Source organism: Natator depressus, chromosome 4 (assembly GCF_965152275.1).
Source record: "Natator depressus isolate rNatDep1 chromosome 4, rNatDep2.hap1, whole genome shotgun sequence".
In the NCBI taxonomy this organism is placed as follows: domain Eukaryota; kingdom Metazoa; phylum Chordata; order Testudines; family Cheloniidae; genus Natator; species Natator depressus.
Window position 1 is genome coordinate 102958586 of NC_134237.1, and position 288358 is coordinate 103246943.

General features: G+C 41.6%; 2 long non-coding RNA genes across 2 annotated transcripts; one reads left to right on the forward strand and one right to left on the reverse strand.

Annotated features, from left to right (window-relative positions):
- Positions 1-4443: 4443 nt before the first annotated feature.
- Positions 4444-115215, reverse strand: LOC141985949 (uncharacterized). Its single transcript, XR_012639073.1, has 3 exons — positions 115197-115215; positions 18361-18451; positions 4444-4514 (listed from the first exon to the last, which is right to left on the reverse strand). It is a non-coding gene; the product is annotated as an uncharacterized LOC141985949 (long non-coding RNA).
- Positions 115216-229626: 114411 nt separating this feature from the next.
- Positions 229627-233595, forward strand: LOC141985950 (uncharacterized). Its single transcript, XR_012639074.1, has 3 exons — positions 229627-229683; positions 232310-232464; positions 233402-233595. It is a non-coding gene; the product is annotated as an uncharacterized LOC141985950 (long non-coding RNA).
- The last annotated feature ends 54763 nt before the right edge of the window (positions 233596-288358 follow it).

A 288358-nucleotide genomic window follows, 5' to 3' on the forward strand; every position in this document is an offset into this window, starting at 1 on the left:
CACTAACAGATAGAAATCACCAGTTAAAGCAATATAAACATAAATCCCACTTCATATACTTTACTACATAAACTCAATAATTCCCAGACATATTCAGGTTCCTAACAGTCACAGCAAAGTCCCTTTTGCTTCCAAGATATAAACAGCCACATTGTGCCCATCCAGCTCATCAAGATCTCACTCAAATGCACTGCCTTAGCTTGAACCACAGAATTTTATGATAATAATAAAACGTTACAGGTTTTGATGGGAAAAAGTATGAGACAGGCTTTCGAAGACTGAAACATATAGGTATTAATATATGTACTGGCTTGTGTGTGAGGAGCCAGGGAACTGCTGTGCTGTTTAAAAACAGCATTCTTTGGGAAACAGCAGTCCCCGTCTCAGAATGAGCCACAGGCAGTCCATCAGGAGGCAAGTTCAGAGAAGCCCTAGTGTTCCATTGCTTTCTCTTTCTACGCTAAAATATGAAAAGTAGCCTGTATGTGAAATGTTATAAGAGAGCATATGTGTATAGAGTTTGTGGTGATTGTGATTATGTGATTGTGGTGATTGTGTGTTACCTAGAGGGATAACAAAAAAATAGATTTTAAAGGAAAATTGCAAAAAAAGTATTTTTTAATCTTTCCTCTGCCAAAGGTAGCATATATTTCACCCAAAATTATAATTAAAATACAGTTGTCTTATAAAGAGTTAGTATTAAATATGGAGCTGTGATTCCATAATTATAGTGTGAAATAAGGACTAGTGGAAAATTTTTCTGTCAAAACTGTTTTTCAGCAGAAAATAATGTTTTTGAGTAAACAAAATTTAATGTGAAAAGTGTCTTCCTTCTGCGGCCAAAGCTTTTTGTTTGTTTTTATTGTTTGAGCCAAAGTCAAAAAATTCGGTGGAAAGTTTCAGCCAGCTCTATGTAGGGATAAAGCCCTGGGGCTAGAGATGTGTCTTTTGCTTGTCTCATGAAATTTTATTCAGATTTCGCTGAATTATAAACTGTTAGAAATTGCCATCATCCTTCTCTTACTTGCTTTCATCAGGAATTGGCTGAGTTAAGTCTACCTGTAAAGCCTTAATGCTGTCTCACTGTGCATATGTATAAGTCTTTAATTATATCATCACCCACTTCTTCTTTCCCATGGGACCCCTAGTATTCTAGCATTCCCTGTGGTTCAAGTGCTTGACTTTGCAACCCAAATAACATTATGTTAATGTAGGTTTGTTGTAAGTAAATATATTTCAAATTCATTTACACATTACATTTATTTTATAATTCAAGTTTCGATGGTTTGGGTTTTTTTTTTTAAACCAGGCCTGTTATACATTTCACTCCCTTCCCAACCCCCAATCGCAGCTGGTATAGGTGGGATGAAAAAAGGAATGGTGGGTAAGGATGGGAATCATGTTGCTAGTATAGCTGTGACTACCCTAATAAAATGATGCAATCTTAATTTGAGTGAGACTATGCTTTTATCTTTATTCTCTAACCATAGTTATTGAGAGCTAGTTGTTTCCAGGAGCCTGAGCAAACTCAGTATGAACTGAATGATTGCACAAGAATGAAAGCGCTGTGCCTTGCCTTCAGCCAGACCATCTCCTAATTGGTTCTTACACATTACAGAATCAGAGAATAGAGCATCATGGAAAGCAGGAGGTTCATATTCAGCAGTCTTGTCTCTGACAGTGCCACAACACTCAGCTGCACAGCTGGGGAGGTTTTTGAAGCTTGGGTGGGATTTTCTGAGCAGATGGACCTTTTTCTCTGATTGAGTTGGCCAGCCGGAGGGCCAAAATCTTCAGCTTAGTTTCTGATACCTGAATGGCTTGAAAAGCTTTAGAATAATTTTGCTTAGCCCTGGGCTACACTAGGACTTTAGGTCAAATTTAGCAGCATTAAATCGATTTAAACCTGCACCCGTCCACAGGATGAAGCCCTTTATTTCGACTTAAAGGGCTCTTAAAATCGATTTCCTTACTCCACCCCTGACAAGTGGATTAGTGCTTACATCGGCCTTGCTGGGTCGAATTTGGAGTACTGTGGACAGAATTCGACGGTATTGGCCTCCAGGAGCTATCCCAGAGTGCTCCATTGTGACTGCTCTGGACAGCACTCTCAACTCAGATGCACGATTGTTTGCCATTGCTCTGACGCAGGGAGGGGCGACTGACGACACGGCTTACAGGGTTGGCTTACAGGGAGTTAAAATCAACAAAGGGGGTGGCTTTACATCAAGGAGTATTTCAGGCAGGACTTCACGGAGGGTTCCAATAAGAAATGGTGCACCTAAGTTATTGTTCTTATTGGAACAAGGAGGTTAGTCTGGCCTCTGATTGATACATGGCTAGATTTACCTCACTGCACCTTCTCTGTGAGTGACTGCAGTGTGACCTAGAGGAATGAGTCCCCTAGACCGGGGGTAAGGGGGTGGGGTTTGCAAATGAGAACAAAACAAATCTGGTCTATTTCTTGTTTTGATACACTCCATCTATCTTTCACATCTTTGGCTGGCAGCAGACGGTGCAGAAGGACTGCATGCCATCCACATCTCATGGCTGCTCGGCAGAAGATGATGCAATAGGACTGCTAGCCATCCTCATCTCTTGCCTGCCCGGCAGAAGATGATGCAATAGGACTGCTAGCAATCCGTATCACCTGCCTGCTCACCATAAGACGGTTCAATAGGACTGACTGCAGGACTAAAGAGAATGACCTGATCAAGTCACTCCAAATTTAGTCCCTGCGCCCATGTCTGCCCAGGCGCTCCTCACAGAGGAGGCCAGGAGCACCTCGGATATGACGATGACGGCTACCAGTCCTATTGCACCATCTGCTGCCACAAGGCAATGGGTTGCTGCTGCTGCGTAGCAATGTAGTACTGCGTCTGTCAGCACCCAGGAGACATACGGTGACAGTGAGCTGAGCGGGCTCCATGCTTGCTGTGGTATGGCGTCTGCACAGGTAACTCAGGAAAAAAGGCGTGAAACGATTGTCTGCCCTTGCTTTCACGGAGGGAGGGAGGGAACGGGGGCCTGACGATATGTGCCCAGAACCACCCGCGACAATGTTTTAGCCCCATCAGGCATTGGGATCTCAACCCAGAATTCCAATGGGCAGCGGAGACTTCGGGAACTGTGGGATAGCTACCCACAGTGCAACACTCCGGAAGTCGACTCTAGCCTCGGTACTGTGGAAGCACTCCGCCGAGTTAATGCACTTAATGCACTTAGTGCATTTTCTGTGGGGACACACACACTCAAATATATAAAAGTGATTTCTAAAAAACCGACTTCTATAAATTCGACCTAATTTCGTAGTGTAGACATACCCTTAGATTGCATCCTTAACTTCAATACACATATATACACAGTAGCACAGATAAAATGGCCTTGCACTTTACATAGCTGACACACATCTATAAGTGGAAGCAGGTCATATTTTTCCTTACAGTAAATTTAATGAGGATCAAATTAAAACAAAGATTTTTAAAAGTAATATTACTTATTGATAACATTGTGGATGTAAATCATCACCTAGTTATAACAAAATCTGCTGTGTTGCATACAGTGGAACTCTCCTGACTTTGCACTGTCATACAACATACTTAATAAAACCTACACTGGGATGTCAGCAAATTATAAAAAGAACTGATCTCCTAAATTTAACCCTTTCCCCGCATCCCACACACAAAATTAACTAGGAAAAATACTTTTGTAAATGTTTTAAGTTTTTGTCCTTAGGGAAGCAAGTAGCTGCAGGTATAGTCAATGTAAAAGCGATTTTAAAGAGTGTTGTACTAGTAGAGTAGAGCTTCAGCTGGCAGGCACACCAGGAATGGGGATCTGAATAGTAGATATACACAGTCACTCAAAAGTTTATCTTGTAGAGAATTAAAATACCAGCTGGTTTTCAAAACCTCCATGTAAAGGGTGAGGTTTGGAAAGAAATTAAAAATATTGGCATTTAGCTGTTGAGATAACAGGAATAAAAATCTGCGAGTGCAACACATTAATCATATAGATCACCTGAGCACAGAGTTTGAGAAAAGTGAGTATTTATTTTTTTCAGAGGAACCAAAGTAAAGACAAATGTTCACCTTTCTAATCAGGGTAATAATATTACCTAGCAAAATCACAAACAGAGACTACTCAATTCATGACCCTCAAGAAATGCTATTTACACATTACAGTCTATAAAAGGATGGACTAATTCATAAAGCTGAAAGCTCTCCTCTTCCATAGTAACATATTTTAACATTCAGCGATTAAACAAAGTCCTTCCCATGGCTTTTGCATTCTCTATTCAAATCTTTCTAAACTGTGCTGGTTTCAATATGTTATAATATATTGCACCAAATGAATTCCTTTTGGCTTTGTCTCAATGCAATGAAATCAATGAGAGTTACCCATGTCATATGTCAGAAGAATATGTTCTTTAATATCACCTCCTGCCGCTATTATATTTATCTTCCCCCATCAGTGTTTTCTTCAGCATCATCCCATATCTTGGTCTTGGCAAACTGGAGAAATGATTGGAAATAAATAGGATGAAATTCAATAAGGACACATTACCACACTTAGGAAGGAATAATAAACTGCACAAATACAAAATGGGAAATGATTGCCCAGGAAGGCCAGGTATGACAGGAAAAGATCTGGGGTTGTAGTGGATCACAAAATGAATATGAGTCAACATGAATCATCATCCTGGCATATATTAGCAGGAGTGTTGTAAACAACACACATTAAGTAATTCTTCCACTCTATTCAGCACTGATTCAGCACAGCTTCAAATGGAGTACTGTATCCAGTTCTGGGCCCTGCACTTCTGGAGATATGTGGACAATTAGGAAAAAGTCCAGAGGAGAGCACCAAATATGGATTAAAGGTCAAGAAAATATGATCAACGAGAAAAGACTGAAAAAAATGGTTATGTTTAGTCTGGAAAAGAGAAAACTGAGAGAGGACATATTAACAGTCTTCAGATATGTAAAAGGTTTTTACAAAGAGGAGGGAGATAAATTGTTCTTCTTATCCACTGAGGACAAGACAAGAAGTGTGGTGGAAAATTAACCATGCGTTGTGTTTGGATCAGAACAAGCCTGAGGCTCCTTTATTGATTACAAGCACAGCTCTAAGTAGCTGCCCCCCAATGCAAAGCACACACAGCTTTTTAAAGCTTAAAACCACAAACAAATTACACATACTTCCGTATTAATTACCTTGTTTGGAATACATTGCAAAATTAACACTATTCAAAAGCAAAAACAAGCGTCTCCCCCACTAGGCCCCTCCTGTTACTCACTGTCTGTTCCTTTGCTGTCAGCAACCTTTTTAACACAACTGTTGCGGTTATATATTTCATAAGCTTGACTATTGCAAATTTGTTCTGTCCGGGGACTTTTCCATCCTGCCCCTTCATGCCCTTTGTGCACCGAAAACCATTGTTCCGTTTTGGGGACTTTCCACTGTGACTTCTCCTACCCTTGACATACATAAGCAAGCAGGATCTCAGTTTATGGCCTGCAGGCAAGCTTGACCAAAGTCAGGGCCTTGACCTGAGTTTTATGTCCTGTTAATTTTCCCCCATAGTTCCCCCCTTTGACACCTCTTTGGCCTCACTTTATTCTATCATACCTCCGTGGTCATTAATTCATTAATTTCCTCTCTCTCTTCCTCACGTACTACCTGCATTTCCTCATAAACATTCATTGCTGCCTCTTGCCTCCTGTTATCATAGAGTTTATTGACAATCATTAGGGCCACTTGTTCCTTTACATTGTACATTGAGCTTAACAGCTCTAGGACCAGGCAGGCAATGATAAACACATCTACTATAACAGCAAAAACATAACCCCATACCAAACAGTAATAAAAACAACAGCATGGGGTTGAGATTGCTGAATAGTCTTAGTCACAAAACACAAACCATCATACTTAATACATAAGGTAAACTCCCTATAGGCTGTATGAAAGGCATTCTTTTCAACTTGATATATATTTTGGAGCATGTGAATCTGTTCCTGTAGATCAGAAATTTTCTGAACCTCTGGTAGAATTGAAAGCAAATTTTGGAACCAGTCAGGCACTAGGGTAGTCCAATTAAAGGGTATTTGAGGTTGAAGGGCAGACTGCAAAATTCTCTCTGCAGGCCAATATATGATATGGCTTCCTAAAGCAGTGGTAAGATTAAAATGTATATTTTGCAAGATGGTGGCCTTAACAAGCACACAGCTGTCATTAGCTTGGAAAAGTAGGTGTCCTGTCAGGGTAGTTCCTTGTCCCATACCCTCCCAACAAATGCCGTCTTGAACTGTGACAACTTTTTCTGGCTTCAGTTTATGTACACACTGAAGCTGTGAGGTTCTAGCGGCCAGAGTGTCCATTGATTTCCTATTCCTATCCAGATATCAGGTGTTATTTCAGGAGCACTGACTATAAATTGGTTAGGCATACCAGGTGGTTTAATTTCCCAAATGTCTTGGTGAATTTCCCAATCCCACATGCATCCTCCCCACAGACCCAGCAGGATTCGGTATATGGAAGCCCACATCCCTCCGATCAGCCTGTATGGTTGGAAGGAACTCTGCAAACGTCTGCATTTCTACACAGAGAATCTTCAAGTATGTCTCCCTGGCCACATATCAGATGGTACTCCCGAGGTGGCTGTAAGGACAGAGGGCCAGGCCTGATGCTTGAGGTCTCTCTGAATATCCTTTAGCTGGTTATTTAGAAAATCTTGGATCTCCTGAACAAGCCAGGTCCCCCTGCAATGCCTTCCCAGCCCCAGCGATACTAAGCACCATATCTGTTATAAGCTTCGGGGTTATTGCACTAAGGGTGGAAATAATACGTAATTCACCTACTCCCACTTGTGTCTGGGTCAATTGTGCTCCAGTAAATAGAGGACACCACGGTCCTTGGAGTGACATGGGTCCAGGAAGAGATGTGACAACAGGTGAGACTCCACTGCATGTCGGCATAGCGACCTGTGGAGCTGATCTGCAAGAGGACCAGCAGGAGGTGTTAGCATGGTAAATCACCTGCATCAAAGGGAAAATAACTATTAACATAATTTAATCTGGGATGTGGTTGATTATCAGTCCATTGGAGTATAACTACATTGCAATAAATAAATAAAGCCAGTAATAGAAAGTTTCAGATGCCAGGTCAGCTGACGCAGGCTTGTGATGGCTCACACTACAGGGATAAAAGTACCACTGTAGATGTTCTTGCTTGGGCTGGAGCCTAGGCTCTGAAACCCAGCAACAGGACAGGGATTTGCAACACTTTATAAAAAATGACAAGGAAATGAATATAATCACTATTATGAAGTGATATTCACCTCACCATAATTAAGACTGCAACCAGAATGTAATTATAATTGTAATTTCCCCCCCTCCTCCAACCTAAGTATTGTCAGCTGTTAGAGTGTTACTGTTAGAATGTAGTAGAATTTTTTTCTGTAGTTTTAATGTAATTGCAAGAAAGGTTTTGAAGTTACAACAGGTTTAGAATTAAATCCTCTCCATGTTATATACAATTGTATTTTTTGTTTGTCCCCTCCCAGATAGAAACACAAGGCTCTGTCCTTCGTCCCCATCTTTATGCTGATGACTCACAGATCTACTTAAGACCTGTCTTTTGTGCAAACTAAAACCTTGCTATTTCTCTTTGCCATTTCTTCATGGATATCTAGCCATTAGCTCAAGCTCAGTGAGGCTAGAGGATATGCTGTAATTCATAAGAAATTATTTCGGGGCAGTTCTTTGGCCCGTGTTATACAGATGGTCAAACTAGATGATCACAATGGCCCCTTTCGGCCTTGGAATCTAGGAATCTATGAAAATGGAAATTTTAATCTCCTCCCATAAGCCTTCCCACCCACCTCCTTTCTCAGTCACTGTGGACAATATGGCTATTTTGCCCATCTCTCAGGTCCATAACCTGAGAGTTATCTTTGACTTGAATCTTTCTCTATGACCTCACATTCAGATTAGGTCTAAATTTTGCCAATTCTTTCTGCATAACAAGTCTAAAATGTGGTATTCCTATGCAGTTAAAACTCTCATCCAGGGTCTTGTCATTTTCCATCTCGAGTGCTGTAACATCCTTTTCTCTGATCTTCACAAGTACCATCTACCATCTTGCCCTACTCATTTCCATTCAGGGTGCTGCTACAAAGAACTTTTTCCTAGCCCATCACTTTGACCATACTACTCCTCTCTTTGTGTCCTCCTTGGGCTTCCCCTTCTCAATTCCATCAAACATAAGTTAGTTGTCATCACTTCACTCTCAAGATGCTTCATGGTCTATCCCCACCCATTCATTATCATGCTGTCAACTTCTGCTTCCAGTGAGCCCACATTTACAGCTTCTATTGTCCACTAATTAAATTCTCAAACAAGCACCTTTGTGCTTTTGTGTAAGCTGTCCTCACACTTGGGAGAAACTCTGTGTAAACCTTTATCTCATTATCCTCCTACAAATTCCTCCTTAAAACTCTGCTTCCCTGTGATGCCTACAAAACCTGTGACAACAGTTGGGTCACCGGTGTGTTGAGATTACTGTCTATCATGCCAGTTAATATTATCTTTATTTCTTTGTACTCTCCCATCTGTCTGTATCTGTCTGTTCTATATGCTGAGATGCACCTTACTTCATGAGACATACCATTGATTTAAATAGGATTACAGCCCATTGATTTAAATGGGAAGAGAATAAGGTACTCCTATGTTCATTTCAGCGAAATTGTATAGGCATGACAAGATATATGAGTGCTGCCAAAATGTGAGAAAAAAGGCAGACCCCAAGTATCTCAAGGATAGGTATGGGCCCCCCAAGACAGGGTTCCTCACTGTGTTTAGAGGTTCTTTTCCCATGACTTTTTGTCCTTACTGTCCATTCCTAAACCAGTGGCAGATTACCATGCCATATTTTTCCTTTGTCCCAGGGTCTGGCAGTTTTTCCACCTAACTTTTCAATGAGAAGCCTTCCCTGATAATTTGACGACATATCTTTCTCAGAACACTACTTTAGACAAGCTGTCTAAGGTCTTTCTATAGCCCTTATTACCACAGTATCTGAGCACTTCAAGGTCATTAATGTATTTATTGTCTCAACAACCTGTGAGGTAGGGAAGTGCTATTATCTGCATTATACACGTGGGGAACTGAGACACTAAGCATATGTCTACACAACAGCTGGGAGATGTAATTCCCAGCTTGAATAAATGTTCACACAATAGCTACTATGCCAAAATTAGCAGTGTTGCCATTGCTATGTGGGTAGCAGCATGGTGTAGCCACCCGACTACAATCCCGCTTAACTTCCCGGGTCTGTATTAAGGGAGTTAGCTTGAGCCACCACTCGTATCACCAAGTTCACATTGCTATTTTTAGGCACTAGCTCACATAGAGCTAATACATGTGCATCTAGCTAAGCTTGGAATTATACCACCCAACTGCTATGTAGACATAGCCTAAGTGACTGTCCCACACCAGAAATACATGACAAGAAATTGAATTCAGGTCTCCCAGTGTTTTGGCTAGTGACCAAACCATTGGACAATCCTTCCTGTCCTAAGCCTTCACCCTGACATGTCAGCAAGGCTGTTTTTTTTCCTACAGATTTAGCAGCTGTATTCCTTCCATATAATGCTTCTTAAATCCTCAAGGAATTTAAGATTCAGGAATCTTACAAAATTTGGAAGCTCAGTGGAACCTTTCCCTAATAAGCTTCTCAGATTAGTGTTGCTTCACAGTCAGTTGTTAGCCAGCACTAGAGCATCATGAGTAGAGTGTGGACCCTGGGATCTCATACTTGTTTTTAGATGGGGGAAACTAGGAAGAAGGGAAGATCAGGAACAATAAGACTCATGATGTTTTTGACCAGTAAGTAATTATGCTCTGAAATGTTTTCAAAAATATACACTGTTATGCATATATGGGTTTTTGCAGAGAAAATAGCATATACATTTCAATGCATATGATGAAGAGAATTTAGTGCATAAAGCACTGAGCACTAAAAGTATCAACACTGTGAAAATTAACTTCCTTAAATCTGACTTCAAGACCTGGCTATCAAGAAAACATAGTACTTCTGAGTTATAATATAATATCTACAGTAACTATAACTGTTTTTAAGCTCTATTGCACTTTGTATAATCTGATCATTAAAATACTAGTATTCTGACTATTCACACAAAACTGTTTTTTATAGAATACTGATATGTGGCTAAAACATATCTCCCTACAGTGCATCTTCTATGATGTTAAAAATACAATAACTGAAATCTTGTATTAATCGTGCTTTAACAACTGGGTATAACATCTGTCACAAATGCTGGGCAACTGAATTACATGGACAGAAAGAAAGAAGGGTAAGTCAACAATAATAATGCAATAACCAGGGGAAACGAGATTAATTATCCTCATCATCTATGATTCTGAGTTATATACTGTATTTTATTTCAACAGATAACTTTTTGCCATTAAACTAACCCTTAAAGTGACACTTCCTTTCATTTGTTAGTATTCATAATGGCATTCAGACCACAAAGAGTAAAGAATATATGACCCTGAGGCAAGTCAATGTTCCAGTATCATATTTAGCCATCTAGGCCCTAACTCCAAAAACCATTTAAGCATGTGCTTAAGATCCATTGAATTTGGATTTAAACACAAGCCTATACTTAAGTACATATTTATGTAGACTACTGAATAGGGCTGGACTGCTGAATTAGAACCATACTTATTTCCCCCTCAAAATGAGTAAATATGGACATAACAGTTTACTCATCTAGATACATACACTGTTCATCTCTGCAAAAGGAAATGAAAATAAGAGTGCTCTCCCTATTTCTCTTGGTTTGTTATATAAACAGTTGTCTACTTATAAAAACTAACTACCAGTCTAGCTGTGTCTCCTATATGTTAAGAATTCTCTTTCTCCAACTGCTTTTCTTAGTCCCACTTTGGCAGTTTCTTGTTCACTATTAATAGGACAGTGGATTTAATATTTTATTAAATTGAAGTACTAGGTTTCGAATGTAAGTAAAATCTGGGATCAACATCACAGTAATGTAATTGTTCATTCAGCACCTTGTGGCAAACTTTAAAGGTCACCAGCATTTTGTATGATACATTTCAAGTGCTGTTGTCTCCTGGAATATTCTCCATTTTCATATTCTGTATTTATAATCCTGTAACATTATGATGATACATCTGTTTCACTATAATTGTGTCTGTTTTCCAGACTACTTCATGTGTTATTACAATTTATTATTTGTAACATGGCATAATCCCCATTTTGCTATGTATTATCCATACAAATAGCAAGATACAGAATCTGTCCCAAAGATCTCACAGTTTCAGAAAATATTTCCTTTCTATCTTTCTGGGAAATGTTCTGTTCCAAAAAAAATACCACTAATTCCTCTTAATCCAGGATAGGAAGACTGTGGCCACCAGAGATAAGAGAAGCAGAAGAAGGTTCAAATTGACACCAACATGGAAACTAAGGCATATCAATGTTCTAACAGATAAAGCACAAAATGGGGTACAAGATAGGTCTGCTACAGGCCACCAAATCACACTAGGGAACAGGATGACCAGATCCTTATGCAGCTATCTATAATGGGAGGCAAAAAAAAAAAAAGCTGCATGATCATGGGAAATTTTAATTTGAATGACATATATTGGAGGTCTCATGCTGCCAGTACTAAAACATTCTTGGAATTTCTAAACATAACAGACGACAATTTCCTAAGTCAAAAAGTTTAGCAAACAACATAGGAGAAATATATGTTAAACCTTGTCATAACAAATAAAGAAGAACTGATCAAAGAAAAAAAAATAATAATGGTACCTTTGGTACAAGTGATCATGACTTGAAGAATAAAATCCTGACCAGCAATAAATAAATATATATATATATTTTATTTATTGCTGGTCAGGATTTTATTCTTCAAGTCATGATCACTTGTACCTAAGGTACCATTAACTGAGCCAATTTCATAATGCTGAAAACAATTATGAGACAAATCAGCTGAGAAGAAGAATTTAATCAGAAAAATTTGAATAATAATAATTCTGAATCATTTAAGAACTCCTTACTAGATTCCCCAAAAGCTACAATCCCACAATGGAGAAAGTTGATAGTAATGAATATAAATCAGAAGTTAGAAAATTGATAAGGGAAACCAAGGGACACAAGGAGAAATATATGGCCAGCACAGTTAAGGACAATAAGAAGGAGGTTTTAAAAAAATATATTAAGAACAAAAAAATCCTGACAATGGTATTGATCCATTACTAGAAGGAAATAGTAGAATTATCAATAATAAAGCAGATATGGCAGAAGTGTTCAATACATATTTCTGTTCCATAGATGGGAAAAAACAGAGGATATAGATTCATCATACAATGATAACACTCTTTCCATTCCACTACTATCTCTGGAGCATATTGAGAAGAAGCTACTAAAGTCAGACATTTTTAAATCACAGGTCAAATTAACTTGCATCCAAGAGTTTTAAAAAAGCTGGTTGAGGACCATGCTGGACCATTAATGCTGAATTTCAATAAATATTAGAGCACTGGGGAAGTTCCAGAAAACTGGAAGAAAGCTACTATTATTGCCAATTTTTAAACAGGGTAAATGGGATGAACTGGGAAACTGTAGGCCTGTCAGCCTGACTTTGATCCTGGAAAAGATAATGGAGCAGCTGATACAGGACTCGATTAAAAAAGAACTAAATTATGGTTATGCAATTTATGCAAATCACCACAGGTTTATGGAAAATTGCTCTTTTGAAAGTAACTTTGATACCTTTTCGATGAGATAAGTGCGTGATAAAGGTAATTGTGTAGGCATAATATACTCAGACTTCTATAAAGCATTTGACTTGGTACCATATGATATTTTGATTAAAAAAACTAGAATGATATAAAATTAACATGCCACACATTAAATGGATTAAAAACTGGCTATTTGATAAGTCACAAAATGTAACTGTAAATGGGGAATTGTCATCATGTGGGTTGGTTTCCAGTGGGATCTCACAGGGATGCTATTTAACATTTTTTCTCAGTGACCTGAAAGATACCTCCACTGATAAGTATTGCAGATAACATGAAAATTAGGTGAGCGGTAAATATGAAGAGGATAGGTCACTGATTCAAAGCAATCTGAATCGCTGGTAAACAAGTGCAAAGCAAACAATGTGTGTTTTTAATACAGCTAAGTATAAATGTATACATGGAGGAACAAAAAATGTAGGTCACACTTACAGGATGGGGGATTCTATATTGGGAAGCAGTGACTCTGAAAAAGAATTGGGGGTTGTAGTGGATAATCAGCTGAATATAAGCTCCCACTGTGATACTGTGGCCAAAAGAGCTAATGCAAACTGAGATGCATAAACAGGGGAATTTTGAGTAGGAAGTGCAGAGGTTATTTTCTTTCTGTATTTGGCACTAGTGCAACTGCTGTTGGAATTCTGTGTCAAGGTCTGGTACCCTCAGTTCAAGAAGGGTGTTGATAAATTGGATAGGGTTCAAAGAAGAGCCACAAGAATGATGAAAGGATTAGAAACATGCCTTATAATGATAGCCTCAAGAATTTCAATCTATTTAGCTTACCAAAGAGAAAATTAAGGGGTGACTTGATTACTGTCTATAAGCACCTATTTGGGAAAAAAATATTTATGATTGGGCTTCTCAATCTAGCAAAGTAAGGTATAAAACTATCCAATGGCTGGAAGTTGAAGCTAGACAAATTCAGACTAGAAATAAGGCATACATTTTTATTGGTTAACTAACTAATTGGTTAATTAACCATTGGAACAGGTTACCAATGGTGGTTGTGGATTCTCCATCACTGACAATTTTAATATCAAGATTGTGTGTTTTTCTAAAAGATATGACCTAGGAATTATTTTGGGGAAGTCCCACGGCTTGTGTTGTACAGGAGGGCAGACTAGATGACCAAAATGGTCCCTTCTGGCCATTCATAGCAATCTATGAATCAACAGTAAAACCATGTACTGCAAAAATTTCATTGTTTCACCTTCAGGTACTGTTTTTCCAAGCTTCCTTTTCCCAATAATGGGTCAAACTAATACAAATGGAATGTCCTTTTTAAAGGACATTCGGAATATTATACATGAAAGTAATATTTCAAAGTAATCCATTCACTGCAGTTGCTGAGAAGATTCATATTACTTGTAGGCTAGGAATTATTTCCTCAAAGTTCAGTAACAAAAGTATAACAAGTGCAATGAATGGTGTATAATCAAATGATTAATAAAAGAACCTGATTTTGTTTTTTTAATAAAAAAACCCAAATGATTTAAAAAATAACTGTTTGCCTTACTTGTTCTACTTTACAATACATAGTGTTATTTATAGGAAAATGCAAATGTTCTAACATTAATTCATTACAATGTCCCAAAAACAACATGAGAAATTGTTAAATGGAGTGAAAAATGGAAGATATTTTAAAATTAAGTTATTATTATGGGCTCATGAGAATAAGAATATCACTAACTAAAATCATAATCAAAATGTGTTTTTTTCTCACTTCATATTCAGATCAATACTTTTCAAAACTAATTTTTTTAATATTTAGTATTTTACTTTCTGAGCACTGGACTACTCAAAATAAGGAGGGACACATCTTGAATAATACCAAAGGGGTGCTATAAAACAATAAGAGTTTCTGGAGTTTCATTTTGGGTCAGTAGATCATAAAGTGAAATCTAGGTTTTTGTTGAGAAAAAAAAGCTTATCTTGGCTGTATCACTATTATTAATGGTAATAAAGTAACAACCCACAACAGTGTATTCCTTGATTACTATTAGAGCATGCACAAGGACAAAAGCTTTCTGGTACCTGAGGAAGGTACCAAGTTTCTGCCCTTTCTCCCAGCTTGGAGCCTGGACTCACTGAGCACCTTCTAGGGAGTACCAGAGAAAATGGTGAAGCAAGCCAACAGAGACTACTGGCCTCCAAATATGTGGGGAGAGATCTGAATGCAGAGTCCCCTTCACAGACAGATCAGGGGGAAGGAGTGAGGGAGAAAAATCCCACCCCTAAAATTGAAAAGAATCACATCAATGATAAGTAACATTTCTAAAAAATTCAGAACACTAGTTTATTTTCACCTTAACATGAATCATTGTAATGCATCAAGGAAAAATACCTGTGTTTTTGTAACACAATTAGAAAGTCACTCCTATGCAAAGAAAGACTAGTACAAGCTGACATATCCCAGCTCTGATATAAATGAACAGCTGAGCTTATGGGATTTCATATTTTATCTAAACCAGAGAAAATAAACTTTATCAAACTCATTCCTTCTCTTCTAGTTCACGTCATATCGTTAAATGGGTTTGCTGCTTTCAGAGAGGCAGTACTGTACATAAGTAAGGGATTCATTTTCAAAAGAAAACAACAAGGCTTCAGACCAACATCTGTTTTCAGTTACACTGGTGTAAATCCAGCACAGGAACTGTACTGACTTCTGTAATATGTAATCCTTTCCTTCAGTTTTTGAAGTTGATTTTTTACAGCTCTGAATGTGTAACTCACAAGTTTATTTAGAGAATTAACACATCTTGCACTGTAGATGTAAAAATTACTCACTGACTGTCCTATTGTTTTTAAAGAAAAAGCCAGGATCTGTTCAGCTTGTTTTCCCTCCATTATAAGATAAAATATTTTTTTTTAAATCAACTGTACCTTCTCCCTAAAGTTACCTGTAAATTCTTATTAAATGTTAATATATCTGATACCTTTACGTCACTAAAGATTCTCTTTGGGTTTTTATTACAGTAAAATTGTCTGCATGTGTATATTGAGCCCCCACTTCCTCAAAAGCCGTGAAGTCAACACTAGATTTTAAATCACTCACTGTCATTAATAATCCTCTCATATCTTTGTTTAGATATTTTGTATCAACATTTTAAGAAGTAAGTGAGAGATGCTGCCTGACAGGTAAAAAGTGGACCTAGGACCGCAGGGCATGAATATTTTATTTCTATGAGAGAACAACCAGAAAGGATATTAAGAAGTAGGATTTTTCCTCAAATTTAATAGTGTGAATTCTTTTCAGAGCCACTTAATTGACGCAAATGATTCAAGTAGAAAACTCTTAGAAAGTAATCATCTCTGTGAGTTTGTTAATATCTTACAGGAAACACTGAGTGACAGCTAAACTGCTATTTTTTTTTATCCTTGGGCTGTTCTGTCACTTCTGTCTCTTATTACCCACCTACATCCCATCTCATTTTCCAATCTCTTTGGCATCTGTCTTGCTGTGACTTGACTCTAAAAATGTGCATGAAGTATTTAAATCACACATGAGGTCTGTATCATTAGCCATCGTTGAATCTTTAGTCATAGAGCTAGTTTGGTTTTGTGATTGTTCCTGTGACCCCTCGGCTTCTATTGCCAGCTACATAACAACTCACTTTAATATTTATCGTATTGCCTTTTTGTATTTTTAATTTTTTAAAATGGTTTTCTTTCCCTTTGTAATTTTGAAGGTTTCTCAAGCATTCTTTGTTGATGGCAAAATGTGGCAGCATTGAGATTTCCTGTGAATATAAATGTGAAAACAGCTTCTCTCCTTCAATCCACCAAGTGCTTTGTAATAACTAGAGATAGGAACTATACCGGTAGCACCTTTTAGCAGAGTAATGCTTAGCACAGCATTCGTTGCCTTGCTGCAGTGAAGAACACAACACAGTTATATAAAGTGAGTCCAGACACAGAATGTCAGGATCTCAAACTTACTTATTATCGGGCCAAGTTCTCTCCGATGTAAACATGGGACTCTAATTGAAGTCACATGCAATCTCTCCAACATCAAGTTCCAGACAACATGAAATTCTGATTAATAAGATGGCAGAGAAACTATGACACACTCGGATTCTAAATGGGAGGCATTATAATTTTTACTCTGATAATATTGTGGCTGAATAATCAACAGCTGCAATATATGTGAGTTAATTGTTGGTACATATTCATAGGCTACTCTCCACTGGGTTAGATACATTGATTTGTTTTACAGACCTATTCCTTGATGCTACTTCTGATCTTTAGTTGGGCCTGTCAAAATCCCATATGTGTTTGATCCTCTATTTGGCAACATCTTCAGAGACTGCTGAGTGTACTGGAGTTCAGGTACCAGCATTCATTTACTTCCAGGGATTTTCCTAGGAAAATATTTGGCCACAAGATTGCTCACTGACGCTCCATACCATAGAGGAGCAAATTGTTATCAGCAAAAAATAACTAAACAGAGGATCTGCAAGAAAGTGTGTTAGTTGGCTGTTGTGTTTTTAACTAGAACCATTTTCATTAACGTGTGCAAGTATATTTACTAGGTTATCTTATTTTAGTGAAGAGCTCTGAGAAATATTAAAATGTTCAATATCTTCCCTGAAATCCCATAGGGATCACTATTTCCATGGCAGACATTTTTGTAAAAATGGGGGAATTTTCTGAGTTTTTTTATTTTTTACTAATGTATCACATGGAAATAAGTACTGTCTTGTCCACTTAGAATACTACTTCTGAAACAAGTGAAAAGCAATCCAGGACTATCAGACTAATATATTTTTCTGCTTATATGTATTTAGGGAAAAAAACAATTTAGCTTTTGAATTGTTTTACAAAATGTGAATGCAATATTTAAATATTGCATACTTTGTTATACCAGGCCATATCAACGTGTTGTTAAAAATAAGACTGATAAAATTATCGAACCAAATCATCTAAAATTCCCTGCTTTTGTTTACTTAATTACTTTTTCTTTTATTCATATTTCCCTCCCTATTTTTCTGTCTCATTCCAAACAGGCTTTTGATTTACTTGATGTTTTCTGCTGTTCAGACTTGCTAAAGTGCTCTTGTCAACAGTTCAGTGGTTGAGTGAAGCAGAGTGCTAGTTAATAGTGTGAAAGCCTGGTGTGCTGTCAGAAAAGGGCAGGCCATTAACTTGTGAAATTCTGCTTTCAGTGTTCTACAGCTCTAGTGCTGGCAGAACAAATCTCACTGATGTCTTACTGTTAAAGTTACAAATGGCATATGAATTTATGAAACACTTTGTAATTAAGCACCATACTAAACTTCCGTGTGCAGCAGTACTGCTGTGGGGTATGGTGGAAGATGGTTCATCACTACAAGAGGAAAGAAAACTCTGGAGACCAGATCCTTTTCACCAGAAGTCTGAGGACTGCAATTCTGCCAAATATGACCCACAAAAGATCAGTGCTGACTGAAACAACCTGAAACAACCAATGCTGACTGAAACAACTCTGCTAATTGCTGCAATTCCATTAACAATGAGGATAGATTACCTTGTGGATAAAAGGTAATAGCAGACAGCCTCAGTGCTGACAAGACAAGGAGCTGTTGATACTTCATAACCCTGAATCCCAATGGAGAACTCTGCAATGACATAAGGATCATGTTGAATGGTAAATATTATTCAATGACAGGGTAATTACATACTAGTTTTCTGTCTTGTAAATGACTGTGATATCATTACAACTAAAGACCTGTAAGTTACAAGGAAATTTCTGAGTGTTATTTAATGACTACAAAAGAAACATTTGTGCCATATGTAATTTGTGTCATTGCCTGGCATGAACCATGTAACCCTATAACCATGTAACCCTATAACTACTTGCATCCGATGAAGTGAGCTGTAGCTCATGAAAGCTTATGCTCAAATAAATTTGTTAGTCTCTAAGGTGCCACAAGGACTCCTTTTCTTATAACTACTGAGTAGTTGTTATTTGATGTGAGCAAACAATAGGCCCTTTAAACTGATCTGCTGTTCAGGTGCATAGCAAAGAAAGTACTACCACTGCATGCTGCAACTACAGCCACATATAACGCAAAATGAATCCCCTCCCCGCATCTTTCCCCTTCACAGAAGTGGTGCTTCTGAATAGTCACATCTGCTGTTATGCCTAAATGAAATCAGTTAACTGATGTGGGTCAGTTGAGCAGCAGCCAGGGTAAGGAAAATCTAATTGTGCAATAACTTGCCTCTACTATGTGATCTTACTGTTATTACTCTTCTCCTCCTTCCCACACACCTTGCCTTCCAATTTTTCTTACACCCATTTATGCCTTGTTTCAAACTACACTGTACATCTCTCAGGACACGGATAGGATACAGTATGTAATACAGTGGGACACTGATCCTTTTTGGGTCTTTGGGTGCTATTGGCATACAAATAATAAGGCATAGTAAGAATAATAATGGTGCTTCCAAACTATTGGATAATCATCCACTATACTCCATAGCCAACCCATACAGAGAGACAAATTCTGCAGTGCATGACACTGAGGCAGTTCCACTTATTTCACTGGAGCAGCACAAGAGTAACAGAGCAGAATTTGACCCCCGTACAGAGTAACTATGAGGGAATACTGCCAAGAACAATATTTTGATCATGTGACAAATATTTCATCTTTCATCAAAACAAAATCTCTAAACCTAAATTGAAAGAAAAACACATGTAACTGCAGGCCTGTTAATAAAGCACAACGGGAACAGCAGTCGTGAAAATACATGTATTCTCACGCAGTGTATTGATAAGTATAATGATGTACATAAAGAAAAATACCAAGGTGAAATAATTATGTTTTGTTTATGTTTTAAACAAGTTTTCATCACTATAAAATGTTGTCACTTGATTTCAGTGTCAGGTCACTGACCATAACTTCAGGCAGTGGCTGATGTTAATCCAGTATTTATACTTTATAGGAAAGAGACAATAAACGGGTTTTGTGCTTCTTTTAAAGTAATATGGTATAGCTCCATTATATCTGGTGTCAGAGTAACAGCCGTGTTAGTCTGTATTCGCAAAAAGAAAAGGAGTCCTTGTGGCACCTTAGACTAACCAATTTATTTGAGCATAAGCTTTCGTGAGCTACAGCTCACTTCATCGGATGCATTATATCTATTATTCATTTAGATTGTGGTTGTGCCTCGCAGTTCCAGTCAGAGATTGAGGCTCCATTGTGATAGCTGCTGTAGAAATGAACAACAGACACTGCCCCGAAAGTAAGAATCTAGGATCATGGCCACATGCAAGAGGCAGTGGATAAATAGACAAACTGGGGCAGAGTGGAGGACAAAGGATAAAAATTGATGTATTTGCATAAGTTTCATGTCTCTGTGGTCATGATAGTGATGGGTGGCCACTAGCTTAGATTCTTCTATTGGATAGAAAATGAAAGACCCTATTTACTTGCTATTATTAATGCTGCTTTCAGGAAGGACTATGCCACATTATGAGAATGTCCCCTGACTCCTCCCGTTTTCCTCTGGCGATGTTGAGCTTCCAAGTAATGCCTGCGGAGAAGCTGACAGAGGCTATGCCTAGGGGTGAAGCCTCTGCATACCTGCATTTTCCTTCCACCCAGCCCTGTGCTTCTGCTTCCTGAGTTTCTTGCACACTGCCTGGTAGAGAGGACTATATGCACTACAGATTCTTCAGATAGTATATACTGTGATAGACCCAGGTCAGCTGGGTACAGCAGAGTAATCGAAGGCAGATATACTGGCCACGGGATAAGCAGTTTTCTGTTCCCCGACTGACCAGAGCAGGGGCTGCTCTAGGCTAGGGTGGATACATGACTCCAATTAGCCTGCAAAGAGTCAGTTGAAGCCATTAGGCTAATGAGAACACCTGGCTCTAATTAAGCCCCCTCTGATACTATAAAAGGGCTCACTCCAGTCAGGCCAAAGAGAGCCAGAGGAGAGGAAGTGTGGCTGAAGGGCTGCGTAATGAAGACACCCTCAAGCCACTGGAAAGGGAGCCCTAAGGTAAGGGTGAAGAAGGTGTTAAGAGAGAGAAGTGGGGGAGCTGTGGGGAACTGGCCCAGGGAAATGTAGCAACTCTGGCAGTGAAAGGTCGGCTGCCAACAGCTGCTGCCATTAGGGTCCCTGGGCCAGAACCCACAGTAGAGGGCGGGCTCGGGTTCCCCCAACCCGTCACTACAGAAACACCTCCTGGGAGCGGAACACAGGCCCCTGTCAGGACAGGAGGCTAAACTGCTCTGGAATAAGCCCATAGGAACAACAGAGACTGTGGGAGTTCTCTCATCAACCTCCTTGCTGGCTTATGCTGAACAGGGCTCAGTAAACTGTACCCTGACCCTAGAGAGAGAAGTGCACCCCACTTCCTGGACAAGGTTTGGTAAAAAGCCTCACTAATTTGCCTAGGTGACTACAGATCCAGACCCTTGGATCTTAACAATGAACAATCCTCCCAACACTTGCACCCCCCTTTTCCAGGGAAATGTTGGATAAAAAGCCTCACCAATTTGCATAGGTGACCACAGACCCAAACCCTTGGATCTGAGAACAATGAAAAAAAGCATTCAGTTTTCTTACAAGAAGACTTTTAATAGAAATAGAAGTAAATAGAAATAAAGAAATCCCCCCTGTAAAATCAGGATGGTAGATACCTTACAGGGTAATTAGATTCAAAACATAGAGAACCTCTCTAGGCAAAACCTTAAGTTACAAAAAAGATACACAGACAGAAATAGTTATTCTCTTCAGCACAATTCTTTTCTCAGCCATTTAAAGAAATCATAATCTAACACGTACCTAGCTAGATTACTTACTAAAAGTTCTAAGACTCCATTCCTGGTCTATCCCCGGCAAAGACAGAATATAGACAGACACACAGACCCTTTGTTTCTCTCCCTCCTCCCAGCTTTTGAAAGTATCTTGTCTCCTCATTGGTCATTTTGGTCAGGTGCCAGCGAGGTTACCTTTAGCTTCTTAACCCTTTACAGGTGAGAGGAGCTTTCCCCTGGCCAGGAGGGATTTCAAAGGGGTTTACCCTTTCCTTTATATTTATGACAGAAGGACTATGTGGAGGGTCACAGTGAGCCTCTGAAGCTAGCATAAACTGCCTGGAAGTGCGGGACCCATGGGGACAAGGTCAGAGCTCTGCCACAATACATACCAACATTTGAAAATGTTGGCCACGCACTATCTAAAATAATTATTAGGAAATAGATGTGTTTTGCTTTATTAACTAAATCTTAAGCAATAAGATTTCATAGATTTAGTGACTCCAGATTTTTGTATAGTTATTAGAATGTTACCACAGCATGAACCAAGACGAAGTAGTCATCTGCTAAATATCATTTGACTTCACCACAGTATACCATCAAGTATCTCAAAGCTGAGTGATTCATCTTGTTTCTTATGCAACAAAAAATGGTGGAAAGATGTAGAATTAGGGCTTGTCTTTACTACCAGGGTAAGCCGACCTAAGTTATGATACTCCAGCTAAGTGAATAACTTAGGTCAACTTTCCCCAGTGTCTTCACTGCACTGCGTCAATGGGAGATGCTCTCCGATCGACCTACTTTACTCTTCTCAGAGAAGTGGACTACCGTAGTTGACGAGAGAGCATTCTTCCATCGATTTAAAAGGTATTTACTACACCCGCTAGATCGAAACCCCTGCATCAATTGCAGCAGTGTCCGTCTCCTGGTAGTGAAGACAAGCACTTAATCTGACAAAAAGCAAATAGGACTAAACATTGAGATCCTCTTTCAGGGCCAAATCAAAAATGAATGTAAGTCAGAATAGCTCCATTGACTTGACTGATTTACACCAGCTGGGAATCTAGACCCTAGAGTTTATTCAGTCTTTACTCCCATTGAAGCTAATATGTGTTTGACTGAGGATCTAAGGATTTGTCTATGGATTAAATAAGAATTTAGGAAGAACTGAGTATTTAGGGCTTGTTCCAAAGCCCATTTAATTCACTGGGTTCTGGATCAAACACTTAGCTAATAAAGAAGAAAATATATTTGGGTGCATATAAATGTGAATGCAACATGTTTACAAAGCAAATAATTTAGGGAATAATCCTGTTCCCATTGATGTCAATGACAAAACTCCCATTGAATTCAATGATGGAGGATCCAGGCTTTATCCAGCTACTAATGTAGCTACTAATTTTCTGTCTTGCGAAAACATCAGCGATTTTGCATATGACACTGCTGACAGTGCACTTTTAAAAATGAGCCAAATATTTAAATCACTTACTCATGTCCTTCAATTTATATTAAACAGCAACAAAAAAGTATTTTGGTTTGCTGAAAAGGTGAATATTAAAAAGGAATTTAGGCCTAAAACATTCTAGCATTTTTGTAATATGGTGGGGAATATCCTTTTGATTCTAAATATTTTTAAGTCTACCACTTTGTTGCCAAGAAGTCAGAAAATAATCCACAAAAAATAGTGTTTGTAAAGTACTTATTGTGGATAATGAAGTGGAGAGCCAGCAAAGGGTTTATAAATACTGTTTCTGGAGCTCTTCTGACATCATTAATGGACATAAATAGGGAAACAAATGAAATATGCTTATGTTAGTTTGTGCTAGTTTATATATATTGTGACAAAGCTCTGTCCTTGGCTCCGTGGGTCCCACGTTTCCTGGAGGATTTCGCTAGCCTCAAAGGCTCACTGTGACCCTGCACGTAACCCATCTCTCTCTAGAGACAAGGGTCACAGTGTAGTGAGCCATTTTCATCATAAGCCAGCGAGGGAGGTGAGGAGAAGTTATCCTTCCTTGCACAGTCTGTTTTCTCCCAGTCTCAGTGATTAATCAGGGGGCAAAGGTGGGGGGGGAGCCCGGGCCCACCCTCTACTCTGGGCTCCAGCCCAGGGACCCTAATAATATCAGCGATGGTAGCTGACCTTTTAGAAACATGACATGTACAATTCCCTGGGCTACTTCCCCCACAGCAGCCCTCACTTCCTCAAGCTCCACTTCACCCTTACCTCAGGGCCTCCTTCCTTGTGCCTGATATGGTGTATACCACTCAGCCTCACCAACAGTGCAACTTCCTCCCACAGCTCCTGATATGCACCCCCACCTGACTAACTGGGAGGCTTTTAACTAGTTTCAGCCAGCCCCTGATTGGCTTCAGGTGTCCCAATCAACGTAGCCTTCTCCCTGCCTTCTGGAAAGTTCTTAATTGGCCCCAGGTGTCTTAATTGACCTGGAGCAGCTGCCATTTCACTTATCCTGGTACCAGGGATTTGTTTAGCCTGGAGCTAATATATCTATCTCCCACTACTTTTCTATAGCCATATGGCCTTGCACCGTCACAATATATATATATATATATATATGATAGGGTGGATATTCATTATTTGTCAAATGGAACAGAACAAAATTGGTAGAAAGGGAGTTTTATTTTCTAGAGTCTAGGAGGGTATTGCTAACAATAAAACAAATGCTATGCAGAAATTACAGTATCTTTAAAAGTACATGACAGACCTCTTGAGATATTAGAATGTAATGGATATAGACTGCCCTTGAGGATTGATGAGAAAAGACATTGTTACTGTAGTTGTGAACAAGCATCCAAATCACAAAGTGATAGCCAGAAGGTCATTCCTTCGACTCATTGCTCCATTCCATGGAGAGTACGGATTCCAGTAGACGATTATTTCACGCTTAAGCCCTGATCTGATACATCAAATTATGCATGATGGTAAGCAAGTTATATGTACCACAGTCATCCATTTTTCCTAAAGGGAGCCTCAATTTGTCCTTTCATCATAGGCCTTTTTCAGTCAAAGGATCATTTTAAAATAAGGGTGAGGGGGGAGTAGGGCAACAACTAGTAATAAAAATGACTCTTTGAAAGAAAGTATGTTTAGAGAGGGTATCATGGAATGGAGTGAATACTACCTTGTTCTTTGGCTTCTTGTAGACTTATCATCGCCTGACATAAATTCCCCTTAATTTTTTCCCTTGTTGCCTACCATATTTTCTCCTATTTTTAAAAACTTAATAGGAGATTTCTTCAGACCATGATTAGGAAAGATTTGTATAGCAAAATTCAAATTCCAGCAAAACTCAGCGGGTGCTGTTACAAATTGAATGACATTGAGGGAGTTTCCCATGGACCTGGGTTGAATTATAGTTTTTGTCTAAAATCACAATAAATTTGGTTATTTGACATGGTTTCAAACCAGATCAAATCCCAAAGCAGGAAAAATATGCAGATTCTGACTTTAGGCTCATTTAAATCCAACAACTGAAGAAAAACACAGGAACTGAAACATTTCCTGTAAATAAAAGGCATCAGGTTTCACACAGCTCTAGTACAGTTACATTCAGTAACCCAGTTGAATATTTGTTAGTTATTTCAGCTCACCTCTCCTCTGAGGGAGGAAGTTTGCAATAGTATGATTAACTCCCTCATTTCATTCCATTTTTGCATTGTTTTTCATTTACAAGTTTCAGCTGGGATCAGAAGCAGAATTACTAGTATTGCCAACCCCAAACATTCACAAATCATGAATTAAATCCCCACCCCCCCACTCCCCAAAAAAGATGAGATTTTTTAACAATGATATATATCAGGTTCTTTTTATTTGCCTTCTTGTTTGTGAGTTTTTAGCATTTAAGTTTCCAAGATTTTATCCTCCACCATGAGGGCTAGAAACGCACACAAAAGAATGAAAGCTGAGAGTCTCATATTTAACATGACCTCAGAAGCTGGAACTTTAATAAAAAGGACAAATATTATGACACTCATGATAAAATTGCAAGAGTTTGAAACAATGAATGATCTGAGAGCCCACTATTCTCTAGAGCAAATGAATAAATCATGTACAGAAAGATATAATCTGCAAAAGCTGAATTTCTCTTTACTACCCGACTCACTTGGTGCCCTTCAGGAGGTAAGCCAGCACTCAGAAAGAGGTCTCTCCTGCCATCCGTTGATAAACTGGAGTAAAAGACCTCATGAACAGGCTTTATTTCCATAGACACACCTACTTTGCCACAGTGATCGGTTTTGACTGTATTGGTTTAAAATTCACTTAAGTCTGGGATACCGGAATAATGAAATTTTCTTATCCTTTCTGTAAGAATAAAGACTAGCAGAACTGTACTTAATAGGCCCTAATTTATGGGTCACCTTAGCTGAACCTTACTCACTAATTGTATGGTAGTGAACCAAATCCTTGCAGGTCAGCCTCCCACTGCAGAATAGATTAGTGACATGGAGACTAGGTATAATCTAAATGTTTGATTTACACATATTACATGGAAGAAAAAATAAATCTGTGCTAAAAGGACATTGTCAAGGTTGTAAAGTCAAGCACTCAAAAGTTAAGAAATGACAAAATTAAGGTTGACTGTGCAACCTTAATTCAGCCCATTCCTGCATATGCATTATGATGCAGACTTTAAATATGTTATCATGTACAGATTTTTCCACAGGACTCCAGCCTCATTCAGTGCTCACTAAACAATCAGCAATTCAATGTTTTGTTTTCTCCTCATTGTTCAATATGTGGTCTCAGGCCTTATTTACTGCACACTACTCAAATCCTGCTCTGAACACAGAATTATTAATTTCCTCAAAGGCTTTTCTATATCCCGCATCATTAGAGCATCAAATATTAATTTACTTTCAGAACACCCTGTGAAGCGAGGTGGTGGTTTTATCCCTATTTTACAGATGGGGAGCTGAGGCACAGAGAGATTAAGGAAAAACGTTTCTCTTAATTTTGGGTGTTGAGATGAGTAGGACCTGATATTAGTCAGAGTACTTAGCACTGTATATCAACTTCTGTGTTCAAAGCACAACTTTCATTAAGTTCAGTTGCAGCTGTGTGTGCTCAGCACTTCTGGAGATCAGATTCCAGAGTAGGGGACCCAGAAAATGAAGAACACCCAATTAGTGTCCACCCGTGAAATGTATAAGTGGCTTGACTAGCATCACAAGTGGCAGACACAGGGATAGAATCTAATTTTTCATCATGAGATCTTCCTTCCTTTTCCTCTAGTCCCCTGCCTCATTTACTACCGACCTTCCAATTTCTGCAGCAAATAAGGCAAGGATCCCACAGACAACAGTCTCTTTTACTACTGTCTATAGATTTCTGTAAAGGTGAGATGGAACAATTTAAAATAACTTTTTAAATTAAAATTTGTGGACCTGTTACATTTCAAACACCATGTGAGACATAGATTTTCAGTCAACTCACAAATAATAGTCAAAAGTTGCCAATTTCCCCTTTTGAGTGCTGATAGAATTTAAAATATTCTATGAGCACTGGCAACACACAGTTTCATATAAAAACTGTGGTAATTTAAAGTCAAAATCACATTTAAAGCTTAGTTTATTTCCTAATTCCTATCAACTGAGTGTGCTATAGTAGTATGTCAAACGGAAGTGGGACTGGTATATTCAAAATTATCTAAAATATGAAAAGTATTTTTATTGATGTAAAGTTATTATTTTGGGCAAGTGAGTGAATGTCAGCTTCATTATGTCACAGATAGGCAGGGCAGTTCATGGTGTCTGAAATCTAGCAGTTGAAGAAAAGAATATCAATGCAGTTGGCATGATGAAATGTTCACTTTTTTTGTATTAGCCACTACCTAGACTTAAACCATAATGATAAGTGTCACTATAGTCATAAAAATGACTATAAAATTAGCACTTTCTTACTCAACGAATCTACTCTGAGTGCATTCTGAATTACAGTTGCTTATGAGAGGTGGTCAAATACAGTTGCTTGGGAAAATACCTGATTCTCTATATTCACATGTATAATGAAATAATATACATTAAAGATTCAAACTGCTTAAGGTATTTTAATATAACTTGTGTAAATGTAATTTCTTTTTTACATTACTTTAGGGATCTCCTCAGTGGTCACCTTACACGGAGCCCTAGACAACGGGCAGACAGAGGGGAGGCTAATTTGTACTCAAGTCATTTAAATCATCATCATTCTACCATATTATCTTAGCACTGGAGGTGATTGAGATGTGAATCCACCTCTTATGTTTACCTATGGTGCTATTGTTCTAGCAACCTGCTCTTGTATTTTCATTTCAAGTACTCTTTGATGATGCAATGCATTTAATCAGTTATGGTAGGAGTTGGAGCTTAATTTGGAAAATAACAGGAGAGTGGACCCAGTTAGATGAAAATGAAGTTAAATGACCTGTGCGGTTGACATATATGATGAACTTTCATGTTGTTATCATTTCAGTGAGACATTTTTGTCCCTCAGAAATGGCTGAAGGTGGTAGAAGCAACTCTGCATTTGAGTGGCACTGGGTAATATTAATATTTGTTATTTGTATTGTTATAGCACCCAATCAAGGACCAGGATCTCATTTTGCTTGGTGATGTACAAATACAGAACAAAAAGACAATCCCTGCCCCAAAGAGCTTACAATGTAAGTCACCTTGAAGAAAGCTGTGCAATCTTTTCTTTTGTTTACAAGGAGTTGTAGCTGCTAGCTGATTGGTTGATAAGACCTGGGAAAGATAAGTTATTTTGCCCCCAAACATTGCCAAATCTTTTTGTAATGCTGAAGAGTACTCAGTATTTTCTTTTCTAATTATCCCATATTGCAAAAATCTGGCATCCTCTCCATTTCCAATATTAGCTAAAAAGAATACACGAAGGCCAGACTTTTCAGAAGGGCTCAGACTACACACCTCATGCCAGATTTTCAAAATTGCTCAGCTCCCATTTAGACAGCAAAATAAATGGGCTGTTTTTGAGAAGAGCTGAGCACACTGGATACAGACCTCTTCTGAGTATTCATCACTGGTGTTGCAAGGGCAGTGTGCTGAGCAGTTTTGAAAATGTGGCCCTTATTAAAGTGTTGAAATGGAACTGAGCTGGTTGTAAAATCTGGCCCCCCTTGTAAAATCTGGCTCTTCTGTGGAAGTTTTCCCTCCGAAGATGTAGGCAGTGAGTTATTACAGTGAGCACTTGCTGAGGGGCAGATTATAATACTTCTGCTCACATTGAATAGTATTTTACACCATGAGTAGTCTTGGTGAGCATCACTTGTGGAATAAGGTACTAGTCATTTTGAATAAGAGCTTACAGTACTTTGAAGATGTAAAACACAGTTCAAACTTTAATGTTCAGATTGTCTTTGTGAGAAAAGTACATTTTCACCCAATTTTTTTAAATGGGGCACCTTCAATCTACATAATGTAAAGGGAAAAATACAATATGGGAATCTTTCAAGAAATGTGCCTAACAGCACTGCATGGAAAACATATGACTCGAAATCATAGAAATATAGTGCTAGAAGGGATCTTGAGCGGTCATCAAGCCCAGTCCACAGCACTGAGACAGGACCAAGTAAACCTATTCCATCCCCTACAGCTGTTTGTCTAACTTATTCTTAAAAATTTTCAATTGTGGGGATTGCACATCCTCCCCTGGAAGCCTATACCAGTGCTTAACTCTCCTTATACAGTAGTTAGAAAGGTTTTCTAATATCTAACCTAAATCTCCTTTGTTGAAGATTAAGCTGATTTACTTTTTTGTCTTACCTTCCGTGGACATGGAGAAAAATAAATCACCATCCTTTTTATAACAGCCCTTAACATATTTGAAGATTGTTATCAGAAAATGATTATAATCCAAATACACCAAGAGCCTGATCCAAATCTCATTTATATCTGTTGGAGTCTCCTCATTTATTTCAATGGACATTAAACCAGATCTCTAAATTTTTATAGACTATCACTAATTCAGTGTTTCAAAGTCCTAATCAGGAGCATGAAGAAGTTCTTTCCAGGGTAATGCAATGACACTGTCCATCTCTTTTGCATTCTGCCTTCTCAAGAGAATTATGTAGTCTCTTCTTTCATAAAGGACTCTGGTGTAGATTCAAATTGTAGCCGACTACCACCACCTGTTTTTTGTAATGTTTATCATATTTTTGAGACTGATATATTTGTGAGAATGTAAATAATTCATAAGGATTCCAAAAAGTGGAAATGCTGCAGGCTATTGTGTTTCATTGTGCAGATTCTGTTGGTGGATGTGTTGGTAACCTAGGAAACCACTGAAGATGGAATTTGTAAGCTGAAAGTTCATAACTATATCAAACATTAAGATGATTTCACTTTTGAAAACTTTGTTAGAAAATTGTATGTTTGTTTTATTGATGTAGGAAAAATGATTCTACTTGCTGTGCATAGGATTATTTAAGTGATAGAAAGTGGTGGGGATGTATGCTGTATTTATACGTATACTGACAACTTTGGGGGGGGAGGAAAGCTATTCTGGAAAACGTTTTGTTCAAGAAAATTCTACATAAAGTCTAGGGCCTGATAGTCTCTTTAATTACACCAACTTTATATTGCTGAAACTCCACGGAATCTAATGGACCTGAAATCATGTATTTGCTAATAGAGTACCTATGTGATGCCACTATTCTCCAAACTGTAGCACAGAAAGCAAATAAGTTACTGAGGAGATGAGGTAAGCCAAATGTAGATAGACTCTACTTAGTCCTAGATTTTGTACACGGAAAAGGAGGAGATGAAATTGTATGTTGTGAATGCTAAGACTATAACAGGGTTCAAAAAAACTAGATAAATTCATGGAGGATAGGTACATCAATGGCTATTAGCCAGGATTGGCAGGGTTGTTGTCCCCAGTCTCTGTTTGCCAGAAACTGGGAATGGGCAACAGGGGATGGATCACTTGATGATTACCTGTTCTGTTCATTCCCTCTGAAGCACCTGGTGTTGCACTGTCAGAAGACAGGATACTGGGCTAGATGGACCTTTGGTCTGACCCAGTATGGCCGTTCTTATGTATGATGAAAAAGCAGGTCACCAGAATTCAAACAAAGTAAAAAAGGCAAGTATCATGTATCTGGAATGGCTTATGACCATGAGTGCCTACCTCAGAGCAGACTGTCAAAAACAGGGCAGAAACAAGCTGGTGGTATGTTATATAATTAGACTTTACCAACCTAGTAACAAATATGAACTCCTGGATCACTATAGTAGTCTTACAATGGAGTCACCCAGGCACACTGGACTTAATAATAAATGGTCTCTTACACCAAAAATCACAAAATATTCAGGATGCTTCCAGTCCCAAGAGACCAGTCACTTACCCCAGATTAATTTGTACCCTAGATCTTAGACACCAAAGACAATGCCTGTAGCCAAGCCAGTAATAAACTATCAAAAGGTTTATTAACAAGAAGAAAGAAATAAGGGAGTTATTTACGGGTTACAGCAAGCAAGCATATACACACAAATAAGGACAGGTCTGCATTATAAAGTTACATTAGTATAACTACATCACTCAGGTGTGTGAAAAATCCACACCTCTGAGCGACACAGTTATACCAAACTAACCCCTGGTGTAGATAGTGGTATATTGACGGGAGGGCTTCTCCAGTCGGCATAGTTATTGCCTCTTGCAGATGTGGATTAACTACGCCAATGAGAAAAGCTTGTCCATTGGCATAGTAGCATCTTCACTGAAGCACTACAGAGGTGCACCTGCGCCGCTGCAGCGTTTTAAGTGTAGACCTGCCCTTAGTTACTGTCCAAAGATAGCAGAGATATAATAATCTGTCAATTCAAAATGTCTTTCAGGGCAGACTAGAGGTTATACCTAGGGGTAACTGCTAGGGAACTCTACCTTAGTTTAGTATCTCTGGCCCAGTGAGTCCAAACAGCAGAGAGATGAAAAATTTTCTTGAGACCCTATTTTATCTTTTACATTTGGCCTTCCTGCCCATGATAGGAGCTCCTTTCGCTCTGTCACACCTTGGATATGCTATGTGAAATCACCAGTCCTTTGTATTGTGATGTTCCTTAATGGAACATTTAATCTTGATAGGCCTCCTGACTGGGTGGGTGGGGGCAAATGAATCTCTTGCCTGGGTTCACAAATTCAGAGCAAACATTTTCAAAGTTATAAAGCAAAGCTTACATATTTCCTTATAGGATGGAATACAGACATTGCAAGTGAGATTAGTGCATCCGCCACTTTCAAGCATTTCATAGAGTCTAAACACTAAATACATTCTTATAAAATTAACAGTAATTTTGAAGAAAACTAACATACAGGTCTGCAGGTTTGGTTTCCAGGTATGAGTTTGTCAGAAATTTGGTAACACCTATGGCCTTGGCCAGAGCGGGAACTTGGTTTCCCAGCACCACAGCAAGCAGGTTTTAAAATTCCTTGAATACTTATGGCTGACATTGCATGTACTGAAGGCATAAAATAAAAGCAAAAAGCCCAGGTCCTATGTGCAGGCACTGCTGCACTTCATATAGGTGTGCAGCTGGTATCCTGAAGCACTCGAGTGAACTGCCATCTATTACTGTTTAAGGTGGTGTACACTATGGCCAAAGGAGGTTTACTGGGGAGTTGTGTGGCTAGCCCCACCGACAGTAAATGCTTATTCTGCTAATGCTGGAAAGCCTGAGTTTCAACATGTGTTTGAGGAGGAGGAGAAGAAACAAATCCTTCATAACACACTGTGGAAGCCCACATCCAGACCTCCAAAGGTAAAATGATTTCTACACCAGTCTCTCTTATAGCAAATGGTTACATATATATCTGCCTGTAATGAAGTAAAATGTGGAAATCTGGAGATATGGCAGAAACGCTTACCTTTCTATTTGGAGAAGGTAACCAAAAATTACTTATTGTGTGTGGCTACTCTTCAAAGAATAGAAGATATACAGTAACTGGCATTGAACTTCTATATGAACCAGTAGTTTCTTCGCTGGGTCAAGGGCAAGTACAAGTGGATAAATACCTACCCATACTGACTGCAAGTCATTGTGAATTAGTAGCTTGGAAATAGAAGGAAGCTCCAAGCATAGATAACTGGTCTGAGAGAGTCTGGAAATTATTATTATTCAGAGACAAGGTGGGTGAGGTAATATCTTTAATTGAACCAACTTCTGCTGGTGAAAGAGACACACTTCAGAGTTCCACAGACCTGAAGAAGAGCTCTGTGGAGCTCAAAAGCTTGTGTATATCACCAAAAGAAGTTGGTTCAATAGAAGATATTACCTCACCGATCTTGTGTCTCATATCCTTGGACCAACACAGCTACAACAAAACTGCAAATAATTATTACTCAGTCAGGCAAAAAAAGATAATCCTGTGGATAGAGAGTGATAAGATGGTAGCTGGTAAATAAAACTTAACTATGAAAAGAAAAACCTCAGAATCTGTGAATTATTGGTCACATTTACTATTTATTCTCAAATATTTTCCTCTGCTGTTTGATCCAATGTCTTTTAGATTATGCTTATAAGGTTTGCGCTATAACCCATCCATACTTACTGTATTTCTAACCTTATAAAAACTTTTGGTTTGTTTAATTGTCAGCTGTCATATGATGATTAATTCTGTGAAGTTATATAATAAAAGTCACTTGATCTCTCAGGCTGTGTCTACACAGCAATGTAAGCATAGGGTTAGTGAGACTTGAATCAGCCGACCCGTGTCAGGGAACCCTGAGCTTGAGCATCTACATTGCATTTTAACCCTAGGTTAAGAATTTTCTAACCCATGCTTGCACCTAGGGCTCTCGCATCCAGACTGCAGGGCACTGACCTGAGTCAAAGTAACCATATCCCGGAGTGCCAGAAGGCCCCCACAATGTTGACACTCTAGCCTAAGGAACATGATGCACAGTGGAAAAATTCTATTGTCTACCTTCATGGACAGGCTGGTACACTATTCTCCCCAAATGGCATGGACATAAATGGTATTATGTACTTGCTCCCACTTTACTAACAAGTCTCGAAGCAGCCAAAGTGGTGACCCACTGGTCTAGCTAATAATCAAGATCTTCAATTCTTGGCAATCCCCCCAGGGACCCCAGAAGTAGCTGCTCCATTCCTCCCAGGGTGTGTGGCCCCTGCCCGCATGACCCACCTGGGGGATCACTGCTGTCCTCCCAAACATCCCGTCCTTTAAATCACACATACACCCTAACCTGGCTGCTGCCAGCTACAGAGCAGTGAAATGCGTCCTCAGGGCTTGGAGTCCAGTGTGTTCCAGCACACCCTAGGAATCCCTTATCTCTGCCCCTGCCGCACACCGGGAGGCTGACGGGAAGTTTTGGTGCTGGCTCCCATTCACTGCCCTGACAGTGCATGCAGCCTGCGCACCCCTGCACATGCAGCCCCAGGGAGGGCAGAGGAAGCCCAGGAGCAAATGCCAGAGAGCCGAGAGGAACCAAGAGCTGCCTTGCAGAGAGGTGGAGCAGGAGAACCCCCAGCCCAGCCCAGCCTTGGGAGGGATGACACCCAACCCAGCCCAGCCTAAGGAGAGATGACACCATTGGCTGGGAGCTAAGCCCTGCCTGGCAACTTTGCTCCCTGATCTGGGCAAGCTCCATGCAGCAGCAAGGGGGAGCTAGAGTCCCCATAGAGGGAGCAGGAAGGGGGAGTGCACTTGGCCAGTCAGCAATGGTGCTTATGACCAGATGTGCTGGCTGCCTGCAACACTGCTTTTCTGCCACCAGGATCTGTAGGATACATCCAGAGGACTCCCAGGACCCAAGTCAAGCTGGGGCCACATGTACACAGGAAAGCAATAGGGCTCAGACCCTAGGTCCCAGCTTAACTCAGGCTCAGACCCCCTCAGCTCTGCAGGGTCCTGGAACCCTGTGTCTGAGTCCTAGGTTAGTACAGTCGCAGTGTGGATGCAAGAAGGGTTTTCCTTGAGCCCAGGGTCATACCTGGGTTTACATTGCTGAGGCCCAGATCCTCAGAATTATTTAGGCACCTGACTTCCATGAGAGTTAGACACAAACACCTTTGAAGATCTGGTCCTCAGTACTTCAATTCCTCATTTGTAACAAGGGGAAAATATTTTTTTTCCTCCTACCCTTTGTGTGTTTGGTTTACTTAAGCCCCAATCCTGCAAACACTTCTGCATTTGTTTAGCTTTAAACAAGTGAGTAATTTCACTGTAGATACCTCACCTTAAGTAAATAATAAATGTAGGGCTGGAAGATACCTTGAGAGGTCAACACGTGCAGCCCACCACGACTGAGGCAGGACCAAGTATACCTAGACTATCCCCCACAGCTGTTTGTCTATCTTGTTCTTAAAAACCCCCAATGATGAGGATTCCACAACCTCCCTTGGAAGCCTATTCCAGAGTTTAATTATTGTTATAGTTAGAAAACCTTTCTAACTATCTAACCTAAATCTCCCTTGCTGCAGATCAAGCTGATTACTTCTTGTCCTACCTTCAGTGGACATGGAGAACAATTGATCACCTGCCTCTTTATAACATATCTGAAGACTTATCAGGTCACTGCTCCATCTTCTTTTCTCAAGACTAAACAGGTCCAGTTTTTTTAACATTTCCTCAGAGGTCAGGTTTTCTAAACCTTTAATCATTTTTGTTGATCTCCTCTGGACTTTCTCCAATTTGTCCACATCTTTCTTAAAGTGGGGCCCTCAAAACTGGAAAAAATACTCCTTGTGGGGCCTCATCAGTGCTGAGCAAAGTGAAACAGCCACCTCCTATGTCTTACCTACCACACTCCAGAAATATATTATTCTTTTTTTCAACTGCATCACATTGCTGGCTTATTGTCAATTTGTGATATTATCCCCTATATCCCACAGATCCTGTTCTGTACAACAATTGCCTAATCAGTTAGTCCCCATTTTGTATTTCTAGATTTGCTTTTCCCTTCCTTAATATAATGCTTTGCATCTGTCTTCGCTGAATTTCATCCTGTTGATTTCACATCAATTCTCCAATTTATGAAGACCATTTGGAATTCGAATCTTGTCCTTCAAAATGCTTGCAACCCCTCCCAGCTAGGTGTCAGCTACAGACTTTATAAACATACTCTCTGTTCCATTATCCAAGTCATTAATAAAAATATTGACTAATACAAGACCCAAGGCATACCCCACAGGACTGCACTAGATATGACCTCCTGGCTGGACAGGGAACCATTGATAACTACTCTTTGAAAATATTCTTTCAACCAGTTGTGTGCTCACCTTACAGTTATTTCATCTGGACTATGTCAAAAGCCTGACTAAAATCAAGATATAGCACATCTGCTGATTCCCCCACCGGTTAGGCTAGTAACAAAGAAGAAAATTATTTTGGCATGATATATTCTAAACAAATCTATGTTGGCAATTATTTATAACCCTGTTATCCTCTACATGCTTACAAATTCCTTGTTTAATAATTTGTTCGAGTATCTTTCCAGGTATCAAAGTTCGGCTGACTGGTCTGTAATTCCACAGTTCCTCTTTGTTCCCTTTCTAAAGATAGGAACTGTGTTTGCCCTTCTCCAGTCCTCAGGCACCTTACCCATCATCCTTGACTTCTCAAAAATAATTGCTAATGGTTCCAAGACTGCCTTAGCAACTTCTTTAAGTAGTCTAGGGTGAATTTCATCAGGCCTTGCTGATTTGTATTACTGTAGCACCCATATACCTCAGTGAAGAATCAGGGCCCCATTGTGACAGGCACTGTACCCATGCAAGTGAAATATTAAGACAGACTCCTAATATACTTTCCTGTCTACTAGCATAGTCTTCCTCACTGCCTACATCATACATTCACTCATCTCCATTCACTTCCTTCCACCCCATACACAATGGAAGAGCCTGGGGACCATGGCATCTCCTGAAGGCTGCTAGATCCTGGGTCTAGACAACTGAGATAAGCACGTTCCAGAGCTTGAGACTCCTTGTGTAGAATACTTTGCAGCCTGCATCCTCCTGTCTCAACCACGAGCCTTGGTGCATGCAACTTTCCTCAAAGCACAAGGAGAGAGAGAGATAGAAGTGGTCACTCCAGTAGAAGGATGCAATCTGTTTATGACTAGTGTTACTATCGACTAGATTGTTACTCATAAATGTAATTACTGCTGATGGTTATTTATTATGTCTCATCTTTTAAAAAGCTGAAGGGTTTTCCTGAGGAAAGAAACATACATCAACATCATCTCTTCCTGTGTCTTGGGTCCATGTTTATATCAACAGTATTTTGACTTCTAAAGACCCTCTGGCAAAGTTAATGTTGTAAGACAAAACATTTCATTTTGCAAGGAAACATTTAACTAACCAAGAAAATGCATTTGTTTGTAATAATTTATAGTAACAGTGGAGAATCAGGACAAAGTCAGTTGTTAGAAATAAGATGCATTAGCTAAGTGGATTTGTTTCCCATAGGTACAAAAGATAAATAAGGCTTGTTTAGTTGGGTTTTCTTACTAGTTACAGCTGTAGGGTATCTTTATATTTTATGACCAATGCTTTTACAAAGTAAAACAGAAACAGATAGAAAACATTTTCCTAGTGGAAGAAGGTGGGGCTGAGTATATAGGTGATATACAAACTTATAATAAATGGCAGTTCCTGACCCATACATTGTGCAGTCTCTTGTTCATTGTGTTGCTAGATGTTCACACACTGTCATCATGCAACTTGAAGTACTGTGCCTGTTTTTAACATGAGAGGTGTCAGAAATTTGATAAATTCAAAATCAGCTTTCTTAGGTAGAGTATCTGTCTAACAATACACAAATAAGGATATGGGCTCTTGTACACACACACACACACACACACACACATAGAAACAAGGAACTGGCAGACAGGATTCCTAGGGAACAAAGAATATTCTCCATGCTCACCTATGTATCCAGCTGACATAACCCTTGCCATTCAGGGGCTATACTGATTGTTAATTCTCTGTCTTCCTGTGTAGTGGCCTTCACAGTAGTAGCATTCTTTAGTCAGAAGGGCCACCATTACTGCTTGGGCTTTAGAAGTGAGATAACTTACATCCTTAGCCCTGCTCATGGAACCCAAATATGTTCCTTCCATAATGTAGTTGCCTTCAGTCAACCAAAGTTAAAATCATATGCTAATAACATGTACATTTAAAATAGATACTCATATTAAACACCATTTTAAAAATTGGCTATACCTGAAAGAGAAAGGGAGAACTGGAAGCAGGAGGCAGTGGCTGGTCTGGTGGAAGAATGGCCTTCTGGTTGAGGCACTGGATGGAGACTCAGGAGATCTATATTATACTTCCCACTATGCCACAGCTTTCCTATATGACTTTGAGTATTTATATCTGTGTCATCTGTACAATGGGTATAATGCTTCCATACCTGGCTCTGTAGTAGTGCACATTTTTCATGGTCCATCCCTCTGACAAGGTCACCTTTCAAGTTCAGTTCCCTTTCAGGGTAACAAAAAGTCCAACTAAATGATGAAACAAAACATCCAAACAAACAGTTCTACTGCCTGCCTTCAGGGCTAGTTCTTAGTCACTTCCGGGCTACTTTTAAGGCCTTCCCAGCTCCTTTATAGGGAAAACAAAAGGAGTACTTGTGGTACCTTAGACTAACAAATTTATTTGAGCATAATGGATTTTTTACCTTCAGGCCTTTTGGTATGATGTCCATCTGTTTGCATTTGGAAAGGAAGATGATGTCTGTCTGTATCTGTACTAGTTTTTTCATGAAGTTGATAGATTTCCACTCCATACGGCTAAATTCAGTGCCTTGCATAATGACAGGTTTCAGAGTAGCAGCCGTGTTAGTCTGTATTCGCAAAAAGAAAAGGAGTACTTGTGGCACCTTAGAGACTAACAAATTTATTTGAGCATCATTATTTGGGTACATACTTGGGGAGCTAGCTCAAGCTACCTGTGCTGCTATAACCCATGCCTGGTTGGTGTAGTGCTCTGTCCCCCTCTAGTGGCACATAAACCATCTAGAGATTGAAGAGTCTGCTACAGCCTTGACTAAGGGTATGTCTACACTATGAAATTAGGTTGATCTTATAGAAGTCAATTTTTAGAAATTGATTTTATACAGTCGATTGCGTATGTCCACAATAAGCACATTAAGTTGGCAGAGTGCGTCCACACTACCATGGCTAGCACTGACTTTTGGAGCATTGCACTGTGGGTAGCTATCCCACAGTTCCTGCAGTCACCGCTGCCCATTGGAATTCTGGGTTAAGCTCTCAATGCCTGATGGGGCAAAAACATTCTCGCGGGTGGTTTTGGGTACATGTCGTCAGTTGCCCCTCCCTCCATGAAAGCAACAGCAGACAATCATTTCATGCCTTTTTTCCGTGCAGACGCCATACTGCTGTCAGCAGACGGTGCAGTAGGATTGCTAACTGTCATTGTCATCCACCGCTTGCGCTGCAACTCTGCTCTGCTGATCTTGTCTCAATAGCAAATTTCTCTATGTTGTCTGTCATGTGCTCCCTGGTACTTATGTTCTTCCTCGGGAAATATGTGTGGTGCTAACTGTCATCCTCAACCACTTCCACTGCAACTCTGCTCTTCTGGTGTCATGAATCCACCACGCAGGTCTTCTCGTCGTTCTGTATAAATATCTATTCTTGTGGCATCTGTCATCATCCACTGCTTCCGCTGCAACTCTGCTCTCTGCAGACACCATACCACGGCAAGCATTGAGCCCGCTCAGCTCACCGCTGCTGTTGTGAGCATTGCAAACACATCACACATTATCCTGCAGTACGTGCAGAACCTGCAAAAGCAGGCAAGGAGGTGACGACAGCGCGATCATGATAGTGATGAGGACATGGACACAGACTTCTCTCAAAGCACAGGCCCTGGCAATTTGGATATCATGCTGGTAATGGGGCAGGTTCATGCCATGGAACACTGATTCTGGGCCCAGGAAACAAGCACAGACTGGTGGGACCGGATAGTGTTGCAGGTCTGGGATGATTCCCAGTGGCTGTGAAACTTTCACATGCATAAGGGCACCCTCATGGAACTTTGTGACTTGCTTTCCCCTGCCCTGAAGCGCAAGAATACCAAGATGAGAGCAGCCCTCACCGTTGAGAAGCGAGTGGCAATAGCCCTTTGGAAGCTTGCTACACCAGATAGCTACCGGTCAGTTGAGAATCAATTTGGAGTGGGTAAATCTACTGTGGGGGCTGCTATGATCCAAGTAGCCAACACAATCACTGAGCTGCTGCTAGCAAGGGTAGTGACTCTGGCAAATGTGCAGGTCATAGTGAATGGCTTTGCTGCAATGGGGTTTCCTAACTGTGGTGGGGCGATAGACGGAACACATATCCCTATCTTGGGACTGAACCACCTTGGCAGCCAGGACGTAAACCGCAAGGCGTACTTTTCAATGGTGTTGCAGGCACTGGTGGATCACAAGGGACGTTTCACCAACATGAACGTGGGGTGGCCGGAAAAGGTGCATGATGCTCGCATCTTCAGAAACTCTGGTCTGTTTGAACAGCTGCAGGAAACAACTTACTTCCCAGATCAGAAAATTACCTTTGGGGATGTTGAAATGCCTATAGTTATCTTTGGGGACCCAGCCTCCCCTTAATGCCATGGCTCATGAAGCCATACAGAGGCATGCTGGACAGTAGTAAGGAGCAGTTCAGCTATAGGCTGAGCAAGTGCAGAATGGTGGTAGAATGTGCATTTGGACATTTAGAAGCTCGCTGGCACAGTTTACTGACTAGGTTAGACCTCAGCGAAACCAATATTCCCATTGTTATTGCTGCTTGCTGTGTGCTCCACAATATCTGTGAGAGTAAGGGGGAGATGTTTATGGTGGGGTGGGAGGTTGAGGCAAATCGCTTGGTGGCCAATTACGCACAGCCAGACACCAGGGCGATTAGAAGAGCACAGCTGGGCACCCTGCGCATCAGAGAAGCTTTGAAAACCAGTTTCATGACTGGCCAGGCTATGGTATGACAGTTCTGTTTGTTTGTCCTTGATGAAACCCCGTCCCCTTGGTTGACTCTACTTCCCGTAAGCCAATCGACCTCCCACCTTCGATTACGGCTTTCAGAGGCAATAAAGTCATTATTGTTTCAAAATCATGCATTGTTTGTTAATTCATCACATGGGGGAATAGCGGAAAACTCACAAGGTAGCCCAGGAGGGTGGGTGAGGAGGGAAGCACTGGGTGGGGTGGTGGATGAGTGGAGGAGGGAAAGACAAGGCCACACTACAGTTGAATGACAGCCTTCTGTTGGTTGGGCAATCCTCTGGGGTGGAGTGGCTGGGTGCCCATAGTCCCCCCCCCCCGAGTTCTTGGGCGTCTGGGTGAGGAGGGTATGGAACTTGGGGAGGAGGGCAGCTCCACCAGACGCCTGAGCATGTCAGTTTTCTCCCCCATTAGACTCAGCATTGCATCCTCCCTCCTCTCATCGCGTTCCTCCCTCCTCTCATGGTGTTCATCTGATGCTTTCCTGGTCTCTGCCATTGTTTGCCTCCACGCATTCTGCTGAGCCCTTTCAGTGCGGGAGGACTGCATGAGCTCTGAGAACATTTCATCGTGAGTGCTTTTTTTTTACCTTCTAATCTGCGCTAGCCTCTGGGATGGAGATAATAGGGGGAGCAAAGAAACATTTGCAACTGCGGGAGAAAAAAAGGGAGAGTAGTATTTATAAAGATACATTTAATGATTCAGCAGAGAACTATGATTACAGTGCACAGCTTCATGGGAGGGAAAAGGGGAGAAAATGTGAATAGTGAGAAAGAATGTATGTATGCATTAGTGGCCAATATTGTATTTCCATTAGATCAAATGGGAAAATGATCATCATTCACAAACAATGAAAATGCCACAATGAAAACACTGAAACATAAGAAGTAGGATAAAAATATATAATATAAATTATAAACTAAATATTAGTAATAGCAAGTAACCTTGCCTCCAAGCATTTCCTGGATCTCCTCACCATTCTTTTTATTAGAAAGTTAATGAAATCATATTAACGTGAGAATAAACTGAGTTAGTGTTCAGTCATTAGTTGTGTCACTATATATTTAATATTGAGTTGCAAACCAAAATGAAATTCAGTGTAGCTCAGATTGTGTCCTGAATATCCCTCAGCCCATCAATCTAGAAATAATTTTAATTAACTACTTTAAAATTCCTTTTGCCCCATCTAATCTTTTTGTATGATACTCCTGGTTTCCTCTTAGTATCTTCAACATCTCATATACCAAGGTTTCCATGGATTTCAATGGGACATCTGGTATTTGTGATGGGAGGCAATAGGGTCCAGTAGTTAGGGCAGCTCCTTTGGGTCCAGAGACCTGAGATCTATTTCAAACTCTTCCATTGGCTAACTGCAGGCAAAATTCACCTCTGCACAGAGTGATAGGGCAATGTCTACGCACCACTTAAATCTCAACAAAGCCCTATTTTAAGGACTTAAGTGATGCCTAAGTCATGTGCTAGCATTCTGCTTAGGGGTGAACTTCATCATATGTGAATTTGGGGAAGTCACTTAGCCCTTGTGACTCACCCATCTTAAAACTGAGAAGATAATGTTTACATCTGTGAAGTGCTTCAGATCCTTGGATTAAGTGAAAATTATTTTTTATTACTTATTTTATTATATCTTGGTTATCTTTAGTGACATAGGAAACATTGAAAGGATTTAAGAGGTCACACGAGAAAAGGCTCTTTAAAACTTTCCTCTGTGTTGCATTCAATGCCCACTCCTGTCCTTTGGAGGCAACTGGTGCTTATGGGAGTGCTCTGAGCTCCTTAGGCTGCAGGGATGGCAATTATTCTTCATCTGTCCAGATGGGGCAGAAGGAGGATTGGTCTTTGAATCGTCCCTTCACCCCAACTCAAGGGCTGCAGATGATTGGCCTCACACATGTCCCTTGGGCCTAATCCAGAGACAACTGAAGTCAGTGGAAAGGCTCCGATTGTCCTGAGGCCTTTTGTGGGGACGCTTCTTTTAAAGAGAGCACTGATCACTGTGTCAGATATATTAACTTTTTTACCATGCAGTAGTAAAAGTTTAATCACCTCTGTACAAGTTCTCTTAAAATTAATAGTCTTGAATGTAAGCACGTTTTTTTAATTTCTTCCATGTGCAAAAAAAATAGTGACTGCAGAGGAAGAGATGTTGCGTGATGTTCATTTGGGTCTAGCTTTGTGAATATTATTTATTATATCTTGTATCAGGGTAGCATCTAGTGATGTGCTATGAGTGGCCAATGCCCTACAAGTGTTCCCTGAGTGGAATGTTAGTTAACACCTGCTGTTAGCGTTATATGGACATATGCCACAGTTATCACAGTTCAAATTCATATATAGATGATTTTTTAACCTTTTCAGAAATTTCAGATGTTCAGAATCTTGAAAAAAATGCTAATTTCCAGCACTCATGCATATGGAAAGAGCTTAGTTGGAAAGCTTTTCTGTTCTCAGCCATCTCTAATAGCTAATATTAATATTAATATTAAATTCTGATTTAAATAATCAGTGCCGTTTGGTGCTTGGGGACAGAATGAATATTAGGAACAAATGTAGTATTGGCAAAAGATTGAGTGGATGACAAAATCCTTGAATGGGTCTGTCAAGGTTCCTCCCCCACTCTGAACTCTAGGGTACAGATGTGGGGACCTGCATGAAAACCTCCTAAGCTTACTTTTACCAGCTTAGGTTAAACTTCCCCAAGGTACAAATTAATTTTATCCTTTGTCCTTGGAATATCCACTGCCACCACCAAACTCTAACTGGGTTTACTGGGAAACGTAGTTTGGACACGTCTTTCCCCCCAAAATCCTCCCAACCCTTGCACCCCACTTCCTGGGAAAGGTTTGGTAAAAATCCTCACCAATTTGCATAGGTGACCACAGACCCAAACCCTTGGATCTGAGAACAATGAAAAAGCATTCAGTTTTCTTACAAGAAGACTTTTAATAGAAATAGATGTAAGTAGAAGTAAAGGAATCACCCCTGTAAAATCAGGATGGTAGATACCTTACAGAGTAATTAGATTCAAAACATAGAGAATCCCTCTAGACAAAACCTTAAGTTACAAAAAAGACACACAGACAGAAATAGTCATTCTATTCAGCACAATTCTTTTCTCAGCCATTTAAAGAAATCATAATCTAACACATACCTAGCTAGATTACTTACTAAAAGTTCTAAGACTCCATTCCTGTTCTATCCCCGGCAAAAGCAGCATATAGACAGACACACAGACCCTTTGTTTCTCTCCCTCCTCCCGGCTTTTGAAAGTATCTTGTCTCCTCATTGGTCATTTTGGTCAGGTGCCAGCGAGATTACCTTTAGCTTCTTAACCCTTTACAGGTGAGAGGATTTTTACAGGAGGGATTTTAAAGGGGTTTACCCTTCCCTTTATATTTATGACAGGATCAAAGATTGTTTAGTTGAAAAGCATGATTACCATGGCAAAAGAATTATAATGAGCAATATGATTATTTCATTTGCAAAAAGTAAAGCTGAATGCAAGTTAAGTTGAAAAAGTGGAACTTTATTAAATCCAGTGCACTACTCCATCCTTATGGCTACTTTGCTTCCAGCCCAACTCTCCATGTTTCTTGTTTTTCTGGTGTCTCATCAATAACAGCCCCTCCAGAGAACATGGGCCTTCTGAATCCAGTTTCACTGATCCTGGTACAGTGGTAGATTTTTAAAACATGTGTAAGTTGTGTTTATATTCAACATGTGGGATAAAACATGCTGCACCTTAAAACCTATGACTAGTACAGTGTAATCTGAGTAGTCTGACCTTGTGACATGAATTCTACTCAATATTCAGCAAATTTTCGGTATACAATTATTCAGCCTGCTAGACATTTATTTTTATGTAGGATCAGAATAGTATACACCAGAACACCTAGCTTTTTGCTAAGGCATAAAGGTGTAATGTTTACCATTTAGTATGTTTTTGTCATGGCTAGAAATTTAAGGATGGAGTTCATAAGGTACTGAGGACCTCCTGGAAGGTGGTGAGTACCCTGAACTGCTAGGCCAAGATTCTTAAAACAACAGATGCCTAAAGTTAGCTGCATAAGTAAGTGACCTGATTTTCAAAGGTGCTAAACACCCATCAGCATCCACTGACTTCTGTGGCAACTGCTGGTTACTGAGCACCTGTGTCAGGGCACCTTCTCCTCCCATCTTCCTAGCTCTCACACAGACCACTTTGCTTGTGTGGATACCACTATGTAGTTTATTTACAGTGCTTCACCTCGCCACCTTTTACATACTTATGCAATCATACTATTCATACTAACTGCCTGTTCTCCCAAGGAATGGGATTGTCAGGGTGGGAAAAAGTCTCTCCACACAGAGAGCTCCCTTTATCAGGTCCAACTTGCTCATGCACATGCACATGCTCCCCCTCCCTTCTTCCACCACTTGCACATACTTCCTGTTCTCTTTTCTCCAATCTCCTTGTTTATGGGCTAATTAGTTTATGAGCTCCCATACCCTATTCCCATCTGGTAATCAGGAAGTCCTCTCCTTAATCAGGTTCTCCTCAGGGGCCTAACTTGTTAAACAGTGATCTGAGTGCTGGTTCAGCTGCTGATTCCCAGCACTCTGTCATATACCTCCTCCCATGCCTGATGGAAAGATGTTTCTTTCTCCACACTCCCTGCCTCTTTTACTGGAGGTGCTACTCAGCTTCAGCCTTTGTTTGCCCACAGAGTGTTCATCTAGGATCTCTTTGTAGGTTCCATCCATTCTCCATCCACAAAAATCACATTTGGTGAGTGGAAGTCTCCCCCATTATTCCAATTTGGCCCACAAGTCCTCACACCCGGGGCAATCGGGGGAGGGGGAGCATTCCCCTCATTCTGACCCTATTTGTTTTGTTGAGGGGACTGCTTGTATCTCTTCTTCTCCTGGTTACCCATAGCCACTTATTCTCCTAATCCTCCAAACTGTTCTGGGGATCCCTCCCTTTGGCATTCTGGAGATGGGAGTTCTGATAACTGTTCAACCCTATTAACAAGCGTGGGTTATCTTTATCTGCTGAGACTATTTCCTTGTCTTTTTTCTCTTCCCCTTTCATCTCTTGAGTATTCCCCTTTCTGTATTTTCTTTTTTGGCTTGTGTTCTCCTGTCTCATATTTTCCAAACTTTCTATGTTTACTGGCTCTTTTCTCTTCCCCATGGGTTTCATTCCTTCCCTCCAGGGTTTCTGGATGTCCCTTTGCTTCCTAAATGGGAAGGGGCTCCAGTCTGTGCCTAACATAAGGGGTTGAGGGATCCCCTCCACTACCCCAACCGACTCCCTTTTAAACTTCCCCCAAACTTCTAGGGCAGAATTTCTTATCCCCATGTTTATATATATATATATATATATATAAACATGTATATATATATATATTACAGCCTCATTCTTGCTCAATGAAGTATCCAATGGGGTTTTATCAATTCTCACCTTAGTAACGAACAGGCTGAGGCAGTGTCCACTAGACTCCTTTAATTCCTCCCTATGTTACAGAAATAGTTGATAACTTCTTCATTTCTTCCTACCCAGGAGTCCTGGCCCAACCACAGAATTCTGTAAACCCACACTCCACATATGGACGATCTCTTTTTATGAATCCCTGCCACCAACACTGGTATCACATAAACATCCAAGACCCTGTCAGTGTTCCACTGGGCTCCTCCTTCTTCTTCTCAGTTCCCTGTCTGAATTTAGTTTTCTGGTCTTCCTGCCCAGATCCCAACCCTTCAAATAACGACCTCCTCTAGAATGTCAGCTTCTACAAATTCCTCTATTAGTTTAATTGCCACATCTAGGGTGTTGGGTTGATGCTGCCTGACCCATATTCGGGTATGGTCCACAAGATTCTGAAGGAACTATTCAAGAATGACAGTGTGTATAATGTCAGCCATGCTTTGGGTGTGCGATTGCTGCAACAAGTGGCCCAGTCTGTCTGTTTGGGGGCAAATGTCTGGGACTGTAATCTCCCAGTGCATCTTGCGGCTCAAAACGTTTTTGCTGGTACATTTTTATCAAAAGCTCCACACAGTTGAGGATGGCTGCCTTAACCATTTTGTAGTTCTTTGCTTGCTTGAGAGCCATGTACATCATCTGAGCTTCTCCTGTTAAACAGACTGCTATCTATAGGGCCCAGATTCCCTTAGCCGTCATGCCCTCATAGCAGCTCTCTCAAATATGGCCAAAAATGCATCGGGGTCATCTAGAGGCCCCTTCTCATGGAGACCTACCCCCCATATCTGAATGCTGATCCCTGCCACAGGATTTACCACAATTTGTAGCAGTTGTTACTGTACCTAGACTAGCTCTCAAATAAAGTCCTGTAGGCTTTTCTGTTGCTCAGCCTGGTTAAACAAAGTGTTGCTTCGGTTGCTGATTCTCAGCACTCTGTCACACCACCTTTGAAAAGGAGTCCATTCATTTAGCTGCCTAAATCAGGATCTAGGAGGCTGATTGTGGGAGCCCATATTTTGGAATATTGATTCCCCATGGAATTCAGGATGCTGAGCACCTCATAATATCAGCCCTTATTCAAGGTAAGAGATCAGTAGCTAACACCATGAAGCCACCTATTTTCCACTTCTGTCTCTTTAATGATGAATCACATTTTAGGCTGATGGATAATTTGACAGTGCTGGATTCTATTGTCTTGTTTGTTCATGGCAGTATAAAATTCAGAAATGCGCAACTCTTCCCCTCTCCTCCCTAAAAACACCCACAAAACTTTTCAGGAATTAACATTAATCACTGGTGGCCTAGAAGCTGCCTAGTCACTCTCCAAGATGGGAAACAAAATAAGCATTCAAAAATTATATTTGTTACAAGCAATACAAATCACAGATTTAAGACCTTTATTGTTGGGACCAAGCATTACATTATAAGGATATGTGTTAAAAATCACTTTCAGTTAAAATATAACAGTGAACAGCACTCTGTTTGAAATGGGGAAATGTAAATAGGAAAATACACTGCTATGTGGCTTTCTGCTTGTTTAAGCATAATCATAAACTTGACATCCTCAGTAATTACCATAAATCATGAAGAAAGACGATAAACTGCTGCTTTACCTGTATGGAAAGAATTGTTGTAGTCATATCTGCCAGTCTGGGATATTAAAGAGACGAAGACAAGAAAATGCTCAGCCTAGTGTAAAGGCAATCGTGGAAGACAGTCAACGGCAAATGTATGGAAAAGAAAGGGGCTGGAAGCTTGAAACAAAATAAAGGATGTCACCCATAATTATGTGAACATAATCCTTTCCTTCAAAGGCTCATGAAAAGAGACACATGATGAATTGCATCCTCTTGGAAATATGCTAATCATTTAGTTCAATAGTATTATACAACTCACCACATTTATGCAGCTTGTCTTAGAATGAATACACATAGCTACTGTATATTTAAAATCTCTTTAATGCTGTGACAGTCCTGGTACTCCGTATCTAGGAAACACCATCCAAACTTACCTAATATTGTAGTTCCTAATGTGCCCTCCAAACAGATAAACAATATTGTAAACTGCTACAAAGACACAAGCATGAACCACCAGCAATGAAAGAGTTAAATTAGCAGCACTCACAACCAAGCATAACTTTAAAGATTCTTCAAATATTTGCTCTCGTATTTCTCAAGGCACATTGTTTTCAATAAAACCATAAATTATGTTTTGAAGTATTATTACTTAATATGTATAGTATGTACAAATGGTTTATGGCAAAACTGGAAGTGGACATCACCAAACACATTTGAAAAGGGTCTCTAATTTGTGCACATTCAAAATATTTTCACACCTATTTACAAGAAAAATGTATGCACAAATTGGATAATTTGTGTCCAATCTGCATGTACAAATGTATGTCTGTACATGAAAATGCAGACTCTCAACAGAAAATAAAAGGCCCTTTGAAATTTTTGTCCAGCATATTCAGCATCTGATAATTTTAAAACTTCCAACTTCCAAATAATAATAGCTTATTATTTTATGCTATTTAGCTTTGTAATACCTCTTTGAGTGTTTGACTGATTTGACTGAGACTAATAACTCATTTGTAAGATTGTAGCTCTGCTGTAAAAGCAGCATTTATTACCCTGCCATCTTGATTATTTTCGTTGTGAATACATAAATGGAAAACATTTTGTAAGTTGTCTAAATGGATCAATTAACAGACTCTGCTTTTAAAGTTGAGGTGCAATGATCTTTCACCTGCAGAGATACAAAGAAATATACATGAGAAGGAAATGGAATTAGAAATGTGTTTCCAACTTACAGAAAAGTACAAGGTCATGGATGATTATTAAACTTTACCAGGGAAGCAATTGCTACTGTGCAGTTTTCTTCATAAAAGCAATTCCTGTCATCATTCAGAAACTGAATAACATATTGTTAAACTAAAAACATGCTTGTTGTGCTAGTTCTTCTGGATTTCTTTCACACTAATGAGTAACAATGAGTTGGTATCAGTCTCAGTTCACTGCCTAGTGAGTTTTGACTTCATTCAGCAAAGGTGGAGTGCCCTGAATGCTTCAGTACTAGACTTGATTATTGTATAGAGTCATCCAAGTTCTTTTTGAGGTAAATGCCATCAGTGTATTCATGACATCATTAACTTCCGTTTGCAGTGTTGTAGCTGTGTCAGTCCCAGGATATGAGAGAGACAAGGTAGGGGAAGTAATATCTTTTATTGTTAGTGAGAGAGACGAGCTTTTGAGATACATAGAGCTCTTCTTCAGGTCTGAGAAAGGTACTCAGAGCGTCACAGCTAAATATAAACTGAACAAGTAGTTTAACATAAGCAGTAAATACATATTCTAAGGGACCATTCAAGGCGAAGTGGCCCCCATAGTCATAGAACAGAAAAGAGGGGTTAGTGGGTTACAGATTGTTGTAATAAGCCATAAATCCAGTGTCCTTATTAAGACCACAATTTCTAGAGTCTAGCAAATTTAAGCTCCCAGGCTGGTCTTTCAAAAGTGTTGTGCAGGTTTTCTTTGAGGATGAGGACTGATAGGTCAGATAAAGACTGATTCCTTTGTGAGACGTGTTCAGCCACAGGTGCTATGATATTTTTGTCTTTTATCACTTTCCTATGTGAGTTCATTCAAGAGCCTAGTGAATACCTAGTTTCACCAATATAATTGTTATTGGGGCATTTCATGCACTGTCTGAGGTACATTACATATTGTGGTAAGCATGTATAGGACTCATGGATCTTGAAAGGTGTGTTGTGGAGGATGTTGATCACTGTAGCAGTGGAAATATGTCTATAGGTTTTGCATCTGTTGTTTTGGCAGGGTCTGGTGCTGCTTTGAATTGGTGTGTCCTTGTCCCTGGGAATCTTGTTTCTGATGATGAGCCTGGGGAGCTGTTTGAAGGCTAGAGGAGGGGTGTCAGGAAAGATTTCTTTCAGGATGGGGTTCCCACTGAGTATGGGGTGTGGTTATTTTATGATACCCCATATTGGTTCTCATGTGGAGTGATGAGTGACAACTAGGGGTGTGCAGTCAGAGGCGGTTTATTTCTGTATTGAAGCAGGTTCTCTTTGGGTATTTGGGTGGCCTGTTCCATGATGTGATCTACTTCTCTGGTGGAGTGTCCTTGTTTGATTAAAGCAGTTTTGAGTGTGGTAAGGTGTATACCCTAGACTTTCTGCTCAGAGAATATTCTGAGGTATCTGGGTGCTTGCCTGTAGATAACAGATTTATTGGTGTATTTGACATGGTTACTGGATCTATGAAGATAGGCCTACTGATCTGTGGGTTTCTTGTATATAGTTGTCGGTAGGGTTCCATTGTTGAAGCTGATCGTAGTGTCCAGGAAGTCGGTGCTAGTTTAAGAGTGTTCCAGAGAGAGCATGACTGACTGGTGGCGGTTGTTGAAGTAGTGGTTGAAATGTATGGGGGGTCTTAAAGTCATCTGTCCAGAAGATGAAAATATCACAGATGGTTTTGTAGTGCATTTGTCCAGAAATCTTCCTCAAGGTGGCCCATGAAGAGTCCGGCGTATTGTGGAGCCATCCTAGTACCCAGGGCTGTTCCCATGGTTTGCACAAAGTGTTGTTGAATGTAAAATTCTTATGGGCGAGGATGAAATGGATGTGTTTGGCAATGTGTTTAGGGTGGATCCATTGTCTTGTAAATATTTGAGGCAGGCAGATATGTCATCATTGTGAGGGATATTGGTGTATACGGAAGTGACATCCAAGGTGCCCAGAATGGTGTTCTGAAGGATGTTGTTACTGTTGTGGAGTTTATGGAAGACATAGGTTGTGTCTTGGGGAAGCTGATCCTTTGTGTGATAAGTGGTTTGAGGATGATTTCTGTGTGCCCCCATTTTCCTTCAGTAAGTGTGCTTTGGCCAGATTTCCTACACACCAAAAATCATGATCTTAATAAAATCACTGGATTTATGGCTTATACAAGGGATCCTAGAAATCCATTTGCTATGAGAAAATGCGGAATTTGCGTTTTTACAGAGAATCTTTGTTACATTTTGTGAAAAAAATAAAAACATATATTAGCTATCACCTAAATTTTACTCAAAGTTCCAGTCTCAAAGTATTCAAGGCACAGTGGGGCTGGGGTTTTAGCTGTGAACCTCACCTTCTGGGGCTCTCAGCCCGAGCCCCACCACTGTCAGTTCCGGGTGGCTGGTAGTTCAGTTAATATGAAGAGCTAGATAATGTAGGCTTGGATAAATAGGGATCTACTGTATATCAATAAAATATTGTGTTCAACTAATACCTATATATATTGTGGCTAGGGAAACTAAAGTTCAGCATTTAATTTTAATGACAGAAAAATGTTGAATTTTGTTTTTTTTATCACAGAAAACTAGGATTCCTGCTTATTACAACAATCTGGAACCCATAGCCCTCCTTTTTTGTCCTATGACTACAGGGGTGTTAATGAGCCACTTCACCTTGAATGGTCACTTGGAATATGTCCTAACTCAGAGGTCCTCAAACTGTGGGTCACTCCCCCCAGGATAGTACGGAAGAACATTTTTTTGGGGGGGGGGTCATAGCAGGAGCCTGGGACAGCCCCCACAGGAGGCAGGGAGAGTGCCACCCAGATCCACTCCTGGCCCCAGCCCTGGCTGCTGGCCCCCTGCCCAGGGATCCGGCTGCTGGCCCCCTGCCCAGGGATCCGGCTGCTGACCCCACTCCAGGGAGCTCGGCTGCCAGGCAAGGCCCTTGTCTGAGGCTCTGCTCCCACTCCCGCCCCCAGCTCTGTCACCAGCCTTGACCACCTTACCCCTGTCCATGTCATCCACTCCCAGAGCCATGGCCCCGCTCCCAGCCCTAGCTCCGGTGAGGTTGGGGGGGAACAGATGGGGTAAGGAAGGGTGTGAGGTAAAACGTTTGAGGGCCACCGTATGCTAACTATTTATGCTAAACTATCTATTCAATGCTGTATATAGCTGTCACACTCCGAGTACCTTTCCCAGACTTGAGGAAGAGCTCTGAGTAGCTTGAAAGCTTATCTCTCTCACGAGAGATATCAGAACAGAAGTTGGTCCAATATACAATATTACCTCATTAATGCCTTTCATCTTCAAGCGTACCTGCATGACCTAAGCATATTCCATCAACCTGAATATATAGCATGAGACCAATTCAACAATATGTATTTAAAAGTGTGGCGTTTTGGTTTTTATCCCCTTCTGTTGTAGTATATGATAAAATATTCAGGTTTTCAAATTCTTAAAGCTTGAGCTTTTAGTGTTAAGGGCACGGAGAAACCCAAAGAAAAAGAAAAAATGTTTACTAAAGGAATATCAACAAGAGCAGAGACGTATATATATGGATTTTCCAGCTATTCAGAGACATCATTCATCTTTTTTATTATATCAAGGTGTCCCGTGGCTCAGAGCTCCGTAACTCAGGGCTTGATCCAATGCCCATTTTAGTCATAAGGAATAGTCTAATTACATTCACAACCTTTGGATCAGGTCCTGTCTGAGTAAACCTAGGGGATTCACTCAGTCTAATTGGTGAGCCTCCTTGCAGTGACATTAAGAAAACAGGAAGCATTCTTGAGCACCACAATAAGTGAGGGAAATACATTTGTTTAGATCCTTATTGTAGGTAATTTAGAAAAGCAAGACAAAACCTTTAATACACCTGCCAGTAGAGGAAGCCCCAGCTCTAGAATCCCAGAGAGGATTCTACCAGTGGAAGGCACATGGTACCGTGCACTTGGGAGCTGATGCTACTTCCAGTAAGGTCAATAACAAAACCCCCATTGACTTCAAAGGGGTAAGCTTAGTTACTGGAGCCACCATTCAGCAAGGTATTTAAGTATGTGCTTAACTTTAGGGATGGACTTATCAATCAGGGCCTTCAGGAAGAGCCTGATATGATGTGAGGAGTCTCATTGTTGACATCCCTCTGAATATTTTGCCCAAGTGTTGGGAGCCCTTGCTCTGGCTGCTTTTGTGTGGGGAGGCCCACTGAACATAGCCAAAAAGTTGAATATGGAAGAGATGGTTACTTGTCCTGTTATAGAAGTGACTATCCTTTCTCCTCTTCCTTCAGCACTCGTTTTGATTTCTTATCTATTATTCTTTTTTGTGTGTGGTGCAGCTGTTTTACCTTACTTGCTTTTAGACTGAAATGTTACTTAATTGCTGATTTACTCAATACTCTGTAAATATATGATTGTCAAAGAAAAAACTTTCAAAATGCACCATACATATTAAATTTTCAAAGTGGTTTGAGATATTTATTGGTTGGATTTACTAGAGAATGAGTACCTGGAATGCAACAATTGAATCATGTGCGAAATACCAGGAGAAAGAATTACTGTCCTACCAATAATATTTAAGGAGTATAGTCTCAGCTTGGTGAACAGGGATTTAAAATATGTGTGTAAGTCTCATTAGTGTTAATGAGAGTTATGCACAAAAATCTCCATACATGAGAATCTTTTTCTCTATCTATGGAGGCACCCTGGGGATTTCTATGAAGATAGCCCTTCTAAGAGGTTCTCATTGCTTTATTTCACATTTCGTATCCATGGATTAGGATTAGGATGTTGAAAAGGAATTTGAAAGAAGGTTGGGGAAGAAGATTTATCAGCTTGTCATATATTGCTTATAATGTTAAAATTCTTCAAAGGCAGAATATGACTCAAGGCTGTCGGGGTGGGATTCCCATGGGGGACTTAGGCACCTAATTGCCACTTTGGATGCCTAAGTTCAACATTTAGGGACCACTAGCATTCACAAAACGCTTGCTCTGCTACCTCCTAATCCTAAAGTGTCTAGGTGCCTAAGTTTTCATTGTTAAAGTTCCTGAGGCATCTAAATTTTGGCAGCTAGGCATGCACCCAGCCCCAACATGCACTTAACTTACTTATAAGCCCTAGGAGGACTCACACTGGGCATTCCTGTTGCCATCAGGGCCCTATCCAGTAGGTGTGCTGTGAACATGTCTAAACCCTCATAAAAGATTCAGGAGGTGGATTGCAATGCCTAAATCCCCCTTGTGGTTTCTAAATAGACTATGTGTGCTAGTTTCATCAGGACAATCTAAGGTTTTTCATATGATGTCCTCGATTTTTTATAACTACAAAATGTACATTTGGGATGTATTGATATACTCATATAAAATGTTTCCATCCCCCTATTTCACTCTCATCACACAGAAAATAGAGCTGCTCAGAGAACTGTATTCCATGGGAATATGGAGTTCATTCAAAATGGAAACACAAAATCAGGGTGATTTCAATGGAATTTCATTTTGGAAGTAAACCAGGAAAAAAGTTCCAACAATGCTGAAATGTCCCATTTAAATGTTTTTCAGCTACACATTTTTGATTTCTTCATTAAGAAATGACTTGTTTGTTTCAATATATTATTTGAACCTATAAATTTCAAAGAGAAATGAAAACAATAACATTATTATACCACAAGACCCATCTAACAAGACCCACTTTTAATCTCTGAATCAATAGAATACAGTAATGAAACATTATAGACAGTAACAGAACTTTAGCATCTACAGGCTTATTAGAACACATTGTTAAACTTCTAACAAGATAGAGGTAAACACAGACAAATGCAACTAGTATCTACTTTTGATCCTCTAACGATGCCTACATATCAAGTATTCTAGTCTATTTAACATGGCTTTGACAACTATCTACAAGGAATGGCCGTGTTTACCATTACGGTATTTTTCTACTATGACCTTAAGGATCACTTTTAGGTCATTCAGCAGGCTGGTTGCTTAACCCTCTTTGGCTCAGCGTCACACATGGACATTTGTACGAAACTAGGTGATTCCATGGCTCCTTAAACTGGAAGAGTTCACATAGTCATCTTGAAATCTCTAGTGAATTTACAAACCATCCAATCAGGGAGCAGAAACAATTACATAGGACTTCTGTTACGTGAAAAATCATATAACATATACAGTTAACTACAAATAACAATTCTGAAAGGAAGCCATGGGCACAGTTTGTGAGCAGTGCATAGGTTGAAGATTTTCCATAAATCATTCACCAACTAAATTCAAATAATGAACACATTTGTAAAAATCTAAGCCTATTTATGGAAAATTTCAAGGCATATAAAGGCACTATATTTGTTGAATAAACTGTTTACTGTGACTAGGTCTTTGGGGGGAGGGATAGCTCAGTGGTTTGAGCATTGGCCTGTTAAACCCAGGGTTGTGAGTTCAATCCTTGAGGGGGCCATTTAGGGGTCTGGGGCAAAAATTGGGGATTGGTCCTGCTTTGAGCAAGGAGTTGGACTAGATGACTTCCTGAGGCCCCTTCTAACCGTGATATTCTTAAAAAAAAAAAAGGTCTAGTTTTAAATATAACTCAAGATCTACTTTCAAGAATTTCAAAGTTCCTTGCAAAGCACTCTGCTGTAGTTAAGACCCCTGTTGGAGCCTTGAGAAACTTTGTCTCAGTGGTAAGGGTCTCATGGGTATTACTTACAGTTTGTACAATTCCTTGATGCCAGTTCCTTCAGTTTGATCCAGCTGTGACACAACACTCTTTAGTTTAAATGTTAATATGCATATATTTCTGTCTAGAAAAAGTGTTTGAGGGAGGAGAAAAAGAGATCTTGCAAAGTACCACCTTGAGTTACAGTGAATACCCTAGGTAAGCTTACTGCTTATGATGGAGTTCACCTGATCCAACAACCAGCTCCTCAGATACACTCATGCCAGAGCTCATGGAGTAATCCAGGCTGGTATTGTCAATGTGGCCTAAGAGAGTTAGGCACCCAGCTCACATTTATTTGCAATGGGAGTGAAGACCTTAACTCCTTTCAGCCCCTTTGAAAATTCCAACCCTATAAGCCACTTTTGCTCTTTCTTTCCTGATGATTGTTTTCTTTTTTGGTGCCACTGCCACAAAGCAAGAGCTTCAATCAAGAAAAAAAGGGCAGGAAAAAAAAAACCATGGGTAAATAGGCTCCCTGCAATAGTCACAGACAATACTAGACCAGCAGTGATCAAAGCTGCATTGTTCTTCTTAATATGTATCCAAAAAAGATCACTTGAGAGATGGAACATTCAGAAGCACAGTTCCCCATAGCTCCATGCTCTGGCATTTGTCACAAAAGAAAAAAATGTTGTCTATAAGCAACTACCACCACTTCTTGCCACACCTGAGTAAATCAGCTATGCAGCAACGATCTTGCTTATAGACTCGTAAAAAAAAAAAAAGATGAACCATCACATTTGAGATATTATAGTGTATAGATGGAACAGAGATAAAATTCATTCAGTGTTGACAGAACTGTTGGAAACTGTTTCCTTGGATTTTTAAAGCCTATATTTTTTTCAGGCAAGTGCAAAACAGTCATTACGCACACACATTCTGCCCAGCAAAAAATAATCAGAGAAGACATCTCTGTTGGCTGATTTCAGTTTTAACAATTAAAGTGTGAGATATCTCAGGTTCTAAATAGCCAATAGCTCAGCACTGGAAGATGTAATGTAGTGCAAAGTTATTTACTGAACTTTGAAACAAATGTTACATACACATGTATCATTGCAAAAAATATGGTAGCCATTAAAACAAGGTACCTTTTACAAACTGACATTGTTCCTCTGTCAATTGGATTAAGTGCTTCTCAGCCAGCAAAGTGTGATACAAGTCATATCATATAGTATGATACTGCTGCTGCGGTGTGCAGTGAAGATTTTGAAGTTCCTGGCGTGAAAAATAAGTCATCTATACCACTACAGTTAGTGAAACACATATTTCATCATATCTATTTGCTACAGCACCGGTGAATTAAAGTAAAACTACCATAAATTTAAGGGGAGACTGGAAAGGAAATCTACTTTGAAAGTAAAGGCTAACTTATGCTTAAGAGGCAGAATTGAACAGGGAGGTGCCCTTGCTAAGTAGTGGTGAGAACAGACCGTGTGCCTGTCTAAGTGCCCTTTCAAGATCAAAGTCATCCTTTCAATCAATTGCTGAAGTTCAATTTCTTCTTATAAAATGTTAATATGTTCAAATAATTGAATTCTAAATATTTGTCAATTATTTGTACAATTCCAAAGTTGTGCCTGGTGCTGTAAAGACAAATAAAATGACAGCTCCCTGCCCCGAGAAATTTACAATCTACATTAGACAGAACCTAGTCATGGATGTGAAATTTCTGTGAAAATAAATTAAATGATTAAGGTTTGTGCATCTATCCATAGACATTAAGGCTAGACAAGAACACTAGATCATCTGCTTTGGCTGCCTGTATAAGACAAGCCATAGAATTTCATAATTCCCTCATGTATTTAGCCCCAAAACTTTTGTTTCACTAATGCATATTTTCCAGGAAGGAATCCAGTCCTGTTTTGAAGACTTCAAGAGACGGAGAATCTACCACTTCCCTTGGTACTTTGTTTCACTGGTTAATCACCCTCACTGTTAAAAAATTATGCCTATTTCTATTTGAATTTTTTGAACAAGCCAGACATTGTTTCTTGTTATGACTTTCTCCACAAGATTAAAGAGCCCTTTAGTAACCAATACTTTCTCCCCATCAGAAACTTGTACACTTTCATCAAATCGTGTATGTAAATAATGGGATAAATGTTTTACTATGTTCAATGAGCAACTAAGAGCACTGGCTAGAACCCAGCCTAGTGCAGGCAGTAGGGAATATACAAGCTTTTGCCACACATCTTTGGGGACACAGAAGATTCATTCCCGTAAACATGAAAAATGTTTTTGCCTGGTATCTTTAATAAGTCTATAGTGGCAATCATTACTGGCTTCAGATGTGGACAAATCATGAGTAAAGTATGATGGAAATCAGATTTTTTTTCATCAGGTCTCCAGATGAGAAATGCTAGTTCTTTAAGTCCGCATACTCTTGCCTTTTATGCTCTAGAGATTCTGAAAAATATTTTGTGGATAGAAATTTGACTTATGACTCAAGGTGAAAGTAATATGCTCAATACCCTCCATAGTTTTCACTTAATCTTTCTGTTATGGTTGACTTGTTTACACATTACTATCCAAAATGTACACTTGTAGGATTTCAGAGTAGCAGCCGTGTTAGTCTGTATCCGCAAAAAGAAAAGGAGTACTTGTGGCACCTTAGAGACTAAGAAATTTATTTGAGCATAAGCTTTCGTGAGCTACAGCTCACTTCATTGGAGCTGTAGCTCATGAAAGCTTATGCTCAAATAAATTTGTTAGTCTCTATGGTGCCACAAGTACTCCTTTTCTTTTTACTTGTAGGATTTATTCATAATAATAGCTTTTTGTATAGCTGGTACTTCTAGCATCCAAGTGAAGGACTGGCTTTTGTAAATAATTCTCCCATCGTTGTTGAACATGTAGTAGAAACCTTATTTTGGGGAAGTTCTATGACCTGTGTGGCACAGGAGGTCAGACTAGATGATCACAATGGTCCCTTTTGGCCTTTGCATCTATAAACCTTTCAGAGTTTTGTGCATCGAGTGTGGGCAACAATGATGATAAAAACAAAGAAATGGAACTGGCAGGTGACGGGAGGAGACAAGATACCCTGTAGCTGAGTTTGCACTATATGTTTAATATAAAAATATCTCACTCTTGCAGGATTGCAGTCAGAAGTAGTGACTACAGAACAAAACCTTCCCAGAAGAGTACCCAGAAGTCACCTACTACAGGACAGGCCCAACAAAGAAAATAACAGAACGCCACTAGCCATCACCTTCAACCCCCAACTAAAACCTCTCCAACGCATCATCAAGGATCTACAACCTATCCTGAAGGATGACCCATCACTCTCACAGATCTTGGGAGACAGGCCAGTCCTTGCTTATAGACAGCCCCCCAACCTGAAGCAAATACTAACCAGCAACCACACACCACAGAACAGAACCACTAACCCAGGAACCTATCCTTGCAACAAAGCCCGTTGCCAACTGTGTCTACATATCTATTCAGGGGACACCATCATAGGGCCTAATCACATCAGTCACACTATCAGAGGCTCGTTCACCTGCACATCTACCAATGTGATATATGCCATCATGTGCCAGCAATGCCCCTCTGCCATGTACATTGGTCAAACTGGACAGTCTCTACGTAAAAAAATAAATGGACACAAATCAGATGTCAAGAATTATAACATTCATAAACCAGTCGGAGAACACTTCAGTCTCTTTGGTCACTTGATTACAGACCTAAAAGTTGCAATTCTTCAACAAAAAAGCTTCAAAAACAGACTCCAATGAGAGACTGCTGAATTGGAATTAATTTGCAAACTGGATACAATTAACTTATGCTTGAATAGAGACTGGGAGTGGATGGGTCATTACACAAAGTAAAACTATTTCCCCATGTTTATTTCCCCCTCCCCCTGCCACTGTTCCTCAGATGTTCTTGTCAACTGCTGGAAATGGCCCACCTTGATTATCACTACAAAAGTTTCCCCTCCACCCCGGTTCTCCTGCTGGTAATAGCTCACCTTAAGTGATCACTCTTGTTACAGTGTGTATGGTAACACCCATTGTTTCATGTTCTCTATGTATATAAATCTCCCCACTGTATTTTCCACTGAATGCATCCGATGAAGTGAGCTGTAGCTCACGAAAGCTTATGCTCAAATAAATTTGTTAGTCTCTAAGGTGCCACAAGTACTCCTTTTCTTTCTAAGAAATTTGGTTTCCCTGCCACATCTACCGATACATAGCTGAGTATTTTCAAATTTGGATGTACATTGAACTAAGCCGGGGAGAACAAATGCTCTGATACTCTTCTGAAGAGAACTATAATAAAGTCTAATACTAATACTGCTTTCCATAGGGATTACTCTGAGGGAGGGAGGGAAGGAAGGGTAGTACATTGAAGAAATATTCAGAGAATATCAAGTGGGTTTGGCTATGTCTATAGGATATACACTTAGGTTAATAAGTAAGCCCTTCCAGATAGCATGATGTCTGAGCCCCAGAGAATGACTACTCAAGATAGGGGCTGTATGCGGAAGAGAGACTGTAGCATGGAATGGTTGAAATTATGTTTTTGACTTTTCTCATGTTTGCTGACATCAATGGGACTTGAAGTCTCACAGGATTCTCCCCAGAGTCACTGATCTTGTGAACATGACAAATGGCTCTTTTTGTGGTGATGGGCTGTTTCTGTTTAAAGACATGCTACAGAATGGCCTCCTAGGAAACAGGAGGTATAATAGGAAGAAGGAATTTTTGACACTGCTGTTCTTTTCCTGTTCAAGTATTTTCCATTTAACCATCTAACATTTTTAAGAAACTTCACTGGCTTTCTCAGACAGTGTAATAAAAATACCATATAGAAGTCCATTTTTCAGAGCCAAATCATTGGAACTGGAATCACAAAGTCTAGGATTCCTGGATATATCCTTCCCCACTTGATTTAACTAGATATGACTGACATGTCTAACTCACAGATCACAGGCCGAGATTTCCCCCAGCACCTCAGTGAATGAAAGTAGCCCAAACTCAACCAAAGACAATTGTGTTTGTCCACTCCCGGCATGAGTCCCCCCAGTCCCTTAAAAAAAATAAGGCAGGCAACCACCTATGAGACCAACTAATCTCTTTCTTGAGTAGAACATTCCTCACAGCATGAAAAACCTGACTCTGTTTCTGAGTAGAAGCAATCAGGGTTCATTAGACTGTCAACTGCCCAGAACGGTTCCACTGTGCGATATGAAAGACAATGGAGAAAAAGGTTTTCTGCAATAGCATTAGACTTTGAAAACCTCTATTGAAATCTATTAGACTCAGAGTATGATTTCTTCCATTAAAGCTTTAACCTCTGCCCATATTGTTAATCTCTCACAGAATATTTACAAAGGTGACCCGAGACAATGGTGTATAGGGGAAATATGCTTAGGAGCCACTGTATCAGTAGTCAAGGACAAAAGAGTATCATAATATTCTGTAATGCTACTGATGGAGTGACCCTCCAGTATCAGGTACTTTCTGACTGGGAGAGAATCTGAAACCCTTTGGGGCCCATCACAGATCAATGTAGAAGGTCACCACTCTATATCAGAACCTCAGGAAGGAGACAATGACTGTCATATTCACTCATTCCCGCAGATCTGGACTCTGCAAGGAGCATACTATACATATGGAAGTGCATTAGTAATGGTCTTTCTAATGAGCTCCATGCATGAAGCTGGCTGTTGGATTCCTGATCACCTGAGCAGCAGCCCAGGCAGAGCTAGCAGCATAGTAATCCTGGTCCCACCAGTCCCTCCAAGGATGGACAAAAGAGGGATGTGATGCTCCACGCAATGACCAAACAATGTCCCACCTTCAGCACAGTCACACAGTCTCTCCTATGTGTTCTTTGCAAAAGCAAGCACCCATAAAAACACTTTAAATATAATTTGTTGGTGTACTGTGCAGTGATCACAAGCTTGTACTCTAGTATAAAACTGAATGTCTCATGACGTTGTTTCTGTGGGTTTGTCATGCTTTTTTGTTTGTGGTGTTCATGATGTATTTTTTTCCCTAGACAAGTTTAAGCAGAAGATTATAGTACACTGAACATTTGCCAGTATTGGTAAACTTGTAAGAAAAACCATTCACCCTGTTTGGCAACATCAGCACTGAATGATGATTACCATAATAGCAAATATTCAGGATTTTGATGTTATATGTTATGTTCTAAATAGCACATTGCCTATTTTCTAATGCCAACTAAGTAAATCCTTTCAGTTTGAAATAACTTGACCCTTTTATTAAGATCCAGAGTTGTTTAGGTCTTTCCAATGCTAGAATGCCTAAAAAGTCCTTTTATTAAAGGCACTTTACTTAGGGTTTTTTAACATTGGTGTTTTCTAGTTACAAACACTGCTCTATAGGAGCTCAGTTTAAACAGGAAGTTCATTGCTGCTGTATTGAGTAAAGAATTTTCATAACTTTTGAGGACAACGCATTTATAAATCAATCAATACATAAACAAAATAATAAGAAAATACTCTCCTGTGTTGTAGTGTAGTCAATAGGAGATGTATAAACAAAACATGCGACTTGAGTAAAAATAAATTAAGACACTTAAAGAAAGCAATTGAACTTGACCAAAATACATCTGTACCAAATGATTTAACTGTCCCAAAAGATACAACTCATAACTAAGGATACAATTTAATATAAATTATGCATGCCCAGCATAGTTTTCCCATATATTACGTAGAAATGAGCAAAGCTCTATTTAGTTTTCCATTGTTTAATAAAAGAAAACAGTGGAGAACTTGTGTATGCAAGCCAGAACTCTTCAGGGCCAGATAGGCATCTAAGCAGAAGATATTTTGCACATTATCCAGCTCATAAAGAAAATTTCCTTTAAGTACATACACAATTTTCTTTAAAGCCAATTATGGGGTATAGACAGTTAAACAAAAATAACATAGCTGTGAATTTAGATGGCCGATATGTGCCAGCAAATTTTCAGTATTACTTTTTCTTTAGCTTTTTTACTTAATCTGCTTGACATGGTGTGTAAATATAGTCTAATGGATTGTTTGCCTACCATTATAATTGTTCTTGTTGTTATATTGCCTGGAGGCTGCAGTAAGGAATCAGGTTCAGAACAGTACACAAAACTGTAGAAGAGACTGCATAAGTGTACTTCCATAATTGTTCCCTCTCCCGCCTCTCCTGAGAATGCTTACAAAAACTCCACAATGGTCAGGCCACTGGTGTGATCTGGCCAAAGCTTTTCATGCTGATCACTATTGTTTCCTTGAACTTCCCCTATCTGTTAGTTGTATCTAGATTGCAAACTGTTTGGAGCAAGGACTATCTCTTATGTGTTTGTACAGCTCCTACCACAATGGCGCCCTTGTAAAAGGCAAAATACCACATTTATTGTGAATACAGAAAGAATCATAGTAAGCAGTTAGTTATAGCTATAACATTCCATTCAATCTCATATTTATTCACACATTCATTCATACACACACACACACACACAGGTTCTGCAAGGTTGTTATCGTAGTTACCAGCTTTAGAGTTGCTCATGCCAAGCCACTGGCCAGGTGGCCTGGACATGAGGAGGGAGCAGGGCCTTGTCAGATGCACATCTGATGCTCCTGGAAGTTGGTTTGCAGAATCAGACCCCAAAGTTCTCACTTTCTAGAGTCCATTTTTATAGGAATTTCTTCCTATGCCAGTCTATGGGAATTGCTTCATCATGTTGTTGCTGAATCAATCAGCAGATGGTACATTCCTGACGGCTCCGTGCTGCCAGATGTTATCTTGTTCTTTGGTTCTCCCATTCTTGAGGCTGTGGGGTGGATTCCAGACTGCCCTCCAGGGGTCCTCTGGTTACTTCCACTTGACGCCTTCTTCAGCTGATGGACGCTGCATTCTTAGGCTGGCACCTCCCTGATCATTCAGTTATTATCCACACCAAGCATCCATCCACATACATCCTCTATCTCTATTTTAATCACAATTGTTAACAAAGTGAGATGAATACAACAAAAGGGCGGGGAGTCTCCGGGTGCTATTTCTGTTGTTACAGAGTATTGCTTTGAGTTTCTCTCTGTGTGAGTAGTTGTTGTTTCAAAGAATTTCAAAGAGAACAGACTCTGTCTTAGAATGTACTAACACAATTAGCAGCTTGCAAGTTTCACACATAGAGGGAAAGAAACAGTATCAAAAACCAAGAGACCTCTTAATTAGTAATACCCTGGAATTTAAACTATGGGGAATCAAACTCATTTGTGATTTTAATATAGAACTTCTTTAATATGATCCAACACCCTGGCCTGTGATTGTGTCCACTAAGTACCACCATAGTAAAAAATTTCCTGAATGAAGTGATGCCAACCCTAAGCATTCAAAAATCATGACTTGGGGGAGAAGGAAAGGCTCAAATAATCATAAGATTAGCTTAAAAATTGAAGGAAATTGTGGCCATTTTTATTTACCTTCTGGCTTTGAGGCTTTAGGATTCATATTTTAAACTCTTCTCTCATCCATGAAGGATAGAAAATTACTTTTTTTTTAAATGGAAGCTGAGATGCTTATATAACATGAGTTCCAAAGCTGGGAGTTTAAGAAAAATACCAAATATGAGACTAACTAATCAATCAAGAGTTAGCAACAATGTGGATGTCAACCTTCAAGGAACTGGTAGAAGGAGTGAAAAACTGCACATATGGTTTTGGCAGGTGCTTTTTTTGGTACCTTCTTTCTAAATTTGGGTCTAGTGCAACTGCCATAGAAATCAGTGGAAAGACTTTAGTGGGATTTATGTAGGGTTCTCTAAGGATATAGGTAATGGAGAAGCACATGAGATACATTTCCTTGCACGTAGCTTTGGCTTTGGTCTGGTAATAAACAAACATACTATCCGAAAATCTCATTTATGCTGTAGATCAAAATATCATGGGCTAAATTTTCAAAACCAATCAGTGCTTTTGAGAATCTGGCTCCTTTTTAAAGTGTCTCAAACTGGATATTCAAAAAAGGAGGCAGCCATAGTCACAAGTCACTTTTTAAGCAATGTCTGCTGTCTTAGTCATAGTGTTTATCAGAAGATTGTAAATAAGTGGTACCCATTAAACTTTAAAATATCATCTGCCTTGTTATATAAATCTATAAATATTATAATCCAGCCAATAATATTTTATTAATGAACAGAAGACAAGATTACATCATTTTGCAAACAATTACACTTTAATAAACATTTGTTGTAATTGAATCCTAAAAATAAGGTTAATATATTGCTCTAAATATTTAATGTTCATTCAGTATTAAAATTATTGAATAGATTACAATCTATTTAATATTAACAGTATCATGAAAATAAAGCGTGATTTTATAAAATAATCAAATACCCTATAGTGAGGAAATAGTGACAACTGTTTAAGTCAGTGATTTTTTTGGTGGGGGGGCGTGTCTCCAACGTGTGAGAGGTCATAATTAATTACCTTATTGCAGATCTTAAAAGTTGGCTGTTTGTTTAAAGTGTCATCATTGCTCACTTGTGTGCTTGAAAGTGATGTTGCCTTACTCATGTATCTTATCTGGTTGATGGCTCTTGGAATTATATCTACCAAAGGGGTTTAAACTCAGTATTGCAATGTGTAATATTTAAGCACTCTGACAACTAGTGGAATCCCCAGCTATGAGATGGGAGCCTAGGGTCCCTATATAATGCATGGGGAGAATTAGGCACATAAGAATAGGATCCCCAAAAGCCAGCAAATAGAATGAGGAAAACACCTAAGTGAGCCAATAGGAAATGCCAATGAGGGGATGGAGGTGGCCTGAGGCCTACCCCTCAAAGGAATTAGATAAATACCACCGACCAGATGGAGGCACCTCCCTCTGCTCAGGATTTACACCCATAAACCCTCTCCTGGAGTCAGGAGCCTAAACACTTTCTTGCAAAAAACAAGGAGGAAGAAGTGGCAATCCTCTCATAAATTTTAGCCCAGTGGGTTAGGGCACTCTCCCTTCTCCATATTTAGGAAAGAGGGTAATTTGAACCTGAGACTCCCACCCCATGGGAGCATGCCTAACCACTGGGCTATGATGGGATATTCTAAAGTGGGGAAGGGGAGCTCTCTCAGTTTCTTGTGTTGAAGCTGTTCTACTTCATATAAATGTTTAAATGTCATTGCACCAATGAGAGGAAGTAACTCTGTAGCCCACTGGGTTAGAGCACTGTCTTGGGATGTAGGCAATCTAAGCTCAAGTCTCTGTTCCAATGACAATTGAAGTTGGATTGCCTCAAAGGAGTGCTTTGGCCAGGGATCTTCCCCGTAGAGGAGGACATAAGGCAATTGAACTACTTCTCCCACAAGGCACTGAAGCAGCATATCCAAATCAAAATGTTTGGTTTTATAATTTTTAAAAAAGTCAATTTCCTGTGGAAAAGAAACTTTTCACACAAGCTTTCACTGAGTCTTTTACAGTTCAGGGTAATGATGCCTGTATTCTCCCCTTCATGGTCTAGTACGGGCACCTACTTTTAGGCTTCTTAGCCATCACTTCTCTTGGGAAGAGACCTGCATCTCTCTCCCTTCTGAATGTTTTTTTTTTCTGGCTGCACAGTTCCCTGCCTACATTATGAATTCCCCAGAAAGTCAGACAATCTAAACAGTCCTGCTTTGTCTGCTGTCTTCAGAGGCTAGAAACAGCATAATTGCCTACAGTTATAAGGTATAAGCAAGCACATTAAATCTTAAGGTGAACACGTTACAGAAAAAAACTACTCAAACAATAAAAGGACCTTACACACATGCTAATAAGCTTACCAGAAATCACTCCAAGAAGGGCTCTGGTAAGAGTCAGTCCTTCAAACCACACACAGGTTTTCCTATGGTTACAAGTTCAGAACACCTTTTACTTAGAACAAGAATCCCCATGAATCTGAGGGTCATTCCCTTATACAGTTTGGACCTTTGATCTTGGGACCCGGCGAACAGATGATGGGCTTCTCCTCAGGAGGTAGCTTCAAAGGGTTGGATCGGGAGGTGGGAATTTCTATTAAGCTCATCCCAAGTGTTTCCTAGGAAACCCACTCAACTAAAAGTTCATTCTTTTCTGTATAAAAGAGTTCTTTGAAGCTCATATTACTTCCCAAGGTTTACATTAGTCATGTGCATACGATCCCACAATAATACATAAAACACCTGCATTTTAATATAATAAAACTCCTAAAATACTTAAATTTAATTCAATAAGGCTTGTCTGGGGTAGTGCAGGAACTCACCATGTCTATCACAGAGTCAGAAACCCAATTTTTCCATCAAGACAGTGTCTGTTTTCTGTAGGAAATTTTGAACCAGCTCTAACTATAACCTTAAGGCAGAGGTGACTGCTTCTTGCTGACATTTCCTGAGTGTGGTGACAGGGCTTCTATCACTAAAAAGTAAAGAAGTCGGCCCCTAAAGATGCTAAATTATCATTACATGTTTTAAAAATTGACCAAGATTGGCCATTTAGTCACTATGACCTTTTCACTAATGAAAGGTGAGATTTGAAAGTTTACTGCCCTGCTATTTACACATTCCTTCCTATTATATCTAGAACAGATCAATGACAAATGGGTGCAAGTAAAAAGTCTATTTCTCCTGAAGGATGCCTGGGGCTGGTGACAAATTTAATATAATAGATATTTTACCATTTAGTATAGTTAATAAGTGTGAATATAGTTCTAACACAACACTGTATATGTTGATAAATTGGAGAGGGTTCAGTGAAGAGCCATGAGAACAATTAGATTAAAAACATGTCTTATAGTGATAGACACAAGGAGCTCAATCTATTCAGTGTAATACAGAGGAAGATTAAGGTGTGAACCGACCTGGGAACAAATATTTAATAATGGGTTCTTCAGTCTAGCAAAGAAGGGTATAACACGATCCAATGGATGGAAGATAAAGCTAGACAAATTCAGACTAGATATCAGATATAAGTTTTCAGTGGGAAATTAGCCATTGGAACAATTTACCAAGGACTGTGGTGGATTCTCCATTACTGGCCATTTTTAAATAGATTGGCTATTTTTCTAAAGGTTATGTTCTAGTAATTATTTTGGCAAAGTTCCATGGCCTGTGTTAGATAGGAAGTCAGACTAGATGAACACAATGTTTTTTTCTGGTCTTGGAATTAGGGGTGGCCACAATTACTGACTTCCGAGCCTCATACAACAATCTTCAGACATTTGAGAGCTAGGGTGTGCCAGTGTGAGTGGGTCTTTTGCTTTCCGGTGGGGTATTGGGGCTAGTGGCTCCTGTCCTGAAGGGAACAGGGTCTCAGGGCTTCAGCCCCACAGGGCATACCTGCTGGGGATTCAGTCCCACTCCTGCTGAAGTCCTGATCACCGGCAGGCATGCCCCACAGCGCTGAAGCAATGCTGGGCAGAAGTCCCTAGCCCCACCACCCTACTGTAGGGCAGAAACCCCAAGCTCCCCCCCAGTCTGGTAGGTGGAGAATAGGGGAGGGTATGGGGAGCTCCGTGAGCCACACTTTAATTATAAAAGAGCCACATGTGGCTCGTGCGCCGCAGTTTGACCATCCCTTTAGTGATGACCTTAAACCGTTAGTGTGTATATATATAATTATTTTCCCATTTTGATATTGAATAATAAAGAATGGAAAGAGCTTATTTTTGCAGAGTTGTGATGTCTGAACTGAGTGCTCTTCTACAGAAGCTTAATGTACCCCTCTTACAAAATGTTTTGATGCATTAAATGTTTGCTAGCACTTATCGTAATTTTGTGTTTTGATCAGTGGGTTAAAAGCTTCTATGATCCGTAAGAGGTTCATACATTTTTCTAACTTTCTTAAGGATAATATGCAAGGTCCTTTCAATAGTTCATGTTTGTAATTGGGCCATGATCCCTGAACTCCCCTTGGGATATCAATTAAAGTTACCTATATGAGCAGCTGTTAGAAAGTTACACTTTTGAAAATAACTGAGCTAACAGAGATACGTGAAGAGCGTCCTCCCATTTGGAACCCTCACTGTTGTCCTCCATGAATGTTTTTGGAGCACATTGTCTTTTGGACTGTGTTTGTGTATAAAATATATAAATACATTGGTATGGTGAGCCATTTATGTTGAATTTATTGTATCTAACCTGGTTTGCCAATTTTATTTATCTAACCCAGCAACCAAATCCCTCTAATATATCCATATAGTACTTCTGTCAAACAACACAATGTAATGCTTAGGTTTGTTTCAAAAATTCATGTTTGCAGTTTTTCAGATGGTATCCTTTACCTCTTAACTCAATGTTTATAGTTATGTATTTACTATATGCTTCCTTAGTTTGTTAAAGAGGTGATTGCAACTCATCTCTGAGAGCACTTTCACTAAAACTGCTGAGTTAAGTTTGGTCATTTAAGACCTTATACATTTATAATACAGATACTTGGTCATTAGATAAGCTGATTGTTTAAGATTCCTCTTTGGCATTATATACATTAATAATGAAACCCTGATGGAGCATGTGGAGACAAATGTTGGCCTCTTGGCATATTGCTGTGGAATGTATATGTCTGATAACGGGTTAGTCATTGACCATTTGTCTTTGCTGTCTTCTCAGATGATTAGTAGTGCACTTTTGGTGAACATTCTCTTGCAAATGACATCCAATTAAATCTATCTATCTTTGTGGATGCTGCAGTGCAGCCTTGGTATAATAAAGGAACTGGCCAATGTGAAGTAATGGATAATGAGCAAGTAGCCAAACATGAGTTTATATAAACACAATCATTCTGGTTTCATCATAGCAAAGCATGTTCTTCTGCTCTGCTACTTTCTTTTTTAGGAGATTATAATCTTTTTTTCAACAGGGAAATATGAGGGCAATCATAGATTCAGATATTTTCTTTTTTCCCCATATTCATGATACTAGAGTGCTTTCATTAATTCATGAAATATTAACACTCTAAGTTTTGCAATAGGGGTTCATGACTGTTTTGTCTTGATAACTTTGATTCTTTGATGTCAGGTGTCTTAATGTTAATAAATAAATGTGCTTATTGAAAATACAGAAGTTAGGATCTTTTTTATATTCTCTCCTGTGCCTTTAGTGTGCCAGGGTCTGCATTTGTCTCCTATGGTTAAGAAATTTGATATAAATGTCAATAGGTTTATTTATGATCTGTTTTAAAATCTACAAAAAGAGATGGGTTCTTGTTTTCAGAAGAGGATATATTCTCATCATGGTTTGTATTGTAAAACTATAGGCTGTTGAGTTGCAAAATGTATTTGATACAGAGGCTTACCATATGGTTCTTCAGAAAAACTCTACCACAGACTTCTAGAATACAGATCTACTAAGGGGAAAAATTCTATATTAGAGTAGCATGGTACATCTCTATCCTGATCTCCTTATTTATTCATTTTATAATACCCTTCATGATGAGAAAAGGTGAATTGGGCCTTAACAGGTTTGAATCACTTTGGACCAGTTTCTCTCTGGCCCTTATGCTGTTGTGCAGTACATAAGCTCCATGCATAGGGATCCTGGAGTTCCCAGACCCCACTGAAATCAATAGGAGTTAAGTGCCTAAATAACGTTGAGGATCTGGGCGTTAGGCTCCTAAGTGACTCTATCCCTTTTTGAAAATGGGAGTTAGGGTCCTAAGTCACTGAGGTATTTTCAAAAAACTTACTCTAAACAAAGACTTATTTTGTGTATGTGTGTTTGTGTGCAAATTATTCTGTATTGCCTGAGAAATTAACTGGGTGGCTGTTTTTAACTTCTATGGCTCCAAATAGAACTGACCAAAAACTGGAAAACAAATTAATGAAAACATTCAAAATTTGATTTGTTTTTCATGTTTGAAACAAAGCAGTCTTACATAGGGAAGTACGAATGCTATTATACAAGGCTGTGGAAAGATCTCATTTGGAATACTGTGTACACATCTTGTCACCTATGTTCAAGTAAGATTAAATTAAACTGGAACAGGTGCAAAGGAGACCCACTAGGATGAATAGGAGAATATCCTGTTTTATGAGAGGAGACTGGAACAGCTTGGCTTGTTTAGTCTAGTAAAAAGAGAAGGCTGAGATGAGAATATTGCTCTGTATAAATGCATTAGGGGGTAAATACCCAAGGGAGTGAAGAGCTATTTAAGCTAAAGGACAATGTTGGCACAAGAACAAATGGGTGTAAACAAGTCATGAAAAGATTGAGGCTGGAAATTAGAAGAAGGCTTTTAATCATCAGAGGGGTGAAGTTCTTGAGCAGCCTCCCACTAGGAGTTGTGGGGGTAAGCAACTTGATTTAAGACAGCTGGACAAATTTGTGAGTTCAGTTGTATAATGTGGTTGCTTGTGGTGATGGAGGCATGGCACAGCATCCCTGGCAGCCAGCCACCTGCAGGGTTCAGGAAGGGATTTTCTCCCCCACCTCCAGCCCCCATGTATTTTTTCATCTCCTTCCTCTGAAGTATCAGGGATCGGCATGGCTAGAGATGAGACATTGGACAGGGAAGGCCAGGGCTCTGAGATGGCACTGAGTCTTCTCTCTCTCTCTCTCTCTCGGGTTTGGCTAGCTAGTTCTTGCTCACACGATCAGTTTCTAACTCATCGCCATACATGGGGGTGGGAAGGAGTTTTCCCCTAAATCATATTGGCAGTGACTTTGTTTTTTTTCTCCTTCCTCTGTAGCATGTGGGCCACTTGCCAGGATTATTTTGTTATCTCTCACTTAATCCTTTCCCTGCCATTGCAGGGGCTTCAGGCACTGGTGCACCTCAGATCCTCCTGTTCTTTCTTTGTGGCATGTAATATTCTACTGTGCTGTGGTTTCTAACACTTTGGTCACAGTTTGGATTATTGGCTTTAGCATCAGAGTGCTGGGTGGTGTTGGAGGCCTGTGATATGCAAGTCAGACTAGATGATCTAGGGTCCCTTCTGGCTTTAAATTCTAACATTTTTCAAAATGTATTCTGAGAGATTTTTTTCAAAATTTTGAATTTTTACTATTTACTCCTTTTTCACCCTTTTTGCAGCTGACTGCAATAAAGTAAATGATGCTCAGTCGTTTTTATTTTTTTCTTAACTTTTCTTTTTACCATTCTGTAACTCTTCAAATGTGGAAGAAAATTTAAGAAGTTACAAAATGGCAAAAGGAGAGGAGGCAGTCCGTGGGCGGCCGGGGGTGGGGGGGAAGGGGAGAAGGGAAACACCCTCTTATATGAATATGTATTGTATTGTATTTATTGGCACAAAAAGACAGGGGCAGAAAAATGAAATTTTAAAAGTTAAAAAAATTGGCTTTGACAAATAGACAATTTTTAAAAAATAAGAGCTTTTATGGAATTTCTCATCTTATAAAAAGGGCCATTTTTCATGAGGTGGAGAGAAGGGAAGATATCAAATGAAAATTTCAACAATCTCTAGCCCCAGTCCCGCAGACTGATCTGCATGGGCAAAGCCCCTGCATCTTCATGGAGCTACTCACGGATGTAGGGATCTTCTCATATGGATATGATTTTTTATTTTATTTTACGTTTGGGTATGATGATAAAATCTGAAGACAAAAGGAGCAATAATCACATGCTCATGGCATATACATGTTGTCTTGAGACTGAAAAAACACCGACTTTTTCATAAATTCATTCAGCCTATGATGACTTTCCAAGTTTTTTGGTTCCTCTCTTGTTTATTGCTATTTGGCCCGCCAAACTTTTATGTGAGTTTGTGATGTGATCTGTGGTGTCCTTCCATTTGAAGTCTTATTGCCATATACTTCATTATAGTTCTAAACACTGCGAAATGCTTCTTAATGCCTCCAATTAACATTATTTAATAAATTCAATCTGCTACTAGATATAATCATTCCAGGCAGACCATAAGTTACAAGGACCATATAGTATATATAGTTAGTTCACTAAGAAGTTGAGGGCTTTCAAAAGGACAAGCTAAGATGAACCTTGGTTGGTACTAAGAGCTTGATATTCTAGTTCAGATGAGTATTTTTCAGTGCAGGACCAGAGGTAGTGGCTCTTTGGATGGCAAAGGTAGCTTTGTTACCATTACAATTTTCTGACCTGGTGCCAACTGGGGGCCAGTTAAGTCAATGAGTCAACTTACAGTAACCTTAAGGCTGTTCTAAATTGAAACAAAATTCCTGTGATTTATGGGGCCTAGTCCAGCAACTAGGGATCAATAGAGAACAATGGTGTTTTGGTCCTACCTCTTTTCCCTGGCCTTCTCCTTTGCATTAGAGCCTGGTAGGGTGACACAGACCTGCTACACAAGTTCTATGTCATCTCACTATTTTCTTACAGAAGATGAATACCAGGTAACAAGTAGAGCCAGTCTTGCACCCATGGAACAAAGGGGCCACTAGTAGGGCAAAGGATGTGACTCAAATAGTCCACCAAACTGTCTGTAATTTCTCAGGTTTACACAGTTTGCTGGATCATAGTTTTTCTAGTTTGGACTGTAAGGGAAAGGGTTTGTAGTTGCAAGTTTTGACTTTTTTTTTGAATGGCAGCATTTGTTTTACAAAAATGTCATGGAAGTCTCACTCTCAGGGTAGCCCAGTATTCAAAGGGCCAGATCAGACATCTCAGGTATCTTTAGTTCAGAGGAAGACTGGTAATCTGTTAGCAAATGAGTCTCACTCTCAAAAGCTGGAAATCTGACTAACAACAAAATATCATCTGAAGCAAATGGTTTGAGGTCATTACAAATGTATTTATATATAACTTCCATAAAAGCAAAAAGCTATGCATGCCTGTTTACATTTACTTGTCTGCTGTTGTTAATTCATGCTGGGCACCTGTGGTATTAGCAGATGGTGTGTGTCTGTTTCCACAGGAGGAAAAAAAATGGCTTAGAAATAAAGCCCAATTTTTAATTATTTTTTTCTTTTTCTTTTAAAGTGGGGAAAACAGAAACTTGTTGCCTATAAGGTTATCGTAGAATCATAGAATCATAGAATATCAGGGTTGGAAGGGACCTCAGGAGGTCATCTAATCCAACCCCCTGCTCAAAGCAGGATCAATCCCCAACTAAATCATCCCAGCCAGGGCTTTGCCAAGCCTGACCTTAAAAACTTCTAAGGAAGGAGATTCCACCACCTCCCTAGGTAACACATTCCAGTGTTTCACCACCCTCCTAGTGAAAAGTTTTTCCTAATATCCAACCTAAACCTCCCCCACTGCAACTTGAGACCATTACTCCTTGTTCTGTCAACTGCTACCACTGAGAACAGTCTAGATCCATCCTCTTTGGAACCCCCTTTCAGGTAGTTGAAAGCAGCTATCAAATCCCCCATCATTCTTCTCTTCTGCAGACTAAACAATCCCAGTTCCCTCAGCCTCTCCTCATAAGTCATGTGTTCCAGTCCCCTAATCATTTTTGTTGCCCTCCGCTGGATGTTTTCCAATTTTTCCACATCCTTCTTGTAGTGTGGGGCCCCAAACTGGACACAGTACTCCAGATGAGGCCTCACCAATGTCGAATAGAGGGGAACAATCATGACCCTCGATCCGCTGGCAATGCCCCTACTTATACATCCCAAAATGCCATTGGCCTTCTTGGCAACAAGGGCACACTGTTGACTCATATCCAGCTTCTCGTCCAATGTAACCCCTAGGTCCTTTTCTGCAGAACTGGTGCCTAGCCATTCGATACCTAGTCTGTAGCGGTGCATGGGATTCTTCCGTCCTAAATGCAGGACTCTGCACTTGTCCTTGTTGAACCTCATCAGATTTCTTTTGGCCCAATCCTCTAATTTTTCTAGGGCCCTCTGTATCCTATCCCTACCCTCCAGTGTATCTACCTCTCCTCCCAGTTTAGTGTCATCTGCAAACTTGCTGAGGGTGCAATCCACACCATCCTCCAGATCATTTATGAAGATATTGAATAAAACTGGCCCCAGGACCGACCCCTGGGGCACTCCACTTGATACTGGCTGCCAACTAGACATGGAGCCATTGATCACTATCCGTTGAGCCCTACAATCTAGCCAACTTTCTACCCACCTTGTAGTGCATCCATCCATCCCATACTTCTTTAACTTGCTGATAAGAATACTGTGGGAGACCGTATCAAAAGCTTTGCTAAAGTCGAGGAATAACACGTCCACTGCTTTCCCTTCATCCACAGAACCAGTTATCTCATCATAGAAGGCAATTAGATTAGTCAGGCATGACTTGCCCTTGGTGAATCCATCTTGACTGTTCCTGATCACTTTCCTCTCCTCTAAGTGCTTCAGAATTGATTCCTTGAGGACATGCTCCATGATTTTTCCAGGGACTGAGGTGAGGCTGACTGGCCTGTAGTTCCCAGGATCCTCCTTCTTCCCTTTTTTAAAGATTGGCACTTTTTCCAGTCATCCGGGACTTCCCCCGATCACCATGAGTTTTCAAAGATAATGGCCAATGGCTCTGCAATCACATCCGCCAACTCCTTTAGCACTCTTGGATGCAGCGCATCCGGCCCCATGGACTTGTGCTAGTCCAGCTTTTCTAAATAGTCCCGAACCACTTCTTTTTCCACAGGGGGCTGGTCACCTCCTCCCCATGCTGTGCTGCCCAGTGCAGCAGTCTGGGAGCTGACCTTGTTTGTGAAGACAGAGGCAAAAAAAGCATTGAGTACATTAGCTTTTTCCACATCCTCTGTCACTAGGTTGCCTCCCTCATTCAGTAAGGAGCCCACACTTTCCTTGACTTTCTTCTTGTTGCTAACATACCTGAAGAAACCCTTCCTGTTACTCTTAACATCTCTTCCTAGCTGAAACTCCAGGTGTGATTTGGCCTTCCTGATTTCACTCCTGCATGCCCGAGCAATATTTTTATACTCTTCCCTGGTCATTTGTCCAATCTTCCACTTCTTGTAAGCTTCTTTTTTGTGTTTAAGATCAGCAAGGATTTCACTGTTAAACCAAGCTGGTCGCCTGCCATATTTACTATTCTTTCTACACATCGGGATGCATTGTCCCTGTGACCTCAATAAGGATTCTTTAAAATACAGCCAGCTCTCCTAGACTCCTTTCCCCCTCATATTATTCTCCCAGGGGATCCTGCCCATCAGTTCCCTGAGGGAGTCAAAGTCTGCTTTTCTGAAGTCCAGGGTCCGTATTCTAGTGCTCTCCTTTCTTCCCTGTGTCAGGATCCTGAACTCGACCATCTCATGGTCACTGCTGCCCAGGTTCCCATCCACTTTTGCTTCCCCTACTAATTCTTCCCGGTTTGTGAGCAGCAGGTCAAGAAGAGCTCTCCCCCTAGTTGGTTCCTCCAGCACTTGCACCAGGAAGTCCCCTACACTTTCCAAAAACTTCCTGGATTGTCTGTGCACCACTGTATTGATCTCCCAGCAGATATCCGGGTGATTGAAGTCTCCCATGAGAACCAGGGCCTGCCATCCAGTAACTTCCATGAGTTGCTGGAAGAAAGCCTCGTCCACCTCATCCCCCTGATCCAGTGGTCTATAGCAGACTCCCACCACGACATCACCCTTGTTGCTCAAACTTCTAAACTTAATCCAGAGACTCTCAGGTTTTTCTGCAGTTTCATACTTGAGCTCTGAGCAGTCATACTGCTCCCTTACATACAATGCAACTCCCCCACCTTTTCTGCCCTGCCTGTCCTTCCTGAACAGTTTATAGCCATCCATGACAGTACTCCAGTCATGTGAGTTATCCCACTAAGTCTCTGTTATTCCAATCACATCATAATTCCTTGACTGTGCCAGGACTTCCAGTTCTCCTTGCTTGTTTCCCAGGCTTCTTGTATTTGTGTATAGGCACTTGAGATAACTCGCTGATCATCCCTCTTTCTCAGTATGAGGCAGGAGCCCTCCCCTCTCACGCGCCCCTTCTCGTGCTTCCTCCTGGCATCCCACTTCCCCACTTACCTCAGGGCTTTGGTCTCCTTCCCCCAGTGAACCTAGTTTAAAGCCTTCCTCACTAAGTTAGCCAGCCTGCTTGCGAAGATGGTCTTCCCTCTCTTCGTTAGGTGGAGCCCGTCTCTGCCTAGTACTCCTCCTTCTTGGAACACCATCCCATGGTCAAAGAATCCAAAGGTTAGGTTATTGGGGTTCCTCCCTAAAAATGGGGAGATGTGGAGACACTTTCAAACTCACCTGAGTGCTGTTTTTTATATTATACACAGGTGAGTTTTATACTGTAGAGCACTATCTTCATCAGGGAAACTACCCTGTCTCTGTTCAGCTGAGATGGAAATGGAGGGAACCATAGAACTGGCAGAAAGCCAAACAGATGCAGCACAATTCTGTGATAAACAACTAGTGATAAAAGCATGCACAGTAAGATCTGATATCTAACAGGACAGTATAAAAGGTAGACAGTCCGGTTAGAAAGGAGGAGGAGAAGAGAGAGAGAGAGAGCAAGAGCGAGCTGAGCAGATAGCTGATGGTGGCAGCCGCAATAAGACAGCACATTGAAACTAACAGGATAGAGTAAGCCTGACAGTTTTTAATTATAGTATAAGTATAGCATACTATAATGCAGGATTAGTGTTAGTATATATATGCCTTGGTTAATAAAGATGCACAAGATTTTGTTGTTAATTATAATTTACCTATGTAAAATGTAAAGTACAATTTAAGAATTGCTGCAAGTGATCTGTAACAGACGGGCCATCTGTTACGGAGTGCACCCACTTAGAATAATTTGAACTATATATTATTGTATTATTATATTATATATTATATTATTGTAGTTTAAAATTGTATATTATATTATTGTAGTTTAAAATGCTCTTTAACTTTCAAAAAGGGATTTGTGTCTGATTCATGTTTCTAGATTACATTGTGTTAGGGATTATTAGTTACATTAATAAAAAGACACCTCGTTTTGGAAAGAATACTGCCAGTGTCAATCTCTTATCAAAAAGTTTTATCCATGTCCATTAAGTGTTTCTTTAACTACCCTGGAGACCCATACCTTGTGATGGACAGATTAAGGGGGCAATAGGCAGGCTATTCTAGGGGTGCCCTAAACGTATTTTGGGATAACAGTGGCTGAAGGTGAGCAGAGGGCAAGAAAGCTAGCACCCTGAGTGGTGTGGCACAGCCCCATGATCATGCCAGTGTGTATGGGGGTAAGGAATATGTACCAGGTCTCATGTTGAATACCTAGTCCAACAATGCACTGAATTCCATAGATTTGGCAAGGGACAGGAAGAAAAAAGTTCGTCAACCTCCCTGTTTTCACTGGTAGTAGTGAGCTGCACTGACCACATCAGAACAGCTTTCTGTGGGACTCTTAACAGATCAGTAAAGGTGAACATGGATCATTCTCTAAGAATAGCTGCCTAGCCTACTGACCACATCTGGGTGCTGATCAATGTGTAGTCCTGGAGCGGCAGGAACATACACTTGTGCGGGGAAATTTCACAGAGGTGGAGAGGGCAGACATTGAGCAGACTCTAGCCCAGTCCTGGGAATGCATCAAGCACTTGGACTCCTGTACAGGAGGGCAGGAGACTCCAACAGTTACTCTCATCATACATGCCCCTTCTATGACAGGTGCTGTCAAAGGCTCCAAGTACTGAGCCTGATGTGCCTCAAGACCTCCTCCTCAACCCTGTTGACATCACTGTCTGATGGGATGCTGCTGAACACCAGGGCAAGTAGGCAGAAGGGACTGTAGAAGATACCCTAGAAGACCTGGAAAACGAGGGGCATGTGATTCTTCACCTTTACCTACAGGAGCTCGTTCAGGAAACCCCTCAGCCCCAAACAAACCTGACTCTTAAATGGTCCTCAAGCAACCCATGGCTATAAATCAATGTTTATATTGATTTCTGATTAACCACTATTGTGCATGTGGCAGAAACTATAAAACAGATTATTAACAACAATAATTGTGCCCTGTGTCTGTGGATTTATTGGCCAGCATGCAGGCAGTGATGGTCCCAGGGCCACACGGTTGGGGATGGGGCAGTTGTAGAAAATATACACTTGGTTGCCTAAACTTTTGTCCCTTGGAAGTTTATACAGTTTTAGGGCTTCTTCTTCCCTGTCCTCTTACAAACAGCAGCTACACAGAATGGGGAGGGGAAGGTTTAGGTGGAGTGGCGGTTAGGTCCAGGAAATGGAAGACTTTAGTTGACTCAGGAAAAGTTAAAGACAGCAGTCCTTTTACCTCCTTAGAAGATGACAAAATTCTTACTGTCCCTGTCCCTGTCCCTGTCATCTGGCCTCTCCCCACTTGCTGCATAAGCCAGAAGAAATGGAGGTGAGAGGATGATATGGTCTGTCAATTGGATAAACAGTATCCCTTTTGTATCGGAGAGCTGAGAGGCTTGTGGTGGTGATCTGAAACTTCAGGGAACAAAATAAAGATGTAGTGTCTTTTTCTTTCCCTGTCCATTTCACCATTGTTAGGCAGGCACAGGGGCAGGATTTTTCTGGTGATGCTGAGAGGTGGAGGGGAGGGCAGGTTCACATCCTCCTTTGTATGGAAATTCCATATGACAGCTGAAAACAGTCAATTACTGGTCAAAATGCCTCTCTGGCCCATAAGCACATGTCATCAAATTTCTGGTGTAGCAGAAAATCCAGCTGGGTTTTAAGTTGAATGGCAGTGCAAATGTGCTTGGTCCACCTTCATAGATGATCAGCCCTTCCATTCAGCAATATGCAGATGGGTGACCATTAGCAGAAACATTTCTCTGGTAGAGATGTCCATATCTCCTCCACTGAACTGGAAAGCCAACTCTCTTTTCCATTCTGGTACCTTGAAAACCACAGTGTTTTCCAAATGTTGTTCAGCTTTTTAAAGGAGAAATTGCAAAATCATAAGATAGCCTCTGTAAGAAACTGCCATCCTTTTCCTTCCCACTGTGATACAGCTAGGCCAGAGGGCCCCAGGAGAGTGATAGATGGGAGATACATATGCCCAATGATTATCAGAGCTTTATTCCCTGAGGACTGAACAGAAGTTACTACAGGTTAATTAGAGCACCTGGAGCCAATTAAGGCCCTGCCAGAGATCTAATAAAAACCCCTGCTTCAGTCAGACAAGGAGAGCTGACTGTAGTTTGTAGGAGTACTGTTGTTGATCAGAGGACCAGGGGAAGGGAAACCCTGCTCAAGCAGAGAAGAGGGACTCTCCAGGCACAGAGGACTGAGAGAAACCCTGCCCAAGGTGGGAGAGGTCATAAAGCCTGTGAAGCTGAAGGGGCTGGCACCCAGAGTAGAGGACGAGCCTGGGTGCCTTCCTTGCTCCCCCTCTCTCTCCCACCATGACACTAGCAGAGCCCTTGATGCCCAAGAATATGGGCAAGATGCGGCTCCCTGACCCATCACATGAAGGGAAAGGGCAGGACCCACCATAATAGTGCTGGCCATCTGCCACATCACCTTCAGCCATTATGAACCCTTTCATTTTGTTTAAAACATGCATCTTCCACATGAACTGGAAAGCCATCTGAGAATCAAGGACATTCGAGCAGCTACATTCCTGGAATGCTGAAAAGTATCAAAATGCGGCTCCCTGACCCATCACATGAAGGGAAAGGGCGGGACCCACCATAATAGTGCTGGCCATCTGCCACATCACCTTCAGCCATTATGAACCCTTTCATTTTGTTTAAAACATGCATCTTCCACATGAACTGGAAAGCCATCTGAGAATCAAGGACATTTGAGCAGCTACATTCCTGGAATGCTGAAAAGTATCAAAATGGTAAACCGAAATTTTCTACAGCATAATTTTGTTACATAGGGATATTCTTCCAAAGGAAAAAAAAATAATGCTACATTCTGTTTCTAAACTGGGATGATCTTCAGATCCCGAGAGGAAAACAATTCCACAAGAAGAGCAGGAACAGCACCTCAGAGACAGCAGAGGCAGAGTGAGAAGGAGGAGTAGCTGCTTAGTGACATAGACAGGAAGAACCAAGTGCAGCTTGAATTCTTCAGGGCACAGAAGGATCAAGCTGTTCAGTAGACAGAGACACTGATGAACTTTTCATGGAGCAGGGGGAACACCATAGAGAACAGAGTCTTTCCCTAATGGAGAGGCTGATAGAACTAGGGGCTGAATGAGCTCAGGGTCTGCATTATGCTGGGGCACTGCACCTCTCCATGAACCACTGATGCCTTTGGTGCTGCTGAGGTGGAGGACCCAACCCACCTGAGCAACCAGCAGGAGTCCCAATATCACACCTTCCACTGTCACCTGAAATCCTCATAAGGACCCCTGAGCATCCAGAAGGGGAATGATAATCCCATGGGAGTCTCTGAATCCCACCAAGTGCTTGCCCCCAAATTCCATGCAGGAGACATCCTGTTTTGTCCCCTAGAACAGTTTCCTTCATGTTTTCCCCCCTCTCCCTTGCTCAGGAGATGGCAAGGAGATGGGTGCAGAGACATTAACATTTGGCCATTCACCAATACAATCCCATTATGTTTTGTTGTACATTTCTTTTAAAAATATTTTTACTTACATGTTTTATATAATACTTCCAATAGTTATAGTTTCCTTGATTTGTATGTGGACCCTCCTTCCTTAGTACGATGAAACGAAGAAGTTTTCAGGTTTGTGATTGGGGGCCCCCACAACTCAGCATATGAACTGGAATGTTGTAACAGTCCTTGTCATATTGCAAACACCTTTCTGCCTGTCCCACACCCAGATTTAGAGATATCTGAACGGATAGATGGTGAAAGTACAGTTGGTGTTACGGGCTTACAGAAAGCACTGCTAGTTCTAAAAGTTGCAGAAATCTCACTACATAGAAAATGGGTAGATAACAAGCTACACATACAGTCCTGCAGCAGCACAGATGCACGGATGCAGCTGTGCCACTGTAGCACTTAATAAAGGCACTACCTACACTGACAGACGAGCTTCTCCCATTGGTGTAGGTTCTCCTCCTCCTGGAGTGGTGGTGCGTTGATGTGAGAAACCCTCCTGTCAACATAGTGCAGCAATCTATGCCAGGGGTTAGTTTAGTATAACTGCGTTACTCAGAGGGGTGGATATTCCATGCCCCTGAGTGACATAGTTATAGTGATGTAAGTCTGTAGTGTAGATCAAGCCAAACATCTGTATGGCGTGGCTTTTTTTTGTTTGTTTGTTTGTTTTTGTTTTGTTTTGTTTTTGCAGAAAAACAAAACATAATTCAAATAACAATACAGGCATCTGCCACTACCAAGTTACTAAATGTTCCCCATCCCCTCTGAAACCTTGGCAAATTTCAACCTTAATAGGGATTACAGCTCCATGACTGCAGTTAAGTTCTGTTAACATTGCTGACAAATGAATGTTTTTTTAAAGTATGCATCACCCTTCCCCACCCCCTTCCCCCCAGCAAATGTGAATGAATTGAAAGAATGAGGGCTCACAATAACAGGCTTGTAAAGAGGTGTCACTAGTGAAGACAAAAGCATAGCACAATGACCTGCATTACAACTTTGCCACCACAGCACAAACCCTATCCAAAGGTGATAACCCCGTGGAGCTGTTTTGTTCTAATTGTCTTTATGAGTGAATTGTCACAGGAACAACCTTTGATTACAGGAGAACAGAATCCCCACAAAGCTATGCAGCTCCACAAGGATGTGTCAATATTCCCTCCTGCTTTTCAAACAGCTGTACAGGGTCTGAAATATCAGAGGGGTAGCCGTGTTAATCTGTATCCACAAAAACAACGAGGAGTCCGGTGGCACCTTAAAGACTAAATCTGTTAGGGTATGTCTACACTGGAAACGCTGCTCTCCCAGCGCTCCTGGTAATCCACCTCCACAAGGGGATTAGCTTTGAGCACTGGGAGTGCGGCTCCCAGTTCTCAGAGCCTGTCCACACTAGCACTTTAAAGTGCTCAGATTTGCTACGCTCAGGGGGTGATTTTTCACACCCCTAAGCCAGCAAGTTAGAGTGCTATAAAATGTAAGTGTAGACAAGCCCTTAGTCTTTAGGGTCTGAAAGCATCCCTTAGCACAGGTAGATGTCATCCTCTGCCTCCCTGTTGTGCCAGGATATGTCACAGATATGGCAAGTTCCTGCAATATCCTGGACGAACCTTACTGAATTAATTTAAAGTATCTTAGCCCTGGTCTACACTATAGCGTTAGGTTGAATTTAGCCATGTTAGGTCGATTTTATAATGAATCCATCAACAAATGCAACCCCGTTCCATTGACCTAAAGGGCTCTTAAAATCGACTTCTGTACTACTCCCCAGCGAGGGGAGTAGCACTAAAATCAACCTTGCTGGGTCAAATTTGGGGTAGTGCGGATGAAAATAGATGTTATTGGCCTCCGGGAGCTACCCCAGAGTGCTCCAATGTGACTGCTCTGGACAGCTCTTTCAACTCCGATACACTAACCAGGTACACAGGAAAAACCCCAGGAACTTTTGAATTTCATTTCCTGTTTGGTCAGTGTGGCGAGCTCAGCAGCACAGGTGACCATGCAGTCCTCCCAGAATCTCAAATGAGCTCTAGCATGGAGCAAACGGGAGAAACTGGATCTGATTGCTGTATGGGGAGAAGAATCTGTGCAGGCCAAACTCTGATCAAAAAGAAGAAATGCTAATATATATGCCAAAATCACACAGGGCATGATGGACAGAGGCTACAACAGGGACACACAGCAGTGCCGTGTGAAAGTCAAGGAGCTCAGGCAAGCCTACCAAAAGACAAAGGAGGCAAACGGTCACTCTGGGTCAGAGCCCCATACATGCCGCTTCTATGATCAGCTGCATGGTATTCTAGGGGGGGACCCTATCACTACCCCACCACTGTCCGTGGACAACTGCAAGGGGGGGAGTCTCACACAACATGGAGGAGTATTTTGTGGATGAGGAAATGGAGGAGGAGGAGGAGGAGAATGTGCAGCAGGCAAGCAGTGAATCCGTCCTCCCAGGCAGCCAGGACCTTTTCATCACCCTGGAGCCAATACCCTCCCAAGGCAGAATCCCCGACCCTGAAGGCGGAGAAGGCACCTCTGGTAAGTGCACATTTGTAACTACACTACAGGGTTTAAAAGCAATAGTGTTTAATGTTTGATTTGCCTTGAAGACTTGGGATGCATTCGCGGCCAGTACAGCTCCTGGAAAAGTCTGTTAATGGGTCTGGGGATGGAGCGGGAATCCTCCAGGGACATCTCCATGAAGCTCTCCTGGAGGTACACTGAAAGCCTTTGTAGAAGGTTTCTGGGGAGGGCTGCCTTATTTTGTCCTCCACGGTAGGACAGTTTACCATGCCAAGCCAGTAGCAAGTAGTCTGGAATCATTGCAGCACAAAGCATGGCAGAGAATGGTCCTGGGGGTTGGTCGCATTCAAGCAACATTCGGTCTTTATCTTTCTGTGTTAGCCTCAGGAGAGTGATATCATTCATGGTCACCTGGTTGAAATAGGAGAATTTTTGTAAGGGAACAGAAAAAGGACCTCGTTCATGCTGGGCTGTTTGCACTTGGCTGAAAGGGATCATCCCTGAGAATAGCCACGTGGTGGGGGGAGGAGTGAAGGGCTCATCCCAGAGAATAGCATGGAGGCATTCAGTGGCAGAGTCCAGGAAAGCATTAAGTGAGCGCAATGAGAAGAGGCAGGATGCAATGCTGAGGCTAATGGAGGAACAAACTGACATGCTCAGGCATCTGGTGGACCTGCAGGAAAGCCAACAAGAGCACAGACCGCTGCTGCATCCACTGTACAACCGCCTGCCCTCCTCCCCAAGTTCCATATCCTCCTCACTCAGATGCCCAAGAACACGGGGGTTGGGGGGAAGGCTCCAGGCACCCAGCCACTCCACTCCAGAGGATGGCCCAAGCAACAGAAGGCTGTCATTCAAACTGTTTTGATTCTGATGAAGTGGGCTTTAGCCCACAAAATCTTATGCTCAGATTAATTTGCTAGTCTCTAAGGTGCCACAAGTACTCCTCATTCTTTCTGTTGATTTGTAGTGTGGCTACAATAAGCAATGTGCCCTTGTCCTTCCCTCCTTCAATCCTCCTCCACCCCACCCTACCCCACCCAGGCTATCTTATCAGTTATCTCCCTTTTTTTTTTAATTAATGAAAGAATGCATGGTTTCAAAACAATAGTGACTTTATTTCCTTTGCCAGCTGTGATCGAAGCGGGTAGGGTGGTTGGCTTACAGGGAATTAAAATCAACAAAGGGGGTGGGGTTTCATCAAGGAGAAACAAACACAACTGTCATGCTGTAGCCTGGCCAGTCATGAAACTGGTTTTCAAAGCCTCTCTGATGTGCAGCGCACCTACCTGTGCTTTTCTAATCACCCTGGTGTCTGGCTGTTCAAAATTGGCAGCCAGGATATTTGCCTCAATGTCCCACCCCACAATAAACGTCTCCCCCTTACTCTCACGGATATTATGGAGCACATAGCAAGCAGTAATAACAATGGGAATATTGGTTGCACTGAGGTCTAACCTAGTCAGCAAACTGCGCCAGTGAGCTTTTAAACATCCAAAGGCACATTCTACCACCATTCTGCACTTGCTCAGCCTATAGTTGAACAGCTCCTTACTATTGTCCAGGCTTCATGAGCCATTGGAGCAAGGGGTAGGCTGGGTCTCCAAGGATAACTATTGGCATTTCAACATCCCCAACAGTAATTTTCTGGTCTGGGAAGTCAGTCCCTTCTTGCAGCTGCTCAAACAGCCCGGAGTTCCTAAAGATGTGAGCATCATGCACCTTTCCCGGCCATCCCATGCTGATGTTGGTGAAATGTCCCTTGTGATCCACCAGTGCTTGCAGCACCATTGAGAAGTACCCCTTGCGGTTTATGTACTGGTTGGCAAGGTGGTCTGGTGCCAAGATAGGGATATGTGTTCCGTCTATCGCCTCACCACAGTTAGGGAAACCAATTGCAGCAAAACCATCCACCATGACCTGCACATTTCCCAGTGTCACTACCCTTGCTAGCAGAACATCAGTGATTGCACTGGCTACTTGAATTGCAGCAGTCCCCACAATAGATTTGCCCACTCCAAATTGATTCCCAAATGACCAGTAGCAGTCAGGCATTGCAAGCTTCCACAGGACTATCACCACTCGATTCTCAACTGTCAGGGCAGCTCTCATCTTGGTATTCCTGTGCTTCAGGATGGGGGAAAGCAACTCGCAGATTTCCAGGAAAGTGGCCTTACGCATGCGAAAGTTTCGCAGCTACTGGGAATCATCCCATACCTGCAAGACTATGCAGTCCCACCAGTCTATGCTTGTTTTCCGGGACCAGAATCAGCATTCCACTGTATCAACCAGCCCCACTGCCACCATGATGTCCCAGTTGCCACATCCCGTGCTTTCAGGAACGTCTGTGTCCATGTCCTCCTCACAATCGTCCTCGCACTGCCGTCTCTTAGCCAGGTTCTGCACATACTGCGGTATAATGTGCAAGGTGTTTACAATGCTCGCAACAGCAGCGGTGAGCTGAGTGGGTTCCATGCTTGCCGTGCTATGACATCTGCACAGGTAACCCAAGAAAAAAGGTGTGAAATGATTGTCTGCAGTTGCTTTCATGGAGGGAGAGAGGGAGGGAGGGAAGGGAGACTGACGACATGTACCCAAAATCACCCACGACAATGTTTTAGCCCCATCAGACATTGGGAGCTTAACCCAGAATTCCAATGGGCAGTGGAGACTGTGGGAACTGTGGGATAGGTTCCCACAGTGCACCACTCCATGAGTCGATGCTAGCCACTGTAGTGAGGACGCACTCCACCAACTTAATGCGCTTAGTGGTAACATGCCCAATCAACTGTATAAAATCAATTTCTAAAAATTGACTTCTATAAAATCGACCTAATTTCATGGTGTAGACATACCCTTAGTAGTTCACTGTATTAAACATGCAAATGTTTATGTATTGTGGGACTGTATGTAACTTCTTTAAGGGGAAGCAGGACTAATGTAGATGCTATGAAGTGCTATGAGCTTCAAAGGACTTTTTAAAAACAATGGGCCAAATAAGACTGAACTGTTAATTGAGTGGGCTTGCTAGGAAATATTTGCACCTTTGGAACCATCATTTTGACACTGTGCTCTTTGAGGAGAAACCCATTGTCTGCTGATCACCTGTTACATGAGGACAAGATCAGAAGCCAAAACTGGCCAAGGAAGTGACTGATTCATGAGAATGCTTGATCTGAGTTAACAGGAGGGCTTTTCACATCAATGTACCACCTCTCCGGGAGGAGGAGAACCTACACCAATGGGAGAAGCTCTCCTGTCAGTGTAGGTAGTGCCTTTACTAAGTGCTACAGTGGCACAGCTGCATCCGTGCATCTGTGCTGCTGCAGGACTGTATGTGTAGCTTGTTATCTACCCATTTTCTGTGTAGTGAGATTTCTGCTGTTATGAACTTGTGAAGACAGAACATCCTATTGGTAGGGTTTAAATGACTGTTCACTGGCCAAAGCCCTCGTTTGAATTAGGGTGATGTCTGATAAACTTATTAGCATGTGTAGATTCTATTATTGTTTTTAATGTTTGCTTTGTAATGCTTTAACCTTAAGAATAAATGTATTTGGTTAGAAAAAGAAGCTGTGTGGTACCTTATAACTGTGGGCATTTTATGCATTTATAGCCTCTGAGGAAGGAAGGTAAAGCAGACCTATTTAGGCAGTTTGACTTTCTGGGGAATTCAAAGTATAGGTAGGGAACAGAGCAGCCTGGAAAAAAAAATCTACTCAGGAGACAGAGAGATGCAGGTCTCCACCCAAGAGACATGATGGCTGAGGAGCCTGATACTGTGCAAAGCCCAAACCTTTTGACATCTGCTGTTTGCCATAGGATGACACTGGTAGTAGCAGCCAGACATTAGTATCAGAAAGAGGGGAAAAACTCCTTTAATTATTGGAGGGAATAAGAATATAGTCTGACAAACTTTATATATCATTTAACAATTAAATGAGCCACCTTTCTTCCCAAACAACATTTTTATAGCAGCCTGCTAACAGAATATTTGTCTTTGAACTTATAAAAATTGAAACAATAATTAGAAATTCTGAGAGAGGTAGCAGTTAAGAAATTAGTTAAATAGGGCATATTTTTACATGCTGACAATAGTTATAATGAAAGCATTTCCTCCTCCTCCTCTAAGAAATGGGCTGTCAGCAGAAAAATAATCAATATCACTTCCGTTCAATAAATAAACCCTGCTTAACTCTCTTACTGCATGTGGTCTCCGATGTAATGGCCTTAACAACATATGTGTTTCAAAGAAAATTGCTATTATTTTTCTTGAAGCTCTAGAAGCAGACCATTTTCAGATCACAGGAGTGGTAGATATGATATGGAATAAGCATGAGATTCTGGGCAGCCTTGCAGTCCTGGGGAATGCTTCAAATATTATCCTGTTTTGTCTCCTTACAAAGCTTTTTAATCCCGTTGCTGGCACCACAGTACAAGCAAGCCAAATGACTGTAACTTGTTCAAATGAAGTAGGTCAGCTTCTTAGTGCAAAAAGAGTGAAGAATGAAACTCTTCTTTCTTTTCAATAGGACAGCTAGGAAAAAAGTCACTCAAATATAATTACTTTGCAAAATGCTTTATCATATTATTTCAGAGTGGCATTCCTGTATGGATTGCGAGTTTAATTAGTTGTCAAGGTGCCTAGAGCGTGTGTACAGGCATCTTTGTATATTTAAATAATGTCATACAGAAGCGTGGTCAAGTCAAGCATGTAATTTAAAAGTGATATAGCCCATTAGCAAAAGGCTAAATGACTATTGAAAGAGAATTCCTTGACATTCAGTATTATGAGCCAGACGGGTTTGTGTGTAGTTATCTGGCATATAGCTGTATGACGATTTTCAAAGTAATCACCAGCAAATAGCAGCAACCTCACTTTCTTCTGGTTATTTATGATTTTCTACAATCGATCAGTTCTTTTATGTATGGAATTGTTTTGGTGGTACTGGTGGTGTCCCCCCCCCCCATTTGATTCATGCAGCACATGAATGCATAATTACAAAAGGGAATAAAGTTGGGGGTTAGAAGTGAACAAATATTAACTGGCTACAAATGTTCATGCATTAGTAAGAGAGTGCATCTGTTACTACTACTCTATTTATCAGCACTATGTAAGAGTTGTGCATGCTTATTTACTCAGTCATGAAGTAAGATTCAGATATACATCTAAATGTAACATCCTCAGTTTAAAAAACAACAACAGAAATTTGCTATCATATTGACACCTTGAGCCACTTTTAGATTCACAGAACAGACATCTGGCACTTGAACTAATAAAGTAATTGGCAGTAGCAGGAAGTTGTCATTCTCTGTGGACTAGTACTAGATGACACATATGCTTTGCCAGTTGGTATCATAGATATTTACTGACAGAAGAGGAATGCTGAGACTTAGGGACCTTGTGTTCTGTTCCAAGGTTTGGAGGGAAGTATGTTCTAGTATTAGCAACAGACCCTTGTGCTTCTATCACCTCCCACAATCCTCATCTCTTCTGCATCTGTCCCTTCCTGCCTGTTCTTATCCCAGTCTTGCCTCTTCTCCATCCATTAGCTTCTTGCCTTGCTATCCCCAGTTTCTTCCTCCAGGTGCCCTAACAGAGTCCCAGTCAACCTTCCCTGGGTCTTAGAGACTCCCTCCCTGGGCTCCTTGCCAGAGTCTCTACTAGGCACCATGGCCCAGTCTCCTTGCCCAGCCAGTCTTGTTTGCTACTGATCCAAATTTTTGGTGGGATCAACCAAAAAAAAAAAAAAGTCTTACACAAAGGTGACCTGCCTGCTGAATTCTGAGTCCCTGCTATGAATCGTAAGGGTGTTAGAGCTTCTCAACACAACAATTGCAAGAATTTTTTTTAGCATGGGGGCTATGTATTTTTCCCTTAAGCTCATTCTGAGAAACTGATGAACCATTTTAGCTGAAACTTTCTTAAAAAACAACAACAACAACAACAAAAACAACAAAAAAACCCAGCCTTGGTGCAAATGTTCCTGCATGGATGAACTTCAGCCCAAACAGTTAAAGTTTGGCAATGTTATCAGCAACTGAAATCAGGGTCTTATAATGGGAAGTGTCCGGTAGCCTTCACTCTAGGCTCCATAACAAAGCTCCATGTGCTTTTATGCTCAAGAAAGAGATCTTTGAGTCATCCTGGATAGTCCTCTGACGACATGTGCTCAATGTGCAGTGACAGTCAAAAAAGCTAACAATGCTACGAACCATTAGAAAAGGGATAGATAATAAAACAGAAAATATCATAATGCCATTGTTTAAATCCATGATAGTCCCACACCTGGAATACTGCTTGTAGATCTGGTTGCCCCGTCTCAAAAATATATATATTTGATTTGGAAAAAAGTACAGAGAAGGGCAACAAAAATGATTAGGGGTCGGGAACAGATTCTATATGAGGAGAGATTTTTAAAAAGGGACGGTTCATCATAGAAAAAATATATCTAAGGGAGTATATGAGGTATATAAAATCAGGAATGCTGTGGAGAAAGTGAATAAGGAAATGTTATTTACCCCGTCACATAAAACAAGAACCTGAGGTCACCTGACTAAATTAATAGGGAGCAAGTTTAAAAATAATAAAAGGAAATACTTCACACAGTGCACAGTCAACCTATGGAACTCATTGGCAGGGGATGCTGTGAAGGCCAAAACTACAACTGGGTTCAAAAAAGAATTGATAAGTTTATGGAGGATAGGTCCATCAATGTCTGTTAGCTAAGATAGTCAGAACTGCAACACCATGCTATAAGTGTCCCTAAAACTCCAACTGCCAGAAGCTGGGACTGGAAGATAGGGGATGGATCACTCAATAATTGCTCTGCTCTGTTTATTCCCTCTTAAAGATCTGGCACTGGCTGCAGTCGGAAGACAGGGTACCGGGCTAGATGGACCATTGGTCTGAGCCAGTACAAATAAAAATTAACCAGCCTTAACAATATTATAACTAAGCTTTTAATTAATTATAACTACTTTTGAGTTACTTCTAACCCATGTGAGAAAGGAATTCACAATCTGAATTTAATAGTATTTAATGGGTATATTTCGCTTTTATACTTTATTTTAAAAACTGGTAATTTTAGAGGAAACAGAACAAAAATAAGACAGGTTTTCAATACAGGTGACAAGAGAGGAACATCTGATATATATATATATATGTGTGAATGCATATAACAATTTGCAAATATCTAAAGGAGTTTTGCAGAAGAAATTATCTGTGGTATTTTGGGCTGCCAAATGCCTGGAAGTTTCTGTGGATCCTGTCAGCATTAAAGTTATGATTAAATGAGTATGTCTTTGTAATTGATAAGAATGTGTGTGTTTGTTATGTCCTTAACCATTCATTTCCTGCATGTTCATTGTGTAGGCTTTGTAACTATATTGTTGTCACTTCACAAACTTAACTGTTTTTTAAACAAAGTTGTTTGTTTTGGTTTTGGTTTTGGACAGGGAGTGAAACCAAAGCTTAATCATCTTGATTTTTCCTTTTTGTAATATGTCTTCTCTTTGTTTAAAAACTCTCAATGTAATTTATTAGTTATTTCTGGCAAACTTTGGCTGTGAGTATATACTATGAGTTACAACAAATATAATATTAAAAAGAATGGTCATTAAGTGGGACCCACACAAAATATTTGTATGGTCTTATGCTCCCTCTACTGACTTTCTGCAATAGCAGCAACTTGGTAACTAACCAAATGGACCATATTCCTTTTTTGGTGTAACTCTGTTGAAGTCTTTGGAGTTATATCAAAGAATTAATTTGTCTAACAGAATCAAACCTTTTCTCTGTTACACCAGTGCAACCACAATGAATTTGATGGGGTTCCATTTTTAAAAGTTGTTTTTGAGATTAGAGTTTCACCAGTGAAACTAAGAGCAGAATTTGATTCCCTTGGCATCTCAGTGAATGATAATCAAGTGTATCCTGGGCTAACCCTCTCCTACACTGACATAAATGGTATGAGAGGAGAACATCAAGTAACTTCAACATGCTTGGACCCACTTACAATGTACCAAAGACCAGAATTTGTCACCTAATCAGAATTTATGAGCCTTTTCCCTAGCTACAATTACAGTGCAAAAAGATGGTTGACAAAATATCAGATTACAGAGGGGAAAAACATTAATTTCATTTTTTTTTGCTTTAGTAAAATACAGTAGTTTTGACTCCAACCTAGACCTTGTGATTAGAGATGCTATGTAGTGGAATATTCAAAACACTTTTCATACTGTAGTTAGAGATTGCTATTATTTTATAAACTCCTTTAATTTCAGACACCCAGTAAGGCCTGTATCAAACTGTTTCATTTACTCCAATAATATCCTGTGTGACATGCTGTCATGTTTAAATGTTGCTTGTATTTATTAGAATTGGGAGCACTGGCTGTTGGGAGTCTGAAAGGACAGGAAACAAGAAGGAGTGGGGTGGAGTGGAAGAGGCTGAGGGAGAGCTACTGAGGGTGCAGCAGCAGCTTGGAAAAGAGGTTTCCGCTTTAAAAAATAAAGTCCTGCTGGAGTTTGTTAGTACCTTGCCTGGCTACTACAACATATGCCACATTAGAAATATAAAGAAACTTTTCTTCAGTATTCTGCTCCAGATATTGCAGACTGCAAAACACCTAACTGAGCCAACACAGACCTCATGATTGCTATTTTCTGAATTGATCGTGGGTAAGTGACACATCTTTTCTTATAGAATAGCTTTAGAAGATAAACACCTTTGGCTAAAACTAAAAATACTGCAAGCTAATCAATGTAAACCATGTTTCCCCCTGTACACAGGCTACTGTTGTCCGGTTTCCAATTTTCATAGCATATGAAGTCAGCATGAAGGCTCTGTGGCTTATAAGAGCACTATATTAGTATAGTATTCCCCCCCACACACACACCCCACTTATCAGTTCAAGCTCTAGTATTGCTTGTCACAGCAGACCTTTGCGTATTGTGGACTGTTAGGGGGCTTATTCCTTCACCCACTTACTTCCCTGGTCCTTCTCGCATGAACAGAGAGCAACAATACCCGAAGTCCAAACGTGCAAACAATTCAATGTTTATTGGGGTGAACTTCCAGCAAACACGATTCCAGTTTCCTTCCTTAGTATCCTCCTTCCCAGCTCTGACACCACAGAGCTTTACACCTGTGTCCCTGTTCCCATTCCTGCCCTTAGGAAAACATGATTCCAATTTCCTTACCCCCATTCCCTGTTCCCATTTCCCCCTTTAGCAAAACATGATTCCAATTTCCCCACCCCCATTCCCTGTTCCCATCTCCCCCACCCACACACCCACCCCCTCACTTCCTGATTGACTGCAGACTATATAGTAAAACTTGAGTTCTGCTAAGCTATACCTTAACCAATCATTTTCCTGAAATTTAACTAACCAATCCTAACATATTGTAACATGATTATTTAATGAATTGTATCCCACCACCTTAATTAGTTTACATCCAGCAAAATTAATTATACAGCAGACAGAAACAATCACAGAACCAGACAGAGACAATAGCAAATAAACAATAGCAAAGTGGGAACTATAATGACAAAACAATACAGAAGTGAGGATTTCACATCCCAGCTATTGATATTAAGTGAGTTCTTGCCAGACAGGATGCTATCAAACTAAGTTTCCTTTTACATTTTCTAGGCACTTCCCTTTCTCTGGAGGGGATAGGCATTATCAGGACAGGATTGTATTCCTAACAGCCCAATAGCACCTTATTTTAATGTGACTAGTTTGGAATGTGAGGATGTGACCGTTGGCTTCCCAGCTTATGGCTGCCTCTGCTGCTTAGCCAAAGGCCTTAGCCTAAGAACAGGGCTTCAGACTGTCAGGGTAAGAGAAGGACCTTACACCAGCAGACAGTGATTTTGATTCTTTCTTTTATACCTCTATAACTAGCCAAGTGATAAGAATACACCTAAATTCTTAGAGTATAGGCCTTTACAGACAGACCTGAATATCTATATCCTAACATGGACTACTACATTATAAAGTTTGAGAGGCAACTGAAAAACTAGCATTTTGTAAATGAGGTTACCTTTAGTGTTTTAGCCCTTTCATATGCTTGACAGAAGTGGGCAATTATAAATTAGGCACTAGAGCAGGGACTTGAAGGTGGGTATCCCGCCACCCAGGAGAGTACTTTAATTACCAGGTTGTAGAGTCAGTCGCTCTCTGGCTCAGTGACTGACTCTATACATAATGGAACAGCTTCAACAGGAGAGACTGAAAGAGCTCCATCCCAGAACAGCCAAGAGCCCAGGGGTAAGGGCATTCTCCTATAATGTGGGGGACTCAAGCTTAAATCTCTTCTCCACATCAAGAAGGGAGGGGAGGATTAAACCTGGGTGTCCCATAGCAGATGGGATGTGGGCTAAAGCTTACAAGGGAAGTAATGGCACCACCACCTCCTCCAGTCACGTTGTGAATGTTCCTCAGAGCTGAAAAACTTTTGGCTGAACTATTTGGCAAATTTGTGTCAATTTTATGAATAGTTTTGGTTATTCAAAAATGCATTTTTCTGGCAAACTTTCTGTTCACCAAAAAAATTTATCAACCGCTATTGACCAGGTCAGCATGAGGTTGGAGACAAGTGTTCAAGGTGATTCAATGCTTGGCCACGTAGGTTCTAGAATCTAGTGCATTCCCAATAAACACTTATACCAAAATGGAAAAAAAAAAAGCCTTCACTAGGGCAGTTGGAACTGAAAGGATGAAAATACCCTAGTTATGATGCTCAGATCATTGAGATTGAGGAAGGGTTCATGTAGCAACCATGCAGGTCCACTATAATTTCCTCCCTGGAAGAATAAAGCATCCCTAAAATGATTGTTAAATAATATTATCACACAGGTCAATACAGGGTGCTATTATACCTAGGCTATGTCTATAGTACAAATTACTTTGGTATAATTTACATCACTGTGGGGTGTGAATAATCCATACCCATGAGCAATGTAAATTATACCAACCTATTTGCCGGTATAGACAGAGCTATGTCAGTGGGAGAGCTTCTCCCACTGACATAGCTGCTACCTCTCACAGAGGTGGAGTTATTAAGCCAACAGGAGAATTCTCCTGTTGGTTTAAAGCATCTTCACCAAAAGTGTTACAGTGGTGCAGCTGTGCTGCTGTAAATGATGTAGTGTAGACACAGCCATAGTATTACAATTTATTGTGCTTAGTATATGAGCAAGTTTTTAGTCTTGAAAGATGCTGTGGTTTTTCTTATGCAGATTTTTTGGGGTGGAGTAATAGCAGGCAGCAAGGGATTTTGTTCTTTGCCTTAATCGCTCTAACGGAGTAAATTCTTGAAGCAAAATTGCACCTTCGGCAATGGTGTTGGGCTGAGATCCCTGAAAGAGAAAAGTGTTTGTCTGCATGCTGTTTGTGACAATCTCTCTACCAGTACAGGTGCATATGTGTAAATTAAATCTAAGTTGTATCCAGACTTTTCATTACTGATTTCTTCTTCAATGGGAAGCTGACCTGTGAGTGTCTGACATCTGCTACCATTCAACAGAGGAGAAGCAATCATTAAACATATCACTTTATCTACTGTTTTTCTTGGATACTGAACTCAAAAGGACCCTCTGGAGATCTGAGTGTTATTCAGGGCTAAAGGAAGGAAATCTGGGACTCTGGAAACTTAGTGTGGTGGAATTGGTAGCTGGAGGGAGGTCCCAGGGATTTTCCCCAGCAGTGTACTTGGGGTGTATATACTTGGGTGGGCTGGGCCAACTGCTCTTTTCTCCTATCACGCACAATACTTTAAGGGGGTGCTGTTGGTCAGGCATCCCAGAAAAAGGGGACTTGGTGTTTAAAATTCCATTGAGTTCACTTCATGGAGCTGATCAGACCACTCACTGCTATAGTTTCAGAATCTCTGCAGGCTCAGGAAGATGTCACTGTAGCAGATAGGCCTGGTTCAATTTTTTCCTTTTGTTTTGTAAAACCTGAGAGCTAGAAACATGCTTGGCTTTAAAAAAAAAATGATGTAATCACATGACTCTGGGAGTTGGGTGTCTAGGCATGGATCTGTAGTAAGTATCCCTTAATCTGGCCCTGTTACCTATATTTGGGATTAACAACAGCATTTAAAAAGAACAAGGCCAAATTCTAGTTTAATGGGAATGAACAGCAGTAATGGGAGGCACAATTTGGCTGACTCAGACTTGAGAATGAGAAACAAACCTCAGAGTGTGAGACAGGTATAATTATCACACTAAGTTATATTTTTAAAAGTTTGAGGGAAATTAATTTTGCACAAAGCATTGAAAGTATTATGATGTAAAAATCATAGAATCATAGAATCATAGAATATCAGGGTTGGAAGGGGCCTCAGGAGGTCATCTAGTCCAACCCCCTGCTCAAAGCTCAAAAATGTATTTGGATATTATAAAAAAGAGTAAAAGGATGGATTTTTTTTTATTTAAAATATACACATATATAATTTGAAAATTACTCAATGCTTTCTTTTGTCTTCCTTTTGCCCAAGTGTAATAAAAGCTGCCCACACAATTTTCCTTTCCATAAATGAAGGTAACACTGGTGAACACTTTAAAAAAATAAATGATTAATGGAAAATGCTTTTTAAAAAATATGGTAAAATAATATATTAGGGAATCATTTATGAATGATATTAAAATACTTAAAATATGTTATAGCAACCATGATAATGCACTTACAAACTAGGATGTTCAAAATCATTATAAATGTCTCTGCAACGTGTTAGGTTCTTATAATAGTCATCTCTAAATGTATTTTCTATTAACATTTTTATATTAAAGTATTCATAAATATCAACTGTATTTAAAATGTTACCAAAGATCAACTATTAGGTCCAGATTCTTTGTTGTGGCCAAACTCTGCTATCCTTTGCACAGGAAGGGGACACTGGATATGCAGTTATTGCTTCCTGATAATGAGTGCAGAATAATCCCAACTTTGGCAAGATTTAGAGAAGTCGAGAGGCTGCTCTAAATTATGGCACAGACAAAAGGGCCTAATACTCCCATTGATAACGTGGAACTTGAGAGTTTGGTTAAGTGCTTTGTTTATTTCATTTGAGGTCTAAATAGACAGCACTACACATACTGGGAGATTTAGGGGAAGGTTCAGTCTGAGATGTAGCTTCTCCACTCTCTCTCTGAACCCCTCTTAAATATGTTTCTTGCTTCTTCAGTATAATGGCCCAAAGTTGGCACTGACATTTACAATAGTATAAAGTTCTGTCTAATGCTTATTAGTCACTGTAAGTAAAGTTAAATTCTAACTTCTCTCATGAATGTGTTTGATAAATCGGACATTATGCCTCTTTGTTCCATTTTTGGCACAGACTTGGAACAGGAACTGTGCTCATATTAAGCACCCATTTCAAGATTGTGCACACTCCTCTTCTGCTCCGAATAATTCCTAATTCTTCCACTGAAGCTTCCACATTGTAAGAGTCTCTGTTTAACATTTTCTGTACTGCAGAACTGCGTACACCCACTACAGTACATTTCTCTAATCTAGGGAGCCTGAACAGTAGCTAGGGACTCTGCTGCTGGGTTTTCCCTATCTAACTCATACAGGAGTGGCTGGAATTTCTCTGATCCTAAACTTCCTGCTGCAGTGGGACCAGAAGGCCTTCCTTCCCTACTAGGGCAGGATGGGATGGAGATGTTGCCAGTCAACCTACTTCCTAAAAGACCTTTTCAAATATAAGAGGATCAGCCCCAAGTGAAACAGCCTTAAAGCATCTCCTGAAAGGAAATGAGAAGGGACTAGTTCCAACTTACTGAAGAGATCAGTGTGGGGAGGGGAAGGAGGCTGTAAGCCACTGAGTTATGAGATGACAAGTGATGATATATGGCACATGTTGAGTATTAATCCTACACCTGTTTTTACCGCAAGCCTCAATAATACATATGTCATTGCTCTCTTGCTCTTTCTTTTCTTTTGTTTGCTTTTTGTTCTCTTAATTTCAAAAAAAGTATGTATTTCTCTGTTTGAAGAGGAAAACCTTGAATTCATTGAATACCTCCAAACAAAAGTTAGTTCAATGGGATATACAAATATACTTTAAAATATAGAACAACAAAAGGGAGAAAAAGAAAAAAAACCCTGAAAACACTAAGCATTAAAGAAGGTCTGAAAACACCATTAAATTCTGTTGATTATTTAGGCTATGACTGAAGATAGCAAATATAAACTTCAAAACACATTTCCATCAGAATCCTCTCACTGTCTACAACAACCATCTACACGTCCCTTTCTATACATCAGCTGTGTATCAGCTAGGATAACTTTGCTCTCCAAACAGGTAACTGTAGAATCATAACTCCATCATCTTTGCTTTGGAACCTCAGACAGAATCCACCTAAGCTTTTTTAACATTTTAGTTGCGTGCAAAGTCAATTTTATTTTTTCTTAATTCTTTTTGAATATTGTCTTTTCATTATCGTGCACTATATAAAGTCTCATATATAGTATATGATTTCTCAATTTCCCTTATTTTCAGACACATCATTATTAGATGCTTGTTCAGACTGTTACTTCCACTGCCTGCTCCTTTCTTCCACCTCATGACTAGTTGACATGGGCCAGGTCCACTGCCCGCTTTTCATTAGAATTTCTCAGGACTCTTACAGACTTTATTTAGCTTGGGTTCATATGTGATGCATGAGATGTGTGCATTTTACAATCTGATATTTTACTTGAGTTGCTTTCAAGTATATTACTTCAGCGTCATTATAGCAGTTGTTTCCCCCCTGCCCCTCCAGTTCATTAAGTCTGCCCTTCTTCTTTAAGCAATTATTGAGTCCAGGTTAAATTAATTATATTGTGACCTTTTGACCTTTGCAACTCTCTCTTTAAAATTTATTTAGATTGTCTTGTTCATTAGTACCATATCTAGACAATAGCTTTTGTGCTTAGATCTCTGACACTGTAGCTAAGGAAGCAGTCATTACTTCTAATCATTTGTGTCTCCACTTTAATAACCTCTCAAAACAATTCCCAATTTACACAGTTTCCTTGACAGGTTCATATGGTTTCTGACACTAGCTGGCAGAAAGGGAAAGATCTCCTGATGGTTAAAAATATCTATTACACTGATGAAAACAGAAATGCATAAATTACCCTGTTGTCCCTTTAAGGCACATTTAATACATCAATGGATTCTTTTTTTGTTAGGGTTTTTTTTCCCTTTGAGATTTAGGCAGTGCACAGGATTTGCTCATTTCGTTAATTATCCTACTTGTTTCTGAATCCACGTCCATGATATTCACAAGCATCAGAATCTAAAAAAAATGAGCATCTTGTTTACAAACAGTGCCACATTATATTCTGCTAAATTCACTCTTTCACAAATCCAGTATGCCAAAGATGTGCGTGTTTGCAAGCATGTTGTCCTTATCTTTGGGATGTCCTTATCTTTGGGATGTGTTTCTTCAAGGACACTGCAACTCTTCGTTCAAATATTCCTCAGATGTCTGTCTTTGTGCCTGTTTTCATCCTGTAATAGTACTGTAATTAATGTAATAGTTACTCTTGATTTAATATGTGCACGTGAGAACCCATTAATACAATCTAAAACTCTAAAAGCAGCTCACCAAACACTTACATGGCCAATAGAAAATATGGTAATTTCTCAGTAGCACCTGAAGAACTCTGCACATTATTACTATTTTAGAAGGAAAAAATGATGCAATCCAGCAGGGCAATGCATTTTGTGGGTTTTTTTTTTTCTGATTTAAACTTTATTTGTGCTTAGTTATGAGACGAGCAGACAATATAGATTCAAACTAAATAATGGATCTGATTTTTCTTCCCACTTGCTCTGATGTAAATCAGGGATAGTTCAATTGAAATCATCTCAATTACATGGAAGTCAAAAGTATACAAGTTGTTGTTTGATTGCCCTGTTAATAGCAGCAGCTTGGTTTACAAGTGGCTGTCTCCGTTTGCTGACTAAACCAGAGCAAAAATATCACTTTACATCTGAAAGAATTAATGTTTCAGTGAGGGATTACGCTATATTATGACCCTTGAAAATTATATATCTGGGAGGGTCTGAACAGTATACTGTAACCGTCCCCCCAGTGCCTAATGTCTCCTGGGAGGAAATATGCTTTATGGGATATATTGATAGAACGGGACTTGAAATTTTCAGCAGGAGTTAGCAGCAGTTCATCATGTTGCAGATTGTGGTTTTACTTCATGGTATATGTGACTATTTAATACCTCTGAAATTCAAAAATGTTTCCTAAAGTCTTTACAGTGACGTGTATGTTTATAGCTAGGAAATCATTTATATAATTCCTTTGCTGGAAAGCTAGCACTCAACTCAATAGAATACCAGAAAATGTGTATTCTGGTCATGGACCAGCAAATAGATTATGTTCCCAGTTGTCTGTATTGCAGGTGAACTATTAAGCTAATCTCTGCCAGCCTTTCTTGTACACAGTGCATGGACCATTACCTTAACTTGACCTTTGGTTGGCCTGATACTTACCAGCCAAAGGAATAAGTTACATAACTAAAGTCGACAAAGGGACAAGCAAAGAAGAAATTTGACAAGTGCGAGAATTTTATTTCTACCTATGTTACACCAGTACAAAAATCAACCTACTTGTCTTACACATGGTGAAATAATATGATGGGAGAATTTCTAAGTATTTCCAAAGGGTCAAGATTCTTAATTTACAGTTGATTTGATGTAATAAAATCAGATTGAATACCCACTGTAATATCTAATCAACAGCAGAAATCTGTTTAAATTAAAGGGAGAGTTTCTATCTAGTTATCATATGTATAAGAACCTATCCTCTTGGTATCTCAGCACCACTGAAGTCAGTGGAGTTTTGCCATTGACCTCAAAGGAGTCTGGATTTTACTGCATATCTAATCTCTCTATTATTGAATATGTGTTTCTGGAACTGATCCCACTATGTCTTCCAGGAATGACTTTTTTTTGTCCCTAGTTCTAGCTGCCCCAAACAGATTGGCCAAGGAAATCCTCCATTTAAAAAATAAATCTGATTGTTTCCCATTGGTATCAGTGGCAGCAGTTTTCAGTCTATTACAGTCTTCCTTATCAGCAAGCCAGGAGCCAGTACTGCTGGTACTTCTGGCCAGTCTTTTGTTTCCCTTTGCCAAATGCCTTCCTTTCCTCTGTCAGTGGATTATGACCAGAATGAAATGCTAATGTAATCTACCATGTTAAATTATTTCTCTTAAGGTATATCCTCATGCCACAGCTATCTCTTGGTATCAATTTCTGGGAAGAGAGGAGTGCAACTTTGAGTCCTTTAATTTCCTACTCACTAAGGTCAAAAACCTGCTGCTACTAAAGTAAACAGCAAAATGTTCATTGAATTCAATGGCGCATGATCAAGGTTTCACATTTTTTCCCTCAATTATGCCTTTGAAGCAAAAATTAATAGAAAGCAAAATCCTGGAATATTCAGTCAGTCAAAATTCCCAATGATAGAGGGCCAAATTGTATTCAAAGGACACAGTTACAGTAAGGGACAGAATGTTGCTGGGTCACCTGAGTGAGGTGGGGGCAGCATGGGGAAGGAATAATAGCTCTGTCCCTGCTCTCCACTTGCTCCAAGGAGATAGTAATTTACTGCTGGGCTACACTGGCCATATGGCACTACTTGTTGGCTCAGGATTGCAGGCTGGTGCACTGGAAAGTTGGGATGGGAAGCAAGACTCTGCTCAATGTCTGCCCACCTGTTCCAGAGTATCAAGGTAAACAGGTGTGCAGCACATCTTGCCTCCGTGTGCCCAGAACCAAAGTGTCGTGCGGCCATGCAAGGGAGTTCCTAACTCCCCCTAATGCCTCTGAATTGCCTTGAAGCCAAAGGACAATAGAGATCTTAATGAATATTGTTTAAAAGGTTTTTCTCCTCTCATTTTGGATGTGATAACACATAACTGGCAACCCTACTAGGACATTCCTTCTCACCCTGTTTGCAAATGACTCAGTTCAAATAACAATCATAGCATATCTCAGGGGAGTGTATATGGTATAAGGTTAAAAGGCAATTGACATTAGGCACATGAGAAGCAGTCCACAAAGAAACTCTTGAACAAAGTGTTTTATTTCTATTATGAATGTGAATTCAACTGATGAAAACACCTAGACTTGTTCAGTTGCTGAGCTTTATTGCTGTGAGTATGACATCACTTGTAGCCAATCCAGTAAGACAGCTCCACTTGTGTCTTATGAAGTCATATCATTATAGTTATTATGTATTTACTCCTGGGAGAATTCTATGCCACTCTGGAATGTAGAATTTTGTAGAGTTCCCTGTTTTCCCCACAGAATTTCTGGCTGCCACTAGGGGCCGGTGGACTCTGCAGAGCTCAGCTCACAGTGAGCAGAGCATCCAGCCTGGTGGGGCTAGAGGCTGCACAGTCTTTGATCCTCATTCTCCTGGGGACAGAAGAGGGCCTGGGAGACCCAGCCAGCTCTGGCAAAGGGTGAGGAAGGGCGGGGCCACACCACACACATCCCAGGATAGTAAAGAAGTTGAAGAGAATAAAGGCTCTGGAGGTGCTCTGGGCTGAGGGCTGTCCCACAGCTGGGCTCTATGGGGAGGGGGGCTAGTGTCTGAGCTGGGGGCTACCCTGCTACTAGCTCTGCAGGGAGGGAGGTGTGTGTGTCTGGGGTGGGGGGTGCTCTGCAGCTGGGCTGGGGGGGAATGGGAGTGCATGTGTCTGGCCTCTGGGGGTCCCATGCAGTTCCTTCCATCACCCCCTAACTGGAACTGGGTTGTTTTAGTGGTTTCTTTAACTCTATTCCTGGGGGGATTTTTTTTCTGTTGTCTGTATTGTTGACAGGTATTTTGAAATAAGTTACCAAAATAATTGAAACTGGATTGATTGTATTGTGTTATTTTGACAAATACAATATGCAGAATTTTGCAATATTGTATACAGAATTTTTAAATTTTGGTGCAGAATTCCCCCAGGAGTATGTATTACTGTCAAGCAAAATTCTCGATTTTTCTGCAGTGCAAGTGTATCCATGCCACATGCAGAACACACACTGCCATCAGTGAAAATCCTGTGTGTGAACTGGTGCAGAATACTCCATGGAGAATATGAGATCCGCAGTGTGAACTGAAGAAACTAATTTTGCCCTGAAATTTGATGCAAACCAGTTTGTCATATTAGATACACTGCAGCAATGACTAAACAAAAAGAGATCACAATTTCATAGCAAATGTTTCACCACATTTGATACTGAGAATCCAATCATATGCACAACATAAGATGGCTGCTGTTGAAAATTAAATGAATGATAATAATCTGTAGGATAATCTGTAAACCTACATCCATTCTTGCTGGAACAAATCTATCTATGTTCCTGTATTGAAATGTTGAGAAAATTGATATCACCCATAATCACAGCTTCGTTGCTATTTGCCTTCCTTAGCTCATCATTAACTCTAAGTGGATTATCAGAACATCTCTGTTATCTAATGCTCCCTGGGATGTTATTAGCTGAGCCCTTATTCTGCTTCTGAGACAACTATTTTAAATTTAGTGGCCTATGTTACATTTCTCTTGCTCTACTGCTACATTGAATTCCCTCTCCATTAGAATTTCTTTACACTTTTAATCCTTTCTGTGTTACTAATAACCTTAAATTCATAGGCCTAACTCTCCCTCAGATACATAGGTGTAAATTCCACTTAGATTGAAACTGGAGCTCATTCTGGATCAGCTTCTTAGTCACATTGAGTAAGACCTTACTTCTTGAGTAGTCCCACGGAAACCAATAGGATTGTTTGAAGAGAAAGGTTCTGCTCAGCATGTGCAAGGGTGGGAGAATATAGTCCATTAGAAGCAGCTACAGTGATTCTGCATGAGAGTTGAGCAATTCCGTTTCAGAAGTTTCTCTGTACCTTAAACATACATTTCTTGTTATTTTTCTATAAATATACAATCAGTCTTTCTTTGCCTGATTATTCCCCAAAACCACTTGTTAGAAAACTTTTTGGGTACTATATAAAATGATATATATTACTAGTTATCGTACTTTTGACTAGGCTTTGTCCACACTGCCACTTACAGTGCTGAAACTTTCTTCATTCGGGGGTGTAAAAAAACACCTCCTTGAACAATGCAACTTTCAGCACTGTAAAGTGGCAGTGTAGACAGTGCTAGCTCCCAGCGCTGGTCTCTATTCCCCTGGCAGAGATGGGTTTTTTTTACAGCACTGGGAGAGGTCTCTCCCAGCACTGGAGCCACGACTACACAACCGCATTAAAGCGCTGTCGTGACAGTGTTTTGATGTCGGCTGTGTAGACATATCCTAATTTAGTGATTAGTGCCTAGGAACAACTGTGAAAGATGCTTTATAAATAGAACAGATAAAGAGAGATGGATGAATCAGGTCTGCCACGCCACAGCATGGAACATTGTTGCTAAGCTCCAAGTGATGCAGAATCTTTGAGAAGTTTAATAGAAGTCTGAAGAAAAATGAAATGTCTCCCAAACACCCAATCCACAGAAGATTTAAGTTCATAATTCCTCTTCTCTCCTCCCACTACCTTCTAAGAGTTGCTTTCTTTTCAGCTAAAAATATAGGTCTATATGATTAATATCATCTGTGGTTCAGTATATACAAATGATTAAGTAACTGAGGCATAACATCTTATATATTGTCTAGTGCTGTCTGTGAAAAGGATAAATGCCTTAATGATTCAGCATTCATTCCTCAAACCACAATTTAATTACACAGGGACATGTCATCCCCTCCCACAATAAGAAGTAAAGGAAAAGTTTCAACATAAAGCTGAGAAAGACAAGGTGGGTGATGTAATATCTTATCCTGGGACCAACACAGCTACAACAATGCTGCAAAAAGCAAAGTCGTGCAGATGAAAGCTCAGACAACCCAACACATTCTCTCATTGTTTCTGCATAGACAAGGCAAAGAATATGACTATCTAATAATGTGGAGCCCAAGGATGTGACAGAAATCCTATGTCCAACTCTGTAGGTGTTAGCATACTTACATGGAGTCCCTGTCCAGAACTAGGCATACAATCCCTACCTCCACTTCCACCACCCTATGCTGGCAGCATGACTGTTGGGCTGCCGGGCGGCCACTTGTCCCCAGGTGTACTTACATAGTTTCTCAATGTTGGATGCTAGCTCGAGCTGCTGAAGGGGGAGTTAATCTTGCTCACTGCTTCTAAAGTGCAGGTTCAACTTCATCCCAGACCGGTAGTGACTAAGAGTCAGATTTTCTTTATTGTCTTTTTAAAATGAACTAGAGGTCTGAGTCCAATTCCTAAATGTACTTGTGTTCACAACACAAAACCACCACCCAATTTTTTCCTTGTTACACCTGTGTGTACCACTTAGTGTTGATACAGTAGATCACACCAGACACAGAAGTAGCCCTGACTCACCAGTATCACTTATGGGTTATTAACTAACCTCTTGTTGTGTGTCGGAATTAAATGACTCAAGATTGTTGAAATAACAGGCTCAACTGGATTTATTTAATCTAAGATTATCAATCAGAGATTAGTACAGCACTATATAGATACATTACCACCACATTGTCAGACTAAGAGCTGAATATGTGTCTCTCCGGCATCTGCACAGTTTCATTCATTCTTCCAAGTTCCCATATCAGTATCATTATATAGGGTTTCAGACAAAGGAAACCTCATTGCCAAGAACATTCTCCCAGAAACATATGTTGTGATGTCATTTCTATACATTCCCAGTTTACCTGATTTATGTGTGGAGGCATGATTATTTACAGCTGGGAAGACAAACTATTCTTCAAGATAATATCTCTTAGTGGATCCTTCTTACCCAACCATCATTCTTCCAAGAAACATCTGCTGTAACAATCATCCCTTATTAGTTTCCCAAGTCTATATATGCTTAAGGGAGATGGTTTCCAGGAATATATGGAGTTGCATAGACATGAAGGCATCCAAAATTATTAAAATATAGCATAATAGATAAAATCCCTAAAATAGGGTTACTTATCACTCAAGGACCAGCGTTCTGGGCCTTAGAATTCAGATATACTCTTTGTTGAAGATACAGATTCTAAAGAATAGTTAATATATATATAGCTAAATCAAATACACAGAAAGAAAGAACTAAAAGTTTTAATATTTACTGATGGTACTAACACTCTCTGTTGCAACTATATGGGTCTCTGTGTACCTTTTGCTCTTGCCTGTCCTACTGCTCATCAACATGGTAGTCTCATCAGAGAAAACAAAGATTGAATTCACATGGAATCTGAAGTATGATCTCACTCCTAGAGATGATTCTCCAGTTTAGATTTCAGGTGCTGTGATGTGAGGAAGACTGTACTGCTGTTGCCCATGTTTTCCCTGCACTGCGGATAAATAGAGCACTTCAGTGTCCACGGATTTCAATTACAGTTAGCTGAAAAATGCAGAAGAGATTTCATGGAAAAAAAATCAATTTATTTCTGTAAAATGTTGTCAAAATTTTGAATAGCTAAATTTTGACCACTCCGTAAAAAAGCAAAACTTTACATTTTTAATTGAAATATCAAATTTTAAAATTGTCAACCACTTCTGTTTTCAGTCTGGCACTAAATTAACAAAACAGATCATAGAATCATAGCATATCAGGGTTGGAAGGGACCTCAGGAGGTCATCTAGTCCAACCCCCTGCTCAAAGCAAGACCAATCCCCAACTAAATCATCCCAGCCAGGGCTGTGTCAAGCCTGACCTTAAAAACCTCTAAGGAACGAGATTCCACCACCTCCCTAGGTAACACGTTCCAGTGCTTCACCACCCTCCTAGTGAAAAAGATTTTCCTAATATCCAACCTAAACCTCCCCCACTGCACCTTGAGACCATTAGTCCTCTTTCTGTCATCTGCTACCACTGGGAACAGTCTAGATCTATCCTCTTTGGAATCCCCTTTCAGGTAGTTGAAAGCACTATCAAATCCCCCCTCATTTTTCTCTTCCGCAGACTAAATATTGCTCGGGCATGTAGGAAAGATATCAGGAGGGCCAAATCGCACCTGGAGCTGCAGCTAGCAAGAGATGTCAAGAGTAACAAGAAGGGTTTCTTCAGGTATGTTGGCAAAAAGAAGAAAGCCAAGGAAAGTGTGAGCCCCTTACTGAATGAGGGAGGCAACCTAGTGACAGAGGATGTGGAAAAAGCTAATGTACTCAATGCTTTTTTTGCCTCTGTTTTCACTAACAAGGTCAGCTCCCAGACTGCTGCGCTGGGCATCACAGAATGGGGAAGAGATGGCCAGCCCTCTGTGGAGATAGAGGTGGTTAGGGACTATTTAGAAAAGCTGGACGTGCACAAGTCCATGCGGCCGGACGAGTTGCATCCGAGAGTGCTGAAGGAATTGGCGGCTGTGATTGCAGAGCCCTTGGCCATTATCTTTGAAAACTCGTGGCGAACGGGGGAAGTCCCGGATGACTGGAAAAAGGCTAATGTAGTGCCAATCTTTAAAAAAGGGAAGAGGAGGATCCTGGGAACTACAGGCCAGTCAGCCTCACCTCAGTCCCTGGAAAAATCATGGAGCAGGTCCTCAAAGAATCAATCCTGAAGCACTTACATGAGAGGAAAGTGATCAGGAACAGTCAGCCTGGATTCACCAAGGGAAGGTCATGCCTGACTAATCTAATCGCCTTTTATGATGAGATTACTGGTTCTGTGGATGAAGGGAAAGCAGTGGATGAATTGTTTCTTGACTTTAGCAAAGCTTTTGACACGGTCTCCCACAGTATTCTTGTCAGCAAGTTAAGGAAGTATGGGCTGGATGAATGCACTATAAGGTGGGTAGAAAGCTGGCTAGATTGTCGGGCTCAACGGGTAGTGATCAATGGCTCCATGTCTAGTTGGCAGCCGGTGTCAAGTGGAGTGCCCCAGGGGTCGGTCCTGGGGCCGGTTTTGTTCAATATCTTCATAAATGATCTGGAGGATGGTGTGGATTGCACTCTCAGCAAATTTGCGGATGATACTAAACTGGGAGGAGTGGTAGATACGCTGGAGGGGAGGGATAGGATACAGAAGGACCTAGACAAATTGGAGGATTGGGCCAAAAGAAATCTGATGAGGTTCAATAAGGATAAGTGCAGGGTCCTGCACTTAGGATGGAAGAATCCAATGCACCGCCACAGACTAGGGACCGAATGGCTAGGCAGCAGTTCTGCGGAAAAGGACCTAGGGGTGACAGTGGACGAGAAGCTGGATATGAGTCAGCAGTGTGCCCTTGTTGCCAAGAAGGCCAATGGCATTTTGGGATGTATAAGTAGGGGCATAGCGAGCAGATCGAGGGACGTGATCGTTCCCCTCTATTCGACACTGGTGAGGCCTCATCTGGATTACTGTGTCCAGTTTTGGGCCCCACACTACAAGAAGGATGTGGATAAATTGGAGAGAGTCCAGTGAAGGGCAACAAAAATGATTAGGGGTCTAGAGCACATGACTTATGAGGAGAGGCTGAGGGAGCTGGGATTGTTTAGTCTGCAGAAGAGAAGAATGAGGGGGGATTTGATAGCTGCTTTCAACTACCTGAAAGGGGGTTCCAAAGAGGATGGCTCTAGACTGTTCTCAATGGTAGCAGATGACAGAACGAGGAGTAATGGTCTCAAGTTGCAATGGGGGAGGTTTAGATTGGATATTAGGAAAAACTTTTTCACTAAGAGGGTGGTGAAACACTGGAATGCGTTACCTAGGGAGGTGGTAGAATCTCCTTCCTTAGAGGTTTTTAAGGTCAGGCTTGACAGAGCCCTGGCTGGGATGATTTAACTGGGAATTGGTCCTGCTTCGAGCAGGGGGTTGGACTAGATGACCTTCTGGGGTCCCTTCCAACCCTGATATTCTATGATTCTATGATTCTAAACAATCCCAATTCCCTCAGCCTCTCCTCATAAGTCGTGTTCCAGTCCCCTAATCATTTTTGTTGCCCTCTGCTGGACGCTTTCCAATTTTTTCACATCCTTCTTGTAATGTGGGGCCCAAAACTGGACACAGTACTCCAGATGAGGCCTCACCAATGTCGAATAGAGGGGAACGATCACGTCCCTCGATCCGCTGGCAATGCCCCTACTTATACATCCCAAAATGCCATTGGCCTTCTTGGCAAGAACGGCACACTGTTGACTCATATCCAGCTTCTCGTCCACTGTAACCCCTAGGTCCTTTTCTGCAGAACTGCTGCCTAGCCATTTGGTCCCTAGTCTGTAGCAGTGCATGGGATTCTTTCGTCCTAAGTGCAGGACTCTGCACTTGTCCTTGTTGAACCTCATCAGATAAATACTTTAAATAATGTGAATCATTTGCACAACTAAGTAGATACATTTGTCCTGACATGAGGATCAATGAACATGAACTGTGATATAATAAAGAGGAAAGTAAATGGCCAAGGGATTAGAAAACTAGATTTGCTTAAAATCATTCACTTTTACAAATGTGAAATGGCTTATTGGAAAACTGGCAGGATCATCTTAATAACATTTAAGGTAAACCCACCATACAGTAAACTAATGAATCTTTTTTTGGTCAGTGCTTCAGTAAAAGACCATTTTAGAGTGATTGTAAAGAATACTTCCCAAAGAATGTTCTTGCATTTACAGTTATCTTACTTTAAAGATTGATGGAACTGTCCAAGAAAATGTTGTTAGTCAGTGGACGAAGATATTTGCAACTTCATTAAGATTGTGCAAAAGAGTAATGTATCACTTGCACTATTAATTATCCACATTTCTGATCTCCTTCCATTGGCTCTGTCTCATTCTGTCTCTCTCTTAACCATCTGCTGTCCATCACTCTAGCTTTATTTTAGGTTCTGCTCTGTAAGATCTCCATTTGGAAAAACAGAATATGTAGTAAGCAGATTACTTCTCAGAAATAAGCGGACACCACTAATTAGAGAGAGGATTGACATTAGGTACTTCATGACTCCTTAAGTAACTGAATTTTCATTGTGAGACAGATTCAGGAAAAAAATTGTTGAACAAAACATGGAACTCATGCTGTCTTCATTGATCAAAAAAAAAGCATTTGATGCTGAGCAGAAATGGCATCTGGAAAATTCTCAAGAAGTTTGGCTGTCCTTCCAAATTTGTTAACATCATATGTCAATCTACAAAGAAATGTCTTGTCAAGTACTTTCAGATAGTGACCTTTATAAACCATTTCTCATATCTAAAGGTGTTAAATGAGGCTGTGTTCTGGCACTGACCCTTTTTAGTCTCTTTGCAGCCATTCTGAATTACACAGCAAAAACCCTGCACCTACATAAGGTATAGAACAGATGGAAAACTCTTCAATCTCCAAAGGTTTACTTCAAAGACAGAATTTCTTGAGGAACTCATATGTGAAGCCCTTTCTGTGGATGATTGTGCTCTACTTATTCAGACTGAAAGTAACCGACAGCTTATCCTTGACAGGTTCTCAGAAGCAGTGAAACATTTTGGACTCATTATCAGCCTGGAAAAAACTGAAGACCTCGCCCAACTGCTTCATCAACCATTACCACTGAACCAAACATCACCATTGATGATGTAGTATTAAAGAGTATCAATCACTTTACATCTCAAGTAACAGCATTACCATTTATTCAGCCTGAGATATTGATGGCTGATAGGAAACTTTTTCCTGCCTTAGGAAGGACAACAATTTCTGTCTCCAGAATGAGATTATGTGTTCCCATATAGGTGCCAACTCTGTGGGTGCTCTGGGGTTGGAGCACCCACAGAACAAAAACAGTGGGTGCTCAGCAGCCACCGTGAGCCCCCCCAGTTAGCTCCTCCCCCTGCGCCTCCCACCCACCGTGATCAGCTGTTCAGTGGCATGCATGAAGCACTGGAGGGAGGAGGAGGAACGAGGGCTGGCACACACTGGGGATGGGACAGAACAGGGTGGGAAGAGGTAGGGCGGGGGTGGGTGCTTGAGGAAAGGGGTGGAATTATGGCCAAATACCCCCTGGCAACTCAGAAAGACAGCGCCTCTGTGTTCCCAGAAGTATTTTCAGGTCTTAAGAATCTGTCTTCAGTGGAGCTCTCTGCAGCTCTAAGTGTCTGTATTGAGTGGTTCTGGATGCTGGAGGGAGGCCTAAATCAGGAATAAACAAATTGGAGTATTTCATTATGACTTATACAAACTGTTAAATGTGTCTTTAATTGAAAATATTGAATTAAAAATTCCTAACCTAATTACCCAGCAAATACAAGTATATCAGAGTAACTGTGCTGGTTGGGTGAATGGATGTTTCTGGACACATCCACAGATGGTAACTAAAAGGATGTGGCTCCTCCCTGTCTGAGAGAGTAGTTCTGAGTGGGATTTCTGGGTGTCTCTCTGTTTCCTTGCTCACTGAGAAAGCAAAACTGTTTTTGTCATCCCCAGCAGAAGGAGAGCTGCCTTTGTACCCTCTTTCCAGTAATAGTTGTGGTTCTGTTATTTACTGATCCTGTGCCTGTCATCACGGACTCTGGCTGCTTGTCCTAACCTTTCTATAAGTAAACCAGAAGGACACATATGGTATGTCTACACTGCTGACTCAGGTTTGTGGGGCTCAGACTGCTGGGCAGTTTAATTGCTGTGTAGACTTTCTGGCTCAGGCTGCAGCCTTAGCTCTGAGACTCTCCCACCTCACAGGGTCTTAGAACCTAGGCTTAAGCTCAAGCCCGGATGACTACACTGCCATTAAACAGCCCTGCAGTCCAGTCCTCATGAGCCTGAGTCAGCTGGCACAGGCCAGCCGTGGGTTTTTAATTGCAATGTAGACATACCCCATAGACAAAGTGCACTTGCAGATCTCGAGCAATCCAATAGAGTTACAGGGCTATGCACATAGAGGCCTGATGTCTATGCAACAGCTCCATGCCCCTTGCTTTCCTGGTTGCCATGACTTTCCTGAATTCAGGACTCTTCCTGAATGGTGGGGTGGCTCTCAGTACAAAGGGACCCTCCCCATGTGAAAGTTAATACAGCAGCTTTTGGATTAGATTTTGGATAGATTTTCCATTGGTGGGTTGGGAAAAGGATGCATGCTTCCCTGTAAGTTCCTTCATCCCACTTCAAGCCCACCCTATCTTGTGAAAGGTCCTGGGAAAGTAGGGATGGTGTTGTGGAATTACAGATCCGGGGTGCTGTGCAGAGACAGCTCTCTGCCCCTTCTATTTGTTTCCATTGACTCACTGCACACTCACTAGAAATCAATATAATTTCAATATACAATGCAAAATTGTCATTTTCTTCAATAACAAATTATATTAAACAAATAAGCCAGCAGTAAGGATGTATACCGTATACTGCTAATGAAACATTAGTAAGGAGATAAGAATCTGAGCAACTGGAACATACAAAAATATATAGGAGAGAGATGCAAATCAAGCTACATGATAAAAATAACATAAATTAAACCACGTGATCTGCTTAAATTCATTTCCCCCCGCATTTATGACTACTTAATTCATTATAGTAAATTATACATATTGTTGTAGCCTCATTACATGAAGAAAAGGCTGCTTTACCCAAAGTGGGCCATTAAATACTTTGCAGGAAAAGCTAATGGCTACTATAGTGTAAAATATGAAACAACATCTAGAGGTTAAACTTCTTAATCGAAATAAAGGGACAACTTCACATTTACACTAAGGCCCTTTTACACAGGTCTGGTGTGTAAAGGGGTCTTAAAGTGGACATAAACTTAATTTAAGACTACTTGAAGGCTCATTAACAATGCCAGAGTGATGTAAAGGGGCCTTAGTATCAAAGAAAACAATTCTCCAGCAGCATCACTGTTCTTGTTCTTACATTTCTTTCTGAAATTCCCAATAAGGTTGGACTCTCTCAAATGCCCCAAGGAAAACAAACAAACCCATTTTGACAAAAAATGCAATGCAGTGCTACTTTTTCTGTGGACTGCATGTGCAGGACATATACGAAGAAAGAAAATATTCCTTTCAACTCTGTTTCCTCCTCCTTTTCAAGTAAGCATGTTTAAGCTTAAAAAAAAAAAAAGATGTTGTTGTCCCATACCCCCACCCACTAGTTTAATTAATGTAGAATAGTGTGAGGTTTTTTTGAAAAAAGTGCATCTCCTTCCCACATTGTGCACACAACCTCCCTAATAATAAACACCATCAGAGAGCGTTCTACTTAAACATCTGCTACTGCTGCTTTTCTGTATGTCATTATTTGTGGAACAGCGGCTACTTACTTTTTGCTACCCATGATGCCAGTGTTGCCTGGTGATATTTCCTGGCACGCTATCCTAAATTTCATGTTACTGGCCTCACAGGCCTTTGGCTTAATGTCAAGCTAGCAAAAATTATTGCACTACACTGAGTGCTATTCTCTGATATGCAAGGCTAAGATAATACATATGTAATTTTGTACTAACAGCTGTTAGAAGATTTTATATTTTCTTATTTTTTGTGAGCCACTGAGTCCCTCCTTTGCAGTGCACTAAACTAGGACCAGTCCACCTATGGGCATTCATACTTTTCCTATTCACTCTTCCAAAGTCTCTATCTTCGCCAGACAGCCAATATACTCACACTGGACAACACTCAGATGTGCTTTTCCAACCAACTCATTTATTGATCTTGCTATTGCCCCTGTACCACAGGAGAAGGCACCTGGGAATGAGGGTACTGTCAGCCCTTTTCAAAAGGAGCACAGGACCAGATTCAGACATGTGGCTTTCTCTGTGGGCACTGTTGAGGTTTTATCCACAGTGTCCTTATCTTGATAGCTGGGATCATAGCTGTCTTCCTTTGCACAATGCATTCCTTGCAAATATCACATATGCTATCTGCTGTTAAGTGGGCTCTCTTTGCCTCTTCCTAACACATGCTGTATTCTCAGCCTCCGCTCCTCCCCACTTTTCCTTCTCTCCTTATCCTCAGCTGCAGTACCCAAATACACATGAATTTCTGATAATATCCCTACAGCAAGTGAGTAAGCATGTGTTTCCTCTGGAGTTAATGCTCTTTTATGAATACCAATATTGCTACTTATGGAGTAGTCTACATAACCCTCAGTATTCCATAACATACTGTAGTCCACCCTCCCAATTAGTGAAGACTTACATCAGCTCCTTCTGACTTACTCTGAAGCGTTTTCCTCTTCAGGTACAGTATTTGTTTTTCTTTCTATTCCCTTACTTTTGTTTCTCATTTTAAATTCCCATTGACTTTAGTTAAGCTTTTCTGAGGTTCAGAAGTTCTTTCTCTCTCTCTTTTTAAGAGGAATGAGATTCGAGTCTTTTCATTTATATCGCCATAAGATTTTTTTGAGCTTATTTTAAAAATGCATTTTTACCTGGGTACTGACAGCAGAGATCAGCAAAATCAAAAATCATCATAAATTGCCACATATTATTGTTGATTAGAAGGATGATAACCATCTAAAATGGAGTCTCACATAATCAGATTGACAGATAACGTCCAAATCAGCTACTGCTGTATTCCAGGCTTGCCCTCACCACAGCTATGATAGTAAGATTGGAGAAGAGGTCTGGAACACGGGAGTAGGAAATAATATTCAGACAAAAGTAGAGGAGTCTGGCATTAGTGACAAACATATGAAACTAGAGAAGCAGAGACAGTATGTTTGGGGAGGAAAGAGCAGAAATGTTAACTAATTTGTTGAGCTTTGCCCTGTACCTAGGATCCACCTATAATCTATATATTAGGAAAAGATAAGATGCTTAAGAGGTGATGATAAAACAATTAAAGCTATAATGCAAGTAGGGGAAAATAAGATGTAAAAGTATTCGAAAGAGGCTTTGCAATAAGTTTGAGGCCTAACAGGGTCTATCAGCTAGCATAAGGCCTGAATAGTTTAAGTGTTTGATCTAGGGTTATAAGATTTAGTGATGCATATCTTGTGATAAACAAACACACACATTGCAGAGTAACTGGTCTTAAAATAACAGAATTAAGGGATTTGGGGTACATGTATCTATGGAGCAACTGCACTCACGTATCAAACCCACTGGGAAATGTATTAACACAAATAGCTTACGCTAGCAGTTGGAGCTAGGGTCGCCAACTCTGACTGAAGCTATTCTGGGAGATTCCCGCTCCCCCCGCAACATGACATAATGTCATTTTCTTAAAATATCCTATTAAAATCTCCTGGATAGTCACTGGGAGATGGATGCCGATTTCATGAGACTGCAGGCCAAGCCTGGAGGGTTGGTAATCCTAGTTGGAGCCCTAATTATGTTCCCCTGGAACAGCAAACATGGGCAAGAGGCTAAGACCTAATCAGATACGACCCTGGATGTGTGGGGATGTCAGGAAAAAGGATGATAAAAGAATCATACCAAGCCTAGTTGGGACATCAGAATGACAGGATAATGGAAACCATAACTTCAATCCTCCTTATGGAGCTTCTCCACTTCCTATTCTTTTCATCTTCTTTCACCCATCTGTGATGGGTCTCCATAAGTGTGTGAGTGTGCACAGTGCAGGAGGGTGTTTTTCTATAATTATCTTCCTTTTTGTATGGTTGCAATTATACTTGTTTTTATTTGGGTACTAAAAGTCTTTATGTCTCTATATAAGTGACTCAGAAATCTCATTTCCTGTAATAAATTACAAATAGCTGCTCGCGTAAAAGTATCTGTTATTAGTGACCTGTGCATTTGGCACCCTGAATTAATCAAAGGCTACATACCTGCTATGAAGAAGTTGACAGGAGGAAGAGACTAACATGTCCTCACAAATTTGTGTAAGACTGTTCAGCTCCACTCCCTTCTCGTTGTTCTTTTTTCACACTAGCCATCCCCATGATAAAGTATTAGAATCCTGTAATTGGAAACCGTTATTCAATACCACAAAGACAGCACTTGAAATTGTACTTGATAATTCCTTCACTCCCAACTGCTGCACTTGCAAATGGACTTTACTATGTGCAAATCAGGTAGGAAGATGGCTGACTTCACATTTTGTCTATGCAAATACAGGTTTTGCAACATGCAACTCCTTGCACGATCACAGTTTATGGATAGAGTTTTACAATCCAATTTTGAGAGAGTGGACCTCCATTGTCAAGGTGCAGAGAGAAATGCAGCACAGCAAATTCATCACTATGTCACTGATAATGAGCTAAACTCTAAGAGAGCCATTATTCCAATATGTCCTCTAAAGTGCAGCTATAGAGTTGTAATAATTTGGCCTACAAATTTATCCTACAAATTTACCCTAATTATAAGCTCAATTGTGAAATATGAGTACAAGTTTCTAAAATGTCACAATACCCTCATAATGACAAATATTGATGGGAAAAGATGCAAAAAAGAGACAGATTGAATTAGTCCAAACAAAAAAAGCCTACTGATATCATTCCAGGAGTGTGTTTAGATCATGTGTGGTAAACAAGAACAGTGTGAGACTGGAGATCAATGAACCAAAATTGGTATGTCAAAAATTAGGTCTAATTGGTGGACAAAATAATGAGGGGAGGAGCTAGTCCACCCATCACTCCCATTTGTTGTGGTCGTTAATAAAAGACAATTTGCAGGGAAAGCTGGCTACCTTAACACTGGCTGAGTGAAAGGAAAAAGAAGGGGAAGGAGTGAGCTTCACTATCATGGTTGTCACCCCCACCATCTCCTGGGAACCTACACCTTCTTCATCCTAATCCTAAAAGAGCCTGACTTAACTGGCTAACACTGCATTTTTTTCAACACTGCTGTAAGCCTGAGACCAGAAAAGCAGCTAAAAGTAATGCCCTAAACAGCCCAATGCCAAGTTTGCCAGGTCTCCGAGTGGCTGATAAGACCGTGCGCTGTGCCTGTGTTTTTCCACCAGTGAGTCAAAGTCAACACCAGAGAAGCAGCAGCATTTTCTATCTGCTCTGCTCTTTTCTTTTCCCTCTTGCATGTGTTTGTCTTTTTTTGTCTTCTAGGAAATGGAATTGGACTTTAACAACAACAGTAGCAACAGCTCCAGCACATTTCAACTAACCTCTCTTTTCCCCTAAAAAGGTGGCTAGTACTATGTTTAACACCATCTAAGAGATTGTCAAATACATTTTTTTCCTTTAAAGACTCCCAATATTTAAAGGAAAAGGGAACATGGGATGTTGTTAAAATGAAAGACTTACTTAATACCTCACATTTCAAATGCTTTTACTGTTGTTCCTTCTTCTTCTGTATCTTTAATAAAAGGCTAAAAGGATCTTTAATGGTGTATCTGCCATGGTATTAAGTAGGCTGAGGTCTCTCTATACTAAACTCGTAACCTTGTGTAACTCCATTTAATGTTGGACAGTGACTGGGTAATGTTAACTCCTTTGACTTTTGGGGCCTCTTTATTCCATCTAAATTAATACGACAGTAGTCAAAAAAGTTATTATAATTATGACATTATTTACATATTCCAGTTTAGCCTCCCTCAGTGACTTCTTTATCAAATACACTCACTTCACAAGTCAGAAGAAGAGAAGGGCCTGGGAAAAACAAACAAACAAACAAACAATCTTCCCATATCCAACCATCCCCAATGTTTGGAATGTGGGTTTTTGGACTCCAGACCTTGATCTACATTTTGTGGTTTGGGTCCATCATGATACAAAGATGAATTTTTGAACTGCCAACTTAGATATATATCTTGAGCTGGAAAATCAAACTGGGATCTTTGTGCCAGTAAACAAGTTCCTGAACCAGAAATGCAGCACCATTAGAATCCATCCCCCTCTCTCCTGCAGTACTAACAACAGTGAAACTTTATTTTTGTCAGAGCAGTAAGAACAAAATGTCAAAACGCACAGGGAGCTGTGATTCTGAGTAAGAAAACAACATTTTTTATTGTTACTTTTCTGACTATAATCACAGTTAAGTGTTGAGGCAGAGCTGGTGGGGTGTTTTGCTAGAATGTTAAAAACACCCCACAAAATAAAAAAAACCCAACAACCTCTAAGTGTATCAGAAAATAGAGGCACTTTGGTTTAGAAAAGGAGAATTACTGGATTCCCTCTGTTTGACTACCTGGGCATGGTTGCTCTGCTCATTAACCAAGTAAAGGGAGAAACAGAAAACTGATCTGCTTCTTGGCTGTCTTTGATTAATACATATGGGACATTGTCACATAACGTAACCAAAGAAATGAAACCTTGCATGATACCAAGCTACGAAACAGAGTGCAGCAGATTGTGAAAGATTATTATAAATCAATATTTATTGGATTTATACAGGCCAGGAAACTTCATGCCCTACATGTGACCAGCACAGGTGGGGAAATGGCAAGGGATCTTGAGGGCCCTTAAAGAGGGTCCCTGTTCCTGCTCCCACTCTTCTCCTTTCCGGCAGGAGGGACAGCACTCTGGGGCAGCAGCAGGAATAGAACTCCAGCTGGCCCAGCACTGGCATGAACACAGCTGCAGGACCATCAGTCACTTTTCACTTCTATAAAACTAAAAAGAAATGCATGTCTGATACCATTGACACTTCCTTTTGCTGGGTTCAACCCTATGTGATGGGTCCCCTCGGAGTGCCACTTGGAACTGGAGTACCACTGAGCCCGCCTGACCCACCAGCTTGGGTTCCCTTTAACTGTACTGCTGTGACAAGCTGCAGACCCACTCTTGGTCTCACACTTTCACCAGCACAGATACAGGTAGGGACACAATCAGCTGTTAGAACATGCAAACAGGCTTTCTGACTAGCCCCTGCATGGGAAGGCTTCAGCTAAGGATCTGCCCAGATACTCAAGTGCTCACCCCCTCTTGAGGATAACCCCAGAATTACACCATCTTGCACTGTACAGAAAACTATACAGCATAAGCTCATTGAAATTCACCCCCCCCCTTCAACGTGGAGGACTATATGCACAGCTTTCTCCCCCCCTCACCCATTCATTCAGTTATGAATTCCACAAACTGGTTTTAGATAAAACAAAAACAAGTGTATTAACTACACAAATAGATTTTAAGTGATTATAAGGGATAGCAAACAGATCAAAGCAGATTACCTAGCAAATGAAACAAACACACAAGCTAAGCTTAATATATTAAAGAACTGGTTATAACTAGCAAATTCTCACCCTAAATGTTGTTTTAGGCAAATTGCAGAGGTTCTTAAAGGCAAGCTGCACTTACCTGCAGCTTAAAACTCCAGGTATTTCTTTCACTGGCTAGACACCCTTCCAGCCTGAGCTCAATCCTTCTCCCCTTTGTCTTTGTTTCTTAGGTGTTTTCAGCAGTCATCCTCACTCCCCTGCCTTAAATAGGTTTTACATATGGTGGGAACCCTTTGTCTTCCAGTGTGATTCCACCCCTGATCAGTGGAAAAGTACTAATTATATTATGGAGTCCAGTATCAGGTGACATGAGCACATGACCCTGCAGCCATAACTCAAAGTCTATTTGCAGCATCCACAGAAAGGCTATCCAGGAAGGTGGGAGATTAGCATCTTTAAAGACCGATTGCTCAGGCTAATGGCTCTTCCTCACAGCAAGCCATCTAGACTGATAGCGTTCTGTCAGGTGGGTGTTCCCCAGGTGTACACCCACTTGTAATTGACACATAGTCAATGTTCCTAACTTCAGATACAGAAATCATACATGCATACAAATAGGATAATCATATTCAGCAAATCATTACCTTTTCAGTGATATCTCATACCTTATCTTGCACAAAATATATCTATGCTGTAATCATATTATAACAATATTTCTATAAATAATATGGCTGTAGTGTCACACCCTACTTGTAATTTATAACTATGGCCATTGCTGTTATGCCACCATGCTTCCAGTACACTCCCCACTATTCCAGGAACAGACTGCTCCAGGCTCCACAAATTCCCAAAACAACAAAGTTACAACTCTGAAAGATAAATAACAGATCCACCATTCCCTGTCATCTGGCAAACCAGACAACCATTCTTCTAGTTGGACCATCCCATAACACCATCTATATAATCACTTATCACAGTTGAAATTGGGAGGAGCTGTCTAAAGAACCAGAAAAGCAGTCAACAGCCATATTTTAGACACCTAAAACCTGTGTGCTTCCCAGGACCACTACATATGCAGGGGCTAGAAGCAGACAGCTCTAAGCATCATGAACTAGGCTGATGCTATCCATTCAAGATCTGCCACTAACAAACAATACAAGACCTAATCAGTGATGATGCACCCAATAAAGTCTTCATCACCATGACCTGACTGGATGACACTGCAAGCACTGTGCTGACAAACCTTCTCCCACCAGGATATTCAGTATGGCCCAGACCTAGACAGGACAAGTAGGCAGGAGGCCCTGCATTCATTTTCTCTGCAAACATCAAATGCAAGCGAGATGCCTCAGGTAACAACTTCATTTGAATTTATTCATCTGACTAAAAACTAGGACTGTCAAGCAATTAAAAAAATTAATTGCGTTGTTAAACAAAAATAGAATACCATTTATTTAAATATTTTTGGATATTTTCTAAATTTTCAAATGTATTGATTTCAATTACAACACATAATACAAAGTGCACAGTGTTCACTTTATATCTATTTTTATTACAAATACTTGCGCTGTAAAAAACAAAAGAAATAGTATTTCTCAATTCACCTCATAAAAGTACTGTAATGCATCTCTTTATTGTGAAAGTTGAACTTACATATGTAGAATTATGTACAAAAAATAACTGCATTCAAAAATAAAACAATTTAAAACTTTAGAGGCTACACGTCCACGCAAGTCCTACTTCTTGTTCAGCCAAAAATCAGAGGGGTAGACGTGTTAGTCTGGATCTGCAAAAGCAGCAAAGATTCCTGTGGCACCTTATAGACTAACAGACGTATTGGAGCATAAGCTTTCGTGGGTGAATACCCACTTCGTCGGATGCATGTCGTGGAAATTTCCAGAGGGAGGTATAAATATGCAAGCAAGAATCAGGCTGGGGTAACGAGGTTAGTTCAATCAGGGAGGATGAGGCCCTCTTCTAGCAGTTGAGGTGTGAACACCAAGGGAGGAGAAACTGCTTTTGTAGTTGGCTAGCCATTCACAGTCTTTGTTTAATCCTGAGCTGATGGTGTCAAATTTGCAAATGAACTGAAGCTCAGCAGTTTTTCTTTGAAGTCTGGTCCTGAAGTTTGTTTGCTGCAGGAGAGCTACCTTTAAATCTGCTAATGTGTGTCCAGGGAGATTGAAGTGTTCTCCTACAGGTTTTTGTATATTGCCATTCCTAATATCTGATTTGTGTCCATTTATCCTTTTACATAGGGACTATCCAGTTTGGCCGATGTACATAGCAGATGGGGCATTGCTGGCACATGATGGCATAGATTACATTGGTGGACGTGCAGGTAAATGAACCGGCGATGGTGTGGCTGATCTGGTTAGGTCCTGTGATGGTGTTGCTGGCGTAAATATGTGGGCAGAGCTGGCATCGAGGTTTGTTGCATGGATTGGTTCCTGAGTTAGAGTTACTATGGTGCAGCGTGTAGTTGCTGGTGAGAATATGCTTCAGGTTGGCGGGTTGTGTGTGGGCAAGGACTGGCCTGCCTCCCAAGACATGTGAAAGTGAGGGATTGTTGTCCAGGATGAGTTGTAGATCACTGATGATGCGTTGGAGAGGTTTTAACTGAGGACTATATGTGATGGCCAGTGGTGTTCTGTTGGTTTCTTTCTTGGGCTTGTCTTGCAGCAGGAGGCTTCTGGGTACATGTCTGGCTCTGTTGATCTGTTTCCTTATTTCCTCGTGTGGGTATCATAGTTTTGAGAATGCTTGGTGAAGATCTTGTAGGTGTTGGTCTCTGTCTGAGGGGTTGGAGCAAATGTGGTTGTACCTCAGCGCTTGGCTGTAGACAATGGATCGTATGGTGTGACCAGGATGGAAGCTGGAGGCATGAAGTTAGGCATAGCGGTCGCTGGGTTTTCGGTATAGGGTGGTGTTAATGTGACCGTCACTTATTTGCACCGTGATGTCTAGGAAGTGGACCTCCTGTGTAGATTGGCCAGGCTGAGGTTGATGGTGGAGTGGAAGCTATTGAAATCTTCCAGAGTTTCCTTCCCATGGGTCCAGATGATGAAGATGTCATCAATCTGGTGTTGGTAGAGAAGGGGCGTGAGTGGACGAGAGCTGAGGAAGCGTTGTTCCAGGTCAGCCATAAAAATGTTGGCATATTGTGGCAAAATGTTTGTTTACATTTACAGGAGATAATGCTGCCCACTTCTTGTTTACAATGTCACCTGAAAGTGAGAACAGGTGTTTGCATGGCACTGCTGTAGCCGGTGTCGTAAGATAATTAAGTGCCAGATGTGCTAAAGTTTCATATGTCCCTTTGTCAAGGTTCCTCCCCCACTCTGAACTCTAGGGTATAGATGTGGGGACCTGCATGAAAAACCTCCTAAGCTTATCTTTACCAGCTTAGGTCAAAACTTCCCCGAGGTACAAAATATTCCACCCTTTGTCCTTGGATTGGCCGCTACCACCACCAAACAAATACTGGTTACTGGGGAAGAGCTGTTTGGACACATCTTTCCCCCCAAAATACTTCCCAAAACCTTGCACCCCACTTTCTGGACAACGTTTGGTAAAAAGCCTCACCAATTTGCCTAGGTGACTACAGACCCAGACCCTTGGATCCTAAGAACAATGAACAATCCTCCCAACACTTGCACCCCCCCTTTCCTGGGGAATGTTGGATAAAAAGCCTCACCAATTTGCATAGGTGACCACAGACCCAAACCCTTGGATCTGAGAACAATGAAAAAGCATTCAGTTTTCTTACAAGAAGACTTTTAATAAAAATAGAAGTAATTTGAAATAAGAAATCCCCCCTGTAAAATCAGGATGGTAGATACCTTACAGGGTAATTAGATTCAAAACATAGAGAACCCCTCTACGCAAAACCTTAAGTTACAAAAAAGATACAAAGACAGAAATAGTTATTCTATTCAGCACAATTCTTTTCTCAGCCATTTCAAGAAATCATAATCTAACACGTACCTAGCTAGATTACTTACTAAAAGTTCTAAGACTCCATTCCTGGTCTATCCCCGGCAAAGACAGAATATAGATAGACACACAGACCCTTTGTTTCTCTCCCTCCTCCCAGCTTTTGAAAGTATCTTGTCTCCTCATTGGTCATTTTGGTCAGGTGCCAGCGAGGTTACCTTTAGCTTCTTAACCCTTTACAAGTGAGAGGAGATTCCTCTGGCCAGGAGGGATTTTAAAGGGGTTTACCCTTCCCTTTATATTTATGACACCCTTCATCTTCAACCACTATTCCAGAGGACATACGTCCATGCTGATTATGGGTTCTTCTCGATAACCAAACCAGTACAGACCGAGGCATGCTCACTTTCATCATCTGAGTCAGATGCCACCAGCAAAAGGTTGATTTTATTTTTTGATGGTTTGGGTTCTGTAGTTTCTGTATCAGAGTGTTACTCTTTTAAGACTTCTGAAAGCATGCTCTACATCTTGTCCCTCTCAGATTCTTAAACCTTGGGTCGAGTGCTGTAGCTTTCTTTAAAAATATTACATTGGTATCTTCTTTGTGTTTTGTCAAATCTGCATGAAAGTGTTCTTAAAATGAACAACATGGGTCATCATCCAAGACTGCTATAATATGAAATACATGGCAGAATGCAGGTGTAAAAGAGCAGGAGACATACTATTCTCCCCAAAGGAGTTCAGTCAAAATTTAATTAACACATTTTTTTAACAAGAGTCATCAGCATGGAAGCATGTCCTCTGGAATGGTGGACAAAGCATGAAGGGGCATATGAATTGTTAGCATATCTGGCATGTAAATACCTTGCAATACCAGCTACAAAAGTGCCATGCAAATGTCTGTTTTCACTTTCAGGTGACATTGTAAATAAGAAGCAGCCAGCATTATCTCCCGTAAGTGTAAACAAACTTGTTTGTCTTAGTGATTAGCTGAATAGGAAGTAGGACTGAGTGAACTTGTAGGCTCTAAAGATTTATATTGTTTTGTTTTTGAGTGCAGTTATGTAACAAAAAAAATCTACATTTTTAAGTTGCACTTTCATGATAAAAAGATTGCATTACAGTACTTTTATGAGGTGAATATACTATTTATTTTGTTTATCATTGTTACAGTGCAAATATTTGTAATAAAAATAATAATATAAAGTGAGCACTGTACACTTTGTATTCTGTATTGTAATTTAAATCAGTATATTTGAAAATGTAGAAAAACATCCAAAATATTTAATAAATTTCAATTGGTATTCTATTGTTTAACAGTGTGATTAAAACTGCAATTAATCACAATTAATTTTTTGAGTTAATCACGTGAGTTAACTGCAATTAATTGACAGCCCTTCTAAAAACTCGAGCTAAAGCTAACATGGATTTTTACGCTCATTTACAGATCACTATGGGATTTATAAAGGAATACACTGATATCTTGTTGGTGATGGTTGTGAAATAGCACAGAATTATCATCCTTGAATATTTCAACATGCATATCAATAAGACTGCATTGGCAGGAGGCCAAAAATGCATCTTCTCTCTGGTCTCCCCTGTTCCCTCTAAGTTGTGCGCACGCGCGCACAGATCTTAAACCCCGTGCACACGAAGAAACACCGTGCACACAAAGATTTGCACAGAAGCACAACAATTTGCACAGAAGAAATTTTTTGAGCACATGGCCTGTCAAAAATTTGCACAGAAGAAAATTTTTGCGCACACTGCCTGTCAAAAATTAGAGGGAACATTTCTTGCCTCCCTAGGACTTTGTGAAGGGGTCAGTTCACCTCTTGGTTCCTCCTAATGGCTGGCCATGGCATGGCAGATCTCTCTCCCCTGGGGTCTGAAGCTGCTAGATCTGCCTATGTGGTTGTCTGACACTTCCTGTGAGTTGGCCCTCCAGCCAAGTCACTTCCAAGTCTGTTCTCTTCCAGGGTAATCCATAAGCAAAAATCCAAGGGAATTGACACAAACTGAGTTAATATGAGAAAGAGAGGAACTCCTATCTCTCAGGGTGTATCAGGATCAGGCCCTCCCTTCCCCCAGGGAGGGATCTTCAGGCAGTTGTTGTCAGGAAAGATCCTACCTTCCCTCAGCCCTTTCCTCAGGAGCTGAGGGTTAAAGATCTGTTCTCTTCCCTGGTCTGCCCACAGGTGACCTGTTCAGCTTCCCACTTAACTTGCAGGAGTTTCAGGGTATGGCTTACTGAGCACAGAGCAGCTACTTAACCCCTTGTTGTCCAGTGTGGGTTTTGTATACTCCATCACAGGCCTTCATATGTCACATGTGCTCCAGCCTACACAGGCAGACATATCCTGGACCTGACTTTCAGCCTAGATGTCAAGACAGACAGCATCACAACCCAGACACTTTCTTGGACAAAACATCACCTCATCAGGGCAGTGGCCAGAGACCTTCCAGCACCCAGGCAATAAGAAAGACCAATGATCCTGATTTGACCATGAAGACTCATGGACTCCAACAAATGCCAAAGCATGCCAAAGGACTGCAGCAGGCAGAACTGCAGACAGGATGAGGAGTTGAGGACCTGGCAAATCATTACCATTCTATGCTGTCCTGAGCCATTGACATGCTGGCCCCCAAATGGCACCTTCCTTCCCATTGCCTACACAGATCTCCTTGGATTTTTCAATCCCTGCACTAGGTGAAGAGAGAGGAGCAGAAACTCAAGTGCCGATGGTGGAAAACAAAGGCTGATTCAGACAGTATGGAACATAACAGATTCCTCAAAGCCTATTCTGAGGCTGCATTACAGGCCAAAAGAATCTTCATATCAGCCTCCATTGAGGTTGTCAAATCCCACCCCAAGGAGCTATCGAGGCAGGTAAATCTCTTCATTAATACTGAATTCCTTCAACTGGCATCATAACCAAGCACCAAGAGCTGTGAAGAACTATCCTCCTTCTCCACTGAAAAATTCACCCACATTTGGGAAAGCTTCCACTCCACCTATACCCACGAACCAACAGCCCATCTCCATTCCTAGAATTCAGTATATTCACTCCTCCTCATGTTTTAGACACCAAAAAGGAGTCTTGAGTAGCTGGTGCCAAACCCATCCCAACACTCCTACAATACTTGGCTTGTGGAAGAACATCGTTAGCAGCAGCTGGTACCACTCCTGACTGAAATACCCAAAGCCTCATTCAGAGAAGGAATCTTCCTTTCCTCCTTCAAACATGCAATAGTCTGACCTATCCTGAAGAAATCCACCTTGGATACTTCAGCCCTAGAAAATTCCGCTCAATGTCAAGCCTCCCATTCCTGAGCATGCTCATTTACATGCCAGTAAATACCCAACTACAAGCTCATCTAATTGAAGCTAACATTCTAGACCCAGTTCAGTCTAGATTCAGGCCAGGATATAGGACCAAAACCTCCTTAGTGGCTTATTGATGGATGAGTTCCTGTCAAAGGACAGACATTCATCTCATCTTGAGGGACCTCCTGGCAGCACGTGATATTGTTTTCTATGAGATTCTGCTGTCTCAGCTGAGAGTGGTGGCAGGGGTCCAGGGTAATGGGATAAAACTGTTTGAGTTCTTTCTGGAGGGATGCTCACAATGATTAATGATGGAAAACTGCATTTCCACCACTAGACACCCCTCCCCAGTTGTGAGGTTCCATAAGGATCAATTCTTTCTCTGATCTTTTTCATCATCTAAATGTAACCAGTAGGTGAACTGATCAGCTGATGTAGATTCATGCCTGAAATATGCAAATTATACACAGCTTTATCTATTCTTCAATACATACAACCACACCATTACCACCAAGATGGCCCAGTGCTTGGATATGATCAGCTCTTGGATGAAGACCAGTTGGCTAAAGCTGAACCGGAAGAAGACAAAGGTGATGCTGATGGGCAGAGAAAAACATTTTGAAGAACTTGCAGCTATTGTGCAGTCTCATGGTTGAAGATACACACCCACAATTTTTCAATTCATTCCAGAGTTCAGGAGATAAGGAGGTGTTAGTACCGTTATACAAGGCACTGATGAGACCTCATCTGGAATACTGTGTGCAGTTCTGGTCTCCCATGTTTAAGAAGGATGAATTCAAACTTGAACAGGTACAGAGAAGGGCTACTGGGATGATCTGAGGAATGGAAAACCTGTCTTATGAAAGGAGACTCAAGGAGCTTGGCTTATTTAGCCTAACCAAAAGAAGGTTGAGGTATGATTGCTCTCTATAAATATATCAGAGGGATAAATACCAGAGAGGGAGAGGAATTATTTAAGCTCAGTATCAATGTGGACACAAGAACAAATGGATATAAACTGGCCATCGGGAAGTTTAAACTTGAAATTAGATGAAGGTTTCTAACCATCAGAGGAGTGAAGTTGTGGAATAGCCTTCCAAGGGAAGCAGTGGGGGCAAAAGACCTATCTGGCTTCAAGATTAAACTCGATACGTTTATGGAGGAGATGGTATGATGGGATAACATGATTTTGGCAATTAATTGATCTTTAACTATCATGGTAAATAAGCCCAATGGTCTGTGATGGGATGTTAGATGGGGTGGGATCTGAGTTACTACAGCGAATTCTTTCCTGGGTATCTGGCTGGTGAATCTTGCCCACATGCTCAGGGTTTCAACTGATTGCCATATTTGGGGTTGGGAAGGAATTTTCCTCCAAGGCAGATTGGAAGAGGACCTGGGAGTTTTTTGCCTTCCTCTGTAGCATGGGGCACGGGTCACTTGCTGAAGAATTCTCTGCACCTTGAAGTCTTTAAACCATGATTTGAGGACTTCAATAGTTCAGACATAGGTGAGAGGTTTATTGCAGGAGTGGGTGGGTGAGATTCTGTGGCCTGCATTGTGCAGAAGGTCAGACTAGATGATCATAATGGTCCCTTCTGACCTTAATATCTATGAGTCTATGAGTAATATTGGAATCCTCTTATATAGCAGCATGTATGAGCAATGCTGACTACCGTGTCAGCTTGGCTAGGAAGCTCTGTTCCATTCTGGTGAACAAAGACCTGTTTTTCATACCTTCTTTATCTTAGAAGTATTACAGCAATGCAATATAGCTGACCACGAAGCCATCAGAACTGAGGAAACTCCAGCTAATTCAAAACTCCACAGCACATCTACTCAGCAACACAGACTACCATGAATATATCAACCTGTCCTCTCTCTGTGAACTGACTTCTTATAGAATATCAAATAAAGTTCAAGGTCTCATGGCTTGGGCTCAGGTTATCTAAAAGATTGTCTAAAGAGCCAGGACTAAGACTGCAGTTGACAACTATGCTCCTAGGCACAATGGAACTCTCAACTATAAGAGTGAAACTCATCCGTGATGGAGAAGGATGTTTTTCCAGGGGCCATATGAGACTATGGAATGAACTCCCCCAGGGGTACTAAGAACAATCACAAACCTCACCACTTCACATATATATGTTATATATTTAAAGACACACTACCAAATGACCACACTACCAAACAAGACACTCCACTGCACATGCTAATCCCTGTGGAGAGAGGATGAGAATGCAAACAACACATGACAGATGTGTAGTTGCATTGCTTACTGCACTACTGGAAGGTGTTCAGATGCTACTATGGTAATAAGCATTGTATAAATACCTATACAGAGTAGAATAGAAACTAGAAAATGAATTCATAACATGTTGTAAATTATCAGTGATGTTTACAAATGCCCTGAATCTGTTAATTGAATCCTCAGAAAGTGATGATAGAGGTCTAATGTTAGTAGGAGTAAGGGAGCTCCCGGGAGGGCTGAATGAATGACAGTATAGCTATAAAGATTGTGTTAGTGTAGAATGCCGCTCACAGCATTAAACAGGTCACACAGAATTCAAACAAGCAAAATGGAGATGCCAGGAGTTCTTAAAGAAAAGTTTGAAGTGAATAACCAGATTTTATTGACATACCAAATAAATGTTTGGAGGGGTGGTTTCTCTAATACCTAAGTGACAGCTTGCATCAAAAGGAATGGCATTATGTCAGTAGGCAACACAATGAGCCATGAATAAAAGTTGCCAGGAAAGCATACAGAATTGGATTGTATGTAGAGACACTGAATTATCCTGGACCATAGCCAACTTAGATATACGTGAAAAATAGCTGTTAGCATGCTGCATTGGTTTATTATTTCCGGAACTGTACACACACACACACTCAGTACCTTTGAGAATCAACTGTGCCAAAACGTTTTACACACTATCAACTACATATATTTTCCGGAGATACTGCTGCATGGAATTAGTGACAAAACATAGCATTGCTGATTTTTCTGAGCTTTATACATAGCTTCTTCACAATAACTGCTGTTTGGAGAGTAGCACCTGACTACAGTTGAAAGTACTGCCTGGATCAAGATGGAAATTCAGTAACGGGATACAGATTATTAACTCACTACTTCAAATCTAGTCCTAAACAATATTAACAGAAAGATGTTATGGAGGCCTATATGAAATGAATAAATAATTTTAATTTAATTCCCTGTCAATATTCTGTTAAAAGAACCATTTCATTGAGTGACATCCTTACGGGAAATCTGAGGTCAAAGAATGACTGGGGTTGGATACAGGATTATCTTAGGTGTGGCATATTAAACTTTAAGAGTGGCGGCAGCTGTATCTGAAACAGCACTTCTGCTACTAAGTTAAAAGCCATTTAGTTTGGACAATAAATACTCTTAAGTTCTTACTTTGGACACTGTTAGTTGGTGCATAGACTTTGTGCTGACATTCTGCACAGGAATGAATTTCACCCTTATATATTTATACACCCTATGTGCCTCTGTATTAATGCACTGACTGCGCTTTGAAAATCCCAGCTCTAAGGGATGCCAGTTTGTGACTTACTGTTATAGTAAAGGACTTCAGTTTCCAAAGATGCATACCTATCACTTTTTAACAGCACTAAATTCACAGAAAACTTTAAAACTATATATCCATAACTAGCCATTTTGAACTATTTTTGTGTGAGTGCATGATTGAGTGCAATGGTAAGATATTTGAGGCTTCCAAGGTCGAAAATAGATTGCATTTGATTTTAAATCAACATTTGTTTATTTGAGGTCAATAAAACATTGCATTTGTCAATAATGTATATTTCCCTGTCTGTTTACATCCACCAGATGAAGGAGAGTAGAGTCACTGTTGTTGTGAAAAAGCATTCTCCAAATCTCGCCACTTTTTGCTCCAAGTGCAAGGTTCATTGCTTTGACCTTGCCTATTCTAATATAAACACAAAGCAACAAGTATATTTGTTTAAAAACAAAAGACACTCCAATGCATATGCTTCTCCCTCTGGTGAGAGGATGGGAGTCAGGTTGTCAGGTGTCCGGTTTTCGACCGGAACGCCAGGTCAAAAAGTGACCCTGGTGGCTCCGGTCATCACCGTCGACTGGGCCATTAAAAGTCCTGTCAGTGGTGCAGCTGGGCTAAGGCAGGATCCCTGCCTGTTGTGGTTCGTTGCGGCTCCCAGAAGCAGCAGCATGTCCCCCCTCCGGCTCCTACATGGGGAAGCCAGGGGACTATGCACGCTGCCCCCGCCCCAAGATCTGCAGCTCGCATTGGCTGGGAACCACAGCCAATGGGAGCTACAGGGGTGAAGCCTCTTGGCCGCAGCTTTGCATTGGAGCCTGGGGAAAGGGGGAGGACATGCCGCTGCTTCCGAGAGTGGCTTAAGATAAGCGCCATCCAGAGCCTGCACCCCTGAATACCTCCTGTGCCCCAACCCCCTACCCCAGCCCTGATCCCCCTCCTGTCCTCCAAACCCCTGCATCAAAGCCCAGAGCACCATCCTGCACCCCAAACCCCTGATCCCCAACCCCAACCCAGAGGCTGTGCCCTCTGCTGGTGCCCTCATCCCAACTCCCGCACCCCACAATCCTGCCTAGCCCTGATCCCCCTCCCACCCTCCAAATCCCTCAGTCCCAGCCTGGAGCAATCTCCTTCACCCCAAACCCCTTATCCTCAACCTCACTCCAGAGTCTGCACCCCCAGCTGGAGCCCTCACCGCCCCTGAGCCCCTGCGCCAGCCCCAATCCCCTCCTACACTCCAAACTCCTCATCCCCAGCCCCACCCCAGAGCCTGCACCCCCATCCGGAGCCCTCCCCTCCCCCGCACCCTCCTGAGCCAGCCCGGTGAAATGAGTGAATGAGTGAGGGTGGAGAGAGCGAGCAACGGAGGGAGGGGGGAAGGAGTGAATGGGAGGCAGGGCCTTGGAGGAGGGCCAGGGCAGTTGGCGGGGCAAGGGTGTTTGGTTTTGTGCGAGTAGAAAGTTGGCTACCCTAGATGGGAGAGCAAACAGCACATGACAGATATGTAGTCATGTGGCTTAATGAATTACTGGAAGGTTCTCTGATACTGTGGTAATGAGCATGGTACAAAAACTTTTATAAAATAGAAGAGGGCTTACTCTAGTATTCCCTGCTGCTTTTGAACTAGATGCTTAAAGAAACTAGGACACTTGAAACATAGCAAAATATTATTGCAGGTAAAAAAAGGTTAAATACTTTAACTTGGTAACATATGCCTCTTTTCTTTACACTCTAAAATATAACTAAAAGGAAGATGCTCTAAGATTTAACTGATTTAAAGTTGGCAACATTAAAGTCCAATGTAAACTAAAGAAAATGTTGATGGAGAGTACCAGCCATCACAATATCAAGAATAGTTATTGTGACTGGGCTTCTGATCTGAGATTTGGGTCTTTTGAGTATGATCTTCCTTTAAGGAAAAAATCAAAAAGTGAAAGCTTCTTGTACCTTGCTCAAACAAAATGCTTCAATTATGTGTCCAAATAGTGGAGTGTGATTCTACATAGATTACATGTCTGGCAAATATGCATATGATTACCCTTAGAGAAAGATGAGGGGTAGGGTAAATAGACCTGGATACTCCTTAGCCAAGTAGAATGACCTATTTGTAAATAACTGCAATCTGTTTTTATATTTTGGGGAAAGAAAGCCATTTTGCTTTTGACTATTTGAATTAATTGTACCACTTTCTAGTACCTGAAACTCGCAGCTGTCTCTTACACTTGACAACATTTGATCTCCAGTAGTATCTGAGGTAAGTTCTATTTCCTAACTAATGAAGCAAAGAAATAATGGCTGTGTCCTGCCATCTACTCACTGAAGCAGAAGCAACAAAAGCTTCTCCATAATAGATTTCTTGTCAGAAAATAATTTTCCTACTGAATATTTTGAGTTTTTGTTTAAAAAAAATCAAAGACTACAATTTCAGTCCAAAACTGAAATATTTCAGCTGAAATTGAAATATTTTGAGTCAGAAACTCTGCTACAGTGCCCCATGGGAGTTGTATTTCAGCTGCCTCATACTCCCATTTTCTTCTATACTCTATGCTTTTGGGTTGGACTACATCTCCCATGATGCATCACAGCCTTTCCTCTTGGTGAAGGGAAGTAATGTGCCAGGGTAATCATATGGCCACTGTGCTTCATGGGAGATGTAGTCTAGCTGGGAAGCCCAGCCCACAGCATAGAATGGGGCATAAGTCAATCAAACAACAACTCTCATGAGGCACTGTGATAACATGACAGAACTGAAATATTTCAGCTTTCACCCAAAAACTGTTTGGTTTTTCTGGGGGGGAGGGGGTATTCAATTTGTTAATTTTAAAAAAAACAACAACACAGTTTTCCCCCAGGGAAAGCAGATATTCTTGGGAAAAAATGTTTTCTTGAAAACCTAATTTTCCATGAAAAGTTTCAGTAGAAAATTTTGAACCAGCCCTGATATTTAGGCTGCAACCCAGAAGCAATCTGATCTTCCCAAGCAGGCCCCTTGGTCCATTGAACAACACCAGTAAATCAAATGTCAAAGGCACTGATTCTGCAACAAGATCTGTGCAGGTGAACCTTTATGTCTGCATAGAGACTTTTAACTTCAGTGGGACTCTGAACAAGCATAAAGGTGCACTCATGTAGAACCCACTTCATGATCACAGCACAGGTCTGCATTTTTCATGTGGGATTTAATTCAATACCTGATGATATTGGATCTCACCATCTTGAGCCTGCAGCTGTAATTAAAGAGGTGTCTGCTCTTAGAACTCTCTCAGTGGACTTTTCAACATACCTTTCAGCACAAAAGAGGATGGGGGACACTTTTCATTTATTTAATTGGTACTTAACACCTATGCATAAAGAGTTAATTAAGTTTTGCTACCCATGCAAAGAGCATGGTAACATTTTTTTGTTTTAGTTTTAGTTTTGTCTGCTGACTGCATATTTAATTTTCCTTCTTTTGTTGTTGTTGTTTTCAGCATTTTCATCGTTTTTAAAAAGTCACATTGAAATAATATAAAAAATATAATCCCGTGACTCTAGGCAGACACTCCCATTGTCTTATTGTTTAACAATGAAAGCCACCTTTGATTCTGGTAAAGAGCAGACATTTGGGGCATTTGTCTATACTTGAAAGTTTCTCTCGTCCCCATATCAGCTTCTACTAACTTCATCTCTAGGGCTCTGTTATTTACATGCATGTGGAATCATGCTTATCATCTTACCTGAATAAACCAGTGCTCCTACAGGACCTAATTGTCTGTTCTAATTACTGCTGCTGACCCAGTGGAAAGATGGTAAGTGGAGCATTGCTAATTAGCATATCATTAAGAAATGCCTGTTGCCTAGATGGAACATCTTTTTTACTTAATAGTTGCAGCAATGTCAGATGAACATGCAACTAGCTTTCTTTTTTATTTAGTGCAGTGATAAAGCAAAAATATTATATGAAATCAGGCCCCAGTGCAGAAGGCACTTAAGCTCATACCTAACTTTAAGTACATGAATTTTCCCATTGCCTTCAGTGGAATTACTCATATGCTTAAAGTTAGGCACTTGCTTAAGTATCTTGCTGAAGTGGCAGTTTAATGAGGAAAGCGAGGACAAGTAATTGCAATGGAAGAATGGCTTTGTATGGATAATTGGCCCAATACTAAAACCACACATGCGTGACTTTGCCCCCAATGCCTTGCAGACTTCATGGCAATAGTAATCAGGGATAGCTGATACTTATTTATATCATACAAAAATTAAGATATCTTTTGGTGTATATTTGCTACCTTCTAATCATCCAGTATAGCACGGGCTAACAAAAATATGCACTCACTCACTGTAGTCACCTGCTATTCAGAGGACTGGAAGACAACAATGGTGGTTGCTCTAGAGCTGATACTAGGAATTACAGCTCATTATAAAAACTAAAAGAGAATACAAAACACCTACATAAGACAAGAATAGCTTCTGCAAAGATAAATTGTGCCTGTGTACTGGTTTGATCCAGAGCCTATTGACGTCTATGGAAAGGATTCCACTGACTTTTTTAATGTCTTTTGGACCAAGACCTAAGATACTACAATTCTTTGAGCATGTCACCAGATCAGTGAATACAGTAGAATTATTTGACATAATTTACTTGGAGTTTCAAAAAGTCTTTGACAAAGTCTTTCACAAGACACTACTCAGGAAAACTAAGTAATCCTGGGATGAAAGGTAAAGTATTTTTGAGGATTACAAATGGACTAAGAGATTAGGAAATTCTCAATATGGCAAAAAGATCAGTAAGGAGACTGAGGTCTTGTCTATACAGGAATTTACAGGAAAATTAATCCAAATTAATTTAAATTCTGAATTTAGAGTGGATTAGCTAACCTGCCTTAAAGGCCTATATGGATGCTTTCATTCAGAATTAAAGTAACCTTGATTGGGTTTAGTTTAATTCAGTTTGTATTTACTTTGAAATAAAATAAACCAAATTATTATTCCTGTGTAGACAAGCTCTCAAGGTTTTAATACGAGGCCTGGTATTAATACAGTAATCTAGAAAAGGGGGTCAACAGTGAAATGATAAAAATTGTGGATGATGAAAAATGATTTAGGAAAATCAAGTCTGTGAGAAATGAAAGAAGAACCTAACAAAGCTAGGGGAATTGGTAGCTAAATTTCATATGCTATATATCTTAACAAATGTGTGGTAAGGCACCTTGTAAAGAACAACATGAACAACTCATACTGGGATCTAAATTAACTGACACAACTCAGGAAAAAGACCAGGGTGTGGTCACTGTGGACAGTGTAATTAAAATCTTTCTTCGGTTTGCAGTGAGGATTCAGAAAGCAAAGAAAATGTCAGAACACAAAAAGACTGGGACAGAAAATACCAAATCAATAGAAAATATTATTAAGGTCATTATATAAATCAATTATCAGAGAGGTAGCCTTGTTAGTCTGTATCCACAAAAACAATGAGGAGTCCGGTGGCACCTTAAAAACTAACAGATTTATTTGATCATAAGCTTTCAGTATAGCTTTCAGCTATTCAGATCAGTTCATCCCATTTCAAAAAAGATAAAAGGGAAACAAGAGGTTCCGAGATAAGCAACAAAAGAGATTGGAGCATGGAAGACTTTCCTATGGAGAGAGATTGGGAGTCTATGCCTGTATGCTTTAGTCTCTCCCATCTTAAACAAACAAACAAAAACACATTCCTCTCCAAATACTTCCCCATCTTCTTCCTTATTCTCATCTCTAAGTTCATTGAATGAACTGTCTAAAATCACTATCTGGAGTTTCTCTCTTCCAATTTCATCCTAGACCCTCTCCAATCCAGCTTCTGCCCTTTCCACTCTATTGAAACTGCTCTTGCCAAAATCTCTAATGATCTCTTCCTCGCCAAAACTCAGAACCAGTATTCCACCCTCATCTGCCTCGACCTGTCACCCACCTTTTACACCATTGACCCTGGTCCTCTTCTTGAAATCATGTCCTCTGATAGCTTCCATGACTATGTGCTTTCCTGGTTCTCCTACCACTCTATTCACTCCTTTAGTGTGTCTTTTAGACGATCTTCATCATCCACCCTCCAATTTTCTGTGTTTTAAGTAGGAAGGCTGCTCAACCTAGTTAATTGGTGTATATATATAAATAACTTTGTGGATTCTGGGCCTATTCACTTTCTTGAATTGGGGCCTGTGATGGGGTCTTCTTATCCCGCACTAGCCCAGACAGAGTGGTACCTCCCACCCGGGAAACCTCAGCGTGTTTCAGTAGGACCCCCCTGCTGAGTCAGAGGCAAGGTGCTATGCCACATATCCAGCTTCTTGTCCACTGTAATCCCCAGGGCCTCTTCTGCAGAACTGCCACTTAGCCAGTCGGTCCCCCGCCTGTAGCAATGCATGGGATTCTTCCATCCTAAGTGCAGGATTCTGCACTTGTCCTTGCTGATCCTCAGATTTCTTTTGGCCCAATCCTGCAATTTGTCTAGGTCACTCTGGACCCTATCCCTACCCTCCCAGGTATCTGCCTCTCCCCCGAGCTTAGTGTCATCCGCAAACTTGCGGAGGGTGAAATTTCCCTGTGTAGACCAGTCCTTAGTCTCTCTGTGCCTCAGCTCCCTATCTGTTAAAAGGGAATAATGGTACTCTGCTGCTTCACAGAAGTGTTGTGAGGACAAACATATTAAAAGATTGTAAGGTGTTCAGAAACTATGGTAATGACATACCTTAGATATATGCATATAGATTAAAATAAAAATGAGAAATTTAGGTTTGGTAGCTACTCTGTGAATTGGTAACAGGTACCTGATTCAAACACAACCATGTTCTTCTTCACCTAGTAGATATTAAATTATTCCAGCTTACATCGTGTAGGTACAATATTTTGACATTGATTTCAAAGATGAGTTACCAACATCCCTGACCATTCTCATTTCATCCTTATTTCTACTGCTCCTCCCCTTGTGTTCAGAGTAGCAGCCGTGGTAGTCTGTATTCACAAAAAGGAGTACTTGTGGCACCTTAGAGACTAACAAATTTATTTGAGCATAAGCTTTCGTGTAGCTCACGAAAGCTTATGCTCAAATAAATTTGTTAGTCTCTAAGGTGCCACAAGTACTCCTTTTCTTTCTCCCCTTGTGTTGATAATCATGAAGCTTCTCGGCAACACAACTCACTGGGAAAGGGCACCTTTGTCCTAGTGCTTTAACCAAGACTGGAATATAGGTTCCTGAAACTCTTTTCCCTTCAGCACCTCTCCACGGTGGTTCAAGGCTCCTGTTCTCTTTGACAACGTCTGCCTAAAATTACCCAGACTATAGTAATCTTAACAAAAACAAAATGAATTAAAAACAGAGAAACTGGAATTAAAAGAAAATAAATGGCTTGCTTCAGATGTCTAGATTCACAGTTCTCATAAAATCAACTAGATAAGTCCTCCTCTGCATAGCTGCTGAGGGGGAAAAAAAAGAAATATGAATAGCTTACCCATGAAAACCATTCTCTCCTCTGACCCTTCTGTGGTCAGCCTGTCAGCATGAGGTTGTTGTCTGGATAGCAACTAATTTTTGCTGTGTCCAGACCTGCTTTTTAAATTCCTCCACTACCTCAGCTCACATGTTCAGATATGCCCCTCCTAGATATTAAGCCATATCTGAGGAGACTATTAAACCTTCAGGTTGAGGTTTAATTAACATTTACAGAATAGATCAGGGGACATTGATCAGAAATCCTTTTGGAGAGGAAAATCACATTACTATTGTCTTGTAAGCTGCACTGGGAGTTTCCCTCCAGCCTTCTTGACTCCAAGGCTGGTTTGAAAAGAACCCCAAGGATATATATTAATTTAGATTGAGCAAAGGTAGCAACTTTTGATCTGTACTATTGTTCCTTTTCTTAGGAGTGAATTCATGCTCTTCCTATGAATACATCCAGTGCCCATCTCTGCTGGATACAAAGCTAGCTGCGATTAGACACTTTTAAATTTTTTATTAAATTCTCTCAGCATAAAACATCAATTATTGACAGACACTAACTCCTCCACTACAGTAGTTTTCTTATGCTAACTAGGAACCAAATCCTTCTCTCCTTAATCATGTGGTGCTTACTCAGCAGGGCTGTTGTCAGAAGTAGTTCAATGGTGGTCACTTGATCATTTCTCTACCCACTTGTATTTCACACTCAAAATGTACATTAAGGACAAAATAATGGACTAAAGCTAATAATACAGTATGATCAACATCTTTATTCCCTTTTTGTAACATTGTTACTCTGGTTTTGCATTTTCACATGTATGGATCTTGCATATTTTTTTCTTAAAATACTAACATTTTTGAATTATTAAAAAAATATAAGCTTATACAAAGTATGCATCATACAGATTAAATATCACTGGTGTAGCAAGTGGTTTAAATACCGTTTGGGGTGATGTCAAATTTTGCACACTTATCAGCAAGAATATTTAAAAACTTCTGATCTCACATGCACACCCTGTAATACATTTGGAAGGGAAACAGCCTAAATCTAGTGAGTGTTTCAAATAATCGATTAAAACTAGTTTCAGATACTACACTTACCCATGAATCGCCCTGACAATTTTTGTGGTTTTAAAAATCAGTTTTCTCCCTTTCCCATTCCAGCCCCAGTTCAACATTCCATTCCTAATCAGCAAAACAGTTAAGTATATGTTAAAGAGCTTTTCCAAATAGCAATGGATTTAAGCATGCCTAAATATGTTGCTGAACTGGGGCCTCGGTTTGACTTTTTGCTTTTATGTTTGAGACCCTAGTGGGAGATGTGGCTTTGCTATCTTTCTAAATTCATGTTGTTTACTCTTGCTGGCCCTTAAGTATCAACTGAGAGTGGAAAAAAGTCACACAGGTTTGCATTTTGATGCTTGCATTTGTATTGCAATAGTGAAATCTAAAGATGTCTTCAGCAGAGTACAGAAGATTGAAACAGAAAGAATATGATGTGATGTAGAATGCCATATCATATTTACTTTTCCCAGTGTCAAACCCTGCTACATAACTTTTAAAGAATTTTACCCAAAAAGCTTTCAAACAGTTTGAATTGCAAAACATGTACTTGGATATCTGTTGGGTCCGTCAAAGTGTTACCATGTAAAAGTAATTCTTATTCTCAACAGAAGTGCTGTTTGCTGCAGTCTCAGGAGAAGCAGAATGATGCCTGACATTTTTGGGTAATTGCATGCTGATGGAAAGCATTGCTGCTTCTACCTTGTGAATACAACATGCATATCTCATGTTAGGGCCTGTCAAGTTTCTTTGACAGCATTATGGCCTAGTGGATAGGAGGGAAGAGGGAGACATAATATATCTTGATTTTAATAAGGCTTTTGACACAGTCCCACATATATCCCTAATTTGCTTATGAGACTGTGGCTTAGATGAAATTATTAAAATGTGGGTGTACACCTGGTTGCAAGACCATACTCCAACTGTAGTTAGCAATGGTTCACTGTCAAACTGGGAGGGCATCTCCAGTGAGGCTGAGAGAAGGGCTGAGAGAACCGCCAGCACCCTGGACAGAGCAGAGCAGGGCAGTGCTGGGCCAGGTCAGGGGAGTGAAAGGGAGCTTCCAGCTTGACTGGCTGAAAAACTGAAGCCCTGATACAGGGGCGGAGAAGGTTCTACGGCTACGGGGAAGTGACCCAGGAAAATGGATGGTGGGAGATAAAGGAGATGCAGTGTGTGGCTGCTGCCTAGAGGGTCCCTGGGTCAGAACCCAGCGTAATCGGCAGGCCGGCCCCCCACTTGTTACTGAAGGGAGTGGCTAGTGAAGGGCTGCAGTTTGCCATTGAGGCAAGTGGCTAGAACCTTGGGCTGCAATCGGCCATGGAGGCGAGTGGCTGGACAGACAACTGCTGTTCCTCTGGAAGGGGGGAGAACGGAATGGGGCACAACTGGAGGGCGGTGTCCTGAAGAGGATCGCCGCGATCCTTGAGGCAAAGCAGATCTGGAGCAGAAGCAATGGTGGCAAAACGCCACTAGATGAGGGCACAGCGGCAAACTAGAGCTAATTCCCAGGACAGCCAGCAGGAGGCGCCGAAGTGGTGAGTTGTGCCCTGTCACACTGGCCTATGAGGAAATCTTCAGGGGAAAAAAAGACTGAGGGGGGAACCTGATAATCTTCAAACATATTAACGGCTGTTTTAAAGAGGATGGTGATCAATTGTTCTCCATATCCACTGAAGGTAGGACAAGAAAAAATTCTTAATCTACAGCAAGGGAGATTTAGATTAGATATTAGGAAAACACTTTAAATATAAGTGTAGTTAAGCTCTGGAACAGGCGTCCAAGGCAGGTTGTGAAATCCCCCTCATTGGAGGTTTAAGAACAAGTTGGACAAGCACCTTTCAGGATTGGTCTAGGTTTACTTGGTCCTGCCTCAGCACAGGGGGCTGGTCTTGACCTCTTGAGGGCCCTTCCAGCCCTGCATTTCTAAGATTCTGTGATTACATAGGAATTTCTTATGGCACCAATTTTAAAAAGACACGTCTTGAAAGTGGATGTATTTAGCAGTAGGAGGTAGATAACAACATTCATAGGTCAGCAAGTGAAGTGCAGTCCATTAAAAAGCATATGATTTTTTGTTGAAAATGTTGACAAATGTGTTTTCCGGAGTATATATGCATTGCTATTTATTTCTACCAGTTTTAAAGCAGAGGATGCATTTCTTCAGGCAGCTTTCTATAATAAACACTTAAGGATAAAATTACTTAAATAGAGGTAAGGCAATTTCCACCAATAAGGATTTGTCCCTTCCTAGTCAAATTCCCTAGTGCAGAGTTAATAAACCACATTTTCCTACAGCAAGGGATGAATTTTGTCAGTGTTTCAGGCTTCTGTCCTGCTGTCCTATCTAAGCAAAATAAATTCTGAAAACTGGGATGTTCAAAGGATCCTAGTGTGCCCAAATCCCAGTGATTTTTCAATAGGAGTTGGGCACCTACTACCCTTATGCATCTTTGAAAATAGCAGCCTTATAGAATCAGGAATAAAATTTTCTTCTTTAAGGAGCACAGAATTTCTCCCCTGATTTGCTTTTCTTCACGTTAAATGAGAGACTAAGACCCAGATCCTCAAAGGATAATTTGAGGACCCAAATCTTGCAAATTTCTAATGTTCTGTAAATAACTTCCATAATTTTGAATGCATACTTATTATGCTCACTGTTGCCATCATGCAAGAATGAATAGCGACTTATTCCCATACATAAAATGCTATACAGATAAGCTACCCGTATGCAGCCACATTTTCAGAATGGGCCACTGATTTGCAATGATTTTTTTTTTCTTGTTCTATAGAATTTTATAATATACTGCACAAAACCACACCCAACTTAATCTATTTTGTATGCACATGCCTGATGTAACAATCTTCATCTTATTATGATAATTGTTGGAAGATCAGCTATTAAGCATATAGGGCCTGATGCTCTCATTGAAACCAATGAAACTTTTGCCATTCATTGGAGCTAGATTCTGATCCCCTCACTCATGTTCAGTAGCACCCTACTTCATGGTTATCCCCAGAAGGATCAATGAGACTACTTGCAGAGTAAGGTGCTGCTCAGTGTGAGCAAGGGAATCAAACTGGCCCATAAAAGGAAACACAGTTGGACTTTTCATATTGTTGTTTTCCATGACCTGCATTTCTGGGGAAATGCTGCCTCCATTCCAAGGATGAGGAGGGCTTTCCCCAGCTGGAGCTAGATCAGTTCAGTGGTGTATTGTATGTGTGTGAGGGGAGAAAAGGGGATGCTGAAATGCCATGAATGAGGTATACATCCTCTGCAACAGTGCTTCCTGTATGTGGGTGGGCTGGTGGATCCATGACCTCACCGATCCACCATCTTTCAACGCTGCAAAGAGAGAAATCACTAGAAGTTATAGGTTTTCCTAGGTTTCCTTCCAAAGCTGGCTGTGACAGGGTTGGGGGAAACCCCATCCTGTGCAGGGCAACTGCGCCCGCCTCTCTTAGGGAATAAGGCAGAGGGCGTACGTAACTTAGGTCTACATCCTTCCCAGCCTGAGTCCACATGCTCGCTCTTATCAGCAGAGCTGTAAGGCCCAATGACCATTGTCAGGATGTCCACCCCTTTTCACAGGGCAGTAAGGCCTAGTGGCCCAAGTCAATAGTTTACTCCCTCCTTGCAGGGCAGTAAGGACTTCTGGCCAGAGTCAGGAAATCCACCCCTTCTCGCAGGGCAGTAAGGCCTACTGGCCCAAGTCAATACATTCACCTTTCTCAGTTGGGCAGTATGGTCTAGGGGCCACAGCCAGACACGAGGGGAGGGGTTGCACCCCCAGAAGGGGGGGTCGGGGCCCTCCCTCTCCATCAGACCCCAGCCCAGGGCCCTCTTAGTGGTCATAGCATGGGCCACTGAGTCAGTGGGGAAGGCTCCAGCTGAAACACCCAAGGCTTCAAGCTCTGTCATAACCATACAGCTAAGGGTAGCCTAGAATTCCTCCTTACTTGTAAGGGGTTAAGAAGCTCAAATAACGTGGTTGGCACCTGACCAAAAGGACCAATGGGGAAAGAAGATACTTTCAAATCTGGCAAGGGGGGAGGTTTTGTTTTGTGTGTTCTCTTGGGAAGTGGAGAAGCAACAGGTCAGCAAACTCCTTCTCCTATAAACCATCCTAAAAGTCTCTCATGTTACAAAAATTCTAAGTAAAAGCCAGGCAAGGCGTGTTAGATTATCTTTTGTTCTGCTTGTGAATTTTTCCTTTGCTGGAGGGAGGTTTATTCCTGTTTTTTGTAACTTTGAAACTAAGCCTAGAGGAAGTTTTGCTGTGTTTTTGAATCTTTTGTTACCCTGTACAGTTATTTTCCATGCTGATTTTACAGAGGTGATTTTTACCTTTTTTTTAAATAAAATCCTTCTTTTAGGAACCTGACCGATTTCTCTATTGTCCTAAGACCCAGGAGTTTGGGTCTGTGATCACTTTGTAACCAATTGGTCAGGATATTATTCTCAAGCCTCCTCAGGAAAGGGGTGTAAGGGCTTGGGGGATATTTTGGGGGAATAGGAACTCCAAGTGGTCCTTTCCCTGATTCTTTGTTAAATCACTTGGTGGTGGCAGCGTACCCTCCAAGGGCAAAGAGTTTGTGCCTTGGGGAAGTTTTAACCTAAGCTGGTAGAAATAAGCTTAGGGGGTCTTTCATGCAGGTCCCCACATCTGTACCCTAGAGTTCAGAGTGGGGAGGGAACACTGACAAGCTCACTCACCAGTCCGCTGCCTGATTCCTCATGGCTGCTTCCTGCCGTCGTCTCTGCTGCTGTGGTCTGGGCATCCCTGCTACCTCTAGGTTCTCTGGTCTGCCCTTTCTCTGGCACCTCCAAACCCTGCAAGGTCTCCAGGGTTGCCTTGGCATCTGCCTGGGCTGCAGCGTCCCCAGCTCCTACAGTCCCATGCTCCTGCTGAGCCTTGGCTGGAACAGGTCCTTCCCCCATGGAAGTCAGCCCCAACTGAGCCGAGCTGCTCTCTTTTATACTGGTACACCTGAAGCATGCCCAGGAGGGTAAAGGGGCCATGGCTTCCTCAGCCCATGATGTAGGATTAACCCCCTCCCATGCAGTGCGGGGCAAGTGTGCCCCATCACACCCTCTCCTCTTTAAGAGTGGACTGGCTGGGGACTCAAGGTCTCTTTCCTTGCCCTCTGGCCAAGAAAAGAAATTAGCATTGGCATCTGCCCTTCCTGGGTGGTGCATCACTTGGAAATCATAGGGCTGTAGGGATAAGTACCATTGTATTATTCGGGGGTTGGTTTCTTTCATGTGATGCAACCAGCAGAAGGGTGCATGGTCTGTAACCAGGCAAAATGTGTTCTCTAACAGGTAATATCTTAGAATCTATGGCCCACTTGACAGCTAAGACCTCTTTCTCTATGTTCAAGTAACGGGTTTCTCTGGGGAACAGTTTTCGACTCAAGTACAATTTAGGATGTTCCTCTCCAGCATCTCCCTGAGATAGTACCGCCCCGATCCCTACCTCGGATGTGTCGGTCTGCAGGATGAAGGGTTTCTGGAAGTTGGGATCAACCAAAACCGGCTCTTTGTCAGCTGTTCTTTAAAGGCCTGGAAGGCTGCCTCACGTTCCACAGATCACTGGACTTTCTGGGGCTGGGAGTTCCTTGTTATATCAGTCAAGGGGGCTGCCAAAGTTGCAAAATTCGTACAAAACATCGGTAATATCCAGCTAGGCTGAGGAATTCCATACCTGTCTCTGTTATTGGTGTGGGCCAGTCCTGTAATGCCTGTACCTTGTCAACGAAGGGTCATAGCTCCCCACCCCAAACCGTATAACCAAGGTAGGTTAATTCCTTCTGCCCAAAATGACATTTTGTTGGATTGGCTGTGAGTCCTGCCTGTCCTTCAGTGTGTGGAGGACCTTAAAGAGGTGTTGAAGATGGTCCTCCCAGCAGGTGCTGTACATGACATTGTTGTCAATGTAATTGGCAGCGTACCATTCATGGGGTTGCAATACCCAATCCATAAGTCACTGGAAGGTGGCCACTCCTCCGTGTAACCTGAATGGCATAGTCACAAATTGGTATAGGCCAAAGGGGGTTGGGAAGGCCATCTTAGGGTGAGAGGTCAGGGTAAGAGGGATCTGCCAATACCCCTTGGTGATATCCAGAGTTGATAGGAACTTGGCTCCCCCTACCCTTTCAAGGATGTTCATCGACCCGTGGCATTGGGTAGGCGTCAAATTGAGATATAGCGTTCACTTTTCTAAAGTTAATACAAAACCGGATAGAGCCGTTTGGTTTTGTAACTAGGACTATCGGGCTTCACCACTCACTATGGGATTCTTCTATCATGCCCATGTCTAGAATGACTGCCAGTTCCTTCCGAACGGCCTCCCACATCTTTTTGGGTGGGGGCTGGTGGGGGTCGTGTATCTTCTGTCCCAGTACAGTGGCAATATGATGATTCATGATGGTCATCTATCCTGGCTGGGCTGACAAGAACTCTGGGTAAGGCTGCGAGAGTCCTTGGAGTTGCTCTCTGAATCGGGGGTTGAGTCCTATTCCTATCGCTACTGGCCTGTTCTCAAAGGGTTCATCAGCCAGGGGTCCTAATTCAGGTTTTGGAGAGTAGGGAGTGATCAAGAAGGTATCCCTGCTCCTCCAGGCTTTTAGCAAATTGACATGATACGTGCATGTCTCATGGCGCCAGCCTGGTAGCCTAACCTCATAGTTGACCGTCCCAACCCACCGCATGACTTCAAAGGGGCCTTGCCACTTAGCCAATAGTTTGGATTTGGTTGAGGGCAACAGAATGAGGACCTGGTCTCTGGGTTCAAAGCGCCATAGCCTGGCTCCTTTGTTACAGTGTTGTGCCTGACTCTGCTGTGCATGTTCCAGATTCTCTATGGTGAAGGCCCCTAGCATCTGAAACCTCTCCCATAGCTGAAGCATAGGGTGGATGACCCTCTTTAATTGGGTCTCCTGCTCTTCCCAGCCCTCCTTCAGAAGGTCGAGGATACCTCGGAGTTGACTCCCATTTTGGAATTCAAAGAGGGAGAACCCCGTGGAGGCTTGGGGTACCTCCTATATAGCAAACAACAAGGAGCATACCTGGAGGAGCAGGGAGTAATGAATCCCACTGTCGCAGATCCTCATCTGTGAATTTGTGTAGAATGCTCTTCAAGGTCTTGTTAAAACATTCCACTAATCCATCCATTTGGGGATTGTATAGGGAAGTTCTGAAGGCTCATATACCTAAAAGTTGGCAGAGGTCAGCCAATAACTGGGAAGTCACGTTTGTCCCCTGATCCATTAATATTTCACAGGGTATCACTACCTGGGCAAAGACCTTGATGAGTTCAGCAGCTATCTTAGGGTAGTGGCAGTCCATAATGGGACTGCTTCCAGGTCACATAATCCACTATCACAAGGATGTACTGGAGGCTGGATGCACTCTTTTATAGTGGGCCCACCAAGTCAGGTCCTATTTGCTCAAATGGGGTCCCAACAACTGGGAAAGGGATGAGGGGCACTATCAGCATTCCTTTCAGGCCTGTGCGTTGACACTCTGGGCAAGATGCACAATAATTCTTCACCTCCTGGTGGATACCTGGCCAGAAGAATCGCTGTAATACCCATTGGAGGGTCTTTCCTCTTCCCAGGTGCCCTGCCCAGGGCACCGAATAAGCAGGGTGCAAAAAAGAGCCTGGCACAACCTTTGGGGGACCAGCAGCTGACTGAGTACTTCTTGGGTCTGTGGCTCTTCCACCATCTGATAGAGGTGGTCTTGCCATATTTCAAAGCATGGACTTTGGGCTTTAGGGGAGTTTAAGTGTAGGGTCCTCTCGTTGTTCCTGGGTAAAGTCACCATCATGTTCAAGCTCTGTCTGCACCTGTAGGGCTTGGGGGGGATATTTTGGGGGAAGATGTCTCCAAGTGGGCTCTTTCTCTGTTCTTTGTTTAACATGCTTGGTGGTGGCAGCACAGGGTTCAAGGACAAGGCAAAGTTTGTACCTTGGGGAAGTTTTTAACCTAAGCTGGTAAGAATAAGCTTAGGGGGGTCTTTCATGCAGGTCCCCACATATGTACCCTAGAGTTCAGAGTGGGGAAGGAACCTTGACGGCACCTCATAGACAGAAGAATTCATTTGTGTAGGTGGGGGTACCGGGATCTCAGTGGACCCAAAGCGTCCTTCCCCTGGATCATCATTATCCCGATCCCTTCCGAGCAGTCCTCTCTGTACTTGCCCCTCATCATCTCCTGCTGGAAGGTTCTGGGTGGACTCTTGCAATAGTTCTCGGAACCATGGCCAGTCCCACCCTAGAATCACCGGGTAAGCTTATCTGGGGGTAACACCCACTGAGAGGTCTGTGCTTCGGTTATGTATCACCAGCATCACCCGGGCAATGGGATAAGAATGTAGATTGCCATGGATGCATTGGATGTAAACGGGGGTTCTGTCTCGCTTCAGGTCGGGCAGGTCACCCCGGATGAGGGTTTGGCTACAGCTGGAGTCGATCAATGCTGTTGTAAGAACCCCTTCAATGACTACCCAGGCTACCCAGACCTGCCTGTAATTGCAGTCCATGTAGGTGCAATCCCGATGAAAATGTCCCTCTTCACCATATTCATAACAATGGTCTCTCGCCCCTCCGGGTGGCATGTCTATTCGAGTTGGCTCAATCCCAACAAGTGGTGTCTCCTCCCTCCATGTGAGCCCTCGGGTGGTGGTCAGTTTCTGATTCGGGTCAGTAGATTTGCCCGGTACTCCCAACAGGCATCATAATTCTCCCAAGGGGGACAGGTGGGGTTTCCGGCCTCTCCCCATGGATTCCTCTGTCTTGCGGGATCGGGGTTCCGTAGTCTCAGCTGCCGAGTAATCTTCCATTGGTCCAACCGCTCCCGTAAGTATCATGGTTTCTATGCACCTACTCCTTCCCCCTGGCAGGGAGGATTTGTGTGAACTGTTGCAAGATTACTGCTTCTGACACATGAGCACTGGACCGCTTGTCGGGCTCTAGCCATCGCCAAGCATAGTCCCAGAGAAGTTGAGCCCATGCTTGCAGCCTAGCCCCTAAAGGGTACCGTTCCTGGCGAAAGCACTGGCGGTACGTCTCTGGAGTGATACCCGTCTGGTCCAATATAGCCGCATTCACCTTTTCATAGGCCAGGAAGGTCAAGGTTGTGGTAGGCCGCCTGGGCTGGCCCCATCAAATAAGGGGCCAGTGTCCTGCAGGCCATCGTGCAGCAGTGGCCACCTGGTCAAATGTCACGAGAAAGACCTCAGGATCATCCCCAGGCCCCATCTTCGTCGGCTTTAGGGGGAGGCTAGGTGGTAGAGATCCCAGGTCCAGGTCCACTAGAGGACTGGCCGACAGCCCTCCTGCCCACAGTAATGCTGCCATTTGTTGGACAAGCCTTTCCTGTTGAGCTTGCTGCTGGGTGGCCAACTCCCTCATCATCTCCTGTTGGTGACTCCTCACTTGTTGCAACAGCTGAGCATATTGCTGTTGTTCTATGGTTTGTTGCTGCTGGCTTTCTAGGAGCCATTTAAATTCTTTGACTCCATACTGGCATCAACTCCCTTTGAGTCACTAGCACATGAGGGTAATCCAGGGGAGTGCTAATACTGTTGCTCGCATCTCCTAGTTTAGGCCTCTCCTCAAGCCTGGGGTGATGCCCTCATTCTCTACCATGTGTGACAGGGTTAGGGGAAAACCCATCCTGTGTGGGGCTAGTGCACCCGCCTCTCTTAGGGAATAAGGGGGAGGGTGTACGTAACTTATGTCTATGTCCCTCCCAGCCTGAGTCCACATGCTCGCCCTTATCAGCAGATCCATAACGCCCAATGGCCAGAGTCAGGAAGTCCGCCCCTTCTCCCAGGGCAGTAAGGCCTAGTGGCCCAAGTCAATAAATTCACCTTTGTCAGCTGGGCAGTATGGTTTAGTGGCTACTGCCAGGCACAGGGGGAGGGGTTGCATTCCCACAATGGGGGGTCAGGGCCCTCCCTGTCCACCGGACCCCAGCCCAGGGCCCTGTTAGTGGTCGTAGCATGGACCACTGAATCAGCAGGGAAGGCTCCAACTCAAACACACAGACTCAAAGCTTCAGCTCACTCACCAGTCCGCTGCCTGATTCCCCATGGCTGCTTCCTGCCATCGTCCCTGCTGCTGTGGTCAGGGCGTCCCTGTTACCTCTAGGTTCTCTGGTCTGCCCTTTCTCTGGCACCTCCAAACCCTGCAAGGTCTCCGGGATTGCTTTGGCATCTGCCTGGGCTGCAGTATCCCCAGCTCCTATGGTCCCGTGCTTCCGCTGAGCCTTGGCTGGAGCAGGTCCTTCCCCCATGGTAGTCAGCCCCAACTGAGCCGAGCTACTCTCTTTTATATGGGTACACCAGGAGCATGCCCAGTAGGTGTACCCGTATAAAAGGGTCTTGGCTTCCTCAGTCCAAATGTAGGGTTAACCCCTACCCATCCAGTGTGTGGCAAGTGCGCCCCATCACATGGCACAGCAGTACTTCCCAGCACACAGAGCAGTTATTGGGCTGTATGATAGACATCTATAGAATACATTCTTTTTTCCTTCTCTATGGCTTAGACTTTTTTCTGCAAGTGTTAAGCTACATTCTTGCTTAGGTCTTGATTCTGCAAAGTGTGGTCCAGACATAGACAGGTCATGGGCAATAAACAAAAATTCATAGCCTGTGACCTGTCCATATGTAAATATCCATGACTAAATCTCTGCTCCTGTGCCCCGCTGGTCTGGGGGGCCCCTGCCCCAGTGGTGGGGCTGATTGTCCCCAGTGGCTTGCTGCACTGAGGCCCCTGGGGACCGCTGTCCAATGGCCTCCAGGGCTGCGCCTGTGGCCACTGTTCCGGGGCCTCACCATGGGACTGCTGCTGCTTGGGCAGTCCCTGGGACTGCCCCCGAGACCGATGCTCAGGTACTCACTGGGGCTGCTGCTCCGCCACCCCCTGAGATTGCTGCTGCTCAGGTGGGCCCCAGGGCCACCCCCGGGACCGCTGCTGAGATGCTCCCCAGGGCCTCCAGCCTCCTCTGGGATCACTGCTCAGGCACTCCCGGGACCAGCCACTGCTGGCGCGGTCCCCAAGCCAGCTGACCAGGGTGGCCTGAGCAGTGACTGGTGTGGCTAGCCCCAAGGCCGCTCCAGCAGGCTGGTGTGGCTGGCCCCGGGGTGCCCCAGCGACGGTTGGTGCAGCTGGCCTCCAGGTGCCCGAGCAGCTGGCCCTGGGGTCAGTCACACTGGTGGCTGCAGCTGCAGAAGTCACAGACGTCATGGAAAGTCATGGAATCCATGACCTCCATGATAGAATCACAGAATTCATAATATTTCACCAAAGAGGGTCGTGTGGGGTCTCTAATGATTGCTTGCAACATATTGATCCTCACAATCATTGTGTGATGTACATACAGGATATACTTAAGTTGTATGTATTGAAAATATATTGTAAAATCTGTGTCCCAGGCGGATTTGAAACATTTTTTCCTAGAGAAAGGAATGTTGATTTATCTATTTGCCTATGTTCATGTGTAAATTAGGCGTTCTAAGCCAATAGGATGGAAATCCCATTTGGGAGCTGGAAACTCAATAGGTTAACACACACTGAAGTCTGGCACCTCGGGGATCATTCTGCCTCTGGGAAAAGAAATAACTAACTTTGCGAAATAAAAGGAGAAGCAAAAAGGATATTTTGTTATCCATGTCATTGGGGAACACCCTTGGTGGAGTGGGGTGACTGTTGCTTTGCGCACAGCTTACCTAGTTATTTCTGGGAGTGTCCAGTACCAGGCGGTGGATACTACAGAGGAAAGGTTCCAAGGACTGCAGGGTTGATGTGTGCCTATTACTACTCTGAACTGAGAGAGCGAGGTCTGCAGAGACCTGGATGGCAAGGCTTGTGTTGCCAGAAGGTATTAAATTGGGGGAGCTCAGCTGCAGCAGGCATTTGCAGGACTGCTTCATGCTAAAGAAAAGTAGTGGTGAGATACCTCCTAACCCTGTGCATCCTTGGAGAGTGGCTAAGTGTAAGGTACTTTTCTACTATTTCCCCCAAGATTTTAGCATGTAGAGGAAAGAGACCATAAGTAGTTTGAATATGAGTGCCACTGTAGTGCTTCAATGTAGACACTATCTATTGTGACAGGAGTGATTCTCCCATCAGCGTAAGTAATCCACCTCCCTGAGAGGCAGTAGCTAGGTTGATGGAAGTATTCTTCCGTCGACCTAGTACTGTCTACGTGGGGACTTAGATCAGCATAACTATGCCACTCAGAGGTGTAGATTTTTCACATCCCTGACCCACATAGTTAAACAGTTAAACTGATCTAATTTTCTGCTGTAGATCTGGCCTTAGAGTGAGTTAAAGTTGGGGTAAGCTTTCAGGAAAAGGAATACCAAAGACCTGAAAAATGAAAGTTTTGCATGGCTGCTACCATATATGGCTTACGACATTGTAGGGAGACATCCTACTATTATGCAGTCTTAATTTCTACTTTATTGTATTTTCCCCTCAATCACAATAACTTCCCTTCTGTCTTACTTCTGCTCTCTGTTTAACTTCTTTGAGTACTCCAAATTATTACAGTACTCGGATATTATAGTGCTGGGCCATATAAATACCTCAATAGAAGGCGACATTCTACAAAATAGTATTTCCATGGCCCTGCCACAGCCTTCACAAAAAGAAAAAAAAAACTGTCTACCTTTAAAAGTCAGAGCTCTGGGCTTGGTGGAATCAGGGCTCCCGATGGATTTAATACCATATCATTCTATGCTGCATCTGCTGCTGTCTAATTTGTTTCTACATGCGTTCCCATTCCATTGTGTGATTTCAGCTTTCTGTATAGCCTTGAATTTTAATATTAAACATTAACCACATTCTTTATTTGCTTGGAAAAGCCTCTCTCTTCAGATATTTTCACATCAGTCAACTTGGACCTGATTTCTCCACTTACACCTGTTTAGACCACTGATGTTGTGGAGTTACTCATGATTCACACTGGGGTGAGATCAGAATCAAGCCCTTTAATAGCACAATATTTAAAAAGTTCACATTTTTTGCTAAAAAACTCCTGCCATGTAATTTAAACTATTCTTACTTTAATGCAATATGACAATGCACTATGGTAAACATTCACATTTTGTAACACCCTAGGAAAAAGTCTGGAATAATTATGAGAAGTTATTTCATTGTGAATTGTCACTTTTGTGTATTCCTGTTGCTGAAATAATGATGACCAATTTCCTGCTTTCTGTTTTAACATAGAAAATACTTACCTGAAATACTGGAGAGAAATGGCAACATCAATTTTCATGGTTTAAATTTTTTTCTTTTTTTATACTTTCATAGAAATAGGAAAAAGGATGTAGAAGAGTCTATATTTGAGGACTCCATTGACATAGAACTAGTCACAGTGTAAAATTAAACATGGATGCAAGTCTTTGCAGGATCAGGGTCCAAGAAGGTATTCAGTTTTCACATTACACTATTTCTCAAAAAGCTGTGTGTAGTGAAAAGGATTAGTAGATTGTGCTGCATTCTTCCAGTGAATTCTTCATATACAGTGAGGTTGCACATTTTATGCATGTTTAACCCAATTAGTACAAATGGAAAGTGTCAAGCCATTTCCAGCTAATTGGCACTAACATACTTTTCTGCTGCTGTTGCATTTATGATTAAAAGGAAACTCTAGCTGAAGAACATATATGTTAGCAATATTTTCTCTTTCTGTGAAAATAAGGTAGCTTTTTAAAACCCATACAGTCACATATCAAAAGCTGCTTTCCAAATCACAAACTAATCTCAAAGACATATCATGCTGACCAGGCTAATAATTTCAAGATGAATATGTAACACAAAAGTCTAAATCTTTATTTAGATGTCATTCTCCTTAATATTATCTTGACAGTTATGGCATTTTTTCTTACCAATTTAAACTCCTAACAGCATTAGTGTTCCAGTGTTAAGAGCATCAGACACATAGAATCATAGAATTATAGAATATCAGGGTTGGAAGGGACCTCAGGGGGTCATCTAGTCCAACCCCCTGCTCAAAGCAGGACCAATCCCCAACTAAATCATCTCCCATTATTAATCTTACAAGTGCCAAATGGACTCTCTCAGTGTGACAAGTCATTTTCATTTAATCTGTACTGATACACATTTTAAACACTGCAGACCGGGGTTGTGAGCTATCAATTCTGTTATCTGATTCGCCATTTTATGCCACCCCTCTTTCAAGAGCAGAATCTCTTGGGTAAAATTCTGGCCCCATAGAAATCAGTAGGAATTTTGCCACTGACTTCAATGGGGCCAGGATTTCAACCCCCGTGTCTAATCAGTCCAATTGCTGTACTATATGTGGTGATCTGGAACTTTAGAGGATTCCATTAAATATGCTAGGTTTCAGAGTAACAGCTGTGTTAGTCTGTATTCACAAAAAGAAAAGGAGTACTTGTGGCACCTTAGAGACTAACCAATTTATTTGAGCATGAGCTTTCGTGAGCTACAGCTCACTTCATCGGATGCATACTGTGGAAATTGCAGAAGACATTATATACACAGACACCATGAAACAATACCTCCTCCCACCCCACTCTCCTGCTGGTAATAGCTTATCTAAAGTGATTATCAAGTTGGGCCATTTCCAGCACAAATCCAGGTTTTCTCCCTCTGCCCCCCCACAGACAAACTCACTCTCTTGTGGGGGGGCGGAGGGTGAGAAAACCTGGATTTGTGCTGGAAATGGCCCAACTTGATGATCACTTTAGATAAGCTATTACCAGCAGGAGAGTGGGGTGGGAGGAGGTATTGTTTCATGGTGTCTGTGTATATAATGTCTTCTGCAATTTCCACAGTATGCATCCGATGAAGTGAGCTGTAGCTCACGAAAGCTCATGCTCAGATAAATTGGTTAGTCATTAAATATGCTGACAGTCATGGAGTATCCTGTATTAGAGTAGAGATATGGTACAAGTGGTACATACTATTTTTAGGGCTTTCTATAAGGGATGTCAGGATTAGTTCCTCAGTCAAGCAACAAAAAAAATTACTGGGGTCGCTTGCCTTAAGATACTTAAAAAAGAAAACTGCCCATCAAGAGCATGATAAAGTTTCTATTGGTGTGATTACAAATGTCTAACTTTAGGAAGAGACAAGGTGGGCGAGGTAATGTCTTTTATTGGACCAACTTCTGTTGGTGGAAGAGACAAGCTTTTGAGCCACACAGAGCTCTTCTTCAGGTCTAAAAGTTATGGCTATACAGTTTGTATAGCACTCTGAAGACATAAAGCGCTATTAGTACTAAGCATTTTGTACCTAGATATGAACATTCACATTGGGGCAGATTCTTTCCTACAACAGACTGATGCAAAAGGGATGAGGGCATCAGGGGGGCTGGGCATGGGTGTTGGGTCCAACCCTGATGGTGCTAAAAGCTGCTGCTGGACAGCTATAAATTATTATATATAAAATTACACTGCTGGTGATTCCTTAATGTGGCCAATGGCAATGGAGAATAGGAAGAACATTTCAGATCACTGCTATTCCCCTGTGCGGGGGAGTGGTGGCAAAGTTGTGCCAGCAGGGGTTCCCCTTGAAAAAAGGAATTTTCTGCTGTCAGATTTGTGACCAGAATCTAGCCCCCTTACACCAGCTGAGTGGCAAAAAGGGTCATAGTTCAGAAGAAGAATCTGCCCCTCCAGTTTTGGGCTTCTAATATCTTATATTTCCTGCAGTATTACTCAGACAATATTCATCTAATTGAGATGGTCAGGAGTCCATTAAATAGTGTGTTTTCCAAAAAAAAAAATAATAATAATAATTAAAATAGGTATTCTGAGAGTCATGTTTTATTTGAGAGGTATTCTGAGAGTCATGTTTTATTTGAAAAACAATGTGTTGTATTTAGCCTCAGGAAAATATTTATGGCTCTAGTGTCCACAGGTAACTATTAGACATGACAATTTTTACTCTATGCATTTTGTCAGTAAAATTTTACATTTGTGTAGGTATCCCAAATTCTCATGGAACTGGAGATAGTGACCTCAATATTTTACATATTCATGCATGTAAATAACTGTAAAACAAGGCCCCTGTTTTATTCACTCAAACCTTTACCCAAAGCCATTGATATTTTACAAAGTTTAAATAGGTATATAAATATTCAATTGTTGCACTTTTTATACTGTGGACAGGACTTAAAAAAAAAAAAAAGCAGCTGTTCTCTGGATACACCAGAAGTAGAAAGTAATGAAAAACTTGCAAGATTGCCTGTCCAGTTTGGCAGCTTCTGGTATTTTGATGAACTCTGGGTAAGCATCCAGACTTCTGACATATTAACTAAACTTAATTGAACTTCTCAGGTTCTAGGCATGCCCCTCATGTTTTAAAATTTAAGCATTAGCAGCTGTCTATGAAAATACATGGATGAATGCCTGTGAATCTTACTGAGCCAGTAGAACTCAGAGTACGTATATTTTGTTATGCTGGGTAGTAGATAATGAGGTAGCAAAGAGGAAGGCTAGCCGCAGTAGGTGTCCCAAAAGCTAGGGTATCGCTGGTATCACTAGGGGTATCACAATAAGGGTTCAGTCTTGCTAGGTCCCATTAGCCTTAATATAACAATTTTAACACGCTCTGTAAGAAGCTAGTCTCCAACTCTCCAAACGGATAGGGAAACATGATAGGCAGTGCAGGCAGTGCTCTCTATAGGTACAGTTCCCTGACACTTTCCATCATAAGACTAGTTTCAATTTCTTATAACTTAATCAAATCTCAACAGTTCATTTCGAAATTTATCTTGCTGGCAGTCTGCCTCAGGCTGATTTTTTAAAAAATTTCATTAAACCTTTTTTAGTAATTTTTCAAGAGTGAAGTAACGGATAAATATGTTGTACCCATTTTAAAAAAAAATGAAATAATTTTGTTGGGAAGGTCTAGCTCCTCTATACTTTGTATCAGCGATGTCAAATCTACCAGGGAGGAGGCCTTTGCTTCCTTCATGAAGATCTGTCTACATTTAGCCAAGTTATAAGCTTCTGAACAATCTCAGTTTGGTCTTGCTCAGAATTGTTGGTTTGGCAGCTAAATTCTCTGAAGATCTGTCTGCACTGGTCATGCTCCAGACCCTCACTGTTCCTCTGTGTTGACTGGACTGGGTGTCCACAGTCCCCACAGAGTGACTGAGCATGCTCCATCCACTGGGGCTGAGGAGGACTTTCCCTGCAAGTGCTGCTCCTAGCTGCCAGGGGCACCAGACATAGAAATAGAGAGCAGGTAGACTCAATGGTCCCCCTGCTGGCACCTGAGAAGCATAGAGGAGATGGAGGAAATAACATTATTAGAACAGAGGGCACAGGTAGAAATTGGCAGGGGGGAATAGGAATGGCAATGGAATGGAGGCAGGCAAGGGGAAATAGGAGCAGAAGGATTTATAACCATTAGAATGCATTCCCTTACAAAACTTGGAATTGAACCCATTATTCCAGAGTCTCAGCCTTCCTTTATGCAACATTTTTACTCCATTAGCATAAGTGCTACAGGACTGTGTTGTGGGACTAAAGATCTTAGCTCTACTGATTACCTGTGTGTGGGGGGGGGGGGAAGGAAATAGTATGGTGATATATAAATAAAGATATCTGAATGACTATGACGGTGGGTGGCGGGGGGGTCAATTACATTTGCACAGGTAAGTTTAGTTCTGGCACTTCCTAACTTTTGAGTGCTTAACTTTGCAATCTTAATGTTCTTTTAAGGTAGCTTTTTTGCATGTAGTATTGTATATGAGAAGAAAATTACTCATGTAATCAATGAATAGATGGTGTGTTAAAGAGGCTAGAGAGACTAAAAACCACTCACAACATGGAATGACTAAATATAAGAGTGCTGCAGGCAAGAGAATACATAGACAAATTACTCATCAACTACTGCATCTTACTCTAACAAACACTCTGGGCAAGACAATACTGCACAGCAGAAGTCACCCAAAAGAGCTGTTTAAAAATTAAAAAAAAACCACCCTCACCCCAAACAGAAATAACTGAAGTGGGGAAAAAATTTACATCTCACCTTTGCTATAGAGATAATTGGAAGAGGCATTATTACCTCCCTGAAGACTCAAGTAGTTGTTATGTTTACTGCTAGTGAGCAGTTCAGGAAGAAATTCAAACCTTCCTGTACCAGCCAGAATAGAGATTGAAGCCTAATTTCTCAGACAGGGTTATCACCTTTTATGCTGTCATCATGACAAAAGTGGTGTGGTGTCATGTCATATCATATCACAATGTGAAATGGATGGCCTAAAAGTGCCCTGCACTAGAGCCCTGCAGCAGGACTGTGATCTGCTGATCCTGAAGGGCCTGCTACCGTAATAGTGGGAGTGGGTAAAATGTACTTTGTTGTGGTCAGGATTGGGTGGGCAAAAACAAACAAATAAAAACAAACAAAAACAAACAAACCCCAAAACACCGACTACATTAATTTGTGGGAAAACACTTTTTTTTTAAATAAAAGTTTTAATACTTACATTTAAGCAAGGGATAGAAAGATTTGATGTTTATTATAACAAGAGTTCAAGTATTTTTACATGGTTTAAGCAAGGTTTCATATGTACATAACCTTTTTTGGGAGGAGTTAGTAGCATGGAGGAATCTGTCTCTTGCGGGATAAGATTTTTGCTGTTGGAGTGGGATAAAAAAGCAAGAAACAATGCAGGAGCAGGTGGGAGTGGGTATTGAGGCGGGACAGCAGCAGGATTAAAAAAAAATAGTCCTACAGAGGTCTCTAGCTTCCATTCCAGGAGACCATCTCACAAATGAGTGACCCGAGAAGGCTGTTTATAGTGAAGGGATTGGGCTAGCTAAGAATTATGTACCTCTATCTCAACTTCCCAGTTCGACAACATAACAGACCAACTGAAATGGAAATTCCCAAATTCCTGCTTTAAAGCTGCCTTCTCCTGGACCCTGTCGGGTTGAGTATGGGAAGAATATGACTGGTGCCCAACCACCTCTATATGTACTTATTAAGTACTGCCTCTGGCCATAACACTGAAAAAGCAATTGTCCCTTTTCAATTTCTAACAGAAGAAAGAAAAAAGAAAAGGAGTACTTGTGGCACCTTAGAGACTAACCAGTTTATTTGAGCATGAGCTTTCGTGAGCTACAGCTCACTTCATCGGATGCATAGCATATCGTGGAAACTGCAGAAGACATTATATACACACAGAGACCATGAAACAAAACTTCCTCCCACCCCACTCTCCTGCTGGTAACAGCTTATCTAAAGTGATCATCAAGGAGGGCCATTTCCAGCACAAATCCAGGTTTTCTCACCCTTCCCCCCCCCCCCACAGACACACATACAAACTCACTCTCCTGCTGGTAATAGCCCATCCCTCTTTGAAACCTCTCTTTATAATGCGCATGATAATCAAGGTGGGTCATTTCCAGCACTAATCCAGGTTTTCTCACCACCACCCCCCCACACACACCCCCCTCCAAAAACCACACACACAAACTCACTCTCCTGCTGGCAATAGCTCATCTTACAATGTGCACAGCAATAATCCAACTTTAACCAGAATTAGTGCTGGAAATGGTCCACACAAGAGATCCACTTCCTGGACACTACAGTGCTAATAAACGATGGTCACATCAACACCACCCTATACTGGAAACCTACTGACCGCTATTCCTACCTACATGCCTCCAGCTTTCACCCTGACCACACCACACGATCCATCGTCTACAGCCAAGCTCTGCGATACAACCGCATTTGCTCCAACCCCTCAGACAGAGACAAACACCTACAAGATCTCTATCAAGCATTCTTACAACTACAATACCCACCTGCGGAAGTGAAAAAACAGATTGATAGAGCCAGAAGAGTTCCCAGAAGTCACCTACTACAGGACAGGCCTAACAAAGAAAATAACAGAACGCCACTAGCCGTCACCTTCAGCCCCCAACTAAAACCCCTCCAACGCATTATTAAGGATCTACAACCTATCCTGAAGGATGACCCAACACTCTCACAAATCTTGGGAGAAAGGCCAGTCCTTGCCTACAGACAGCCCCCCAACCTGAAGCGAATACTCACCAACAACCACATACCACACAACAGAACCAATAACCCAGGAACCTATCCTTGCAACAAAGCCCGTTGCCAACTGTGCCCACATATCTATTCAGAGAACACCATCACAGGGCCTAACAACATCAGCCACACTATCAGAGGCTCGTTCACCTGCACATCCACCAATGTGATCTATGCCATCATGTGCCAGCAATGCCCCTCTGCCATGTACATTGGTCAAACTGGACAGTCTCTATGTAAAAGAATAAATGGACACAAATCAGATGTTAAGAATTATAACATTCATAAACCAGTCGGAGAACACTTCAATCTCTCTGGTCACGCAATCACAGACATGAGGGTCGCTATCTTAAAGCAAAAAAACTTCAAATCCAGACTCCAGCGAGAAACTGCTGAATTGGAATTCATTTGCAAATTGGATACTATTAATTTGGGCTTGAATAGAGACTGGGAGTGGCTAAGTCATTATGCAAGGTAGCCTATCTCCCCTTGTTTTTTTCCTACAAACCCCCCCCCCCCCAAGACGTTCTGGTTAAACTTGGATTATTGCTGTGCACATTGTAAGATGAGCTATTGCCAGCAGGAGAGTGAGTTTGTGTGTGTGGTTTTTGGAGGGGGGTGTGTGGGGGGGGTGAGAAAACCTGGATTAGTGCTGGAAATGACCCACCTTGATTATCATGCGCATTATAAAGAGAGGTTTCAAAGAGGGATGGGCTATTACCAGCAGGAGAGTGAGTTTGTATGTGTGTCTGTGGGGGGGGGGGAAGGGTGAGAAAACCTGGATTTGTGCTGGAAATGGCCCTCCTTGATGATCACTTTAGATAAGCTGTTACCAGCAGGCGAGTGGGGTGGGAGGAAGTTTTGTTTCATGGTCTCTGTGTGTATATAATGTCTTCTGCAGTTTCCACGATATGCTATGCATCCGATGAAGTGAACTGTAGCTCACGAAAGCTCATGCTCAAATAAACTGGTTAGTCTCTAAGGTGCCACAAGTACTCCTTTTCTTTTTTCTTTTTACGAATACAGACTAACACGGCTGTTACTCTGAAACCTAACAGAAGAAAATGGACATATTATACTTCTTCTGAAGGAAGGAGACACTTTGTGCTCTCTGGCCTTTGCAGACATCTATGATTTCAGATTTCTAATAGGGGAATATCATTAAACAACATTAAATATTGTCTTTTGGTCTGGTGCCAGTGCAATATTATTAAATGCTTATCAAATACATTAAATACAAATTACAAAATGTTTTGTGATCATAGCAATATTTCTGCACATATTTTTCCTTATCTAGATGACTGAGTGATCAAGGGAAATACCTTGAAAGGGATCTAAACAACAGGCTGTGCCAGCACTGGCATGCTAGAATCACCAGCGATCATTCAAACTACAAAGACTCTCAGCTTGCTCCTCAGACACAGTTGGCATATATAGGAATCCTACTAGATACAGCTTGCTTCAAAGTCATCCTACCCCAAGGCAATATTCATAACATTATGAATCTGGCTGAAAGCTTTGCCAGCCAGTCCAATTTTTAGCAATGAACATGTTATGGATGTGTGATATCCATGATACCTCCAATTATGAGGCAAATTCAACAGAACCTGGGGTCTCTGTGGTCACAAGCCACAGGGAATTTGTATGGCATCCAGGGAGAGACAACTTTTTAGATGCTGGAACTTGACATCTGTCTAGTGTTGTATAGAAGGACTTCCGAATTAAAGAGCTGAACTGTAGCAAACACAGAGGTGTTCTGTCTAGATTGAGAAGCCCGAATAGAGGCTACACATCAGATATCTAATCTCTCCTGGGAAAGTCTCTGTGTATAAATGGAGTAGTTCTGTATGCATTATGACTTGCAGAGACTTGGTATCCTAAAAGTTAGTTTGATTGAAATGGCCAATCATTTCTAAAATCAACCAAGTTCTACAACAACAAGCAGAGAGAAATAGCATCTCAATTATCTTAATAGTCCCCTACCAGTTTAGGCAAATGTATTTCTCAGTTCTGAGACCAATCATATCATAATGAGATTCTTGCCACACCTAATCATAAAGAAGCTGGTAACTTTCTGTAATTTAGTCCAGAGACCTTCTCTGTCGGCATGGTCCCTAGGAGAGTAGGGTTAGGTGTTTGTTGTCTCTGAACAGGTGTTTGACATCTGCTAAATTTCTCAGAAGGCATCTACCAGAAGCACATATAATCTCAAGTAAGAAAAGATGTTGGTCTGATGTGAAACTGTCTCCCTCCTCCACCCACAAGCATCCTTTTATACTTCCCACATGAAAATCTCTGTGATAAATGAACAGGGGGTGGGGTGGGGGAGGGAGCTCCCTTTTATGGACACCCAACCAGACAATTAGCTATAAAATCCCTCTTGGTGGCTGTTCTCTGATTGCTTTACCTGTAAAGAGTTAAAAATGTCCTCCAGGTAAAGAAAAGGGAGTGGGCACCTAACCAAAAGAGCCAATGGGAAGGCTAGAACTCTTTAAAGTGGGGGGGGGGACTTCCCCTTTGTGTCTGTTGTTGTTGCCTGGAGAGAGAGGGGACAGAGGAGGACAGGGCTGGAGCTATGCTGCAAAAAGCTTTAAAACCAGGTATGAAAAAGCATCAAATCATACCTCAACCCTACTTATCTCAAACCCCAAATATGTAAGTAAATCAGCAGATGTCTAGGAAGATGTGATTAGGGGTATTTCTTAGTGGCTTGTGAACTCCTCTTTGCTAACCCCAAATGGTTTTGTTTTGCTTGTAACCTTTAAGCTGGACCTCAAGATAGTTATTCTTGATGTTTAATTTTTGTAAGTGTTTTTTTTTTTAAATCTAGCAAAAGCCTAAATTCCAGATGTATTTTCTTTCTTTTTGTTTTTAAATAAAATGTACCTTTTTTTAAGAACATGATTGGATTTTTGGAGTCCTAAGAGATTTGTGCATATGTTGTTTAATTAGCTGGGGGCAACCGCTAATTTCCTTTGTTTTCTTTCTCAGCTCTTCCCTGGAGGGGGGGTGAAAGGGCATTAGGATACCCCACAGGAAGGAATTCCCAAGTGCTCCTTCCTGGGTTCCAAAAAGGGTTTGTTTTGCATTTGGGTGGTGGCAGCATCTACTCATACACAGTCAGAGACAAACTGTAACCTTGAGAGTTTAATACAAGCCTGGAGTAGCCAGTATTAATTTTTTAGTATCCTTGTGGGCCCTCACCTTCTGCACTTGAAGTGCAGGAGTGAGGAATGAGCCCTGACAACCTCCAACAATCTTCATCTTTTTGTCAGATTTTCACTCATTATCCCTAAGAGTCCTTGTGGCTACTATTTTTGTATCCCATTGCCTTGTTGGAAGTAGTCCAGTTTCGTTTCAGCCCCTCTTCCTCAGGTAATTGTGACATTTACTAAAAGCTCTGTTAAAGGGCCCCAAGCTTGAAGGAATATTCAACATGGCCCATCGAAACTGATGAAACTTCCTTTTGAGCACAGATTTTTAACTGGAAGACTATTTCACTGGTGGCTGTGACCACTGCTTACATAGCAACAGAGCTGCATGATCTACTGACTTCTCCACTCTACTTTTTCCATAACATGGTGCTAAAGACTCATCTTAAATTCCTTCCAAATGAAGTTTCAAAACATATCCTGTATCAGTGAATGATTTTGCCGCCAATATTCTACCACATCCATATGCTCACCACACTCCTCCAGCAGCTTCATATCAAAAGGTTTCTAGGCTTTTTCTTTAGCAGATTAAAGGCCTTTAAGTCCACTTAACTTTTATTCTTTCAACAACTGTACAGTAGATTCTGCTGTCTCTAAGAGAACCATGTCTTAATGGCTCTCTGATTGCATCTCTCACTGCTACTCCTTGCTAGGCCTGTAACTTTAATGTCAAGGCACATTCGCTCACAGGAACAGCAATTTCTACATCCGTGTTCTTATCAATTTCTTTCCAAGATAATTTGCAGGGCAGTAACATGCAGTTCAATTTCAAACACTTTAAAAAGCATTGTTGGACTCACTATGATGGCAAGAATCTAGTGATGAATTTGTTTCTAGGCTAAAGATGCTGCAGCTCTCTCATCATCTAGCCATTTCATTAGTAATAGTTTTGCAGATACATGTCATTTGAGCCCGGTTTTTGTGATGACATTTAATTTCTCAATAGATTAATCAATTTTTTTTAAAAAAATTGCTACTTGAAAGTTGAGGTGCATTTAGTACCACCTCGTGCAGTAGGAAGTCTCTCTCTGCTTACATGTGCTTACTGCATATCTTTTTGGAGGCCCCCTTTGAACTTGGGAATCGCCAAAAGATGGGGTCTTTTCCAACTGGGACAGCTACACAAGACAGAACTGCCTTTAATTCTAGTTCTTTGAAATTATGGGACAGATCTGCACCTGATGCAACTCCATTGAAGTCAGGAATTACCCCAACGCTCAGATTTGGGATTCACTTTGCTTTTTCAAAATTCTATCATTGTCTAACTTTCTTGTTGAAAGAAAGTTACAATATAAGGGATTGGGATCACTATGGTTCCACAGCAGTAACACCTCATGCTGGAGCCAGTTAAATCTCTGGCAGGGGCACAGCCCCAGTTTGCTTTTACATTAAATTACCATTATTGAGCAGAAATTATAGGCAAGTAATTTCCTTTTATTGGCTCTACAGTATCCATTAATTATTGTTACTAAACATCTATATTGCTTTATTGCCTAGAAGCCAGTCAAGTGAGAGCCACACTAGGCTAGATCCTGTACAAATGTATGGAGGAAATCAGACACTGCCCAAAGACCTCAGCCTAAAAAAAGACGACCTTACAGGTAGATAAGACAAATCAGACGGTCAGGATGGGGCTGAAGGAAGACAGTGTCCGATAAACAGAATATGTGCATGTGTGTGTGGTAATGCATTAATCATAATGCACTGAAAGGGTTAACAAACTACATATTTGGTATGCTGTATTTTAGCATTTGTCCTGTGATGTTGTGTTAGGAGGCTCTTGTAATGCTGTGTGTGCCTGTGTGTCCGTGTCCTGAACATTCTAGATATCCCAGTTAAGAGAGTGGCAAGCAATTGAACACCACTCTCGTTTACCTTTCAGATATAATGAAGTGGTAATAAACCTTCCTAGCTATGAAAACATTTGCGTTTCTATGTCTAATTTCAATTTGTCAAACTGTAGTCATGAAAAACTAATCATTGTGACAAGAGTCTTTTGGAAATTATACAGCAGAAGCACAAAATGCAGGAAATTTAATATTTGCCATGGATCATCAACTCCTGTCTCCCCCATGCATAACTTGGTCACATTTATTTGTGCACTACAGGGGTGCAGAGCTCCAAAGGGTAGAGCCCGAGCTACAAATGTTTCTCATAAAAATGTAGTTACCTTGGCAACTAACACATTGTACAGTACTAAATGTTCCTACTGGTCGAATATCACACAACAATAAGACACATCAATATCTGTAGAAAATATATAATGGACCTGAACTCCTGTCAGCTTATCAGAAGAAATTAATTCATAACACACCCCAAAATATCTGATTCTCACACAGAAACTTACTTTCTTCCATTTCACTGGTCCTCTACTGTCGTGACAAAGTCTTCTTCCCAGTTTATGTTCTGCTCCCAATTACCCTCCTTTTCCTCCTCCTCCAGTTTCTCACCCTATATACTCTTCCTTGGTCTCCAGATTTCCTCTGCCCTCACTGCCAAGTCTAAATCTCTGAAGCCTTTCACCTAGCTCTTCACTGTTTTCATCCTTCCCTCATCTCCTTTCATCTGAGCTCAGATTGTCTCCACCCTTTCTAGAGGTCTCCCCTTTCCAATTTGTATTCCTTTCTTTTTCCCCTTTGCAATTCTTCAGCCTCTCAGACAGAGGGCTCCACTTTTCAGGTGTCCTGCTGCATCCTTTTGGCTAGAAATCCCCATAGAATACAACTGTCATATTATATACTATAACGTGTACCACACAACATTGCTGAAGCTACAGTAAACTTTAAATACACACCATACTCTGATGTGAAAACTATTGATCAAATTTTCGGCTGGTGTAATTCCATTCACTTTATCATGTAGTAAGGCCCAAAGATGAGCAGGGAAAGGATATAAAGGTAGTAGCTAGGAGAGAAAGGTAATAAAGGGAGAGCAGAAAGAATTAAAAACAGACATGTAAGTAGGAGTGGAGTTGTGCAGAGCCTCACAGATTCCACAGGAAGCTTGATGCAGAAGAAGATGGAAAGCCAGTGAAAGGAATATGGACTTATGCATTTAGACTGTGGGGCAAAGATAAACTTTTTTTTAAGGGAGTGAAGAAGAAGAAGATGGAAACAGGGAATCCAGAGAGGAACAAGGTATGGTGATGAAGACAAGAGACAACCAGGGCCTGAATATGGGTTTCATCAGCACAGATGAAGATGAATTTTTAAGAGGGAGAAATTTGGATGATTTTGTAACATTCAGGGTGGTAGGTAGAAAGAGAAGCTGAACCAACCTCAAGGCTGCAATCTTGAGTAAAATTGAGCATCTGTTTGTTTTTTGCAGATGTTTACCAAGGTAATATGGTGTTGGATGCTTTTAAGATGTTAGTAATCAATGTATTAACATAAATAAATACATTTGAACTCCTATTCAATTAAAAAAAATGAAATGTGAAGCCTCTAACAATTATTCCTAACAGACATGTTAGATGTGCACAGAACCCTGTGATTTTTTTGATGGCTTGCATCTCTATAAATTAATTCGTTATAGATTGGTCCTAGGATCAGGGTCTTGTCCTGTAGAGGGCCTCCTCCCCTGTGCAGTAGGTGTGGAAGCCAGCTGTTCATTCAATTGCTACCAGTTATCAAGCACATACTGCTCAATCCTTCCTTCTTCCCCATACATCTGCACATCTAGGGAGTCTGACAGTTTAAAAAAAACAAAAACATTGCTAATTGTTAGTGCATCATATTCTCTCTCCACCCCTAATTAAAGTAGAAGAGGAGTTTAAGCCAGTCTATTTCACAGTTTCAATTTAATGTGTCTCTTTATTGTACTTTGGTGGTAGTGAATTACTCTCCTTTTAAATACGAGTTTGTTTTTTTTTTTAATGGAACATGCTCTTTTAATATATTCAATATCAGAAGGTTGCACGTTCAGTTAACTTCATGTTCCTTGTACAGTCGCTATCCCTTTGAACTGTAGATAGCTGAAAAGTGGCCACGTATATGCAGAAGTAAATATGTCTGTTGAAATGTCAGCCTGCTAGCTAAAAGCATTCTTTACAGAGGCAAAGTACATTTTAGTTCCACAATGTAAAGAATGTGGCATCCAGAAATGTGTTGGTTTTTTTAATTATATCCTTAATTTCCACATCTTGACATTTTCTAGGTTGCTTATTAGTTCGGATTGTTTGAGGGAATCAGGTTGTTATTCATTATTAGCATTGTTAGGGTATTTGAAGATCCTGATCAGGTATGAAACTGTACAAATAGATAATAGGAGACAGTCCTACCCTGAAGAGTTTTTGTTCCAAGCCCCCAGTCTTGCAAAGATTTACATATGTCTTTCACTTTAAACAAATAAACTGACCAACTGACTTTAATGGGATTACTCTCAAAAGTAAATTAACATATATGTAAATCTTTTCAGGAATGGTAGCAAATTTGAGACCAAAAAAAAGACAGGAGGACTAGGGTGTTAGAGAGCTTATTCCTTCACTCTCCCACTTCCCTGGTCCTTCTCGCATGAACAGAGAGCAACAATACCCGAAGTCCGAAGGTGCAAACAATTCGATGTTTATTGGGGTGAACTTCCAGCAAGCTTAAATACAAGTTCCTTTTTCCTTATTTTCGAATCCCAACTTACTTCCTGTTTGCCCCTAATTTATATAGTAATATTCTTAGCTATACCTTAACCAATCATTCTACTGAAATTTAACTAACCAATCCTAACATATTGTAACATGATTAGCTAACCAATTATATCCCACCACCTTAATTAGATTACACCCAGCAAAATTAATTATACAGCAGACAGAAACAATCACAGAACCAGACAGAGATTATACAGACAAACAATAGCAAAGTTGGAACTCTAATGACAAAACAATACAGAAGTGAGGATTTCACATCCCAGCTATTGATAAGTGAGTTCTTGCCAGACAGGATACTATCAAACTAAGTTTCCTTTTACATTTTCTAGGCACTTCCCTTTCTCTGGAGGTGATAGGAATTATCAGGACAGGATTGTATTCAGGACAGGATTGTATTCCTAACAGCCCAATAGCACCTTCTTTCAATGTGACTAGTTTGGAATGTGAGGATGTGACTGTTCGCTTCCTGGCTTATGGCTGCCTCTGCTGCTTAGCCAAAGGCCTTAGCCTAAGAACAGGGCCTCAAACAGTCACAGTAAGAGAGGGCCCTTACACCAGCAGACAGTGATTTGATTCTTTCTTTTATACCTCTAGAACTAGCCAAGTGATAAGAATACCCCTAAATTCTTAAAGTACAGGCTTTTGCAGACAGGCCTGAATATCTATATCCTAACATAGGGTAATAAGTCCATATAGTGACACACAAAGTTATTGCACCGCTGGAGGATCCCCAAATCATGCCCCCCCTTTTAAAAAAAAAAAATCATGTTTCTCTTGTCCTAGAATAATTGAGGGGAAAAACCTCCTTTTTACTCCAGACTTTTGTACGCCTTCATTTTGTGCAACACTATGTGCTTTTTAAAAACCGTAGATAAAGTATTTCTATCAATGTAGGACTATTAAAAATGTTTTTAATGCTGAATACCTGTCTACTTAAATGTAGAAGCAGCTTTTGGAGAAGAGGGATTTCAACTAATAACCTATGATGTTGCAGTGTTGTTGTAGCTGTATTGACCATTATATTATATTGGACAGGATATTAGAGAGAGAGAGAGAGAGAGAGACAGTGGGTGAGGTAATCTCTTATTATACTATCTGTTGGTGAACGACCAGCTTTCAAGCTTAAACAGAGCTGAAGAAGAGCTCTGTTTAAATTCGAAAGCTTATTGTTCTCAAAAACAGAAGTTGGTCCAACAACAGAGATTACATCACCCACCTTGTCAATTTGGAGTGTGAGGATATGCTAGCCTGTTGAAGAACATAAACATCTTGAAGGTAAAACTGAAATCTAAACGGTAGATCAGTTGAGAACTTGTACTCATTATGCATTAATCTGATGATATTTGAAGCCAGATCTTTAGCTGCTGTAGATCCTTTGAAGGTAATGGAGCTGCACTCATTTATACCACATAAGAATGTGGGCCATTATTTTAAAATCTCTCCTGGTAGTGGTGTTTTGAAAAGACATTAATTTCTTTGGAAATTATTGACCATTATTTAAATGGTCAAAATTCTCGTTCTGTCAGTTTAAATGTTGTTTTGTACAACACCCTAAATTACTAAAACAAAAGAAAAAAAACTACTGTATTTTTTTCCAGCTTGTTTACTTCATGTTTTTGCTATGGCTTTTGGTATAGCAAGTTTGAGATCTCAGATAATTTTATAAGGAACCTTTACAACAAATTAAAATAGAGAATTTTCTGTTACTATTGATATCTGAATAAATATTAACTATTTTAAATTTATTTTTTATCATGTTACTTTGTCTCACCTTTCTTCCCCACCCCAACATATCTGTAATATATTTTATTTCTCAAGTTTATCTTTCTGCAAGTTTCCCTCCATTTCTCTAAATTTCTTTTGTCTTCCTAACATTTTTCCCCACTCTGCTTTTTTTTTCCCCTCTTTTTCGTCTATTCTGTGAATAGTTTATCATTTCAGTTTCTCTTCTCTCTAAAGTACAATGTCTTGATTAAGCGCTTTCCTAAATAGGAATGCTTTGCTGAAACATGTTTTCCAGTCTCACTGTCTGTTGGAGATATTTCCAGACACTCACTACACAGAAACATGGTTGGTGTGAAACCAATGTGTAGCCCCAAAACTTGAACCAAGAACATGGATTAAAGTGTAGTCCAAGATGTCTTGTTGCAACTGCTAAACACAGAATGGCTTTTTTTAGTTAGAACTTGATCCAAAGCCCAATGACAGTCAATGGAAAGACTCCCACTGACTTAATCTTTGCATGAGGTTCCTACACTAAATACTGTATTATCTTAACAAAAACCATAGTTTCCACAATGATCAATAAGAATCAGGCCTGAGGTTTATTGGAGCTGAAAAAAAATTGGTAAACATGTCCAAACTTGGTGTCTTCAGCCAGAAGTGGAGGTACCAAATGCCATGAGAAAGTGAACTGTAGTTTTCCAACTTGATCAGGACCAAAATATATCAGCAATCTCTTTTACTCATTCGCTCCCACACAAAAACCCAAATATACACAAAAATAAAAAATCCACAACCCTGTTCTTTTGAAACTTCCCACTCAATTAACAAGATTGGATGCTACTCTGAACTACCTGAGATTACCACCTCACTTATTCTACTCGGAACTAGGCAAAGCATGTCCATGCTTGTGTTGGAAGGCCAACGTCATAATAGGAAATGTGAAAGGAAATGTGTCCACAACAGATTAACATGACAATGTTTTCCCAAATGTCATATACACAGAAAGGCCAAAGAACCTGTAATTCCTGCACTGCACATACTGTCATCTTAGGTTTACTGTCACCTGAGAATTGACTCCAAAAGAAGAAGGAATAGCAGGGGGAATAGGGTATCTGTATTTCTGGTGAATGATATGAAGTGAAATCCTTTGTCCAATAATCTCTACTTCTGGAAAACTCATTTTTCTGATTTGTTTTTCTTCTGGGAAATATTAGCACATTAAAGAAAACTTACCTGTCTCCCTACCTCCATGGGCAAATGGCCGCAGAAGATGGGGAAATGTTGATTCCTTCATAGATTCACCATGCAGCTGGAGCACACCATGGAATTTCCCAGGGTGAAAAGACTTTTAAGAATGCTGACCCTGTCCTTCCTGGAGCAGTAGGGGCTGTCACCTTTGCAGCCTTAGAGTCTCAGTGGGTTCAGGCTCTACAAGCTGTTTTGTGACATTAGGACATTGACAGCTGGGTGGGGGAGATCTAGAAAAGAGGAAGTAATGGGCCCACCACAGCAGCACATTTATAGGCCTGAAGCTCAGTAGCTACAGATACTTGCAGACACCTACCTTCATCCCTTCCCAGCCTACATACAGCAGATAGATAGCTGGTCTTGTAAAAGGGATGACCCTAGAAACCCTGAACTCACACGCTACTGCAATACGATTTGTACAAAATATGCCTTTGAGACATCTGAAAACACTAGTCAATGTCATTATGAAATCTGTGTGACAAGGCTGTTTGTGGAATTATGGATACTCACTGATATTATGATTTGAAGTCTGACTAAACGATGTTTAAAACAGGCATAACAGGGTGAGTAGATAATCAGATTTTCTCCAGACAAATGAAAGACCAACACTTCAAACCAGGTATGGCTAAATTCAATAGGATATTCACTTGTCTCAGAGACTGCAGGAAGAGATTATTTGCATTGTAAAAATGACCATAGGGGGGAAAGACAACATGGAGTCTACACCAGATAGCTTGTTGCACACCCAGAAGGGAAAATAACTTTTTCAGGGGATACATTTCAAAATGATACATTTCAAAATTTACTGGACTATAAAGATGGGGGAGTGCATCCCTTTGTTACCCTTCACCCGAGTAGACAAGGAAAGCCAGCACCTTGGACTCTGTGGAGATCCTGGCTAAAAGTTAGCCAGATATTTCTGGATAGGGAAGACTGGTGAGGAAACTACTTTGAAGAAAAACTGTAGCTTGTTAAGTTAGGTCGTTGCCATTTGAAAGTATTTTTACTTCTGTTTGTTTGGTAACCATTTCAATCTTAATTCCTGATATGTGGTATCATTGAACTTCCATCCTTTTGTTAATAAACTGGTTTTATTTTTACTAGAAGCTAATGCAGTCCCATGCTTGAAAGGAAGTGAGTGTTTCACCCTGTTAAAAGAACAGGAGTTCTTGTGGCACCTTAGAGACAAACAAATTTATTAGAGCATAAACTTTCGTGGGCTACAGCCCACCTCATCAGATGCATAGAATGGAACATATAGTAAGAAGAATATATATACACACACACACACACACACACAATGTGGAAGTTGCCTTACAAACTGTAAAAGGCTAATTAATTATGAGCTATTATCAGCAGGAGGAAAAAAAAACTTTTGTAGTGATAATCAAGATGGCCCATTTAGACAGTTGACAAGAAGGTGTGAGGATACTTAACTTAGGGAAATAGAATATCTGTAATGACCCAGCCACTCCCAGTCTCTAGTCAAACCCAAGTTAATGGTATCTAGTTTGCATATTAATTCAAGCTCAGCAGTTTCTCATTGGAGTCTGTTTTTGAAGCTTTTCTGTTATAAAATTGCCACCCTTACATCTTTTACTGAGTGGCCAGAGAGGTTGAAGTGTTCTCCTATCGGTTTTTGAATGTTATGATTCCTGATGTCAGAGTTGTGTCCATTTATTCTTTTGCGTGGAGACTGTCTGGTTTGGCCAATGTACATGGCAGAGGGGCATTGCTGGCACATGATAGCATAGATTACATTGGTAGATGTGCAAGTGGATGAGCCCCTGATGGCCTGGCTAATGTGATTAGGTCCTATGATGGTGTCACTTGAATAAATATGTGGACAGAGTTGGCTTCAGGCTTTGTTGCAAGGATAGGTTCCTGGGTTAGTGTTTTTGTTGTGTGGTATGTGGTTGCTGGAGAGTATTTGCTTCAGGTTGGGGGGCTATCTGTAAGCAAAGACCGGTCTGTCTCCCAAGATCTGTGAGAGTGAGGGATCATTTTTCAGGATAGGTTCTAAATCTTTGATGATGCGCTGGAGAGGTTTTAGTTGGGGGCTGAAGGTGACAGCTAGTGGTGTTCTGTTATTTTCTTTGTTGGACCTGTCCTGTCGTAGGTGACTTCTGGGTACTTTTCTGGCTCTGTCAATCTGTTTTTTTTCACTTCAGCAGGTGGGTATTGTAGTTTTAAGAATGCTTGTAGGTGTTTATCTCTGTCTGAGGGATTGGAGGAAATGTGGTTGTATCTTAGAGCTTGGCTGTAGACAATGGATCGTGTGGTGTGTCCTGGATGGAAGCTGGAGGCATGTAGGTAAGCATAGCGGTCAGTAGGTTTCCGGTATAGGGCGGTGTTTATGTGACCATCGCTTATTAGCACAGTAGTGTCCAGGAAATGGACCACTTGTGTGGATTGGTCTAGGCTGAGGTTGATGGTGGGATGGAAATTGTTGAAATCATGGTGAAATTCCTCAAGGGCTTCTTTTCCATGGGTCCAGATGATGAAGATGTCATCAGTGTAGCACAAGTAGAGTAGGGGTGTTAGGGGACAAGAGCTGAGGAAGCATTGTTCCAAGTCAGCAATAAAAATGTTAGCATACTGTGGGGCCATGCAGGTACCCATAGCAGTGCCACTGACTTGAAAGTATATTGATAAAGAAAAGAACCAGAAAACAACCCTATAATCATGAAAAGCTAGGCTTCTGTCTTTTTTCTATGCTTATCTGTCCTTTCCCTATGTTTATGGGTAGAAAGAATTTGAACTATGTGTAACCTGTACTCCCCGTTTGGGGAAGGAATTCCTTATACAGATGGGCCTCCATGTTCATACCTCAGGACTCAGACCAACAGGGGTTGACCGGTTTGAACTGGAAGAGATATCACAAAGTATGTTGAACCAAGCTATAAAAGCTCTACCTTGTTCTTTGTTCTGGACTTCGCCATATTCCTCTGTGTAGGAATTGGTGAGTCCTTCAGCTGTCGTACTTACTAGCATTAAAGTGTCTCATTTTATCTAAGAGTCCTGACTCTGTGTTTGTTTGGCTAATACAGAAGTCCAGGGAAGGCTACCCTCCCAACCCTAAATGGGAGGGAAACCCTTTTTCCCTAACAATATATTGTCCCCAAATGTGAAATAGTTGACCTGTCACCCTGTTAAGTTAATATGCTGTAATGCACTGACTCTTAAAAAGAGCAGCAAACTTAGTATCTCCTATGAATGTACAGTGATGGGGCTGTGCATTGCAGAGAAACATCTCTGAGAAGCTCAGGGACTGGAGTTCACTGATGGTTACTGTAATGGGGTGGCACTCACCTCTTGTGAGTGCCTCCTTGGGTGAGTGCACGTGCCTGCATTTTTTCTCCGCTTTGTGGTAAGGCTTTAGCGACTCAGCCCTCCTGCCAAGTTATACTCAGTCTGTATGTGAAATACAAATCAAACCGCTTCCGGGGTAAACAGGCCAACATGAGGGTATCCCTGTACCCTTCAGTTGGCCTTTCTCTTCCTATAGCCCTCCCTGGGCTCACGTCCTTACTTAGTCCAGCGGTCCTTAAACAGTCTCAGCCTTGGTATAGACCCATACTCCCAAGGCACCCTCCCTTCACCCGCTCTGGGCCTTTCTGGCCCCAGAGCTCCAGCTGGGCTACTAAACAGTTCAGTTTCCCTTCTGGCCAGTTCCCCTTTGGCTAATGGGGTGGAACCAGGCCCGCCTACTACTCCAGGTCCCAGCCCAGGGACCCTGTAGATAGCAGCCGTCTGCCGTGTCCCTTTAACTAAACTGCATCACTGCTACGATTCCCTGGGCTACTTCCCTATAGCCCCAGCACATTATTCACCCTTACCTCAGAGCCTTGTCCTGGTTGATTCCATTCAGCCAGCCAGGAGTTCCTTCTTGCTCCTTGGATCCCTATCAGCAACTGCTCTGTCTGAGGTCCTGGAGATCCGTCAGCCAGCCAGGAGCACCATTTTCACTCTTCTGGCTCCAGGCAGCAACTGAACTATCTCTTGCCCGGCAGCAATTTTCATATTAGCCTGCTGGGTCCTGATTGGCTATGTGGGACACAGCCACTCTAGGCACCTTAGAGGACACTCTCCACTTGTATTCTCTGGGGTGTGGTGTGGCAGGACTGCAGTGCCTCCAGCAGGGGGCCTCAGGGCCTAATCCACCCCATCAGTTATTTACTAGGCACGGTTTGGTCTGAGAAAGCCTTGAGGAGTTTGCTGGTGAGGAAAACATGCTGGTGTGGCATGCAGCTGAAACACAAACTAATCTCCAGCAAAGGCAGGTAGGTAACACAGTGGCTCACAGTTACAGGTATCCCCAGCAGAATCTTAGAGTCATGGGGATAGGTTATTGGTAAAATATTGAAAAGTGCCTATGTTCCTGGGGGCTAACATGTTAAGTGTGTTAGGCAACTAGAGCTTGAAATAGGTACCTAAAAGAGAATTTTCAAAAACCTAGACATCCACTTCCTATTGAAATCTGCTCCTTGGGGACACTGACACAGTTATGCACTGCCCCTTATGAAAGGCTCCAGGCTCCTATCTCTAAATTTAGAGAAATTGCAAGTAATATATGAAATGAAGCCTACATCTCAATGTCAACTAGATGAATCACTGCTGATTCTAGAGACTGTTCCACTACATGGTTTTCAATCTAATGTAATAGGTCTTTAATAATGAGAACAAACAAAAAAAAATGAATAATTAGGTAAGAGGCCATAACATTCTGTGAAGGTTTAATAGCCTTTAAAAGTGATATAGTAAAATTCAGTCTAGTTCAAACAGCACATTAGTGTCTGAGTAGGTCTTTCCTTTCAAATGCAAATTGATTTTTCAAGAAAAATATTAGAGACTGTTACCAGCAACACAAGTGGATGTTGCTGTGTGTAGAAACCTTAGAAAGAATGCTCATTCAGACTGAAGATTTAAAGTAATGTCAGAGCTTGCAGCTTTAAGACATTCTTTTTTGTATTATACTGCAGCATTATGTTTTAAACATGTAACTACACTTCTCTTAGAAATGTGTCTGTTGGCCATGAAAGGTATAAAGACGGCTAAATCATATTCACAGCTACTACCTGACAACTGATGGGGTGAAGGAAGTAATTTCTAGTCTGATTAAATCAAGGCCTTGGAAATTATTAAAAGAATTCAGAAAGGTCAAAAGCTAACAGTCTAACAAGTCAAGTGCCTTCTATTCATATTTATAAATGCTATTCATTTAAACTATTATAATTTCTACAGTAAAACTGGATAAGCACTAAAATTAGCCTTCCTTTTTAAAAGGCACAGTAGCAGGGTCTTATTGGCAAACCCGGGAGTTGGGTGGGTGCAGGCCCACCCACTTCTAAAGGCCCCTCCCCCAGCCTGGAGGGAGGAACCACTGGACCCAGGGACCAAGTAAATGCGGGGGACAACTAATGAAAAACAGGGGTTGGAATGAAGGTCAGAGGTTCAAAATGAGGATACCGGATGGGGACACCGAGCAGAGAACCCTGGACAGTGCCCACTGCTCCTCAAAGCTGTCAAGGGAGCCAGCAGACCCTGCTCAGTGGAACTCTGCACAGATGCGTGAAACTAGGGAGGAACGGAAATAGGCCCCACAGTCGCAGAACATCCCCCCATCCAACATCCTCCTCCTGGTATTATAGAGGGAAACTTTGGTCATGGCCAGGAGGAGTTTGACGAGGAGGTCTCACAACTTTGTGGGGCCATGGATAGAGTGTGCAAAGAGGAACAAGTGTGGGGAGAAGTGCAGCCAGAACCTCAACAAGAGGTTCTGGAGGAGCTGGAATAGGGGCTGCAACCTGGTGCTTTCGAGGTAGGCGTGTGCCAGGTTCTCCTGCACGCCGCAAAAGGGGCAGGCCTCGGGTATGGGGGTGAACTGCACCAGGTGCACGCCCATGCTTACGGCTCCATGAAGGAGTCACCAACCGATGTCCCCGGCGGGCTGTGAGACCAAGGTGGAATAAAGGCTGGCCCACCGGGGCTCCTCACCCTCTTTAGGTGGAAGATAGTCCCGCCATTTGGTGTCGGGGCAAGACGCGAGGGTGAGGAAGTATAGTGTGTGGCGCACGAGCGTGTACAGATGGTTTCTGGGAGCTGTTCAAAACCAGACCGGCTGCAGGGTATGCAGCCGGCTCGGAGTGTCGGAGCGGGGAAGGCGGTGTGGGGGGGGGGGGGGGCTCGCGGAACAGGGGCCCAAGAAAAATGTCAGGAGGGCCAGGGGCGAGGGGTGGGCGGGGAGCGCCCTCTCGTGGGGCTTGCCGCAGGAAAGCGAGATAATTGGGTGACAAGGTGGCCTTCACCTCCTGGAGTATGAGCCTAGGGTTCGGAAGGGTGGAAAGCCCCATGCATCCTCCGAGCACGCGGGGCTCCACCCAGTCCCCTCTGTCATAGTCCAGGAGGTCTCCAATCCTGGTGGTGTCTGCCAGGACCAACCTCTGTCACACCGAGGGAGACTCCACTACCTGCGCACGGAGATCGAGGTTGTGTAGCAGGGGCTCCACAAGGAGATCCGCCCCCTTGGTGGCAACAAAGGACCTGGTCACCGTAAAAAGCTTCCAGGTCCGGAGGAGGTCCTGGTAGAAGACTGGCAGCTCGGAGAGGTCTCGCAGAAGGCCTCTCGGATGGAGAAAAAAGAGCTGTCGGTCATATCAGAGCCCTTGGAGGCGGCGGAGGAAGGTGTGCGACAAAGTGCTCCACGCCAGACTACCTGCACCATAAAGGACCCTCTGCAGGGCCTGGAGGCGGAAGACATGGACCTGGCTGCGCAAGAAAACCAGGCCCTGTCCTCCCTCCTCCAGGGGAAGACTCTGCAGAGGTCCCCTGCAGAGACCCAGTGCAGCCCTGGCCAAAAAAACTCCAGAGCCATCTTCTGAAGCCTGGCCAGGATCCTCAGGGCTGGGCTCAGGGTGCTGAGCCGGTGCCGGAGCATGGACAGGACTAGCTGGTTCAGCACCCTCCCTCGCAGGGAGAGACACCGGAAAAGTCCTGTCCATCTCCGCAGCCGCTCACCCACCCTGGCCTCCAAATCCTGCCAGTTCTCCGGCAGAGAAGGATGCATGGCAGATAGATAAACACCAAGATAGAGCAGCAGACCCGCACTCCACTGGATGGCTTGAAGCATGGGTGGGAGGGAGCTCGCCTTCCACCTGTCCCCGACCACCAGGCCAGAGCTCTTGACCCAGTTGACCTGGACGGAGGAGGCCGCCGAGTAAACGGCCTGGCAGGCCTCCACCCGCACCAGGGCGTCTGGGTCCTGGACCACGAGGAGCATGTTGTTGGCGTACGACGACAGGACCAGCCACAGCTCTGGCTCCCGAAGCGCCAACTCTGTCAACCTCCGGCGGAGGAGACAGAGGAAGGGCTCGATTGCCAGAGCTTACAGCTGGCCCGAGAGGGGGCACCCCGCCGTACTCCCCGCCCGAAGCTGACTGTCTCGGTCAGGGTGCAGTTGAGCCTGACCAGACACTCCGCGTCAGCGTACAGCACCTGGAGAAAGCCCAGAAACTGGGGTCCAAAGTCAAACGCCCACAGGGTGCCCACGAGATACCCGTGGTCCACCCTGTCGAACACCTTCTCCTGGTTCAGGGACAGGAGTGCGGAGAGACAGACCATCCCTACGCCCCAGCTCCAAGAGGTCCCGGACCAAATACAAGATATAAAATATGGTCCGGCCCGGGATGGTGTAGGTCTCGTTGGGATGGACCACGTCCACCAGCATGGACCCCAGCTGCAGCAAGATGGCCTTCGTTATGACCTTGTAGTCCATGCTGAGGAGCGAGATGGGACGCCAATTCCGTAGGTCACGGCGGTCCACCTTCTTCGGCAATAAGGCGAGCATGGCTCGCCTGCATGAGAGAGGGAGGACCCCGCTTTGCAAGGGCTCGACCCAGATGATGACAAGGTCTGGGCCGAGGACGTCCCAAAACACGTGGTAGAACTCCATGGTCAGCCCGTCCATGCCCAGAGATTTATTGGTGGGCATGCGGCGGAGGGCTTCCGAGAGCTCGGCCAGAGAGAGAGAGAGAGAGAGAGAGAGAGAGAGAGGCAACTCCAGCCAGTCTTGGTCGCCTGCACTGACCGTCAGGAGTTCAGTCCAGAGCACCCTGCAGGCTTCGGCGTCAGTCGGATCCAGGGAGAAAAGGCTAGCATAGAAGGCCCTGGCCCTTCCACACACCTCCTCTGGATCTGTGAGGGGTGTACCATCCTCTGTCAGGAGGCAGGTGACATGCTTTTTGCCTCCCCTTCTTTTCTCTATGGCATAGAAGAAGTGGGAGCCGCAATCCATCTCCTGAAGGAGACGGATGCGGGATCGAACAAAAGCGCCCCGGGCTTGATGGTCCTCCAGGGCCCGGAGCTCCTCCCGCTTCTCCCGGTACACTGCATGGATGGGTGGATCCTTGGGGCCGGAGGCCAGATGCTTCTCTAGCTCTAAGACCTCCTGCTCCAACTGCCCTATCGCCGCATTCCTCCGCTGGGTGGCGCCCCAGGTGTCATCGCGGCAGAAGAGCCATGTGCGCACCTTCCCCACATCCCACCACCGCCTTGCCAAGGGAAAGGCACACTGCTGCCCTCGCCAGGCCAGCCAGAACTCCCGGAAGAATGCCACAAAGCCCACGTCCTCCAGCAAGCTGTTGTTAAAATGCCAATAGGCCAGCCCCGGTCTCTCCGAACTAAGAGAGGCCGTCACGGTCACCAAGTGGTGATCAGAGAACGGGGCCGGCCGGACGCCAGAGCTTGTGCCAGATGGAAACGTGAAAAATAAATGCAGTCCAACCGGGAGTGGCGCGACCAATCCTTCTCCACCTGGACATAGGTAAAGGTGACACAGTCATCCGGGTGGTGGTCGCACCAGACGTCCACCAGGGAGTGATGGTCCAGGATCTCCCTGAGGATGCCCGCGGCTGCCTGGGATGTCTTGACTCCTGAGCAGTCCCAGTCCTCGAGAGTGGTGTTGAAGTGCCCACCCAGGACCAGGCACTTGTGAGGATCCAGGGTGCCAAGAAAGGTCGATGTCTGCCAATAGAAATGCACTCATTCTGGGCCCGCATTCGGGGAATAAACGTTGACCAGGTTTAATACCAGCCCCTCCACATGGGCCTGGACATGCAGCAGGTGATCCAGCACAACCTCGGTTACCCCCAGCACCTTGGGCCATAGCTCGGGGGAGAACAGAGTGGCCACCCCAGCCGAACGAGCGCCAAGGTGGCTAAAGTAAACCCCGGGCCCCCACTCCAGCCACCAGCTAGCCTTGACAGCTGGAGCCATGTGGATCTCCTGCAGGAAGATAACAGAGTACCCCCCCCACGAAGGAAGGAGAGCACCTGGCTCCTGCGGAGACCCACGCTACAGCCCCTGGTGTTCAACGTAGCAAAGATGGTGTCCTTCACAGAAAGGGCTGGGGCAAATCCTCATGGGCAGCGTGATCGACAGCCTCCAGAAGGCACCGCAACAACCCATGTTCGACCCCAAAGGTCATCAGGGAGTTACGGAACTTGCAGTCCACCGGTAGGCCAGGAGGCCCTGCCTCCCGATCCCTCTCCCCTCCCCCAAAAGGACCTTCATGGCCCGAGGATGCAGTGGAAGTCCCCCCAGCGCTGGAGAGTGAGCTGCACCTTGCCTTTTGAGCCACAAGAGTCCAGTAGGAAATGGTGCAGCTCTTCCCTCAGTGCAGAGGGGGACGTGGCAGCCAACCCACTGCCGTCCTCCGGTGGGGCCCCTGAAAGATCTTCGTGGCCCGCAGAGACGGGCGGGCAAGGAGCAGAGCCCCAGCATGGTTGCGCCGGGCAGCCCGTCCCCATCCCTGGCAAGGGAAGTGGCGGTGGAAGGAATAATGCAGCCCCCATAGCGTTGGGAAGAGGGGACACGAAAACCACCCTGAGGGTTGTTCATAAGCAGCGGGAACAAGACAACCCCAGGGGAGGCAATAGCATAGGAGGTGGCGGGGAAGGGGGTGAGCGACTCATTTGGAATGGAAATAGGAGCAGGGGCGGGAACAAGGCCAGGGACTAGGACAGAAGAAGGGGTGAGAACAGGGACAAGGGCTGATATTGGGACTGGGACAGGAGAGAGGTCGGGAGCAGGGGTAGGAACAGGAGCGGGGACACTGGTGTGTTCACGGTCCCTGGCAGCCAGGCTGCCGGGGTGCGGCTCCTCTCGGCCGGGATTGGGGGCCAAAGGGACAGGGATTAGAGGGGGGCCTTCGCTGATGCCGGGCACAGGAGCTGTGATAAACACGTCACCCACAGCTACAGCATCAAGCACTACGGCAACTTCAGTGGGGCCTCCCTCCGGACGGGAGGCTAACCGCTCCATCTGGGTGGTGGAGGGTGCGCCCACAGGCTCAAGGCCTGACTGCTCAGCATCGGCCGTTGCCTCTGGGGGCTCGGCGGCCTCAGGTGAGGTGCCATCCGTGGCCAGGCAGATAGGGAGAGCCAGGACCAGAGCGGGGGCTACAGCTGAGAGTGAGGGGCAGGGAGAAGGAGAAGGGGGCAGTGGAACTGAGCTGCCACCCAGATCAAGGCCCACTGGCTGGGGGTCATCCTCCCCTTGGGTGACTGGGGTCAGACCTAGGGCCTCAATCTCCTCAAATATGGAAGTAAATTCAGTCCCCGTGGCCCCAGAGTACTCCCCGCCAGTAACTGGGGCAGTAATAGCCCTGGTATTGATAGCGGCGGGGGGCACAGATGGCAAAGGGACCGGGGGAACTCCTACAGAGGCCTCCTCGGGAGGGGACTCAACAGTGGGGGCAGTGGCATCTCCGTCTACTGCCATGGCTACCATGGCCGGTGTCTCTTGCTGGGCTCCATCCGGGGGCACGGCGGAAGATTTAGTTGGGGATTGGTCCTGCTTTGAGAAGGGGGTTGGACTAGATGACCTCCTTAGGTCCCTTCCAACCCTGATATTCTATTATTCTATGTAACAGTGTCAGCCCCGCGCAGCATCTTTCAGGGGGCCTCCTCTCTCTTTTCGTTGGAGGGGAGGGAATCGAGCCCATGATTTACAAGTGCTGCGCTTCCCCCGGACGAGCACCGAGCCCTCCAAAGTAGAGGTGGAGGGACGGTCAGCAGGGGCAGGGCCAGGGCCAGGGGCGATCGTTTCAGGGCAGCAAGGGCAGGACAATGGGGGGAAAGGGAAACCTCCCCCTGGGGCAGGCCCTCTCCCTCAGCTGGCAAAGGTCTTGCCGCCCTCTTCTCCACGGGAGGAGGGGCAGCGGCAGCCGGGCTGCCAGGGTCGCTGGCAGTGACAGGGCCGGCGCCTTCCCGGGTCTCGGGGGTCCTGGACGTCCCTCTGGATGTGCCCCGTCGCCCGGCAGAGGAAGCACCAGGCCTCCCCCATCAAATAATGGACCCGGTAATGGGCCCCCTGATAGGGCACCAAGAAGGACCTCTCGAGGGCCACCCCGCCACGCTTCACCAGCAGCACTTGGATCTGTACCTGCAGGCGGAAGGGCAGAACATGGTGGAGGGCGGGGTCCTTGCAGCCCAGCGAAAGAGGGCTGATGACAGAGATGGGTTTCCCCAGGGTAGAGAGGGCAGGCAACAGGGCAGCATTGGGCAGGAAGGGTGGGATGGAGGTCAATACCACCCGTATGCCCAAGTCCTCTAGGGGAACGAACCACCCTCCACCACCAGGCCCTTCTCTACCGCCTCCTGAGGGGTGGCCTCCGATGCTAGGAAGAACACAACTTTACCATACATCTTGGAGGCCACCACTACAGCTGTGGGCCCTACCATCCTCGCCAGCACCCGCATGTACGTTTCAACGTGGGGCGAGGTGGGCACCAGGAGGCAGCAGACGCCGTGCCTCCTGGTCAGTGAGGGGAAGGGGCCCTGGCCACCAGGAATGGTACCGGAGGTGGCAGTCGGGGCAGATGGTGCAGCAGCACTTGAGGAGGGAGGGGGTGGCCACCTGGGCGTATGCTCTGGGAGCTAAGGATGGAGCGCCCCCAGAGCTGGTGGAGGGAACAGCTAGGGAGGAAGGGGCCGCGGCAGATGTCGAAGCCGCAGCAGGGAGGGCAGCCCCACCAATGGGAGGTTTTGTTTTCCGGGCAGGGCCTTTGCCCTTTTTCTTCCCCTGGCCCTTTTTGCCGGTAGAAGGGGCAGTCATGGCAGCAGCGGAGTCTGGGCTAGCGGTGGCTGAGAAGCTAGCCGCTGGGGCAGGCAAGGGCAGTGGCAAGGGGGGGAACTACGGTATCAGTAGGGGCAGGAGCAGGGATTGGGGTTGGGTCCTCCTCCATAATAACAAGCAGGAGGAGGCCCTAATATGGGTTGGGGGGGGGGCAATGGGCAGCTGCTCCTCCCTGCCAAGCTTTGTGCAGTGGGGGAGCAGGGGGAACCGCAGGGGAGATAATGGGGAAAAGGGAACAAACGACCACACCTCCCCACTAGGCAGCAAGTAGGGGAGGAGGTCTGGCAGGAGCAGAGGGACCAACCACTCCTCCCTGCTGAGCTATAGGCAGGAGAGGAGGGCACCCTAAGGTCAGGGGAAAGGGAAGAAGCAACCACTCCTCCCCACTAGGCTGCAGGCAGGGGAGGAGGGCACCAGCAGGGGCAAAGGGGCGGGGGCGCAGTTATGGGACAGGGATACCAGCTCCTCCGGCTGCACTGGGAAGGGGAGGAACTACAGTTGCATTAGGAAGGCTGTGAACGGTGGATAGAGGGGCAACTGAAAGGGGAACAAGCACTTACAGAGGGGGCATGGGCGCGCAGGGAGGAGGAACTGAACCAGAGGGAGCAAGGGAAGGCAGGGGAAAAAGGGAAGGCCAGGCAAATCACAAATGGGAGCTACAAGTGGAAAGGCGGGAATTAACTAAAACTAAAAACCCAAAGTTTGGGGCAGGGCAGGTAACAAACACTGCAGGGCCAGGACATGGGAGGCAAACTAACAAAGGGGAAAAAACTTCCAGGGGGTCAAAGCAAGTGGCAGGCAGGGCAGGCTGCAGGATGGGGGGCAGGGACCAAACTAACACAGGGAGGCTCGGGAGGACTGCAGGGAAGGGCCCCACCAGCCAAATGCAGCTGAGTGGGCGAGGTAAGTCCAAGGTGGGGGGCACATGAGCCTGTGTAACTCAGTCTCTGCTGCTCACTGCTGCACACAGTCCCAGCTGGTGAAAGGGAGGAGAACAAACAGCCATGTTAAGGGGTGAAGAGCAGGTCCAGGTAGTAAGCAGGGTGGTGGAGGGGGTGACAGCAACAGTGGGGTGGCAGTAGGGGGGAGGTCTCCACAGCTCTCCTCCGTGCTCCCAACAACAACAGGAGTTGCCACCACCCCAGGAGCAGAGATGTTAAAGTCACTCAGTCCGTGAACAAACCCCCTCCATGATATCCCTCCGCAGGTGTCCTCCTCCTGCTCCTCCAGTGCAGCAGCAAACAGCAGTCAGCTGGCCAAGTAGGAGGGAACCCTAGGTGGCAATGGGCCCACGCTTCTCCCTCCAGAGGTGGGGGGGGGAGGCCAGCAAACTCCCCAACTCAGCAACAGCAGTCCAGGAAGGGAGACTCCAGCCAGCAGAAGCAGCAGCCCAGGAAGGGAGAGAGCTCTAGCCAGCAGGGCAGCCCAAGCAGACTGACCTCTCCCTGGTGGGGTGGTCACCCACTTATGGCCTTAAAGGGCTTAAAACAGCTCAGGAGAGGGCTGTGGCTGGGAGCACGCAGTTCCCAGGCTGATTGGGGGAAGCAGGCTCAGCTGTGGCCACACCCCAATCAGGGGTCAGCTGGCCCTTATAAGAGAGCAGTCAGCCAGGTATGGACTCTCTCTCTCTCTCTGCCTTTAGAGGGAGAAGGGCCTGGCTGATAGGGCGCATACCTGAGGTGGAGCAGGGCTGGGGGAAGGCTAGAGGAGCTGGGGAGCTCTGGCCTGGAAACCCTGCAGGCCTAGTGTAAGGCCAAAAAGGGTACTGGGATTGTAGGGGGCAGCCCATGGGTAGGCAGAGGCAGCAGGTCCAAACCCCCCTTGCCTGTGATGAGTGGCTTATATACTGCAGTCTGTCCCAGTGAACGGGGGACAGATGGTGACTGGGCAGTAGCCATATACTATGGTGAGGTGTGGATAGTGGGTGGGGGTTCCCCAGATCTGTGTGGAGTACTGCAGGTGGCAGCACCCTAGAGTGAAAGGGAGCACTCGGGGCCCAGTGGCAAGCAGGACACCGGCCTGCAGAGGGTGCCCTGGATCCTGGAATGCTAATTCCCTGGATGTCCAGTAGGAGGCACTGAGGGGTGAGTTCTGCACTGCTACAGGCACATATCACTCTGTCTTTAGACATAGGTAAGCAGAATTGGAGAGATTTATAGAACTGAGATGAATTTACATATGGGTTATTCATTGTGTTGGCTTCATATGTAATCTTGTTTGAATTGAACCACAAAGTAATTTTTTACAGCACTTACAATAGATTCAAAATGGAATTTTTTTTTTAGATTATCATGTCATTAATGTAAAGAAACTGTCATGTGTGGCAGTTTCCTTTTGATGTGCATGTTTTTAAACCCTAATGTGAGATTATGTTCATCCATCAAAATGATTATATTCTAATAGGCCTGATTCTCATGTGCTCCAGCAATGTTAATGGGGCTTTAAAGTGGGTGTGATACAAGCATAGTAGTCTGAAACATCTTTAAGGCCTCTCCACTGCCAGAGTGGTGTAAAAGAGCCTTGGTGTAAATAAAAATCAGGTCCAATATGTTCAGTTTTTGGATGCCTACGGTTAGATATCTGTAGTGGGTTGGCTGTCATTTCAACAGCCAACACTCAGGTTTGGAGGGAAGTGACTCCACCTCACTAAGTCACAGTGGTCAAAGTCAATCAGCAGAGGAATTAGCACGATTATATAGGGCTGGCCCTTTCGGCGGGGCCTATCAACAATCGGTCCTTAGCCTAGCCTCAGGGCTAGGGCAGATAGCACCCACTGTTGGGTGCTTGACAGGGCAGAGCAAGGGTCAACCTTTAGCCCAGCCTTCTGGCTACAGCAGACATCAATCAATACCGTCAGGGCCCTGATCCTCTGGGCAGGACAAAGCAATAGGGAATCTTTAGTCCAGATCTCTCACTGGGGCCGACATCAATGAATAAAGTTAGAACTCTGACTGTTTAGGTGGGGCAGAGCAATAGGTAGTCTTTAGCCCAGCCCTCTGGCTGGGTCACACAGCAATGAATAGTGTTAGGGCTCTGATCCGCTGGGCAGAGAAATAGGAAGTCTCTGGCCCAGCTCTCGGGCTAGGGCAGACCGCAAACAAACACAGGCTCTTTGGCCTAATGTGGGTAGGCTGCCACCCCAGGGGTGGGGTTGTCAGCAGGGGGTAGAGTACTTGGCCCACCCTACTCCATCAGATCTCAGCCCAGGGCCCGCCAATCCTGCCAGTGGGTCAATGGGGTCCTGCTGAAACATGTTGACTTGTGCTCTGACACCAAAACCAGACTAAAGTCTAGTTTTCCTTGGCTACTTCCTACCACAGTCTGGGGATTAGGCTCCATAATCCTACGTTCCTCCATATCCTCGGGGTACTCCACAGTTGGCAGTCCCAGCAACTTCTCAGGGTACTTGTCAGATGACAGTCCCAGCAGTTCCTCAGGTTCCTCCTCCTTCTGGGGTAGGGCTTGACACAGCTCAGTCCCTGCTCCAGGGGGCCAGCAACAAGGCATAGGCATCCAACTCCTTCCCTGGCTCTCTTCAAACTGAGCTGGAGGCTCTGACTTTTATACTTCCTGTCCCATCTCTCACCTTTCAGTGCGAGGGGTAGGCCCACCCTGGCTCTGCCCACCAGGGGGTGGAGAGTGGTCCCTCCCTCTCAGGCTCGGAGGGAGGCCACTCCACTTCACTACACTATCAAAATCCATATTTAGGCACTTCAGTAAAAGAGCAGCTGAGCACTTGCAGATCCAATGGGACTTCCCTGGAAGCTGTGCATGTGCAGAACCTCTGAAAATCAGATCACTTTTATTTAGGTATCTAAAGCCCCAGTTAAAGACTATTCATGTGTTTAAAATTGGACACTTACTCAATGGCCTTGCTGAACTGGGGACCAGTTGTGTATTTGGATATCTCAACTTTAAATGCCAAAGTTTGAATTTTTTTCATAGATTTAGAACAGAAATAAGGTAACAGATAATCACCACTTAGATGTGCAAATGGTGATAGATTATATATAGAATTAAAGAAATGAAAAGGGCACTTCAAATGGAAAGTTTGAAGGGCAGCTGGGAATCGAAAAAATAGTCGTGGCTGTTACATAGAGGGGGCATTGGGGACAACTTAAATGAATAAAATAAACTAATAAGCAGCACAAAATTGCTTGGTTGGGGGAGTTCTGGATAGTGTATATGTAGGGAAATAGAAACCAAAGAACAAACAAAAAATAGGTCTGATTCCCCCTGCCCCGCCATGGTCCCAAATCACTGAGCAACTCCAGCTTCCATTGACTTCAGCTGGAGATGTGGTTGCTCAGCACTTCTGACAACTGACCCCATGCAAGTAACAAGGCAGAGCAAGCTATGCCATCTCCACTTTGCTTGTATAGATATCCTTCATTGGTTTTAAGTTTGGCTTGGAAGCTCTTTCGACCAGGGACTGTCTGTACCGTGTCTAGCACATTTAAGGTGCTACAGGAATTTCACAATACATATAAAATCTAGTATATAGTAAAAGGCCTCTTCAGCTAAACTTCAATACATTCTTCTTCATCATGTGGTAATGTATGGACCAATCCCCAGTGTAGCCCTTCTGCCAGGTGATGTCAGCAGCAATAAGGTTCAGTATCTAGTATTTTCTCTTAACAATGTAAAATAAAACCACCCAGTAATCTTGAAAAATGAAATACCATCCCGAGGCATCTCTAAGAGGCAGTACTTCCCCACAACACTGAGTCTGTGTATAACAAAATGTAAAGGGAAAACACTGTGATGGGATCCCCAGAGTGCAGTCTGGGACTGTGGCTGTTACCACTTAACTCTCCAGCCTGGGCTGTCTTTCACAATGTTTTGCTAGTGACAAGCAGCAAACCCCTCCAGGCACTATTATCACTCAGCACAACCACAGGTGGAGCCCCAAACAGAGCTAGATTGCCTGTATTCTCCCAGAGTCACTCACGAATCATACAGAGAAAGGCGAAAGGCACCGGCCAAATGCTCCCAGCCTTGTACCTCAGGAATATGCTGTCATGCACTGTTCAAGACCCCTTTTTGAGCAATGCAAGTTTATTAATTGGTTCCCCACTTAATCAATGGAAAGCAGATATACACCAGCCTTTGTAAACCTGAGCAGATTTACCAAGCACTTCAGGCAAACTCACTGGTAAAGATAAACAGTAAAACTAGTTTATTGATTATAAAAGAGTGATTTTAAGTGATTATAAGTGACAGGCAAAAAGTCAGAGTTATTACCAAAAGAAAATGTAAGCATGCAGTCTAAACTCTCAATCCTATTAGACAGGGCAACATCTAGATTAAGCAACTTCTTTCACCCCACTGGATATTGCAGTTCATAGTACACAGGTTTCACCCTTGAAACCTGGGCCAGTCTCCTCTGTTGGAGTCTTCAGTCTTCTGAGTGTCCTTGTTGCTTGCGGCATGGGGGGGAAGGGGAGGAGAAAAGGCCAAGAACGGGGCCCCTGTGTTCTGTTTTTTACTCTTAATCCATGTGCTTGGAGAACATAAATCCAGGTATGTCTGGTGGGCATTGCTGAGTCACAAGGTTTAGCAATATTCCCGGTTTTTCTCCTGTGAATGAATCATTGTATTGTAACTCCTCTGTTTGACAATGGCTGGTGATGTCTGTTCAGCACCCACCTGGGCATTGGTTACCTCCCTGGAGAGCTAGTATCTGGGCGCTTCCTGAAGCCACAGTATATTTTAGTGAAAACCATACAACAGAGTTCTTATAATTTTGTATGCATTAATGATACACACATTTAGATAGAACAATGGCTTTCAGGAGATCATAACCTTTCCCTGGATACCTCACATGGCATGCTTTATGTGAAATATCACAATTCTATATAAATGAGGAATACTGGGGTTACAGGGTGCTCCCCTGACATATAGAGTGTCACAAACACCACAATCACAATTCAAAGGCATGTAACCATAAGCAAGCACCCACTCCACAGTACAGTATGTTGCAACTGGTTCACTGCTGCTGCTATCATCTCTGCTGTGGCCCCTGTACTTTGCTGCCACTTGCTGCTTATTGCCACTGTCATCAGTGCCACTGGCTGCTGCTCACTGCCACCTCTGTCGCTGTTATTTCTGTCACTGCTAAGTGGTTTTATCGGTGCTGCTCCTTGCCACTCACTGCCACTTCTGTGATATCATGTTCTGAGGTTTCACCACTTAGGTCAGCTCTGAGTGATTTTGTTAGGTAGCAGGGAACCTTGCTGCTAGTACAGCATCTGCATTGTCTTTCACTGTAACAACTATCCCCATGCAAGGTCTAAAGCTTAGCCCCTAGACCTGCTCATCAGTGACCTAAGCTCTAGAAATCACTGAATAGAAAACAAGGAGTTTCAACTGAGTCTAATCACCCTTGTCTTTAAATGCTGGAGAGAGGAGAATCAAATGACATCTAGGATTCTGAAAGCAGTATCCACGCTACCAAGTAGAAACACCTGTCCTTACCGTCTCTGACTTTCACAGGGATTTGGCATCCCTACCCCCTGATGGGCAAGTGAAGTTCAGTTTATAGTGACCCCTTCAATTAGGGCACACTAAGTACAGTTCTGTTGCTATTTACTCATAAAACAAAGATAACAAACATTTCATTACCCCCAATTCAATACTAAAATGAATTGTAACCTAAAACCCAGCCAAAGTTGATCACTGACAAAACAGCTCTGTCTGCTGAACACCTAGGCAAAATAAGTGTGTCCATGCAAGTAAGTTCTGCTCCTGAAAGTATTTTCCCCCAGTCCATCATTATATGTCAAGGAGAACTCATTCAGACCCTGCTTATACCAGTATAGTCAGTGAAGCTGCAACATTATTAGCTATGTCTTTCTAATAACATCACCACTGTTGTTGAAGCAGGCATTGAGTGTTGGAACAAGTAGCATTTTTCCAGTACACTTTGCAGGCAGTTTTCTACTCACTGACCCACTTTGGGCTCAATCTTCTAAGCACAATCTGTAGAGAATTCCCATTGTAGGCACAGCAAAGAGAGATCACAGGATGTGGACCCATGACATATTGTGCAGTATCTGTCTTCTAGGTCACATATGATTGTGGTGTAGGTCATACAGTCATTTAGCCCCTAAAAGCTGTTCTTTTCACACAGTTTCTAAGGAGAAAATGCCTCCTCAAAGGGAACAGGACTTAGAATTAAAAATTAAACTATTTACAGTGATTGTGTAAATTTGATTATTAGTTTCTTTACAGTTTTTAAAATTATTTTTACCCTAAGGTGTTAAAGTCAAGTGAAAGATGAATTTATCACTGCACATCTGATAGTATAGTTGAAGGGTTTTATGGTTCTGAAAAGTATGAGCATAATGGTTGGACTGAACTTTAGACTTATTAGCAGGAGTGAAAGTGAGTCTATCATAAGGATTTTTGATGAATGTTATACTTACAATAAAGGACATAAATCCCTCATATTAATGGGAGAATAGATTGACTTATCTAAAAGGTTCATTTATAACACAACAGGAAGAGACAACATAAGGAAGTAAGGTTTCAGAGTAGCAGCCGTGTTAGTCTGTATCCACAAAAAGAACAGGAGTACTTGTGGCACCATAGAGACTAACAAATTTCTTAGAGCATAAGCTTCCGTAGGCTACAGTCCACTTCATCGGATGCATAGAATAGAACATATAGTAAATATATATACATACAGAGAAGGTGGAAGTTGCCATACTGAAAGAGGCTAATTAGTTAAGATGAGCTATCATCAGCAGGAGGAAAAAAAAACTTTTTGTAGTGATAATCAAGATGGCCCATTTAGACAGTTGACAAGAAGATGTGAGGATACTTAACATGGGGAAATAGATTCAATATGTGTAATGACCCAGCCACTCCCAGTCTCTATTCAAACCCAAGTTAATGGTATCTAGTTTGCATATTAATTCAAGCTCAGCAGTTTCTCATTGGAGTCTGTTTTTGAAGCTTTTCTGTTGCAAAATTGCCACCCTTAAGTCTTTTACTGAGTGGCCAGAGAGGTTGAAGTGTTCTCCTACCAGTTTTTGAATGTTATGATTCCTGATGTCCGATTTGATAAGGTTAATAAGCGATGGTCACATAAACACCACCCTATACTGGAAACCTACTGACCGCTATATTTACCTGCATGCCTCCAGCTTCCATCCAGGACACACCACACGATCCATTGTCTACAGCCAAGCTATAAGACACAACTGCCTTTGCTGCAATCCCTCAGACAGAGACAAACACCTACAAGCATTCTTAAAACTACAATACCCACCTGCTGAAGTGAAAAAAACAGATTGACAGAGGCAGAAGAGTACCCAGAGTCACCTACTACAGGACAGGCCCAACAAAGAAAATAACAGAACACCACTAGCTGTCACCTTCAGCCCCCAACTAAAACCTCTCCAGTGCAGCATCAAAGATTTACAACCTATCCTGAAAAATGATCCCTCACTCTCACAGATCTTAGGAGACAGGCCAGTCCTCACTTACAGACAGCCCCCCAACCTGAAGCAAATACTCTCCAGCAACCCCACAACAAAAACACTAACCCAGCAACCTATCCTTGCAACAAAGCCCGATGCCAACTCTGTCCACATATTTATTCAATTGACACTATCGTAAGACCTAATCACATTAGCCACACCATCAGGGGCTCATTTACCTGCACATCTACCAATGTGATCTATGCCATCATGTGCCCGCAATTCCTCCTGCCATGTACGTTGGCCAAACCAGACAATCTCTACGCAAAAGAATAAATGGACACAAATCTGACATCAGGAATCATAACCTTCAAAAACCGATAGGAGAACACTGCTGAGCTTGGATTAATATGCAAACTAGATACCATTAACTTGGGTTTGAATAGAGACTGGGAGTGGCTGGGTCATTACACATATTGAATCTATTTCCCCATGTTAAGTATCCTCACACCTTCTAGTCAACTGTCTAAATGGGCCATCTTGATTGTCACTACAAAAGTTTTTTACTCCTGCTGATAAAAGCTCATCTTAATTAATTAGCCTCTCACAGTTTGTAAGGCAACTTCCACCTTCTCTGTTTATGTGTGTATGTATATCTATCTATCTTCTTACTATATGTTCCATTCTATGCATCCGATGAAGTGGGCTGTAGCCACGAAAGGTTATGCTCTAATAAATTTTAGTCTCTAAGGTGCCACAAGTCCTCCTGTTCTTTTTATAAGGAAGTAAGTCTCTCCTTTAGATGTTTAAAATTCATCTACCCCAAAACAATTATTCAAAAGCTAGTTAAGCTCTGGAAAATAATTGTGCAGCGCTCGTTCCCATTTTTGCATGAAAATGATGCAAAGATTTTAAACCTTGCTTGTGGTGGTGGTGGTGGTGTGTGCATGTGAGAAGGGGTGGTTGGGGTTGGAGTGGAGTGGTGTGTGGGAACACATATCTGGGGCCTAACTCTACTCTCAGCACCACTAGTGTAAATCCAACATTGCACCAGATTTCAAAATGGTGAAAGAAAAGCAAAATTTGGCCCAGCAACTGTGTGTGTGTGTGTCAGCCAAGGAAAGGTGTCATTGCTGTAGTAGTGTAGTATCTTGTTCCTTGCTTAACTGTAGACTAATCACTGCAAGGACAATAAAAGCTTTGCTCACTTTTGTTTCACTGACTACACAGCTTTCCAGGCTACTGAGATGTTCAAGACTGATTCCAGATAGCCTATGGAGGTGGGAGTTTGGTGGGAAGGGGTACTAGAACTGAAGTACCCCAGCAACAATGTGTCCTGCTAAAAGAGGGTGCCTGTAAGGTGAGGATGCACTATTATATTGTCCTTCCAGGAAATATCCTTTCTCCTCTCACCTATCTATCCAGTTTCTATTTCTTGTTGCCCCAAGTCCTTATCTAATTGCCTATCCAGCTCTTCCTACCGCTGATTTACTCATATCTCTCTGCCCTAGTCTCTCTGCCTTTCTCTTTGCCCTAGGGCAGTGGTGGGCAGCCTGCGGCACGTCAGGGTAATCCGCTGGCAGGCTGCAAGACAATTTGTTTACACTGACCGTCTGCAGGCACGGCCATCTGCAGCTCCCATTGGCTGGGAATGGCGAACTGCAGCCACTGGGAGCTGTGGGGGGTCAATGTAAAGAAACTGTCTCGCGGCCTGCCAGCAGATTACCCTGACAGGCTGCGTGTGGCCCGCAGGCTGCAGGTTGCCCACCACTGCTCTATGGCTTCCTGTCACAGATAATTACATTTTGTAGCTTAGCTGCAGGCTGAATATGGTGGCTGATTGGGCTCACCATCAACTGTGCTTAGTTAGGCATACTCTGCTCACACGAAGCTTTCAGGCACAACAGACTTTTGAGAAATCCTCGTATTGATTCTGCTACTTTGCCTCTGTGCCCAAAATTGAGGTATAGACAGCTTTGAGTGCCCAGAGGTCTTGGCTCAACCTTATGGTCCCCTTTGAAAGTTAAGTGCTGGATAAATGGAAAACTGGGCCACCACACTAACTTTGAACATTTTGGATCTTAGTATCCTAGTGGCCTTACACAACAAAATAACAGAAAAATGGTAAAAATGCTTTTGTTATTTCTACCTTTCCCCCCTGAATCCTGAGCTGATTGGCCAGCATGAGATGAGAAATTTTGAAAAAGATGATGACAAGGTGATAGAGGCTGAGACAGTGGAAGAAACCATCTTGCATATGCAAGTTACATGCATTCATGAAGACCAAATTTAGAAGAAGCTGTGTGCAATTGAATTATATGCATGAGTCCAAAGACGTTTAGACAATTTAACATATCCTTGCAAGTGTAGAGAATATAATTTCTAGATATGTTCCCAAAGAAAGTATTTCTTGCCAAAAAATGTTACAAGAGATGTACATAAATTATTTCAATATGCATTTTACATAAAGGCTTTCAGCCTGTAACAGCTTGCACTGAAGCAAATATAGATTCACACTATATCAAAGACTCTTCTCGTCTGAGCTGGCAGATGTAGACTGCACTTGGTAGCACACTTGTTTTCATTCTAAGCGTATAACATAGAAAGCTAAAATGACCAAATCCATTTTCAGCAGACTGGAACATATTGATTGAAAATACTTTAATTTGGAATATCTGTCAGGCTAATGAATTAATGCAATAAAAATCATATTGGAAATACCTGCATGTGGAAGAGCATGCTGTATAAAATCAATGGAGAGGAAAATATGTGGATGCCAAACTGTAAATTTTCTGAATGGAAATTAGTTTGTCTGCAACATACAATGCTTTGAGTATGAAAATTCTTTCACTTGTGGTTGTTTGCTGTTTTATTTATGCATTTCTTTGTTTTGATGTTATGGTTAGACATCTACTTGTTAAGATACTACTAAAAATATGTCTTACTAAGAGTAAAATGTATTGACCTTTCTTTTCATCTCTAATTTCCCAGAAAAACTAAGGCATTGTGTAGCTAGGACTGTCTCCTCTTCTATTATTTAGAGTTTACAAATTACAAATAAAGATGTCATGGGGACAACTAAAATTAAATCGATATTTAAGGCAATTGTGTGGCCTATGCTCAAATAATATTGTCGTGGTTTCATAGGGCTCACACTATCTGAATCCCCTGTGGCCTTCTGTGACATGCAAACCTCTCCACCACTCACTCTGTTGCTGCTACTTTCATCAGAGCTCTCCTAGAGCTGGAAATTATTGTGAAGCTGGACTATGTAGACATATCCTTAGAGAATTCTAAATGCACATGCTTGTTGTTTCTAGTTTTCATGGAAGATGTGTCCATATCCCCTAGTCTGCTTTAAAAATGTCAACAATTGTGGTTTTAATTTTCCATTCCTCATAAAAACTGAGTCATCCCTCATAGATGTCTCTTCTCTAAAATACATGGCACTTAGAGAATATAGAGTGTACTAGAACAGCTTTCCTCCAATGTTCTGTGTGCCTATAGCAAGCTGTAATGTTTGACTGCTTCTCCCACCTGGCCCTTTAATTTACTTCTCCCCAGTTTTGCTTAGACTGGCCATGAAACCTCTCACAAATACAAAAGCTTGAAAATACCCTTCACAATAAAATGTTCTTTTCTCTAGAGGCATATCTGCTTTAGTGCATGTTTCCTAATGCTATTCTACAGTTTGGAGGCAAAGTCGAAACAATTCATTCTCATTCTCCCTGGCCTGGGAGAGGTCAGCAGGCTGTCCTCTTCTAGCCAGTTTCTCTCCTGGGAAGAGGCAGATTATACACTGTCCTTCTTCCCAGAATTCATGCTGGTTGGCTGAGAAAGAGGATAGCCTTGCCTTGCATGAAAAAGCTCTTGTCCCAGGCTCTAAAGAGACTGTTTTTTCCACACACTTGTTATCCTGGAACCACTTCCTCTGTGTGTCTGCCTCTGTTATGACTTAAATCCATCAGTTACAGAACACCTGGTAGGGGTTGCATGGCACCCAAGACTTCCTTCTCTGGCCTTAAAGGGACAGTGTATCCTGGTATACTGCCCTTGATAACATTTTTAATTCACTAAACAGACATGTCAGGTTTCCCAGATCAACTCAAATACACAATGACAACATAAATATGACTGAAATTAATCTACCACACACACAATCCACAGAATACCATACCCAAACCATATCCAACACCCATTACCTCACAAACCAGGGAGAAAAGGTAGCTCACCTTAAAGGCTAACAAATGTGAGCTGTTAAGACATGGGGAAGAAATGAATTCCAAAGACGTTAATGGGGAAGTCCTGCTAGTCATACACCAGTACTGATGGCGCTACAGCTCAGGCAATTCTGTTGGCTGCAGCTGTGGCAGTATGCCATGGGGAGAGAGATGGACTGTTAGAAAGACAAGTTCTAGGCCATATACATGATGATGTGATATGCTACAGAAGTTCCACTGACACTCATTTGGGATAAAAGAAAAGGAGTACTTGTGGCACCTTAGAGACTAACGAATTTATTTGAGCATAAGCTTTCGTGAGCTACAGCTCACTTCATTGGATGCATTCAGTGGAAAATACAGTGGGGAGATTCATATACATAGAGAACATGAAACAATGGGTGTTACCATACACACTGTAACAAGAGAGATCACTTAAGGTTAGCTATTAACAGCAGGAGAGTGTGGGGGGGGGCGGAACCTTTTGTAGTGATAATCAAGGTGGGCCATTTCCAGCAGTTGACAAGAACGTCTGAGGAACAGTAGGGGGTGGGGAGGCGCAATAAACAAGGGGAAATAGTTTTACTTTGTGTAATGACCCATCCACTCCCAGTCTCTATTCAAGCCTAAGTTAATTGTATCCAGTTTGCAAATTAATTCCAATTCAGCAGTCTCTTGTTGGAGTCTGTTTTTGAAGTTTTTTTGTTGAAGAATTGCAACTTTTAGGTCTGTAATCGAGTGACCAAAGAGATTGAAGTGTTCTCCGACTGGTTTTTGAATGTTATAATTCTTGATGTCTGATTTGTGTCCATGTATTCTTTTATGTAGAGACTGTCCAGTTTGACCAATGTACATGGCAGAGGGCCATTGCTGGCACATGATGGCATATATCCCATTGGTAGATGTGCAGGTGAATGAGCCTCTGATAGTGTGGCTGATGTGATTAGGCCCTATGATGGTGTCCCCTGAATAGATATGCAGACACAGTTGGCAATGGGCTTTGTTACAAGGATGGGTTCCTGGGTTAGTGGTTCTGTTGTGTGGTTGCTGGTGAGTATTTGCTTCAGGTTGGGGGGCTGTCTGTAAGCAAGGACTGGCCTGTCTCCCAAGATCTATTGAGAGTGACTTCGTCCTTCAGGATAGGTTGTAGATCCTTGATGATGCATTGGAGAGGTTTTAGCTGGGGGCTGAAGGTGATGGCTAGTGGCGTTCTGTTATTTTCTTTGTTGGGCCTGTCCTGTAGTAGGTGACTTCTGGGTACTCTTCTGGCTCTGTCAATCTGTTTCCTCACTTCAGCAGGTGGGTATTGTAGTTTTAAGAATGCTTGATAGAGATCTTGTAGGTGTTTGTCTCTGTCTGAGTAGTTGGAGCAAATGCAGTTGCATCGTAGAGCTTGGCTGTAGACAATGGATCATGTGGTGTGGTCTGGATGAAAGCTGGAGGCATGTAGGTAGGAATAGTGGTCAGTAGGTTTCCGGTATAGGGTGGTGTTTGTGACCATCGCTTGTTAGCACCATAGTGTCCATGAACTGGATCTCCTGTGTGGATTGGTCCAGGCTGAGGTTGATGGTGGGATGAAAATCATTGAAATCATGGTGGAATTCCTCAAGGGCTTCTTTTCCATGGGTCCAGATGATGAAGATGTCATCAATGTAGCGCAAATAGAGTAGGGGCATGTAGACTCCCTCCTCAGGCCCTACGCTACCCGCACTCCCAGCTATCTTCAAGACACCACTGACTTCCTGAGGAAACTACAGTCCATTGGTGATCTTCCTGAAAACACCATCCTGGCCACTTTGGATGTAGAAGCCCTCTACACCAACATTCCACACAAAGATGGACTACAAGCCGTCAGGAACAGTATACTCGACAATGTCACGGCAAACCTGGTGGGTGGACTTTGTCCTCACCTATAACTATTTCACATTTGGGGACAATGTATACCTTCAAATCAGCGGCACTGCTATGGGTACCTGCATGGCGCCACAGTATTCCAACATTTTTATGGCTGACTTAGAACAACGCTTCCTCAGCTCTCGTCCCCTAATGCCCCTACTCTACTTGCACTACATTCATTTAGGGCATGTTGCAAAGTGCCAATCCAACCCATTGTGTATAATATACTTCTTGATTTGAAACCAAATATAAAGAGATAAAAGCTGTAGTGAAAAAAGGAGAGAGAAATTAAAACATTAAACCATAAAAAATGGCCTGCGTATAAAGGCACCTTCAAGAGGAAGCTATAAATAAAGGAGAAGCAGCAGATTAAGTAAGTGGCTTACTTGCTCTTGTTTGTTTGGGGCCAGCAGGCAGTAAAGGGATGTAATGCCAGCTTGTGGTACTAGGCTGAGCAAGATAAGACAATGGGGCAGGCGCAGTGGAGAAAGGACAGTGGGCTGGAATTACAGTACAGGGCTTCTTACCTCCATTGTACTAGCGATCAGCACCCGTCATTAAGAAACAGGGCTCCCATACAGGTGAGTTGGAGTAAAGTGTCACTTCCATCATCTGCACCCATTTTAAACAGACTGTATCTCCCCCTTAAAAGTTAATGCAAGATGCCTCTTGGCTCCTGTTTGAATTGTTGGCGGAGAAAGTGGTGTCATGTTTCCCCTCCCGGCATGTCAGTCTGGTCACGGTTAAAAAGAACAGAAGGGCCTGTTGGAAAGGATTTGCGGAGAAGCATATTGAAATATATATATTTGCCAAGATTTAAAGAGAAGTAATCAGAGGGAGAAAGTGAGTCAAAGGGAGTGTTCACTCAGGTTTGATTATAATAATAACTATACTTTGTACTTACATAGCAGCAATGTGTTTTAGGGGGTAAAATGGCAATGCTGGCATTTCTATGGCAATGAAAGCTGTGTAGGTTGTACTCTCCTGATGATGGGAACTGCCAGGAGCTAGGACAGGCCCTACTGACTACCTATTTTAAGGAGTCCTACATAAATTTTGAGGCCAGACTTGGGTAAGGAAATCTTTGTCATCTTGCTTCTTGATTTGGGACTATGTGCAGGGAATGGAACCTTTGGGGTTCAAACTCTTTCTGTCCTCAACCCTGGCCAGTTGATCCTGATATCCTGCCATTAGCCAGAGAGAGTTGATTGATGGGCACTGTGGGCACTCCACTTCTGAAGCCCAGGCTCTTTTCTAGCCATTTATCCTAATCTTGCAATCAGTGATATGGGAGGAGGCAAATTTGGCACGTATGGTTCTTCCTAGCTGAGCTCAGTGACATCTATCAGGGAAGAGACTTTCCTCCAATTTATGATCATTAAAGCCCTGTCCTAATTCACAGACCTTTTGCTTGTCCTTATGGTAGCTGGGGACAATCTGTCTCAGCCAGAATTCAAAGTGGATCAGGATGGGATGATAAGGCATACCATGTCTTTCCATTGGCATTATACTCTTCCTGGATTGCTCTAGTCTGTGTGTGGGCAGCAAAGTGAATGTGGCTCTTCAGACATAAAAAATCTTGTCATTTTACTGTGTGGCTGTCAAGGTTCCTTCCCCACTCTGAACTCTAGGGTACAGAGGTGGGGACCTGCATGAAAACCCCCCTAAGCTTATTTTTACCAGCTTAGGTTAAAACTTCCCCAAGGTACAAACTATTTTAACTTTTGCCCTTGGACTTTATTGCTGCCACCAACAAGGGTCTAACAAATACATAACAGGGAAAGAGCCCACTTGGAAACATCTTCCCCCTTGCCCCCACCAAATCCTCCCAACCCTACACCCCCTTTCCTGAGGAAGGCTTGATTAAAAATCCTCACCAATTTGCATAGGTGAAAACAGACCCAAACCCTTGGATCTTAAGAACAATGAAAAAGCAATTAGGTTCTTAAAAGAAGAATTTTAATTGAAGAAAAAAAGTAAAAGAATCACCTCTGTAAAATCAGGATGGTAAATACCTTACAGGGTAATCAGATTGAAAACATAGAGAATCCGTCTAGGCAAAACCTTAAGTTACAAAAAGACACAAAAACAGGAAGATACATTCCATTCAGTACAACTTTTATCAGCCATTTAAACAAAACAGAATCTAACGCATAACTAACTAGATTGCTTATTAGCCCTTTACAGGAGTTCTGACCTGCATTCCTGCTCTGGTCCCGGCAAAAGCAACACACAGACAGAGAGAACCTTAGTTTCTCCCTCCCTCCAGCTTTGAAAGTATCTTGTCTCATTGGTCATTTTGGTCAGGTGCCACCGAGGTTATCCTAGCTTCTTAACCCTTTACAGGTGAAAGGGAGGGATTTAAAGGTGTTTACCCTTCCCTTTATATTTATGACACGCACCCCCAATCACAGATAGCGTGAAACTATTTGACACTACTTAGCCTTAACAGTCCTGCCTCCCTTATGCGCTCAAAGACTTTTTGTAGATGTTCCAGGTGTTCTGCCCAGGAATCCAAAAATATGGCCACATGATCAAGGTAGACGACTGCATATTCTCCTAAACCCGCTAGGAGACCATCTACAAGTCTTTGAAAGGTGGCGGGTGCATTCCGCAGCCCAAAAGGGAGTACATTAAATTCATACAGCCCGACGTGTGGTGAAGGCTGAACTTTCCTTGGCAGATTCATCTAGCGGTACCTGCCAGTACCCCTTGGTTAAGTCCAAGGTAGAGATGAACTGGGCCCGTCCCAGTTTCTCTAATAGCTCATCTGTGCATGGCATTGGATAGTTGTCTGGGCGAGTTACGGGTTACGGGTTAGTCCACGCAAAAACGTATCTCCGCATCTGGTTTGGGAACTAGAACCACTGGAGATACCCATGCACTGCCAGAGGGACGGATTACACCCATCTGTAACATATCCTGGATCTCCCGGTCTATTGCAGTTTTAGCTTGGAGACACCCGGTAAGGTTGGACTTTAATTGGGTGAGCATTACCTGTGTCAATGGAGTGGTATGCCCGTTCAGTCAGTCCTGGGGTGGCTGAGAACGTCGGCACGTAGCTAGTGCACAGCTCCTTGATCTGCTGTCGCTGCATATGCCCAAGGGTCATGGAGAGGTTCACCTCTTCCACTCCACCAGCACTTTTCCCTTCGTAGTATATACCTTCAGTCCACTCAGCGTCGTCTCCTCCCTGGGCTGTAAACTGACAAACCTTTAATTCTCTGGAATAACAGGGCTTGAGAGAATTAATATGGTACACCTTAGGCTTTCAGTTGGAGGTGGGGAATACTATGAGATAATTAACAGCTCCCAGGCGCTCCTGGACTGTGAATGGCCCTTCCCATGACGCTTCCATTTTATGGGTCTGGAGTGCCTTTAAGACCATGACCTGGTCCCCTACTTTGAAGGAACGCTCTCTGGCATGTTTATCATACCAGGCTTTTTGCTCTTTTTGAGCATCCTGTAGGTTTTCTTTAGCAAGGGCTAAAGAGGTTCGGAGGGTGTTTTGTAGGTTGGTTACAAAGTCCAGAATGTTAGTTCTTGGAGAAGGTGTAAACCCCTCCCATTGCTGCTTCACCAACTGTAATGGCCCCTTAACCTCGTGGTCATATACAAGTTCAAATGGTGAAAACCCTAAACTGGGATGTGGTACAGCTCTGTAGGCAAAGAGCAACTGCTGCAACACCAGGTCCCAATCATTGAAGTGCTCATTTACGAATTTATGTATCATGGCTCCCAAAGTCCCATTAAATTTCTCCACCAGGCCATTTGTTTGATGATGGTAAGGGGTGGCAACCAAGTGATTCACCCCATGAGCTTCCCAAAGGTTTTCCATAGTTCCTGCCAGGAAATTAGTTCCTGCATCTGTGAGGATGTCGGAGGGCCAAACTACCCTGGCAAAAATGTCTGCTAGTGCCTGGCACACACTTTTAGCCCTGGTGTTGCTTAGAGCTACTGCTTCCAGCCATCAGGTGGCAAAATCCATGAAAGTCAGTATGTACTGCTTCCCTCTGGGTGTCTTTTTCAGAAAAGGACCCAGAATATCCACAGCTACTCGCTGAAATGGAATTTCAATGATAGGGAGTGGCTGGAGAGGGGCTTTTACCTGGTCTTGGGATTTTCCCACTCTTTGGCATACCTCACAAGACCAGACATAGGTAGAAACATCCTTGCCCATTCCCTCCCAGTGGAATGACCTCCCCAACCAGTCTTTGGTCCTATTCACCCCAGCATGGCCACTAGGATGATCGTGGGCCATGCTCAAGAGCTTGACCCGGTACTTAGTTGGAACTACCAACTGTCTCTGAGGATGCCAGTGTTCCTGGTGTCCACCAGAAAGAGTTTTCTTGTATAAAATTTCTCTTTCTACAACAAACCTGGATCGATTAGAAGAGCTGAGAGGCGGTGGGTTGCTCCGTGCTGGCATCCAAGCTCTCTGGAGGCTTTCATCTGCTTCCTGTTCAGTCTGGAACTGTTCCCTTGATGCTGGAGACATCAGTTCCTCATTGGATTGTGGACCTATGCTTGGTCCCTCTGGAAGCCATGTAGGAGATGGGGCTCTTTCCGTTGACTGCGAACCGCTTTCCGCTGGTGCACTATGTTGGGGTTCAGGTTCCGGCTCAGCCACTGGTGTAGGGTTATCAGCTGCTGCCGGTTCTGATTCTGGGACTGTCTCTGTCTGGGTCTCTGGGACTAGATCCGCTACTGCTGTTGCAGACGTTGGCATGGGGACCGGGTTCATCACCTCTGACCGGATCCTGGTAGAAGTTTCCAGAGCAGAGCTAGGCGGTACGGCTTGCTTAGCCTGCCTGCGGTTGACCATTCCCACCCTCTTGGCTTGCTTCACATGATTGGCCAAGTCTTCTCCCAACAGCATGGGGATGGGATAATCATCATATACTGCAAAAGTCCACATTCCTGACCAGCCCTTGTACTGGAAAGGCAACTTGGCTGTAGGCAAATTGAAAGACTTGGACTTGAAGGGTTGAATTGTCACTTGGATCTCTGGGTCAATCAAATTGGGGTCCACTAAGGAAGCATGGATAGCCGACGCTTGTGCTCTGGTGTCCCTCCACGTGGTGACCTTCTTCCCGCCCACACTCACAGTTTCCCTCCGCTCCAAGGGTATCTGGGAGGTATCTAAGCCTGAGGACCTCTGGTGTGATTCCTGTGCAATGAACTGTAATCTGTTGGGGTTCTTGGGGCAGTTGGCCTTTACTTGCCCCGGCTCGTTACATTTAAAACATCGTCCAGCTGATCGGTCACTGGGGCAAGGTGGGTTGCTGGAGAATGGTGTGGCGGGACGATAAGGTGTCTGGAGTATTCCTTGGTGTGTAGTTGGGGCCTTGGGCTGCCCCCGGTAGTAGGGAGTGGTCTGAGGGTGTCCCTTCTGGTATCCACTCCAACTGCGACCAGGGTTGTTCCTCTCTCCTCCCTCCACCCGTTTTGTTCCAGCTTGCCCCGCCTCTCTGGCAATCTGGGACTGCTCGTATTGATCAGCATAAGAAGCAAGACTTTCTGCTGAGTCCATTTCCTTATTCCATAAACACTCTTTTATTTCCTCCTTGGACATATTCAGGAATTGCTCCTGAGCTATCAAATCACATATTCCATCAAAGCTAGTGACACCCCTTCCTTGGACCCATTTATCTAACAGATCCTTCATCTGGTTTAGATAAGCCACATTACTTAGTCCAGGCCCTCTCAAGGGTTTGAAATTTTACTCTGTATGTTTCAGATGTAATTTGAAATTGCTTTTAAAACCAAATCCTTGAACTTATTATAGTCAGAAGCCTCATCAATAGGCATCTTATTGAATATGTCCAGAGCTCTTCCAGTTAATTTTGTGACCAATGTGGTCATCTTGTGAGCTTCAGGAATTTTATGGAGAGTGCACAGTCTCTCAAAGCTGAGAAAATATTCAGCAATATCACTGGATTCATCATACTGTGGACATAGTCGCTCCCATTTGTGGATTTTTGGGGAAGGATGGTTAGGGTTATCCAGTAGATTCCGCTCAGCCTTTACCTTCTCCATCTCCAGTGCATGCTTCCTCTTTTTTCTTTTCCTCCATTTCTTTTTCCCTTGCCTCCATAGCTCTCCTGTGGGCAGCCTCTTGGTTTTTGTTTACCTCCATAGCTCTCCTGTGGGCAGCCTCCCTTTCCTCCTCAGCATGCTTCCATTCTTTTTCCTTTGCCTCCATAGCTCTCCTGTGGGCAGCCTCTTTGGCTGTTTCCTTGGTTTCTGTCATGTTTGCCTCTCTGTTTTTAACTAACTTTACACCCGAGAGTTAGAAATAAAGCAAACAAACAAAAAACTCGGCTTGTCAATATATATATATATATATATATATATATATATATATATATATATATATATATATATATATATATATATATATGTATTTAGGTTGTGCTGTAACCGGATACCTATGTTCTCCGATAGTGATTGTCAGCCTACAGAAAAATCCTCAAAACAAAACTAACACCTTTGTCTCCAGGCAAATAGACAGAGAACCCCTCTAGATGCTCTTAGGTAAAAACAACTTCAGGTCTGTGAAGACTTGTGAATTTCCCTGCAGGAGTTTAACTACCCTGTCTTTAGGTAGAGAAAACTCCAGCTCACAGAAGACAATTACCTTTTAGTCTCTGCTCTGGCCCCCAAGCAGAGACAAAAAGAACCTCTAACTTCTTTCAGCTTAAAACCTGATTTCCAGCAGCCCAAAGGAAAAAAAATATTTCCTTTTAAAAAATCTGTGCTTCTGGTTCAAAAAATCTCAAATTGATCTCAAAATGATTTCAAGTTAATCCCACCGCTATGCCACCATGTCAGGGTTCCTTCCCCACTCTGAACTCTAGGGGACCTGCATGAAAACCTCCTAAGCTTACTTTTACCAGCTTAGGTTAAAACTTCCCCAAGGTACAAACTATTTTACCTTTTGCCCTTGGACTTTATTGCTGCCACAACCAAGCGTCTAACAAATACATAACAGGGAAAGAGCCCACTTGGAAACGTCTCCCCCACGCCCCCACCAAATCCTCCCAAATCCTACACCCCCTTCCTGGGGAAGGCTTGATAAAAATCCTCACCAATTTGCATAGGTGAACACAGACCCAAACCCTTGGATCTTAAGAACACTGAAAAAGCAATCAGGTTCTTAAAAGAAGAATTGTAATAGAAGAAAAAGTAAAAGAATCACCTCTGTAAAATCAGGATGGTAAACACCTTACAGGGTAATCAGATTCAAAACATAGAGAATCCCTCTCGGCAAAACCTTACGTTACAAAAAGACACAAAAACAGGAATATACATTCCATTCAGCACAACATATTTTATCAGCCATTTAAACAAAACAGAATCTAACGCATATCTAGCTAGATTACTAAATTCTAAGACTCCATTCCTTTTCTGTTCCTGGCAAAAGCATCACACACACAGAGAGAACCTTTGTTTCTCCCCCCCTCCAGCTTTGAAAGTATCTTGTCTCCTCATTGGTCATTTTGGCCAGGTGCCAGCGAGGTTATCCTAGCTTCTTAACCCTTTACAGGTGAAAGGGTTTTTCCTCTGGCCAGGAGGGATTTAAAGGTGTTTACCCTTCCCTTTATATTTATGACAGTGGCCCACACACACAATGGAGTACAATGGAGTAGAACAGCAGGTGGAACAATGACGCAGATAAACAACAGAGAGGGAAGGAGGGGAAGCAACATGTAATGAGAAGTGGGGGAGGGAAAACACAATGGGGAAAAATTATGTGGTTTGGCATATTGTCAATGCTAAAATAGCCATGTTGACACCTGGTGAATAAAACAATATTTGAGATGGTGGGAAACTGTATGCAACAAATGACAAAAGAATTAGTGCAAAATTCTGGAGTTCAACCAGGGCAGGGAGCGGTGAGAGAGGGTAACTTTGTGAGCCAGAGATTAACTCCGCACTCTGAAACATACTCCATGGTACAAAATGAGAATGTGATTGAGGAAAAAGCCCTTTGCCCTCTACCACACTGATAAATAGGAAAAGAAGGAATTCAACAATGAGTGTTTGCAGTATATAGGATATATTATTTTAGGATTACAGTATTTAGGCCTGCCCAGATTCAGTTTATTGAATACGGTCGCACATGGCCTAATCCAAAGCTCACTGAAATCCCTGGAAAGGCTCCCATTGACTACAATAGACTTTGGATCACATCCATAGTGCAGTTACAAAAGTTATAGTAATGGAGAATGTTGCATGTTGTTATCATTATTACTATTTATTTTCATTACAATAATATCTAACTATCAAGGCTGCATTGTGCTAGGGGTTGTACAGACACATTAAGAAACCACACCTTTCTAAGGTCACATACCAGGTAATGGCAAAGCCAGGAATAGAATCCATGTCTCCTGAGTCCCAAATTCAAAGTCTTGTTCACTGGAACATACTATATTAATGAATGAATGGATGAACTGAGGATAAGGAGCTATGTGGCCTAAGACATAGGTTCCCTGCTGTGGAAAGCTTTCTCTTGAATAGGTTGATCTTCCACAATGAGTTTATGAGCCCTGTGTCTAGGATAGGTTGCCCTGGATTAAGCCTATACACTATAAAGGAATAAAGTGCAAACCTAAATGCCATGACTACTTCAACAGTCATGCTCCAGTATAATACACTGAGAATTTAAAGGAAAGCAAAGGAAAAAAAAACATTGCAAGCAAAGGAAAGGATGTCATACAAAGTATGAGGGTTAGGTCTGCTGGAAAAAAGGGTTTTGTTACTGAATCACCATGCTTAAAGAGCAGTGTTTCAGTACAGTTCAAATATCTTGATGCTAAGATGCCAGGCATGCAGACATTCCCATGCAAACATTATTAACCCATTTGATTCAGGAAAAACCCTAGAAAAAAGTTAATATCTTGTAGCCACAAACTAACATTTGTTTATTTTTGTGCCTCTCCAGTCCTGCTCACCAGAGCTGCACCTATCAGGTGCTATGCAGTGTCTTCTCTCCCTTCTACTGGCTTTGGCCACAGATCCACTGTCTCTTTCTGCTACTCTCCACCATCTACTCCACTCTGCTCAGCCAGCAAAACCTCCACTTGTCTCCGTTCCTAGCACTGGGTGCTCATCTCTGCCAGAAGATGGACAAACAAGATACAGCAGTTGCAGCACAATGACCAACATGGCAACAATTGCACTTGCAGCATAAGTTAGAGAGAAGCTCACAATACAAGCAATATGGGTACTTCATGGCAGCCACAGCATCCAAAGAGGAGCTCACAGAACTGATGCCAAGAATGTGGTTCTCTGACTCGACTGGATGGATGGAACCTGGGAGACTGATGTTGGAAAGAAGAAGTGCCTCCTGCAGGGGAGAATTGGGATTGCAATGGTGCAGCAGTACATTAGACTAGAAATATAGGAGGGGGCATCAATTCCTGCTGTAGGAGATGAAACTACTGTAATTTCACATAGATGGTGGAAAATCTACTTAATTTAGCTACCAAGTAATTTTCATAGGTTATTATTCAGATATATGAATATAGTACAAATTAGCTGACAACTAGAATATCAAGTCCTATAGTGTTTATAAATTTAAAGTTATGCTTCTCAATAAGTGTAAAGTCTTAAGAATGGCAGTTCTAATTAGTTTTTTTTCCCCTCAAAATGGAGTTTAGTACTGTGAATGATCCAAGCAATCTTCTTATTTGTTTGACTGAAGTTTTTGGAAAAACAAAATAGCTTGAATTTCAAGTAGCTCATGATGGCATGTCAGTTACTTTCAATGGGAGATCATTTCTGGTATAAATATTATCAGTGCACTTTCCTAAAATTGTCATTTGATATCATGCAAAGCCAGACTCAGGTGACAGTGAAAGAGCTTATGCTGAACACCCAGGTTTAAATAGGGTGAGTGGAGGGGAATCTGCGTGGAGGTGAACATTTAGAGATATTTCTGTTTTTAATTTTGGGGTTCTAGTTTAATCAAATAAAATAAAATAACCCCCCCCACCAATATAATTTTTAGCTGCGTTATTTTTATGCAATCTACAAGCAGTAAACTCCAGACACAACAGAAATACATACCAAAATGGGCATTTTAGTTTTCCTTGAGCTCAGTTCTGAATGTGACAATCCCAATCTCTTCTCCATCCTGGGAGTAAACCAGGACCACATCGGTACCTAAAAAGAAAAGGAGTACTTGTGGCACCTTAGAGATTAACCAATTTATTTGAGCATGAGCTTTCGTGAGCTACAGCTCACTTCATCACACGAAAGCTCATGCTCAAATAAATTGGTTAGTCTCTAAGGTGCCACAAGTACTCCTTTTCTTTTTGCGAATACAGACTAACACGGCTGTTACTCTGAAATCGGTACCTAACTTCCCTTAATTTCTAAGTTAAGTGTTTAACTAGGATCTGGGTCCCAGTGCCTCTTTAAGATGCTGAGACTAATCAAGGTACATTTCACTAAGTATTTACTAAATACCTCATTATATCCTCACCCCTCTGCCAAGCAGTAGCAAATGTCAGGGCCTTGTTTCCTGCTGAGGAGAGATCAGAGACACACAGAATCTTAGTCTGCATTACAAAATTTTGGCAGCATAACTATGTCAGCTAGAAATATTTTAAAAAAAATCTCTGGCCAGCATAGCTATGCTGGCAACCTAGTGTACATGCATCTATACCAGGGATGGGGAACCCTTTTTCGAACAGGGGCCATTGACCCACAGAAAAAATCAGTCAGGGGTCACACATAGCCCTGTGGGGTGGCACAGAGGCTCGGGGCTTCCCCCCACAGCAGGGCAAACTGGAGCTTGCAGCTCCAGCCGGGGGCGTGGAGGCTTGGGGATTCCCCTGGGCTCTGGGGTGGGGCCAGAAATGAGGGGCTTGGGGTGTGGGAGGCAGCTCCGGGCTGGGGTAGGGGGTTGGGGTGTGGAAAGGGGTAAGGGATCTGGCCAGGGGTGCGGGCTCTGGGGTGCGTCTGTGATGAGGGGCTTGGGGTGCAGGAGGGGGCTCCAGGCTGGGGCTAAGGGGTTTGAAGTGCGGGAGCGGGCTCAGGACTGTGGCAGGGGGTTGGGGTGCAGGTTCTCTGGGAGAGAGTTAGGGTGCAGGAGGGGGTTCCAAACTGGGGCAGGAGGTTGGGGTGCAAGAGGGGATTCGGGGTGTGGCTGGGCAAGGCCTTGCCTCAGGACCATTACTTAGGATCAGAATGCAGCAGGAATATGGGGTCTCTTAGTGGCCGACGCATCTGAAGCATCCTGCAGCATATCACTAAAGGCTCCGTGTCAATTATTCTATTAGCAAAATTTCTGGATTTCTGGTATAAATCCAATATTTGTTGACCAACATTATTCACATTATCAATCATTTTCCCCTGTATCCAAAAGGACATAATAAATGAATCCTAGGTGATGAAGGTGGACTATTAAGAAGTACAGTAGTTGCTTATAGAATCGAGTCAAAGCTCTCTGAAGGTTGCCTGAGAATGCTGTCCAGCTTTCCATGACTAATTGGACAGATCTGTAGATAACACTGTATTAGTCACTGTGACCAATTAATGTAGGCTTGGAAAGGGGAAGAGAGAGAGAGAGAGGATACCCTTTGCCATAATCGTAGAAATTAAGTGTGATGCTCTTGAAGAAGTGTGTGAGTGATCCCTAGATCTTAACAAAAACAACAGAACCTTTCCAGGTAATCATATGACAATCTGTAGGGAAATGTCAACTCTTTGAATGTATTGTCGATTGACTCACCCTCCAAATAAGCTTCCTTTTTAGAAGCTGCAAAAAAATAAAATTGAAAAGGCCCCATTGCCACACAGTCATAAGTGATGTATTGACTTTGTAATGATTTTACTATCTATAGGATTTTTCCATAAGGCAACTTTTGTAGTGTTCTCCTTGACAGTTCTCCCTATGCCTCTTATCAGAAAGTGCAACTAAATCTATATGCCCATCAACTCTTGTGCAGTTAAAAGCAAATGTTCAGCTAGAGACTAACTGAAGAGTGCACGTGAAACAGAGCTTTGCATTAGGGCCTGATTATAGTTACACCTGTAGAGAGGGGTTTATCTCCATTTTTTGGGGAAGACTAATAGGTGAGTTGATCCATGTATGACTATGAATATGAAATGAATCGAAATATAATTCCAAATACAAAACTTGATACAAAATGGATGGACAGCCTTGCAGCCCTCAAGAAACAATTTTTCTGTGCAACTAAGAAAATATAATTGTACCAACAGCCCATTGAGGAAAACATCTTGAGGGTTACTAGGGAAGTCTCAGAGTCCTACCTACTATTCAGGTATATCCCTTCTCTCCAGTTCCAGTCCCTTATGGCTTCAAAACCAGAGACAATTTTTTTAAGTCTTCTGGATGTCTTTCTGTCTCTCCTACCCTCAATCTTTCATCATCTGGGGCTGAGATATGCCCAATATGCTGCTGCCCAACAGAGATGTAATTACAACTCCCATAACTGAGCAGGGAAGGCTTCAGCAACAATCCATCGAGCACAACAATCTATCTAACACCGCAACCTAGGAAATAAAATAAAAATTAAAATGGAATACTTTGCACTTTCATAGCAGCTTCCGTGTTTGGATCTCACCTTGCTTTATAAGAATTAATAAATTAAGACTCTACAGGACCTCTGTGAGGGGTGGAAATAATTACAGTTTTATAAACGAGGAAAATTGAGACACTCAGGACCTAATTTTGCAATGTGCTGGCTTCATCAGGAAGCTCTTCCAAAATCAGGCCCACAGAGACTTAGGTTCATACCTGAACACAGCTACATGTATGTGCAATATTGGACATGTCCACTTTAGACTCACAAGTCTCTGATGTGGGCATAGAAGTCAGGGTCACATGTTCACATATAGGATTTGAGGCCCAGATCCTCAAAAGTATGTAGTCACCTAAATTCTGTTTATTTCAATGGGAGTTAGGCACCTTCATATCTGTGAGGTTCTTGGCCTGAGTGCCTGAACTGGGCACAAGCAAAAACGTATGCACTTAGGCATACAAAGGAGTGAAACTGGTTTTAAGTGAGTTGTTCAAAGTCTTAGAGCACGGCTGTGGCTGAGCTAGGAACAGAACCCAGATTCGCTAGATCTGTTCTTTAAGCAGAAGACATTGCTTCCACTACTGTAATAGCCCTGGACAATGTGGCATAATGCTCTTTCAAGGTAGCTGTACACCTTTCTTAGAGCACTAACTATGAATCTTTCCTTTCATGCTTAGTCCTTAATTTCCACAGATTAACTACCCCCTGTAGTTGCACCAATTTTGTGTGTTTGCCTTGTTGAATCACACAGAAATATACTAATGCTGAGAGGAAAACAAGATATTGCAAGTTATGAATCACAGACCACATGGAAGGGCTAAAGAAATGAATTAATCAGGTGAATGCACTTGGAATTTCATAAAGACACAAGACATAAATAAGTATAATTATGAAAGCATGGAAAAAGGAAAAAAGTAGGATTTTCTCTGAGTTACTAGCACATATGGGAAATAATTTATTCTAATAAAAATAATTAGATAATTCCAGTCATCTTTACTTTAAGGTTGGACAAACTTTTTGTGACTTTTCAGCCATTTGAGATCTACATTAATGGCTCAGGAAACCAGATTTTTCTGTAGTAAGGAGTTTCTTGTTGTAGCAAAGCCCATCTTTTCCTTTCCAGATTGAAAACCAAATCGATTCAGTCTTCTTTTAGATAAAATGTGGCATAAGCTAGGTTCTTAACTGAGGAGAGACTTTAAAAAATGCTTGATCAATATCCATTCAATATTTTTGGTAAGCTATTAAAATGCAATAAAAATAGTATTAAGTATCTGGGTAGAAAAAAGTTGGTGCTCTGATGGACAGCGGAATAGCTTTTGTGGCAGTAGTGTAGTACAATATTTGAAAAAAGCATAGTGTCCAACCTGGAGTATCCCAAGGGTTGGATTAGTAGAAAGCTAGTGGAAGGCAATGGCAAATATGGTAGAAGACACAAGCGGTAATGAAGTTTTCAAAAGTCATACATAGGCCTTCTTCCTTCACTGACATCCTCTTCTCTGCCATCTCAGAAAATAACACGCAGACTCTGAGGAACAGATCCTACTGCCTTTATCTAGACAAGACACCCATTTAAATCATTGGATGTTTTGTCTGCAGAGGGATTCTAGGATTGGACCCTTATATGTAATTAACACCTTCAGCTTTCTATCCTGCAACATGGAAGCATTGTCCATGATACTGCAATACTATTGGCATACTCCTACATAAGAGTACTGAATGTTCAGTTCTAATCTGCCCTGTAGCACTTGCGCATTACCATTAAAAAAGTGAATTCTTGGTACTATTGGAATGGTATGAATAACACACCTAACAAGACAAGAATGATATGCATCCTCAAAGGAAACCTGGACAATACTTTCACAAGGTGAACCAGGAATCTTAAATTCATATCTTTGCTAGACACTAAAAATCATTGACTGAAGAGATGTAACCCAAACCTGCTTGGTATGATGCTCTGTCCCCTCAAAGGGCAACTAGAGCACAGGTTCTCAACCTGCAACCCAATCAGCACACAGCTGTGGCACATGTGATACCCTCAGGGCCATATGGGTAGTATATATATTGTGTGGATGCAGATCATATAATACATAGAGAGGTGACTATGTAGCCCACAATGGTAATAGGTTGAGAATCACTGTTCTAGAGTTTGAAGAGTCTCCTACACACTTGGCTAACAGGCATGTGGCTTTTAGCTCATGCAGTAGAAGCTCATACACTAAACTTCAGAGGTCCCAGGTTCAATCCTGCCTGCCGATGACTGGGGTCTGTCGGCATTACATAGAAACACTAGATTTATGACTTATTTCAACAATCTATAACCTGCCAACAACCTCACTTACTGTCGCCCTATGACTGGAGAAGTGTTGATGGGCCACTACACCTTGAATGATTCCTTGAAATATGTTAACTATTTATGCTAAACTATCTGCTCCATTTTCTATTTAGCTGTGACACTCTTGCTAACTTGACCTGAAGAAGAGCTCTGTGTCAGCTTGAAAGCTTGTTTCTTTCACCAACAGAAGCTGGTCCAATAAAAGATTACCTCACCCGCCTGACTGCAGGACAAAAATGATGAAGATTAGAAGTACAAAATCACTCCACTAAATAGTTCAGTTTCCCGCAATTGGATTTTAAATGGGTACATTTCAAAACATGCTAAAATAAAATGTTGGAAGGGAGGACTAAGCTTTGCAGGTTTTTCCTGGTCCCCTCAGACCCGAAGGTTCTTTAGGGAGAAATGAGGCTGAAGAAAAATTATTTCCTGGACTAGGGATATCTGCAGTGGCTCGTTGATGAGTATTGCTATAGCTACACAATAGCATTGCAGCAGATGAGACAGAAGTTACACTAATATTAGTCATTTCAATCCATTATACAAGTTGCTTGCATCTCAGATTTTAAGGCAGACAAAACAATAAATATTGACCAAATACAGTTAATCTATTTTCGTAGCACTTTAGTGGATCAAAATAACAATTTAAAATAATCAGTGCAAGCTTGCTGGTTCTTGTGACCTTTGTTGGATACTGTAGGGGAAGCCTCAGAATAATTTGTACACATAAAGCGTCTTCACCCAAACTTCTCATTAAAACATAGTTCTCCAAGAAATCATTTTTTTCCTTCTTTGCATTATTAATACTTCCACTGCCCTGCCTTTCCTGAGAAGTTTCACTGATTCTTGTTTTCAGTTTGTCTGATTGTGAGCTCTGTAGCGCAAGTTATGTATCTTTTTCTATGGACCAGATTGCGGTTTTAAATCATTACTGTATTCAGAGGGTTTTGGTAGGGAACATGATCAGGGTGAGGACAGAAAGACCACAGAGCAGTACAAAACTCAGAAAGAATTACAACTAATCCAGCTAAAATTCTCCCTGGGATTCTGGGGGTTCACATTCTGCAACATGGTCTTCCTAGCATATACCAAACCAGATCCACTGGCCAATCTTAGGAGGTGACAGGGCCATGGGCTATCCTCTTCCTGCCTCCTGGTATAGTGATTTGGCTCACCACAGAGATTGCACCTGTCCCCTGTGTAAGGGAAGAGGGGTGGGGGAGAAATGAGGAAGGCTGCTTATGCTGTCTGTTTCCCCCATGCACTTTTGAGTAGGGTCAGCCACAATCTGGCTTTTTGTATATTACATCCTATGTAAACCTAAAAAAAGGCCTGATCCAAAGCTCAATGAAATCAACAAAAATCTTTCCAGTAACCCAATAGGCTTTGCATCACTGACTAGAAGGTTAATAAAATAATGATAGTGAATAAAATATAAATGAAAATGAGAAAACCACCATTTTGATTTTGTTAAAAATCCCTATGTGATGATTTGGGGAATTTGTATAATTTATGAATTCTGCTTGCTGTTATGAAGTGGCTATAAACTTGTTATATCAGGGAAAGACTCAGAGCCAGAAAGGATGTTTTGGGCAGGAAAGGGAACAAAATGGATGGGGTTTTGTAGCAAGGAAGGTCCTGTTAAACTGTAGGACCAACCAATGTCAGAAAAAGCTAGCTGACCTAAGGAGAGGTTGTGTGTTTCTGAAGGGAGGTTGTGAGCTGAAGGAGAAGGATCCCAGGCTCCAGAGGACTCTACCCAAGCACAGAAATCTTTCTAGAGTGATGAGGAACCCAACACAAGGAAATGTGTATAGGTGTATTTATTATTTTATTTAGATTTGTGTATTGCTTGTGCTATTAAGTAAAGAGCAATGGTGTTTTAGAATAGTGTGTGAAGTCTATATGTGTCTATTGGGTTTCACTATTGCATGCCTCTGAAGAAATGAATAGTGAACCCAGAGAGCTCGCACACCTGGAGTTCTGGAAGAGTATATATTTAAGCGACATGGGAGTCTGAGGGCTCAGCCCCTGTCCAAGGGGCTGGGCAGTGGGATTTTGGGGTCTTTGGCATCACAAGGGAGTGCTACACAGATCTGCACCCTGCAGTGTGCTTAGAGATCCCAAACCAGGGACAATGCCTAGAGTACCTGAACTCAGTTCAGACTCAAGCCTTAAAGTTAGTCTCTAAGTTGCCACAAGTACTCCTTTTCTTTTTACGGATACAGACTAACCCGGCTGCTACTCTGAAACAAGCCTTAAAGTGTACAACAAGTCAGCATTTGGATTTCCTCACAGCAGCATGACGAGTGACCAACAGGGGGAAGCTCAACTAGATCTGTAACACCTATAAAGAAGAATGAGACAAACACAAGAGTAGCAATATGGAGCATTTAATTTTGTGGAAGATGAGAAACAAATCCTGATATTGGACACTGATCAGTGTATTGTCAGGCAAAAGGTGCATATATTTAGAGCCCTGCGCAGTTACAAATGTATATCCGTAGATGAGGATATCCACGGATATAAATTGGTATCCGCAGCTGCAAAAGGAGCAGAACAGGGGGCCGCCACTCCCAGGAGCCAGGGCCCCATGTCAGCAACTCCTCCGGCATGGCTGTACCGCCCCCAGCCCAACCCCCAGTGCTGCCCCCGTCCCTTCCGCGCAGCTTTCTGCGTCTCCTGTCTGGGGGCGTATGTGCTGCTTGAACCCAAGAGCACGATCAGGGACAGCTGCCGGTGAGCCTGCTGCCTGCCCCAGTTTTGCTCCTTTCGCCGCTGCGGTTGCTAGGAGAGCCCTGTGGTGTCGATCTGTACCCGCTGATATCCGCAGCCGCAGGTATAAATTTGTATCTGTGCAGGGCTCTACATACAATACCCTTGTAAGTCAGCCAAATACTGGCTGTCTTCTGTTCCTCTAGTGTTTATCCCAAAGTGCCATGAGTATGCAATTCATTACTTTTAAAAATATTCTGTCATAAAATAAAATGGATAAGTATATGTCTGGTTGGAGTTTATCAATTAAAACAACATGCATAATATTAACAGAGCTGAATGTTACAAAGCTCTGTGTGCAAACATTCATTTGAATGATGAATGGCTGTTTGATTTGTCAGTTTTCATGCCTCTCTTGTTATTTATTCTTCATGAAAATTCATACACTTATTTTTTGTTCACACAAATGTTTGGGGAGTAGTTGTTTTTTGTACAAGTGTTCATATTCACATGTGAACAAGACATTCTCACATGCAACTTTGTTGTTTGCAACTTGCTATTCAACTGTTTAAAGTTCTTCAGCCAGCCAATCAGGGAGCAGAAACAAGATCATATAACTTACTAATCACATACTATGAATAATAAATAGCAAATAGCAGGGTGAGCTGCTTTCAAACCCACAGTTGGAAATTTATTTGCATAAACATTTATGTTTGATGATTAATTATGTTCAGCACATAGATTTGGTAAATATAAAGTCTTGTTCATGAATGGAAAAGAGCCAAGTTCACAGTGAATATTACTCACAGTGTAGAATTTGAGTAGCTGTAAATAATATCTTAAATAACTCACACAGTATTTCACAGGGTACTTTAGAAATTTATTTTGGTTGCCACAGTAAATATCACTTTTTTTCACCTACACAAAAAGAAAAAAAGTCTAAGCATAAACATTCTTCATTGCCAGCCCTTTGTCCTGCATAGCCCCTTCATGCTTCTGGAACCTGAGACCAAAGATAGGGTAACATGGGAAGGATGACAATCTTATGAAGCTAAAGCCTGATACAAATGCATTGAATTTAGTGGAAAGACGGCCATTGGTTTCACTGAGCACTGAAAGTACTTTAAGTGACTGGAGGATGTGGAAATCTAGTCTGCCTGAATATGTCTCTCTGAATAAGTTGAAGACAAAACTTACCCCTTAAACATGTTGTGGCAGGATGAATAGGATTTTACGGCATGTAAAGATATAGTATTAGGTGAATTAACATTATTTTTACGAGTCTCTTTGCTGAAATTATGAACAAAAAATGAATGCTAAATTGCTCTAGAATCCCTATGCAATTGCATGTGCATCACATAAAAATCAAATAATTCATCATGAATAATGTTAGTACTGTACAAGGAGCTGCAAAATCATTTTAAATAATAATTAATCTGCATTTGCAAAAGGCTGCATTAGTCTTTTGTTAAACTGAATAGTAAATTTATACTCCATTTGGCAAATGGCTGTTGCAAAGTAAGACTATTGCTCCTTTTCACAATTCCAGCATTAATGTAGCCTGACTCAGTCTGCATATAACACAAGTGTCAGTACAGTAAAAATATTCTATTATTACTTTTCTTATTATGCCACCTTTACATACTGGAGATAGTAAGGCACTTTCCTTACTAACATCATCTGTGCAGTTAATGAGAAATCATCACATCAGAATAATATAGTTTGAAAATTGAGGAAGGGCATTTTGTTGAAGATGGCCCATAGAGCTCCTTGAAAATATCAAAGAAAAAAAATCTTTGTTCTTTCACTGACAATCAGAACCTCTTTTGAACTGATCCCATGAGTCTACTTTCACTAAGAAAAGCCTATACTGTGGTAGGAGGCATCTGCTGTCGGTTCAGCTAACCATACTGGAAGTGCAAGAGACAGGCAGAGGTAGCTTTTAAACTAGCCTCTTCTTTCTTCCTCCCTCCTGGAGGTTCATCACTTTCCTTCTTGTGATGCTGTTCTGTGTCTCTAAGCTGTTCTTTTTAGAATCCAGACCTACTGTAAATGGGTAGGCTTTTATTCTTTATGAAATGCCTATTTTCTGGGCTTCACATCTCTGAGGGACACCATGGTTGTTGTAAAATTTACACATAATAGCTTTAAGGTTTGGAGGAATAAGAGAGCTAGAGAGCTTCAGGTCATAGCTCAGAGTAAATTCATTAATTCCTTTTTTAACAGATAGCACATAAAAAATTAATGAATAGGGCCACAGAGCTTTGCTTTGCTATATATTGCCATAAACAATTTTTTGGTTAAGGATTGCTTGCAGCTTTACATTTTTAATCTGCACACAAAGAGAGAGAAGGGTGTCTCAGGGGAGTAACTGACCCTCAAATACTCCACATACTATGTTATGAGCTATAATTACTGTGGTTCTAGAAAGAAGTGATCTTAGCATCCCAATCCTGCAGTGTTCAATCACTGTAGTTAACAATGGCCTTATTGTAACCAATGGGAAACTCAGTAAAAACGGCATATTTTTTCAAGAGTTAATGTATAATAATTAGACACCAACTAATTTAAAACCTGAAGCTGAGCTTTTCAAAGCCATCTTGAGTGTTAGATGTACAATTCACATTCATTTCAGTTGGAGCTCTATATCTGGATCCCTTAAGGAGCTTTAAGTATCTCTGCCCAGGTTGTAACTAGTAGATAGCACAATATCATCTATGTATTTATCATTATTGTATAATATCAAGCTGCTGAAATGAAATGGTGAGTTTAGGTCAGTTGATTTATATTATAAATCAACAAATGCCCACCAAAAAAACCTTTAATGGTCTATTTTTCCTTGAGAATTATGACTTTATTTTTTTCTAAAAGTCATCTGAAAAAATAGAAAATAATTATTAAACATTATATATAAGCACAAGAGAAGGAGCTATAAAATACAATATGGATTATATATAATAAATACAGGAAATGGAAATCTTATGTTATTGACATGTTTTGACATACCCTTGGACAGAGGGGAATAGGTTTTTACTTTCCTATTGTTCACCGTCATTAGAAAGCTACTGCCTCATATTCTGCAATCACAGGCAATACATTGCAATCTGGTGCTTTGTATTTGTGAAGTTCCTTGGGATATTTCTCAAGAACATAACTTTATGGCACTAAAGATCTCACTAAAAACCAACCTGATCTCCTTCTTTGAGAAAGTAACAGGTTTTTTAGACAAAGGAAACGTAGTGGATCTAATTTACCTCGATTTTAATAAGGTGTTTGATATGGTGCCACATGCGGAATTATTATTTAAATTGGAAAAGATGGGGATCGTATGAAAATAGAAAGATGGATAAGGAACTGGTGAAGGGGAGACTACCGTGGGTCCTACTAAAAAGTGAACTGTCAGGATGGAGGGAGGTTACCAGTGGAGTTCCTCAGGGATTGGTTTGGGGACCCATCTTATTTAATCTTTTTAGTACTGACCTCAGCACAAAAAGTGGGAGTGTGCTAATAAAGTTTGCAGATGACACAAAGCTGGGAGGTATTGCCAATTCAAGAAAGGACCGGGATATCATACAGGAAGATCTGGATGACCTTGTAAACTGGAGTAATAGTAATAGGATGAAATTTAATAGTGAGAAATGTAAGGTCATGCATTTCGGGATTAATAACAAGAATTTTAGTTATAAGCTTGGGATGCATCACTGGGAAGTAACAGAGGAGGAGAAGGACCTCAGAGTGTTGGTTGATCACAGGATGACTATGAGCCGCCAATGTGATATGGCTGTGAAAAAAGCTAATGCGGTCTTGGGATGCATCAGGGGAGGTATTTCCAGTAAAGATAAAGAGGTGTTAGTACCGTTATACAAGGCACTGGTGAGACCTCATCTGGAATACTGTGTGCAGTTCTGGTCTCCCATGTTTAAGAAGGATGAATTCAAACTGGAACAGGTACAGAGAAAGGCTACTAGGATGATCCAAGGAATGGAAATCCTGTCTTATGAAAGGAGACTCAAGGAGCTTGGCTTGTTTAGACTAACCAAAAGAAGGCTGAGGGGAGCTATGATTGCTCTCTATAAACATATCAGAGGGATAAATACCAAGGAGGGAGAGGAATTATTTATGCTCAGTACCAACGTGGACACAAGAAAAAATGGATATAAACTGGCCATCGAGAAGTTTAGATTTGAAATTAGATGAAGATTCCTAACCATCAGAAGAGTGAAGTTCTGGAACAGCCTTCCAAGGGAAGCGTGGGGGTAAGGAACCTATTTGGCTTCAAGATTAAGTTTGATGAGTTTATGGAGGAGATGGTATGATGGGATAACATGATTTTGGCAATTAATTTATCTTTGACTATTCATGGTAAATAGGCCCAATGGCCTGTGATGGGATGTTAGATGAGGTGGGATCTGAGGTACTACAGAGAATTCTTTCCTGGGTATCTGGCTGGTGAGTCTTACCCACATGCTCAGGGTTCAACTGATCTCCATATTTGGGGTGGGGAAGGAATTTTTTTCCAGAGCAGATTGGCAGAGGCCCTGGGGGTTTTTCACCTTCCCCTGCAGCGTGGGGCACGGGTCACTTGCCAGAGGATTCTCTGCTCCTTGAAGTCTTTAAACCATGATTTGAGGACTTCAATAGCTCAGACATAGGTGAGAGGTTTATTGCAGGAGTGGGTGGGTGAAATTCTGTGGCCTGAGTTGTGCAGGAGGTCAGACTAGATGATCATAATGGTTCCTTCTGGCCACAAAGTCTATGAGTCTATGAGAATATGGCCATTATGTTTAGAGCTTTAGCCGTAGATTTTGCTTTACAATAATATAATCAAACTGAAAAGTTTGAGATACTCCATATGTCCCATTTATGTGTTATGACATCACTGTTGATAACTAGAAACAATAGCCGATGTAACACCAACCCACATAGGGGCATCAGCAGTGGGGGATCAAACCTGGGACCTCTAGAGCTAACAGCTGCATATTTCTTAGCCAAGGCTGTAGCAGGCTCAATGAGTTCTAGGGGGCGTAGGTGGGGGCACAGCACCACTCAGAGAAAGCAGGGGTTACACCAATATAATAGATTCTCTCACATCTGAAGATGAACATGTGACTCCTATTTATACTAATAAGTATTATAGGCATATAATGGTGTAAGCTGGCAAAATTTTATGTCGATCTTCCATAGACAGGGTTTTCCACTCCTATAGAATGAGCACAAGATTCAGCTCACAAAATGGTGAGGTCTCAGGAGACCCATGGAGTCTTTCAAGGTAGCATGGCTCTTTGCTGTATTGCCAGGAGGATAAAGGGCCCAAAAGGGCAGCTGTGAGAAGGCTGCTGTCCTCCTAGGAGCACAGCTTTATCTCCCTGGCAAGATGGCTTCTGAAAGATCTGTGCTATCTTGAAAGACTCAAAATATGGAGCATTGGCAGCCACAAAAGGAATAACTGGTGCTAATATGGTTTTAAGTAACACTAACAACCAATTGGCTTTGAAACTGGAAATGTGTGGGGCCTGAAAGGGGGGTGTATAATGATGACCAGCTGCTCCCCAGCTTCCTGACACCATAGCACTCCAATGGAAGGGTTAACAGGGTTTACATTGCGTTATAGGGAACGTGCCATGGAGCCAGTAGTCTCTCTAGTCTTGGTGATGATTGCTTGCATTTGGCTCCACTTTTCCTAAAGGAAGAGAGGGAAGACTATCACACAAGACTTTTAGCTTCCTGGGGTGGTTTTGCAGCAGCAGTTAATAAGCACAACCCCAGCACTGTGCTGACAGCAATCGATGATGCCAGTGCATAAACAAAGATGTTCTTGGCATGATACGCTGCTAAATAAGTTGAAGCAGTTGTAAAAAAATAACCAAAGCCAGCCATGTTAATTTCAGCTTTCATTCCAGTAAGAAAAAATATCAGTGCTTGCCAAAAAGAAACATAAAGGTTTGGAATGGGAACCAATGATTTTTAGGCTTTTAAGAAGATACAGCAAACAATGAGGGAAAGTGACCACCATACCAAATTATTTTGACAGTGCCTTTTAACAAATTGTAATGCCATGGGGACTAACACTATAACTGTAATGGGCACTAACACTAATGGCAGTGGTAATCCTGCTGAATGTGTCTGAGCAAATGGGTACATAATTTTCACTCCTTCCTCAGAAGGGAGAGGGGAAGAAGAGTAGAAGTTGGAACTGAGTTTAACTAATGGTGACCAAAATGGTGAATAGGGAAATGTTCTTCTTGGGAGACAAAATAAGCTGCTGTTCCAGGAGAAAATGTATAGCCATCCCTGAGAGTTCAGACGTGGAGGATGAGGGCACAAGGAACCATATACACACACACAAAATACTCTTCCTGGGCAAGACACAATTCCCATCTTTGCTCACAGTGAGTGCACAAACTTCTCAAGTACTGGCCTGTCAGAAAGAATGGCACATAGCAAAGCTGGCCTCATGCAAAGGAATATAGACTGCTCCGGTCTATGTTCTTGCTGAATCCTGACAGGAAATGTGCCTCAGGCACAATGGTCAAAATTTTCAAAGAAGAGTGCCTATAAATTCTGATTTAGGCTCCTGAATAGTCATGCTTTTTTAAGGCTATGAGCATTCACGTGTCCCATTGGTATCAGTGGGAGGTGCAGGTGCTCAAAACCTTTGACAATCAGTTATTAACCTGTTATTTAGATAACAACCTGTTATTTAAATGCCTAAATGTGGGATTGTTGTCTAATTTTAGGTATCCAAATTTGAAAAATTGGTCAGTGTTTCTGGGTGCTCACACTGGAGCAGTGTGGTTTGCTCCCTCCGTTCTGTAGAACTGTGCTTCAAAACACATAACCTAGATTTCATTGCTCCCGAAAAGATCCTCCTGAGCCAATGTACACTGGCTGCATAGTTCTCTAAAACACCCTCTAAACAGGCACGGAATGAAAAAATAGAACAGTTAAGGACAGACACATGAAAATTGAAAGAGGATTTTCTGAATAAAGATGTATTTGTTGATTTATTTGCACGTTAAAGCAGTTGCAGTCTTTGTCATTCAGTAATCATGGTCAGCTGTGACTAGTCAGTGTCATTTTAAACCTAGGTTTCAGAGTAGCAGCCGTGTTAGTCTGTATTCGCAAAAAGTAAAGGAGTACTTGTGGCATCTTAGAGACTAACCAATTTATTTGAGCATAAGCTTTCGTAGCTACAGCATCCGATGAAGTGAGCTGTAGCTCATGAAAGCTTATGCTCAAATAAATTGGTTAGTCTCTAAGGTGCCACAAGTACTCCTTTTATTTTAAACCTAGTTCATTTTCCAGATGTTATAAACTGCCTTCCAGGGGCCCACCACACTACTTAGCTCCACTTTTGTGGCCCAGCTTTCCAGACAGGACCTAACTCAACTGCTCCACTCCACAGCTAATCCCAAAATATTGGGCTTCCTCCCTTTTTAAACTCTGCCTACAGCAGAGGTGTGGTAAGGCAGGACTAATTAAATAAGCTTGGCCAGCCCCCAGGCACATACTCTTTAAAGGGGCAAGCCACCCTGTTACACAGGACAAAAGAGCAAAACATGTACTTTCACTCTGAGTGGCTTTTTGAGATTAAAGAAAAGAACAAACAAAGAACAAATACCAGTCTGTGTTGTTCTCTCTGTTTTAACAGCCACGTTGAATTGACTCACAACATTATGCCCTGGCAGACAGAAGGGAAAATTAGATTGCTGAATATTCTATGTCAGCCTATAGCACATCTTGCACCATCACATACATTACTTTAATAAATTCATCTAATCATTATTGTTATTTATTATTTGTATTCCAGTAGCATTCAGAGGCTCCCAGGCATGATTAGTGCCTAATTGTGCTGAGAGTTCTACAGACATAAAGTAAGAGCGATTCCCTTTCCCAAACAGTTTATTTATTAACCATTTAAATTAGGAGAAAAAAATCCAAGAATACTAAGCTCTCAATTGTGATATCCACTTGTTACTTTGTTAATTGGTTTGTTACACTCAAAAATGTGTTTTCAGTTGTTCTTACATCTCAGTCAGAATTAGTCAGGATGGAACAAGTTTGTTCTCAAGCTCAGGAAATAAACTACACAAAAAATCAACGCCTTGCAATTCTTACTAATGTTACAATGGACTCTTGAACATTTCTTGCTTCTTTTTCAAAATTCAGCCTTTTCATTTCCAGATTGTTCCCTGCTCTCTTTGTAGTTTACTAATGGCACAATCCTGCTCCCATTGGAGACAATGGAAAAGCTCCCTTTGATTTCTAAGGAAGTAGAATTGGATCCATATGTCACAGAAGGTACAATAGATGATACCGAATTTTCTTCTTTTTAATTATTTTTTCCCCTGGTATTGGTTTAGCAAACATTTTGCCATTTGCAACACCTATACTAAAACAAAAAGCAGGAAGAAAACTCTCATACATACAATGACACAATTATGGAAAACACATATCAATTGATGCAGAAAATAAAATATAACAATAATCTCCACACCACTTTAAAAAGTCTTCCTAGCACTCAGTATTATTGGCGATATTATACCCAATGTGTGCCTTTCAGTTTCTTAGAGGAAGCGGGAGGAAAAAGAACATAATATATATTAATTTAAATCTAATAGGCTGGCAGAAGACAAGCAAAACTTTAGAGAAAATGCATTTTAAAATTCTGGCTGGCTCCTGCAAAGTTTCTATGTCCTATGGTTAAATATTTCCCTGTATGGACAGCCGTTTTCATTTTTCTAATGGATTTTAGTTGTCATGTCAGTTTGTGGTTTCTTATCTAGCTAGGAACAATTCCATACAGAGCTTGTGAAAACCAGGCAGACACTTAGAACCACAGGTGTACAAAGTGCTCTAGAAGTGAATAAAAAGTCAAGATCCTTGTTCCTCCTGTGAGATGCTTATAGTGATAAAGGATTGGCTCATGGGACAGACCAAAATTATTTCTTTTTTTAATTAAATCAGTGACAAAATGGAAGATTGCAACTTTTGAGAGGAATCTGAACTCCAGACTTGTATTAAAGTGGAAAACAGAACAACGGTCCAGGTTTATATGTATTAACTGGCTGACAGAGCTTTATTTAGATTTGTATTTTTTCCTGTTTATGCTGTGATTGTGATCTTGAACCTGTGGAAAGGGGGATGTCAAACCAGCACAGAACATTCCTCACTTTTCCCTGGAAACTTACTGAAACTACTCCAGGTCACAAGTAGACAGATCTAAGTGGATCTGCAGAGTATTTGCTGGAATGGGGTAAGCCGGTGTGCCACTCTGTGGCATAGTCTCCTCTGAAACAGTCAGTATAGTATTTCATTCCTTAACATTTAGGAGAAGGAATTGCTGCTTTGTGCCATCCATTCCTCACAGAAGAGGAACTTTCAAACCGTTGCACAGCGCCTACAGAAAATAGGCTGGTGAGGAGAAAGGGTGGCACAATCTGTATACAAGTTTAGGACTTCTTTTCTCAGTGGATCCATGGATCTCAAACCTTCTGCTTTCTTCTCTGATACCAAAGGTCACCCCCTGAATGAAGGAGTTGGAGGAAATTTTGCTGATAAGCCTTGTACAGTTTCCTAAATCTTCTATCCTTTAACAAAAGTGATATTTCATAAATCTGGAAGTCTAAAATATGGTGGCATTATAGTGGAGTTCCATGCAGTTGGAGGATAAGAACTGTCCAAGAGGGGCAATGGACTGATCTCGACTTTTGTCCTTCTTCCAAAGATGGTTTCCCAGAGTGCAGAGCTATTTTTTGCCTGTTGCCACCCCACCTGTTCTTCCATCTAAACTCCAATAATTGTCTCCTATAAATTGTTAATTTCATACCATTATTCCTATCTCTGTCTCCTTAAATGATGACAAATAATCCCTCTCTCATTTTATTCTCTATGTGTTACAAATATTTAAAATGTTTTGAGCCAGAAGGACAAGATAATGCAATAACTGTTGTTAATGTTAATAGAGCTGAAAGATCATAGTGTGCTGAGGTGGGATTTTCAAAATCACTCAGGCATTGGCCTCTGTTCCCACTGAAGTCAAGTAAGCCTTACTATTGTTTTCAGTGGAAGCAGAGATACAACAACACTTAAGACTTTTGAAAACATGTATGGTATCTATGTAATGATTATAAAGACAAGATGGGGACATCCATTACGTCTTATTAGTTTATTTAAACTTCTGTTTTGGCCTGCAGTTTACCCTCCTTTTAAGAGCCATTGCAAGGCTCCCTAAAGCAGAAATTTTAAAAAAAAAAAAAACGACACAAAACCTTTTCTTCTGACTACACCTGTGAAAAATAAAATAACGAACAAAAACCTTGTGAGTTCATTCTGTGAGTTGCTGACTGCTCTCTGGTCCCATAAACATCAATGAGAGCTGTGGACACTCAGTACCATGCAAGACTGAGCCACAAACTACCAACCATTGGAAGTATGAAAGACTGTCTAAGAAAGGTTAGGGAGTTCACTCTGACATGCAGTATTTATTAAACCAACCAAACAAAAGCCCACAAACCCTCCATGTTGCATAGTCTTGCAGGCATACTCCTGCTCCACTTCATTACAATGGTGAAAAGTGACAATTCCTTGGTGGTTTAGACACCTTATAAAATGTCTTTATTATCTTTGATATTTCACTTAAACAATGTTGAGTAATTTGTTATATTTTTATTCACTTAATTTCCCAGATGTGAATCACTTAGTATTCAAATATGTATAGCTACCACATTTTTTGATAGTAGTTCAAGTCAATTATTTGAAAGCCAATTAAAAAAAATCAAATATTCCAAAATGAGCAGAAGCTTAGTTACTGTTCTTGAAACTGGCAGGGAGCAGTAGATGTCTGTTTTTGGCAGATTTCTAATAATGAGTCACAAATGATTTTTAGCTAAGCACTATTCCAAATGACAAACTTATTTCTTGAAGAGATCATAGAGATGGAAAACATCCATCGGGCAACTTAAGCCCATTGCTTCTTGTCCTATCCTCAGAGGTGAAGAAAAATAATTTTTCTCCCTCCTCTTGTAACTACCTTTTACACGCTTGAAAACTGCTTTAATGTCCCCTCTCAGTCTTCTCTTTTCCAGACTAAACAAACCCAATTTTTTCAATCTTCCCTCATAGGTCATGTCTTCTAGACCTTTAATAATTTTTGCTGCTCTTCTCTGGACTCTCTCCAATTTGTCCACATCTTACCTGAAATGTGGCGCCCAGAATTGGACACAATACTCCAGTTTGATTTAGTTGGGGATTGGTCCTGCTTTGAGCAGGGGGTTGGATGAGATGACCTCCTGAGGTCCCTTCCAACCCTGATATTCTATGATTCTATGAGTTGAGACCTAATCAGAGTGGAGTAAAATGGAATTACTTCTTGTGTTTTGCTTCCAACACTCCTGCTAATACATCCCAGCATTACACTGTTGACTCATATTTAGCTTGTGGTCCACCATGACCCTCAAATTACTTTCTGCAGAACTCCTTCCCAGGCAGTCATTTCCCATTTTGTATGTGTGCAACTGATTGTTCCTTCCTCAATGGAGTACTTTGCATTTGTCCTTATTGAATTTCATCTTATTTACTTCAGACCATTTCTCCTGTTTGTCCAGATCATTTTGAATTTTAATCCTATTCTCCAAAGCACCTGCAACCCCTCCCCCTACCCCCACCCCCAAACTTTATATGTGTACTCTATATGCCATTATCTAAATCATTGATGAAGATATTGAACAGAACTGGATCCAGAACTGATCCCTGTGGGACCCCACTCGTTAGGCTCTTCCACCATAACTGTGAACCACTGATAACTCTCTGGGAACAGTTTTCCAACCAGTTTTTCATCCACCTTATAGTAGCTCCATCTAGGTTGCATTTCCATTGTTTGTTTATGAGAAGGTCATGCGAGATAGTATCAAAAGCTTTCCTAAAGTCAAGATATACCACATCTACCACTTCCCCCCATCCACAAGTCTTGTTACCCTGTAAAAGAAAGCTATCAGGTTGGTTTGACACAATTTGGTTTTGACAAATCCATGCTGACTGTTACTTATCATCTTATTATCTTCTAGATGTTTGCAAATTGATTGCTTAGTTATTTGCTCCTTTATGTTTCCGGGTACAGAAGTTAAGCTGACTGATCTGTAATATACTGGATTTTCCTTATTTCCCTTTTTATAGATTGACATTATATTTTCCCTTTTCCAGTCTTCTGGAATCTCTTCCGTCTTCCATGACTTCTCAAAGATAATTGCTAATGGATCAGATATCTCCTCAGTCATCTCCTTGAGTATTCTAGGATGCAATTCATCAGCCCCTGGTGACTTAAAGACATCTAATTTATCCAAGTAATTTTTAACTTGTTCTTTACCTATTTTAGCCTCTTCTGTTCCCACCTCATTTTTATTGGCATTTACTACATTAGATGTCCAGTCACCACCAACTTTTTTGGTGAAAACTGAAACAAAGAAGTCATTAAGCACCTCTGCCATCTCCACATTTTCTGCTATTATTTTTCTACCCTCATTGAGTAACAGGCCTACCCTGTCCTTCATTTTCCTCTTGCTTCTAACGTATTTGTAGCACGTTTTCTTGTTACCCTTTATATCTCTGGCTAGTTTGATCTTGTTTTGTGCCTTGGCCTTTCTAATTTTGTCCCTACTTGTGTTATTTGTTTATATTCATCCGTTGTAATTTGACCTACTTTCCACTTTTTGTTGGACTTGTTTTTTATTATAGATCATTGAAGATCTCCTGGTTAAGCCAGGGTGGTCTCTTGCCATGCTTCCTATCTTTCCTATGCAGTGGGATAGTTTCCTCTTGTGCCCTTAATAATGTCTCTTTGAACAACTTCCAACTGTCTTCAACTGTTTTTTTCCCTTAGACTTGCTTCCCATGGGCTCTTACCTACCAACTCCCTGAGTTTGCTAAAGTCTGCCTTCTTGAAATCCATTGTCTTTATTTTGCTGTTCTTCCTCCTCCTATTCCTTAGAATCATGAACTCTACCATTTCATGATCACTTTCACCCAAGCTGTCTTCCACTTTCAAATTCTCAACCAGTGCCTCCTTATTTGTCAAAACCAAATCTAGAACAGCCTCTGATGCCCATATTCAGGAGCCACCTTAGATCAGAAGATATTAGGGGGAAGTGTTGAATGTCAGTTCTGGTCTAATAAAAGATGCCATTACCCTTAGGCACTAATTAGGCATTGTTCATAAAACAAAAGACTGTATAACTGGTAATTATCCAGTCAGATTTGTTAATGCTGCATGCACTGATAATGTGGACATATTATATGCTTGAGTAGGGTAGGAAAAGGTAAATGGCCTGTTCTGGAGTTAGGGACTAACAAGACACACTTCTCAAAACCTACTGCTAGTATCAAGCCAGGTGGGAAGGCCACCCAGAGGGACTGAATAAAAGGAAGGAAGCAGACTTTAGAGGGGACTGTACTGACAGAGGAACTGGGGCCTGAGGCAAAGAGAACCTAGTGGCTGAGCTGAGCAACCAAGCTTGGGAAGAAGTCTTGGACTAGATTTTATGTTGTGTTATTATTCATTAGTTTATTAATAAAGCCAGACCATCGACGCGAGAACAGTTTTGACCCTACCACAGGACATGTGGATTATGTCTTAGATCAGATGGGAAAGTCACTTACACATAGTACTGTAACGGCAGCCAAAGTCAGCTCACTCCAAACTGAAATTGTCTCCAATCACTAACAAATGTGTCGTTCAATTTAAGGATTTAATCCCAATGGGGAAAAAAAAATCTAACCAAAAGTTATGTAGAGGTTGTATAATGAGTGTTTTAATCACTTCTTATTTTCCATGTCTGTTCCGTTATGGGGTTTTTTATATGGCTGCTACATTTTTATTATGTATGTTTGGAATACCTAGGGAAGAAGTGGATTCTCCAGCTATTGAAGTCTTCAGCTCAAGACTGGATGCATTTCTGGATGATATTTTAGTCAAACACAAGATATTGGGCTCAATACAGGAGTAACAAGGTGATATTATATGGCCTGTGTTATACAGAAGGCCAAACTAGATGATCTGAAGTCCCTTCTGGTCTTAAAAATCTATGAATCTATGTGAATGATTGTCCATCTTCAGTTGGGAAAGAGGAACCACTCTCTAATTTGCCTCTCCTGTTTTAAATCAGATTAGAGGAATAATTATTTATACTTACTAAGTGTTTTGTGATGGTCTTCATTTGATCATTCATTGCTCTTTGTCAGTGTGCACAGAGAATTTCTTCTCATTAGGAGGCTATAACAAGGTTTCACAGATCATCAATCCAGTGTTGAGTAGAAAACTCTACAAGGCTAATGTGGAGCTTTTCCATTAGTTTCCCCAGCAGTTAAGATCTCATTTAATAAAATGTAAGTTTCTAGCTCTTCTGGTTGTGAAGAACACCATCCAAATGTGACTAAATGTTAATACAAAACAGATTCCTTGGGACAATTTTTAATTTTTTTTTTAGTTTCTCGATTCAGTCACTGAATTAAAAAAAAAATTCTTCACTCTGCTCTGTGGAGGGCATAATATGTAGCATTCCTCAATGTTCATTTACCTTCCCATGTTGCTCATGTGTATATGAAGAATCCCAGAAAAAAAGATTTGTAAATAGAGGTAGAATTGGGTAAAATTTTCACAACAAAATGTTATTTAATCCAAATCGGCTTGGTTTTCAGCTTATGAAATATTCATGAACTTGAATTCTCTTTGAGGTAGCTGGTTGGAGGGCTTTGTACTCAGGTGTGGTGTGTCCCGTCCCAGAGCTCCAGGACACTACTGAGGCAAGAACAGCACAGATAGCATCAGGTATTATTTCCTGACACCTCTGGTGTGTCTGTCAGCAGAGAACACTTCTGCATTAACAGCTCAAGAGGGACTGGCAGTCAGAATTAACCATCACAAATAGCTGTGCTTTATCCAAGCTACCCTCTGTCTAGTGCTTAATCGGAGTTTAATGTGAGAGTGAGAGTGAGAGTTTAATGCCTCAGGTGCAGTCATGACTGACAGGCAGCTTTGCCTGTTCACTGGGAACACAAAGAGCCTCACCTGATCCCTCTGGGTGCTTCATGAATGACAGTAATAGTGGGAAATAATCAAGGAGAAGAAGTAAGACAAAGGCCAATTTAGAGAGTTTATCTTCCTCTCCTCACCTCTTTGAGAGTTCTGAGGAATTCTAAACTAAAGAACACAATATCCATCAGGAATGTCAGTGATGAGATAACTACGACAGCAATATGTACAACTGTCTTAAACCCTGCTAACAAGCCCCTGCAGAACTAATCTCCCCAATATATCTGAAACATACAAAAGCACACTCTATAGTCCAATCTCTGTTAAGAACCAGACAAAATGGGCATTTCTTCTCTCAAAAGTCTCTCAATATTTCTCAGGTTTGGGAAAAAAATGTTAAAACTAAATATTTCTTGTTGTTTATTACAACTCCTAAAGATGAATAAACAGTAATAAACAACAATAAGATAACGTCATTTAAACCACATAGGGTATGTCTGCACTGAGGCTGGGAAGTAGACATACATCCCAGTATTGATAGACATACAAACACTAGCTCTGCTCAAACTGGCACACTAAAAATAGCAATCTGCTAGAGTGGCACAGGTGGCAGCTTGGGCTAACAACCTGAGTACAATCCCACCTAACCCCCTAGGTATGTACTTGGACAGCTAGGTAGACATACCCACAGTGATGGAAAAATATCCATGGTAACCAAAATCTTGTGCTTCCGTTAATTTCTCCTTCCTCTGGGTGACTTAAATATCCTGCCACTGGCCTGGATATTTTTTCTTTTTCCTCTTGGCTAGGCTGCTGGGGGAAAATTCTGTTTTCATGTCCTTGCCTGTGGAGGAAAGGTTTAGCCAGATGCTAGACATGTAACTATGGAAGTTACCACCACCCCACTCATTCATTATCACTTTTCCCTGGCCTCACTCCTCTCCTAACATTTCATAGAGAGAGGGAGTTTGTGCTCCCGGTTATTTGTTCATAATAGCAACACAGCCATCCCTGGCATGCAGATAAGCCACAGCTAGGGATAAGGTCCCCATCTCTTATCTGACAGCAGCCCTTTTGTATACCAAAGTGAATACATTGTTATTCATGGGTGTATAAGAATAGGTACCAAGTTACTTAATAGGAAGGTTGGTTTTATGGCCAGGGCATTAGCCTCAGCCTGGGGAGACATAGGTTCAATTCTTCACTATATCAGACTTCTTATGTGACCTTGGACAAATCATTTACTCTTTCTGTGCCTCAGTTTCCCATTTATGAAATAGGAATAATAGAACTTGCCTTCTTCACAGAGGTGTTATGAGAAAAAAATATAGGAAAGATTGTGAGGTGCTCACATAATGCAGTAATGAGAGCCATAAATAGCCCAGGATAGGAATGCACCTCATATAAATAGCCTACCATAGGAATGGCTTGCAAATGAGATTATAAAATGCTATGGCTGTGGCAATGACTATGCTAATAACTGCGTTAAGCCTCTGAATGGACCACATATAAACTAGATGCTTCTAGAAATCTTAGCAGACTCAGAGTGAACGGAGTGTTTGTGCAGTAAGTAAAAGAGCTGAACCTTCTCTCCTGATGCCTGCCCTGGGTGCTTACTAAACATTACAACTGAGTTTATGTATTTCTTCACAATATCCCTGCCTTGTAAGTTAGTTTTTATACTTATGTTAATCATGCAAATCATCTTTTTTATGCTATTTTATGCTATTTATCCATCCACTGGAATCTATCTAATGTCATATGTCTACATCTATATGGCAAATAAGCTATTAGGTTTAACTATATTAATAGGATATTTTTAGTAAAAATGGTGGGTGCTCTCCTTTCACTTTTATAGCTCCTCACCTACCATTAGCGGTTCCACAAGAGGTCTATGAAATAATATCACTAAGGAATAATTGGCACTATATATATATATCTTAAAAAAATAGAATAAGGATATTAAAAAAGGAACAATCCTAAAATAAAGATATTCCTGAGTGCACAAAGGCAGCTGCTGTATTGGCACTTGCAATCAATTACTGTACTATAAGGCATTCATTCCTCTAGAAGAATCTATTATTTTGAAACATAATGCAAAGTCACAGCAGGCATCATACTAGTGGGCTGTGCATATTGTATCTCAGCCAGACTACAGAGAGTATTAGACAAATCAAACTCTGTGTGTATTCTGTAACAAAGTCAACAATCCCTATATATCACTTAAAACCATTTTACCAGATCTCATTGTCAGGAACATGACATTCATTACCAGGAACTAAACCCTTCATTAAACAGTTTGACAAAGTCTTTAAAGCAATACACTAATATAAACAGAAGAAGTGGAATTAACTGCCAATGGTAAGCTTTTAAAAGGAATTTATATATATATATTGTGCAATATATATATAATCCGCTATGGCTTTATTGTCATACATGTGTGCCCTTGGTGTCATTTTTTGTTCATATATATACCCATGTACATAGAAACATTAATTTAAAACAGTGACTGTACACACATGCTTTTACTACACCGCAGAAACTCACTAATCTGAATTTCATTAATCTGTTCTCTTTATAATCCACAATAAATATCAGTCTTTCCCCATCTCTCAGCAGAGATGTTCAGATGTTGTTGTGAGTTCTCAAGTTAGGAAAATTTCCTTATTTTTACAAAATATACTATGGCACATCTACAAGTGTGCTATGAATTATTAGCACAGGTAATGGAAACTAAGTCATCATTGATAAAATAAATGATGAACAAAGTGCATTTTGTAACATCTGCCTAATTTTGTGTGTACATGTACTCCCTAATTTCCAAATTTAGACCCTGATCCTGCAATGGCTGTGTAAAGTGAAACATATACATAACTTTCAATATTGGGGATTTAAATATTTCACAATGGGTTTCACAGTCATTGGTTCAAATTAATAAGCATGGTATGAATAAAAACTACACAAAGTGGCACACATACAATAAAGTAATTAATTACATGATCATTTCTCAAATAATATCATATCATATCATGCAAGATGGATATATAAATTGCTGAGCCATGTGATAAATTGTATTTTCCAGCGTCCAGTATTGCCTCACCTATGTTCTGGTCACAAATCTGCCTCTGATAAAAACAACCTTCAGAAAACAGCTTCACCATCAAATATGAAATTTTCTCCCAAAATTATGCTGACGTGGAGTTGAGGCACCATCAACCCCTCATCAGGATTTGTGGAATGATATCATATAAGAGCCACAAGGGCTAGAACTTTCCAATGAGACTTAAAGCAGTTGCTGGAAGGTTCCAAGATATCAGTCTTAAAATTGGCACATTATTATGAACAGAAAAGCCATTTTATATAATTGTAAAGGTTTCAAAAAGTCGTAGTTATGATTTTCCTTTCCCTCTTGTTCTTATTTCGCTGGTAAGTGGTAGTCAGATCTTAGAGGCAGAGGGATTTGAAAAATAGTATCAATAAACTTGTTAAAGCTCTTTAAATTGTTACTAATGTTTGTCTCGGAAAAGTATGTGGTGTATACAGAATACATAATGATATGATGTGGCTAAAGGATTTATTGGCATGCCTTTGGGATGAACTACATATTTTTGTCATGATTTCACTACTTGTGAGTAATTTGGTCTTCCCAAACTCATGGCCATAAAACTTTACATCTCAGTTAGTAAGATATATGGGCTTCATTCTGGGCTGCTTATGTAAAGTGAGCACTGCAGCTGCAGTTCCACAGGTAATTCTGGTGCAACCAGTTATATTCTTCCATTTTGATTATCTAGAAGGTTTTATACCAGAAATGCACAAATGCAGACAGGAGCATCTTTGGCTAACAATAGGCTACACCCTTATTCCCTTATGAATGATACAGTGTAAAATCTCTTTCAAATGAAATATCTGAAAACAGAATAAGTCAATTTAAAAATGAGAATGTGTGTGTGTGTGTGTGTGCATAGTTATATTATATTATAGTTATATAATATCAAACACAGTCATTCATTTAACACATTTCCATTCTCTTCCTTATAGCATCTAACCATTTGGCATGTCTGCAAAAAATCCCTTTCTCCCTTGTGCCCAACCATGTTATGCATGCTTAAATAAATTAACTCTAAGTATAAAAAGAGATCATTTTATTGCAGATTAAAGAAAAATGTTAAACTATAAATTAAATCTGTCTTCCCAGACCAGTAATGTCTATCCAGAGCCAAATGCCTGCAGATTGCTTTAGTTTTCATTCTACTGTAAGCCATTCACATTCTTCCAAATTCATTTTAAGAATCTAAGTAGGTCAACCATATCCAAGACACACTGAAGACTGTCACATAAATGCTCTGGAAATTAAATGGGACAGCCCTGTGAGTCTGACACAAAAGACACATTTTTGGAAAGTGGGAGTTGCTTCCTTATGAGAATTTCTTTGCCGTGTTTAAGGTTAGTGTTTAAGGTGAATGTATTTGCGATTCCTAAGCCTTTCAGCATCCTTTTGCTCAGATGATGTTCCCAGGTGTTCTTAAAGGTCTTTCTTATGCCCTGTCTCTTCTTACACTATTGAATTTGGTGAATGTATCTAGTTTAAAGTTCATGTTTTATGTATCTATCTTTCTGAGTGGTAACAATGTTGAGAAGTTTTAAGAAAAGAGGAAATAGGATAATGTATTGTTTTTAGTATGACACCTCTGGGATGTAAACATTTGAGTTTAAATTGTGCCATACACTTCAATGTCCTATGTCTTATCTATTTATTACAACCCCAACCATATCTATAGTAAGGAATAGGGCCAGATCCTCAGCTTGCATATATCTTCATCTCTTTATTGACTTCAGTGGACTGATTGTAAATTTACTATGGCTGAAGATGTAGCTTCAGTAATCTAGCATGCGTGTGTATATATATTCATCTTTTTACTGTAGCATATATATGTGTGTCTGTGTATGTGTATGTCTAAATCTGTAACATTAAAACGATTAATAATCAATATCAAAAATATAAAGAAAAATTATTGTATTTACAGTAAAAGTCATAGTTATATATTCTTTTAATAGTAAAAGTAATATTTGTATAATGCTAGTATACAAGGAGGCTTATAGTTGCTGGAGGAAACATAACTTTAAATATCCTGCCTTTTGTGCATTTAAATGTTTAACCATAGTGTTGAATCAACATCAAGTATTTCTTTTCGTTTTTACTTTTCTTTGTATTTTAAGTTGTGCAATGAATACTTAAAAAGACTATTGATGCCCATACTAGACACTGCTGATGTCAAAACTTTGTTCATAGGAGTTGTCAGCAATGAATTTTGATGGAAACACTCTTTGTGCAGAATTTAGAATATATTGAATGTAGAGTCTGAACCAAACTTTTTTTCAGGGTGGAATCCATTGGGGTTTGGCACAATGCCATTTCTGTGCTTCTGTGAAGAATGACAACACCAAATACAGGGAGATTATCATCTCTCACCAGACATCCCCAGGGGAGAGACGGGAAAAGCTCCTCATCACATACAACCTGAGGGAAAAGGAGGAGAGATTGACTTGACAAAAGAGACATGCCCTTGCCCAAAACCAACAAGTTGAAGAGCTGAGATGGTCATTCCACCACTCCTCTGTGTATTTCTTGAATACTTGCACTATTTTTGTGCCTACTTCTGCAGACATTTTTATATGTCAGTTCTGTCTTTCTGTATGCTCCTGGCTGTGTATAATTTTATAATGTTGGTGCTGGTTTTGTGGATGCGCCATGCTCTGTGTATTTTTTTTTTAATGTTGATGCTGGCTATACGATACTTAATTGAACTTTAAGTAGTTTAAGATATTTAAATGAACTTTAAAGTACTCTCAGTACTCTCAAGAGTGACTCAGTTTAGCACAAACAAATTGGAATATTATCCAAAACCTATAGAACTCTTGGCCAGCTTCTAATGAGTCCCAAAAAACTCTTGGCCAGATTCTAATGCCCTTACTCACACTGAGTAATGACTTTGTCAACAGGTAAGTCCACTGAAGTTAACATGAGTTAAAGTGGAAGAAATTGGCCATCTGGTGTTATTTACAATCCCCAAATAGCTCACTGTCTTTGTAATAGGCTGAACTATGGGCTTTTAAAAATCTGGATCCAGAGCATACCCATGTCCTTGCAATCAGAATATGTACAGACTGTTTTCACTCAAAGGCCTGCTGCAGTGCTAATCTTTCCAAAAGACACATAGAGAGGGACAGGAGGCATTCAGGACCAGATCTCAAAGTATTGAGGTCCCTATGTCCGAGTGGGGGCTAGGCACTTCAAAATCTTTAAGGATCTGTGTCTCGGATACTCTCGTGATGAAAGTGATATAAGAATCTATGTAGAATGGAATAGGTATGGCCCTATGATCTCTTCTCTGCACAGGTGACCACAGCTGCCCTACAGTGAGAGAGCACATATTGCACCTTGTCAACAGGAATAGTTGTGCCCAGACTCCCTCCATGGTCCCAGAGAAATTTTGTGTGCCTGTTGCACAATGCTTATCGGACAGACCACTGGAGTAGTCTGCCTGCCCATCCCCATCTCTGAGGGCTGACGGTAAGAACCACAATTTAGCCCACAATAAGCAGAAATTCTATCACTAATTTAATAAAATGCCAAAAACCTGTGAACAAAACTCACTTATGGGCTTCAAATGTATTCAAATATAGCAAACTCCATTTAATAGTCTGGATTGCTTTAAAAGATCTGCAACAATGATTAAATGTTAAAACAACTTCTTTCCAGGGAGTTTGTCATGGTTTAAAATGTTAGTGTTCTGTATTATGAAATAACTTGAGAAAATTATGGGACTGGTTAATTACAAGCCCTCAATGATTTATCTAATAAACTGTTTTAATAGATTAATTATTCATTCTATTGTGTTAATGGATTTTGTTATTGAATAATGGTGCACTAATTGTGAATGGAATAATAATTAAAAAAAACACAGCTTACTGGCAGGCATAAGAGAGGGAAATCACAAACAGAATAGGGTTCTGAGTGCTGGTGTTTGAGATAATTATGCAGCACAGGTCAAGCAATCAGTTTTGAACTTAAGGGCTGCTTATCTATTTTTTTATATCCACCTGTGATATCAAAATATTACTCACAGTAGACTGCAACTCTGTGATCCTCCCTCTCCTTTCTCACATGGTCTGGTGTCAGTGAAATAGTTAATGAAGACATTGCCATTTATATTGTCATCACTGGGTATCTGAAAGAACACTCTGAGATTCATCGGGAAGTTCAGGTCTCTGAGTTGTTGATGTAGTCTCTGTGCACCATTCCACTGTTTACCTCTGTTTCGGGTTCTCAAAGTTTAGTCTGCAGTCATACAGGCATAGAGATTTACTGTAAAAATAAAAAAGAAAAGTTTGGATTCTGGTGAAAAAATAGCAGCCTAAAAATAAAAGAAAAGAATAGTGTTGTGGCCCAGATCCTCAAAGACATGGAGATGCCTAGCTCCCATGGATTTCCCTTTGATGGTATGGGCCTGAGCGATCAACCCAGGATGACCTAGCCCAATTTGAGCCCTGCCTGTCACCATCTACAGGAGATCAGTTCAGAATGCTTTAACCAGCTACACCTGACAGTAAAATTACCCCTCAGCCATTTGTATGTACTTTACTGCACATTCTTTTTGTTTTGGGGGCACAGAATGAGAAGAGATATTTTTTGGAAGATTTATTAAAGCTTCTCAGTTAGGAAAAAAAAGTCTTTTCTCTTTGAATATTTCATAGTATCTTGCTTTTCATTTTCAAAACATAATTGAGTTCCATGAGGAATTTGGAACACCTTCACAGTATAATAAAAATCACTAATGAGTACACTAGACAGGAATGTTATTTATTGAAATACCTGCTTCCTGCTGAGCTGCTGGAATGACCAAACTCTTGTTTGGAATATGTCTGCCCATGTGGGACCTCAGTGTATATAAAAAAAATCTCTTCCTATTTGAGATATTAATGTGTAAATACAATACCACAGAACAAAAGACTTCAACACGTATGAAAAAAACTGAGTAAAATCTCATTGGTTCCTGCAAGTAAGGATATTTATTTTTAAATAATGTCAGTGAGAAACGGTTGCAGTGTTTGCTGCAATTAAATCTAACTCTGAATAATTCAATATCCATTGAAAATCAATGGGAATTGGGCATCTTTAACAGGGTGGATTGCCCATGGGCTGGAAACCCTGAGGCTAAACCAACCCTGATTATGAGATAAGCCTCCCCTGAAGGGAATCATGTGCTTTAATATAAAAGGTAGCAGAAAGCTGCAGAGATATGACTGGTTGAGGGGGAAAAAAAGAGTAAGGAAATAAGGCCAGAGCTGTAGCCAGAGTGGGAACTGGTTGCCTCAGGTAGAGCTTGTGATTTTAGATGTTGTTAGATTATTTTTGGTTAAGGATTGTCTGTGTATTTCGTAGATGTCACAGTGCTATTAGAGAACAGAACCCTGGCCTTCCACGATGCCCAAGCTTGAAAGGTAGAGAAATATGCCCCTCTGGCCGAAACCTTGAGAGCTAAGGGTTACCAGGTACAGACACACGCACTGATCATCAGAGCCTTAGGCGCATGGGACCCCAGTAACGAGCGAGTGCTGAGAGAATGCGGAATTGGTCAGTGCTATGCTCGGCTGATGCAGCAACTCATGGTGTCGGATGCCATCAGGTGATCGAGGGACAGCTACATAGAACACATCACGGGAATCAGCAATACGAGGAGGGATGAGCTGGAGTGCTGATGAGAAGCACAGCCAGGAAAGTAACAAATACTTTCCTCATGGATTGTATTTTCTAAATGGGCAACCAACCTAATTCTCAATTACTAAGGGACAATCTCCACTCAATATTTTGCTTTCCACAACCAAATCTCTGTACAACTTCTCATGAGTGATGTATCTGAGTATTCAGATTCTAATATCTAAACTGTATTGTTAAATCTATTCACCTAAATCTGGGTTATTGCTGATAATGTACTCTATGTATCATATGACTTTTAAAAAATTAACTTTGTATTTGTGGATAATCTAAGCACTACACCCAGATGTGCAGACACTCTTTTCCCAACATATGTATTATATATTTTTTTAACATTAGCTTTAACTAAATTTTAAAATTTAAATCAACCCCAAAATGGATGCTATAAATCACAACAAAGACTCTGCAGTGCTTAAAGGACCCATAAGAGGGGGGCTATTATAGGCAGGGCACTGCAGATGCTCAAGCAACCTATGGGGTTGCTTAAGTGGCCACTCCTAGAGCCCCTGAATCCCTCATTCTCCTTTGAGAATTCCAGCTTTGAAGCTTTAGTCAGCAAAACAGTTAAGCTTGTTTTTAGCTAAATCAAGGCCTTTGTGCGAGTAAAAGTGATTTGCTAGCACTAGATCCTTACAGGCATAACATATGCAGGTGCTGCATACTGATATTTGTATGTGGTTATGCCAATCTTCCTTACTAGTGACTGGAAAAATCTTTTCTATTCCAGTCTGGCCTTTTCCAAGTATAAAGTACCAGAGATGATGAAATACATGGTGATTCTGTAATATGAAATGTATACTGGGTAGTAGACTAAATGAATCAAGCTGTGGGCTAATACAGGAAGCTAATGTATGAACTCATTGTTCTACCTAGCAACAATCTTGCAGCATGTTTTTTGAAATTACTGTACATGGTACACTTGGTACTGTACTGTACATGGTACTGTACTGTACACTTAGTGAGCCATTAGCATAACTCAGGTCTGAGAGGGTTTCAGTTTAAAGCTGTCTTTTACTTTTCCTAGTTCAGGTGTCATATAAACTACATGAACATAGTTGTTAGAATAAAAGGACATTTAATAAGAATATTACTTTGTACTAATTAGAAGATGTCTGCTAACTTGGCACAAATACAAAGTATCTAGATTTTTTGATATTACACTCTCTGACCCTGTTGAAATCTAACTGCTACTACCTAATAAAATACTTCCATTATTGTGAGATTTTTCTCTTTGCTGTGAAAACACTGCGTGCCCTTTAAGAATTATGCTGCCTCGGAATATCAGTTGTGCTGAAGTACTTCATGCTATAATGAGTTCCTTGTGAAATATAATAAATAAGAATGCAGCCCAGAAAAGCAACTGGGGGGCGGAGAGGAGGAAAGAATAAGTATGATCCAAAGATCAAGAGACCTGCAAATTGTCAGCAGACTGATGATACTCTATCCCCTGCTTAGAAACAATCTTGCCAAGAGCTGAACAATGAGAGGAGACAACCTTGAGCGTTGTGGTTTAATATAGTTATAAATGTAAACAGTTTTACAGACATAATGTCTAGTTTATTTAATAATCTATTAATAAAACACATAGATAATAGTTATTCAACACTCAGCCATGATCTCTGTGTGTCACCATTCATGGTCAAATACTATTCTACTTATTTTTATAAAAACAGCACTTTCATTCTGTTAAACACAATGAAAAAAGCCAAGGTGGGTTCTATAACCCCCAAAGTTAACAGATTTTAACAGTTAACAGATTTTTAGAAAGAATTTAATTTATTATTTAGCTAGCAAGTAACCCCTGTTTTCAAGATTTTCATGCTACAGTGCTTCCTTCTTTCCTTAATTACTGCTCCTTGTTGCTAAAAAACAAGTTACAAATTGAGACAAAATTGCAAAACAAGTTTATTCTTCAATCTTAAGTGTTTAAAATATTGACTGGGGATTATAAAATGCAAGATATAAACTACATGCTTCCATTATGCAGTGAACCACTGCTAGCAAGAGTGAGCACAATTCCTCTGGTTTCAATTGTTTTCACTCATGTAGCCCTGTAAACAGAAAGAAAAACAGTCCGTATAAACAAAGTCAATGATGCAACCATTTTATTAAGCAATACAATTAAAAAGTCATTTAGAACATAAGAATGGCCATACTGGATCAGAGCAATGGTCCATCTAGCCCAGTATCCTGTCTTCTGACAGTGGCCTCTGCCAGATGCTCCAGAGGAAATGAACAGAACAGGGCAATTTTTGAGAGATCCACTCCTGTTTTCCAGTTCCAGCCTCTGGCAGGGAGAGGCTTAGGGACATCCAGAGTATGAACTTGTCAGATCTTCCATGAACTTATCTAATTGTCTTTTGAACCCAGTTATAGTTTTGGCCTTCACAACATCCCCTCGCAATGACTTTTGTGTAAGAAGCCGTTCCACTCCTTTCATACTTGTGGCATTTTTGGGTGTCCATTCAGACTCTTTGGAGGACTTCCAATATTCCTCTTTTAATCTTTTCTCCCGGGAGAGTTTGGCCTTGAGATCTACAACCTCTGTTAGGCTTCAGGACTTCTCAGGGTTTGTTTGTTTTTCCTCTTGATTCCTTCCATCACATATTTAGCCAGTGCAACCAAGTATTTTCAAGCTCTGGTGGGGCTTCCAACACCAAACTGAAGCTCGGAACATTTAGTCTTCATGTAAATTACTGACAGAAGGTTCATCCAAGAGTTGCTACAGTGATGACATGAGGATGTCTCTTCAGGCTCCAGGACACCAGAAACACTCCTACATCACAGAAAGGAGAGAGCAAGGTTTTGGGGGGCAGACACTAGTCTTTTTATTCTGTTTGTATAGTGCCTGGCACAATGGGGTCCTGGCCACTACAGCAATATGAATAATAATAAAAAGAACGTAGACCCAACAGCATGAAACATATCTAAAATATTTGAAGTTGTTTTAACTCAATTAAAAGGACTCTTCCCCATTTCTGGTAATGAAAATTAACCACATTCCCTATGATGAGGATTCAGAAGTCCCCCAAAGCCAACAGGAGCTCATTTTTTTTTCTTCCTGTTAAAATCAGAATAGCCATCCAAGGGTGCCAGCTCCTTGGAGTTTTAAAGAGGACAAATATTTCCCTAAGAGTTATGTATAGCAGTATTTTTGGCAGCTTTTATAAAATCAGAGTCGCTCTTGCTATTGCCTGAAGCCTGAGAAGCTTGAAATTTGCCCAATCACCAGCAGGGGTGGGATTAAGGGAAGGGTTGTAGCTTGGCAGCTCATCAAAAAGCAGCAAGAGTAATACAAAACACCAGCCAGCCAGCCAGCAGCAAAATTATAACTCAGTTTTGTAAAGTGCCTTCCATACTTACACTGTTTCTAAGAATATACATTCCTCTGGTACAACAACTCTATAGGCACATGGAGTACTTATGTATCAGTCAACATCATATACTCAGCCTTGTCCATATTAGAAACTGATTTTCACTGAAAGAGGAACATTGATCAGGATACTGAAGGTTTCCCCTCCCCTCTTTAACTACTACCAGAGAACCAGTAACCATTGTATCTCTAGCACTATAGCATTACTATCATGTTCTGCGAAGCAATGCCGTTCTGTAATTTAAAATACTAGGCTGTGATTCTAATTTCCCTTACACTGGTATATTTTTTTTCCCAAATGTAACTCTACTGATTTCACAGAAGTTACTTTTGATTTACATTGATTTGCATGGAGAATCAGGCCAGGAGTATGGGATTTTAACCCACAAAATTTTGGCTGGGAAAAAAAATGTGAATACATGAGGCATCTGTATATGCATTTCTGCTGTATTAGCTGTCTTTCTCAGAACTCTAGTTAGCTCATCAGATTGTTCAGTTATTGCTGTCCATTTCATAATTCAGCAATACAGTACAATAGGCAATGCATTTCTAGGTGATTATAGCATGCCTCAGGTGAAGTTATAAGGCAGAAGTCTGAGAGAAAAATGACTATAACCATTCAAAAATGCAGTAATGATGTTAAAATATACTGCCTGGAGTGTCTTAGTGCAATCATTATGAAAATAATGAAAACAGGCTCACACATGTACTTGGTATTCTTGGTTTTGGTGTGATATGCCTGGCAGCCAATTATAAAGATCCTATTGTGTCCCCATGGAGTTTAAAAACAATTTCATATTTAGTAACAATTCTTTTTGTTTATACTTTATTTTAGGTAGTGCTGGTCTGATAAGCCTCTTGCCTGAAGCACAGTCTTTCCCATTAGGGACATTTCTCCCGCTCTTCCAAACGAACACACATTTGGTTAACACTTAATTTGTGCAGCTACTGGCTGTACCTTAGCCATAAGAATCCAGGGTCCTAGAAAGCTTTATAGTTAGATGCCTAATAGTTCTTGATACTTCTGGCCTGCAGGTAGCTTTTGTGTTCATTCTATTTTGAACCTACCTAATTCACAGTTTTGATGCTTCTTGCTGTAGAGAAGACTTCTCCAGGTCTAGAGGAGGAAGAAGGGGAAAATCATCTGTAGTCACAAACAGTTCTGTGACCGAACATATAAATACCTGGAGTCTACAATTCATAGCTCATGACAGAAAGAAAAATTAATAAAAAAGCCTGCTTGGGGAGAATTTAACAAGAGGCCTGACCTAAATGGGGTGCACAACCAGCCACAGTGGTTTGTAAAAGTTTATATCAGAGCTAGATTATTAAGCCCATGAAAGACAGCCACTAATCATTATTAAGGGTTTTCTCTTCCACACTAGACTATTTCCTTATTATATCTCTTTGTCTTCAAAAAAGTGTTTGGGAAAGCTGGGGAGGAGATATAATAAGCATGTCTAGGGAGGACCAAAGAAGAGTTAGTATCTGGATGGCCTGATGCTGACAGGCTGATCAGAGAAGATTGTTTTCAAAAGATGTAAGCTATACCCTCTTCTTTATTCTATAACTCAAGTGAAAAAGCCTTCTTTTGTTTCACTTATGAGAAATGTGAATCCAGATATGTGAAGCAAAGTCTATCTTTGGTTTTCGTTCCATTTTCTCCCCGTTTTCAATAAATCTTGGTTTTGTTAAGGACATGTTTATACAAGTTTGTAGATTGATAACCCAGCTTGCCATGCACTAAATTCTAGCACACCATACTACAAACTCTGTGTGGACCCTGCTGCTGCTTGCTAGAAGTTTCAAATGCCAGTAAGTCAAGAACGCTTAGGGACCTTCCAGTATGCAGCACGAGGGTTGGCATGGACAGTTACTGTGCTATAGATTTAGACCCCAGCTTGCCCCGCAATGACTTCTTATAAAGACAATCCTACTTCATGGCGTGTGAAGGGCCTTGCAGAATTCTAATCCCTTCAATAAGGAATGGGCAAAAACCTGACCGCCCTACTGCCCTGTGCCATAAGATGACTTGCAGGGAGTATACAGGGTATTGGCTCTGCTCCATTATGCCCTGGCCAGGAGAACTGACTAGCTTTGCAGCAAGTAGAAAGTTGCAGCCCGCAAAGGGTACATCTACATCTCAGCTGGGACTGTGTTTCTTAGCTCAGGTAGACAGACATGCATGCAGTCTTCTCAAGCTAGAGTAGTGTATCTGCGGTTAGCACAGCTGGCAGCTAAGGCTAGCTGCCTCCGAATATACTCAATGGTACGAGGAGGGTTTGTACTCAAGCAGCTAACCTGAGCAGCCTCCCGTGCTATCCCTGGCTATGCTGTTAGTTTTAGTGTGCTAGCTTAAGCAGAGCTAGCACGTGTTTGTCTAACTAAGCTGGAATGTAAACATACCCCAAACCATTCAACAGACAGAATAGAGCTCCAGAAGCTTGTCGGGTGCAGCAGAGCTCAGTGCCGTTATCATAGAATCATAGAACTGGAAGGGACTTTGAGAGGTCATCTTCTCCAGTCCGCTGCACTCATGGCAGGATTAAGTATTATCTAGACTATTCCTGACAGTTGTTTGTCTAACCTGCTCTTAAAAATCTCCAATTATGGAGATTCCACAACCTCCCTAGGCAATTTGTTCCAGTGCTTAACCACCCTGCCAGGAAGTTTTTCCTAATGTCCAACCTAAACCTCCCTTGCTGCAATTTAAGCCCATTGCTTCTTGTCCTATCCTCAGAAGTTAAGAAAAATAAGTTTTCTTCCTCCTCCTTGTAACAACCTTTTACATACTTGAAATCTGTTACCATGTCCCCACTCAGTCTTATCTTTTCCAGACTAAACAAACCCAGTTTTTTCAATCTTCCCTCATAGGTCATGTTTTCTAGACTTTTAATCATTTTTGTTGCTCTCCTCTGGGCTTTCTCCAATTTGTCCACATCCTTCCTGAAATGTGGCACCCAGAACTGAACACAATATTCCTGCTGAGGCCTAATCAGTGTGGAGTAGAGCAGAAGAATTACTTCTCGTGACTTGCGTACAACACTCTTGTTAATTATCAGGGGGTAGCCATGTTAGTCTGTCTCCACAAAAACAACAAGGAGTCTGGTGGCACCTTAAAGACTAACAGATTTATTTGGGCATAACCTTTCATGAGTAAAACACAATGCATCTGAAGAAGTGGTGTTTTACCCACGAAAGCTTATGTTCAAATAAATCTGTTAGTCTTTAAGGTGCCACCAGATTCCTTGTTGTTTTTACTCCTGTTAATGCATCCCAGAATGACGTTTGCTTTTTTTGCAACAGCGTTACACTATTGACTCATATTTAGCTTGTGGTTCAGTATGACCCCCAGATCCCTTTCTGCATAACTCCTTCCCAGGCAGTCATTTCCCATTTTGTATGTGTGCAATTGATTGTTCCTTCCTATATGGAGTACTTTGCATTTGTCCTTATTGAATTTCATCCTATTTACTTCAGCCCATTTCTCCAATTTGTCCAATCATTTGAATTTTAATCCTATCCTCCAAAGCACTTGCAACCCCTCCCAGCTTGGTATCATCTGCAAATTATGCATAGTTTATGTATAGTTTGTGTCTAAGTGGCACGCTCCAGCCATGATAAGGTATTTTATAAGAGGTTATTTAATGTTATCATCTAGTCTAGTCTCCTAGATAACAAGGGCCATAGACCTTCCCCAAAATAATTTGTAGCACATATATTTTAGAAAAACATCTAATCTTGATTTCAAAATTGACAGTGATGGAGCATCTACCACAACGCTTGGCAAATTGGTCCAATGGTTAATTACCCTCACTGTCAAAAATTTACTCTTTATTTCCAGTCTCAATTTTGCTAGCTTCAACTTTCAGCCATGAAATCATGTTATATCTTTCTCTGCTAGATTGAAGAGCCCATTATTAAATACTTGTTCCCCATGTAGGAACTCAGACTGTAAGAACTGAACCTTCTCTTTGTTAAACTAAACAGATTGAACACTTCAAGTCTAACACCAGAAGGCATGTTGTCTAATTTTTTAATCATTCTTGTGGCTCTTCCCTTAATCCTTTCCAATTTATCAACATCTTTCTTGAACTGTGGGCACCCGAACTGGACACAGTATTCCAGCGGGAATATTTAATTTTATTTTGTGCAGAAGGCAATGTAATTGAAGACTAAAGTGTATATTGTCACCTACAGTAATCCAGTTACCTGAAGAGAGCAAAATTTTCCATTCACTGCAATTAAGAGGTCTTATTTAAAGCACAAAAGACAGCCTGGTAGGAACATGTCAAGCCGTAGTATCTCTCACAGGCAACAACTGGCCTTTTATATATCTCTAATGCTCTATGGAATGTAATCTTTTCATATTCTGTACCTTCAAGTTATAGAACAGGTCTAAAGAGCTTTAGGGTCGTATCTGTGTAGGTATATATGAACTTGGATTCTTTCTGATTTTTACTTTTCTCCTCATCTGTACATTGACAAAAGACTCTGCTGTTTAAACTGAGGTGAGTTGGGTAATATAAGTATTCAGTCTGGTTGTTGATGAGGACACTTTTGAAAGGACCATTACTGATGTCCTATCCAGTCAAGGAGAGAAAGGTGAAGATGATTACTTGTGTCTTGGCTGAGAAGTAGAGCTGGTCAAAACTTTTCCACCAAGGTATTCTTTTTATATGGAATAGAATTCAGAAATTTTTGCAAAATAGTTACTATTTTCATTGAAAACTTTGGCATTTTAAGCCAACAAAATGAAAATCAAAAACTTTTCAGCAACCAAAACCTAATTTTTTTTTACTATCCCTGCTCCCTCCAAAAAATGTGGGAAGCGAGCCAGGGAGGGAAGTGGGATGAAATAATTTACTGACCAGATCTAGTCAAAAGCATATGGAAGCCTGAAAATATGTATTCAGCCACTAAATAGCACATACATGCTCACAGCCTCCAAAACAGTCACAGAAGTGCTCATAGGCATAAAGAGGATTGGACAAGCTAAACGATAAAAAAGAGCAATAACAATACTCTTCAGTATTAAATCATATTTTCTTTTCCTTCACTATTCATGTAGAACATTCCAGAAACACTTTATTTCCAAAGAGGGCACATCACAAGTGGAACTTTGGTGACAATCAAAATGTAGGCAACCTAAATATTCATGACTTCACTCAAATCTGCATTGTTACCACTAGTACCAAGGAAAATCATTTCCAAATGTTACAATGTTTGCAAATTTGTGAGTTGGACTCTAAGAGGAAAAGGATGTATCATTGGCAGAGATTATTTTGGTTCTGGAGAGTGCTTGAGTCCTGTCCCCTGCTGAGCTGGTGGTATTTCTAAGACTTAGATAAGGGTGTTATTTTAATAAGAGATGTTTTATAATAAATTTATGGTAGTAGGAGCTGAATGCTGCTGAAGCTTTTAGCAATTGCAGATGACCAATATTGCTGAAGGTGCTTCCAGGGCCAGAACCATAGGAAAATATCTTCAGACCTTGGACAGGCAAGAGAGTAGGCAAATATATCCTAGGAGAAGGAAGCTGCCACTGCCCAACCAAAGCTACAGGATGTGGTGAATGGGAAACAGAGTGGAAAATATGTGATCCCATGTAAATACACAACTCAGGAGTGGAAAAGTGTAAGTCATTCTCATGTAATGTTATGTCTGCACCTAGTCCTTTCTCTTCTGCCACAAGAGCTGAACAGCCCCTGAGAGTTGCTCATTGAAGTTTCTACAGATCTATTGTTGGATTTTAGAGGAGCACAACAACATACATCCCCCCACTTATTGTTACTCCCAAGAACTTGTCTGTCATGACACAGGCTATGACTCAAATTTTGAGCAGACCCAGAGAAGGAAACTAAACCCCTTGAAAAGGGATTGTAAATGATAGAATCTATTTAGGTAATGACTGAGACATCAACTGGTCAAGCTCAAGTTCGGTTTATTAGTCAAACAATAGACATCATAGCTTGGAATAAGTCAGTCAACAGCAAGTGTAAACATTTACCCTTCTATTACCCTTCAATTTTCCAGCTACAAAGAATCAAAACAGCTTTGACCTATTTTAACATGGATCCAAAACTAATTTTCAACTAATCATTATTAAATATTGTATTCCCTTGTCTGCCTTTTAATTCCTTTATAATGTTTTATCCACTTATTTCTTTCTGATGGTTTTCATTACAACTTTATAATCTGTTATTCTTATAATCAAAATCAATCACAAGCACAAAACAACCTTTTGTCACTTCCGTTTTATAAGCAACAGAACCTTAGTGTACTCAAAGTCATGTTTACTTTTAGATCCTTGACCTAACATTTGGAGGATTCTGGGAGATCTTAAGCCATGTGGTAACAGGATCCAACAGCAGCTGGGCCTCTGAATCTTTGAGCTGTTTTTGAGGTCAATAGCTATAGAATCCAATGTTGGCATCAAAGGGCCTTTAGTTTTGCAACATCAGCCCCACACTGATAGGAATGAGATAATCAATAATAGGATTTTTATTTCAATAAACAAGAAGAGGAAGCCCTAAACAAAGGGCCAAATTAAAAAAAAAAGTACACTGAATATAAATTGATGTAACTTTCCTTTTCTTCTATCCCACTCAATGTTTAATTATGCTTTCCTTGTGCTACCAGCCTATAGTTCTTCCCTATTACACATAATTTGACATCACACACACATTGGAGGTGAAAGAAGGTGCATCTAAGTAACTGCAAGAAACAAAAAAATCAGTTGTGTAACATACCTTTCCCCCCCAATATCTCGGTGTATAAATTACATTTAACTCCTTAGATGCAAGATGCAGCTTATTAGACATCAACTCTGAATTTTGCACCAGGACCTAAAGGGAGTCAAAGCTGGTGTAATGTACATACCAGAAAAGATATGTTTAGCGGGAAAAGCAACTGAAAAGAGGGTACCAGAATCTATAAATTTAGCAGATCACTCCCTAAATTAACTTTCACCTTTTTATACTTTATGCTTCTTGGGGTCTGAATTCTGATCTGGCTTATATTGCTATAAACCAGGAGTAATCCCACTGATGTAAATGGATTTACATTGGTGTAAATCTTCTTCTTTTTTGGCTCCTTAGTGTGAGTTACACCAACTTAATCTACCTTAGACTTCTTTACATGTATAATTCATACTCAAGAAATCCTTTACTATGGAGCGCGGGCAGAGGGCGGGAATGAGAGGTTGCCCCCCCCCCCAACTTTTCATAGGTCTATATACTCCATTATGACATCCACTTTTTGTCCCCCTCCCATGCCTCAGAGTTTTCAGGATATAATCATATATGATGTTCTATATGCTAACATAATTTTTGTCCCTTCCCTAAGAATTTTTCCGAAAGGACACTCCCGCCTACACTACTTTACACATAAACCCTGAAGTTGTCCAGAAGTCTCAAAAGAAAAATTGCAAGTGTTGTACAGTGAAGCTATATGACAGCATGACTTATGAAGCTGGAAAGAACAATCACTGTTACCATATCAGCATCGCAGAGATTCCGAAGAGGAGAAGGTGGGAAGATACATTATCTGCAGCTATCTGAAATTTCCTCTCCAGTACTTTTATTATGTTACAAACTTTATTATTACTAAACTTATAAGCAAAACAAGTTTCAGATAACAGACAAAAGCTTGATTCTCTGGGGACAAAGGCTGATGACTTCACAGGATCCGCTCTCTGCTCAAGCAAAGAATTAGATTAGTTATAGAATGTTAGCTCTTCTGCTGCAGAGAATGGTAAACAAACATCCTTCTCAGCTTCACTTTTGTTATATGCATAAGAAGCACAGTAATTATATCTGCTGTGTCAGAGAAACAATGACATGCTCAGCTGTTTGGCTTTATTTTTTTTAATATGTGGTTTGCTTGGAAAACAATAAATATGCTCAACCAGAGTCACAGAAAATGTTGATGTTGACATAAATTAGTGTTTTCAAATGAACGCAGGTTTGACCAAATGTTAAACAGTGAAACTGTTAACTTGTAGGGAGAAAAAATATTCGGACTACATACCCCAAATCAAATTATTATTTTTAATAATTGAAATAATTTTGTCTTGGTGCAAACATGTTTTGTATGAGGGCATTATATTTGACCTTTTCCAAATGTCAGCAATAATATTTAATATGAATATGCTTCACAGCTACTTTAAACACTCATATAATGTTTAATATTAAAAAATAATCTTGATATTTGTACTCAAAATGTCACTGCATATTGCATGAACAGCGATCATGCTGACTTGACTCTCATCTGAAGTTGTGTATCCAAATCCTGATACAATCAGGATGAGAAATTGAGATGGAAGAAAAGAGAATTTTCTTTTTTGTGATTTCTCTGAGAAGTTAAATAAAATACTGTGTTTCTCTATAGGCAGCTACGCCGAAGGGATTCAGCATGTACGCTCACTGAAGAATATTTGAAATCAGAAAAATAGTCTCCTATTTATGAATAAGTGTCTTGATCCAGCAAGGTTATGAGCACTTTTGGAAGTGTGCGAACCTAATATAAATCAAGATAATGTCTTCTTCCAGAGTATGTAGACAGCCTGAGAATAGCTCCCATTCATTTCATTAACTTGGAACATGAGTTATAACAATGTAAGTGTAAATATTGTTAACTATTTCAATGCTGATCAAAATAGAAGAGCAAGAAGGAATAACAGTTATATTGTAAACATCTGCACCAAATACTTTGAGTGACTTTTGATGCTGGTACATGAGTGGGTGAATCACCATCTTCCCCCCTCGCCCACCCCCCACATGTGTGAAACACTGCTTTATGCTTTCTCAGATATCTGTTAGATTCCCTAAATGACTGTAAGGGAATCTAACTTCCTCCAAATTACGCCAGTGACTCAGAACACCTGTATTATCTCTCATTTCCAAACTGAAGATAGTAGCAATATCAGAATAGCAGAATGCCAAGATCTAGATTTAACTCTTGCAGCAGTGGACTAAAAATCCTAGTGAGCAGAGAATGAAAGACAACAAAAGGAAGAGCTCTGGGTTAAACTATTTCTGAAAGTTTATAGAAACTAGTGTAGTCTAAAAAGTGAAGTCAAAGCTTAAAAAATAAAGTATTGATTGATGAGCTGGATGTTTTTATATCAAAGCCTGAGTATTTTTAGATCTGACTGCTGACCAGTTCAATAAGCCTTGTTCGGAACATCTGTGTGGGATCTTGCACCCCTTCTGCATCAGTGGCACATTTCTTTCCAGGAAGGTTCTTGGTCTTAACAAGGTTATTTACTTGTTCCCATACTAGGGGCCACTAAATGAAATTAATGGGTAGCAGGTTTAAAACAAATACAAGGAAGTTCTTCTTCACTCAGCTCACAGTCAACCTGTGGAACTCCTTGCCTGAGGAGGTGTGAAGGCTAGAACTACAACAGGGTTTAAAAGAGAACTAGATAAATTCATGGAGGGAAGTCCATTAATGACTATTAACCAGGATGGGTAAGGAATGCTCTCCCTAGCCTCTGTTTGTCAGAGGGTGGAGATGGATGGCAGGAGAAAGATCACTTGATCATTACCTGTTAGGTTCACGCCCTCTGGGGCACCTGGCATTGGCCACTGTCAGTAGACAGGATACTGGGCTGGATGGACCTTTGGTCTGACCCAGTATGGCCATTCTTATGTTCTTATGTCTGCCTCCCTCACTACTCCTCCTACGAGAAATCAGTATCTGGAGGGGGCTGTCCCATCTGCCAACATGCTTTCTTAATTAGGTAAGAACCTTTTGGCCATATCTTCCTCTGATCCCTGACTCCTTCTCATAGGGCCTACTTTTTTGCTAAACACTTGCACTGCTGTTTAGAAAGGTTGTGCTCTTTGCTGTATAATGAGATCTGGAACACACCAGATTATGTTTACTGTCACAAGTTCTGTGGTTACTAGTTTAACACAGTTGGGAAACAGAGTGGCAGATAGATAAAAATCCACTGTATTGGGGGGAAAAGTTTTAAACAGTTTATGGGAGGGTACAGAAATGTGGAAAAGTAAAGGGCTAGTCATAAGGACCAATTTAGGAAGGAAATAGTGGAGACAAGGGATTTATGCTTGAATAACCAGTATAGCAGTAGGAATATACTTCTGATCACTTGACCAGGATCATAACAATGACTGTGCAATGCTCAGGGAGCTTAGAGAGGCTACAAAAACAGAAAAATAATGGGTGGTTTCAACTATCCTCATATTGACTGGGAACAGGTCACCTTAACGCATGATGCAGAGATAAAGTTTCTAGATACCGTAAATAACTGCTTCTTGGAGCAACTATTCCTGGAACCCACAAGGGGAGTGGCAATTCTTGATTTAGTTCTGGTGGAGTACAGGATCTGGTCTAAGAAGTAACTATTGCTGAACTACTTGGTAATAGTGACCATAATGTAAATACATTTAACATGCTTGTACAGGAGATAACACACACATACAAAAAACACAGTAACATTGAACTTTGAAAAGGGGAACTACACAAAAAAGAAAGGCACTTGTTAGATGGAAATTAATAACAGCTGTTACAAGTGTTAAATTCTTGCAAATAGCACGGGGACTATTTAAGAATACAATATAAGAGACTTAGACTAAATGTACACCCAAATCAGAAAAGGCAATAAGAGGACCAAAAGAATGCCACCATGGCTCTACAGGGGAGTAATAAACGCTGCTAAAGGCAAATAGGCATCCTTTAAATTTTGAAAGTAAAAACCTACAGAAGGATAATAGAAAGGAACACAAGCTCTAGCAGGTTCGTGTCAGAGTAGAATAAGGCAGGCAAAAAAGAATTTGAAGAGCAAGTTGGTAAAGACAAAACAATTTAAAAACTTATTTTTGAGTAATCAGAAGCACGTAGCCTGGCTAAAAGGCAGTGGGGCCATTAGGCGACCAAAGGTTTAAAGGAGCACTCAAATGACAAGGCCATTGCAGGGAAACTAAATGAAATTTTTGCACCAGTCTTCACTGAAGAGGATATGGGAAGATACTCACATCAGAGCAATTCTTTTTTGGGAAACAAATCTGAAGTATTGTCCAGTTTGATTTGTCAGTGGAAGAGGTTTTAGAACAAACAGATAAATTAAACAGTACTAAGTCACCAGCACTAAATGGTATTCACCTAAGAATTCTCAAGGAACTCAAATATAAAATTGCAGAACTAGTAACTGTAGCATATAACCTGTCACTTAAATAAACCTCTGTACCAAATGACTGCAAGGTAGCTAATATAATGCTCATTTGTCTAAAAAGGGGTCCAGAGGTAATCTTGGAAATTACAGGCCTGTGAGCTTAACTTCAGAATGAGGCAAATTGGTAGAAACTATGGTAAAAAATAAAATTATCAGATATATAAACATGATTTATTGGGGAAGTCAACACTGTTTTTGTAAAGGGTAGTCATTCCTCGTCAGTCTATTAGAATTCTTTGAGGGTGTCAACAAGTATATCGATATGGGTGATCCAGACTTTATAGTGTACTTGGATTTTCAGAAAGCCTTTGACAAGGTCCTTCACCAATGGCTCTTAAGCAGTCATAGGATAAGAGGGAAGGTCCTCTCAGGGATCAGTAACTGGTTAAAAGATATGAAACAAAGGGTAGGATTAAATGGATGTTTTTCACAATGGAGTCAGGTAAACAGTGGGATCCGCCATGGATCTGCCATGGTATCTGTGCTATTCAACATATTCATTAATGATATGGAAAAGACAGTGAAGTGGCAAGGTTTGCAGACAATACAAAATTATTCATGATAACTAAGTCTAAATCTGACTGTGAAGTGTTACAAAGAGATCGTACAAAACTGGGTAATAAAATATCAGGTGAAATGCAACATTGATAAGTGCAAAGTAATGCACATTGGAAAAAATAATCCCAACTACACATATATAATGATGGGTTCTAAATGATCTATTACCACTCAAGAAATAGATCTTAGAGAACTATCCATGGTGACTCTGAAAACTGCAGCTTAGCGTGAAGCAGTTGTCAAAAAGGCTAACAGAATGTTAAGGACTAATAGGAAAGGGACAGAAAATATCATAGTGCCACTGTATAAATCCATGATGTACCCACTGAGTGTTGTGTCCAGTTCTGGTCACCCCATTTAAAAAAAAATGATAGAGTGGAACTGGAAAAGGTTCAGAGAAGGGCAACATAGTTGATTGAGGGTATGAAACAGCCTCCGTCCAAGGAGCAGCGGAAAAGACACAATGAGGACTGTTCAGCTTAGGACAGAGCTGATTGAGGGGGGATATGACAGAGGTCTATACAATCATGAATTGCACAGAAAAAGTGAATAGAAAAGTGTTTAGCATTTCCCACAGTACAAAAAAATAGGGGTCACTGGATACAATTAATAAGCACCAGGTTTAAGACAAACAAGAGGAAGTATTTTTTCACACAACGCACAATTAACCCTTGGAACTTCTTGCCATGAGATGTTGTGATGGCCAAAATGTATAACAGGGTTCAAAAAAGAACTAGTTAAATGTATAGAAGACAGGTCCATCAATAGCTATTAGCCATGATTGCCACGAATGGAACCCCATATTTGGGGTGACTTTAAACTTCTGAAAGCCAGAATCTGAAAAGGGAAGATGGGTGGATTGATCCAAAATTGCCCTATTCTGTACACTCCCCCTGAAGCTCTAGTACTGGCCACTTTCAGAGACAGGATACTGTGCTAGATGGACCATTGGTTTGACCCATTATGATATTTCTCATGTTCCTCTCATTTCTTTCCCTCCCTCTTTCTTTTGAAGCAGAGGTCCCCTTCTGCCCACTGCTTCAAGACATAGACTCAGCAATTTCCGTATTTGGCAGATATTCTCTCTTTTTGACAGGTTTCAGAGTAGCAGCCGTGTTACTCTGTATTTGCAAAAAGAAAAGGAGTACTTGTGGCACCTAGGAGACTAACAGATTTATTTGAGCATAAGCTTTTGTGAGCTACAGCATCCGAAGAAGTGAGCTGTAGCTCACGAAAGCTTATGCTCAGATAAATTTGTTAGTCTCTAAGGTTCCACAAGTACTCCTTTTCTTCTCTCTTTTTGGTATCACAGAAGGAAAATACAATAATGATGACAAATAGCAATAATTGCATTTATATACAGTTTTCACTCCATCTGTCTAGGTACTTATTTGGCCCCCTGTCAGCTGCCTGGGATGGGAGTAGTCTAATTGAGTGTCTGGAGCAGGCAATAGGCCTACTGGTCAGATTCAGAGCCTTACTCAATTGTCAGGAGCCACCAGAAGGCAGAAACTAGGTACCAGAGCCAAAGGTTGAACTGAAGTCAGTAGTCATGAGCAAGCCCAAGAGTCAAACCAGAGGTCAGTGACTATGGTATCAGGCAAGGGCAGGACAGAGGCAAGGCTTGGTGCAAGGCAGGAGCAGTAGGAACAAGGTAACACAGGAGCAGGCAGAATGGTGGGCATGAGCACTGAAAAGCCAGCAAGCTGCTGCTGGTTTAAGAGCCAGCCAGCTGGCCTCTTCAGCCAATCATGAGGTATCGCTGATCAGGCAGCCTGCTCCAGGCCAGCTATACTGATGAGGCTGCCTGGAGACTAGCTCTGCTGCGATCCCTGATTCCTGACACGTCCATCATTGTAGCATCTGTAGTAGTCTCACAACCATTAATGAATTTTACACACACAAAACCCCTGTGAAATATGGAAGTATTGTCCCCATTTCACACATGGATAACTGAGGCTAAGGATAGATTAAGTGACTCGCAAATATGTACTAATGGTGGCCTTAATTCAGTAAATGCTGAAGTATTTTTGCTGAATTGGGGCTGCTGTATACAACAATGCCAACAAAAGTCACAGTAGATTAGCAAAGAAGTACAGAAGAATTCTGAAGATGAAGAGATGACATTTCAGAAGTTCTGGAATTTAGCACTTAAAGGATAGGGTGAGTTTTATACCTAAGGACAAAGTTAAGCAAAAGAATAATAAGCAAGAGACACAAATAAGCACATCAGACAGACCGTATCTTAACTGAAGAATTATTTGTTTATGTAAGAAGTTCTTTTTTAAAGTAAACAAATATCACAGCAAATATTTGATTCTCTAAATCAGAATCCGTGCAAATTACAAAAGGATCCTTTATGCATTATATATACAATATGAGGAAATGGCAGAAAAAGTAAAAATTGTCTTGCAAATTTCTTCCAAATGGCTAAGTTAGAAATTTACCTACAGTAATTGAGAAATCAAATTTACAGGAGAGAAATGATGATGAAGTAAGAAGAGAAAAAATAAAACCTTAAACTGTTATTAAACTGTTTGAAGCTTTGAAAATTGATAAAGGCCCCAGAAGCAGACAACACTCAAAAGTGCTAATGGAAATGGGAACAGAAATTGGAGAAGCCACCCGAATACCATTATTTAAGAAAAGGCTAGGGACACAGCAGGACATTAAAGACCAAATAGTTTAACTTCAATTTGTAGAGAAAGTATTAGAAACTATTTTAACTATCAAGTAGGAAAGTGCTTAGAAAAGCACAGCTTGATTAAAGGAAGCTAGCGTGGGTTTGGAATAGAAAGGTTATGCCTTACTAATTTGTTAGTTCTCTTTGAGAATATTACTACCAGGGTAGACAAAGGGAACACAGGATAGACATCATACTTAGATTTTCAGGAATCCTTTAATATCAGAGGTTCATGTGTAAGGTACAGAGTCAGTAAAACGAGAAAATATGGCTAATTCATTTAAAAGGAAGTGGCTAAAGGACAATGAACAAGTAACTATAAAATGGGAGCATTGTCAGGCAAAAAAGAAATGAGCAATGAGGTCCCACAGAAATCACTCTGGTCTAGAGCATTAAAATGAAAATATCCCCATTTGAGGATGAGATAATACAGAGCTAGCACTGTCTGAAGCATTTCATAGATAAAATGAAGGTCAACATTTCATAAGTTCTCTGGAAATATTTTTAATAGCTTTTTGCCCCAGTGAAGTGTTGCCAGGGAAAACTGCTCATTGTTGAACAAAATCATGGCTTGGCCATCACAACAGAGGAAGTGTGCTCACAGGCGCTGACTTTCCAAAGCCTGGGGGTGCTCAACCCCTAGCTCTGCCCCAGTCCCCCGCCCCACACTCCACCCCTTCCGCAGGGGCCCCACCTCTGCCCTGTCTCTTCCCATCCCTGCTCCACCCCCACCCAACCTCTTTCCACCCAGTTCCCCCCAGCACATCATTTCTTCACTCCCCCCCTGCTACCCAGAGACTCCAGCATGCCGCGAAACAGATGATTGCGGCGGGCAGGAGGCATGGGGAGGGAGCAGGAGGCACTGATCCGCTGGGTCAGACAGTGGGCAGGAGGCCCTGGGGGGAGGGGAAGGGGCTGATGGGCAGATGCCGGTGACTGTTCAGCATCCACCATTTTTTCCTCCGGGGTGCTCCAGCCTCGGAGCACCCACGGAGTCGGCGCCTATGAGCGTGCTTCCAGAAGTCTTGTCTACATGAGGGTATTGAAGTACTGATGGAAATGCTTTTCAACAAGGGTTTGAGTTAATAAGGGTTTCAGTGATCAGAAAAAATAAAAATCTCAATATCTTTTCAGAAAGCATGTTTACCCGCTTTTATATTTGGAGGCTAGGTTATAAAGGAAGAACAGCATTTGTTTTGGGTCAAAGTTCAAGTTGTTGTGTTATAATGAAATATGCATTTCTTTATACTGAATAAGAACTGTGGGCCAAATTCTTGGCTGCTATCATTAACTTCAGTGCACCACTTAACACCAGCCAAGAATTTGGTCGAATTCATTTGCTTATTATGTGGGTAGCATAAGATTTGTATCAACTATTCTTTTCATTACTTTTAAGTGCTTAGGTTTTATGAATAATGCAACAGGAAACCACATTGTCCCTACTTTGCAACTTCGACAGGTTTGAAAGGCAGGTTTTTTGGGACCCACAACATTAAAAGTGTGCACATGAAAGGATGCACTCACTTGGACACTGATCCAGCTCTTATTAAAGGTTTGGGAATCTTTCTGTTGACTTCCATGAACTTAGGATGAGGCCTTCATTTTGTGCACCCAAAACAGCCACTCAGACTTGATGCATGTATGCAAGTCAAGGCTATGTATGCCAATCCCCATTGTTGGGTCTGCCTACACTGCAATTTAAGGTGTAATTACAATATGGACTGTGGTATCTGTGCTGGCTTTAGTCTAGCTAGCACACTAAAAATAACATGGTAGCCTGGCCTCATGCACAGGCTAGCAATGTGAGTGTGTACCCAGGGTCCCTGGGCAGGCTTGTACAGCCTCCACTGAAGTCCATACCTCTACTGCTGCTTCACTGCTATTTTTAGCATCAGAGCAAGATTAACGGTAGTGAGGTATGCCTGCCTAGGCTGCAAATCATGCCTTTAATTGTAGTGTTGATATATCATGTGTCAAACAGGGAAGGGGGAGATTGTGAGCCTACACTGGGGGCACTACTCTTCCAAATATTTGGACCTTAATGTTTTGCTCTCACCAGGACCATGTCCAGAAAAAAAGGTAACAAAGCAGTAGCATTTGGAAGTAATCTTCCAACAAATTGTCCTCTTTAATAAGCAAGAAAGGTTAACTTATCCAAATATACAAAACACAAATTTATCCTTTTTTTTTCTTGGCAATCTAAATTTTATTTTTAAACATACTGTCATGTTTTATCTTTTTTCTGGAATACAGAATGGTGTCAGTGGGCATCTGACAGGTATTAAAGACACACACAAACACCCATGAATTATTTTTATGAAAAAATGTCTGAGTCAGTTTCCCCTTTCCCCTTGCTACCTGCCAGGAAGGGATTAGTGTTGTTCTTTACACAAAATGAGCAATGCAATGACTGGCTGGAGAAGGCTATCAAATGAAGAACAGAGAGTTGTATGGGGACACAGCACTTTCACCGGATCCAAGAGCTGACAAAAGATTGTAACAGAGGGACAGACCCTGGAGAAAGGGTTTGAAAGACGCTATGTCTACACTGTCTCACAGTTTGGATTGTGGGGATATGACTAGTACACACCAAAGTGCTGTACTGTAATTTCCAGTGTGGATGTAGCAGACATGAACTAAAATGTTCCTAGTTCATGTCAACATAGTTCTCTTCAAATAGGACTACATCTATACAAACGAGTAACCTTTTAGTTCACACCTGCAGCATCAACACAGGAAAGTTATAGTGTAACTTTTTGGTTTGCACTGCTACTCATACCCCCATACTCTAAACTGTCAGACAATGTAGATAAGCTCTCTGAAACCTATATTTTAGATAGGTATTGCCTGGTAAGCCTGCATGTAAACTGTTTATTGTTTTATTATATGCTTTCTCTATAATAATTGTGTGCTGAATAAATGCAGGAGAACAGGACTGCAGGGACTGAATTAAATTCAGACTTGCTAAAATGCTAGTGAATTGCATACTTGACTTACCTAATGGTAGGTTTTAAAGTACTTCAGGTCCTCAGCAAGGCCTGTCTTTGTTTACAGATTTAAGTCAGTGCATCAACCAAGTGTGATTGACCAACTCCAGAATAGGGCTGTCACTTTGTGCATTTTTGAGTCCTTTGTGTTAGGTCTCTGGAACCAGGTTAGACCATTATACGCTATTTAGCAGGGACAAAACTTCGAAAGACTTCTTACTTTTATTGTTTCAGTATTGGGGATTTGCCTTAATTACCCCCCAGTATTTTTTGATCCTGCAGGAAACATTTTTATCATACCCAATTAGCCAGGAATACAATCACTAGCCGGCCCATAAAGATACATGTGACATTTATAAAATTAACATAATAGTCCTTGAATATTCCAGGACTCCACAACTTCTGTCACATCTCAATATAACTGTCTTTGAATATGCCATGTTTCCATAGTATCCCATCTGTCATAATAAATATAGTTTTAAGAAACAGAAATATAAACATTGCAAAGATTAATAAGTGGACAGGCTCATAATTCTGGTAGAGAAATTATAAATCTTGCATAAAGTTACAGTTAACTATCAACATACTGAGGCCTGTTGTATAATGGATATAATCCCTATTGCTGTATATGCTTGGCTGAATATTCACAATAGAAATCTTTTATAATTAATTAAACACCTCAGTTGAGCTTTGGCATTTAATCAATTGCAGGAGCCATTTATTGCTTTATACGCTATGAAGCACAACAGATTATCATTTAATTATCTTAATTTATTGGAACATTGTGAGGTTTTTTAAGCAACAGGTGTTCCAATTAAAAAAAATCACATGGATTGGGCTTGCTCACCAACAGTTATTGCTGCAGGTTTGGAGGCAATACTATAGAGGCCTATTTAATCTAATTTTATAGATTTATTTATTTATTTTAAATGGTTTGCTCAATGAGTGTTTATATTTTACCAGGTATCTGACAGAAAAGCATGTAGCAATGTAGGAAATGCTTTAGGCTCCAATTCAGCAAAGCACTTAAGCACATGCTTAACTTTAAGCATGTGGTTAAATCCCAGTTAAACATGTGACTAAGGTCTTTATGAAATCAGAATGATTTGCGGTTTTGAAACCTAAATATTTGGATATTTTACACAACGAAATCAATATAATCAAAACTGAACATCACTGACAGTAATTTGTATTCTTGTTAAAAGCCTAATCTGACAGAGGAAGGATTGAATGGGCATGAAAATTGAACTACTATAGTTGTGACGAACTTCAGAGGGACGTAGGTAACTTCTGTGAGTGGGAAACATGATAGCATATGTAATTGAAGATACCTCTGGTCAATGTGCAGTGCTGTCAGAAAAGCAAAGAGAATGCTAGGACACATAAGAAATGGGATACCGAATAATATGGAAATGATTATTGTTGATTACAATAGTGCCTAAGGACCAACCAAGAATGGGACCCCCTTGTTAGGTCCTGTGCAATCGCAGAATAGCAACAGGCCCTGCCTCCAAAAGTTTGGAAACTAAATAAACAAGGCAGACGCAGGGAAAGGGGTATCACACCCAAGCAATATGAACAATGTGATGGTGGCAAAGGTCATGTTAGTGCCACTATTTATTTATTTATTTAGGGGAGGGGTTTTTTATTGGAGAGGTCTGACTGGATGTCTGGATAGCCCACATTGAGAATGCCACATTCAGGACAGTCTGCAAGAAATAGGGCAGACAATCCCCCAAACTGGTGGGTTTTTTTCCCTATCATTAGATTCACCAAGCCAGTAACAAAAAAGCTTCTATAGTGCCATACTAGTTAACAAGAAGTCAAACACAGTCCCTTTTAGGCATTCTAGTCCTTGGCATCCATCTAGGCAAACAGGTCTAATATGATGAGAGGTTATTGAAAACCCATTTCACCATAAGTGAGATTTTTACTGATCCCAAAGGATCAGACACTTACCCTTGGGTCAATGTATATTTCAGATTTTACCCAAATATCAGCTATAAAAGTGAAACCTTGGGCCAGATCCTTTAATCTCCAGTGTGCTGAACTTTGATCAGGGAAAGTTTAAGCCATGGGACTGAGATCTTCCAAATAATTGTTTGGAATATGCTGAAAAATGCAAAGAAAGACTATCAGATTTTATATCTAAACTGCATTTGGATTATGACATTTTAGGATGATTCCAGAGAGACTTTTACAAGCCAGCAAATATGACATCACTCTATGATCCTGATATACGAACACTGAAAATCACTTGTATATATATGATTCCTTAACCATTGGTAACACTCTTCTTTTCTTTTATTAAGAAATCTTTAGTTAGTTTACTAAGGATTGGCTGACAGTATGAAGTGGGTTGTCAAGTGTTTTGAGCACATCATGTGACTGAGAATTCTTCTTTGCTGAGTACACACTGATCCTCCACTTTGAAGTTAACATTCAATTTCCTATGCATACACAGGTAATCTAGTTACACTATAACACAACAGCCAGTCATTCATTATAACAGATAGGTAAACTGAAGACAACATAGATAATATTGGTTTCCTACATTGTCTCACATCTTTGATCTTAAGGTTAACTGACCACAGTTGCATACATAATATAAAGCAATTAAGACATGAAAGGGAATTTGCATCTACAAACTAATTTGGTTACATTGTTAAACTTCTAACAAGATATAGGTAAACACAAATACACTTAGCAATGATCCTTTGATTCTTATCAACACAGAGTGAAAAAGTTGGGGATTGCTATCCTAATTAACAATTTCTTTGATACCCATACATAAGTGGATTGTCTTGATTACAAATTGCAATTCTTCTTGTTAAATTGTTATGGGTCGCACACGGGTTAGTTAGTTTGCCAGCACCAGACGGGGATCAGCAAAATGGAAAGAAAAGTGAAGGGAAAGGGGACATTGACCAGAAGAGAAGTGAGGAGGGACAGGGATGAGGAGGAAAGAAGCAGGTGAAGAGACTGGATTAGAGCAACTGGACAATCAGCACAGAGAGGAGAATGTACACTCAAAACAGTAGGAAGTTTTCTGCAGGTCCCTGCTTTGGCTTTTTCTCCACCAGTTACTTTTTATTGGGGTCTCTGGCTAGCTCCTCTCTGTAGATTTTTCCCCAAGGCCATGTGGCGGGAGGAAGGGAGGCACCATTTGAGTCTTAGTTTCCCTAGGGGTCTCCCCTGCACAGTTCTAGGTCACAGGGTATACAATTAGCCAGTGGATTCTCACAAGATATCATGAAGGCTAAGAATCTACAAAGTTTTTTTTTAAAAAGACATTTACATCGGTAACAAGAATATTCAAATAATGAAGAGTTTTGGAAGGGATGTAGACCCTCATGCTTTGAGGCACAAGCCTACCTTAAACTAGTGAGGGTTAAAAAGATACTTTTCTTGTAGAAAGATTATTTTATGACTGCTTTCTGCAGGATTTCTTATATCTTACTTTGATGCTGTTGGTACTGGCCACTGGCAGAGATAGCATGCTGGACTAGATGGACTACAATTCTTATCCAGTAGGACATTTCTGTGCTCATAGCATTACCTCTAAGGGTATGTCTACACACCAAAGAAAAACCTGCAGCTAGCACTGGCTCATGGGGCTCAGGCTGCAGGGCAGCTCCATTGCTGTATAGTCTTCAGGGCTCAGCTGGAGCCCAGGCTTTAGGACCTTGTGAGGTGGGAGGGTCCCAGAGCTTGGGCTGCATCCTCTGCCTAGTTAAACCCTACTCAAAGGAAGTTTTAACCACTGTTCTCAAACGGCACTGAAAACAGTTTGTGTCTATCTACACGTGTAGTTAAACTATTGTTCTGGAGTGGGTTAAGCCTCATTGAAACTGGTGTGTGTAACAGGGCAGGTCTACACTTAAAAAGCTGCAGTGATGTAGTGCTTCAGTGAAGACACTATGATGCCAACGGGAGAGCTTCTCCTGCAAGTGTAGTTAATCCACCTCCATGAAAGGTGGTTGCTATGGTGACAAGAGAAGCCCTTCTGTTGACATAGCGCCATCTACAACAGGGGTTAGGACAGTATAACTGCACCACTCAGGGCTGTGGATTTTTCACATCCATGAGTGATGCAGTTATACTGATGTAAGTTTGTGGTGTAGACCTGGCTACAGCCACTGTAATAAATTTCCCTCCCTGAGAGGTGATAGCTAGGTTCATAGAAGAATTCTTCTGTCAACCTAGCACTATCTACTTGGGGATTTAGGTCAGCTTAACTACAGCCTGGTCTACACCACAGAGTTAGGTCAATGTAAAGTAGTTTACATCAACCTAACTCTGTAAGCGTCTACAGAAAAATGTTGCTCCCAGTGATGTAATTCTCCCATTACATCAATTTAGTAATTCCACCTCTGTGAGAGGCATAGAACTTAGGTTGATGTGGTTAGCGTGACACAGTATCAGTGTAGACAACGCGTTGCTTCCATCGACTGTTACTTCCTTTCAGAAGTCATCCTCTCAGATACCCCACACTGAGAGTTAAATCGATGCAAGTGCTGTTGGTGAGGATGTGCACCACTCATCCAAGAAGCGTAGCATGGACATGCAAAAGCAATTTAATTACTGCAGTGGCTGAATATTGACATAATGCAGGTTGACCTAATTTTATCATGTAGACTTGCCCTGAGTATGGGTATGGATTTTGCAAACCCCTGAAGGATGTAGTTGGGTTGATCTAATTTTCTAGAATAGACGAGCCCACAAAAAGGAGCAGAGACCCCGAGAGACAACAAAACATGTAGTGGGCGTGTGACTCTGAAAAAGAACCTACTGAGAGAAAGAGAGATTTTTGGGCTGAGATTTTTGGTTGAAAGAAATTTGGAACTGTGATCAAGGAAACTATCTCCTGTTGTTTGATTCCTCCTGAGTTTAGAGAAACATGACTCTACTTTCTTTGTAAATAAGACTGCATCAAAGGAACTCCTGACACCAGCACTGTCTCCTCCTAACTGAAACAACCCATAGGACCCTGATTGTTTTAGCTAACTGCTTGGGTCAAAAAGGAGTAACACATATACAGCACCTGTTCATTTGCACCTTTTAAAGTTACATGTTGGAAACAACTGGTCATTTTCCTTGGGCTTGTCCACACTAACAGTGCTACTGTAGCACTTAGTCAAGATGTTATCTACACTGACGGGAAAGCTTCTCCTGTTGGCCTAGCTACTCCACATCCCTGAGAGTCAGTAGCTAAATCGATGGGAGAAGCCCTCCGGTCAACATAGTGCTGTCTACATTGGGAGTTAGGTCGGTGTGACTGCATCACTCAGAGGTGAGGATTTTCCTGAGGGACACAGTTATACAATGATAAGTGTGTAGTGTAGGGCAGGGACTAGTGTTCACAAGTCCCTAGAGATGGTCCATCATGGCCAGGATTGGGGCACATTTAATCTCTCTATCTACTCATTTTATATTAAGGTGCTAATTGTTTACAACAAATTTGAGATTTCCAGACTTTGACAGTTAACTTCGTTAATTACTTGAGCAAACACTGGAGGAAAATGGGAAAAAAACAGTGGGAGAACACTTCAACCTCCCTGGACACTCAATTACAGACCTAAAAGTCACAATTATTCAACAACAAAAAAACTTTAAAAACAGACTCCAATGAGAAACAGCAGAACTGGAATTAATCTGCAAACTGGACACCATTAAATTAAGCTTGAATAAAGACTTGGAGTGGATGAGTCATGACACTAACTAAAAAACTACTTCACCATGCTAATTTTTCCCCTACTGTTACTCACACCTTCTTGTCACTGTCTGAAATAGGCCATCCTGATTATCACTACAGAAGTTTTTTTTTTCTCCTGCTAATAATAGCTCACCTTAATTGATTGGTCTCATTAAGAGTTGGTATGGCAACCCCCATTTTTTCATGTTCTCTATCTATCTATCTATCTATCTATCTATCTATCTATCTATCTATCTATCTTCCTACTGTATTTTCCACTGCATGCACCTGATGGAGTGGGCTTTAGCCCATGAAAGCTTATGCTCAAATAAATTTGTTAGTCTCTAAGGTGCCACAAGTACTCCTTGTTCTTTCTGCTGATACAGACTAACACGGCTACCATGGCTAAAACTGCTTTTTATGAGTTATTGTTCTTCAGATCAAAGACTTGATCCACTTTGATTAAAAGAGGTGGGGTTTTTTTGTTTGTTTTTTGTTTGTTTTTTTTTTAAACTGACAATAGCTTTTATATTTGGGTTAACATTTGTAGTTTATAAACCAATTTATTTTCCAAAAATTTTGCATTGGGCTTCTTCACACTTTTTAGTTCATGCCCATGATATCTGCGCAGGTGAATTATAGTGTGGCACTTTGATGTGCACTGTTGTTCACACTTCCATGCCCAAACTGCAGGGGAGTGTAGGTTAGAGATACTGGGAATTGCAGCACTCGGCACCACTTAATACCTTACCAAATCAAACCCTAAAAGGTTTATTTTAGTTAAAGTTATTTTCAAGACTGAGTTTTCTAGATTTAAAAGAAAAAGGTATCTTGCTATACCAGGGAGGTCTAAGGGCTTTACAGTGCTCTGAACTAGGGTGAATACACTAGAAGGAACTTCTGTGTTTTCGGAACATGTTTGTATCCTCTTCTAGCATGTACCATTAAATTCAGGGAACAGGAGACCTAACCATAGCCCTAGTAGACCACTACCTCTTGGGTTCAGAGCCACTCATTCACCTAGCACTCTGCTGAGAGCTCAGTTTAGAACTCTTCTGTCCTATTGTTCTCTTTTTCAACTTGTGGTCTCCAGCAGTAGAGCCCAGGATTTTGCCACCTAGGAATACTGCTGTGATGCTATTCTCTGTTGTGTAATACTCCTTTGCCTTTAAAAAAATGTCATTGACCAAAAGAGTATAAATTACAAGATCTAAATCATTTATCCAATTTAACTAAAGTGTTCTCCTGTGGGCCATTGCCTGTCATTTCAGAAAGGATTCCGAGTATCCTATCTGATCATTTCATTGGAAAATCAGAGGACAATTTATTATCAATTTAGGCAATGTCAGAGCAAAATTTGAGCTATTCACATGAGCCTACTTTAAAAAGCAGCAGCAGATAATGTTTCACATTTTCAAAAGATACAGTTTGTAACATTTAAAAGCCTCTTTTAAAAAATAGTACATTGTATTTCTATAGCTCCTTCCATCAAAGGATCACAAAATGCTCATGCAGTGAATTAGGTGAATTAGGCAAAGAATTAAGCCTCGCAACACTCCTGTGAGTTATGTATTATTACCCCAATTTTACAGATGGAAATGCTTCAACAATGAGGCTTAAGTGATTTGCCTAAAGTCGTAGACCAACAGTTCTAGGAATAGACCTCAGGGCTTTTTTGATTCCCTATCTTCTTCTTTAGTTAAAGCTATGCTTCCCCTCCTTTTTCAGGAGTTTAACAAAATGTAATTTGTTATTTCTCTGTTTCTCACTTAGGCCTGTCTACCACTCTCCTGAATAATGTTAATCTGAAAACTCCTTGAGTTTACACCCACAAGCATGGTCTACATTAGAAAAAATAGCCATTGTGGACAACCATTGCCAACAGTAAGTACAGCTAAACTGGGACTTGAACATGTTTTAACTGCAAGCACAGACCAGTGCAAACCATGTTCCGTACTGTTTCAGAATACAGTGGTGAAGTCCTTTCTGACAATTCTTTGCACCTTATTTTTAAGGTACTGTCAAGACAGTAAACATTTGGAGGGAGAATAATCAATGTCCCCCAAAGGGACTTATTTGAACATCAGAAAATCACTCTAGAGGAAGAGAGTGGAAACATTAGCTGAGATAGCTATTGTATGGCTGTTCCTTCTTAATTTGTTAAGTGCTGGAATAGGTACAAGAGAAAGAAGAACTCCAGATGGTTCATCCAAAGCAGCAACTACAATCCTGAATGCTTCTGGAAAATATATCATGGACATTTCAGCACTTGGCCAATCCATTTTGTTCTATAAATATGTTTAATTTCTTCCATTGAAAACCTGCCAATTTAATTATAAAAGGCAAGTGTAATAAAAATAATAACAACCTGAAAGAGAGTATTTCCTGTTAACTTGATAATAGCTATAAACTGAGTTAACAGTACACTTCTTCAATGTATAGCCTTAAAGTTGCTATAAACTCCTTAACCTCTCAGAATTTATTAATCCCCAGATGTGGTAACTTCCTCAAGTTTGAAGCACTTTCAAGTCGTCATTTTAATAATTGCATTGTCTAATTTCTACAGAAATCTACTCAAGTCACAAATACAGTCATTGAGCAAAGACAAATTTCACACAGTTTCCTCATGGTCCAAAAGTCCCATTCTGTACTTGCATATTGAGTGCTTCCTCTTCCTTGACATCTTTTGACTTGCTAATTATGTTTTGCATGGTTTCGCAAAGTTGGGAGTTTTATAGGCAGAGAGTGCTGCAGTGACAGACCCTATATGACTCAGATCCTCTTCAATCCTTCCTAGGAAAGAAAAATTATTTAAAACTGGCATAACATTCCATAGGGTATGAAATAAAGTGGAAAAAAGTTATTAAATAAAAGCAAATTATAAACTAATGTTACACACTGTATGTGTCACAGCTTATGTTTTCACTGTCACCATAGGGTCCTACCCCATTCCTGTGTTGTGCTTTTCAGCAGATTTCTTTATCTGCTCCTTCATCATGAGACTAATTAGTGAATGACAACTTAAAATGCTTTATCATGTTGTGAGTTCAACAGGAAAACAGCAGGGAAATCCCAGCATTTTGCCTTCACAGTGAAAATGATGATTTGTACAATTTTGTTAGCCTAGTGATGGATGGCTCTTCTGAATTTGCTTGCACTAGACACAGTGTCTGTCTATTAATGCTCTTCTGTGTGGTTTTCTGGGGCTTCTCTTTCAAAAACACAGTTTTATTCATTCAAACTCTTTCAGGAACAACTAGTAAAGCTTGTGGATTTTGCACATATATAGGAGATAGAGCCTAAGGGCTTGTCCATGTGGTGTGGCAATACACACTATGGGCATGTGACTTCTAAAGCACATTAACTTGTAATTGGTCCATATTGATCTTGTTGGCATGCACTAAGGGTCCCCTAGTGCACTTTTAAGTAGTGCTGTTTGTAATAGTACTATGTTTAAGTGCACTAGGGAACCCTTAGTCTGGAGCACTAGTGTCTACACAGACCAATTAATGCACAACACATTAGCACACTTTAGAAATAACATCCCCATAGGGCACTTTACGCTACTGTGAAGGTAGCCCTTAAGATAAGGTGCTGCTTGTTATGGGCCAACAATGTGCCATTGCTTCTTTATCATGCTGGAAGGAACAGAGAGGAAGTGGTCAAGTTGGGTCCAAGAGGCATGCTGTAAGCACAGGGGCAGAATGTCTCTGGGAGCTTTGGGGGAAAGAGCTCAGCAACAAAACTTACTGCTGGTTGACCCTAAAAAGCAACACTTAAATCCCTGCAATTCCATTTCCTGCAGCTGATAGTAGAATATACTGGGCCTGGCTCTGCAAACTGACTCATACCCTATTGAACCAGGGAGCACAACTAGCTGTGTTGTTTGGGTGCTGTTTGATGCTTAAAGGATTGCTACCAGTGGTTGGAATCCTGACCAGATGCTGGCACCCAGTATTCTATTTCTCCTGCAGGACAAATATTTTGCAGTCTGCAAAGAAAGTATCTACTAGTGGGAAATGCTTTTTCTTTTGATGAGTGAGAACAAATATGCTGAATAGACAGGATGAAATTACATCTTTTCATTAAACTTCTCGTAAACCACATCATTTTAGCTTAGGTAGTATGCAATGTTTTAAATAAATCTCAGTGTATGACTTGAATCCTGTGAGCTTGAGTTGTCCTTGTTTACCAAATTCAAACCAAAGGCAAACAACGCACTGCCACTTTAGCATCAATTGATCAAGATGCGCCAAATATGGGTTAAAAAGCCTGAGATCGGAGTGAAACCAATAAAGGGTAGATGATGTTCCTTTTCTGGATATTCTGAATCCTTGCCGTGGGAACACTTAACATTTCTTGTCTCCAAAATAAGTAAAAGAATAAACTTTCTTGGAAAATGGGAAAGGGGTTCAGAAAAGTAACAAACTTTGACAAAAGTAGGACAGAAAATCAAGATATCAGAAGGGAACCCAGTTGTCAGTTGATTCCTTGCCTGTCATCTGTTTTTACTATCTCAGTTGCTCATTGGAGAAATATACAATAAGTAGATAGTTTTAAAAACTTGTTTAGGATTCCAAAAGTTAAGGAAGACAACTGAAGAAATAAGAGTGGCGGTTAGCCTGAGGAAAGAACACTAAAAACAATATGTCTGTTGTGTTTCATCCTTCATCTGCACTATACCAGGAAGAAAAGCCAGAGATGATAAAAGCCTAATTTACTCCTCATAAAAAATGATGTATGGATGCATTGATAACTAATGTTCAGAGATGGCATGGATACTATCTTGAGCAAAGGTTTAGAGATTCCAAAAATGTCAAGATGGCTACAATGTTGGGAGATAGATTTGCTATTAATTCTGATGTGTTATACTGTGTGAATGCACTAAAGAAGTACATCTGACTGGCTAATTAAAACTTTATTCTATACAAAAGTTAAAAAGTGCAATCACTGTTCATCCTTTCATGTTATTTTCTGGCAGTTGGCAGATAACTTCAGAGTCTAGCTTGAACTGTCAAAATAATTTATATATATTAAATGTCAACGCAACTCAGGAGGAAGATAAAATTTTGCTTTCAGTATGACATTTATATGCTGGTGCTTGATTTAGATATGCAGAGGTAGCAAGACATGTTAGCTAAAAGTTGTTATGCAGCATATTTCTAAACATGATGTCCCATTTATGTTCAAAATGATGTGGACTGAGTCAATTAGGAGAAACAAGTGAGTTCCAAGAAGTACTTTAAAAAAAGCACTGGAGTTGCTTAGTAACCTGATACCATACTTCATTTCCCAATAGAGCTGTAAAGCTGTCAGAGCTGGTAATGGAGGAGTTCCCTGAGATAAATCAAGTCTCATGTGCTCTGTCAAGAATATGATCATATTAAATATGTTAGTGCTCATTGTCAGGAGATGCACATATGTACTTAGTAATATATGTAGCAGGACAGAAACCAGGGAATATAACTTTTAGTTGCACTTTGACATAAAAACCTTATGCTTTGCATCCTAAGGTACATTATGTTGTCACACAGCAGAGTACACTGGATCTAACAATTCTGTGGGGAAAATTTTAATGTGACTATTTCTTAGTGTGGTATTACTTGACATCCACTTTAGTCTTCACTGACAGTAATCTACCATAACCTATGGTATGTATGCTATACTTGGAAATTTAGTTTTTCATGTCTAATGCCTCTGGTGGGACTCTAGAGCAAGTCATAATGTGGTACACAGATTCTCCACAGTTAAGCACTTACTGTAGCAAGATGGTAAAATAAATGTTTACATCTCTAAAACTTCGGAGGAAATTCCTATGATTGTGGTTTGGTGAAAAATGCAAGCATGTTGGGGAAATGATGGATTCTGTTTCTTCAGCAGCCAAGTCTTCAGATCTTTTAACTGCATCCTTTTTAGTAATGAAAACAGTTACACAAATCAAAAGACAGTCTCAGAGGTGGCAGCAGCAGTGCAGTTTAGAACCACCCTTCCTCACAACACTTCCCTCCACTAAAAAGAGGGAAGTGAAGACCTGATACTATTCTCATCTGGTACAAATTCTCACTTGGTATAAACTGTCATACTGACATCAATATAGCTTTACTGAGTTATGCCATCTGAGAATATGGCCATTTAAAAAAGGAATAAACATATTAGTTCTTTCTTAAAAAAAAGTTTATGAAATCACATTTATACATCAGAAAAGACCAGTAAAGAACAATGGATGGGAATCAGTAATCTAAATAAAAATAATAATTTTCTAAAACACTTACGTGAGTTAGATGCACAAGTTCCATGGATATGCAGTGGACCTTTTGCTTTTAAGTCACTTAGACACTTTTCAAAATCTCACTCAAATCTTTCTTTTTTTATTTTTTGACACATTGTTCAGCTCTCCAAGCTGAGTGGAGTTGAAAACAATGAAATGGAGAAAGGAGGAGAGATCATAGTACAGAAAATCAGAGGAAGTCCTGTGACTATTCCAAAGAAACATGATCAGGAGAAGAAATGGAGATAATGAAGACTAAATAATATGTGTTCTAGTGCATGTTCCTATAAATAATTAGCTTGAATGGCTGCATAGTGATGAAGGCACTTGTGAGTCTTGGGGTATGTCTACACTACGGAATAAGGTCGAATTTATAGAAGTCGGTTTTTTAGAAATCGGTTTTATATATTCGAGTGTGTGTGTCCCCACAGAAGTGCATTAAGTGCATTAACTCGGCGGAGTGCTTCCACAGTACCGAGGCTAGAGTCGACTTCCAGAGCGTTGCACTGTGTGTAGCTATCCCACAGTTCCCGCAGTCTCCGCTGCCCATTGGAATTCTGGGTTGAGATCCCAATGCCTGATGGGGCTGAAACATTGTCGCGGGTGGTTCTGGGTACATATCGTCAGTCCCCCCTTCCCTCCCTCCCTCCGTGAAAGCAAGGGCAGACAATCGTTTCGCGCCTTTTTTCCTGAGTTACCTGTGCGGACGCCATACCACCGCAAGCATGGAGCCCGCTCAGGTAACCGTCACCGTATGCCTCCTGGGTACTGGCAGATGTGGTACGGCATTGCTACACAGTAGCAGCAACCCATTGCCTTCTGGCAGCAGACGGTACAGTACGACTGGTAGCCGTCCTCGTCATGTCCGAGGTGCTCCTGGTCGCCTGTGTGAGGTCGATCAGGAGCGCCTGGGCAGACATGGGCGCAGGGACTAAATTTTTAGTGACTTGACCAGGTCATTCTCTTAAGTCCGGCAGTCAGTCCTATTGAACCGTCTTATGGTGAGCAGGCAGGCAATATGGATTGCTAGCAGTCCTATAGTACCATCTTCTGCCGAGCAGCCATGAGATGTGGATGGCATGCAGTCCTTCTGCACTGTCTGCTGCCAGCCAAAGATGTAAAAGATAGATGGAGTGGATCAAAACAAGAAATAGACCAGATTTGTTTTGTACTCATTTGCCTCCTCCCCTGTCTAGGGGACTCATTCCTCTAGGTCACACTACAGTCACTCACAGAGAAGGTGCAGTGAGGTAAATCTAGCCATGTATCAATCAGAGGCCAGGCTAACCTCCTTGTTCCAATAAGAACAATAACTTAGGTGCACCATTTCTTATTGGAACCCTCCGTGAAGTCCTGCCTGAAATACTCCTTGATGTAAAGCCACCCTCTTTGTTGATTTTAGCTCCCTGAAGCCAACTCTGTAAGCCATGTCGTCAGTCGCCCCTCCCTCCGTCAGAGCAACGGCAGACAATCATTCCGCGCCTTTTTTCTGTGCGGACGCCATACCAAGGCAAGCATGGAGGCCGCTCAGCTCACTTTGGCAATTAGGAGCACATTAAACACCACACGCATTATCGAGCAGTATATGCAGCACCAGAACCTGGCAAAGCGATACCGGGCAAGGAGGCGACGTCAGCGCGGTCACGTGAGTGATCAGGACATGGACACAGATTTCTCTGAAAGCATGGGCCCTGCCAATGCATGCATCATGGTGCTAATGGGGCAGGTTCATGCTGTGGAACGCCGATTCTGGGCTCGGGAAACAAGCACAGACTGGTGGGACCGCATACTGTTGCAGGTCTGGGACGATTCCCAGTGGCTGCGAAACTTTCGCATGCGTAAGGGCACTTTCATGGAACTTTGTGATTTGCTTTCCCCTGCCCTGAAGCGCATGAATACCAAGATGAGAGCAGCCCTCACTGTTGAGAAGCGAGTGGCAATAGCCCTGTGGAAGCTTGCAACGCCAGACAGCTACCGGTCAGTTGGGAATCAATTTGGAGTGGGCAAATCTACTGTTGGGGCTGCTGTGATGCAAGTAGCCCACGCAATCAAAGATCTGCTGATATCAAGGGTAGTGACCCTGGGAAATGTGCAGGTCATAGTGGATGGCTTTGCTGCAATGGGATTCCCTAACTGTGGTGGGGCCATAGACGGAACCCATATCCCTATCTTGGCACCGGAGCACCAAGCCGGCGAGTACATAAACCGCAAGGGGTACTTTTCAATAGTGCTGCAAGCTCTGGTGGATCACAAGGGACGTTTCACCAACATCAACGTGGGATGGCCGGGAAAGGTACATGACGCTCGCATCTTCAGGAACTCTGGTCTGTTTCAAAAGCTGCAAGAAGGGACTTTATTCCCAGACCAGAAAATAACTGTTGGTGATGTTGAAATGCCTATATGTATCCTTGGGGACCCAGCCTACCCCTTAATGCCATGGCTCATGAAGCCATACACAGGCAGCCTGGACAGTAGTCAGGAGCTGTTCAACTACAGGCTGAGCAAGTGCAGAATGGTGGTAGAATGTGCATTTGGACGTTTAAAGGCGCGCTGGCGCAGTTTACTGACTCGCTTAGACCTCAGCGAAACCAATATTCCCACTGTTATTACTGCTTGCTGTGTGCTCCACAATATCTGTGAGAGTAAGGGGGAGACGTTTATGGCGGGGTGGGAGGTTGAGGCAAATCGCCTGGCTGCTGGTTATGCGCAGCCAGACACCAGGGCGGTTAGAAGAGCACAGGAGGGCGCGGTACGCATCAGAGAGGCTTTGAAAACCAGTTTCATGACTGGCCAGGCTACGGTGTGAAAGTTCTGTTTGTTTCTCCTTGATGAAACCCCCCGCCCCTTGGTTCACTCTACTTCCCTGTAAGCTAACCACCCTCTCCTCCTCCCTTCGATCACCGCTTGCAGAGGCAATAAAGTCATTGTTGCTTCACATTCATGCATTCTTTATTCATTCATCACACAAATAGGGGGATGACTACCAAGGTAGCCCAGGAGGGGTGGTGGAGGAGGGAAGGAAAATGCCACACAGCACTTTAAAAGTTTACAACTTTAAAATTTATTGAATGCCAGCCTTCTTTTTTGGGGGCAATCCTCTGTGGCGGAGTGGCTGGTTGGCCGGTGGCCCCCCCACCGCGTTCTTGGGCGTCTGGGTGTGGAGGCTATGGAACTTGGGGAGGAGGGCGGTTGGTTACACAGGGGCTGTAGTGGCAGTCTGTGCTCCAGCTGCCTTTGCTGCAGCTCAACCATACACTGGAGCATACTGGTTTGGTCCTCCAGCAGCCTCAGCATTGAATCCTGCCTCCTCTCATCACGCTGCCGCCACATTCGAGCTTCAGCCCTCTCTTCAGCCCGCCACTTACTCTCTTCAGTCCGCCACTTACTCTCTTCAGCCCGCCACCTCTCCTCCCGGTCATTTTGTGCTTTCCTGCAGTCTGACATTATTTGCCTCCACGCATTCGTCTGTGCTCTGTCAGTGTGGGAGGACAGCATGAGCTCGGAGAACATTTCATCTCGAGTGCGTTTTTTTTTCTTTCTAATCTTCACTAGCCTCTAGGAAGGAGAAGATCCTGTGATCATTGAAACACATGCAGCTGGTGGAGAAAAAAAAAGGGACAGCGGTATTTAAAAAGACACATTTTATAAAACACTGGCTACACTCTTTCAGGGTAAACCTTGCTGTTAACATTACATACATAGCACATGTGCTTTCGTTACAAGGTTGCATTTTGCCTCCCCTCACCGCGTGGCTACCCCCTCAACCCTCCCCCCTCCCTGTGGCTAACAGCGGGGAACATTTCAGTTCAGCCGCAGGCAAACAGCCCAGCAGGAATGGGCTCCTCTGAGTGTCCCCTGAAGAAAAGCACCCTATTTCAACCAGGTGACCATGGATTATATCTCACTCTCCTGAGGATAACACAGAGAGATAAAGAACGGATGTTGTTTGAATGCCAGCAAACATACACTGCAATGCTTTGTTGTACAATGATTCCCGAGTACGTGTTACTGGCCTGGAGTGGTAAAGTGTCCTACCATGAAGGACGCAATAAGTCTGCCCTCCCCAGAAACCTTTTGCAAAGGCTTTGGGAGTATATCCAGGAGAGCCGCGAATGCCAGGGCAAAGTAATCCTTTCACATGCTTGCTTTTAAACCATGTATAGTATTTTAAAAGGTACACTCACTGGAGGTCCCTTCTCCGCCTGCTGGGTCCAGGAGGCAGCCTTGGGTGGGTTCGGGGGGTACTGGCTCCAGGTCCAGGGTGAGAAACAGTTCCTGGCTGTCGGGAAAACCGGTTTCTCCGCTTGCTTGCTGTGAGCTATCTACAACCTCATCATCATCATCATCTTCTTCGTCCCCAAAACCTGCTTCCGTATTGCCTCCATCTCCATTGAAGGAGTCAAACAACACGGCTGGGGTAGTGGTGGCTGAACCCCCTAAAATGGCATGCAGCTCATCATAGAAGCGGCATGTTTGGGGCTCTGACCCGGAGCGGCCGTTCGCCTCTCTGGTTTTCTGGTAGGCTTGCCTCAGCTCCTTCAGTTTCACGCGGCACTGCTTCGGGTCCCTGTTATGGCCTCTGTCCTTCATGCCCTGGAGATTTTGACAAAGGTTTTGGCATTTCGAAAACTGGAACGGAGTTCTGATAGCACGGATTCCTCTCCCCATACAGCGATCAGATCCCGTACCTCCTGTTTGGTCCATGCTGGAGCTCTTTTGCGATTCTGAGACTCCATCATGGTCACCTCTGCTGATGAGCTCTGCATGGTCACCTGCAGCTTGCCACGCTGGCCAAACAGGAAATGAGATTCAAAAGTTCGCGGTTCTTTTCCTGTCTACCTGGCCAGTGCATCTGAGTTGAGAGTGCTGTCCAGAGCGGTCAAAATGGAGCACTCTGGGATAGCTCCCGGAGGCCAATACCGTCGAATTGTGTCCACAGTACCCCAGATTCGACCCGGCAAGGCCGATTTAAGTGCTAATCCACTTGTCAGGGGTGGAGTAAGGAAATCGATTTTAAGAGCCCTTTAAGTTGAAATAAAGGGCTTCATCGTGTGGACGGGTGCAGGTTTACATCGATTTAATGCTGCTAAATTCGACCTAAAGTCCTAGTGTAGACCAGGGCTTGCTCTTGTGTTTTTGTTTATGCCACTGATGAGACAAGTTATTTTAAATAGGAGAGAATAGATGGTCAAGTGGTTGGGGGGAGCTAGCTCAGGCAATGGGAGACATCTGTCCAAAAGGAGTTCCTTGCTCCACCACAGGCTTGCTTTGTGACCTTACTCACTTACTCATTTCTCCACCTGTAAAATGGGGTAATAGTACTTTGACACCTCACAGAGAGGTTGGGAGGACCCTGAGGTGCTTAGATACTATGACAATGGGGGTCATAAAAGTCACCAATATTTAAAAAATGTTCTTAACATTTTCCTTTAGTATTACTTTTTCATCTCTGTCTTTGAATCTAGGTTCCATTAGTTACCATATACAGGCCTTAGGGTGATAGAAAAATTGTGGTGTAGATATTCAGGGTTGGGGATGTCCCCACCCTCGTGGCTCCCAGAGCTCAAGCTCCAGCCTAAACATAGGTCCTGACTTCTGGATTTCCCAGGGGGTGCTTGACCCCCGCTCCATCCTTGCCTCCAAGGCCCCACCCTCACCCAGCCTCTTCTTGCCCCATTCTGCCCCCTCTCCCAAGGGCACCCCATAGACAACTGGTGCCTCCCCATACTGGGGGGGGGGAGAGGGCACAATCTAAAGGGGAGATCACATGTTCCTGTCAGCCAATCCCCTCCCCCCTCTCTGCACTCTCCCTGCTACACATCCCCTGCAGTGGGGGGCGCTCTGTCCCCTCGCTGTGCCTGGTCCCCTTGTCATGTTCTGCTGCTCTCCTTGGCAGGAAGGACCCCAGGTGGGGCGCAGGAGCGAGCTGCTTCTAATGATGGCCCCTCCTGGTCGCTGCTCTGCAGCCCGGCAGCTGTCTGAGAGAGCCTGGCTGCGGGGGAGATCGATTCCGCTCCCTGCCCGGGTTCAGCTGCTGGGAACCACAGCGGAATCCTATTTCTATTCTGGATCCTATTTGTTCTTGGGTCTGTTTGCCCTAAGATAAAGCCTTTTATACTATTCTGTAAAGACCCCTTGTGTATCATCAATGCAGTTGTTTACTAATAAGATGTCTAGACAAAAGTTTGGGCTCTTGTTTTACCTCAGGTTTATTGAATGCCATTTGATTTGATTAACACACATGATTTTAAGTTTTTTCTCTAGCCACTCCAGAAATGGTATTAGATGACACATATGTTTTTGGTTTACTCAAAAGTTTAGTCTGAGTAAATCACAAATGTGTTCTGGAGAAATAGTGCCACAAACTTTGTTCTAGATGTACCCTAAATTCCAATCAGTTAAATGTATACAACTGCACTGAAGGTAATGAAGTTTCAGAGGTGTCCCTAAGGTCATAACAGTGAGACAATGGCATTCCACAGGCATATCCAAACATGACTCGGTCTTCAGAAACTTTATAAGTAATGGTGATGCCCCATGGCATTTATGCTGACTCACTTTTCAAAGTAAACCCCACATACTGAGGAAGAAAAAAAAAACAGTTACATTATACATTTTGTTCAATAATAAATAAATAAGAATAAATATAGCAATGATAATAATTAATAACAATAATAAAGATAGTTTTCCCGTAACTTCCCCATTCCTTGCCAGCCTTCATTACCCCCAAACGTCCCAGTCACCTTCAATGAGATTCTATTAGTACATATATTCTTATATATATAGGGTGGAATTTTCAAAAGCACTCAGTGTTAGCCTATGTCTCCTCTTATTAACTTCAATGGGAGCATGCTGAGCACTTTTGAAAATCCCACCCTTAAAACCTTAAATATACTGTAATTAATATGTGTTAGTCTGGGAATGCTGCAGTAACCATCACTGAATGTCCTTAGCTTTTTAGAATATTTTTGTAATTTTGCTGTGTGCAAATTCAGTGTTGATAGGGTTGCTACAAATGAGAACGGAGTGTCAGAGGTGTCCCCCCGACCTTGAATTTCTCTCTGCCGCTGAAGAGTTTATGAGGTTCACAGGAATCCAGCCTGGCGTCTTTCCAAGATAACACGTCAATTTTGCAATTGTCCCTTTGGGGCTTGTGATCACTGCAAGAACCACAACAGAGCTTGCAAATGACCTTTGTACATTATGGGATTCGAAGCACCTCCGGCAACAGTTTAGAAACCCAGCAGACTGTGTTATACTCTTAAAGTTTCACTCTCTGCGGAGATTTCCTGGCCCTCAAAAGTTTCTTCCATAAGGAATAGTTTTTGACTTATCTAGCAAGCAAAGTTTGATATACTTCACCCTTGAAGCCTAGTGAATGCAACAAATTTAGATTTCCACCTACACCGAGGAGAGCAATGACAAAAAGAATTAATCTTTTCCAAAGGCAAAATACTAACCTTATTTTTTTCAAGTTGCATCTCTCATAACCAGATGGTCCATAGAACCTCACAATTTCAAAGCAAAATAAAAATAAAGCAACCCAGTTCCCCCAAACAAACAGAAAACTCTCCAGCAAGAAATCACATAAGAGATACGTCAGTTGGAAAGAACTACTTTTTGGTGCATGTCTGTGAGCAGGGGAGGATGTTGAAACAGTACAATTATAGAGGGCACAGAAGTAGCTAGATACATAGATGGGGGAAAAGAGTAAAGTAGGCCTTATAAAATGTGTTAGTTAACATTAAGGAGTTCCTTCTGTGGCTGCTTCAGAATAAGATTAATATTCCCTTAAATCAGTTTCTGCAGCAGGTAGACGTATCTCAGCATAGTGTTCTTTTCCGATAGTTACACAGATAAGTTGCAAAAGAGATAGGGAGGCTGGAAACTTGAATGGATGAAATCCTATCCCCACTTAAGTTAATGAGAGCTTTTCTATTCAATTCCAGAGACCAAGGACTAAATCCACAAAGGGAACATTGCAATGCCTAACATTTAGTGCCTAGCCTCCCAGCAGAATTCACAAATACACAAGGATCCCTCTACAATGAATGGGGAGAGATAGGCACCTAAGAATGTGATCCACAAAAGCCAGAAAGCTGAGCAGGGAGCTACCTATAAGAAACCCAAGGAATCTTAAGACCCACCCCGTCAAGGAGTTTGGCACCTAAGTACAGGCTGCAGGGAGGAGCCTATCTCTGTTTAGGATTCACAGTCATTAGTTCTCTCCTGGAATCAGGCATCTAAGCTGTTTCTTGCAAGAAAGGCAACAGCACATATCTAACTCCACACAAATCAATTGGAGGAGGAGGCATCCTCCCTTATAGCTATTAGCCCAGTACTTAGGGTACTCACCCAGGATGTGGGAGGTCTGGGTTCAGTTCCCCACTCTGCCTTATGTGCTAAAGGGATTTGAGTTAGTCCTTCCTAGCTATGTGCCCTAACCACTGTGTTAGAGGATAGTCTTCCATGATTCTTTCCCAATATCTCCTGTTAGAGCTGTTCCATTTTGTATGAACTACTTAAATAGCTAAATACATATAGGTTGAGACAGAAGGAGACTCTACAGTCAATATGGGGTGGGAAACATAGTTTTAGGATCCCACTGTGGCTTAGGTATCAGACTGGCGCTGAGCTGGTGGATAGGCTCAGGACTGAGGCAGCTGTGCATATGCACAGCAACCAAAACACAGAAAACTAGGGGACTTTAGAGTGAACATGTTGATGCTGAGGAACTTCAGATGCCTGCAGGTTAGAGAGAAACTGAGTTTGGCTTTTGAGGATCTCAGTAGTGTCTAAATTTTGGACTTAGACATCACAGTCCTTTTGTAGATCTGGTACCATGATTACACCCACTGTCTCACCATGCATCCACATACTTTTGGGTGCAGGATTTAGTACTGTGATAATCCTACTGAAGTCAAGCCTTCTCATATGCATAAAGTTACTCACATACATAATTGTTTGAATGACTTATTTTTTAATGAATGCGCTGCTCGAAACAAAATGATTAGCATCTTTTTATTTATCTCACTGATGATATTTTCAACAGAAGAATCTAAATGTAAGAATGAAATGTTTTAAAATGATTACATCATCTTTACAGAAAAAATATTCAGTTAGATAGCATATAGGATGTGTATATAATAAGGCAGATTATGGCAGTAATACAACACCCCATGCTAGAAGCAGCATAAAGCACAGGTATTGTAGTCATGCCTGGCCTTATCACAATGGGGACCGAATTGGGAAAAAAGTCATCTTATGTCTTTAGAACTGTGCACCCAATGCAAATGCAAGGCTGTGCTAGGCCAGTGAAAGAACTTACTTTACCTCATCTAAAAGCTGAAGGAAGCTTTAGAGTTGTGAAAAAAATTGAATGATGTCTAGGAAATAGTGCTTCAAGTTTGGTAACTATTTAAGCGGTGAAATCACTTAATGTGTAAAGTAGTTTATGGGCTAATTTATTATAATATTCAAGGTTCAGTGAAGGTAGTTTATGGGCTAATTTATGATAATATTCAAGGTTCAGATTCAGATATGCTGATCTGACTTAACTATTCTTATTTATTACCATTCACTGTTTAATGCCCATTTTTGTTTTTTCTTGGTACAACACACATTATGTATCTAAGGTCATATAAAATACTTATCAGTATTTCCAAACACAACTCCAGAAAATTCTTTCCCAGGTGTCTGGTGTTTGATCTTGCTGAAATACTCAGGGTCCAACTGACTGACATACATGGGATCAGGAAGGAATTTCCCCCCATGTCAGATTGGCAGAGACCCTGTTTGTTTGGGTTTTTTTGCCTTCCTAGGAAACATGGGGCTTGGGCCACTTGCAGGTTTAAACTAGTGTAAACGGTGGATTCTCTGTAATGTGAAGTCTTTAAATCATAATTTGAGGACTTCAGTAATTCAGCCAGAGATAGGGGTCTATTACAGGAGTGGGTGAGGTTGTATAGCCTGCAATGTGCAGAAGGTCAGACAAAATGATTATAATGGTCCCTTCTGGCCTAAAGTCTGTGAGTCTATAACACATCTGCCACATTGTCTGAAGTGACTCACAACTGTGAGTGTCTACCTCAGGGCAAACTGTCAGAAAACAGGGCGGACACCCAAAGCTGGTAGTGAATTCTATAATTAAATTTCACCAAGCCAGTGACAAATGTGAACTCCTTGAACAATATGCCAGTTGTACCATGGAGTCACAGAAAGTCCCCTCAGACTCTCCAGTCTATCCAGTCCATACAAACTGGACTTTGCGATAAAAGGTCATTCAAACCAAAAATCTACACCACATCAGGTTGCTCCCAGTCCCAAGAGACCCGTCAGTTGCCCCAGATCAATTGGTTCTCTAGATCTTACACAAAAGACAACGCTGGCAACCAATTCTATAGTAAAATAATTAAAGATGTATTAGTTAAGAAAAGGAAGACAGAGTTACTGAAAGGTTAAAACAAGTAAAATAAATATATAGGAGAGGCACAGTTTGTAATTCCAAATGGTGACAGCGATGTAATAAACTACCAGTATTCCAAAAGTTTTTTCAGGGTATCCAGATTGTCTCTAAGGATCGCTGCTTTAAATCTGGTACACTTCCCTGTAAGAATCCAAACAAGGATGCAGGATCTTTTCTTGAATCCATACTAATAGCTTCTTCTCACAGAAAACAAGCTGACAGTGTAACTACCCATCTGGGCTTTTCCTTTGATGACAGAGAGTGAGGAATGCATTTAGAGTCTTTGATCTCCGATCATAACACACAATGACCGCATGCTTTGATATTAGCATTTTTCTGTTAAAGTTCTTCATTTGCATTTCACAAGACTTCTTTTCTTGATTGATGGGTTATTTAGTTACAGGGGTATACACAAGGTTAATGTTTGCTATTACATTATAAAAGGATACAGATAAGTGAAAACAATGCATGTAACATCTCATTAGTTTTCATGAAGTTTAAACAACAAATTAACACTGTTATATGTCTAACAATTACTTTGATCTATACTAGGGCTGTCAAGCAAGTAAAAAAATTAATTGCACGATTACTCATGCTGTTAAACAAGAATAGAATACTATTTATATAAATATTTTTGGATGTTTTCCACATTTTCAAATATATTTATTTAAATTACAACACAGAATACAATGTGTACAGTGCTCACTTTATATTTATTTTTATTATAAATATTTCCACTGTAAAAATAAAAGTAATAGTATTTTTCAATTGATCTAATACAAGTACTGTAGTGCAATCTCTTTATCATGAAAGTTGAACTTACAAATGTAGAATTATGTAAAAAAAATGCATTCAAAAATAAAACAATGTAAATCTTTACAGCCTACAAATCCATTCAGCGCTACTTCTTGTTCAGCCAATCGCTCAGAGAAACAATGCTGCCAACTTCTTGTTTACAGATTTCAGAGTAGCAGCCATGTTAGTCTGTATCCGCAAAAAGAAAAGGAGGACTTGTGGCACCTTAGAGACTAACAAATTTATTTGAGCATAAGCTTTCATGAGCTACAGCTACAGATGCATTCAGTGGAAATACATCCGATGAAGTGAGCTGTAGCTCACGAAAGCTTATGCTCAAATAAATTTGTTAGTCTCTAAGGTGCCACAAGTCCTCCTTTTCTTCTTGTTTACAGTGTCACCTGAAAGTGAGAACAGGCATTTGCGTGGCACTGTTTTAGCCAGCATTGCAAGATATTTACATGCCAGACTCACTAAAGATTCATATGTCCTTCATGCTTCAACCACCATTCCAGAGGACATGCGTCCATGCTGATGATGGGTTCTGCTCAATAACGATCCAAAGCAGAGCAGACCAATGCATGTTCATTTTCATCATCTGAGTCAGATGCCACCATCAGAATGTAGATTTTCTTTTTTGGTGGTCTGGGTTCTGAAGTTTCTTCATCAGAGTGTTGCTCTTTTAAGATTTCTGAAAGCATGCTCCACACCCTGTCCTGATGAGCTTTTAGAAGGCACTTCAGATTATTAAATCTTGGGTCAAGTGCTGTAGCTATCTTTAGAAATTTCACTTTGTTACCTTCTTTGCATTTTGTCAAATCTGCAGTGAAAGTGTTCTTAAAACAAACAACATCCTGGGTCATATATGGCAGAATGTGGGTAAAACACAGAAACATACAATTCTCCCCCAGGGAGTTCAGTCACAAATTTAATTAACGCATTATTTTTTTAACAAGCATCATCAGCATGGAAGCATGTCCTCTAGAATGGTGGTCAAAGCATGAAGGGGCGTATGAATGTTTAGCAGATCTGGCATGTAAATACCTTGCAATGCCAGCTACAACAGTGCCATGTGAATGTCTGTTCTCAATTTCAGGTGACATTGTAAATAAGAAGTGGGCAATGTAAATGTAAACAAACTTGTTTCTCTTAGCAATTGGCTGAACAAGAAGTAGGACTGAGTGGACTTGGGCTTTAAAGTTTTACATTTTTTTTTATTTTTGAGTGCAATTATGTAAAAAAATCTACATTTGTAAGTTACACTTTCATGATAAAGAGATTGCACTACAGTACGTGTATGAGTCAGAGAATTGACTCATGTTACAGACAATCAAGTTATCACTTCTGGAATCTATCATGTGTGATAACACAGAATGCTGCAACCTGGAGAATGAAGCTGAATATTCATGGAAAGACCATTGACTTTCAAACTGACACAGGAGCAGATGTAATAGCCACTCAGAAGGCACTTACAATAACTTCCAATCCCTCTCAGAGCTGACCTGACACACCTCTGACTAGCCCTGAAGGTGTTCTGAACTGCATGGGCTAGGCCACCACAGAAGCAGAAAAACAATATGCACAGATTGAAAAGAAGTGCCTGGCAATCATATGGGCATGTGAGATCTTGTATGGATATCTGTGTGGATTGGATTATTTTACCCTAACAGACCACAAACGTCTTGTAACCATCATCAATGGAAAAGACTCATCAGCACTGACATGCCAACATCGATTGATAAGGTTAATATAATTTAACCCAACTGTTAAATATGTTCCTGGGAAAAATCTGGCAATAGCAGACACTCTGACATGGAGCCTGGCATCACACTTAACTACACATGAGCTCGAAGATGATATAAACATGTACATGGATGATGTTGACATATATCGACCAGTGTCATAAAAGAGACTACACAAGCTACAAAAAGCAACTTCGATAGACATGCAACTGCATGAAGTTCTAAGTTATTAGGGCTAGCTGGCCCAAGTATCCAAAGGACACTAAGGAAGTGTCAGGATACTATTTTGCAGGGTGTGTACAATTAAGCAAGTTAAATGGGCTCATGATTAAAGGCAATTGCATTGTAATTCTGAATGAAATGAGAGGCAAAACCCTAAACCTCATTAATGAAGGTCATGAAAGATTAAGTAACTGTTGTGAAATGTCCAAACAGTCAGTGTAATGGCCAGGAATCAGCAAGGACATAAAGAATAAAGTATGTGTGTATGAATATTGGAGAACTAACAGACCAATACAATACAAAGAACCTTTAATAACAGCATTTCTAGTAGACATACCTTGGAAGAAACTAGTTACAGATTTATGCAGATTCAGTGGCCATCATTACCTGGTCACAGTGGACTATTTTTCCAGATATATACAAATAATGTACTTGAAAGACAACACATTGCAGTATTATTGAGAAACTGAAGTGCAGTTCTTCTAATTTCAGTATTTCAGAATACCTAGTAATGGACAATGGGCCACAATTCATTGCAGCACAATTTAAGTCATTCTGAACAAAATACGACTTGCAGCCCACATTACCCACAAGAGAAAGGAAAGGCTGAGAGAGCTGTAGATACACCCAAGAACACCCTACAAGAGGAAGTTCTATTCCTTGCTATTCTGAGTTACAGATCTACACCAAATACCAGCTACTGGAGATAGTTCAGCAAAGCTCCTGATGGGAAGACAACTCAGAACTACTGTTCCAGCTTTAGAAAATTAATCTATCTCCAAAGTGGCCAAGCAAGAAGACAGCAGCCAACTAGGGGAAAAAAAGGTGAAAAGAGCTTATGAACCACTTTACAACAGATGACACTCAGAGAACTACTGTGTCTAGAACATGGTGATGTTGTTTGTGTCAAACTGGATGGAGAAAAATGATGGACAATTCCATCTGTTGTACAGAAAAAGAATTCGGGGTCCAGATCATATGTGATTGAGACTGACAATGAGGAGACCAACAGAAACCATCAACATCTACAGTTTGTTCCCCAAAAGAACAATCAACATAGCAAACTCTACAGATGGCAGATGAAGAACAAGAAGAAGACTCAAGGATTCCAAACTAACCACAGTTGTTACGTGTTCAGGTTGTGCAATTAGAAATTAGATTCAGAGACACTTAGCAGACTGATCCACACTGAACTTCAAAGATAGTGTAAATTGTGTAAGTGGTAGGAATGTAGAACTTAAACGGGGAGAGGTATTAGAATTCTAAACTGCATTATACTATTCAGCAACTAGATGGCACTTTGTGCAACATGCCTTATTTAAGCTAACCTCAGCCAGACCCTGAAGAACATTAAAGGACCTTCTATAGTGATTATATCTGGTGTGTATCTCTCTGAGAAGGAAGTTCTGTAGCCAGTCCATATCTGGTAAAAGAACCTGTCGGCTAGTAGCAGCCCTGCAACCTACTGTGTACAAGGTGTACATGACAGTGACAGTATAGTCTGTCCTGACTTAGCTGAGCTTATGGGGAGAAGATAATGCCCTATGGAGTGAGAGCCCAGTAGAAATCCAAGGAATCAATATTTTACATCTGTACTTCTTTGGATACATATAACAGATTTCTGTTTTACTAGCAACTGAGGAACAGTCAGCTATACCCAAGAGCTGGAATGCTGCAAGTTGTGCAAATCCCCAGACTGTGTGTTTGCTAACTCAGTTCTGAAGTATTTGGAAAAGAACTGAGATGCTCACATTCTCCTTGAGCTCTAAAGAGTCCAGGTGACACATAGTACATGTTATGGTCATGCTTTAAAGACTAAGAAATCATTTTGTAAAAAATATCAGAGGTGAATGTATTTAAGAGTGTGCTAAGGTAAACATTGCTGGAATCTTGCATTTAAATATATGTCATAGAGCAACACCGGGGGGAAGTCTTTATAAGGAGTACCAGTAGATTTGCTGCCCAAAAGCTTTTGTATAAAAGTTATTCATAGAATTCCAGATATTATTTATAATGTTTTCTATGTGCATTAAATGCTTATTTACTAAGGACTTGTCTTGGTGAACAGAGATCAAACTGGGGTGTCAATCTACAGCTCAGTAGCATGCCACATACTAAATGCCAGAGTGGATTCTGCTACCGCACACTAGCGAACATTTAGTACACAGTAGCAGGATCCACCCAGGCAGTGTATGGCATACTAGTGCCCTGTAGATTTATACCTCACCTAGCCACACTCTAACTATTCATCTAGACGAAGCCTAAGAAACTGGATGCTAGTCTGTCCCGGAAGCTGACTGGTGACCATTAATAACAGTTACATACAGGATTTTTAGTACATTAGCTCTGAGATTAACTCTGCTCTGAAAAGTCCTGAAAAGACAGAACACCTGCCTGTGCTTCAGCAAAGTATTAAGCTTAGGTGCAGGAAGAAGGGAGAATAATGCAGTTGTTTATAGCATTGCTTCAGCATCCCTCTCCCACTGACAAGTGCAATTTTGCTGATGTCATAAAAGTTGTAACTGTTTACATCAGATATGAATTGAGCCTATCTTGTCTGTTTTAATACTATTCAGTAAAGTTCATTTCCACTGTTGACCTTTGTATAAATCCACACATATGATTCTACGCAGAATAAGAGCAATAATAAGAAATACCTGATTGACAGAAGTACTACTGTTAGATTATTATGTTTTTTAAATTGTGCAACAGCTTTAAAAAAGAAAGATGAAGCCACACTGATGAGTGAAATATGGTGAGAAGTTTTTCTTTTAAACAAAATGTTAAGAAAAATGGAAAAAAATATTCACGGTTTCCTCCTCTCCCCTTTATCTGATAAGCTCTACTATGAGTAAAATAACACAGAAGGTCCTCAATTTTGGCTTCTCCCCCATTCCCTTTGGAATATTTCTTGTTCACACACATACAGGCAGCAACTGTATTTCTGAATTAATAGTCTTCTCAAAACAATTCTGTTTGTAAGATCTTGAAAGTAGGACCAGAAAACCTCATGTCTGGGAAGATGAGAGAAATATTTAGGGTCTGATTTGTAAGTGCAAGAGCTAGCGTAATGTCTATTAACTTCAGTGAGACCATGCAGATAAATGGGTCCATATTCGTGCACCTCCTTGCTTATGTTAATCAAGGCTTATGTTACAAACCTGCAATAAGCTCAACATGGGTTGACCCTGGCACCTATGTGGAAGCCCATTGACTCTGTGCAGACACTTCCTTACTGTTCTCCAGATTCCCTGAGTGCAATTATCCGGTCCAGCACTTTTTGATGTGGTATCAGTTATTTTCCTGAGAAATGGCAAGGCAAAGATAGAGCATGTATGGATATTGGAGATTGCAGCACTGAGTTCTTGTAGCAACTGGAAGTCAATTTGGTCCTGTCCTGACTAGAGTTTCTGGTCATGTTGTAATTCACTTGTTCCCTCAAGCATGCCTTTTAACGATGTGTGTCTATATACAGAAGTGTATATACAAGTTCAGGCCATGCTACAAGACATACTATGCAACCCAGAGTTCTCCCTAGGTTTCACCACAACTGAACATCAGTATGAGGTGATAAGTCATCCCTGAATTAAAGCCTGATTAAGTCACGTGCAGGGATGAGTCATTCCTATGATAGGCACCATCTAATCCAGAAATCAGGAGCTGTTCTGGTGACTCACAGCAGGTATAAAAACCTCACAGGAGAAACAGCAACTCAGTCTTCTCAATGTTACTTCATGGCTTGGAACTCTCCTCTGCTCTGCCTGATAGTGGTGACAGACTCCACAGGGCTCAGACTGCTCCATTCCTGCCTTTGGCCCAGTCTTGTCCCTAGTCATGCAGCTTAGTTTCCAGCCCTGCACTTGCTTCCTGATTCCAGTTCTGACCCTTAGCTACAACCATTAGGTATGACATCATTGCCTTGGTCTCTGATAACATAACAGGCTCCATCTGATAGCAGACCCTGCCACTTCTTCCATTTCTCTTTCTTAGGGGTCTCAAAAATTACACCAAGACTCTTGTGAGTCACACAACACTCCTTCTTGGAGTCTGGTTTATTAGAACAACATCATAGTTCAAGAGTGAGCATAAATCAATAAGTTCATTTCTCTGCTGCCTTACTGGGATCAACATTTCTTTCCAGAAACCCATGTCCTGCTGCTTGGAGTTTCCTCCAGCCTTTTTATTCTGTCCCTCATTGCAGGTAGCTCCGGTCAGGTCTTTCCATCTGGCTGGTGTTTAAAGTCCCTGACCCTGTGTCCCCTGCAGAGCCTTCCTGTTCCTTTCCAGTCTTTCTCTGTTACCCTGGAACCACTGTAGAAGCCTCCCTGCAGGTGTTTCTCCTTCTGTCAAGTGGGATGGAAAGCCTCCCTTTTATGTGTCTCAAAGCCCATCACCTGGGGAGGCACCAGACTAGGTACAGGTGATGCTGAACACAACTCGCAAATGCTGTGACCTTCAGTCACGTCTGTTCAGACATGTATCAGTGGACATAATTTCTACTACACAAGTCCACCACTGATGTGCCACACTGTCCTCCACACTGTGAAAGAGGCTTCTCTTGCCATATAACCAACATCTACTGCCCTGGGGTTCATATGACTGGAAGTCTCTTGCCAGTTTAGAATTCATTGTTCCCATTTGTATGGTGACCATATTTTCCCAAAGGGAAAACAGGACAGCCCTGAGCTGGCCCGAACCCCCCCCGCCCCAGGCCAGCCCAAGCCTGCCCTGCCTCCCACCAGCATGGGGCCAGGCTGAGGTCTCCCTCCCTCCTGGCCCCAGCCTCCCCCCCCCACTGACTCCCCACACGCAGGACTGCCTGAGGCCATCCTCACCTCCCAACCACACAGTAAGCCCTCCCTGCCTCCCACTCATGTGCGACCAGCCTCCCCATTGGCGCCCAGGGCTGGCCCGTGACCCCACTCCCCCATGACCTCCTTTGCCTGCATGTGAGGCTGGTCCTCCATGCCCCCTCACCACCCAGCCACGATCCCCTTTCTCCCCCGTCTGCGGATATGGTCCTCCAAGGCCGCCTGCCCATGCATGGAACTTGTCAACTGAGCCTCCTGCTGCCTGCTCATGTATGAGGCTGGTCTTCTGAGCCCCCCTGCCACCTAACCATGCACAGGGCTAGTCTTCCGAGCCCCCGCCACCACATACCCGTGCACAGGGCCACCTGAGGCCTCCCTCTCCCCACTGCATGCGGGGCAGGCTGGCCTGAGCTGCTCTGCCTGGCCTTCCCTCCAGCACAGGGCTGGCATTGCCACTCCTGCCCCCCTCACCACCGCACATTCCTCCATGTCCTGCTAAGGGTCCCACTCCACTTTTTTGGCAAAACTGGGCATTTCATAGAATCATAGAATATCAGGGTTGGAAGGGACCTCAGGAGATGATCTAGTCCAATGCCCTGCTCAAAGCAGTACAAATCCCTAATTTTTGCCCCAGATCCCTAAATGGCCCCCTCAAGGCTTGAACTCACAAGCCTAGGTTTAGGAGGCCAATGCTCAAACCACTGAGCTATCCCTCCTCCAATGTCCTGTTTGCTCTTGCCAACTGATCATCAAATGCCC